This window comes from Amblyraja radiata, chromosome 19 (assembly GCF_010909765.2).
Source record: "Amblyraja radiata isolate CabotCenter1 chromosome 19, sAmbRad1.1.pri, whole genome shotgun sequence".
Taxonomy (NCBI): domain Eukaryota; kingdom Metazoa; phylum Chordata; class Chondrichthyes; order Rajiformes; family Rajidae; genus Amblyraja; species Amblyraja radiata.
This window is the reverse complement of record NC_045974.1, coordinates 16,466,684-16,688,676: the sequence shown is the minus strand read 5'-3', so window position 1 is coordinate 16,688,676 and position 221,993 is coordinate 16,466,684. Positions and strand designations below refer to the sequence as shown.

Genomic DNA, 221,993 nt, shown 5'->3' with positions numbered 1-221,993 from the left:
GCCAACTAGGGTGAGGAAGGGATGGATAGAGAGGATGCAGGGGTTACTTAAAGTTAGAGATACTGGGAACATGATCATATGAACATACCTTTGGCCCAGGCCTGTGCCGACCATCAAGCACCCCTTATACTACTCCCATTTTATTCTCATCAAAAGAATGTGGTAGCTATAGAGATTGCACCAGAGATTTGCCAGGATGTTGCCTGGAATAAGGGGTTTTAGTTATAAGGAGAGATTGTATAGCTGGAGTTTGATGTAGATACGCTGTGCCACTGCACTATCCCAAAGGTGTACAGGTACATAGTTAGCTGAAAGTGGTATCACTGGGTATATGGTGGTAAAGAAGGCTTTTGATGGACTTCATTAGTCAGTATATTGTCTATAAAGGTTGGGAGGTTATGTTGCAGTTGTACAAGACATTGATAATGCCACATTTCGAGTACTGCATTCAGTTTTGGTCACCCTGTTGTAGGAAGAATGCCATTAAGCTGGAACGAGTGGAGAGAAGATTTAGGAGAATGTTTCCAACACCCAAGGGCCTGAGCTATCATGAATGGTTGGGCGTGCTAGGACTTTATTCCTAGGAGCGCAGGATGCTGAAGGGTGATCTTGTAGAATTATATAAAATCATGAGAGAAATTCATAGGGTGAATGCACAATGTATTTTCCAAGGGAAGGGAAATTAAGAACCAGAGGATATAGGTTTAAAGTGAGAGAGGAAACATCTTATATATACATGAACCTGAGGGGCAATTTTTTGACTGAGTGGTGGGTATATGGAACAAGCTGCCAGAGGAGGTAGTTAAGCCATGTACTATCACAGCATTGGAAAGGCACTTAAGACAGGTACATGGATAGGAAAGAAAGAGGGATATGGCCAAATCCTGGAAAATTGGACCAGGTTAGATGCTTATAATTCAATGATGTCATTCATTTTAATGGAAAGAACAATGGAATATGTTTCTAAATAGTGAGAAGATACTAAAAGTTTTGGCACATTGGGATCTTGATTGTAGGGAATAAAACACAAAGGTTTGACATGCAAGTCTAACAAAGAATATATTGGCCTTCACCGCAAAGGGTGGGTTAAGAAAAACGGTGACATTTCAGAACTTCAGTAACCCACAGCCAGAGTGTCATTTGAATTTAGTTTTGAAATAGATGGTGTGATAGTAATACAACATGGAAACAGGCCATTCTGTCCTACTCATCCATGCTGACCAAGATGCCCCATCTAAGCTAGTCCCATTTGCCTGTGTGTGGTTCATACCCCTCCATAGAGATTCTGTATGATGTAGATTGTCCAGATTGCTTGCTGGGTGAGTGGGTTGTCTTATCATTCAGTAGGACACCCTCTTGACTTGATTAAAGAATGATCTCTTTGAAATATATAAGATGCTGAGAGATGCAGAGTGCCTGTTTCCTCTTGGTGGAAGGTCCAGAACAAGAGACACAATTGTGCAAAACAAAAGGTCAACCATTTACGAAGGAGTCGAAGAAGCAACTTCTTTAAAGTATTGTGAATCTTTAGATCTCTCCATATAAAAGGGTGTGTGTATTTAGTATCAAAAATAATCACGATTTTTGGACTTTCAAGGAAGATAGGTGTCATGTGGAAATTGGGTGAATGGCTGGGTAGATAAGTGGAGTGAAATGCCTTACTAGTTTTTTCTCCTTTGCTCTTATGTCACATCTCATCACATACATTCTTCCACACAATTGAAGGGGGTTCTCGACCCTCAACGTCACCCATTCCGTCTCTCCAGAGATGCTGCCTGTCTTGCTGAGTTACTCCAGCATTTTGTGTCTTATCTTTGGCTTAAACCAGCATCTGCAGTTCCTTCCTATACAACTTCTTAAGCCATGGGCATATCTTCCCTAGTTTCAGTAAGTCTATGGACTTGTCTTGCAGCATTGGTAATATCTCTATCCGATATCCCTCTCTCAGCTTGCTCCTTGCTCGCGGGATGGGAACCTCAGAGGAAATTCAAGGAGAAAGACAAAGCAGGAAGGGGAAATTAGCAAGGTTGAAAGTGAAACACTTCATTGCCAATACATGGTGAACAAAACTAGCAAATAAATATTCCAGGATATTTGACATTTAGGGAGAAATGGGGGGGGGGGGGGGGGGGGGGGGGGGGGGGGGGAGATGACATTGCATTATTATTAGAGAGGTTAAAATGCAGTGGGGAGAAATTATCTTGACTGATCATGTCAAAGAATTGGAATCTATCTCTGAAGACCAAAGGATTAGGAAAGAACAGAAGGCAATGGAAGGAAGTACTTGGAGGCCATCAAATAGTGGTTGTGGTATTGGATGCGCCTTTAATTAGGAAATTAGAGATGAGTGTAGAGATGTGGAAGTTACACTTGGAAAAAGACTGAGCAATTCATATCTGCTGTAATAAGGTGGAAGATTATCACATGGAAAATATTCTTCACTTTTCTGGATAAATATGGGTGGCACAGTTGTACAGCTACTAGAACTGCTACCTTGCAGCACTAAAGATGTTGTGTGCTGTGCATGTTCATCTGTGACCACATGGGTTTCCTCTGAATGCTCTGGTTTCCTCCCACATCCCAAAGATGTGTAGGTTGTTAGGTTGATTGCTGCTGTAAATTGCCCCAAGTGTGTTGGTAGGTAGTAGAATCGGTGGGGAATATTGATGCGAATGTGAGGAGATTAAAAAATAGGGTTAACGTTGGATTGGTGTTAATGGGAGACTAATGGACAGCACTGCCTCTGCAGGCTGAAGAGCCTGTTTATTACAGAATGGTAATGTGATTCTAAATATGTTGAGGAACTAACTAGAGAAAGAACTATTGTGGATCCCGTTTTGTACAATTAGAAGGAAATGATTAATAACATGGGTGAGTGGACTGAGAAATAGACTGAACAAAATATGACGGCATTTTACATTGAAATCCAGTACTTCCAAAGCCAAATGTGAAACGTAGGAATTAAACCTAAACCGAGGAAACCCTGAAGGCAAGAGAAAAGAGTTAGCCGAGGTTGATTGGGAGAATACATTTAAAGACATGACAGTGGATAGTCAATGGTTAACATAGAACAAAGAACAGGACAGCACAGGAACCACACTCTCAGTGCTGACCATGATGCCAATTTAAAATAATCCCATCTGCCTACACATGGTCTATATCCCTCTGTTATCCGCCTGTTCATGTGACTGTCTAAATACCTCTTAAATATTGTTATCGTATCTGTTTCCAACACCAACCCTGGCAGCCACTACTCTGTAAAGTAAAAACTTGCTTTGCAAATCATTTTTAAACTTTTCCATCTCACCTTGAACGTATGCCCTCTAGTATTTGACATTTCCACGCTCAGAAAAAGATTAATTATTCACTCTATCTATCTATGCCTCTCAGAAGTAACATTCAAGACTATGAAATAAAAAATCCTTTAAGCACAAAAACACAAAAGAAAAAGTGATTCATCTGTAGCCGACCAAAGAGATTAGAGCCAGTATTCAATCTAAACTCAAGGCACATAAAGTTGCCAGAAATTACAGTAAGCATGAGGGCTGGGCGCATTTTTAAGGACTCAGCAGATGAGGACCAAGGAATTGATAAGGGCAAGATAGAAGTGTGAAGTGTAGATTGGTGAGAAAAGATAAAAACAAACTTAGTTATATCGGTTCATAAAAAGGTAAACGAGAATGAATGGGACACCTTACAGACAGGAACATTTACAAAGGGAATAAGGAAATGGCAGAGGAATTAAACAAATCCTTTGTTTTTGTCTTCAGAAGACAATAAAGCACAAAACCTGCACAATTCATATGTGAAGCGAGGGTCCAGAGAGCATGCGGTGCTGAAGGAAATAATTCAGAATCCAGAAATAGTGCTAGACAAGTCAGTGAGCTTGAAAGCTGATAAATCCTAAAGAACAGGTAATCTATATTAAAGAGTTTTGAAAGAGGTGGCTTTAGAGATTCTGATTAATATCTTCCAATGTTTGTAGATTCTAGAGTTGCTCCTGTAGTAGCAAATACGAGCCCACACTTTAAGAAAGAATATAGAGAGCAAACATGAACTTCTGGTCTGTAAGCCTGATGTCAGTGGTGGGGAAAATGCCACCATTCATGTGCTGCATGTAATAACATTACATTGGGCAGAGTTAACATCAATTTATGACTGATGTCTTAAGAGTTCTTTCAGGATGTAGCGAGAACAGATAAGTATTCAGAACTGTTTTATCCAGAGAGCTCCATCCACAACCCCATCTCCATTGATCTCCCGTCCCTCCTCCCACGCCAACAATCTTTCCACGAGTGAATCTCTCTTCCCATCTCTCAGCTGATGGATATGTCACTCTCCACCCACCTCCAACCTCCAGCCTCATTGCATCTCTCATTCCCCTTCCTTTAGAGTCATAGTATTACAGCTTGGGAACAGGCCCAAATGAATACATAGCCTGCCCAACCTCTCCCTATAGCTCAGGCCCTCAGGAGCTGGCAACATCCTTGTAAATCTTCACTGCACTCTTTACAGCTTAATGACATTCTTTCTATAACAGGGTGACCAAAACGGAACTTTCTCGGGAAAGACTCCACCACAGGAACGTAGTAAATTATTTTCCACATCAGTCACAGCAAATATAACAATAAGCCTATAGAAAGATGAGGCATAGATGAGTTTTAGGAATATTTTATCATTGGTTTGATGTATCAGTGCCACTTGTGCTGATGAGTCTGTCTCTCCCGCTTCCCCCAACCTCCATGTGGCTTCACAAAGGCAGAAGACTGCCTGGAAATTGGAGGTACTCTAATCCACTGAGGAAGTGGAAACTAGCACTGGGTCTATTGCTGGTACACAGGGTGGTGAGAAACCTGCCTGGCATTATTCACACTTATCTCACACTCTGCAGTCTATCACAACTAACTGCTGCACTCCTACGATGACATCGATCACTTCAGTGACACGTTCTTCAAATATTCTTCCACGTTTTCATAGTCATCAGAGTCGGATTCTGACGAGTCATCCGAGACCTGGGTTGAGCCCATGGGACTGTCGCCCTTTCCTCGTGTCCTTGTCTTGTGATGGGGGTCCTTGGGACCGCGGTTCGTGGGTAGGAAGATTCCATCCCCTCTGTGGCTCATGACGTTGCCTCTTTGTTTACCGTGGGTGGCTGCAACACGAGGTTCACAAATTACAGAGCAGCAATAACTTGTACGTACACAGGACCTGCATCACAATTTTAGATTAAAGTTACAGCACGGAAACAGGCCCTTCGGCCCACCGAGTCCGTGCCGATACTCTAGTGCTATCCTATACGCACTAGGGGCAATTTACAATCTTTACCAAAACCAATGAACCTACCAACCTGCAAGTCTTTGGAGTGTGGGAGGAAACCGGAGCACCCGGGGAAAACCCACGCGGTCACGGGGCGAACATACAAACTCCATAAAGACAGCACCCGCAGCTAGGATCGAACCCGGGCCTCTGGTGCTGCAAGGCAGCAACTCTACCGCTGCAGCACCATGCCGTCTATATTGCCATGCTTGAGGTTCTTCACAGGACTATAATGTGACATGTTTTATCACCAGATCACGTGGAGATATATCAGGAAAGGTGAGCACAAGTTTGGTCACAAGTGAGCAGCGTATGGTAGTGGTGGGGAGGATAGAGATAGATATGGGGAGGGAGTGTCTTCGAGTTCGGCACCACTGAGAGTCATGGAAGAAAGAAAAATGTGGACTGGTCCAGATGCCAGGACCAGGGAACTGCAGAGATCAGGGAGAGTTGTGGAATTGGAGGAGGTCATAGAACCAGTGAGGACGGAGGCCAGGCACGAATGAGAATTTGTGAATTGAAGCGGCGATCAATAAATGGTGAGTAGAATTGAGAAATGGAGAGTGAGGGGTAGAGGAAGACAGAGCGAGAGAGACATAAAAGAGAAATTAAGGAGTGAGTGCAGGAAAATTGCCCCCCGCGGTGGTAGGTGGCTGACAAGTGGGTCGGGGGTGGTGAAGTGCATCACCTACTGTGCATGGTAGGCACACGCAGGCAATGCCCACCCTGTGATGGGCCCCTTACCATCACAACCATTTTGTCCCACAGAAATTGGTCTTACTAAACATCCTGCTGATCGACACAAGGCAACAGTCTGCATCACATGAGCAGGGCTTAAGACTCAGAGATGGGTTCCAGCCAAGCCCTATGGAGGAATGAACACCCGCTCCCCTCGTGGTGGCCTGGTGGGATGACTTGCAGAGAGGATGTGTTCTGGAGTTCTAGCGTCCTCGTCGTGATGATTCTTTTCCACTGAGTCGGCAGCCAACGTTTTAGCTGTTGCTCATTACACCAGCCGCACTCGTCAGAAACCACAACCTGATCAGAGATTCTTAACAGCGGCAGCAGGAAATTCAATGTTCAGTCAGCAGAGATGGACCGCTAGCTTCCATCAATATATCGCCCACTAAGCCCCCACACGTCCGACAGACCCACCTCAACGACACACAAACCCCACTCCACAAAATCCCCCAAATCCAATTATGATCGCCAAAATCTCTACCCCCTGCCCAACCACAACGCAACCCCCACTCCCAAACTCAATGCCCACCTCTCTCACTGAACCCCTCAACCATACCCCAACTCATCCCCATCCCCATTCCACTCCATCACCTCCCATTCCCCAACCTCAGACCCACACCCTACTCCTCCCACTTCCGAAACCTCAATCGCTGTACATCCCTCACTCCTCAAACTCACCCCATACCCCTAAAGACACTTACCCCCCCCCCCCCTCCCACCTCTCTCCTTCAGGGCCTGCATCAGGACTCATGCCCAACCCCATTCTATGTTCAAAGGGCAGCAGCAACCTGCAGATTCCTCCTCCAATACATTGCTGATGCCAAGCTCAATGAGGTTTCCAGTATTGCATGGAATCACTGGAACCAACCCGGCCCCATCAGCTGCCGTTACCGACTTGCCCTTACCCCCAGGCCCGATCGGCTGCATCAGTCGGGTCAGCTGCACGTTCCACTGTTTCACACATCGACTCGCCTGCCTCCGCTTTGTCTTCGCCGCCTGAAGAGAAAAGGACATCTTAACACAGCTCGGCAGGTCCCACCATCAAGCCACGTAACAAAAGCACAGAGACAGAGTGCCACGCTGACCAGACCAACGCCAATCCCAATGCCCCACACTCTAGCAGTGGTGCTGATTTGAGGGAACGCTGACTATTGCCATCAGTCCCGGCGCTCATTCACCAACCTGCCTCTCTTCAGGATAACAGAAAATGCTCAGCAATCAAATTCACAATAAGTAGACTGAATTAAGTAAAAGAAAAGCTTCTAGGAACAGGGTATCATTTCCAATAGTGGCTTTTCGACAGTCAGAAACAGGCAGACTCTGGCTCTTCCCACACAAAACAATGTTGCAGCATCACCAAGAGCAATTGGTCACAGGATATTAGGAACACTGCCTTCAAACAGCACCAACCAATGTCTGAAGATAAATACAAAATGCTGGAGTAACTCAGAGGGACAGGCAGTATTACTGGATAGAAGCAATGAGTGATGTTTCGGGTCGAGACCCTTCTTCAGACTCAACCCGAAAAGTCACCCATTTCTTCTAACCAGAGATGCTGCCTGTCCCGCTGAGTTACTCCAGCATTTTGTGTCTATCTTTGGTTTAAACCAGCATCTGCAGTTCCTTCCTAAACAACCAATGACCCATATGTTACATTGCCCATCTGTAATTTAAAGCTTCCTGCTTGGAAATCAGTTTACCAGACAGAGTGCCTAGAATGTATCCCCTACAACATTAAGGTTGAAACAGAAAAGGTGAGAAGAATGATATCCCAAGTTTGCCCTGTGCATATCTGACAGGTCTACGCAAAGAGAACTTTGCTCTGTATCCAGCTCCCATCACTCCTGAAGTCCATGCCGATCCAACGCAGGATATAGGAAAGAACTAGTTTAAATCGAAGATAGACACAAAATGCTGGAGTATCTCAGCGGAACAGGCAGCATCTCTGGAGAGAAGGAATGGGTGACGTTTTGGGTCGACATCCTACTTCAGACTGAATCATTCCTGAAATGTCAGCCATTCCTTCTCTTCAGAGATGCTGCCTGTGCAGCTGAGTTACTCCAGCATTTTGTGCCCATCCAATGAAGGCTAATTGAGTACCTCTTATATTAAACCTTCGCTGACTGCTGCAAGGTCTTGCTGATAACTTGACCTGCTGTAACTTGGCGACTAATCTTGCAGTGTGGCAGATAGTGAAGCTGCAAGGAGTGGTACTGAGCTGAACGGCACAAGAGCTGATCTCTCTGAGCAGTGTGGACAATTTCTAATCACAATTTAAATACCAATTTGCTTTCTCATTGTTCTTTCCAGAGTGGATGCCCTCGCACTTCCCCCGCATAATATTCAATTTGCCAATTTGTTCACTCACTAAACTTATCTCCACCCTCCAAGGCTCTTTGGGCTCTCCTCATAACTTCTTAACGCACTTACTTATGAATGATCAGCAAACTAAGCCCTTTCATCCGTATCATTGATACAGATTTAAATAGTTGTGTCCCCAGCAATGATCCCTGTAGCACTCACTAGTTAGTAATTCCAACTCAATAATAACTTATTTATCCCCATTCTGTTTCCTGCTAGTTTGCCATCCCTGATCCATGCCAAAATATTAATACCAAATCCAATTGGCCATATTCCACTCTTTAGTAATCTTTTACGTGGCCCCTTGTCAAATGCCTGCTAGAAAACCAAACTGCAGGAAGGAACTGCAGATGCTGGGTTATACCAAAGATAAACACAAAATGCTGGAGTAACTCAGCGGGTCAGGCATCATCTGGAGAAAAGGTGACATTTAGGGTCGAGGCCCTTCTTCAGACAGTCAGGGGAGAGAGAAACAAGAGGTATGAAAAGATACAGATCAAATCAGAGCCGGCACCGATGGCCAAGGAGCCCACCAGTATATCTATAGAAACAGAAAAATAGGTGCAGGAGTAGGCCATTCGGCCCTTCGAGCCTGCACCGCCATTCATTATGATCATGGCTGATCATCTAAAATCAGTACACCGTTCCTGCTTTTTCCGCATATCCCTTGATACCTTTAGCCCTAAGAGCTAAATCTAACTCTCTTGAAAACATCCCGTGAATTGGTCTCCACTGACTTCTGTGGCAGAGAATTCCACAGATTCACAACTTTCTGGGTGAAATTGTTTTTCCTCATCTCAGTCCTAAATGGCCTACCCCTTATTCTTAAACTGTGACCCCTGATTCTGGACTCGCCCAACATCGGAAACATTTTTCCTGCATCTAGCCTGCCCAATCCTTTAAGAATTGTATATGTTTCTATAAGATCCCCTCTCAACCTTCTAAATTCCAGTGAATACAAGCCCAGTCGACCTGTTCTTTCATCATATGTCATTCCCACCATCCCGGAATTAACCTGGTGAACCTATGCTGCACTCCCTCAATAGCAATAATGTCCTTCCTCAAATTAGGAGACCAAAATTGCACACAATACTCTAGGTGTGGTCTCACCAGGGCCCTGTACAACTGCAGTAGGACCTCCTTGCTCCTAAACTCAAATCCTCTCGCAATGAAGGCCAACATGCCATTAGCTTTCTACACTTGCCTGCTGTACCTGAATGCTTACTTTCAGTGACTGATGTACAAGCACACCCAGGTCTCGTTGCACCTCCTCTTTTTCTAATCTGATACAATTCAGATAATAATCTGCCTTCCTGTTCTTGCCACCAAAGTGGATAGCCTATTGGTTCCCTTTTATAACAGACATAGTCATATCACACAGAAATGCACCATTCAGCCCACCATGTCCAAGTTGAGCTACTATTCATCTACAGTAATGCCATTTGCCCATATTGGGTCTGTGTCTAGGGCTTGTCTATTCAAATGTCTGTCTAAATGTGTCCTAAACATAGTAATTGTATCTGATTCTACCATCGCTCCTGCCAGTGTGTTCCAGATACAACAACTCTCTGTAAAAATAACATACCTCTGAGATCCCCTCTGAATCTCCCATTTCTCTTCTTAAAACTAGTGCCCACTTGTTTTTGATAGCCCTACTATGAAAAAAACAATCTGACTTGTTTACCCTAACTACACCTCTTGTAATGTTATCTACTTCTGTCAGGTCATCCCTCAGCCTCCCTCGCTCCCCCAAGCCTATCCAATCTCTCCCCATGACTAAATGTCTCCAATCGAGGCAACATCTTGCTGCATCTCCTTTGTACTGTATCCAGCACAACCACATCCTTCCTGTTCTGTGGTGACCAGAACTGCACACACTGCTCTAAGTGTGGCCTATCCAGTGTTTTGAAATTTTTATTGAAGTGTTTTATATTTTATGCCCTGAACTATGAAGGAAAGCATACCATATACCTTTTTCACCACCCTACCGACGTGTGTTGCCTATTTCAGGGAACATCATTCTATTCATCAACATTCCTCAGCACTCTACCGCTGATCAGCTGCTCCTTGAGGTACCAAGGTCTAAGCGGAAGCTCAGAGGGGATAGAGCCTTTTCTGTTGCTGCTCCGGCACTCTGGAACACCTTGCCGTTGCACATCAGACAGGCCCCCTCACTGTCCATCTTCAAATCCTCCCTAAAAACATATTTTTATTCTTTGGCGTTCGACACTGGCTGAGGCATTGCTCCTGTTTTTAGTGCTTTTAATGTCTTTTAATTTTTAGTGTGTTTTTTATAGTCCTTCGTTTTACGGTTTTTAATGGTTTTTAATTGTTTGTAATAGCTTTTTGTTCATGACTTCTCATGTACAGCACTTTGTGGCAACTGTAGTTGTTTAAAGTGCTTTATAAATAAAGTTATTATTATTATTATTATTATTATTTACTGCCTATTCCAAAGCCCTATTTGGTCCCCAATACACCACCACACATTTATGTACATAAGTTATAGGAGCAGAATTGCATCACATCTACTCCGCCATTCAATCATGGCTGATCTATCTTTCCCTCTCAACCCCATTCTCATGCCTTCTCCCCATAACCCTTGACATCCTTGCCGATCAAGAACCTAATAAACTCCACCTTAAAAATACCCATCGACCTGGCCTCCACAGCCTTCCGTGGTAATGAATTCCACAGATTCACCTCGTTCTGACTAAAGAAATTCCTCCTCATCTTTCTAAAGGTAGGTGCTTTTATTCTGAGGCTATAGCTTCTGGTTTTAGATACTCCCACTCGTAGAAACCACCTCTCCACATCCACTCCACCAGGCCTTTCACAATTCAGTAAGTTTCAATTAGGTTCTCCCTCATCCTTCTAAACTCTAGTGAATACAGGCCCAATGCTGTCAAATGCTTATTATATGTTAATCTAATCATGCCTGGGATCATTTTCGTAAACCTCCTCTGGACTCACTCCAACGCCAGCACGTCCTTCCTCAGAAATGGAGCCCAAAACTGCTCACAATACTCCAAATTCGTTGGGATTAAATTCCATCTGCCAATGCTCTGCCCATCTTTCCATCTGATCCAGATCCTGTTGCAGCTTTTGACAACCTTCTTCACTATCCACAGCACCACCAACTTTATCCACCCTCCTTGTTGTGTCCTCACAGATGTCAAACTCGAGTTCCCTTTCACACTACTATGGTGACTTGGCGAGTGTTACAGGGGCTAAGATCTATGCGTGGTGTGGCTGGGAGGGGTTACTCACAGCCAGATCCTGCTTGTGATGCCGACGGTCCTTCCTCAGCTCATCCACTGCTTGCTGCAGAGCTTGTGCCTCGTGGGTCATCTGCTGCCGCTCCTCCTGCCAGAGCAGAGGGTTGAGATCCTGCTCCGACTTCAGACTCATTAGCTCCCTCAGCTTCTCCTCCTCCTCCTGCAGCAGCCTGAAAGCAAGAGTGACAAAAGGGGAGTTCTAAAGGGCTGCTTTGCTGCCTGGAACCATTTGACTGTGGGCAACTTTACAGCAAAGTATAGTGAGGAAGGAGGAGATGAAAGCAGCAAGGAAACTGGCACCTCTCACAAACTCAATTCTTCCCAAAGCCCTCTTCAGCCTTTGAAAGCACTGCAATGCAGGAAATACAGCAGGAGTTTGGTTATTTTCCATGAATATGAAAGTGAAAACCAACCAAATAACTTGCTGTCCCTCCCGGTGGGGAGATACATACTGTCTGGGAAACATTGAAGGAGTAATTGTCATTATTATGACCACCAATTCCATACCAACCATCAAACATCTACCAAACTGCCAATTAACCACCTCAACAATCAGCACCTCTTTGGGATGTGGGAGCATCCGGAGGAAACCCACCTGGCCACAGGGAGGACTTGCAAACCCCTCACAGACAGCACTGCAGCCAAGTGTTGTGGATGTGGCAGAAATCTCGTGCCCGAGGGGAAATGGGAGAACCTGGACACTAAAGTAGGACTTGGAGGAGATTTTAAACCGGCTGTGAGAAAGTGTCAAGCAAAGGCTCACAGTGGCACAGCGGTGGAGCTGCCGCAGGAGACCCGGGTTCAGTCCTGACTATAGATATTTATATAGAGCTTGTACGTTCTCCCAGTCACCACGTGGGTTTTCTCCAGGTGCTCAGGTTTCCTCCCACATTCCAAAGACCTATAGATTTGTAGGTTAATTGGCTTTAGTTTAAAAAAAAGTAAATTGTCCCTAGTGTGTAGGATAGTGTCAGTGTACAGGTTGAACGCTGGTCGCCACAAACTCGATGGGCTGAAGGGCCTTTTAGCGAGCTGTATCCCTTTCGTCTGAGGAATGGGTTATTTTACCACTGATCTCCCATGAAGATGCCAGGAAGCTCTTGCCTGCATTACAGAGGTGCAAGCAGTTCAGTGCTTCTATCCTAACCAGCCCATTACAATGTCCTCACCTTGCCTGTGCCGAGCGTGCCGCATGCTCGCTAGTGCGCGCCTGGATCTCCACCTCCAACGCCTGCTCCAGCCCTCGCTGCATCCGCTCCAGCTCCTGAATCCGGCGGCGTTGAAATCCTGCCTCCACCTCTTTCTGCTCCACCTCCAGTTGCAGGTGGAGGTTGTCCTTCAAGGGGAAGAGTAAGATACAGGGTCACAGACGGAATATCTCAGCAGGCACCCAATGTTCTGAGCTCGGTCTTGGGAAGAGATTAGCAGGATGGTGAAAAAGTTTCATGGAAGTTCCAAGTCACTTTGAAGAAAGGAAAAATTCCCACCAACTCCTGGGAATTTTTTTTTGCCCAAGTTTATACGATGCTGCTGAAAGCAAGATTTTGATAGTCCCTGTACCTCACTGTACTTGTGCATATGGCAATGAACTTGACTTGAATCTCAAGTGCCTAAAAGCTCAAAGTAGACGAGAAGCATAAATGATTTGGATGAAAATGTGAATGGGTTGATTAGGAAGCTTGCAGACTGCACAATATTTGGTCGAGTTGCAGACAATACTAAAGGCTGCTAAAGCACACAGCAGGATATAGACCAGCAGCAGGTATGGCAGATGGAGTTAAATCTGGAGACAAAAGTGACTGCAGATGATGGAATCCTGAGAAAAACAAAGTGCTGGAGGAACTCAGTGGGTAAAGCAGCATCTGTGGAAGGAACTGGACAGATGATGTTTCGGGTCGGGACCCTTCTTCAGTCTGATGGGATTTGGGGGGGGGGGGGTTATTTGGAATAGTGAGGTGAGGGTAAGAAGAGCCTGGCAAATGATAGGTGGATAAAGGAGGGGTGGAGGGTGATTAGCAGATGGGTGGTGCTGGATGTCATGTGATAGTGGCAATTAAGAAGGTTTCAAATCGGTACTTAAATATACAAGGAATGGAAGGATATCGATCACATACAAGCAGAAGGGATTTGTTTAATTTGGCATCATGTTTGGCACAGACACCGTGGGCTGAAAGGAATGTTCCCGTGCTGTGCTGTGCTGTACTGTTTCTGTGCATTTACCTCTTTTCTGACTATAGGCTTTACTGTTGTATTTGACCTGTAGTTATCTGGTCTAATCTTGCTGGAGATCTTAGCCTCATAACTCCAAGGCTGCATGTAATTATTCATACCGAGCAAGCGATGGTAACTCTGTCGGGACAATCACTGCCAGGGTAGGGAGAGGACATTTCCCTTGAGGCTGCTCCATTTAATACTGCCGCGCCGTTGCTCCATGTTAGATGGAGAGCAAAATCAGATGCACCCGTGGTTCTGTGCGAGTTAACAGGTTCAACTCCACACCGCGTCATGATGGTGGTGAACAATAAACAGGGAGGAGGAGACTCCATAAATATCATCGCCCTCAAGGACAAGTGGGCACAGTACATGAATGCAAAAGGAGAGAGTGAAGCGTTTGCAACCATCTTCAGGCACAGATAGCACCCCAGCCTGCCTCCTGCATGATATCAGTAAATGGGGAAGCGCTTGAGACACTCAGAGAGAGATGCAGCCCAGCGGGTCTGCACCAACCATAAACCACCCGTTTAAACTCATCCCACATTAATTCCATTTGTCATTCTCCGCACATTCTCAACTCCCCTCACCTGCAAAAGAGGTTTCCTTTAGAAACTGGTGCTGCGGTGCTGATAACCTATGCTTGATGTCTGTATTCATGTTCCTCCAGAGTAGTTAGAACACTGATGTTTATCTAACACTTAAGAATTGTCCATAAGACATTGAGTAGCACATAGGCTAGGTCCAGAGCACATCTCCCTCCTCCCTGTCTACCATACTGACAACCCCAAGGCTGGTACAGTGAGGATTAAAAACTCAGCGAATTCCAATCACCCGATCTCCATACCTGCCTCTGGATGTCCTTTCTGAGTGAGGTCTGCCTCGGCACAGCCTTTTACTGTGGGCCCATTCCCTCTGGACTCTGCATTCAGGCTGCTTTGGGTCTTGCAGGAAATGCAAACCCCAGGCCTAACCCCAGCCCTAGTCCCAACCATCCCCATCACCAAGCCTAGATGTGGGCCAATACCAGGTCCATACCTAGACTCGAGCTCGTGTTCAACTACAGGCCAGGCCTTCCGTTAGTTCTTACCTCCTGAGCCTGGTGTAGCTGCTTCTGCAGCACCTGCTCCATCTCTTCCTGCTGCTCCGTCCAATGGAACTCCTTGTTGTGCCAAATGGCCTGAGCATCTTCCTGGGCCTAGGAGTCCAACAAGAAGGGGTAGTCATGTGGAGCGGCTAATGATGTGTGAACCGAGGACCATCAGGACTGTCTCAGAGACAGCTGGCCCAGTAGTCATGGCAACGGGATGAGACCATTTCTACAATTGGACTTCTTCACACAGAGGGGAGTCCGTATTGGAACGAGCTGCCACAGGAAGCTGCAGAAGCGGATACAATTGTGACTTTTAAAAGACATTTGGACCGATATATGGTTAGGTTGGGTTTAAGAGGCCTTAGGTCCAAATGCAGGCAGATGGAACTAACCCAGAAGAAGAACTTGGTCAACACGTTAAAGTTCGGCTGAAGGGCCTTTTTCTATGCTGAAGAATTCCATGACTCTATGGCCTGTAGATGTTGCAATATTTGGTATAATTCTTTGGTGGAAAGTCTTTGTCAGGCTGATGTAGGATTTGCCTGATGGTCCATGGTATCACGTTCCCCTTCCAGTCGGTGTCAGTTCACTGGACCAGGTATTGTTTAAAGTGTAGGAAGATCATCGCCTAACTTGGCTTCCCTCCCCAACTCTAATTGGATGGTGCCTGACCGCTCAAAGGTGAGGTAGAGGGGAAGGGGCAGTGGGAGAGACTGGAGGGATCTCTCCCACCCTCCTTCATAGTGCCACTCACAGTACAATACCTTGGCCCTCATTTCAGGCAATGTAGCATACAAGGATGGCGGGAATCCTGTTCCAAGGACATTACTGCATGATGTGGCCAGGATACCCTGATAACTTGGGATGGCACAGAGAGGCAACAAATGTGGAGGCAGAGGACGTAGAGGGCATGGCGAGGGGCACTTACTGAAAGTGTGCTGGAGATCGGTGAAGGTGAGAGAAGGTGGATGAAGTGGAGAGATCACAGGGTTGGGGGAACAGTGGGATAAAATCAGGGTATGTTTGCTCTCATATACATGTGTGCACACAGATAAATACATACAGGTACGCACACGCCCCTCAGTTGGGTTGAATACTGTGCACGGTCTAATATGGGTGTAACCTGTACAGTCCTGGGATCTCACTCACCAGCTTGTATTACAAACAGGCGACTTGCTGCCTCGAGCCAGTGCACCAGTTTGCCACTGAGTACGTACGCGTGAGTATTCTCACGGCCCTGCCCAGCTTTTTCCCCCAATGTGCGATCCAGCCTAATGCATCCCAGTTCCCCCCATCCCTCCCCCAGTCCTGAGCTTAGACCAGGGGTCTCCACGCAGACGCAGGAGAGGGTGGCGGGGGTTACCAGGACACGCAGGGAAGCCCACGTACCTGTCTGAGCTTCTCTAGCTCCTGCAGCTGCTTTTGCTTCTCCTGCTGCAACACCGCCAGGCATTGCTCCTCCTCCTCCCTCCTCTGTGCTGCTTGCTGTCGGTGTTCCCGCCGCCGGGCCTTCTGCTCCCTGTGCAGAGGCGGCTTGTTCTCTGCCTGAAGCCCAATGGCTATGGTGATACCTGCACAGAGAATAGCATTCACCACACTGAGAGACGTGCTGTTCCCTCTTCCGTCATCCAGTGCCTATGCCTAAGCAATGGATCACGACGTTTCTTTCCCAAATCCCAAGCTCCCGGAGGGAAGCGGGCCCCGCGGGGAGGTGTCTTGGATTCAGGTTTCATCGCGAGCAGGGGTGGACACATCACACAGGATGCGTTGCCTCAATGCGCCCCAGATCCTCCCACAACATCTCCTCAACCCCCGACTTCCACCACATCGACAAGATCAGGGCAACAGATGTGTGCAACTCCACCACCTACAGATTCCCCTCCAAGTCACACACCATCCTGGTCTTGGATGTACATCGCCGGTCCGCCCTCATCGACAGCATTGTGGAAGCACCTCCACCAGAAACCCTGCGGGTGTACAAAGAGGCCGCTCACCAGCACCTCCAGGGGTAATTCAGGTTGAGCAATAAAGGCTGGTCGAACTATTGCAACATCATCTCAGACATGCATAAAAGTCTTACCAACTTTAGGTGGAACACATATGTATACACGCATGTGTGGTCATGCACACGAGCCAGCTAACACACATGCCTGCTAACACACACGCAATCATACACATGCTCAAATGCAGATAGACACAAAGATGCATACTTGCGCACACATTCACATGTACTTGCATGCAGAAACACATGCATATACACAATAATGGCTTAGTAGTAGGATATGTGCCAAACACAGGAAAATGGGGCCAGCTTAGGTAGACATCTTGATATGCATGGATGAGTTGGGCCGAGGGGCCTGTTTCCGTGTTGTATCTCTGAGACAAACAAGTCCATACATTGCCAGGAATTGCAGAAACAAACCCTACCCCCAGCTTCGTGCAGAAGCTGCCCAAAGGCAAGAGGGACAGGAGGGCGAAGATTACTTACTCTCCATCCACTCCTGCCGACGCTTGGTGTCAGATGCACTCAGCTCGTACGCTCGATTCGCAGTCTTGATGCAGAACAAACAGCGCTTGCCGTCCTTGTCCTGGAGCGCCTGTGGGCCGGTAACAAACTCAGAGTAAGGGCCTGACCCGAGAGCAGGTGGGAGAAGGCAGGGAACACGTCACAGACGAGAAAGCACGAGCATAAAGTGAAGATGAGGCAACAGAGAATGGACAGCAAAGCGGAGAAGAGAGAGGGTATGGAACAGAGAAAATAAATCGAGTGAGAGGTGGGCAGAGGAGACAGTAAACAGTAGACAATAGTGTACAGAAAGCATGTAGCAGAGGGAAGATGGTGTATAGGAAAGAACCGAGGGTACAGACAGGATAGCAGTGAGCTGAGAGTCCGAAGGCAGCTTATAGGAGTGAGAGAGAGAGAGCGAGAGAGAGCGAGCGCAGATTTAGTCACAAAAGACTTCCACCCACTCGACCATACCAAGGTGTGAATCAATAGTAAGCCCACACCCTAGACCTGTGCCCTGGCACAATGCAGTGATGGACATGGATCCCAGTGGTCTATCCTTTCTAATATAGTGGAAGCCCTGCCCTGGGGCAGTGCCAGACATCGTGGCAGACTCACATCACCCTGTAATGGATATCTGTAATACAGTGACAGGTCCATATCACCCCATAATAAACATCTGTAATATAGTCGCATCACATGATATAAGCCTGTAATAGCGACAGGTCCCTACTACATAGTAATGTATATTTGGAATAATGACATACCACCCTGTAATATACACCTGTAATGGTGACCGACTCGTATCATCCTTCCCACCCTGCAGTGATCGCGCTCATGAGCATTGGCTTTTCTACATCAACTCCTAAACAAATACAGGGAGCTGCACCAACTACCATCTGTGGGCTTTGTTGGCCTCACCAAAGCCTTCAACTCTGTCAAAGGAGCAGCATCCTTCCCAACCTTCCCTCCGGAGCCCTGGGAATCCCTTGATCCTTACAATTGAAAGAGAGCATTTGGGATGAGAACGAGATCTAGTCCATCCACTGAAGAAACACAGAAACCCAATGTAAGCAGCGGAAGGAGCAACCATGTTCCTCTCCCCCCCCCCCCATCCCCTCTGGTGCTTCCTGCCCCCTCTGTGGAAGAGCCCAAGGAGTTGGGAAGATGGGTCCCACTGGCCTCAGCCACCTCAGAATCTATAAATCCAGTGAAAGCAAGTCATCCTCACTGAGGGAGTGCCTTAGAAGTACAAGAGCTTGATTAACTCGTGACCCTGACCTATATTTTGTAACACAGACAGAGTAGTGTCCCCTGCACTGTACACTCTAATACAGTGACAGACTGATATCCTGACAGTGAACACTAATACAGTGCAGACCAGGGTCACCTGCACTGGACAGTGTAATGCAGTGACAGGCCAATGTCCCCTGCTCTGTACATCGTAATACTGACAGACCAGTAATCCCGACTGTGTAGAGTGTAATACAGTGACAGACCAGTGTGGACCCTACACTGTATGAAGAGACAGAACTATGAATCCAGAGTTGTACCCTATGCTAATACAGTGACAGACCTGATCCCCAGAGTGCATGTTGTGCTCCAGTATAACTAATGTAGTACAACAATAACCTCCCTAATCCAGTACGCCTGGTGTAATACGACAGACATGTGCCCCAGTAACATATCCCAGTGCAATAGTGTAAACACAACCCCAGTACTGTACTCTAGTAGAGCTCAATGACATGCTTGTGCCACTAGTTCTGTTCACTGATACCATACAGCGAGAGGTCTGTGTCCAACAGAGCTCGACTTTGCTATAATCCTGCGATAGATAGACTGTGCCTGCTGTAATACAGTGACAGACTACTGTCTGCAATACTGTACTTATTACAGCATATCCACAGCACTGTAGCCAAGTGTAATATAATGACAGACCTCTGCCCCAGACCTGTACCTCGTGTTCTCGATTGACAGGACTGTGGCCATAGAGCTGTACCTCCTTGAGCTGGATTGATTGTAATCATGTATTGTCTTTCTGCTCACTGGTGAGCATACAACAAAAGCTTTTCACTGCACCTTGGTACACGTGACAATAATCTAAACTGAACTATAACAGAGTTACAGACCAGTTCCATCCCTCGTATACTTATATAACAGACTCACAGAACGCTGTCCCAAAATTGTACCCCATGCAATACCGTGAGATTAGTAGTGCGCAGTCTATACCTTGTGTAATCAGGGGCCTCCCAGTGGTGTATCCATGTGTAATGGTAGACATGTGCCCTCAATACAGCACCTTCCTGTGACATCTGCTGGCCGATGCCTCACAATATAAAACTAACCAATATTTGTACCCTCTATCTTCTATCCAATAATGAATCCCTAATCAGTGACAGTATTTCACCTCAATATTGCACTATGGTATTGTTTAATCATTTCAGGTGAGGCAACTCATTGAAGGCCTTTTGAAAGACCAAATACACTGCACCAACTGGCCTTCCCCTTATCTATTGAGCCAATTACAACATCATAAGCCTATGACAATTTGTCCACCAAGACAGCTACATCGTGCTTCATGCCGACTCTGCCCATTCCTATCATTCTTTTCCATTGCCCTGTCACTAATAACCAATGTCAGGCGGCCTGGTCTGTGGTTCTCTGTGGTTCTCTGTGCCCCCTCTCCCTCTTTCTTAAATAGTAGGTCACATTTGCTACCCTCTGCCATTTGCCAAACATTCCACGATCTCTGGAATTCTGGAAGACAACCTCCAGAGTATCCACTATCTCCATCACCACTTCCTTCAAAACCTTCGCATACAGATCCTAGGTCTTTTACGCTTTTCAGTCCCATCAAATTCTCCAAGGTTAATTTAATTCAGCTCGTCGTTCAATCTACTTCTTTCAGACACTTGTGCCTTATTTATGAAAACTATACCCCAGCGCTGTCGAGTCACAGACCCACTGCCCATTAGATACAACTCCTCAGTATTGAACAGCGACAGACTCACGGGTCATTAGAGTTGCTCCCCCAGTGTTTGACAGAGACAGAGCGTCTCTTCCTAGACTAAGCTTATGCTTGATGTAATGGTGTATTTTACACCCCCCGACCCACACTTCACCTCAACCACGGTGTCCTTATCGAGCTGAATTTCCCCCTTCTCCTCCTTGAGGTCCTCATTGACATAGTACAAGATGGTGCAAGCCTTCAGCACAAACCAGCGCTCAATCCAGTTCCGCCGAACAATTCCTTTTTTCCACATGTAGCCCTGGAGAAAGAAACAGACGGAAATCAAGGTGCTGTCCAGCAATTTGGGTTGGGGGGGGGGGGGGGGGGGGAGAGAGAGGTGGGGGAGCAAATTGTGGGTGAAGATTGAGGCACCTCCCTCCAATAGTGGTGTAGTACCCACCACTATTACAAACTGATGTGTAAGAAGTAATTCTTACATATTACACACCAGGAAGCCATTCAGTCTTGACACAGGATAAACATAGCTAGCATAGAAACAGGCAGGTCCTGGGGCCCAATGCCCATGTCAACCAAGATGTCTATTTGAGCTAGCCTCATTTGCCTGCGTTTGGCCCACATCCTTCTAAACCTTTCGATTCACACAGTCTCCCAGGGAAGAAATCCCATCAGTCCTGTTCCTCCTTCTCATTTCTCTGCTTCCTTGCAATATATTTTCTCTCACTGGCTCATCGATGATCCCCACGGCCTTGGATTATTTTCTTAACCACCTGCAAAAAGGTGTAATAAACCTACCCGCACATCTTAGAGATGTGGGAGGAAACCAAAGCACCCAAGTGGTCAGAGGGAGAACGTGCAAGCTCCACAGAGGCAGCACCCAGTCAGAACTGAACCCTGATTGCAACCATTTCTGCAGATCCCAGTCCACGGACACTGATCCCAGGGATTCTGACACAATTCCCACACAACAGGGAAGATGCGGTAGCTATGGAAAGAGTGCAGAAGTGATTCACCTGGAATGGAAGGGCCTAGTTACAAGGAGAAATTGGCTATGCTAAATTTAATCTCACTGGGAATTAGGAGGCTGAGGGGTGAATTTACAAAATGATGTAGAGAGGATAAACAGTCTGAATCTTTCCCCCAGGGCAGGGAAGTCTAGAAGTAAAGGGCACAGGGTTAGGGTAAGAAAGGAGAAATTTAAAAGAAATCTGAGGTGTAAATGTTTTACACAAAGGATGGTGGGTATCTACAACGAGCTGCCAGAGAAGGTGAAGGAGACAGACACAACTACCTAATTTGAAAGGTATGTTGACAGGTAATGAATAGAAAAGGCATAGAGAGATAAAGGTGCAATATAGGCAAATGAGATCAATGAGATTGGTCAAAAGTGCTGTATGATTCTTTGATTTACTGCACAAAGCTTGCGATAGGTCACAGGCTTATGATGTTGTAATTGGCTCAATAGATAAGGGGAAGGCCAGTTGGTGCAGTGCATTTGGTCTTTCATAAGGCCTTCAATGAGTTGCCTCATCTGAAATGATTAAACAAATACCATAGTGCAATATTGAGATGAAATACTGTCACTGATTAGGGATTCATTATTGGATAGAAGATAGAGGGTACAAATATTGGTCAGTTTTATATTGGGAGGCATTGGCCAGCAGATGTCACAGGAAGGTGCTGTATTGAGGGCACATGTCTGCCATTACACATGGCCACATCACTAGGAGGCCCCTGATTACACAAGGTATAGACTGCGCACCACTAATCTCACTGTATTGCATGGGGTACAATTTTGGGACAGCATTCTGTGAGTCTGTTATATAAGCATACGAGGGATGGAACTGGTCTTTCCTTGACCCCTTTGGAATGACTGTAATGGTTTAAGACAACAGCTCACATCACCTTCTCAAAGGCAATTGAAGCAATAAAAACAGTTTGGTACATTAGTCCAACGTCCTGAAAAGTCAATAAATTTAAAAAGAAATAGAAGATGTAAGTGTTAATATAAATTAGGAAATTAATTAAAAGATTTGCCAGTAAAAAAAAAAAGTGGTGAGCAGTTCAAGAAATAATTCATAAGAAATGCACTCTATGAGAAAAACTGGCTAACTGGATTAGATTAAAATAATTTAAATGGTGACAGTGAGAGTTACAAGATGGAGGATCTTACAGGAAGTTACAGGAAATAGCGAATGATCAAAAACATTGATAGGGAGAGAGAAAAGGAAATTTGCAAGATGTACAAAAATGATTTGTAAGTGTTTCATCAACTATATAAAATAGATAGCAGCAACAATAATACTAACGTTACATATAGAGGAAATGATAGGAAAAATGAATGGCAGGGAATAACAACGTCTCAGGGTTTAAAAAAAGTATAGTGTAACAATATGCTTGGCAAAATGGAGGGGGAAGAAGAAATTGGAGAAGTTCAGAAGAAATTAAAAGGACGAAAACACACAAATTCCCTGGACTTGGTTACTATTTTCATCCTCCTCGCCCCCACCGGACACATCTTCTAATCAACCCCCTCTCATCTGGATACACCTCCTGTCAGCCCCTGCCTCATCTCTTCCCCTCACCTCTCTCTATCTCCCAGCTATCTCCTCTTTACTCCATCACTCTGAAGAAGGGTCCCAAACCGATACATCTTCAGCCCATTTTCCTCCATGATGCTCTGACCTGTAGAGTTCCCTTGTTTTTTTCACTCAAATTTCCCTGGATCTCCTGACTCCATCCCAGGGAGAATCTGAATAATCTGAATCAGAAAGAATCAGAGTCTGAAGAAGGATCTCGAACCGAAAAGTCACCTATTCCTTTTTCCCCAGTGGCTCAGTAACTCAGTGGCTGCCTGACCCACTGAGTTACTCCAGCTTTTTGTATCTCTCTCCAGGGTTCTATAAGATGTGTTTGCAAATCTGGTGGCTACATTCTTGATGGCCTTCCAAATTCCTTGGATTCACAATAATTCTTCCAAATTGGGAGGTAATACATTTGATGGCACTAGTTGAGGAAGGAGAGAAAAGCAGAACGGCAGAGCTGACGGAAGTGACATTTGTTGTCAGTAAAATGCTGAAATTCATTTTTAAGGGCCTGCTTACAAGGCACTTGGAAATTCAAATTATGTCTAAGCAAAGTCAGCTTGTTTTTATTCCTCATTTTACACTTTATTCCAACATGAATAAAGATAGTTTAGCCCATAGAGTCTATGTCAACTCCTATCAGTCCCTCTCCCCCTCCTGAACCCCTGTAAGTTATTCTCTCTCTCTCCCTACTGATATTCCCACCACACACACTCACACTGGGGCCAATTAGCCATCCCGAACGTCTTTGGGATGAGGAAGGAAACCAAAGCACTCAGTGGAAACCCATATGGCCACAGGGAGAACGTGCAAACTCCTCACAGACAGCAACCGATGTCAGCATCGAATCCCGGTTGCTGGAGCTGTAAGGTCAGCACATCTAGTACCGGCTCTGCTAGATGTGCTGACCTTTTTAAAGGGAGCAATTTGCTTTTACAAATATAATAGGGTTTTTTTTTTAAAGAAGTTTTGTCTTTTTTTCCTTTTAACATACTAGCAAATGATTGTAATGGAGAGAACTTGGTCGATGCTTCATGGCAGAAAGTAAATATGCAGGTAGAGCAAATGACCAGGAAGATTAACAACACTCTGGCCTTTCATGCCAGGGATTGTAGTACAAGGGAAATGTTGCTGTGATTGACAGTGCTCTAGTAATACATCCTTTAACGCAGTATGCGCAGTTTGGCCTCCATAACCTAAAGCAGGATATCCTGGCCAGTGGAACATTGAAACAGAATCATGATGCATGGGAACAGGCCATTCCGTCCATCGTGTTTGTGCTGGCTACCTACACCAATCCCATTTTCCAGGAAATTGGCCAATAACCATTGCTGCCACAGCATTTCATGCTTATATAGACACTTCAATGTTCTTCCTCAAATTTCCTCAATGAATCTCATACCCCTTCTAGTGTCTGCTGGTCTGAGACACCTCTACTAAGGAGAAAGGTTTCTCGCTACATATAGTATCTATCCCCCCCTAATTTTGAACATCTCATTCTGGTCAGCCCTCAGCTTCTTCCACTGGAAAATAAATCTGGCGTATCCAGTCTCTACTCCATCCCAGGCAACATCCTATGAATCTCCTCTGCACCATCTCCAGCACCATCATGTCTTTCCTCTAGTGTGGCGACCAGAAAAGCACACAATACTCCAGAGACTCTTTGGATAAAGAGAAGAAATTGTAAGCTGAGTCTACACAACCTTGGCATTTATACGAAGTACAAGTGACCTGTAAAACCAGGAGTGTGTTTGAGGATAAATGCCATGAGGTTGTGCTTCAAGTTGTGGAGTCCAGCTGTAGAGGATGCCTCCTCTTGTGTGAGATCCAAACCCATCAAACACCACCCATTTACACGAATCCTGTTTTATTCCCCTCACATCCCCGTCATGTCCCCCCAGAATCTACCATCCACATCACACGCTAGGGGCAAGTTAGTTACCAATTAACCTACCAACCTGCACACCTTTGGGATGTGGGAGGACACTGGATCACCCAGAAGAAACTCATGGATTCACAGGTAAACTCCACATAGACAGCAACCGACGTCAGAATCAAACCAGAGTCTTTGGCGATACATGATTTCTGTTTTATTTGCCGTGCCATTAGTCCGCTCTTAAATCCGTTGAGATTCATTTCTCCTTCTCCCCCCAAACAGATTCCGCTTGAGCCACTGAGTTCTTCCAACAGTTTGCTTTCTGCTCCAAATTCCAGTCTCTTGTGTATCTCAGCATCCACGCTGTCATTCCCTCCCCCCTCATCAGAATCTTCCCTGCTTCATTAAGATCATCTATACTCCAATGAATACAAGCCCAACCTACTCTAATGTAGAACTAGTGTAAACGGGTGGTTGATGGACAGCGTGGACTTGGTGGGCCGATGGGCCTGCATCTCCAAGACTAAAACCAAAAAAAACTCTATTACTCCATATGGCAATCCCATCAGCCCTGGAATCAACCTCATGAACCTTGATTGCATTTCCTCTAATGTAAGCACAACCTTAAATACAGAGACCAAAACTATACGTGGTAATCCAGATGCATTTTCACAATATTTTGTAGAATAATTTGCACTTTCATCCTTCATTCCAAAGTAAACAACCACACTGCTTCACGCATAGTACTCTATCTCACCTTATCTCTACTCTGGCCTGCAGCTCCACTTCCAGCTCATGTATAATGGCTAACAGAACCACTACAAGGACACCCAAACCAACACAGTTGTAACTGGAGATTAGCAGTGCACTTTCCCCAGCCGACAGTCTTTACCACAATGGACTGCAGAACAAAACGACCCTTCAGTAGTCAACCTGCTAGAAGTATATAAAGCGTTGAGAGGCATAGATCGGGGAGCTAATCACAATCAGTCTTTGCCCTAAAATGGAAAAGTTAAATACTAGAGGGCATTTCTAGTAAAGCTGTACTGTTTGATAAACATCTTCACTAGTCACAATACCACCCACTTTAGTGTCATCTGCAAACTTACTAATAACATCTTCTACATTCTCATTAAAATTATTGATGCAAACCACAAATAGCATTGAGTCCAGCATCAAGCCCTGAGGCACACAACGTCACAGGCCTCCAGTCCGAAAAACAACCTTCCACCATCACCCTCTGCTTCCTTTCATGAAGCCAATTCTCCGTCCATTTGGTTGGATCTCCCTGGATCTCATGCGATCTAACCTATCAGAGCAGCATATCAAATGCCGAGCAAAATTGCATATAAACAATATCTATGGATTTGTTTGACAGTCGTAGGAAATTAGTTGTTCCTGAACCTGGTGGTGTGGAACGTCAGGCTTCTGTACCTCCTGCCTGAATGTGGCAATGGGGAGGGAACCTGACCAGGATGGTGGTGATCTAAGGTGAGAGGGGGAAACGTTCAGATGTGCAAGGCAAGTTCATTTATGCAGTGGTAGGTCCCTGGAATGTACTGCCAGGGCAGCTGAATAGAAGCAGATAGCAATATTTAAGAGGCATTTAGATACAGTGTATTCAGAAAGTATTCACTTTTTCTGCATTTTGTTATGTTACAGCCTTATTTTAAAATTGATTAAATTCTTTTTTTTAATCATCAATCTACACACAAATACCCCAGAATGAAGAAGCGCAAACAGGTGTTTAGAAATTTTTGCAAAGTAATTAAAAAGAAATAACTGAAATATCACATTTACATAAGTATTCGGACCCTTTGATATGAAGCCCAAAATTGAGCTTTGGTGCATCCTGTTTCCATTGATTATCCTTGAGATGTTTCTACAACTTGATTGGAGTCCACCAGTGGTAAATTAAATTGATTTGACATGATTTGGAAAGGCACACACCTGGCTATATAAGGTCCCACAGTTGACAGTGCGTGTCAGAGCAAAAACCAAGCCATGAAGACAAAGGAATTGTTCGTAGACCTCCGAGACAGGATTGTGTCGAGACACAGATCTGGGGAAGGGTATAAAACAATTTCTGCCGCATTGCAGGTCCCAAAGAGTACAGTGGCCTCCGTCATTCTTAAATGGAAGAACTTTGGAACCACCAGGACTCTTCAAAGAACTGGCCGCCCGGCCAAACTGAGCAATCGTGGGAGAAGGCCGTTGGTCAGGGAGGTGACCAAGAACCTGATGGACACTCTGACAGAGCTCCAGAGTTCCTCTGTGGAGATGGGAGAACCTTCCAGAAGGACAACTATATCTGCAGCACTCCACCAATCAGGCCTTTATGGTAGAGTGGACAGACAGAAGCCATTCCTCAGTAAAAGGCACATGGCGGCCCGCTTGGAGTTTGCCAAAAGGCACCTAAAGGACTCTCAGACCATCAGAAACAAGATTCATTGGTCTGATGAAACCAAGATTGAACTATTTAGCCTGAATGCCAAGCATCACATCTGGAGGAAACCAGGCACCGCTCATCACCTGGCCAATACCATACCTACGGCAAAGCATGGTGATGGCAGTATCATGCTGTGGGGATGTTTTTCAGCGGCAGGAACTGGGAGACTAGTCAGGATCGAGGGAAAGATGAACGGAGCAAAGTACAGAGAAATCCTTGATGAAAACCTGCTCCAGAGCGTTCTGGATCTCAGACTGGGGCAGAGGTTTGCCTTCCAATATGACAACAACCCTAAGCACACAGCCAAGACAACGCAGGAGTGGCTTTGTGACAAGTCTGTGAATGTCCTTGAGTGGCCCATCCAGAGCCCGGACTTGAACCCGATCGAACATCTCTGGAGCGACCTGAAAATAGCTGTGCATGGATGCTCCCCATCCAACCTGACAGAGCTTGAGAGGATCTGCAGAGAAGAATGGGAGAAACTACTCAAATACAGGTGTGCCAAGCTTGTAGCATCATAGCAAAGAAGACTTGAGGCTGTATTCGCTGCCAAAGGTGCCTCAACAAAGTACTGAGTAAGGGGTCTGAATATTTATGTAAATGTGATATTTCAGATTTCTTTTTAATTAATTTGCAAAGATTTCTAGACACCCGTTTCCCCTTTTTTATTATGGGGTATTGTGTGTAGATTGCTGATAAAATAAATAAAGAATTGAATCCATTTTAGAATAAAGCTGTAACGTAACAAAATGTGGAGAAAGTGAGGGGGTCTGAATACTTTCTGAATGCACTGCAAGCACATGAACAGACAGGTTATGGAGGGATGCAGACCACATGCAGGCAGATGGGATTAGTTAGACAGGCTTCATGGTCGGCATAGACATTGTAGGGCCTGCTCCTGTGCTGCGCTGTTCTATGTTCTATGCAAATAACATAGCTGCTACGGATAGAATATAATTGCAGCTACATGATCTATGAGTGGCCAAAGATGTATATGAGACAGACTACCCGACCCAGATTCAGCCACAAACACTCTAAATGAGCGGTGCCCAATGAATGGCACACCTCGTGTGCCCTTGCACCCACACACACAGTGCCTGGCTGCACCATTTATATAAACGGCTGCACTTTCATGATTTATGCCTAAACACTGAAATTCAAATGTGCAAAAGCCTGCTATCTAATCTCTTGGCAATCTTGTTTGAAATGCGCTCTGACAAGCCCAACTTCTCCAGATACCCCACTCCTGATCTTACTGCAAAACCATTGTATAAATCACTTCTGACAGAAGGTGCCTTAATAAGAATTTAATTACTATTAATTGAAATAATTTCATAATTAATAATTCCTCAATTCCAGCAAAGTAACTGAAAGGGCAACAGGGAAACTCCACGTTAAACACTTGCTAGTACTGGCATCGTCTCAAGGACTCGAGACTCCCAGTGGATTCCATGCACTACTATAGTATTTCTCACTAAACACAGACACACAGAAACCAATGACTTCGACCTGACATTAGTATCTGTCCAAAGTCTATGCGATGAGTTTCAAATTATGCCGTCACTGAACTCACCCCAGAATAAATTCCTTCCTCATGTTCGTCTCCTTTCCTATTAAGATGAATTGGTAGCTGCTGCCACATTCTCACTGGGAGTGACAGAGGACAATGCAGGGTGGATATGGAGGCTTTGGAGATTGTGCAGAAGTTAACCAGGATGTTGCCTGGATCAGAGGGGATTAGTTATAAGGAGAGGTTGAACAAAGTTGGGTTTTTTCCCCCAGGGGCACCAGAGGCTAAGAGGTGACCTGCCAGACGTGTATAGAGTGATGAATGGCAAAGGTAGTGTAGACAGTGGGAACCTGTTTTCCCCAAGGTGAAAATGTCGAAGACTAGCGGGCATACTTCTAAGATAGTTTAACGGTGATGTGTGCGGCAATTTTTTTTTTGTACACATATTGTGGTGGGTGTCTGGAACGTGCTACCAAGTGGTGGTGATAAAAGCAGATTGTGGTGTTTTAAGAGGCTTTTAGATAGGCATATGGAATTTAGGGAACAGAGGGGTATGGATCACATGCAGGGTTCGAAGATAAGTTTAATTTAGCATCATGTTCAACATAAACATTGCCGTCCATTGTTGGCCTGTTCTACACTGATCCCGCAGTTTAGAATATCACCTGATCTCAAACAAATAATGGCATATTCTGTACATAGATCATGCTGATTGTTATTAGTTCCTTAAATTGTTCATTTCTATTTAATTGTGAAGCAAACAAAAGGCGTGTTTTTATTTGCATATCCTTGATGACTCGAAGTAAGCCCGTGGCTGAGGGAACTCTGCCGATTTATGCCCGCTGCGACCTGCTCCATATCCTGGGCTGGCCCAGGTGGAATCTGGAGCGACAGCACTGTGCCGGGAAAATGCAGTCTGGGAACCTGAACAGGTACTGGCAAAGGGGAAGCCAGACCTCCAGCATAAATACGCCGTACCAGATCAAAGGATACATTAGCCAACTTCTCTCAGATTCCATTGGAGACGATCAGGAATATACGTCACAGTTTCGGAACATCTGGTTTAGGAAATACCCACTGACCTTTTGCGCCACGTCCAACACCAACTCCTCATAAGCCGACTGGATCCCCAGAGCGAATGACTCCTTGCTGGCTGGCTTGGTCAACTTCCCCGATTCTATCATGTCCAAGAACTGCCAGACAGTGACTGCCCTCTCAAGGGTGGGGTTCTGTGTAAAATGGTCACTCAGATCCTCTTCGTGAAGCCACTCTTGTCCCGTCGCCGTGAACAACTTCCTTAACAAGTACACAACCTGAGCAGACCAAGACGGGGAAACAAAACAGATCCAGATTAAGTGGCCGAACAAAACTTCCTTCCTTCCGCCCCCCCCCCCCCCCTTCTGTTGTTGCTTGCCGAGTTCCTATGGACTTCACCAGACCTCTGCTCCCTCGCTGCCCTGACTGAGAGTCAATGGATCTTCAACCATCCCACCCATTCCCCATCTTGCGCTGAAAACTGAACATGCCCACTGCATAGTCATTGCCAATGGGTGGGAAAGGAAGAAACTGAATGAGAGAAATAAAGAATGGAACAAAGTGTTCTATAAAGAACGAGAGTAAAGAGATGAAAAGAATGAGGAAGAAAGAGAAAAAAAGAACAAAAGAAGAGAAAATATTGAAAGAAGGAAGAAGAAAAATAAGAATATAGGAAAATAAGGTCCAAATATAGCTGACCCCATCCCTTCCACTCCCAGTTCATTTAATCAATTAAAACCAAACCTTTTTTCATTTCTTTCCTAGCGGATATAATCCCAGTATGCTGACAGGAAACCCTTTCCCAACAACTCCCCATATATATGATCCCAGTATATAAAACAACTTCCCATTAAACTGTTTGAAAGTGATGCTAGTAAAGTAAACACCCCATGGACTTGCATTAATGTGATCCCAGTTTACAAAACAACCCATTGAATCCCAGTGTACATGTTCACTGGTACATTCATCATTTTCCATTTGCTCCAATGCAGCAGGTAATCCAGGTTTCCTAAACCTGCCCTGACAAAAGTGGGCAGTTGTACAGAATTGTAAACATTGCACTATTTGTTACGTCACTTTGAACCATTTTTAGATATAATGAATAAACATTTTAATGCACGAGGCTGGCACAAAGAGCAGACCATTTTAAAGTTAAACTGATACTCTTATTTTACTAAATACGCTACATTCTAAAATCAAGGGCTTCAGAAAGAATTCAGAATGACAGAGGAGGTTGTGTCACCTTGGTAACCATTTTAGGTCATCTCCACTTCAGTTGATTCCCTGGGTAGCACAGCAGGAAGTTAAAGTTTGGCAAATATCGCATTCTGTGCCAAGACATGTGATAATTTGGGTCAAACTGCAATGAGTGTGGTTAACCACTGCCCACAGAGCATGGGGTGGGAGGAGGGAGGATCTGCAAACTTCACTGGCAGTTAGCTCGATTCTGTGACTTCAAGAGAAGATATACCGTGGCAACAGATAATAATCAGATCTCTATATATATATTCCACCGAATGGAATTAACGAGTAGTGGGCTAATTCTGGCCCCAGACTCTCATGTCTGCAATTATGATTGCAATTATGATAGGACATAAATGCAAGCTGCTGGTGTCTTATAACTTGGTCCCTGGCAGATGTAGGTTATTCGGGCAATGCCAGGTTAGACAATGACAACAGAGCAAAAAGCAACTTCCAGAGGCGGACTCTATCCTCGCCTCATTCCATTGTGGGGAGAACTGAGCTGTTCCTCCATTTTGTCTTTCAACATGGGCAGCACTTCATTCTGTGGGAAACAAACTTTACTCCAGTGAATGTACCTTTCAGAGCTACATTCAGCTATATTCTGGGCCAAACATGCCTGGTGCCGGTGGCCCATAGAGTTAAAAAAAACAAGCCTGCTAAACACAAGGAAGAGCTTGTGAACTCAAGACTACACCTAGACACCATCATCTTCCTTGTACAGTAGATAACGAAGTCTATTTTTCAGTGGAAATTTACTGAATACTGGATCACAATAGTTAACCCTGTAAGCAAGTGTACGTGACTAACCTTGCTTTTTATGCTATCAAAAATGCCTTATAAATACTGCATGCTTTGAATCTGCAAAACAGTCTCTTGCGTGACTGTTCTCCTTATCTGACAAGTTCTTGCTAATAAAGAAGAAGTTAACCATCACTCACGTCTTGCGCAAATTATTCCTACCCCCCCCCCCCCCCCCCTCCCCCATTGCCACAATCCGCTGCAGCGGACCCACCTCCTCTTGTACCATGACCAGGGGATACCTGTCCTCGGACAGGAAGTTGAAAAGACACCAGAGCATGAAGGCCTCTCTCGCACCGATCAGGCTCTGGCTCTTGGAGGGCGTGTAGTTTTTACGGGCTGTCAGCGTCCAGCAGAGTTCATTGAAAGTTTCCTTGTCGTAATTACCATCTTGTGCCTGGAAAAAGTGAAACAGGACAACACGTGGAGAGAATTAGACGGTGCAAGTGTTTTACATCACGAGGGGTGGAGGCAGATTTGGCCTTTTGCTACACCAAGAATGTGTTGTGTGGTTGGAAGATATAGACTGAGGGAACACTATACTGTCAGAGGAACAATACAGTGAGAGTCTCCACTGCCCAGTACTGAGGGAGTGCTGTACAGCCCAGGTTCAGTACTGAGGTAGTGATGTACAGCCCCAGGCTCAGTACTGAGGTAGTGCTGTACAGCCCCATGTTCAGTACTAAATACTATACTGTTCCAGGTTCAGTATTGAGGGATCGTTGGGTTGTCCAGTCAGTACCGAGGGGGTTTTGAGTCCTGGAAGGTCAATACTAAGTGGATATTGCAGGATCAATGGGGCACTAGTGTGATGTGCTGCACTGCTGGAGTGTCAGTACCAGGATGGCAGGATGGCACAGCAGTAGAGTTGCTGCCTTACAGCGCCAGAGACCCGAGTTTGATCATGACTATGGGTGCTGTCTGTACAGTGTATACATTCTCACCGTGACCGCGTGGGTTTTCTCCAGGAGCTCTGGTTTCCTCCCACACTCCAAAGATGTACAGGTTTGTAGGCTAATTAGCTTCGGTGAAATTGTAATTTGTACCGAGTGTGTGTAGGATAGTGTTAGTGTGCGAGGTTCGCTGGTCACCACAGACATGGTGGGCCTCAGGGCCTATTTCCGCACTGTGTCACTAAACTAAACCAAACTAAAGATAGGCCACACTGTCACTGGACATATTCCACACTGGTGGACAGAAATGCAGTTGGCCACTGCTTCACCACTGAGAGAGCTGTGCCTTGTCAAATGTTGGGACTGAGGTCAAATTGCAGAGGACTGCTTTGTGGGCGTGGAGCACTGGTGGAGTTCAGTGCTGTAGAGTCAACACTGAGTAGCTGGAGTACTGATGAATGTTGGAGCTCACTGAATGGTAATTGCCTGGTGTGTTGCTCTTATCCAGTCACGAGGCTTTGCTGGGTTACAAAATGCCCCACTGTCACCACATTGCTACCAAGGGAATGCAATAGTTGGTCGGTTAGTCAGTTAATTGGTTACTGGGAATTGGCCCGAATGTGTAGGTGGGTGGCAGGAAATGTGAGGCATTCGTGTCAGTGGGTGGTCAGCATGGAGTGGGTGGGCTGAAGAACCTGTTTCCATGCTGTGTGACTCCAATTGAAAGCAATGACTCACTTTGTCCAGGATGTACTTGTTGAGGTAAGGCATGTAGCCTTGGCTGGAGACGGGCCCGTCATTGTCATCTCGGAAGTGATCCTCCAGGACAGTGGGGTCGTGAGGGATGTTCAGCGCCGTGTACAGGCTGTGTGACAGCACCTGCAGGAGGCAGCAGAACATTCAGTGGAGCTTCAACCTGGTCAAACAGCACACACAGTGGCTCTCACTCTTACCGCTCCCACACCCAGTCACTTTGACAGCCACACACTCTGGCCAAGGGGGTGGAGTTGGAGGAGATCAGTCGGTACCTCCATTGCCAGGCCTCATCCAAACATGCTCGGTGGACGGGGTCGATACAAATATGAGCACCCAATGCTCTAACTGTATGTCCATGTGCATGCACGACTGTATGTCACTGAACAATGAACAGTCCTTAATGATCTGTTACTGCACCATCTCCAGTTCATACAGCAGCTCCACAGATCATTACTCCACACAAATAAACAATGCTGTCATCCCAAACTGCTTTCCCCTCTTCCTCCAACTCATTACTCCATTCAAATACTCTGCACTCCATCCTCATTACACCCAGTCTGCAGGACGTTATGCCCCATTCATCACTCACTCTTCCAGCCTTGCTACCGCTCACTGTAACTCATTACTCCCCTTAATCTCCAGCCCATTATTCCACCCTCACTCCTCCACATCACTCCAATCCCCTCGCCAACATTACAACCACTCTGTACAGCTACGCACATGTACAACTTGAAGACATACACCGGCACTCCTTGATCCCTCGGCTCGACAATACTCTCCAGAACTGTGAAGATCCTACCATGGTTTGACTTCCCAAAATGCAACACCTCACACTGCATTAAACACCATTAACCATTCCTCAGCAACATTTACCCAACTGATCAACATCCTGCTGCAATTTATGATAAGCATCTTTGCTATCTTCCTCAAACATGATGAAGCACAGTCTTTTTGAGGAAGAGGTAGGTTGTTGTGATAGCAGGTGAGGTTACAATCACATCTGCCCTGGTCTTATTAAATTGATAGATCAGGTTTGAGGAGCCGAGTGGCCTACTCCTGCTCCCAATTCACAACTTTGTGTGCATTCTGAGAATGAAAACAGGGTTCAAGTGCAGCAATATAACCGAGTGACTCTTATGATGGCAGCAAGCACGAACATTGCAATCGGCATTGAAGGTAAAAGCTTGGATATAAAATATGCCCCATGTAGCGGCTGTGATTCAATAGTCACCGTGATCTGTCTGCTGGATCTTGTAGTGACTGAGAGAAGTTAACAGCAGAGGTTCAGTGAAACCATTGAACTTGTTTGATAGTGACAGACCTGCTGAGTCACCTGGAGGTAGACTTATCTAATGTACCTTCAGCAGGTGGACCTTTACCTCATTGTATATTGATGTTAATGAAACACCAGTGAAGGAATGTGCCCACTTGCTAACCCCAATGATATACTTGCATCTATCTGATTCGTTTTTTAAAGAGCTAGTTAACATGTAGATAGCTGTTTTTTTTGCATATGGAGTTATTTATTGTCCTTGGCATAAATTGGTATATTCAGTTCGATAGGTAGATGATATTTTGGCTTTGGTTTTCTTAGTTGAGCGCATATCCTAGAGTTATAGCACAAGTACTTTGTGTTTTAATTGTAATTCAAAGCATTTGCTTGGCTTTAATAAATTTGTAGGTGTGATGTGGAACCAGATGAATGGGATGATGAGCAGATGGAACTGGGGGGGCAGTGGGAGGTGGGGAGGGTATAGACAGTAGGTGATATGTTGAACCAGAAGGGGAATTGTGGCCAAAGGCTTGGGAGTGGCGGAGTGGATGGAAAAGTGTTCCAAGGGTAAAGAATCATGGATAGATGCACGTGGAACCAGGTGGAAGAGGTAATGTCTAGATAATGAGGGGGGATGGAAAAGGTGAATGAAGGGAGAGAGATCCTGAGTAGGTTGGTGGGAGTGGGAAAGGAGCACAGGGGGAGTGGGTTACCTTAAAATGGAAAATGCAATGGGGCTGGAGTCTATTCAACCAGAATACGTGGCACTGTCCTTTTATTTGTATTTATTTATATCTGGTCTCACTATGGATCTCACAAGAAGGTACAGGAATCAAAGCCAGAGGTTCCCAGTTAATACAGGGAACAGCTAATGAATTATAACAGATGATTTTTCCTATATACCTGGAGATTGGTATACGCTCCGGGTATAAAAGTTTGGTTGCTGTACCTGATGTTAATATGTTTATTGTTGTTTTTTTATTGTATTGTATGTATGTATGTATGACTGCAGGCACGAAATTTCGTTCAGACTTCGGTCTGAATGACAATAAAGGAAACCCTGTAACCCTGTAACCCCTGATGAGAAGGTTTAATACTGTTTGCAGAGAGATGACGAGAAAATGAACATAAGGAATGTGTGAATTTGAGGATGTAAATGGTACACTGGATAAAGATGAACTAATGAATGTGGTATCCAAGGAATTTGAGAAACTTTAATAAACCCCACATAAAATGTTATTGTTAAGTACGTAATATTGAGGGTAATGAAAGCTTAGTTGACAAACAGCGTACGGTCCTTCTTGGGATGACAGAAGTAACTCTTGGGGTTTCGCAGTGATCAGCGCTTGGGCCTCATGCATCAAGGATTCCGACAAGGGAACAAAATGCAATTTTTCAAAGTTTGCTGACGACACTAATGCAAGTGGGATTGTGAATCATGAGAAGGACGCAAAACAGGTTTCAAGGCAAATTGTGGAGTGGACAAACGCATGGCAGAGGCAGTATAATGTGGATAGATGTGGAAAACATTGCATATTGTTCAAATTGTGTTAGATTGGAAAGTGCTGATGTCCAAAGACTTGGGTCATAAGCAGGTCACTAAAAACCAATGTGCAGGTGCACCAGCAGTTAACACAGCAAATGGGATTCCTAGCGACAGGAAAGCTCTCTCTTTCTCTTCAGCTCATTACTGCATATTCATTTCAGCTCATTCTCTCTCTCCCCGGCTCATCACATCCTACTCCCTTATTACTCTGAACTCTCGCACACACTCTTTCTCCAGCTCAATACTCCCCATCATCTCTACCTCACTGCACCCTGCTTTCTCTCTCTTTCTCTCTAAACAAATAAGTACACAGTTTCCCAAACATTTTTCGGTATCCTTTCCCTCTCTTTCATTGTTTATTATTCTCTACTTATTTACCATCAGTATGATCAGCTTCTTGCTCACCAGCTAGCTCTCCACCATCACGCGCGCACATTACATGATAATGGAACCATCTCCATTTCATGTCTGTCCACAAGAAGCTTCCTCAACCAGCTCCTCCCACAGTTGCCATATTTGCTCAGCAGGAGGTTTACTACAAGACAAATGCAGTAAGAATTTAGACAGCTACACAAATCACCATAAACAACCATTGTCAGCCTTACAAAAGCCATGGACTCTATCAAACAAGTACAACAGAGAACCCTGCAAAAATAAAGCTTTTCTATGATGTCTTCCCTTGGATTCCCTTAAACAAAGTGGACAGAATCCTTGACCACATCTAACCAATTTCGTGCTCCTCAGGTTTCCCGCTGAATAGAGTACCACTGTCCTCCCGATCAGAGAGATTTCTTGTGTGCTATCAATCCCTGACCCACACTCTCTCTCTCGACAAAAGCCACCATAAGTTCTCACTTTTCCAGTTCTGAAGGAGGGTTGTTTATCTGACAGGCACATGGATAGGACAGGTTTGGAGGGTTATGGACCAAATGCTGGCAGGTGGGACGAGTGCAGCTACGACATGTTGGCTGGTGTGGGCCGATGGACCTGTTTCCACACTGTATCACTCTATATATTAATTATATATCTCTCCCCACAGATATTGCTTAAGCTGCTAAATGTTTCCGGCATTTTGTTTTTGTTTCCGTTCTTGAGTGTCTAGTCTTTTAGACTTTCATTTACTGCTCTACATCTGCTATACAATGATGTGCAAGCTGTGATCCTAACCAATAGGTCCACCAAAGACCCAATCCCAGTGTTGGCTCAGCCTTGATGGTGTCCCTGCACCAACCCTCTTCCTCACTGTAATATTGGCCTCCCGCCAAAAAGAATGGCCACCAGCACTATTGTTCACAGCATGAAAGGGAGACTGTTCCCCCTTCACCATCCCCATTCCTGATTCCAATCTCTGTCACTGGATGACAGTACACATATGATGGTCAAGTATGCGTGTGCTATAAGCATCACTGAGAACTATATATTTTTTAAATGTGGACATTACATTCAACATTTAGAGTAGAAAAAGTCCCACCACACTGTCCCCACCGCACAACACCATGCCCCACCTGAGAAAATCGTGAAACGCAGGAACACTTGGATCACTCTCCCTACCCTGGGAAGCGAGTCATAGAGTGATACAGTTTGGAAACAGGCCCTTCAGCCCAACTTGCTCATACTGGCCAACAATGTCCCAGCTACACTAGTCCCACTTGCCTGCGCTTGGTCCATACCCCTCCAAACCTGTCCTATCCATGTACTTGTCTAACTGTTTCTTAAACGATGGGATAGTCCCATCGACTACCTCCTCTGGCAGCTTGTTCCATACACCCACCACACTTTGTGTGAAAACGTTACCCCTCGGATTCCTATTAAATTGTTTCCCTTTCAGCATATGTCCTCTGGTCCTCGATTCCCCGACTCTGGGCAAAAGACTCTTTGCACCCACCCGATCTATTCCTCTTATGACTTTGTATACCTCTATAAGATCTCCCCTCATCCTCATGCACTCCATGGAATAGAGATCCAGCTACTCAACATCTCTCTTTAGCTCACACCCTCAAGTCCTGGCAACATCATCGTAAATCTTTTCTGAACCCTTTCAAGCTTGACAATATCTTTCCTATAACATGGTGCCCAGAACTGAGCACAATATTCTAAATGCCGTCTCACCAACATCTTATAAAATTGCAACATGACCTCCCAACTTCTATACTCAATACGCTGACTGACGAAGGCCAAAGTGCCAAAAGCCTTTTTGACCACCTTATCCATCTGCGACTCGACCTTCAAGGAACCATGCACTTGTACTCCTAGATCCCTCTGCTCTACAACACTACCCAGAGGCCTACCATTTACTGTGTAGGTACTGCCCTTGTTCGACATCCCAAAATGCAACACCTGACACTTCTCTGTACACTTCTTCCACCAACCATTCCTCCACCAACTTGGCCAATCGATCCAGATCCTGCTGCAATCTTTCACAACCATCTTCACTATCTGCAAAACCACTAACTTTTGTATCATCAGCAAACTTGCTAATCTTGCCCTGTATGTTCTCATCCAAATCATTGATGTAGATGACAAACAGTAACGGGCCCAGCACCGAACCTTGAGGCACACCACTAGTCACAGGCCTCCAGTCTGAGAAGCAACCTTCCACCATTATCCTCTGCTTCATTCTATGGAGCCAATTTGCTATCCATTCAGCTAACTCTCCTTGGATCCCATGCGATCCAACCTTCCAGAGCAGCCTACCATACGGAATCTTGTCAAACGCCTTACTAAAGTCCATGTACACAACATCTACAGCTCTGCCTTCATCAACCTTTTTGGACACGTCTTCAAAACTAAATCAATTTGTGAGACACGACATCCCACGGACAAAACCATACTGACTATCCCTAATCAGCCCTTGCCCGCCCAAATGCCTGTATATCCTATCCCTCAGAATACTCTCCAGTAACTTACCAACTACAGATGTTAAGCTCACCGAGCTATAGTTACCAGCATTTTCTCTGCAGTCCTGCTTGAAAAGAGGCACGACATTTACCACCCTCCAGTCTTCCGGCACCTCTCCTTTATTTAAGAACGACTGGTAAATTTGAAAAAGGGCTCCCGCAATTTCCTCTCTAGTTTCCCACAATGTCCTCGGATATATCAGATCAGGCCCTAGAGATTTGTCTACCTTCAAACACGAAAGTACCTTCACTACTTCGTCGACAGTAACCCGGACTGCTCTGAAGACACTTCCAGTCTTTCTCCTCGGTAAATAGAGGAGAAATACTCATTTAGGACCTTGCCCATCTCATGTGTCTCCACACATAGGTGACCGCTTTGATTGCTATGAGGTCCCTCCCTCTCTCTAGTTAACCCTTTCTCTCCTCTCTTCCCACCCACCCCCCTTTATGTATTTATAAAATATTTTGGGATTGTCCTTAATGCTACCCGCCAGAGCTATCTACATCAAGAGACCACTTGAGATGAAGTCCCCGACCGCATCGTTCACATCCGTGTGTCATTATTGCCCTTTCTCCAGCTCGGGATGGTAGGGTGTTTGATGTCCAGCTAGCGGCCGGTATCTCTGCCCCTCGTTAGTGCGGGCGAGCATACGTGGTCGTGCGGCGCTCCCTGGTCTCGGAGCTGGAGCCGGACACGGGAGGACGGGGTCGACCCTGGGTATGTCCCGGGGGAGGGAGGGTGAGACTCCGGGCAGGAGGGAGCCCGACCGCGGTGTTTACCTTCAGCTGAGACTTTGACACCTTGCCGCTCTTCCCTCGGTCCAGGGCGGTGAACGCGTACCAGATAGACTTCAGCAGCTCGCTCTTCAGATCCATGCTTGGTTCCCGCTGTACTGGGCGAGCAGCCGCGGGCTATTCGGCCGGGAATGCCGTGCTAGCCCCTCTGCTGGTCGAGGGTAGGGTGCGGCCGCTTGAGCGGCTCTACCTGGCTTTGTGATCTCTCTCTTCTTCTTTCTCCCCCCACCCCGCTACACTTCCGGCCTCGTAGCTGGGCTGATGTCCCGTGGAAGCCGCCCCGAGGCGGGGTGTGTCCTCACCAGGGCCCGCTGGCCGCGGGGGTCGCCCGGGCTTCAGGCGGCTCCGAGACCCTCTCCACACGCCCCGCTTCCAGGCGTTTAGTCCCAGCACTCGCTCTCCCGCGGCGACAAACGTGGTCGTCGTCCTCACCCGAAGAGTTCGTCGTGATGTCTTTCTCCCCCCCTCCACCCTGTTCGCTCACACGAGTTGCAATGCCACCATCTCGTGGATGGTGATGGAGGCACTGGTGCATCAATGCTGTGGAGAGTCTTGCCATTGACTATATACTTTCTCCTTACATCCAACTTCCTGAAGTGCAACACCCGACACTTGTATGGATTAAACCCCACCTGCCATTTCCCTGCTCATTTCTGTAGCTCATCTATATCGCACTGTATACTTTGACAATCTTCCTCACGGTCTGCAACTCCAGCAATGTTGGTGTCATCTGCAAACTTACTAACCAACCCATCTTCATTTACATTTATGTCAGTTATATGTATCACAAAGTACAAAGGCCCAGCACAAATTCATGCTGGTAACAGACCCTCCAGTCAGAAAAAAACATCCTTCCACCACCACCCTTTGTCTTCTGTGAGTAAACCAGTTCTGAATCCAAACATCAAATTCACCATGGACCCCATTCATCTTAATCTTCTGGATCAGCCTACCACGAGGGACTTTATTAACTGCATTAATAAAATCCAAATAAACAACACCCACTGCCCTGCTCTCTCAGACCACCGTTGTCATCTCCTCAGATAAGTTCACAACACGTGATCCACCATGGACAATGCCATGTTCATCCCAATTACCCAATTTTCTTCTAAATGCGAGCAAATCATATTCCAAAGAATCCACTGCTATAACATCCCCACATGAAACACACATTCCTCAACTGAGACACCCCCACCTCCACCACACACATCCACGTAACCCCAAGCTCACACCCACGCTGTCCACACATTGACAATCTCCATCTCCAGAGATGTCAACTTTTAAACCGATTCTTTATTGCGCATTTCAGTGTACTTTTGCTTTTGTTTACCTAGCCATTCTGACTGTTTAAGCATCTAGCCAGATCTATTACCGGGTCTTAACCCAAAAAGTTGCCAATTCCTTTCCCTTCACAGATGCTGCCACTGAGTTCCTTCAGCAGTTTGTTTCCCCCCCCAGATTCCAGCATCTGCAGTCTCTTCCGTCTCCAGTTCGTTGTTTTAAAGAAGCTCCCAAGTGACACCATCTGACCCCAAACGGTATTGCAAGAGGAAATACACTTCGAGAGTAGAATCAACTTCCTTTTTGAAGTTTATCCTCGATGTTGATTCGGATCATTTACAGTGAAGGGCAGCGAATCATCGGTTAGAGTGAAAAGCTGAGAGTCATCAGGTCTCAGATCTTTCAAAAAGAAAGCTCTGCCGCTGTGAGTGTAGGTGTGTGTTCACTGTGCTGTGTAACTGGATCATTGACTTCCTCGTCGGCAGACTACAATCAGTACGAATTGGCAACAACACTTCCTCCTAGATAACCTCTCTCTGTACCCATGGCTGTGTCGCCACAGTTTAGCACCAACTTTAAATTTGTCGGCCATATCACTGTTGGGTGAATAATAGATAACGATCAGTCAGAGACCAGGTAGACAAGAATGCTGGAGAAACTCAGCGGGTGAGGCGGCATCTACGGAGCGAATGAAATAGGCGACGTTTCGGGTCGAGATCAGGAGTGAGATTGATAAGTGTAGAAAGGAACTACAGATGCTGGTTTAAACAGAAGATAGACACAAAATGCTGGAGTAACTCAGTGGGACAGACAGCATATCTGGAGATAAAGAAATGGTGGCGTTTCAGGTTCGAGACCGTTCTTCAGACTTAAAGTCAGTGGAAAGGGAAACGAGAGATACAGACGTTGATGTAGAGATATATAGAACAAATGAATGGAAGAAATGCAAAAAAAGTAACAATGATAATCAGTAACAACAATTGATAATCTGATTCATGATGCCAGAACAACAATCTTGGTTTCAATGTCAGCAAGACCAAGGAGCCGATTGTTGACTTCAGGAAGGGCAAGCCAAGGACCCACAGACCTGTCTTCATCAATGGGATGATGAAGCTTCAAAATACTGAGCGTACATATTTCTGAACATCTGTCCTGGGTCCAACACATTGATGCCCATCTACGTTTCACCTTCCTTGGAAGATTGAGCAGATTCTATATGTAGATGAATACTCTCTGGAACTTCTACAGTTGTTCAGGAGTGACCATATTGACTGATTGTATCATATCCTGGTTTGGCAACTCGTACACTCAGCATTGAAGGAGACTATGTAGACTGGTAGACACAGCCTGGCCCATTGCAGACAATGACCTCTCCATCATTGAAAGGATCTTTAGGAGACACTGCCTCAGAAAAAGCAGCCAATATCATCAAAGAGCCACACTTATTTCAATCTGACCATTGGAAAGAAGGTATAGTTTCTGAAAACCGTGACCACCGAGTTCAAGAATAGATTATTTCCAACAATCATCATGCTCTTGGGCACTACACAACACTTACCTCCAGTTTCCTCGGACTCTTTGGTTGTACCCTTTGGTTGTTGCACCATATGGTTTATAGTTACTACTTAATTGAATTTTAAAAATTATTATATATTCAACGCCGACAACGGGGACGGATTTCACGCACAGGACAGGTAAAGGAAAGCCGTTTATTTTATGTATAAAGTGCTCCTTAAGATGCCTTTAATTCACATTTTACGTTGTGAAAAGGTGATTTTTTCCCCAATACGAACCGGCAGTATTTTTCCTGCCGATATGGGGTTTAAATTCGCCGCAACCGCAACGTTCCAAATGATCGCGTTCCAGTAAAACCCACTCGCAAGATGATTTAAATGGCCATTAATTTGCAGATATTAAACATTAAATTCCTTCCATTTGGCCTATAAATCCATGACAATGAGATTTAATAATCATGTTATATTGTGCATTCTTGTGTGTATGTTATTTGGACACTTAGGCTATTTACAAATGTTGATCTTTTCTTAAGAAATGGATAGATGTTTAGATCTAGTAATTGAATTACGTAATTAGCTACAATTGGGTAACTAACTAATTATATGCTTTAATTTCAGGTCATCCAAGTAAGATTGTTTCATATTCGTTTCAAAATGCTTCAATCTATAATAACTGAACATTTCTTTCAGTTCTCTTAATTTTTAATAAAGTTATGGGCTTTTGACTGTCCTCGATCACAGATTGTGTGTTAAGTCAATGGAAAAGCAATAGGGAAAAATATGCTAATTTCCGAGTATGAAAATGGCCATAACTTGTTTAATACTGAAGATATGAAAGTGAATTAGGTGTCAAATTAAACTTCTTTTTATGCTTTATCTGATGGGATAAATTGCAAACTTGATTTTTAATATCTCAAAATGTTGTAACATTGCTATGTTCGCCTCGTAGGGGTGTCCATAAATTGGGCGTTCGCATTTTTAATCTGGGGACAGATGCATCACATCAGTAGAACCTGGGTGTTTCAGTAGGGGCGGGAGCTTAATTAAGCAGTCAATTATTTGTCGGCGGAGACCAGCTATTGAACGAGTGGCCCCCGCGCCGGTCATTATTAACCTGAAACAGGCGATGAAATCAGCGCGTTGCAAAATCCCGCCCCCCAAAGATACACACGCCGCAGTTGGAGTTGGTATAAAGGGGCGAGTTGGGGGTGGGGGACAGGCAAGTTAACATTCAAGAGAAGAGGAACAGGTCGGAGGAGGGGAGGCGTGGTCCGAGTATCATTGAGGGCTATCAGCGGTGAAGGGTAGAAGGGCCAGACCCCACACACCCATCCTCAGCGAGTCTCCCCCAGTCCAGGGTCCAGATGAACCGCCTGCCGCTCAGCGCCATCGCCCAGAAGCTCCAGTTCTCCAGCGACGAGGACGAGGAGGAGGAGGAGGATGAGGTCGGCACCAAGTTCTGCGACCTCCTTCGCGTCCAGGAAGGAGGCACCGTGTCCCCGTTGCCGACGCCCAGGCGAGAGTGCGCCTCGCCCTTCAGCCGCTTCCCGCTCGGGGCTCGGTCCACGACTCCGTCCGGGGAGAAGAAGCCGCCCCGGAGCCCGAGAGTTCGTCTGGCCGCCCGCAACGAGTGTCCCGGGACTCCCGACCATTGCATGAACTGGAGGAAGCTGCGGCTCGGTGACACTCCGTACACTCCCAAGGTGGGTTCGTCGACCTGTTCCTTCGCCGTCCCGTCGATGAGCCGCCCATTCGTTCAGCGCCGAGTCCCGTGTTCAGCGTCCCTTCGAACCCATCCCCAAACCGCGGCCTGGGGTTTCATAGCGAGCGGGATCACGAGTGTAAATGTAGCTCCTCGAACTTGCACAGGCTAAACTCCAAATTTGAAGATTAAACTATCACAAAAACATAGAAAATAGGTGCAGGAGTAGGCCATTCGGCCCTTCGAGCCTGCACCGCCATTCAATATGATCATGGCTGATCATCCTACTCAGTATCCTGTAACTGCCTTCTCTCCACACCCCCTGATCCCTTTAGCCACAAGGGCCACATCTAACTCCCTCTTAAATATAGCCAATGAATTGGCCTCAACTACATTCTGTGGCAGATAATTCCAGAGATTCACCACTCTCTGTGTAAAAAAATGTTTTTCTCATCTCAGTCCTAAAAGATTTCCCCATTATCCTGAAACTGTGACCCCTTGTTCTGGACTTCCCCAACATCGGGAACAATCTTCCTGCATCCTGCCTGTCCAACCCCTTAAGAATTTTGTAAGTTTCTATAAGATCTAGGGTTGGACAGGCAGGATGCAGGAAGATTGTTTCCGATGTTGGGGAAGTCCAGAACAAGGGGGTCACAGTTCTCAATCTTCTAAATTCTAGCGTTTTATGAATTTACCTGTATGTCGCCGCGTTGTTCCTTGATCACCCCACCTCTCCTTATCTCTCACCCAATACCGAAGAAACCGCCTGGAATCTAACGTGCTTTGTCCTGTAGTTACTTGGTTCACAAATGTCTCCCTTTACATAAGTAACTTTCAATCATGGTATCACTTGGGGAGATCTTCATGGGTCCTACACTTCAGTTTGTTCAACACTCACCTCTTGCCCTTGAAATAAATGTTTAATTCACACGTTCATAAATTGTTGAGACAGAATTAGGCCGTTGGGCCCATCATGAGAATTGAGATGCCAAGTTGCTAAGAGCTGGGGCATCTTGGCAGCCATTGGGCGAGGCTCATTTTATTGTTCTCTCTATATAACATATATATATTTGTGTGTGTGTGTGTACATATATATACACACTGAACTTTTTTTCCTTGTTTATTATATTTATTATGTTTACATATTCTGTTGTGCTGCTGCAAGTAAGAATTTCATTGTTCTATCTGGGACATTTGACAATAAAATGCTCTTGAATCTAACAGCATGACTTATCTTTTTGGTTTCTAGAGCCTGTTCTCCAAGGCTGGGCAGATCTCCACTGCCAACAAAGGACCCGTCTCGAGGATTCGCCGACCGTTGGGCTTTGGCCCCAGTTCCGACCTGCACTGGGTTCCAACAGTGAATGTGAACCCCTTCACCCCAACTCTGTACCATGAACTGGGACGTGCACGCAGTAGAAAAAATGAGCAAATGGGGAAAAGGCGAAAGAGAATTGAAGAAAGAGGCCGGTAAAAAGCATTGAGTGATGTCTAGTGGAGAGAATGTGTTAAGTTGAGCTTGCAAATGAAGCATTAACTGAACCCATCAGCTGCCTATTACTGAATGGAGAAGAAGCACTGTCTTTTGTGCATGGAATATCTTCACATTTGGCTTAATATCTTTAGCTTTGGGGTTTGAGAAGGGAGTAACCTAAAACTACATTTATAAAGTAAAAGGGGTGGCCTATATATTGGGTTTGGATTTAAAAAGTTGAAGGAAGAAACAATTCCCTGTGAACCCCTTTCTGTTAAATGAAGTAAAATTGAAGCCAAATAATTGCCTTTGTGCTATTGGTTTGGAGACAAAATGGAGATTATGTGGAATGTGCAAAATGCTTCTGCAAATCCTTGTTTAGCTTGGATCTCCCTGATTTCCTATTGGCCAACAACCTTGAATTTAAAAGTTGTTCTATTCTTTCTTGTATCAGTAGCACCCTCTTATCTGGGCTCCTCCTGTCCCATGTTCCTCATTTACTCCACCTGCTGGGATTTCCACAACTTAATCCTGATGTTCCTTCCTTATTCTCGACCTATTTATATTGCATTTTATTGCCTATTTATCCTAATAGCTTGAATGGTTGCATTAAGTCTCGTTGTGCTAATGAAAGCAGGCTATTGGCATGTACTTGTAAGTGATCGCCACTAGTATCTTGAGGGTCTACGGTGCAAGCTACAGGATTTGAAACCTGCTGGATGCGTAGGGAAACGGAGCGCTGATGGTGAACTGCCAAGGAACATCTATGGAAAAACTGGTTAATCCCCAAGCCGACGTTGAAATCAATTTGGTGGCTTTTTTCTTTAAAAATCTACTGCTGCATGACTCGTGATGAATTGCTGCAAAATGCAGACTGGATAAAATGCAACATGCAGAGCCAAATTCTTCAAGCATGTCAGATAATAATAATAATAATACATTTTATTTATGGGCGCCTTTCAAGAGTCTCAAAGACACCTTACAAAAATTTAGCAGGTAGAGGAAAAACATGTAAGGGGAATGAAATAAATAGTAGAGACATGACTAGTACACAAAGTAAAGACATAATTCAATTCAAAACACAATATGAGGCAATTAATGCACAGATGAAAAGGGAGGGGGACGTGGGGCTAAGGATAGGCAGAGGTGAAGAGATGGGTCTTATAGAGATAGCCAACGATCTCTTCCAGAGCATGGATAGGCCAGGCCTTTCAGCCCACTGTGTGCAATCACATAGAAACATAGAAAATAGGTGCAGGAGGAGGCCATTCGGCCCTACGAGCCAGCACCGCCATTCATTGTGATCATGGCTGATCGTCCCCTATCAATAACCCGTGCCTGCCTTCTCCCCATATCCCTTAACTCCTAGCCCCTAGAGCTCTATCTAACTCTCTCTTAAATCCATCCAGTGACTTGGCCTCCACTGCCCTCTGTGGCAGGGAATTCCACAAATTCACAACTCTCTGGGTGAAAAAGTGTTTTCTCACAGTCTTAAATGACCTCCCATTTATTCTAAGACTGTGGCCCCTGGTTCTGGACTCGCCCAGCATTGGGAACGTTTTTCCTGCATTTAGCTTGTCCAGTCCTTTTATAATTTTATATGTTTCTATAAGATCCCCCCCCTCATCCTAAACTCCAGTGAATACAAGCCTAGTCTTTTCAATCTTTCCTCATATGACAGTCCCGCCATCCCAGGGATCAATTTCGTGAACCTACTCTGCATTGCCTCAATCACAAGGATGCCCTTCCTCAAATTCGGAGAGCAAAACTGGACACAATACTCCAAATGTGGTCTCACCAGAGCACTAATCACAAAACCACTTCTACCTGCCTATGCTCCACATCCATTCAATCCCTGTACAATGTAATGTAATTAAATGCCACTTTGATATCTGCTTCCACTGCCAATTGCATTGCAGATGGCAAACTCTGTGAGCATAGTAGAGGAATTCATGTTTTTGGCACGGAGAGGGTACCAATGGGTTGCTTTGGCCGGGGTGTTGAGGTTGTGTTGGAGCTTCATTCATCCAAGCAAGTTTTGCATCTTCTAAACAAGCATCCAATCATGCTTTGGACATGTGCCTGGTGATGGAAAGTTTTCATTCACCGCAGGATAAGCTGTCTTTGGCCACCAATAGCTGCAATACTTGTCATTAACCAGCAAGTTAACTGGTCTGTGCATTATTTTTCACTTGCTATGCAACCTAGAGTTGGTGTATTACCAGTGTTGGTTGTAGTAATCCACTACATTTTGATCTATGCCATGCTTTACTGCTGCTTAAATGCATCACTTTTAAATGACAAACTCCTTGACTTGTATTATGTCTTTTTTTGAGACCTTCCCATGTGTGAGAATATTTTTTCCTGTAAAGCCCCCTTAGGATTTTTTATGCTTGATAAGGTCTTCTGAACTCCAAGAAATTAAACTAGGGAGTACAGGCAAAAACTATTTGGTCAGTCGTGGTAAGAGAACCCTCTCATCCCAGGAATTGGCCTTGTCAATCTTCTTTGGGCTATCACCAGTGTTGCTATATTTGGTTAAGGTGCTTAAAACTGTATGCAATATTCCAAATGAGGTCTTGCCAGTGACCATGATAATTACAATAAAATCTCCCAATTTTGTTAACTCCTTTGCAATGAGGACCAAATGTCATTTACCACCTTAACCTGTTGGACATGCCTGCTAGGTTTTTGTGATTTAGGGACTAGAACTCTTGGATCCCTCTGAACTTCAGTCATTTGCAGTCTCTGTTTAGATGATCAGAACCAATTTGTCTTTAGTGTGTCAGAAAATTGTAGTTTGTATGATGCTTAACATATCTGATGTGTCTAAATCTGCTGCATTCTCACAGTAGGAAACGTCTTGGGATGATGGAGAGAGCCACTGCTGAGGAATTGGTGCGACGATCAGAGGTGAGGAGATCGAGCCTGGGACCTCTCACCCACTCGGGCTTGATTGAAGAATGCCCCTGGCAATGCTGTCTGTTACTGCGGAGTGCGGTAAATCTGCTGCACTGATTTGCCAGGTTTGACTCCTGGTCAACAACAGGCCAAGTGATCGGAGACCTGGTGTTGTAATTGGTGTAGTGCCTAGGAGTTGGGAGGGGTTGGTGGCAGGACTTTGATGGGTAAATTATTTCTTATACCTGACTTGCAGGTTATTTTATTGTGTATTCTAGAGTGTGCTGAATTAGTTTGCACTAATCTGAAGCTGCCTACAACAGTATTTTACAGCAAATTTCTTCAGATTATCCAAAATAGACCCATTGTAATTTCTATCACATTTGCTTGATTTATTAAAATAAAAAATAAAATAAAAAAATCTCTGGAATCTGATTCTAGCATTGAACCTGGGCTGCTGGAGCTGTGAAGCAGCACTACCTTCTGCAACACTGTGCCCCTGAATTAAGAACAAACTGCAGATGCTGGGAAAAATTGAAGGTTGACAAAAAATGCTAGAGAAACTCAGCTGATGAGGCAGCATCTATGGAGAGAAGGAATTGATGACGTTTCGGGTCGGACACTGAAGAAGGGTCTCGACCCGAAACGTCGCCAATTCCTTCTCTCCATAGATGCTGCCTCGTCAGCTGAGTTTCTCCAGCATTTTTTTGTCTACCCCTGAATTATTAATTTGGTTCTGGTTATTAAATCTGACACAGATGCACTGTCCTTGAGATTACTTAGTTTTGGCACCCAAATTCAACAATTACCAGGCACGTTCTGGAGTCTTTCTAGTTCATTTAACATGTGGGTCCTTGTACCCTTGTCGTACTAGAACTCTGTAAGCTGATTACAGTGCAAAAGCTGGAGTTCCCACAGATTTACAGTTGCACATGTGACTGAGGGGAAAAGTGGATATTGTTCAGTTTTGGGACTCTGCCAATAAATGATTTGATTAAGCTGTGTTTTGCTAGTTCCAATACAATGCCACAGTAAGCAGGATACCAAGCAACTGTATCTTTTGCCTGACAAACTGACTGTTAATATCAATGTTTAGATACCATTTTTTTTCTTATATAATTTCCATAGTTTGAATTAACGTTCTAGAAACTTTAAAAAAAAAAAATTCCTAAAGGACCCTAAAAATTCCTCCAAGTTATTCATATTTCTGAATGTTTCCATTCTGCTGGTCTGTCTACTACCCCCTGAGGGAATGTTCTGGGAATGGCCATCAGTAACTACATGGCTATCCAATATCATGAGATTTTTGTCAAATCGTATCTGTGGACCAGGGGACTGTGACAAGTTTCACTGATGTTGAGTGCCTGTTCAGGGCAAAGTAAATAATAGAGAACTCTGACAATGAGTCTCATCAATGCTTTCTGGGTGTGGGGGGGGGGTGGATATTTTGCAAGACTGTGACATCCAGCTCACTTCAGTGCAATTGGAGCATGGACTATTGGCTGCATTTCATTCCCATATCTGGTTACCCATCAAGATCTGGTGTTTGGACCCCACTGTAACATGGAAATATACAATACAATACAATACAATTCAATTTATTGTCATTTGGACCCCTTGAGGTCCAAACGAAATGTCGTTTCTGCAGCCATACATTACAAAACAAAAAGACCCGAGACACAACACAGTTTACACAAACATCCATCACATCGTTGTGATGGAAGGCAAAAAAACTTATCTCTCCACTGCACTCTCCCCCCCGATGTCAGAGTCAAAGTCAAAGCCCCCGGCTGGCGATGGCGATTGTCCCGCGGCCATTAAAGCCACGCCGGGTGATGCAAGGTCGGGCACCGGGTCTAGTTGTTAGAGCCCTGGCGTGTGCTCGCAGAGTCCCGCGGCCACTCCAAGCCGTGCGGGGCGATGGTGTAAGGCCCCGCTCAGGTAATCTTCAACCCCGTGGCTGATCCATTGTTTCTCCTCAAACTCCTTGCTGAATAAAACTTTAGGAGCACTTGCTTCGTACTGTGGCAAGGAGGAATCTGGCATTAACTTCCAGAATGATTCTGTGTAGGAAGGAACTGCAGATGCTGGTTTAAACCGATGATTCCCGAATGATTCTTGTGCTTTCTCTTCCTCAGAGGTTCAACATCTGTGAGAGCATGGGTTCCCGCTACGCCACAGAATTTTGCGAGTTGGAGAAGATTGGAAGTGGAGAGTTTGGGGCTGTGTTCAAGTGTGTGAAGCGACTGGATGGCTGCCTGTATGCCATCAAACGGCTGAAGAGGCCTTTGTCTGGCTCAGTAGATGAGTGAGTGTCGAATGCTGATGGCTTCTGCTCGCGAACAGTCTAATTCTAAGCTGACAAATTGTTACATAACCCAGCCATTTGCCTGAACTGAGGGCAGCAAATGCTCATCTTCACATCACTCTGGTCAGCAGGCAATGGTCTTGAGATTCCCTTTGAATCCCTGCTCCATTGCTTGGTAGGGAACAATTTGCATCTATTGGAAGATTGTGTTCCAATCCCACTAATAAAACAGCAATCAAACTAATGGAGTGCTGAGGCTGGCCCAGAACTTTGGGTCTGCGATTAGAGTGAGGAATTAGTCTGTTCCAGCCAGCAGTTGTTCCTCAAAGCATCAAGTGGATCTGGTCAAATCTCATTGCAGTATTGCTGCTATTTTCTGATGCACAGTGCTTTGCAATTGAAGAGCTAGTATAAGTTGTGAATAGTACATTAAAAACAGTTTAGGTTTTTTAACTTCAGGATCAGAGACCAGGGGACAGGAAGCAAATCCTTGTTCGGCGATGCAGGCATGCAAGGAAAAGCTGAAACGATTATTGGAAAACAGTGAGACAAAGACTGAAAATCAAATTGCAGATGCTGGAAATCTAAAAGCACAAAATTGTGGAAATATCCTGCAGGTCAAGCCACATCTGTGGGAAGAGGAAGAATTGATGTGGGTCAAAAATGCACTCGGAACTGACCAGTTCTAGAAAATGGTTTTTGACCTGAGATGGTGAATGATGATTGACAGCAGGGCCATGAATATGGTTGATGGACATGTAGCTACTTCAGCTGACCCCACAAGCCATGGCACCTTACATATGGGCCAAGGCAAGAGGCTTGTTCTCTTTGATAACATAACTAGACTCTCGCCAGACATCTGTAGAGTCTTTATTTCTCTCAAATACAAATACCAAAATAAATGACAATACAAATGACATAAATCTGAACAAGGATCTCAACCCAAAACGTCACCTATTCCTTCTCTCCAGAGATGCTGCCTGTCCCGCTGAGTTACTCCAGCATTTTGTGTCTATGACAAAGCAATTGGGCCCAAGAAAATATCAATTTACATCCAAATATCTATGGCCTGACTGGTTCAGCCAGCACTGGGCTATTAATATATTATAAGTGATTCTGGTCTTCTGATGCCTTTAGGCAAGTGCTACCAGCAAGCTTCTGCTAGTGTAGTTCTCTACAGTTTAATAGTGCAGAATATCTGAACTGTCCAGCATAGTTTTGAGCATTTAATGATACTACAACTTGGATATTTGAAAACAGAAAATTCTACAGGTTGACTTTCAGAGCTAGAAATGAAAACAAGTTAAAATAGTAGACAAAGCACAATTGCTGCCAGATCCAAGTGTTTCAGTTCAGTCTTCAGGATCTGCAGTTCTTTGTTTTACATCTGTGCAATTAATGATTTTACATTTTTAATCATACACAAGCAGACTTGACATGGTAATACGATTATTTGAGACTGGTACTTGTGGTACGTACTTCCCTCTAACCGCTATCTAACAGTAGCGTTCGTATAGCTAATGTTTTGTGCTTGTGGCATTGTCATGAGCTGATTATATTGACCATTGCAGAAGGGGTGTAGGAAGGAACTACAGATGCCAGTTTAAACCAAAGATCGAGGCTGCCTGTCCTGCTGAGTTACTCCAGCATTTTGTCTATTGCAGAAGTGGTGAGCCCACATGAATGTTGTGTTGCAGACTGTAGTGTTGGTTGTCTCTTAATTCGGTGATCTATTGCCGCATCTCTTTGTTCCATAGGCAGTCTGCGCTGCGTGAGGTGTACGCACACGCCGTGCTAGGGCATCACCCCCATGTGGTGCGCTACTATTCAGCCTGGGCAGAGGACGACCACATGCTGATTCAGAACGAATACTGTAATGGTAAGGACCACCTATCATCAAGAGGGTGTTGACCCTGTGGGGGCAACTGATTCTGCCTTTGGAGCATTAAAGAGCTTGTGCACCCGAATAGATCAAGGATCCGGGGGCAAAGAGGTTTGAATAGATAGATAGATAGATAGATAAATACTTTATTAATCCCCTTATTCAGGGGAAATTCTGATGTCCTTGCAGCACACTAATAAAAATACAACACAGTATTCATAAAGAAATTCAACACCAAAACATCCCCCCCACAGTGATTCCCACTGTGGGGGAAGGCACAAAGTCCAGTCCCCATCCTCTTGTCCACCCATAGTCGAGCCTATTGAGGCCTCCACAGTCGCCGCCACGGCGCCCGATGTTCTCGCCGGGTGATGGTACTCCGGCGTCGGGAGAACCCCCAGCAGCTTGGGGTGCCAGGAACGGCCGCCTTCCCACCGGAGCCTGCGGCTTCCAAGCCAACAAACCACGTCAGACGGAGCTCCGCACACTGGTGATCTCGGCGAGATGTAAGTTCAAACGTCGCAGCTGGCCGCTCCGCAGAACCGCGGCTCCACGATGTTTTCCTCGGCGGTACCAAGCATACTGGAGTCCCAGCGCGGCGACCCAGGAAAGGCATCGCCCGCTCCGCAATAGCGCTCCAGCGCTGCACTGCCGCCAAAGCCGATGTTCTGCGCCACCGCCGCCAAAGCCGATGTTCTGCGCCGCCGCCAACGCTGATGTTCTGGCCAGGTCCCCTCAGGGAAACGTCGCTCCAGGACCCGCTGGTAGGCCGCGAGGACAGGTCGAAGACGCTGCTCGGAGGAAGGCAACCCCTCCGACCAGGTAGGGACTTAGAAAAGCAGTTTCCCCCTTCCCCCCCACCACCCCCCACACATAAAAGATTTAGACCCCCTGACTGTACACTTAACGAACTAAAAATAATAAAAAAGAAGGGGAAAAAACGGACAGCTGCAGGACAGGCAGCCGTTCAGGACAGCGCCTCCTCCGGTGAGTGGTGCTAGCCAGTCAGGATGTGGTCATAGGGTGCATTGAAATTGCAGTTGCATCTCTAGGATACAGGGAAGGGGGGGATATGGATCACATGCAGGCAGATGACGTTACGTTAACCTGAAGCACCTGTTCCTATGCTGCATTGTTCCTTGGATACAAGATGATGAAGGTGACCTTGTTCAAACATAAAATCAAGAGGGGGCTTAACAGGGTAGATATTGATTTTCACTGGGAGAGTCATGATCAAGGGGACATAGTTACAAAATGGTTTGTTAATTCTAAAAATGAGTTGCATAGAAACTTGAGGGTAGTGAATCCTGGAGTTCATTGCCTGAGGGTGGTGTAGTCCGGATATTAGATATATAAATGTGGAAGCAGATAAACTTATTTGAAAGATAAAAGAATTAAGTCTGGAGGTGCTGGAATCTTGAGCAAAAATCCTGTTGGAGGAACTTGGCAGGTCAAGCAGCATCTGTGGAGGAAAATTGACAATGTTTCAATTCAAGACTCTTGACATTTTGGGTTGAGACTCCTGAGTCCTGAGGAAAGGTTCTGCACACAGAAAGGTTTCGGCCCACAGAGTCCGCGTCGACCCATGATCTCCGCACACTAACACCATCCTACACACTAGGGATAATTTACAATTTCTAACGAAGCCAATTAACCTACAAACATCCACATCTTTAGAGTTTGGGAGGAAGTGGAACACCCAGGGGAAAACCTGCATGTTCTTGGGGAGAATGTACAAATTCTGTACAGTGCCTGTGGTTAGGATCGAACCTGTGTCTCTACTGTTGTACGGCAGCAATTCTACTGTTGAGCCACTCTGCCACCCCACGTACTCCAGTCCCATTGCCTGAAATAACGAGCATCCCATAATGACGAGCAGCCTCTTGCCTTGCAGTTGGAGAAATACTTGCATCTGCTCCTATTTCAGGGGGCAGTCTGGCTGATGCACTGATGGAGAATTTACTGGAGGGGATTCTACTGCCTGAGGGCGAGCTGAAGGAGATCCTACTGCAAGTATCAATGGGACTGAAGTACATTCACAGCTCCAGTCTGGTTCACATGGATGTTAAGCCAAGTGAGTACTAGGATTTATTCAGATAAGGCCTGTTTTGGTGACAATATTTTAAATAAATGGTAGTACTTCTGTCACAGCAGTTTGGGTAATAGAAATTTGCCTTTGCAGAGTAGCCCAAATCACTACCCCAAAATTTAAGATGGAGAATAAAATCTATCTCTGAGTGGGGTAGGACAAGTAAGTTGACAATTGTTGCATTTCCTGTCTTGCTTTACATTACAGAAAATCACTGGCCTGATTTTCTTGGAACACAATTCCTAACCCCCCCCCCCCCCCCCACCCATATAATGGTGTTGCTGGTACACTTGCTATGACGTTTGTGGTTGAGGAATGAATACTGGAATCCCAAGGCCAGAATTGTTGATCAGGAGTTCAAAATCCATCCTGAGATTTAATGGAGGGGGATTTAATTAATGCTGGCTGTAACTGTGATATCTGAAGTGTTTACTAATGACCTTTGGTAAAAAAGGATTCTCTGTGGTTGATATCTGGAAAATGTTGCCAGATGTGATGGGATTGGATACAATTACAACATTTGAGGCATTTAGACACACTTGTTCCTAATGTGAGCAAATGAGTTTGGGGCAGGAAGGTCAGCATGAACCTGTTGGGCTGAAGGGCCTGCTTCTGACTCTAATCAGTGCTGTGGCTGTGTAACATGAGCAACAGCACAGATCGGCCACCCACAGCTCTGTCTTCAGGACAGATGGAGATGGGCTACAGCACATTAATGCCCAATACCTGCTGCTACTTTCCTTATTTTAAACATACTTGCCCAGTGGGTTTGGTTCATGAATTACTCACTTGGACAGTGTGGTTCAGCTTGAGTTCAGAAGATGCCCATTGAGACTCCATGTGGCATAAGATAAAGAATTGGCAGCATTCAGCAGTTCTGGTTGCATCCATGGAATATGTGTAGGAAGGAACTGCAGATGCTGGTTTAAACCGAAGATAGACAAAAAGCTGGAGTAACTCAGCTGGGCAGGCACCATCTCTGGAGAGAAGGAATGGGTGACGTTTTGGGTCGAGACTCTCCTTCAGACTCTGAGACAAAGTCTGAAGAAGGGTCTCGAACGGAAACATCTCCAGATCTGCTGCTTGTTCCGCTGAGTTACTCCGGCTTGTTGTGTCTCTCACTGGTGTCCGTTGGTTTCTGGCTGAGCTTTTATCAGGGCTGGCCTTTGACCCAGAGAAAGGTTGATGACCAGAATCATTAACTGTTTCTCCTCCCACTGCTGCAGCCTGACCTGGTGAGTGTTTCTGATATTTCCAACATCTAGTTTGTTTTGGGTATAATACAAGCCTGGCATGTTTATTTTAACCGGTGAAAGACCACATCTCTCATCTGTGCTCTACGGGCACGGATATCCTGGACCCCCATAAAGACTAATCAGTAATGGATTATTCTTGCCATATTTGTTCAGGTAACATCTTTATTTGCCAAAGTGTGACACCTGATGTGATTAGCTGTGTGGAAGACGAGAGTGACACTGATGAGGAGGGAAGTTTGGTAACTAACATACTGTACAAACTTGGTATGTAGCTATTCTCTCCATCTCTAATCTCCTAGTTATTGCCAATTTCATAAAGCAATTTTTAAAGCATGATTTAAAGTATTATTTTTACATTAGATTATGCTTTCTCTTGCCCCTCGCTTTCTTGCCCCGCATGCTTTCACTGTTCACAGTAATACAAAATCTTAATATAGTTTGTACAACTTGGTGTGTTTTTTGGAAAGATTGAAGCTCGGAATTCTGATTTCTTAATTCTTCCTGTGAAACCTTTGTCCTTTTCAGGTGACCTTGGCCACGTGACGTCACTGTCCAATCCGCAGGTAGAGGAAGGAGACAGTCGCTTCTTGGCAAACGAAATATTGCAAGAGGTGAGTGTGATTGTGAGAAACTTGACACAGTCTCGTGTTGCTATTGAGGACCTAGGGTCAATTGACCTGGTTCACACCATGGACAGTGGGCATAGCTGGCAGGGACAGCATTTGACCCTGTGAGAGGTTGCTTTCTTGAGCTGTGCAATCCGTTTAGTGAAATTGCTCCAATAAGGTTAGAGATCCAGGATGAATGAAGAGTGGTATTTTCAAGTTTGGATCATGTTCCAAGGAGGGGAAGTGCGATCGTTTCACAGTGATGACCCAGGTGACTTGTATTATTATTTCTGGACAGTACTGGAAGACAGCCTGTGAAAGGTAAACTTTTGCCTTGACTATCCTAAGTTTAATTTAAAAAGTTCCTGTAATTTTGGTTTGGGTATAGCAAGTGCCTCTAGGATTTCTCTGTGCTGTTGTCTGAAAGAACAAATCCCAACCTCTGGGATCTTGCTGATCTGCTCCCCAATCAGCTGTCATGATTTCTGCTTTCACAACACAATGGGTAAATTATGTTTCACTGCAGCTTATGGTGCATGTGACAAATAAATTTGAACTTGAACTTGAACTAGACTGCATTGCAAACATACCTGTTGGTAAGTGCCTCGGGTCGACGTGAAGTTGTCAAGGCCTTGACGGACATGTGTTCTGATCCCCACAGGACTATTCAAACCTGCCCAAAGCCGACATCTTTGCCCTGGGCCTTACCATGGCGCTGGCTGCGGGAGTGGATGAGCTGCCTCAGAATGACCTGGCTTGGCACTACATCAGGAAGGGCAACCTTCCTACAATCCCTCAGCAGCTCTCGCATGAATTTCTCAATCTCCTGAATGCAAGTAACTTATCCGTTTCTGATGGGGTGCGAGACATGGATTTTTTTTCGTGTCTCTGAGTGGGAGGGTTGAAAGCAACTTGTGGGGCTACAAAACATTTATAGATAAGATGTTTAGGAATAGCTCATGAAGGCTCTGTAGTTTAGATGTACAGTGTGGTAATGGGTCCTTTAGCCCATTGAGTTCATGCCAACCACCTGTCCCCTAGTTCTATACTACACACTAGGGACACATTGCAGAAGCCATTTAACCTACAAATCTGTACATCTTTGGAGTGTGGGAGGAAACCCGAGCAGCTGGAGAAAACCCATGCGGTCACTGGGAAAACGTGTGAACATGGTCCGTACAGACATCACTCATAGTTGGGTATTTGCCACTAAGGCAGCAACTGGACTGCTGCACAACTGTGCTGTCCACCTCGCGTAGTGGCAGAAAGAGCATGAAAATGAGACTAGGTTGAATTAAAACCAGTTGCTGGAGCTGATGCAGCAGCTGTGCTGTCAGATATAACACTCATTATTTTGAAACTAATGGTCCCAAATCTGAGATGTCCGCCTTGTCAATGATTTTCAATGTGGTTTAAATGTTTGTCTTTATTCTTGATACCAAATAAGTACGGGTCAACCCCTTCAAACTAGTGAATAATGTTCATATTGTAGGTATATCCTTATGCACACTGCTCTCCAGTGCTTGATAAAGTTGCATCAAAACTTCTTCCTTTAGCAGTAAGGCCAACATTCCACTTGCATTACAGTTCCCTTTGCAACATTTGTCCCCTCCACCTGAAATCTAAAAACACTGCATCTACCAGTTCCCCTTTATCCACTTTGCATTGTACGTCTAGGAAGACTCCCGACAAATTTGTCCAACGAAAGGAAAATTGACCATTTTTGACTGAGGATGTACATGAATGTTCGATTGGCGACAAATTGATGCAGTTCCATGAAGTAATCTTTCGAATGGGAGATCAATGTTGCTACCTGTTGTCTGTGGCTTGCCTGTTGGCTTTATTTGGTCTTCAAGTGGATATCAATTTGAAGAATTCTATATTTTGTTTTTAATTTGAGCTATGGCATGGAAACAGGCCCTTCAGCCCACCAAAACGGTGCCAACCAGTGATCACCCATACACTAGGTCTATCCCACACACTTGGGGCAATTGGTAGAAGCCAATTAACCTACAAACTGGCACATCTTTGGATTATGGGAGGAAACACCCTGGGAACCCAGGGAGAACTTGCAAACTCCGTACAGACAGCACCCATAGCCAGGATCGAACCCAGGTCTCTGATGCTGGTAGAAATTCAAGGGTGGCATGGTGGCGCAGTGGTAGAGTTGCTGCCTTACAGTACACTTAACTCTATTTCTAAACATTAATAGCCTGTCCTTTAACGTGCCTGGACAGCACATTCCTTAATTGGATGAGAGGATGAAACTGGATAAATGCATTTTGGAAAAGGTACAAGACTTGCTGTAAAACATTGTAGATTAGAATTGCTGTAGAACAATGAAAGGCATAGAGTGGGTGTGTAAAGGATGTTTCCACTGGTGGGAGTCTTGGATCAGAGGCCAATAGACAATAAGTGCCATTTGGATCTTCGAGCCAGCACCGCCAATCAATGACTGATAATCCACAATCAGTACCCCGTTCTTGCCTTCTCCCCATATCCCCCGACTCCGCTATCTTTAAGAGTCCCATCTAGCTCTCTTGAAAGTATCCAGAGAACTGGCCTCCACCGCCGTCTGAGGCAGAGAATTCCATAGACTCGCAACTCTGTGTGGGGAAAATGTGTTTCCTCATCTCCGTTCTAAATGACTTGCTCCTTATTCTTAAACTGTGGCCTCAACACCAGGAATATGTTTCCTGCCTTTAGCGGGTCCAAACACTTAATAATCTTATGTTTCAATAAGATCTCTTCTCATCCTTCTAAATTCGAGAGTATACAAGCCCAGTCTCTCCATTCTCTCAGCATGTGACATTCCCGCCATCCTGGGAATTAACCTTGTGAACCTACGTTGCACTCCCTCAATAGCAAGAATGGCTTTCCTCAAATTTGGTGACCAAAACTGCACACAATAGCCTCGTAGCCTCAGAATTAAAGGGTGCTCATTTAGAAAGGAGATGAGGAGGAACTTCTGTAGTCAGAGGGTAGTTCATCTGTGGAACTCATTGCCACAGGGCTGTGGAGGCCAAGTCAGTGGATATTTTTAAGGCAGAGATAGATACATTCTTGATTAGAACAGGTGTTAGGGTTATGGGGAGAAGGCAGAAAAATAGGATTGGGAGGTAGCGATCAGCCATGATTGAATGGTGGTGTAGATTCAATGGGGAAAAATGGCTTCATTCTAATCCTATAACTTGTGAAGTAAGACCTAGATCATAATCGATGCTTCACTATTAGAGCAATCCTCACACAGCATAGTTATGGGGAATACAATAGTTGGATTCCGGTATTCTACAATCTTAAATTTCAAACTGAAAATATCAAAACCTGAACCAACTGTAACTTTAACTTGTTTTAGTTCTTGACACAAGGTGAATATTTTGATATGCTGCAGCTGAATAAATGTCTACCCCCCTCCTCCACTGTTCTAATGTCTACTCTCTCATCGAGCAGCAACTGATCAGCCCAGATCCCGTGCACCGGCCCTCCTCTGCTGCTCTCACCCGGCACACTGTTCTTCGGAGAAATTCCAACAAAATGGCTTCCCAGCTCCGGAAAGAACTCAATGTGGAACGTTTCAGGACAGCAATGTTGGAAAGGTATTAGGCTGCACACATGTTTGAGTAACTGGGGAAGGGGATCGGTTGGTATAGGTGACTACAAGTCAATGCATCCTGATCAGGACAAAGTCTAAACTTGACCTTCCCTCTTTCACATTGATAACATGAGCCCATTCAGGCCATGGAATCCCTGCTGACTTGGTATTCCCACCAATTGCATTCACTCACTTATTTCCTGTAACCTATTCCTTCTCATTGTTTGTCCATTCCCCTGCCATCCATTTATACTGTGGTAGAGGGGGGTGGATAGTATGCAAACTTCCCAAAGGACATCAGGATTGAACTCTGTTACCAGGGACGTAAGCAAATAGTCGTATAAAGCTGGTAGGCTGCATTTACAGTTTTGCATGCAGTTTGGTCACCCTAGTCAAGGAAGGATGTGGATGCAGAAGAGGTTAACTGGATCGCTACCTGGGTTAGAGGGTATTGGCTATAAGGAGAAGCAGGACAAACTTTGATTTCTTACTTTGGAGTGTCTGAGGTTGAGGGGAGACCCAAGTCTATAAAATTGAGGCATAGATAGGGTAGACAGTCAAATGTTTTTCCCAGGGCGAAAATCTCAAAGGTTAGAGGCTGCAGGTTGAAGGTGAGTGAGGCAAAGTTTTAAAACACAAATGCAGGGCAGGGTTGTTTTTCCCATTAGGTGGTAGGTGCCTGGGAGGCACTGTCGGGGGTGTGGTGGAGACCGTTGCGATAGTCTGACATTTCCAGACTTTTAGAATGGATATGCAAGGAATGGTGGGATATGGATCGTGTGCATGCAGATGAGTTTAGTTTATCATGGCATTATGTTTGGCACAGACATCATGGGTCAACGGGCGTATTCCTGCACAGATCTATGTACCTGCTGTGCCACATTTCTCAACCCCTATGTCTTGCAATAAACTGGATGTCAGTGGATACATTCTGAAATTCACCAACTGACAACACTCCAGTGGAGGGGTCCAAGTCTGCTTCATGACAAAGTTAGAACGCCTGTACTGGTGCAGCTGTACTGGTGACTGAGTTGCTGTTGGGATTGACTCCTGAACCACACTCACCGGTAGGGGATGAACAATGGGAATTCAATGCTTTTTGGCCATGTTTGGTGGGGAATGCTCATCTGAGAGAGTGCTAGCTTGGCTGTAATATTCCCTGGAAGTGTGCAGAACTTTCTAAGCTGTGTGAAGAGCCAGGTGTGACGTGGCAGCCTATTCATTTTGTAGTGGATCCTTGCCATTACCTAGGTGGTTACTGCATGCTCTCTGCTTCACAAGGATACTATTACCTCTCTTCAAGGTTGCATCTGACTGGGTACACATGCCACCTCTCTGATTGAGCACTCTAGTTCCCAGGCTTGTAACAATTCTTCTTTCTTCCCAAATACATTCAGGGAATTGATGAACGCAAGACTCTCTCAGGGCTTTCCACAGTCTGATGTTAAATCTCTGCATCCAGGGAAGAGACAAGTTCTCCCAGACAAGAGCCAGAGGATGGTGGGGGGTCGATCCAGCCGCTCGATGAGTTTCAACTGTGGACGCTACTGAGGACCAATGTTACTGGGCAAGAGGAGAATGGAAACTGGTAACAATCTCTGGTTTTGGATTCACTTCAGTAGCACTAGCAATGGCTTCAAGTCTTAACTTGCCCAAAGGTTTTGGCATGTTTGAAGAATATCAAATTTGCTCACCACTGATCGACCTTGGACCTTGAATACTGTGCACATCTGATGTGCTATAGCACTGTCTTGAGTATTTTTTAATTTAAACTAGTTTCTATAATCTGTAAATATTGCTTTTTAATTCTTCCTGTTCCTGATCTGTCAGGAGGTACACATCTCAAGGTACTAACCATTTAGCAGATTGAACTACTTTAAACCTTTTAATGCAGCAAATCTCTATTTGTGGACCTGAATCCCTGGAGATGGGGTTTGAGACTTGTTGATAAACTCTCTGCTTTGTGAATGTACGTGTTGTTCAGATGTCACTGGACAGGCTTGATCTCCTGAGTTTGCTCATGTGTTTGTCATCTCCATGTCATGCGACTCTCCGGTATCTGAGAGCCAGTGATGTCTTTATCACAGGTACAGCAGGTCTGATCCATTTACTGACGTAATAAGCCTTTACCCAGTGAGTGCATTAAATGGTAAACTTTCCTTGAGCTGATCGCTGATCAAGAATAAACTTGTTTTTATCTATTTAATTTTAATGGAATGAGATTAGAGAATTAATAAAGTTTTAATTTTCGTATGCCTGCTTGTGGTTTTTTAGTTCCAACTCTGAATTGAGGGCAAGACTGTTTTGGTTGCTCATCACTGAATGGCCACAACATGGACAATAAACTGAACTGGGGTCAAGATTGTTGGTCCAGGATATCTGATCACCATTTAGAGCAAAGAAATTGCATTACAAAGGCTGCAGAACCATAAGGTCCCATCTCAACAAGATTGCTTGAACCTGTGGTCAGTAATACTCCTGTATTGATTCAATGTGTTGAGATCAATGCGTTGCAGCCTTGATCTGGGTTGACATCAATGTGAAAGATGAAGATGGCCACTGTGCATGCATTGGGTTTTGGGCAACAAAGCTGGCCAGGTGAAGGGGCCACAAATGAGCAGATTTGGAGTTGGCACATTTAATCAAAGCAAAAGCCTGTCATAAATATTCTCAACTTGGGCAAACCATTTTTTACTACGGGGAGTTGGCCAAGGTGGTTGGAAACAATTTTTTAATAGCATGTCAGTGTGAGGTTCGGAGCAGAGGGCATCCCAGATGTCTTGCATGCAAGTCAGGGGGGACATTTGGATACAGAGGGCTTGCTGGACGTCTTTTAGCAGTGACTAAATACAGGGGAGAGGATGTGAGGGATAAAATGGTATGTTAGTCATCAAGATGTACTCTTAAAGCTGGAATTGGGTAAAATATCTGGGCAGGCTGAAAGGGAAGTCACTGGGAATTGCAGCAACTCTAACACTTTCTAGTCCTTTTGACCAGAAGTATGGTGATAGATTGGCTGCCAAATGGTATTGACAATTACCATCCTTGAGAATGGGGATGCCCCAGTTGGCCTGGGGACATGGAATGGTTAAGGGGAGATTATTTAACTTTAGCGACCCTCCATGTATCTCCCATATCTGTTTTTAAACATCCCCACAGTATAAAAGCCCAGTGGGGCTAAAGGATAATGTAAGGCAGGAAGCAAAAGATAATGTGATGGGTATTTGTGACTAGAGAACACAATACACTTCATGATGTTTAGAAAGCTAGACTTGAATGAAAGGGGATGATTTAAAACAACAAATGTCTCATGAATTAAAATAGCTGGGGTGGTGAGTAGATGCTGAATGGCAGAGCATGCAACACATCAGCTGATTGAGCTTCAGCCCACTTGATCCCAGCATTCTGATGTTTGCCGACTTCTGTCAGAGGTTAGGAGGTGGAGGAGAAACATCCACCATTCTGGTTCGATCCCCATGCCTCTCCTTTAAAAACTATATGTGTACATGCAACTATTTCTGTCGTTTTATCCTTCAACCATTGCAGCTGGTAGAGCCTAAGTGCCCAGGTTCGATCATGACCTTGATCTGTGTGGTTTGCATGTTCCCGCTGCATGGGTTTCCTCCCACATCCCAAAAATGTGCACGTTTGAAGGTTAATCTGTCTCTAAATTGCCCCGAGTGTGTAGGGAGTAGATGCATGGGATAATATAGAACTAATGTGAATGGGTGATTGATTAATGGTCAGTGTGACTCTGTGAATCAAAGGTCCTGATTCCATGCTGTTTCAATCAATAACCACATTTTGTCTATTAAATCTATCTATCACTACTTTTTCATAGCTGTCCTGATGTAGAGTACTTGAGTTCTACTGCCCACCATATAGAAAAAATCTTCACTCAAGTTAACTGCAGCCCCCTTTGACTCTACCTTGCAATGGAGGAGAACTTGGGATTGCCCTGTCAGAATCTTGTATTTCTTGATGAGCACTTGAACTCTCACTAGAGTGTAGTGAAATTTCTTGTGAGTCTGGGTTGAATCCCAGGATTGAACTCTGCTTCTGAACGGGTCTTTACAGTAGCCTGTTATGATTTTCTTGCTTTGAAATGCCATTTGCCTTGCTTTGAAGGCTGCTGTCTCATTGCTACCTGTCTCTGCAGGTTTAGTCTACGTCTCTTGCTGCTGTTGCTAGAAACTCCCATTTACAACTTCCTATTTTTGTACGATTTTCCACCCATCCTCCTTTTATCCCAATTAGGAGAATTTGCATCTGATGGAACCAGTAATGAATTGTGATGATTTGGAAGGTTGCCTTGAGGGGAAGCAATGCAGTATTTCTTCAGACTTGATCCAGTGAGGATGGTAACTTTTTGATGTTAGACAATGGCCAGAGGTTGTGGTTCATGGAGAAAGCACAAGGTTGGGAGGAGTTTGCGGTTCTGCAAAGGAATGGAAGATATTGATGGGCAAAAGGCCCTGGAGGAGTGATTGTCCTCTGAATGACCAGAGGACTGGGTACCTGTGAAACTGGCCCCACCTTTTGGGTGCAGGTATGATCTAAATTAATCTTCCTAATTTTTGAACTACACCCAAGCTTAGTTTGTCATACTTTACCTGTTATGTACTAGCATTTTGTTTTGCTTTATCTTTCAATTACTCTCAACTTTTTTCCTTCCATGGTTTCTTGATATAAATTTTAGAATATACTAGACTAAGTGGGACCCGTTGGGTCCCATGTTCACACGGGAGGGCTAGTCCCCCGACGCAATATTCCACCTCTCCACCGATTCCAATATTAGTGGCCAGTAGGGGGGGGGGGCTTTCTGGAGAGCTGGTATGGGTGTTGTTGGCTGCAGGGACTACTGGTCTCCAGAGGGCTAGTATGGACATTGTGGGCCAAATGGATTCTTGGGGTGGCAGCTCAGTCACTCAAGCCTGATGTGCTGGCAGCTCACTCATGGCTGGTGGGCTGGCAGTTGACTTGCGGCTATTCCTTGAAATTCCATTTCAAGCAGGGTGCAAGGCCACCAAATTCAAGTGCAGTTTCATACCATTCAAGGAGGGTGCAAGGCCACCAAATTCAAATGCAGTTTCATACCATTTCATGCAGGGTGAAACTACCATAAAACCACACAACACAACACTCAGTTCAGTAGACATTCAGTGTGTTCCGTTGATTCACAGCTCAGACAGAGTTGTGACCTTTCCCTCCCCCATCATACAGAGACTGAGCCACACCCACACTTCCGGGTTTTATAATCCCTCCCCCTTCCACCGGGAAAGGTGTGGCCTTCATGGCATGATTGACAAGAGAGATTCTCAACATTTTTCAAACACTAATAACACTTTTATTTTTCATTGATGGGAAGAATCCTCTGCACCTGATCAGCGGAGGGGGACTGAGTAAGATGGGCAAAAATCACAGCCATAAGTGGTAGCGTTTTACCTAAAATCAATATAGTGCAAACTGGAAGTTGTCAAGTTTAGCCAGACAACCATTTGCAGTGTATTTTCACTTCAACCCAAACAACCATTTGCAGTGCATTTCACTTCAACCCAAACAACCATTTGCAGTGCCTTTTCACTTCAACCCAAAAAAACCCAAACTACCCTTTGCAGTGCATTTTTACTTCAACCCAAAAACGCATCAAACCACCATTAGCAGTGCATTTTCGCTTCAACCCAAACAGCCATTAGCAGTGCATTTTCGCTTCAACCCAAAGAGCCACTTGCAGTGCATTTTTTTACCTCAACCCAAAGAGCCATTAGCCGTGCATTTTTACTTCAACCCAAAGAGCCATTAGCCGTTCATTTTTACTTCAATCCAACCATATTTTCATTTTCAAACCACATTAAGGGCACTCACAGTTGCGTGGACATGTGTTCAGTGTTATTCAGAGCTCAGAGAGACGTGAACCTCTGGCTTCCTCCATCTTGCAGAGACTGAGTGAGGCACACCACTTCCTGGTTTTATAGTCCCTCCCCCGCCCTCCAGCAGGGGCAGCAGAGAGAATGGCAAATTATTTTAAAACATTAATATCTCTCTGATTTTTCATCGATGGGGAAAAATCCTCCGGTCCTGGAAGGGGGAGGAGGGCTCTGAGCCAAAAATGACGGCCGTAGGTGGCGGCGTTCTCTCGGAAATCACAGCGAGCCAAAAGCGGTCAAGATCAGACTTTTAGTAATATAGATTCTACAGTGGGATATCACCAAAGAACAAAAAACAATGGATCATGATGGAAGCATAATGACCAGATTTAAAACATTCCAGACTATAGGATCTTTAGGAACTAGACATTTTGGTAAATGTGAAGTTTTACATTTTAAGATCACTAGGTATTCAAATTGGCTTTTCTCCATTGGAGAGCCCTTAAAGCAGATTAAGATTGTTGTTGATTGGAGGAACTGCAGATACTGTTTTGCAGAATGATGAAGTGCTGGAGTAATTCAGCAGGTCAGGCAGTACCTCCTGAGAACGGATACAAAACAAGATGTCTGTTTGAAGGGTCCTATTGCCTACCCTTGTTCTCCAGAGATGCTACCTGACCTGAGTTATTCCAGCACCTTGACTCTTTGATTGCTGTTGCCTGAATAATTTCCTAGCATTTCCTCTAATACCTCCAGTAGCCAAGTGAATAACCTAACCCCTTGTTTGTTCACCGACTGAGTTTGGTTCACGGAAATTTGTGTAATTTAACTTGCTGTCCTACAATTGGTGTTACTCTGGTTGTGAAAGCTTGTTCTTCCTCAGATGATTGCATATCCAAGAACCATAACATCCCTGTTCCCCGTTGATATGCAAAACTAGGCAGGCTGCTCTTTTATTGCCATGCTGGCCTATTTAACTAGACTGGCAACATTTTTCAAATAATTTCTTCAAGCCAGCTGTGCGAGGTGTAAAAGGGAAGTGTGGCCAGTATATAGACATGGGAGTTGGAAGAATGTCAGATCCCCCCCCCCCCCCCCCTTTAACACTGCCCATTGTAGGGCCCTACCTTTTTGCTCCAAATGTATCATTTAAGTTTGCTAGAGAGCCTAAATTCATGATCTTTACCCAGACTCTCCATCAAACTAGAGATTAAATAACAAGCCAGGAGCTCCATGCAGGTCCTTTATTATAGCATGTTTTCCATATTCACATACATATAACTTTTATAATACAATCTTAAATAACTTTACACAAGGTTTTTGAATTATCTATCAAAACTTTGTATCCATGCTCTATAGCAAACTGACAATATATTCCACTGTACAAATTTACAGAAAATAAACCAAGGGGAAGGATTGGTGGGAATGCACTGTAACTGTCTTCACACCTCTCCAAAGGGGGAAAGACAGTGACCACTTGAAGCTTTGCTTTTCCTAATTTATAAACAAAACATGAATGGGGACAACAGTACTTTCTAAGTAGGGTCCTGCTGCATTCTGGGGGGAAAAATGCATTGGTGTTGGCTCCTTAATGGGTAGAGCCACTGGCTGCAGTCCACAAGGGTAATGAATTAAAAGATAATGTACAAAGATGATAAGGAAAGCCATCTCTGGCAAGGTCAGGGCTGAGGGCAAAGCAGAAAATCTTGGTTAGTGCAGGCACTGGACCAATGGCCAACACCTGCATGATTTATGTAGCTGCAGCTAAAAATTATTTAATGTAAACCAACAACATTAATTTCACAGTACATTCTTCACCCTTAGTTCCCTCTAAGAGTTGGCCTTTAGATGCCACAACTCGAGGGAGAGATGGTATTTAGCTTCTGCTTCTCTAACAGATGAAAGGATAAAGTCCTCAAGTGCTGTTAACATTGACTCGGATTCCTACATTATCTTGACCTTAAACTCTGGTGGGTACACATCACACTAAAGTTAAAGCTGTAAGCTGAAGCAGAGGCTGAGCACCTGGAGACATCAAAAGCTGGTGGCCATAACTGGAATGCTTAGTGTGAATTTGTAAGCCTAGTAACTCAAACGTGTGATGATGTGGTGACCATCTCTTTCAACCTGTTGTCTGCAAGCCTTTCCAAAAGGTTGCAAGAAAGCACATGCCCTTCTTCCACACACTGGTACCCCACCCAAAATGTTAAATAGTATCCTTTGATATTTCATTTGCTTGCACTTTGGCACTCGCCATGAGGGCAAGCTGATGATATGGACACCTTGCCTAGCCCCTTAAATCTGGTGTGTTACCAGCAGATGCTGAATATTTACTAGTAATACACCACTTGTAAGAGGTTATGCCATCTGTATCACCTGTTTAGTCTCATATGAAAGGCCCTTTCAGCCTGGTCTTGTGATATTCCCGGTCCATGAGGAAACTAAGTTGGGGAGCCTACTGGTGATCCAAATGCACAGCTTCTCAACTTAGTAACATAGTGCAAAGCCCAGTCATTGTAGGCAAAGTAAAGATCCTCACCCCCAGTCTATACAGTCAAAACTGTAGAAGTCACAACTTCAGAAATCCAATTCTAAATGTAGCAGTGCCCAAGTGAAGAGTACAGTTTGAAAGCTCCATGCCTTCACAAACTGCATTGTACCTTAAAATCTATTCTTGTAGTGAGGAATGTTTCTTTAAACTTAAATAGAAATAAAACCAGTTTGAAAAATAACTAAATCAAACTATTGCTTAAGTGTGTTATTGGAATGGTTGCAACTGACTCTTGTGGTGCCAAGGTCAAACTCCCATGGCACACCTGAATAACACCAATCATCTGTCCTTGCCTAATGGAATGAGCATTTTCATCAGTCTGCTTGTGCGGCTGGCAAATTGCAATGCAGGAGCAGCACCGTGAAGGGAGCTGGTTCCGCTGAACCAAGCTGGAAATGATGGCACTCCATGCCTGAAGGCTAGACAAACATCACAATCCAAGCTTGGTTCTAACACGACGACGGAATAAAACTGTATTCAGGTTTAAATCACATTGAAAGGGGTCAGGTGGAGGGAGGCAGCAATGGAGAATAGAATGCAAACAAAAACAAAGTAGTTATTAGGGTAAATAGGTTTTGCTCAATTTAAAATGTTTTTGAATCATATGCAAGGATGGTTAAAAAAGACAGTGGTCCCTGTTTGGGTTTTGAATCTCACTGTTCTGAGACTCAACAACCAGTGGGAGTAAACGGAATGCTTAGTGTGAATTTGTAAGCCTAAACTCAAATACATGATTATGCTGTGTTTGCACTTTTCAGATATCACATCTCTTTCAGCCTTGGTAATGAGCTACTGTGCCTGCAAGAAAGCACCTGCTCTTCCACACCCAAACTCCTGACTCGAGTGCTTAGGTCAGGCCTAGCGTCTGAGGCAAGACTCTCAAGGGCCTAGCTCTTTAACTTATGAAGGCAACATCAACATTGTAAGTGACCCTAAATATTCTGAAATATTGGTAGCAACCTCACCCCATCTGATTAATATTACCCACATTGTGATCATGGGTGAGGTCTTCTATAATATCACCAGTTCTAGAAAGCAATGATTTTAAATGGCAGCAAGAAACCAGTTGGTAGCAGAGCCATTCACCTTCTCCTCGGGCTGCCATACTGCAGAGCATCTCTGGGCTACGTTACAGCAAAGCCCCACCCTACCCCAGCATTGCTCCCACCTTCCCTACTGTGTAGCTATTCCAGTGCCCACAGGAGTTACCTCCCTGACCCATTTACTCTCTGATCAGGAGCACTGACACTTCTGGCTAGGATTTGACATTGATGTGTTGCCCTTATACTCTCCCAAACCCTTGGTGTGCATTTAGAATCTGTTTCACAGTTCAATCCTGTTCTAGTATTAAATCCCACTCCACGGGTAAGACAAGTAACTTTCCTCCACCATGCAAAATAAGCACCAGGAATAGCGGAAAACATCTTTCAAGGGTAAACAATAACATTAACCAAACTCCACTCACAACCATTCAAATCACCGGCCGACTGCAAAGACCCTGTGTAGGGAATGAGAACAAAGACATCAGTGGGAGAACTCATGAGCAGAGGGGATAATAAAACAAATAAATTAAAAATGTATATAAATAAACGCTGGCTCAGTATCAATGCGTATCTCTGCGCCCTGCCCTCTGTGACAGAGGGACATGGGCCAATTGAGTCACCGGACTAAAGCCCCATCCACCTGTAACAGCTCTCACTCAGTCATAAATAAGGTTATTGCACAACCACGCCTGGGGCAGAGAGGCAATGAGAGGATGCAGGTGTACAATCTCCTAGAAGAATCACGCTCCACCATTAACGTCCTCTGGCCTTCAAGCTCCAACGATTCTTCCTCACCACTGACCCCTGCCCTCTCACCACAACGTTCACCCCAGCAGTGTCCGAAGAAGCCATTTTGTCCTTCCTCGAGGGAGATGATCAACACTTTCAGCTTCTATCGCTGGTTAAAGGGGAACTCGCATTCAGAGTCAATAACTTCAAAACTACAGCTTGGCAGAAACTGGCAGCAGAATGTGTCTTTAAAATGGTACAAATGTGGCTCAGGCAGCTCCATCAGCAGCTGTAGTTTCTGTTTTGCAGATTAAACCCCAGAACAACTGGAAGGACACAAGACGTGATGGCAGACACCTGCTTCGATGGTGATAAATGATGAACCATCTATTTGAATGCAGTAAACTCTCCTGTAAAAGGCAAAACATTTGGAGTTAAGGCCTAACCTTGCAAATTGACTGATCTTGCTGTTTAAATTGATATTAGCAGGACAGGAGACGAGTTAACAGTGTAATTTTTCCTCTAACCTCTTGCGTTTGGTCTAGGACCTCAAGAGCTTTGTGCAGACTGCATATTAACTCTTCTTTTGCATTTTGAAAATAATTAAACTTTTTTTCATAAGAATGTATTCTTTACAATCATGGTGTCGTTCAATTGATACATTCAGAGTGTTATCGGTTCTATACATTTGCAGCATATTCTGTAAATTCTATGTACAGAGCAGTATTGCAAATCACTAAATGAGCTTTTGCCCATCAATGTTTAGAGACTTTAAATTACAGTCATTCCCCACAAAGCCTTTGTGTGGGGTGCACCAAGCTTTACTGCATCCCTTGGGACCAAGGACCTGCAACCTGGAATGTATTGGTTGCCAGCATTTCCCTACGGACATTTCACTATGCATTTTATTTCATTCTTCGCATGTTTAAATTATAATGTTTTATTCTTAATTGTTTACTGTATCTCGTGTTGTTACTTGCGAGCAAAGCACCAGGGCAAATTCCTTGTATTTATACATACTTGGCTAATAAACTTAATTCAACTCAATTTGACCAGCAATTGTCAGGCAGATTAAAGTGCAGTTTTCAAGTGGTTAAAACTTTCTGCAGCACTTGAAGTTTTATTTGTGTGCACCCCTGGACACAGTCCACAGATCAGAGAGTCCTCTGTTACACACCTACTTAGGATGAACCTCAACCCTTGCATAATTTTCCATTTTTCTAGATCTTTGCAAATGTGAAGTCCACAAAGAGGTGGGCGATTGTCTCGTCGCTCTGAGGGCAGCAGCGTGCATTTGGCAGGAGACTTTGACTGTGCAGGAATGATCTGATGGGGAGGGCTTGAGTGGGAGATTCTTCTACCAAATGAAATGTTCAAGTGGACCAGACCCTGGTCTTTCACCTCTGAAGGCAGAGTTCACATCCAGGTTAATGTGACAGGGTGAGCAACCCACTGACTGCAACGGAGCCAGGTTTGGGCAAGGCAAGTCGCAGTTGGGAATGAGCATGGTCCTGCTTTAATCTCAATGGTATAAGTTTATTGTGAAGAAACTTACAATGGCAGTGCCTGGGCTCCATAGCTGAACTCTACAGCAACTCTGTGGTGAAAAACAAACTACAGGAGGAACTTAACAGGTTAGGCATCATCTGTAAAGGGAAGTGAGCAGTCCAACTTTCAGGTTAAGACATTGCATCTCATCTAAACTGAAAGAGCTGAGGAAAGATATGTAGTATAGAGAGGTGAAAGAGCTGGCTTCAGGTGAGGAAGCGTTGATTGGGAGATGGAGTCAGGTGGGGGAGGCCGGGAGTGGCTTTGATGACAACAAATGCTGCAGATTATGGAATCTGATGAGAGAAAGAGTGGAAAAAGCAAAATCACTAGCATTCAAAACTTTAAAAATAAGGAGTGTAAATAGTGCTCATGAACTCTTGATTCTAATCACATTATTTTGACATGTCTTAGGTCATGCTTCTCAGAAGCTGGAAAACCCGCGTTGTTTATTTTATCTAAAATTACCAGCTTTGCACAGCTGGTAGAGTTGCTGCTAGAGACCCAGGTTCAATCTTGACCTCTGTCTGCGTGGAGTTTGCACATTCTTGCTGTGACTATGAGTTACCGCTGAGTGCTCTGGCTTCCTCCCACATCCCAAAGACATGCTGGTTTGTCGTATATAATGGCCTTTGTAGAATTGCCCCTATATGTAGGGAGCGGATGAGAAAATGCGGTAACATAGAATTAGTGTGAACAGGCCATCGATGGTTCGTGTGGACTCTGGTCCGAAGGGTCTGTTTCCATGCTGTATCTCTAAACTAAACGAAGTAGAAATGGATATGCTGGAAAGTAGACAAAAATGCTGGAATAACTCAGCGGTTGAGGCAGCATCTATGGAGCGAAGGAAATAGGCAATGTTTCGGGTCGAGAGATCGGAGGAGAATGTGACAAACCATTACAAAATGCCCAAGGGGTTGCACTGATCATGTTGTAATTTGGTTTCAAAGGTTTTCACACCGTACATGATTCTCAGTAGCGGCCTTGGATGTCAGCTGTTCTCAGCACGCTCCACCAGTGTCAGGCAGTGTGGGATCAATGAGCTTCATGGCTCCATGCCTGCCCCTATAGTACCTTCAGGATAAGTGCACATGTGCCTTTCAGACTTCAGGAACTTACCTACAGCGGGTGCTGGTCACAAGATGAAGATCTCTACTCTACAAACAAGCCAATCCAGCAGTCAGCATCTTACCTATATCTTTACTATGTTAAGTAATTGAGTGTTCTGGACTTGAAGATCAGGATACCTTCACCTGACTGTTACTTAGCCAGATATTTTCGGATTATATCATGGACAATTTGTGAGATAGTGCTGTGTGTATAATAGCTATTATGATAGTATTATACTACGCAACAAATGCTTTCATGCAGAAAGATGTGGGCATCAAGTGCAAATAGAACTGGCAACTGCAGGTCACAGAGAGTCTAAATTGCCCCAATGCCCAATGATCAAAAATAGTCAGTGATGACGGAATCCTGGAGATTGATTTTAAACTTTGCAAGAACAAACCAGTAGAGCAGGATGGGGTACAATATACTCACACCTACTTGTAAACTAACGAATGATCAGATTCATGAGGTCCTACACTGGAGAAGGGAGAAACGCTCCCTTTCACCACATATGCACTTACCATATCCTCCAGCCTGGATGGGCGTCTTTGGGGAAGCGCAGGTATACAGACTGAAGTCCTCAGTCTGGAAGCCGGCACGATTGAGTGAGGGCTCGGACGCACTGCGGTGAATCTTTGGCAAGGACCTGGCCAGCAGCTCAATAGAAGCGAGAATCTGCAATGCAGAAATACATCATTATTAGGAGCCTACTGCAGTTGTTCATCATTCATCAGGACTTTCCCCTCAGCAATTTCCCACACACTTTGCCGATCTCATTACCTCTGCAAAGAATAAGAGTAAAAGATTTCCGGAAAGAGCCTCGAATGAATGGCTGGCCACAGGAGCATATTTGGGTTTAAGATTTAGAGGTGGAACCAGGAGAATGAAACCTCTGGCAGGATTCTGATAGAGGTGATACATAGTCCAAGCATGCAGCATCCAACTTGTCAACAAGATCCAAAGTCACCATCAGGTTGTGTTGCGGGTCTTCAAAGAGCGTGATCATGTCAAATCACATAGAAAATGCGATTCTTCATATTATCTGCAAGTTATATATATTTTATACACAAATAGGCCTACAACTGTACTGGGAGAAAGTTTGACTAACAGGATCAACTCTTGCTCAACTATTGAAAGCCACATGGGAGCTGTTGTGGTTGGTGCCTCATTTCACTATACACGTGTGTACTGATGCTTGTACACAACTGAACTGGATCTTGGCCAACTTCAACAGCTCTCCAGAGTGCCAAAGGGAGATGCTACCAGCAAGACCTGTCGGTGCATGAAGCTCCACAACTTTGGGTACAGGTGATCGTTGGTCGGTGCGGAATTGGAGGGCCGAAGGACCCGTTTCCATGCTGTATCTCTAGAACTTAAACTAAACTAAAAATAGGGACACTGGTGGCATGGACAAGGTGGGCTGAAAAGGCCCATTTTCTTTGCTGCATTTCTCTATGCCTGTATGCCCATTCTATTGTCGCTTGGTTAAAATTCTGGAATTCATCAATTAACAGGTCTGTGATAGTATCTTCACCCACACATCAGGAGGTCAAGAACTCAAGATAATTATGAATGTCCTTAACACCCAAGCAGCATTTGACCAAAATCAAAGGGCATTTTTTAAGGGAAGAACACTGCAAGGAGAAAGACCTCACACAATGGAGTGTGGGTGTTGTTGGAGGTCAATCATCCCAGCCCAAGGATATCACTGCAGGAGTTTGTCTGGGGAGTGATCTGGGCCTAAACACTTCCATCATGGGAAACGGTGATGTTTATTGAAGATTGAACAATGTTCAATTCTACTCTTCCATAAATGTAGTCCATGCTACATGCAGCAAGATCCAGACAATCCACAGGCATGGGCTGGTATGTGGCAAGTAACATTTACACCACATTTCTATCTCCAACAAAGATAACGTTTTGCCACTGCTTTGGATCTCATAGGCTTTTATTTATCTGTTTAACATTGACTGTGTAACCTGGCCATGAAATCTTGCTTAAAAAAGCCACGTAGACTACATCAAGCACTTCTATTCTTGGTCATGCACAATCTTCTCTCGAATCCATCTTGACTACCCAACATGGCCCTAAATTATCAAGTTATTTTGTTTATTCAAAGTAATTGAATTTGTCATCCCCTTTCAGGACTGTTATCCTTTCTATAAAAAAGGTTCTCCAAGCTGTATGTGAATCTCTAATTGTGGCTAGCTATTTTTTTTTTTGCACAGATCAAGTGCACCTTGGTTTTACATACAGTACGCAACCCTGGAGCTCACTAGCCAATTTTTCAGCAGATCCTGAGACAGAGTTGGGAAGCAAGGTGCAAAGCGAAACACTCACCTGAGGGAACAGAGGCCTTTCATCCCGTTTCTTTTTCAGACAATCTGCCATTAACCGCTTCATTGCCTTTGGACAGTTATTGCGCACCTTGGTGAGGTCAGGGGTCAGGTAACCTCTGCCAACCATGAAGATTATCTAAGAGACAAGTCGGAAAGGTCAATCTCTAGAAATCAATGAACTATTAAACTTGGACGATGAAGGTTCAAATATGACCCTGTGGTGGCAGGATTATGGGGCTAGTCCTACCTCTGGTTCAACACTGAAACTTCTCAGAAAGCATTTCTTGGTCACCAAATGGTTTACCTTGGCTCAAATGGTAGGCAGTATACTGGGTCACTCATGAATGGAGAGATGCTATGACTATATTCACAAGATTAAATTTAAGTTGGAATATGATGCAGGTTAATATTTTATTATACAGGGGGCTTTCTATATTCCATTTAAATTTAAAATTTTATTTTTTAACATCCGTATATGAATTAAAAGGAACATCACTTCCCTGAGATATGAAAAACTGATGCAGAAACACACTGAAGCCTATGAGCAGGACACATGTGTTATCTCTATTCCCTAGTTTGACCCAGTGGCAGTGAGATGCATTCCAACCTAGATACATTATAAGAATTTGTGGGCTCCCCAAAAGAGAACAATGCTGCACTTGATTCAGAGGTTGAGAGGAGGGGAGACTTGATATAAGTAAATAAAATTATGAGAGGCACAGATCGGGTAGACAGTCAGGACCTTTTTCCAAGGATGGAATGCCCAACACTAAAGGGCATAACTATAAGGTGAGAGGGGGAAAGATAAATGGAGGTGTACAGGGAATTTTGCAGAAGGAATGGGATTACTCACCTGATCACGGTTATTGATGTTGGAATAGGGTAACTGTCCGCTCATTAACTCATACAGAACCACCCCAAAGGCGTAGACATCAGACTGGAAACTATAGGGGTTCTTATCTTGCATTCGAATCACCTCAGGGGCCTAAGAGAAATTGAAGGTTTGGTCAGCAAGGTTATATTTCAGATTTACTGGTGAACCCATTCTCTATTCTGTACTGCCTCTAATACAACTGTATTCATTCTTAAATAAAGGTTAGTAAGCCATTCTACTGTACTGCTGATATGGTTCACCAGCACCCTTCAGTTGGAGCAAGATCTCCCTAAACTATACTCAATTTTCCTTGCAATTAAAAAAGGTTGTTTACATTCCCAACCATCTGTTAGCTACTATCTGTGATTCATCTATGAGGATACCCTGACTTCTGCTGTTATAAGAAATAGCATTGCAGCAAATAAGAATGATTATATTTGCAAAAACATTTGGATCTGCTGGGATATCCCAGGTACAAGAAAACCAATTCCCAGCTATTAGTAATGCTTTACCTCTAGAATTGGAGGAGAGCCTCACCCTTGCGAGACCACCATGAAAGACCCCTAATAAGGGCAGCAAAGCAACGAGGACTATGCCAGTCCACCGGGTCACCCTGGCTGCAGTTGTACATCAAAAGCAACAACAGACTGGCAGAGACCATATGTGGGCAAGAACTGTCCTCCATAAGAGACTAAATGCTGCTAACCCTTTGCAGCCTTGACTTTGTTCCTGCATGCGATCAGTTCTGTTTTTTTCTGTTGTGATCATCTTCTGGTTTTGAAGTGGTTTAGACTACAGGAACTACGTGTGCTTAAGTGTTTGCTTGCAAACAAAACTGGGACCGAGAAGCTTAGGTTACAGCGTGTGGAAGTAGATGAATTGACCTTTGTAAAGCATACAATAATTGTTTCAGAGCTAAAGTTGTTTGTGTTTCAAGCAGATTAAATTAACATGAAAGGTGATAATTATTGGTTAACAGTTCCCTAAAGTAACAATGGATTCTGAAGAAAGAGGAAATTACAATGTAGTTTGTCTTTTATTAGTAACCACCTGTACTTTTTATTCTTCATCATTCAATTTGTTACAGTTAATACATTAATTGGATTAAAATTGGAAAAATTACAAGGAACAAGGGACAAGAATTCCATACTAGTCATTGCAATTCAGTGAACTGCTGTCCATTATCCAGTCTCTGATGCCAGGTTGAAAAAACTTTTTCAGGTAAAATTGTTTTTAAAGTAGATATAGTTTATAATCACGTTTCGGGACCTTTGAGGTGACTTGTTGTTCTGCCTAACTTTTCATTCGAAAGAAAAATTCACACTGTGAAAGTTGCATAGAATGACCATTTCCCTACAGTGACAAACAAAGTCAATGGGTTCTTAAGCAGCATTGTAACAGATTTAATTTAAAAGAGAAGCAGGTAGCAATGATATGTTGGAATCACAAGTGTTAAAGCACAAATGCAAGCAATTGTAAGAACTTGTTCAAACATCAAATGACACAGCACAGGCACACTAAAGCTGCCTGCATAATGTGTGTTGTGTCGACACAGCAGAGCCACATTGGTCTCAAACCGTTGTTCGTCGAGCTCGAGCACTTACGTGGACCTGCCATGATCTGGGCCGACCAATCAACGCCGACCTGGGTGGTCAGCTGACGGGGTGCAGCAGACGACGGAGCTAGTCTTCACTTCACAGTCAACACGTTACACACACCTTGCCCTTTTCTACTAATTGTTGAGTTGCATTGTTTAAATATTAAACTGAGTGTTTATACAACATGTGAATCTCTTCATTGTGACAGTGTCAAACCCTAAAATGAACTGCAATGTCTCGACCCAAAACATCTCCAGAGATGCTGCCTGATCCACTGAATTATTCCAGCCGTGTGCTTTTTTGTAAACCATGTATCTGTAATTTTCCTTAGTCCTCCAATTAAAAATTAATTATTCTGCTATTCTATTCTTCTCCCGGTTTATTTGTTCATTCATGTAACCCGACACACGCTTATTTAGACTGTGCCCTCACTAATTACATTCACACCTTTTGCCTCTGCTGCACATTTGACCATAATACATTTGCTCCCTTCAACCATGTCATAAATATAATCCAATTAAAACTAGATTTGACCATAATGAAAATTAAATTATCTTAAATATGTATATATTATGGTTCTTTTTTACCACATTCATAATGAGCTTCAGACATAGATTAATCACTCACCATCCAAAGGATAGAACCAGACAGCTGTTCAAATTGATGCGACCCACTCCATCGGGATTTCACTGTCGCCAACCCGAAATCTCCGATCTTAACTGTTAGATCTTCATGTAGAAAAATATCTTTGAATTCAAGTTAAGGAACTCAGACATATTGCTAAAAATTACACGTCTTCATCCCCGAAAGCCATTGACCAATGTACAAAGAAAGGTGCTGAAGACAGAATAATTTTGTTTCTTCTCTATCCAAGATTAGATAAATCCACACTCCCCTCGCAAGTTTGCATTTATATAGTGTTTTTGAGCAGTTTTAACATGCAAACGCCTTCATAAGTAGCAGTAAACCATACCCCATAGAAATGTTTTCTATGGCTCCAAATTATGTGGAAAAATTTGAAGTCAAAGAATGGAAAATAATTTCTTCAAAAGTAAGAGATTGAAATGACTTGTCTGTCACTGTACACAAATCACATAAGATGAACTGTGGGTGCAGTTAGGAGAGCAAATGTACATGGGCCTTTATTGCAAGATGATTCAAATTGAAGGATTCTTACTCAAATCCACACAGATACGCACCTAGAATAGGCCACCCTACCTAAGGATGAGTACAATGCAAGAGAGGAATGGGGTGAAGATTTGCCAGATTGATTCTGGGGATGAGGGGATTTGACTACTGGGAGGAGCCTACGCTCTCCAGATACCAGAAGAATTAGAAGTGATCACAAGGAAGCATGCACATTTCTCACGTTGGTCAAGAACGTAGATGCATGGTTTATGATTCCCCTCGTAGGCTTTCCAGAAGCAGAATTCAGACTTAAGAAAAATACAGTATGGAACGTCCCTTCAGCCCAACTTGTCCACAACAACCAAGGTGCCTTCCTGAGCTGGTACGATTTGCTTGCATTTGGCCCATACCCCTCTAAACCTTTCCTATCCATCTCAAAATAGGGATTGGCCATTCATGACTGAGATGAGACGAACTCTCCCCACCCAAAGTGTGATGAATCTTTGAAATCTTTGTAGAAGAGGATTGGGGTGGGCAGAGTTACTCGATATAAATATAGGGATTGATAGATTTTTGTACTTTGAATAATATGGGGGTAGAGCTACAAAGTGCTAATGAGGTGATCACCCATGATCTTACGAATGATAGGGCAGCACATGCAGTTGATAACTCAATTCTGCTTCTATGCCCTATGTTCCAATCATGTTGACTGAGGGGAAAATATTAGTCTAGGCATCTTTTTTTTTCTAGAGCAGTTCAACAGGGCATTTTATGACCAAATTAGAGAGTTAATGAAGCCAGTTTAATGCAGAAAGCACAAACATGACCATTTTCTTTGAATTTAGAGCAGAGGACGTGGAGCAAACCTACAACCAGCAGTTTTATACAGAGGCCACTGTGACATCAAACAGTACATCAGACGCACTTGATGTCAATTGTACGTACACTGATACTGTGTGCATTAGCCCTACAAGAACACAAGTAGATCTTCAACCCACCATCTAACTTTACTATTGAAATTACAACAGCAGTATAACATGCGGTGTCACAGGTAGATAAGATGGTCAGAAGGCTTTTGGCACAATGGCCTTCATCAGTCAGGGTTTTATAGACTAGTCAGAGTATAGACACAGATATATAGGTTTAGAATGGTGTGTGGCTTGGAAGAGATATAGGTATTGGCACTCCCATGCTGAGGTATGACTAGGAGGTACTATCACCTTCTAGATGAACATTGTGGCTAGAGAAGCCATTGAAAAAGATGCTGCAATGGATTCTGTAGATGGTATAAAATGCAGCCTCAGTTCACCATTGGTAATGGAATGAATGCTAAAGTATTAGGTAGTGCAGTGGAAAAGTGAATGTCTAGGGTGGGTACGGAGCCAATATTTTAAAAATACTTTGGGTTCTTCAATGTTATTAGATCTGCCCTTTTCCAGTCAAAGAGAAAGGCATTTGATCCCTCCTGACCTGCAATTTGTATTGTAGGTCAACAGCCCTAAGGCTTTAGGAGACAAATCACTCACCACCGAATAGCCAGCCTGTGACTTGTATCTACCATATTCATGTGCCCGGTCCTGTTAAGTTTCTCGTAAAAAATAACCCTTTCTCACCATTCCTCGTGGATGATGGTGTTGTAGAAAGAGAGGTGATTATATCCTTTCACTTCTATTCATGAGCCATAAATATTACCGTTAGATGGCAACATAACTTGAACATCATGCAGGTCCTGCTGCATGGTTATTGACCTTCATTATCTGAGGAACTTGAAAACAAATTGAACAATATGCAACTTTCAGCGAACATTCCTACTTCTCACCTTATGTCACAGGATGAGGCATTGATCAAGAACAGATGAGAACATCATATGAAATAGGAGTAGGAGAAGGCCATTTACCTCCTTGATATTGTTTCGCCTTTCAAAAAGACCACGATTTTGAGACTCTCGCGCTGAAAGAAATTCAGCAACATGTTGATTCTGATTAAAAACAAGCCATGCTGGCCTGTTTGACAAAGGTTTACAAATAGGCCGTTACAGGAGTCCTGTGCATTGGTGGTGTAATGCCAATACTCCAAGTAGGAAAGGATACTATTACTCTTCAGATCTCTGTGAATTATGGATTTTGCATGCAGGTAGCTGTAAAAAAAAATGATCATTAGCAATCTGTCTAATGTTAGTCAACAATTTAAACATGAAGAACAGGACAAGGCTGCTAGAGGCATGGTCGATGTCTTTCAACCTGTGTTGCTCAACAATACAGTCCATTTACAAGTTTGGACATTTCAGGTCACACACAGTTATGCCATTTTTTTAAATCAAAGTTTGTTTCCTCCTTTCTTAACACAGTCATTGAGGCACTGTCAACTGTGAGTGACACAGCTCAAGGAGGTTGCTTCCCAAAACTGGCCCACGTCCTCCTGGTCAGAAATGGCAAATATAGTGAAAGCTGGCATACACCAAGCCAGACACCATGCACAGGAGGCTCGCTATTCCAGCCATCCATCTGCCAAACCAACACCATTTCCAGCAGTCAATTGTTTTCTGCTTTGAGTTTTAAACTTTTAACAGGTTGAAACATTAGACTTACTCCATGCCCTGTGCAGTCTGGCGGGCAATATCAATTAGCTTAATCATCTCAAACTTGGTCTCAATGATGTGAAGGTGGTGGTACAGACTGGAACCCTCACACCACTGTGTCACGATGGCAAGCTGCGGAGTCGTGGTGTAACCCATGAATAAAAGGATGTTCACATGCCGAGTTTTCCTACACAAGATAAAATATTCCATTAATTTACCATCCATTAAAGCCCAGCGGTTCAACATTGTGAGCTGAGCCAAACGATTCAGAGCGCCAAGGAGTTGAAATGTTTTACTGGACATGAGTGGTACTAGATTATACAGTGCCTTCCATAGTGTTTGAGACATTTATACATTTATTTCTTTGCCTCTCTACACAATTTAAATGGACTGCCGACACTCACTGCCTGTGCAGGGATCCGACTAGAAACCTCAACAAATTCTTAGCCTCCACATTTGCTGCCTGATCCGCTGTTCCACCAGCAGTTTGGCATTTACACGTGAAGGGAGAAACTGCCGTCTGATGAAGCATACAGTGGGAATGGTGGTGAGATGGGAAGAGACGTCATCTAGATAAATCTAATACAATTGCACCATCCACAGAGCCCCAATTAATTTACAGTTTAGGGTCAAGATGAATAATTACAGCCAATTTAAATTTGAGAGCAGACAAATTATTGGAATCAATTTTCATGGAACTGTATACATTTTCATTTGGAAAACCATTAATTAATTAAGAACAGACAGCATGAATTTAACAGTAGATTATGTATGACTGACTTGGTTCATTTTCGAAGGAGGTAACCAGTGTGGGCTGTGTTTGATGTGGTCTAGATGGGATTTTGACTCTTTTGATAAGGTAGCAAATGGTAGTTTGGGCAGAAAAAGTAAACACCCACGCGATACATAGAATCAAGAAATGCAGCACAGAAAACAAGTACTTTCTACCCATCGCGATCACACGGCCTCCTTAGGTCCAGACCCATCTACGCCTTTTTTTAATCCAAGTATCTGTCCAAATGCCTTTTAAATGTTGGAATTCTTTCTGCTTCCATTACTTCTTCTGGCATTTTGTTCCAGATATCTACCGCCCTGTGCGTGAAAAACATTCTTTTAAACAGCTATAAACTTCTCGCTCTCATCATAAACCTGTGCCCACTAGTTTTCCCATTCCCCGAGTCCCATTCCCTGGGAAAATGATTCTGACAATCTATCTTATCTATGCGTCAAAGGAGAGGCGAGTACACAGAAAGTGGCAAACCCGATCCAAATTCCAGCCTAGGGCAAGAAGAAAAGGACGATGTCCGTCGGCTGTTTTTCTAATAGGATTCATTTGGGCTCAGTACTCAGGACCCTGTTTTTGGCAATATCTAGGAATCATTTAGGTTTAAGTCATGATAAAAGGACTTGCAAATAATATTTAAAAATCGGCATATGACTGACAGGTGACGTGGGTGAATAATGATTTAAATACTAGGGTATATTCATAAATTCATAAGTTACATCCAACTACATCTGCGGAAGCACAACAGAGCAAGGAAATATAAAACAATAAAAAAGGATATACAAATGCAGAAGAACATGGGGACTTTGGAACTGTGGATTGATTTTCAAAAGACAGCAGAGCAGGTGGATAAGATGCCTGCAAAAATATTTTTTAAAAACCCCAAAACAACATGGAATGTTTTCCTTTACTGGTCAAGCCACAGAATGTAAGAGCTGGGACATTGTGCAGGATCTGTATTCAACATTATTTAGGCCGCAGTTTGAATATACTGTACCACATAATGTAAAATATGTGATTGTGTTGAAGATGACAAGATGATTTACAAAGACATATTAAGATTGGATTTTTTTTTCGTTATAATGAAATATTGGATTATGTTGGGGTTGTTTTCTTTGAAACACGTGTGGCCCAGTGGCAACAGCTAATTAACTGTAATTAAATTACAAGGGTCCTGGATAGAGTAAATCAGAAAGATCTTATTCGTAAATCATTTGAATACCTCCAAGGAGAACAGAGAACTTTAATGTCAAAACACCATGCACATACCTCTAATGACAATGGATAATCTGTATCCCTCTAAGAATGATGCATTATCTTATAATAATCATTAATGTTTTTTCAGTAAATGTGAAACTCAGATTTTGCCTCCCAGGCTTGTTCAGTCTTCTTACCTGAGAACTCCTACTTCATTTTTAAAGGCTTGTAGCTGTTGAGGTGTTGGAGCTGTAACATTAAGCATCTTCACTGCAACGTCACCTGTGAACAAACAGCATTTATATCACATGGCAGTCCCACAGAATAAGGCCAAAAAGTAGCAAACAGCTTTCACAATTGAGGTAGAAAGTGATTGTAAAAGCTGTGCCTCACACAGTGGCTGAGGCTTTATCCGGTGGGTAACGGAACATGATTACATTTCCAACATATGCTTCTCTCAGACAGGATGGTGGAAGGATTAATGTCAGTAACTTTGCAGTTGATCACTGTCCATTTACTCCCGTTGGAAGACGAGTGTGGCGTGGACATTATTCCAGAATTCAAAAAGATTCAACCTGTGCTGACCTTGCTACAATTTTGAAACAAGATACGTGGGTGAATAATTATTTAAATACTGGGGTATATTCATAAAGTCATAAGTTACAGGAGCAGAATTAGGTCAAACTGGGGGGGGGGGGGGATGGGGGGATGGTTTGGTTTGGGCATTCTTATATTGAGGCTGGATGAATGGTTAGCTTCAAAACCTTGCACTAACTCATTCTGGAACAAAGTTGCAGCCACACATTCTTCTAATTCAAATGGGGCCACACAATGGCATGGCGGTAGAGTTGCTGCCTTACAACGCCAGTGACCCAGGTTCAATCCTGACTGCACTTTCAATACATAAAGCAATACTTTCATTTGGCAGAGTTCTGCAGGCCTTTGGTTTTAAAACCAATTCATCAACTAAAATCTAAAGCTGCTGATATGTTGTTCAGCATGAGACAGATTAGCAAAATAACTGGAATGAAAACCAAAAGATATATATTTTAATATATTCCCCCTTCACTTTCACAGTGATAGCAAGCCTTGCAAATTGTGCTTCCAAGTGAAGGCAAATTGCAGAATGTTCCATTTACTTGGAAGAGGGTACCTTGATTTTAGTATCAAGAGTCTGTACGGTATTTTTCTTTCATTAAGAATGAACATACAGTGCCCTCCATAATGTTTGGGACAAAGACCCATCATTTATTTATTTGCCTCTGTATTCCACAATTTGAGATTTGTAATAGAAAAAAAAAAATCACATGTGGTTAAAGTGCACATTGTCAGATTTTAATAAAGGCCATTTTTATACATTTTGGTTTCACCATATAGAAATTACAGCAGTGTTTATACAGTGCCCTCCATAATGTTTCAGACAAAGACCCATCGTTTATTTATTTGCCTCTGTACTCCACGATTTGAGATTTGTAATAGAAAACATCTCAAATTGTGGAGTACAGAGGCAAAAAAATAAATGATGGGTCTTTGTCCCAAATATTATGGAGGTGTAAGAACACCCATCTGTAAAACACAACAATGTATACAGTAGATGATTCTCAGAGAGGTGACAGGACTGTTAATTCCTAAAACACCTCTGCATTGGATAACCATACACCAAGTGTTTTAGATCACTGAGATATTCAGATGTATTCATTTGCATTACTGATTCCCTTTTACAATGGTCCCCTGTAAGGCAATGACAACCTCTTCAGTACTTCATGTTCCATACCATGCCATTTTCCTTTATATACTGTTCCAAATGAGCCTGATCCTATCCTTTGGCCTTGTGTGATCTGTCCGTTAGAAATCTCCCAGTCGTCACTGGAGTCTCTTCGGCCTATAGTTTTCTACAAAGAGAGGATTATAAAACTTGTGTTGCGTATTTAAATATTAAATATTTCATTCTGAAAGTTTCATTCACACCAACTTACTTTTCAGAACTATGCCAATCACATTAAGCATGCCACCATCACACACTGCGGGCATTCTCAGAATTCTGTAACACCGGGGGTGGGGGGGGCATCTTTCAAGGGTATTGGCCTTGTGCCTAAATCTGTACAACAATGACTTGACAATGAACAATGTAATCCAACCCCAGCCCCAGCCAAGCCCACTTCATCTTAAGCATCTTTTTCCTGGCACACAAGGAGAAACCATTGCTTTCCATACATCAAAAGTGATGGTCAAAAAAATAAGCAGGTGCCATGGTGTAATGAGATCTGAGCCTACACTAGTGAAGGAGTTGTGAAGGCTGGATCATTGAATGTATTCAAGGCTGAGATTGAAACTGCAATCAGGTCAATGGGAATAGGGAGAAAAGTTGGATTAAGACAATTATCAGATCAGCCATGAACTTGCTCAATGGTGGAGCAAATGCAAGAAGACCCTACTTCTTTCTGGGCATTGATAAATAATCTTTGCATCCAATATCCTGATTGATGAAATCAATTGAAGTATGTTAACATTGACTTCTTGCAAAATCCATTCTTCCTGTGTACTTCTTGTAAGTTTATATTCAAGTATCTGAAGTTAAGTTTAATTTAAGAAACATTTAACATCACTTTATATAATTATATAATGTACAACATTGGCTATTACTTGTCCTCATGGAACTATGGTTGAGGAACAAGCTACCAGGAGCAAAGATATCTGATTCTCGACCTGGAAGAAATGAAATGCTTACTCAGACAGCTCAGGCATAATTATTCCTTTGGGAAGTATATTCCAGCAAAAACTGGCACCTGTAATACTGTATCCCTGCAAGAGTCAAGTCATAAATACCAACTTGTTCTGCAGTGTGTTCAACAAAAGGTTTTCCCTTATAATCATTGAGTTACATTATAAGAACTCTATAGACACTGTGAAGAGCATGTACTCTTCTTTAAGGATTTCATCACCTGCATTTGGATTCATCACCCATAATGAGTCCAAACTTCTCATTTCATTTCATTTAACTTATCCACTGGCCGGATCTGTACTTTTCCTTCTGTTGGGAACAGTTTACATTTGCTTTCTGTGAACATCCACACAGAGGATTAGGAATAAGGCCCCAAACTCAAATTCTTGTTTTGAGTGATTGAAGGGGAAATCAATAGAACCCCTTGAAGTGCAAGATATTTACTTGAATGGTTCCCAGATGAAGTATTTAGGGATTGTCTTAAATTGCACCCAATTGGTATTTTGTGATTTGTCACCTGGAAATCCAGGGGATTCTCCGGGAAACTTCAAGATTTCTTCAACTGACTGGACACCAAATTGTATCATGTCAAAGCTTATGGGTAACCAATGATCAATGAGGCAGTGAGAAATGGGGAGAAAGATTTCAACCTATCAAGCTATAAATTATTAGAATTAAATGATTCCAGACCAAATATAGAATTTCTAATAAATGTAGACTTACTAGGTCAAAGGTTAAAGAAAAACTCTACCAGTCTGTGGACACCTCCTTTGCTGAAATACCCATTACAATTATGGGTAGAACCCTAATGAACCACTCCAATGTTAGTGTATCATTCAAGAAAGGTTATATTAACCATGGAGGGCATTTAGAAGATTTAGGAGAAATTCACCAGCTTACTTCTTGCAGGCTTGCCCTAACACAAATGGCTGGAAAGGCTAGCTGTATATTCTTTGTCAATGAAAATAATAATAAAATCTATATTCTTTGACGTTTAGAAGAATAAGATCTTATTGATATATAAAAGACGATAAGGAGGCAAGACAATGTAGATGTTGAAACGTTTCCACTAGTGGGAGTTTCAAACAAAGGTTCATGGTTGCAAGACAAGGGGGTAGTCACATAAAATTGAAGTGGCCAAGAGCGAGAACCCAGTCAGATTCCAGACTGGAAAGTCAGAATATTTATCCCAGGGTGGTAATGTCAAACACCAGGGGGCATAGATGAGAGATGGAAAGTTGTGGAGGGGGTAAGATGTGGAGGGGGTAAGTTTTATTTTACACACTGAGTGGTGGGTGCCTAGAACCTGCTGTCTGGGCTGGTGTGCATGCTGTGGTGTTTGAGGTTTTTAGATATGCACATGGATATGCAGGAAACGGACAGATATCGGTGAGATATACAGGCAAAAGAGATTAGTTTATTGTGACGTGAGACATTCTGGGCTGTAGGCCTATTTATGTGCTGTACAGTTCTATGTTCAATGTGTTCTAACATCTTCTGGGAGAGTTCACCCTCTACAGCCTACAGACCTTCAGTCGGGATTTATCCCCCGGTCACAACATGCATACAGCATCTCAGTCTCTCATCATTCTTGCACGAAGGGCAAGAGCTTACCATCTTATTCCGGTCCTCAGATGATGACTTCCTCTCTCGAGGCTGTGTGCCAGGTGACTTCTGCAATGTTTTCACACTGGACAGAGATCCAGGCAGTGAAGCAGGTGGTGTAGCAGAAAGCCCTGCTGTGGACCCTGTTTGTATATTTTTTTTTAAATAGGTTACAATGGGAACAGGAACAGAAGAATTAATAGGTAAGAGAGAAAGCAATGAATACTACTGTAACCAGTGATCCTTACAAGGCAATGAGCTAAGCTATAACCTTGACAGCCCATGCAGGGTACGACACAGGTGAATGACCTTGCAGCCAAAGTGGCTCCCAAAAAAAGGTGTGACCATGCAAATAACTAATGCCATATTTGTGATTGAGGTGGAGGAGAAGGGAAAGAGAAAGAGTGAAGCGTGAAGTTATAGCTGTCAAATGGAATTATTTTGTTTCTATTGCAGTGTAGCAATATTATTAGTATCAGACCCTACTCCGTTATTGAGCAGTCGGCAACAGGCTATTTCGTTCAAGTTCTTCAAGCCTTTAGTTCGACTTCAGATTGGAACAAAAAACAAACAAACCAGTGGATGGAAATCTACAGGATTCATAACTCAATAAAGCCACTTTTTAAAAGGATTATAAATCAGCAACTACATATTTTAAGATTACTTCATGGAGAGTTGGGGCATAGGCTGTTGCTAAGGCTGTCTTTACACAACAAGCAAACTCACTGATAAACAGGACTGCAAAACTAGCTAAGGCAGGGCACTCAGCACAGGAGGGCCAAGCAAAGTTGCCATAGTTCGTGGACCTTGGTTGAAAGATTACAATGGGTCTTAGACTATCATGGATCAAAATACGATTTTGGAGACAAGATATTTTCATCTTTCTGGTACTAGCAAGTTTTCCGAGGAATTATACCCCACCAACAGCCAGCACCCGAGGAACTGCACCCCACCGATAGCCTGCACCCTTGGGTCTGTACCCCACCAACAGGCATCACCTGAGGGCCTGTACCCCAACAATCGGCACCCAAGGGACTTTACCACAATAGCCGGCACCTGTGGGTCTGTAGCCCACCAACAGGTGATACCCGAAGGACTGTACCCCATCAACAGTGGAATTAATTGCCACAGAAGGCTGTGGAGGCCTTCAATGGATATTTTTAAGGCAGAGATAAATGGATTCTTGATTTGTACGCGTCTCGAGTTATGGGGAGAAGGCAGGAGAATGGGGTTAAGAGGGAAATATAGATTAGCCACGATTGAATGGCGGAGACTTGATGGGCCAAATGGCCTAGTTCTCCTCCTATCACTTATGAACAGGCGACACCCTTGGGACTGTACCCCACCAATAGGTGTCAGTAATGGGACTGTACCCCACCAACAGGCGGCACATAAGGGACTGTACCCCACCGACAGACTGCACCTATGGGACTGCACCATCCAAGAGCTATTTTTTTTCCATCTATATTAAAGTAAGCAAAATGACAGAGTTTAACAAGAGGTGAAGACCTGAGCACTACTTTTGTTGTTTTTAAACATTATCAGACAACCCCTACTGATAACTTGCTTTTAATGAATAGATGGGGAGTGATAAAAATATTTATGGAAGAATATTTCTTCCCAGCCCAGAAGCTTAAAGTACAGAATGTAAGAATAGCACACAACAGAAACTGTAAACCTTTTAATCTGGTTTAGGTTCAACACCAAAATCATGTCAATGGATGTCATTTCTAAATTCTACTTTCTAAGGATATTTATTCTTCAAAATGATTTTAAATCAATAATTTGATTTTGTTTTGCCAAAAAGGATATTATAGGTCTTATAATTGGTGTTTATTGGAAGGCAGATAACCCAGAGAGAAGGCATACAGTCTCTTTCATTCAACTTAAGGAGTGACTCTAAATTATAAAACAGTACAGGAATGTGTTTGACCAAGAAACCAGGTGCTGACCAGAAGCAGTATTTTGTTTGTCGGCCTCAAGAAAGCCCAATGCGATCTTTTCACCAACTGTCATCCACACCACCCCTGAATACAAGTCCACAATGTATTATAACAACATTGATCTATACACCCTATGACTCCTTGCTCATACAGAGTATTTTCATATTTGTGGGCAAAGAGCCTGTTTCTCTATGAATTATTATTACGCCTTTCAATGTTGGCTGGTTATTGCAGTTTTTCCGGAGGCAGTCAGCCAACAAGATAAAGAATGTAATTATCACTTTTGGAGGTTGAGCTGTGGGTATAGTTCTTGCCATGGGAGACTGCAAAATCAAGTCAATCCACTGCTAAATGGATATTCTGATAATGATCATTGCTCCTCGCCCTCACTTTGTAAAATCAGAGCAGCTGGCTGTGCTCCTTCTTCCTCTGTATTGGTAGCAGCTGAAAAACACAGCTTCAGTGATGAGGATTGCAGAGAGTTGATCAGGGAATGCCGAGGAACAATATTGTGAATGCTTGGCATCGGTAGACCAGGTGATGTTCAAGGACTCGACAATGGGCATGGACAAATACGCGACAGTTGTTGCCGACTTCATGGGAAGTGCGTGGTGGAGTGGGTTCCCACCAAACCATTCAAGTGTTCCTTAACAAGAAGCCTTGCATGAGCTCAACAATCTATTGGGGATCAGATCTTGTCTGGCGATACAGGGTCATATAAAGTTCAGGGATGACCTTATTAAAACTATCAGGAAAGCAAAGAGACACTTTTGGTCTAAAATGGAGGATCAGATGGACGTGTTGCAGCTGTGAAAGCAATTGCACATTATTATTGCTTGTTTTTGCCCGATGGTAAGCAGTTCAAGTGATAGCAATGTATCATACCCGGACAACCTCAATGCTTTCTATGATCGCTTTGAAAGGAAGAACATTGATGTGCCTTGTCAGGCCCATACAGCCCCCAATAACACTCTAATCTCATTCACCAAAGCTTATGTTAGAAGATTCTTCTCGAGTAGGCTGGAGAAGCATCCAGCCTTGACAGTGAGTACCTGGTCACGTTCTTAAAACTTACTTGGGGCAACTGGCTGAAGATTTGCAGACATCTTCAACCTCTCATTACTAATGTCCAAGGTCCCCACCCACTTTAAAAGGACATCCACAATAACAGTGTCCAAGAAAAGCAAGGTGACACGCCTCAATTACTAACAAGCAGTGGTATTAACGTTCATGATATAGTTCTTGGGCCTAGAACCCTACAATTCACCTACCACCACAACAAATCAACAAGGGATGCAATCTCACTAGCTCTCCATTCTACATCGGACAATAAGAACAACAATGTCTAGCTGCTGTTTATCAAATACAGCTGAGTGTTCAACACGGTCATTTACTCTAAGCTTATTATCAAACTTAGAGAACTGGGTCTCTGCTCATCCTTTTGCAATTAGATTCTCGACTTACTCATCAGAAGACCATAATCAATACCAATTGGCAACAACAATTGGCAACAACACTTCTTTGATAACCATTAACACAGAAGCACCCCAGTTCCCTGCTCTTCTCTTTCTATACCCATGACTATGTAGTCAAGAACAGCTCCAACACCAACTTTAAATTTGCAGGCAATACCACTATTGTTGGACAAATAATAGGTAATAATGAAAGTACAGGAGGTTGATTGAATGGTTCCAGAACAACCTTGCTCTCAACTTTGGCAAGAAGGGGCTAATTGTTGACTTCAAGAAGGAAAAGCCGGAAATCCATAAACCTGTCCACTAATGGGTCAGCAGTGGAGAGAGGCAACGACTTCAAGTTCCTAAGCATGCATACGTCTGAAGACCTGTCCCAAGCTCAGCACATCGATGCAATCCAAAGAAAGCTCATCAATACGTCCACTTTCTTTGAGGAAATTTGGTATGTCGATGAATACACTATCGAACTTCTACAAGTGTACAGTAGAGTGCTTACTGACTGGTCAGTAACTTGAATGCCCAGGATCGAAGCAGACAGCAGAAAGAAGCAGACAATAAGCAGTCTATCTGACCTGCCCACAATTTAAGGGATGACAGGAGGTACTGCATCAAAAAGGCAGCTGTCATCAAAGACACACACTACCCTGGCCATGCTTACATTTTGCTATTCCCACTGAGAAGACCGTACAGGAGCCTTAAATCCGTGGCCACCAGCAACCATCTTGAACACTAGACAACACTACCTCAGCCACTATGATCTACTCTGGACTTTGTTTTGGTTGCACTACAGACTTTGGTTTTGCACTATTATGATCTGGTTAGTAGATATTTCTGATAATTAATTTACTGTATTATTAATGATTGTATATTTGGTAATGTATAATAATGGCCCTGTAAAACTATAGCAAGAAAGAATTTCACTGTTCTGTTGCTAGTGCATGACAATTAAACATTGTTGACTCTCGATTCAGAATTCTCTTTTACCCAATCTGATTCGGTGACAGGTCTATAGTGATAAATAAAAACTAAAATTCTTTCCTTTTCCAAATGGTCCTGACAAGCTACCAACGCAAACGTTTGCCTACTTATTGGGGCATCTATCTGCTAATCCCAGTGAATCATGTTTGCAGCCGGTTTTACTACCGGGGATGCATCATTTGCAAGGCCTCAGCCTGATACTGCTTCTGATCAAACTACCTGTTCCAAAGTTCCTGGATCCGTGGAGTGGCCATGAATCTCAGGTGAAGCAGCAGTGGTGAGAGAACCAGTGTGGTGCAATGTAAAGTATGTCTGAGGAACGTGCAGAGGTGGGTATGCAATGAGAGGCTCCCAAGTACCTCTGAACACGGGACCAGGCTCAAAATCAAAGACAATGTCATTGGGGTAAGATTGCAACAAAGGGCTGGGAGTCCGAGAGCGGTATTTCCTGAGGCACCTGACCGGCTGCGTCAAGGGGCCTGTGGGAAGAGAAAAGAAAAGGAGTAAAGGAACAGGAAAATAAACCCTGTAAACAGGGTTTCTTCCTGTTGGAGAGCAAAAAAAAAAAATGCAGGATTTCAGCTGGGGGATCTTCCCTTGTTTCGTACAGTGCATGTCCATCAACACTTCTGACCAGTGAAAGAGCAATGACTAAAGTTCTTACATATACACACCAGTCCCATTTAATCCCTTATTCATAAATCAACTGGGGAACATACAAGTGGACAGACATCATAGCCATTTTCAGGAGTAGCTTTACAACAGGGCCACTCCTCGTGTTCTGCCGAGTGGTGCTCAGTTTGAAGTGACCAAGTGTCAAATTTAATGCCCGATTAACTTTTCCGTAAAGGAGCTCTATGCTTAAAATGGGATTACTGTGCAGCTTTTAACATTTTGACTTCCCTCAATATAACAGTAGAATTATTTTTATTTGCCAATTGTAATTCCTGCTAATTTCACAGGTTCAATTCCATACGAATGGCAACTAGAGGCTGATCACATGACCATGCAATTTCTGACAACAGCCTGAAATGAACTCCCTCTTGACATCCACTCCCAGACTGAAAGCAACATGGGCTTGGATAGCGTCACTTCACACTGTGATTAGCAGTCCCCATAGAAAAGCACTCAAAGTATTTCAGTTTGTAAATGTAACTCAATTCACCAAATGCAGACCATAAAAATCCAATCTATCTTATATGTGCTCAGTCAGATAAAGTAACTGAATTAAACCCATGGTGGAAGTGAGAATTTCCGGCTACTCTTAAAAAATTAATCATCTTCTCTTCATCAACTCTGAAACACAGGTGTTTTGAGAGGTTCCCAAGTACCTCTGAACATGGGACCAAGCTGAAAATTAGAGACAATGTCACTGGGATAAGATAGCGACAAAGGAGGGCTATTTCCTGCAGGTACAATTTTCTAGCCGTGCTCCCTTGAAATAAAAAGGACAAGCTAATGGCATTCCAAAATGGGGTGATATATAGTTAGGCCTTTAAAAGAATGCTGTATCAAAAGAAGTGGGATCAGACTGACTTTAAAGATGACTAGTGACATTATTCCAAACAACCTGCACGTTTAATGAACCACATTTGCAGACAGTCCATTAAATTCAGTCCCTTGTGCTGAGCTCACTGATCACAACACATTTGAGGCAGAGTGATTGTGTTATGGAAGGTTTAAAGACAGATTAGGATCCTGCTCTTCATCAGCGTTTTGGGATTCCTAGAATGTGGGCATGGAAATCACTAATGACACAGTTGCAACACCATCCGTGATCAGTTTACCCACCCACAGACAGACTCACGCCTCAGACAAAGCAAGTGGGCAAGTAACCTGCCAGCAAGGAATTGACGTTTGGGTACGAGGTAAAATTACCAATTTTATAAAAAAGGATCCCTAAAGTGCTTGGATTGCTTTTTTATTTTGATATTATTAGAGGAAAGTTAACGGCCAGATGTCCAAACCTAATAACTTGCTGCCCTGCATCTATGTCCTGGGACTTCTTCCATTTTCCAAATGCCAAAAGTAATTGTCATTCCATTAAAATCTGTTCATGTCCTTAGATGGCATCACTCTAGCATTATATCAAAATTAAGTACTTCATTGACCACAGAATGCACTGCAAACATGAATATTTTGGGGGCAGATATTGTCCATTAATCAGAACTCATTGCTTCGAAGGACAGTCAATCCCAGCTTTGAGAAATTGATTAGATGAGGACTTGAAGGAAAGCTAATTGGCAGACACTAGGGAATGAGCTGATGGCCTTTGTCTATAGCATCTTGAATCACTCATTAAGGAAGTAAGGGACGGGACAGGACAGAGAGAAAGAAAGAAAGAAAGGAATAGCACAAAACAGAACTAAAAAACATTTTTTTTAAAGAAACTTGTAAACCTTTGGAAGATCTGTTTGTCACACAACAAGTTCTTACCTCCATCACCTCGATGTAGATCCTGGTCTCGGATCAGACCCTAGGAGAGAAGGATCAAATATTAGCCACCCTGTTGTATTGCGCTTCTAGCAACTGGCTGAAATGGATTACAGAAAAAAATGATTTTTCATCACTGGAGGGGCAGGTTTCAGAGAGATTGTGTGGTCCAAGGTTAACCACTATCAGCATCTGTTTCACAGAAGAGTTTAAGATGCAGCATGCACAACTCCTTTCTATTGAATTATCTGCTATAAGACTTGGTGTAAATGAGCTATAGAAATCAGAAAAGTTTCATTTGTCCCAATCTGGATGACCTCAGCCAAGTGCATTTGGGCAGGTTTGGAGAAAGTCAAACAGGCATGTTTGTCACCGTTGGTGATTCTGACTGAAATAAATCCCATTTCGGACTCAGGCACAACATTAAGCCTCTGTAATGCTCTCAAGGTGAATGTTACTCCCCATTTTCAATGTCTTGACTTCCAGGGGAACAATGATAGAATAAAATAATTATCAAAATCACTGATGATACAAATCCTCCAGGAACAAAAATCATACTGCTGGATGAACTAAATGGGTCTGGCAGCACCTGTGGAGGGAAATGGACAGCCAATATTTTGGATCAGTTTGCTTCTTCTGAAAGGGTAGAGGGGAGATATGGTAGAACGAGATGAAGAGAAAGGATGGGGCAAGTGCTGGGAAGTGTTAGTGGATCTAGGTAAGGAGAGGTTGATTGGCAGATGAGACAGGTGAGGGAGATAGAACCATGGGTGCAAATGGTGGAACCCGACAAGAAAGTAATGCGAGGAGTGAAATGCAGAATAAGAGGAATGTACAGTGGGATGAGAAGAACGTACAGTGGGACGAAAGGAATATTCGTGTGGGGGGAAGAGTTGATCAAAACTAAATGTGGGCGGAGGGAAACTGATGAGTTCTGTATGGGTGCAGGAATCATCAATGTAGCAGAGAAACAATTGGGGAGTGGTGCTGTGGCCAGCTAGGAACAAAGTGTGTTCGACATGACCAACAAAGCGGCATGCATAGCTGGGACCCATGCCAGTGGCTATGGCTACTTCTTTAATTTGAAGAAAGTGAGAGGAGTCAAGAGAGGGTATGTGGGTGAAGGGAGTGGATAAGTCAATGCAGTTGATGCCACGGTAGGAGAGTTGGAAATTAAAAGTTTGAAAGAAAGTAGAAGGCTAGCAGGGCATGTCCAAGGGGAAGAAGAACGTTGAAGATGGGAGAAAGGGTCATCAGTGGGGGTCACGGATTCCTTGCCAAAGAAACAGTCATGGAACCAGAGGCAATGGAAGATGATCTCAACATCATGGCAAACTTGAAACTCAATGAAATGTGGGCACATGGGAACAAAGGTAATCCCTCTGCTGAAAACTGTGCGTTCAGCTTCAGACCGAGAGGTCGGGGGGACGGTGTAGACATGTTATGGGTTAGGCCTGGGGGCAGACCATGAACCTGGACAAGGAGATAAAAGATAGAGTCAAGGTATGAGGAAATAGGAGTTCAGTGCGGGCAGGAGCTGGCAGAATCCATGGGCCTACCAGGACAGTTACGTTTGCAGAAAGACTTCAGGACTGGTGGATGAAAGATGTATAGCCTAACAGGTTTTTACTGGGTTCTCAATAAGAGAAATAACTCCAAATGAACAGAGCAAGAAAGATGCACAATACAATCCGTCAGTGTACCACATGGTCAATCGCCATGTTCCCATATACTAATCAGATATTATAGAGAGGTGTCTCAAAACATCCTCACAATCAATTAAATAATTTTGAACTGCAGATATGTAACATGGAATATCTGGTTGCCAAGTTCGAGCCACAGCAGAGATTGGATATCTTATCAATTGAGTACCATTGGTTGAGGAATAAGCATCAGCTTGAACATTGGGAAAAACGTGTTCATTCTTTAGCAGTAGCTTTGGGTCTTTTAATGGCCATCGCAAAAGGAGCTTTCTTAACAACTCATCTTAAAGACACCATCTCAGATGTCTGTGCTGATGTGACCCAATTACAGGGTAGCATTTCAATTTAAGTTCTTCTGCATTGTGGCCTTTGATCACAGTACTATGGAATTATTATCCTATTGAACACTCAATGGCAAACATCAAGCTGATGCGAGAAATACTTACATCAATATTGACCTGCTCGATTGTGTTGAGATGTACATTTGGAGCAGAGGATGATCTGTCCCTCTGTCCAAACTGATTCCGTTGGTCTTCTTCCCCAGGTCTGAAAGGCTGTGGGATTGGAATTGATTTTGTTGGGGAGGTGATGGGGTGGGAAAGGGACCTGTAAACATAAAAATATCCATTTCATTCATACCCTCAGTATCAGGTCAAATTTCAAATTTTCATCTCGCTGTTTCCTTCTAACCCAAGCCAAATACAGGCAACAGCATTGTTTAATGGTTCAAAGCTGTAAGGTTGTACAGTATGATAATTCAACCATGGAAAGTGTCCATTACAAAGTACCCAACAAGGTGAGGCCAAGAATTAATGCTGGGACCAGTGGGATACACCTATATGGCAAATGATTTAATGATCAGAGTGCTCTGTGCATTGCTTCCAAGATGTTACTCAAATAGCCAATTATTTTGTCCGAAGGAAGAGTTGGCCTTGCGTATAGTACATTTCTATACACACTTGATCCTTCTCGCCACTTCAACTTCTATTTTTACCCTTCAGTGTCAACCCTCATGATTCCTCCAACCTTTCTTTCCTCCCCTGTAATATCCTTGCCATTCAAACTTAAAAACATAAGAAAAGTAGCCAATAGATTGCAAATTGCTGGCCTCTAGCATTGATTCTTGTGGCATACTATGAGACAATCTGTCAATCTGAAATGGCCCATTTATCAACACTGTACATTTGAGCTAATCCTCGATCCAAGCCAATTCATCACTCTCAACTGTGAGCTATTCATTTTGATAACAATTTGTTGTATGACACCTTATCGCATGCCCTTTGAAAATACAAATATGTTTATACTAATGTGCCCTGCAGGTTACATCTTTACATAAAAAAAACCCAATTTCATTCTAAAAATCTATATAAATTCGACACCAAAGCACAGCAAGGAAAAGAGTTGTGTTACCACTACTTTAAAGATTTCCAGTGTTTACTTCTTAATGAATATTATGTTACCTCTTCTCCGGGTCATTTTATTGATCAGTCACATTATATTTGCTACCAATAAATCAACTTTGACTGATCCAGAATCTAGAATTTAGAAAGACTAGTATTGCATCGACCATCTCTGCAGCCACCACATTCTCTCGCTCTAGATGCCCGCCTCACCTCCCCAACTTCAAACATTCACTATACCTCTTCCTCCTCCTTCATCTCTCTTCCTTATTAGGCTGTGGGCCGAGAAGCTTTTTTGTGCAGTTTCATGACCCAACTCACGGAACTACATGAAAATTTCACATATTGTGTAAAAATATTATATAAAACATCCCCGAAACTCGTCAAGAACAAAACTTGCACATTTTTCTATTAAATTAGAGAAAAACTGGAAAACAATTGGGTATTTTTAGTCCAATCAAAGCACGTTTAACATTGAGTCGGACGCCAGTTGGCCAATCACATGCTTTGTTTCAGGCTAGCTAGGCAGGGAGCACAAATCATGGCTGAGACTGCTTCTACTGATGCCTGTTTTACTGGAGATTCCGATGAAGGTTCTTTGTTGTTCTGTGGAATACATGTCGTGGAAACTTGTAGCTGGGTAATTGAATTTAGTGAGAAAAGCATTAAGAAGTCTGAAGAATGTGCAACTAAGTGGATAGAAGTGGAACAAAGCCTTGAAAGCAAAGTCGCTGCTAAGGTGCTGCAACACAAAGAGGACAGCCAAGTCGTGAAATCAGTGAAACATTGTGAATCAACTGGAACTGAAAGGTAAGATCTAAAGACCGAATTTATGAAAATTAATCTGTATGGACTTTCATTAATTTAATTGCACCCTTTTATATGAAAAAATGAGATTTGGAGGCTGTACATTCACTGATTCATTCCCTGATTCATTCACTGATTCATTCACTGATTCATTCATTCATTCATTCATTCATTCATTCATTCATTCATTCATTCATTCATTCATTCATTCTTGAAGTTGAGGGCCAAAACTATGTGTATCCATAACAAAGTAAATTAAACATTTTCACTAATGCCAGCTTGTTGTAGTCTAATAAGTCTTTAACATCTAATCTCGGGGCTGCCTGCGATCACTTAACGAGTAAAAGTGCTCCGACCGCGGGGCCTAGGTACTTAACATAGTGAAGCCGCGGTCTCGTTAAGAAACGGCCAAATCTCAAACGCGGAGCCGCTGAGTGTGTTTGGATCATCTCCGCGGGGGGGGGGGGGCGGGCTGTACATAATGCCGTCTGTAGCAGCCATTTCCAGGCCCCGACCACGGGAGAAAAACGGAGGAATATTGACTGCACTTTATAGGCTTCCATCGGGGTGAGAAATGGTCAGAAATGGCTGATGTTTATGTAGAAATGAATTGGTGTATGTGATCTTGAGCTTGAACTAATTTATCTATGGTTCCTAGTTCTCTATATTCACGTTGCAGAACCTCCTTTTTCTTCTTCTTAACCACGTCATTTGTGCCTAGATCCACAACTACTTACGGCTGCTCACCTTCCCCCTCGAGGATGTTCTGAGACTTACCCTGTGGAGTCGGAGGTTGGGACTGAAGGATACATCCCTGAGCCAGGTGGTGTTCCTATGGATGACACATCATCTTGGGTAATTGGATGGTTTTCATAGATTCGTGAAAGAATTAGCAAACTGGAGAAATATTGTAAAAAAAATAGAACAAATGGGATAAACATGGGAATGAAAATCAATATTTTATAGATCTCATCAAAATTGCTCCAATCATTTTTGGTTATTAAACCCAAAATACTTTGCTGTGAAACAAGAAAATCATCACTTTATACTGCGTCTCGTGCCAGTTAATCACTATTGAAGTGCAGCGACTATTTTAACAGTGGAAATGCAACATCCATATACAGCAAGGTTCCACCACAAGGGATGTTATAATGACAGATAACATATTTTCATCAAGTTAACTGGAGAATAAGTATTGGAAAGGTTCACTGTTATTTTCATACTAGTCTCATTAGCTCTTTTACATCAACTTGAGAAAACAGTTTAATAGTACATTTTAATGAATTTTACTAGTAGTCTAAATATGTTTGCTTAACTCCATGGAGTTTACCCATGAACCTTTAGATTATGAAGTAAGAGTGCCACCCAATGTTCCATTGCTTACATGTAATGAAACATTCCATAAATGTGTTTGGTGAAAAACCATACCATGACCAGCAGAGGGAGAACCACATTATCTTTCAAGTCCAAACAATTTGAAACCTCATGTGCAATTTTCAAATCAAATTCTTGAGTAAAATACATCCACCTGAGGTAAGTCAATTATTATTTTTAAAGCATTTGTTCAAAGCTAGACTTGTCATAACTATGTCCATCCTTATAGTAATTGTTCCAGAGTTCTAATGAACATTAACAATCAAACAAGAGACAGTAGATGTCGACCGACATTGGGCACGGGCAGGAGGGTTACTGAAGAACATTGAATTTCTGCAACAATCTTGCCTTAGTCACTTCTGGGGTCAATTCATAAATGGCCAGAATGATTGAACTCAAGTTTGGTTGGAACACCTCTGGGTTTCTTGTCAAGGACCACACCACCAAACAAACTTCACCGATCTTTTAAGTTTGAGATGAATGTTTTGGAAAGTTTTGCTCTGTAGGCCTGTGTTTCATCCCCTATTTTATTACGAGGGTTTATCCAATTAAAGCTCCCATTTAACTACAGACCTATCTCAGTTATAATATTTCATAATATTTCCACAGACAAATTTCCACATTTGTCTTCTTTCCGATGCCAATGTACTTACTCTAGCTGGTCAATATTCACACACATGAGGGGCACCTCTGTGCTACAGCGTTGGTGGAACTTGTACCCACATGTCTGACAACGAAAACCCTGAAACAGCAATTTACGGCAAAAATCGCAGAACGCCAGTGTGAAAAAAGTCTTTCGAACCTGGAAGGGAAAGAAATGAAAATCAGAACCGGACAGGAATAAGATATCCTGAAAGGAAAAATCTAAAGCTGTGGTCACAATGGCAGCCAATTACATGACATTGCTGTGTCCCAAACATTATGGTGCCCTGAAATGGGGGGGGGGGGGGACTATGTATAAACACTGCTGTAATTTCTACATGGTGAAACCAAAATGTATAAAAATGGCCTTTATTAAAATCTGACAATGTGCACTTTAACCACATGTAATTTTTTTCTATTACAAATCTCAAATACAGAGGCAAATAAATAAATGATGGGTCTTTGTCCCAAATATTATGGAGGGCACTGTATCGTTGTGAAGAGAATGTCCAGTCTTCTCCCACTTACATTCATGACATTCTGGCTGCCTTTGCCACTTTAATAGATTTTTTGGTCCTACACTATAGATATCCAAACCCACTGCATCTTCATCCCACACTAGGACCTCATGAGTGCCCACTTTCTCTTTAAACAGAGGCATGACCATGCCCTCTACCATCACCCTCCTTTGTCTGGCAGAGCTCATTCACGTCAAAATTATGCTCATTTTTACAAGGGACATGCAAACCATTTTCCTTTCAGTTCTGTTCTCTCCCCCCTCCTTTTCCAGTATGTTGATGAGACCATTGCAGCTGCTTCCTGATTTTCCGCTAAATTTTCTGCCAATTTTCATCCTGCTCTCAATTTCAACAAGTTCATTTTTGACAGAGTGTTTTTGAGTTATACAGCACAAATCAGGCTCTTCGGCCCAACTCGTCCACGCCAACCAAGTTGTCTAATCATGCTAGTCCCACTTGTCTGCGCATGGCTCATATCCCTCTAAACCTTTTCTATCCACATACCAGTCCAATTGTCTTTTCAGTCTGAATATTATCCACCTCTACCATTTCCTCTGGCAGCTCATTACATATATGCACCATCTGTGTGTGAAAGAGTTGCCCCTCAGGTTCCTTTTAATTATTTTCCTTTCCCTTTCTCCATTTCAGGTTAGCACCCATTTACCACCATATCCATGAACTCCCAGAGCACCTACCCTGCTTCTTGTCAGAACATTTCCATTCTCATTTCCTGTAACCACTATAAAGCTTCAAACAATGCCAGCTTTCATCCAGTGATTCTGATAGATCATTTTTCCTCAGCCATGGTTTCCTTTTCAATTTAGCTGATGATGCTCTTACGTTTTAGTTTTTGAGATACAGCGTGGAAACAGGCCCTTTGGCCCATTGATCCTGCGCCAACTATCAATTACCTGTACATTAGTTCGATTCTACACACTAGGGGCAATTTACAGAGGCCAATTAACCTACAAAACTGACAATTTAAACTTATTTGGCCATTTGCATTGTTCTAGTATACATAAAACAGAATCACGCCATTCAGCCCACAATGTCTGTGCCAAAGATTATGCCAAGCTAAACTACTCTCATCTGCTGGCATAAGATCCATACCCCTCCATTCACTGCATATCCATGTGCCTATCTAAAAGTCTCTTAAACACCACCATATCTGCCTCCACAACTACCCCTGGCAGCACGTTCCAGGCACCCACCACCCTCTGTAAAACAAAACTTGCCTCACACATCTCCTTTAAACATTGCTCCTTTTATCTTAAAACAATGCTGTCTTTACAGCTGGCACGTTGTAGTCTTCAGGATGCAACAGCGAATTTAATCATTTCAGCTAACCAGTGATTCCAGTCTTGTATTCATATTACCAGTGTTTTTTTTACCTTTTCCTCCTCAGTATTTCAAATTTCATACATCTTTTATTTACATCACCCTAACCATCTTTCTCAACTGGCATCATCACTACTTGTGTCATTCAACCTCTCCTGGTCCCCATCCTGTCACAGACCTTCCCTTGCTCTCTCCAACCCTCCCCACTCCCAATGCAACCTAAAACTTATTTCAGTTCTAACTTTTCCTTGTTCTGATAGATGAAACTTGAAATCTTTAGTGTGTTTCTCTCTCCGCAGATGCTGTCTGAGCAAGTCCAGTAATTTTGGATTATGTTACAGATTTTTGGCATCAGCGGAGCTTTGGTTTTAGATAACGCTCATCCAGATATTTGCACAGCCCTCCCACTGTTAAAGGGCTTTCTCACGGTGCGACCTGACGCAAGACTTAACAAGAGTTTAACATCGTGGGAACCTCCTGTGATAACAGTACGGCATTCGTGGACCACCGAGGACCTCCGTGGCGCTAACGGCAGGTAGTCGTGTAACTTTGTAAGGTCGGGAGAAAATTCAAACATTTTTGAATTTCTCCAAGAGTGACTTGAGCACTTTTTGGTGAGCGTTGCAACATTGTATGAACGCAGATGCCAGTGCGATATCCGTGCGATATCCGTAATGACTCTTGCGGGTACCGTGGGAACTCCTGCGAACGGTAAACCCGGAAGCTTGACAGAGGGGACATAAGGTGAGTAACAAAGGTGGTCTCAATATCGCCAATGGACCATGTGTCCATCGAGGACGTCCCACCTAATTGTCATTGTTTGAGAATCTTTTTCACAGTAAGACTTGCAGAGATGCCTCTCAGAAAAGCGCAAAGAAAGGGGTCAAAGAAAGTCAGAACGTTTTTAGCCATGCAGGTAAATGAGGAGGAGACTCAGCAAGAGAGACAGGTGGAGAGGCAAGAGGAGATGCCAGAGATACCACTGCCTGTGGGCTCCTTGGAGCAGGGAGAGGGTGATCAAGGTGGAGTTGAGATTGCCTCCCCAGTAGCTGTTGCCTCCCCAATAGCCTCAGCAGACGATAACATAAAGGGAAGATGGCAGAAGGTAAGGCCATATAACTTCAACAGGGAACAAGAGGGGGAACTGGTGGAGTGGTACCAATGCAATGAGATTCTCTATAACATGCAGTAGTGTTCCTGTGGTCGGCTACCCATCAATATAGCTGTCCTGCCACGGCACACTCCCCAATTGTGAATTGTAGTAAGCGCAGAGATGGTCTCTTTGCTCTTTCACACTGGATGTGCCCGAGTTACCTTTCAAACGCTGCAGTGAGACCATTTTCAACTTGTTCGCACCACTTCTCCAAGCACCTAGTGTTACTTCCCCTGTGTCACTGTCCACTATGTCACCGTCCTGGATGGATGTTGCTGATCCAGCAGCTGCACCTCTCATTCGGATCAGGTTGTGCAGAACACATGCTGCATATACTATACTCTCCATATTCTTGGGCCTCTGCTCCATCGTCTTGAGCAAGCATCTAAATCTGTTTGCCAAGATGCCAAAATAATTTTCTACTACCCTCCTGGCCCTTGACAGCCTGTAATTGAAGATCCTCTGTTCCCTAGTTAGATTCCTCTGTGGATATGGCTTCATAATCCAGGGCCGTAGTGCAAAGGCTTCATCAGCAACCATCGCATATGGGATGTCCGGGCTGTCTTCTCCTGACAGAGGTTCTGGATCAGGCATGCCTGCTGTTCCACCTTCCATTTTCTTTCCAAGCCAGGTTTCTTTCCAAATCCGGCCATCACCAACACTTCCAGGTGTGCCCACATCCACATACAGGAAGTTGTAGTTATAATCAACCACCGCTATGAGTACAATTGAGTGGAATTTCTTGTAATTGAAATAATTTGAGCCACCTCCGGGTGGTTTACGAATTGCCACATGCTTGCCATCCAAAGCCCCACATGTGTGAGCAAAGTTCCACCTGTTTTCAAACCCCAGTGCAACTCTCTTCCACGCATCTGGTGTACTGGGGCATTCCATCACTTCAGCTGAATAAAATTGGATGATCGCCTCACAGGTTTCTCGGACAATACCACAGATGCTGTTGGTGGCGACAAGAAAGTTGTAAGATAGACTTTTATAAGAATCGCCTGAGGCCAAGTAGCGGAGGGTGATTGCTATGCGCAACCCTGGTTCCAGTGCCTTTCTCATTACAGTGTCAGTCTTCTTCAGCAGAGGTCCCAAATTATTATTTAACTCATTAAAGAGCTCGGGTGAAATACTGACAACGTTTTTGAATGCACTTTTATCCTCTTCGCACAGCACATTAAGCAGTTGCTCATATTGTCCAAATTGAGGTCTCCGTTGAAACATGGGCTTAACCCAGTGAGACTTCCTCTTAATTCTCTTTTTAATTAATCTCACCCTTCTGCCTTCACGCAAGCGTTTTCGATGCACATGTTGCGCTAATGCATACAGCGCGTCAATGAAAATAACAACCAGCCTGTACTAGAAACAACTTTGTATAGGCATGTCTGCAAATGAGCCAATTCTACGAACGGAGGATATTTATATAGTGTGTGAAAAAAAGTGACATCATTTGTGCCACGTGATTAACTACACTACTGTCCACGCTGTTCATTCAATTAACGGGAAAGATCGGGAGACGGACAAGTCACTCGCACAAATGACAGAATTGCCGAGTACCGTGGGAACTCTTTATCTACCCCCCGTTATATCATGCGGAACTCGTGCTGGACCACGACCACTTCACTCTGGTGACATCTTGCGTCAGGTCGCACCGTGAGAACCGGCCATTACCCTTGGACATTTCGCAGTGCCTTTGGTGGTGTCCAGACACTAAACTGGGCACAAAATCTAGACATTTCAACGAGATGACTGGGGATGGAGAAATCAAGGAGCCAAACATGCCCACATTCAGCTTGGCAACATCCAATTTGCACCAGAGATTTCCTGCAGAATGGAGATTGACATCTAGACAATCTGTCAATGGCACCAAGGCTACTGTCCCTTCACCAACACAGTTGCATCCCCTTATTAGATCATAGCGGATGACACCTCAGCAGACATCAGCATGGCCCAAGAATACTGTGTCATGGGCACACAGCGCAAGTATACTAAATCAATTAGCATATTTCTCTAAAGGCTTACCTAATCAAACAACCAACCATTTATATATCACAAGTAAACTGCTGAGAATCCCAGACACTCACAAAGTTGTGTGTGGTGAGCGGAACGTGCTCCAGCACCTCCACCTGCAACTCCTCTCCCGTAAGCCAAGACATATCTGTATCCCAACCGATCGGCTTCTTCTCCCTGAAAGCAACACAAAACTCAGTTGGCACTGACCAAAACAGGACAAAAAAACCAAGCTAGTCCAAATGGAGATTTTCTTGAATCAGAACCACTGCACAGAAAAGCAAGCTGCAATTTGCTTGCGTCTAGTTTGATCTAATGCAAGCAATGACCAGGGCAAGCATTCCCGTAAAAAAATGAATACAAGGAGCATTTAACCGCAAATTCAGCTGATGTCACCCATTTGGCAATAGCAGCTTGCTCTCTGCCAGTCTTCCTGCCGTGCTTTTGTTCAGGATCCACACATTCTATGTGTCCGGTGGTTATATCCATACAATGTTTTCTATTTGGGAACAAAATGATCCAACACCAGAGTGTCAAAGGAATAGGAAAAAAAGTCAATGGTAGACCACAAGCAAACACAACAACTTTAGTGCCAAGCATTTACTTGTAACTCTCAACATCAGATTATGTCTCCAGGATTACACCCAGCATGGAATTAGGGTAAATGCTATGTCTTTGATTTTAGAGCGTTTCCGGTCAGGTTTTGTTCTGCCTGAAACTCGCACTCCAAGTGTTCAAGGAATCCTGTTTTTGGTGTGCATGAGGATGCATGCTAGAAGATAAACATCAGGGACCAGCCAGGTTTATTGAGAGACAAAATAGTTCAGTTTCTAAATATAATAAATCAGACTCATTACACGATGCATAAACCAAATTAAGGATATTTACAATTTATAACTAAATAGTGCAATTTAATACAATGGCAAGGGTCACCAAACGAATCTGTACCGAGATATATCTGGGAAAACCAAAATGTAAAAACACCACAACCTATTTTTTTTAACTGGTTTTAGTGCAAGGTTTGACATGCAGGCCTACCCTCTGAGGACCCAAGAGCACTGACTCCAACAATAATGGAATGAACATTCACCCATCACCTGGTGGGTTTTATAGCCTTCCAGGAATGAAAAGGTGGAATGAATCTGCAATTCACCATCCTTAAGCTTCCCACTAATTCTGTCCCCTTGCTCATTATAAACGGGATGAACAAATAATTTAGTTATAGTACTTTGCGCCACAGGCGTGAGAACTGAAGGACTGGTTGGTCCAATAGTGTTGTTTTCTTTTAGTTTTTAGAGATACAGCGGGTAAACGATCACCCCATGCACTAGTTCTAACTTATAGACCAGGGACAAATTATAGAGGCCAATTAACCTACACATCTTTGGAAGAAAAACAAAAACTTACAAAAATTCTCAAATTTGATAAACCATCTGATGCCTTGTCATTTTCTCTTATTCAGGAGTTTAAGAATTACATGATCTCATTTTGTTGGCACGAGATTTTCTTGAAAGGCGATATGAGGAACATCCCAAATGTTGTTAAGTGGAAGATAACAAGAACTCAAAGATACTCGGGAAAATCACCCGGAATATGACTGAGCAAACTGTTGGAGCTGGAGTGTGGCAAATCTCCTGTTCCTGATGAACTTTAGCCTGGGGTCAAAGAAGTGACTAGTATGACAGATAATATCTGCCTAAGTTGCACTAGATGGGAAAATAGTGAATGTAACCCTTTTATTCAAAACGGAGAGGCCAAGGAAAGAGCGTTCACGTCGCGGCCCTGTTTCCACCAATCTTTCCACCACCACGCACAAGAAGCACAAGAAGCGCAAGACAGACACCATTGTGCAGATGCCGAGAAGTGTGTTCAGCTCTGGCTGAACAACTTCTAATCTTGTGTGTGGACTCGATAAGAAGAAGAAGATTCAAAACGGAGGGACAATTAGCTTAGGTTCCTAATGGAGATCATGTTTGAAGCTACAATTAATTATGTTATAACAAGCCATTTAGAAAAACTTTAAAGGTAATGAGGTGAAAGGTAACATATGCTTTGGGTAAAGGAAACCAATGGGGACATAAAGGATATATTAATAGTTTTTGCTGAAAATAAAAGCTCACAGTACGTGGGATAGAATATCGGGTAGAAGACAGATCATCCAATAGGAAACAAAATTATTTAAAAATTTGGAATAGCAAACGATAACCAGCAGTAGCACAGGGTTCAGTGCCGAGGCCACAGCTTCTTACAATCTACATAAATTACTTGGAAATTGACAAAGGCAGGGAAGGAAGTTGTGAAGAGGACATTATAAAGCTCTAAAGGATAGTCGATGGTTCAGGTCTGGATTCTTAAGATTCTGGTCTCTACCAGAGTTGAACAATAGCATCTCTCTCCAAATGGAAAGCACCTGTCACCTGCACAACTTGGAACCTTTCAGACAAACTTGCTCAGATTAAGGGCCATAACGGTACGCATTTCTACAATGGCAATCACCTCGTGAAGCCTCCGCTCCCCGCAGCACAGTGCCTTACGTTTGCTTTAAATCCTCGCTACACCACTCACCCATCCTGTGTTCTGTAGACTGCACAGCAGTCTGTCGTCAGTCCCCTCATCATCAGAGCTTTCTTCAGGCTGTCTCGCACTGTCACCCCACATCGTGCTGGAACCTAAAAAAAAAAACAACCAGAAATATAATAGGCAGCATAGTTAATGGCGGGGATTTCTCTCAGAGTCTGCAGGCAGCATTGACCAGTCAAATGTGCATAAATGTCAATAAATTTCCCACAGCAGAACGGGGATGATTTGATAATTCCTCCCAATCATATCTGGTGACTATGCTGCTGTAAAGTTTCTAATTATTTGTGGTGGATTCCACTGAGAGTCCGGTGCCAGCCAAGAAGTTGAAAACCAAACAAATGTAGATTGTATTTGGGAGCAAAATTTATAACAAAGGCTAATTATACAGAGTTTGTCGCAAACAGAACTATTGACTGAAACCTCAGTGCAATTTCTCTGAAAAAGCTAGAAGTTAGCTCTTAGGGCTAAAGGAATCAAGGGATAGGGGGAGAAAGCAGGAACGGGGTACTGATTTTGGATGATCAGCCATGATTATATTGAATGGAGAGGCTGGCTCAAAAGGCCGAATGGCCTCCTCGTGCACCTATTTTTCAATGTTACTATGTTTCTAAAATGTAGTTACAGTCATACAGCTAAACAGCACACCTTATCCATGCAGACCAAATTGGCACACTGGGCTAGTCTCATTTGCCTATATTTGGCCCATAGCCCTCTAAACCCTTCCCATCCATCTAGTTGTCCAAATGTATTTTAAAAGTCATAATTGCAACAGCTTTTATAGCTTCCTTTGGCAGCTCATTCAAGATACAGACTACTATCTGAGTGAAAACATTGCCCCCAAGCTCCCTCTTAAATCTCCCCCCTCTCAACTTAAGCCTATGCCATCTAGCTTTAGTAAGCTCTACCCTGGGGAAAACACTGAGTGTTCACTTTATCCATGCCCCTCATGATCTTGTACAACTCAATAAGATCACCCCTCAGCCTCCAACATACCAATGGAAAAATTCCCAGCCTTTCGAATCTCCCCACTGACACTTCAGTCATTTTCCCCTATCTCAATCCAATGTTATGCTCTCTCTCGTTGAGATCCATTCCTTCTCTCCAGAGATGCTGTCTGTCCGGCTGAGTTACTCCAGCTTTTTGTGTCTATCTTCATAATCAACAGCCAGGAACCGTCTAATGACCCAAGGATTTAAAAAATAAATTATCTTATATATATCCTGAGGATTATCCTAAAGCCTTAACGCAATGATTAGGAACTTTAACAGCAATCTGTTTTTGGGGCTTAAAAACTGGCGTCAACCCATTTCATTAGGCTGGATTCCGTAAAAAGAAATCACTAGTGATTATTAATGTTCTTAACCCTAAGATCCACAAGTGTACTTTCTCTTGATCCTTCAAATTATCAACCACCACCCAGCTGTTTCGAACCATCCTCAGCCCACCTCTACAGCTCTAGTACAGTGAAACACGTATCCCCTGCTCTACTGTGGCTCAGTGGCAAGAGCCAGGAATAAGATAAATATTACAACGATGGGTGAATTAGGATCACAGTTAGCATTAAGGAAAAGAGTTGTTACTGCTGCATTAGCAGAATTGCTTCGCTGAGAGGACAATACCTAAGAGAAGGTAACCTTGCAAAATACATGGATACTTTGCAGGCTTGTCTCGGCTTAAACTTGCAATACACAGTGGACTCAAAGTATGCATAAATTAACAGAGAGCGCCAATGCACAAAAAACTGTACCTCAGGGAGAAAGCCATTGGGCAGAGTTTTTATCATTTATTTTCCATTTGAACATTAATGACAACAGATCAACAAACTAAATCCTAGTTCAAGTGGAATAGATTGTGGAATCAATTGGACATCACACTTCAATAAAGTTCATGAGTAAGGGCAGTGGGGATATATTTAAATTGGGCACATTAAAAAGGAATTCATTTAACAGGAGAACATTGGCCATTAGGCAGGAAACAGGACACGTGAAGGGGGAGTATATTTAATGGCTACACCATCCTGGGAATATATTGAATGGACATGAATGGAGGCACGCATATGGGTGGACCAGGATCATGATCGTAGGGTACGTTTAGGGGACACATCAGTTACATAAAGTGAACATGTAATTAAGAAAATGAATACAGGGAAAAACTCGACAAAAAAGTGCTCTCTGTATTTAGTTGTAGGTACATATATGTGATATAAAGGAAATACATTTATATCATGTCCACAATACAAATTATCTTATTATTTTCCATCATCATGAAACTAGGACCACTTGTTATGTAAATGTTCCTCAAAATCTCATGTTATTCCCTTCACTGTATTTACTCACCACTGTCCTCTGCTTGTTGGGCAGAGAGACTCGAACGATGGGTTTCTGAGGCGATTTGGGGTTGACCATTGAACTGTCATTTGGGTTTGGTAACAGACATGGAGAGTTCCGAGTGACAGAAAGGTGAGTGCAGGGCTCCAACAACTCCGTGTTGGTGGGGTTAGTGTTTGGGAACTCCGTGCCATTGCCGATGGACTCCAACTCCAACAATTGCTGTTCACGCTGTTGCAGTGCATCCAGCTTGCTTGTGTACTCTTCATATGCCTGGAACACAATACAGAATGTGAATTAATTAGCAACTGAAGAAGAGTAATCACTTTTGGCAGTACTCCACAGAGGAAACATGGCCCTGTGTTCCATGAGCCAGACATTACACTGATCCCATGCTCACCCCATTTTATTCTCACGAATTTCGCATCAACTCTACCACTCACCTACACTTTACAATCGCCAATTAACCTTCCAGCCCAGCACATCTTTGGAATATCAAAGGAAACCTTATATTCCAGATGGTACAAGAATTAGTGAGGAGCTTAGGCTCAGGCTACAAAAAGATACTTTTCAGCCAGTAAATTGCATTGAGAAAAAGCAAATAGGATTTAATCCCGACATATGTGAAGTGATAAGTGTTAGGTGGTCAACTAAGGGCAGTGTATATGTAATACATGATTAGGCCCTTGGTGTACAAGGATTAGAGAGTTGTGAATAGTGAAGCTATTCTTAAATTGCAAGGTTTACCATCTAGAAAGATCGAGGCAAATCTGTGGAAACTGTACCACCTGCAAATTTCTTTCCAAAATATGCACCAATCTGACCAAAATATATTGCTCTTCACTAACATCATTGCATCAGAATCATGGAACTTTTCACCCAAGAACATAATGGGAGCATCTATGATACAAGGACTGCAGTGGCTTAAGTCAACAGCATTAATGGGCATTAAATGGACCATGCCAGAGCATCCACATCATGTCTAAATAAAAATGAACAGTTTAACAACTTCTCTTTTTCAATTCCATTCCTTCACAAATGAAAATCAAGACATCTGGAGGTGGTGGAATTCTAAAATAAATACAGAGTATGCTGGAAAAACTTAGCAAGTCAGGCATCTTCTGTAGAAATAGACACAAGTTATGTTTCAGGTTTAGTTTGGAGTTACAGCACGGAAGCCGGCCCTTTGGGCCGCCGAGTCCACACCGACCAGCGATCCCCGCACATTAACACCACCCTACACACACTAGGGACAATTTTACATTAACACAAAGCTAATTAACCTACAAACATGTACGTCTTTGGAGTATGAGAGGAAACCAAAGACATTGGAGAAAATCCACACAGGTCACGGAGAGAAAGTACAAATTCTGTACAGACAAGCACCTGTCGTCAGGATCGAACCCGGGTCTCTGGCGCTGTGAGGCAGTAGCTCTACTGCTACGCCTATGTGCCACCCTTGGATAAAGGTGTGGGATCTTTCATCAGATTCACTGATGGATTCCAGACCCGAAACATTAAATGCTCTCCTTTCCACTGATACTGTCTGACCTGCTATGTCCCCCCCCCACCCCCACAGGATTTTACGCCCTTCACAGATTACCCCCAGATAAGGTCTGTTATTATTTTTTTTAAGCTGCATCAAGCCTTGTTGTCAACTTTGACCTCATGTGCACAATATCCGTAAGGAATTAAGGCAGCTCCAAAGGATTAAGTGAATGTAAAGATCTGGCAAATGTAGTATGGCAAACGGTGGAAGCCAATATAATAAACATGTTTAAGCAGCTTTTAGAAAGACACTTGAATATGTAGGGAATAGAAGATTATGGCAGAAAAGACGAGTTTAATAGGTATCATGTTTGACACACAGACTGGCCGAAGGGATTGATCCTGTGCTTTACTGTTGTATGAGAATATTGTTAGAAAATGTGAAATTGTCCACTTTGGCAGGAAAAAAGAAAATATTATCTAGATGGCAAAAGATTTGAACTCTGAAATACAGTGGGACTGGGCATGGTTCAGCATCTAATTAGATAGGCCCAACTGATATTATTTATTGCTGGGGGATAAATATAGGGAGGTAGTGCCTTTGTTATATATAGAGCATTGATGAGACTACCTCTGGAATACCATGTGCAGTCTTGGACTTAGTCAAGAAAGCATTTTAATGCGTTGGAAGCAGGTTGTGTTACGAAAGGTTGGTTTACCTAGGCTTGTGGCCTTTGGAGATTGGAAGAGAAAATCAAGAATCAAGTGTTTAATTCTCAATATGCACTAAAAATGGAACAATTATTTTTTTACTTCATGCAGCTTTACAGGCACTTTAAACAAAACAATATATGGACAATATCAATAATACAATAAATTATCTGTGATACTAGGTAACTGTAATGAGTCGAGTCAAACACACATCAAGATACAACACTTGTTTATTAAAGTCCACTTACAGCATCGGTCTGCAGGACATTACAGTTCCTAGCAGCTGCTCATACTGAATGGCGTAGGCAAACTCTTGGTAATATGAATCGCATATTAGGCGAAGCAACTACTAACAAGCACTACAATTGGTTTGTAGGAAATAACCAATCTACATCTTTCCTTGTAACAACAAAATAAAGCATAGATACGTGGGAACATGGTGGCTAAGCAATATAGGAACTGGAACGCTAATAACGCATATGGGGAAGTTTGGATAGTTAGACAAAATCACCGTATCTAATGGGTGGCCTGCTAACCCGTCCGGCACGTGTGCAGTACGAATCCGCTTCTCCTCCTTTCCGGGGAAAGGAAGTTACCGGGGAGGGGAGGTGGTGAGATAGGTACCGAATGCCGCAGGGAGGCCGCGGGGCAAAGGTCTCGGATAGAGCAGCAGCAGGACTGGTAGTGGGAGGATATACACAACGCGATGCATCTGGATGTGGAGTCACAGGATGCGGTTCCTTCGCTGGAAGATGTTGACGGTTGGGTCTGTAAATGACTCCATCCGCTTCAACCAGGTAGGAGCGCGGTTCTTCGGCAGGGCTGTGGATGTGACCCAGACGGCTACAGCCCTTGTCGGTCTGGAGGCAAACTACCTGTCCACTGGTGAGAGGTTTAAGTGGTTCACAGGATTTGTCAAAAAAACGTATTTGTGTATCACGTTTGAATTGTAGTTGTTGCTGGACCGCCAGGTGGAGAACGAACTTGTGGCTGCAAAAGCTGATGGGACAGACAGGGGAGCATGGGTTTGGCAAGACATCAGTCGCTGGGCTGGGGAACCCTGTATGGTATCCCTTGCAATGTTCCTTAAATTGAGCAGGTCTAGGAGACGTCTGATTTTGTAAGATATGAACGCTCCATTAGTTGTTTTGCGCCTTGGACGGCTCGTTCAGCGAGTCTGTTGGACTGCGGAAACTCAGGGCTGCTGGTAATATGTCGAAAGTCCCATCGTTTTGCAAAGTTTTTGAAAAGCTGGCTGGTGAACTGACTGCTGTTGTCAGACAGAAGACGTGCAGGGGAGCCGTGAACGGAGAAATGGCGCTGCAACTTCTCGATAACTGCTTCAGATGTAATGGTTTGGAGTAGATTGATGTCAAACCAGCCCGAACAAGAGTCGACAAAACCAGATAGTGTTTCCATGCCATTCAAATATATCGGTGCCTAACGTGGACCACGGTAGAGGAGGAAGCGGGTGCGGCAGTAAGGGCTGTGCCTGCTGATGTGGCGTCAGGCTTCTGCAGACGCGCAGACTTCAGTTTTGTCACGTATGTACTTGGTCATACCAGGCCAGTAAAACATGCTTAGCGCCCGTTGTAGGGTTGCCTCCATGCCGGGGTGATCCCCTGTGGACGGCATTGAAGTAGTTATCCCGGAGGACAGCTGGGAAAACTGCCTTGTGGCTCTTGACTATAATCCCGTCCTGTAACACCAGTTCGTCGCGAACCAGGAAGTATGGGCGGAATGCGAGCGGGGTGCTGTGTTGTTTTTTGTTTTTTTTTAAATATTTATTTCACAGCAATTTGCATACATACAATGATAACAGACAGTGACAGTCAAGGCATAATTGTGCAACAGTATGTAAGCGACCCTCAAAGCCCTTACCCTTACCCACCTTCAACCCACCCGAATCAGGTCGGAACCAAACGGGGACAAACAATACTCACATACATACACATCCACACAAATATGGTAAGATAAACGAAACAAAAAGTACTAATTTTTTTTTTTTTAAAAGGGGTCACTAATAACAGTAAATAAGTAAGTAATTAAATAAATAAGTGGGGGGGGGGGGGGGGGGTTAAGGGGAGAGCAGCTGCAGCAGAGCAGAACTATGGTGGAGAGCACTCAGTCCTCTTCCTAGTCCGGGGACAAGTTGAGAGAGTTAACAAGTTCCAAGAAGGGGTTCCATGTATCTAGGAATGTCTTGGTAGAGCCTTTGAGAGAGAACCTAAGTTTTCAAGCTTTAAATTGTAAAGCACCTCCTTAATCCAGTGGGTGTGTGTCAGGGGACAGGTAAGCCTCCAGTTAAGCAAGATCAGTCTCCGGGCTAACAAGGTTGTAAAAGCTAGGACCCGTTTCACCGCAACAGAGAGGTTGGGTGCTGTGTTGTTTATCCGGCCAGCCATGCCGGATGACTATGGACAGCAATTGTAAAGTCTCGTCAGCAGCCGTGTGCTCTGCCAGGCTGCTTAAGCAATCAGTAGGAACATACGATACCTTCATTACTGAGAACTGGTCCTGTTCAGAGAGTTGTTGTTTGCTGGTTTTGCGTGGGACCCTTGATAGCATGTCAGCTATGTGCATGTCCATTCCTTTTTTATAGACAATGTTGAAATCAAACCGCTGCAACTGCATCATCATCCGTTGCAGGCGAGCAGGAGCAGCGTGCATGGGTTTATTCAAGATGGTGACCAGCGGCTAGTGGTCTGTTTCATAGTCACAGACTTCCCAAAATTAAAGTCCTTGAATTTTGTGCAGGTGAAAACCACAGCGAGCAATTCTTTTTCAATCTGGGCGTAACATTGTTCAGTGTCAGTTAGTGTGCGAGAGGTATAAGAAACAGGCTTGCAGTCGCCATCGGTACTGGTCTGCAGACAAGCTGCGCCAAGTCCGTACTGGGCCACATCACAAGTGAGCGTTACTGGTAACTGGTAATTAGAATTGTGCAGTGTTGTTCAAAAAACCTCATGATTGATGGGAAAAAGCTATTCTTGAACCTGGAGGTAACTGTTCTCGGGCTCCTGTACTTTCTTCCCGATGGTAGGGTGAGGTAAGAGTGTGGCCAGGGGGGTGATATTGGCTGTCTTCTTGAAGAGACTAGACCAAAACATGCAAGATCAAGAAGAGGCATAGAGTTGATGTAGAGAAGAAGTTTCCTCTTGAGAAAGATGTAGTGGGGAGGCGGTATTTGTCTAAAAATAAAGGGCCAACAATGTAAGGCAGAGATGAGGCAATATTTCATCTTTCAATAGGTTGTTTATCTTTCCAATTCTCTTCCTCAAAGTGCTGTGAAAAGAGAGCCGTTGCATGTTTTTGAGTCAGAGGCACATTGATGCTTGATAAGCAAGGAGGTAATAAGTTACTAGGGTTAGAGGAAGGTGGAGTTGAGAATAGTCAAATTAGCCACAATTTTAATGAATAATTGTGCAGGCTTGGGGGAGAAGGGTTGGGCTGAGTGGTCTACTTCTCCTAGTTCACATGCTTGCATGCTTACTGCAGCAAAGAAAAATACTTAGTTATTTCTGGATACAGTGCTACTGGCAGGCTTATGATGCAGTATGTTTTGTCAACATTTGCTGGTTTTTTTCTTCAAAGCTCTCACTTTGCTGCTGTTGCTTTCTGCTCGAAAATACAGCAACACTTGTATTATTCAACCGTATTTTTTTGCGGTCCATGTGTAATTTGCTGCAGGAAGGTAGAAGGAAATGGACTCAGAAGCCCTTACTTTATTTCAAATCAATGCAGTGATCGAAGGGAGGGAAGCCATCCATTTTTAGTTTATTGAAAGACAGTGCTTTTCCCTTGTGAATAGCTCTTCCAGCTAAAATGGACTCATTAGTAACACACCTTTTACAAAAATGTCTTGGCGAGATAATTAAAGTGTGCGTTGGAGGTATAAAGGGAAAATTGTTGCCTTTAGTTTAGACAAAACTATTTTAGCAGCACGCCTTCCAGTCTTAACAATAGACTAGTCTGTGACTTTGTCCCATTTTAATTGGAATTAAATAATTTATGAGGAGAGGGAAACAGGCTGAGCGGCTGATGGCTGTCAACAGGATGCCTCCAATTTTCATATACTAGCTTTAAGTTGTTCAGTGTACTGCCTCTCATTTTAGTCCTGACTGATATTTCTCTGCAGACTTGTGAACATACCTGCATACCTGACATTTTTGCCACTTAAACAGCTCCTTCTCAGCCAGCACAGCACAGACTTCCAAGGAAAAGATGGGACCTACCAGTCGGTCTCAGTCAAACAAGCACAGGGCTTAGTTGCAAAGAAAGATTTGGAGCTAACTAAGGCTGCAATGGCTGGGGCAATTGTGCAATAAATTTCACAATAACTAGCAGGATGTAAAGATGTACTGTTAATTGGCTTACATAATTCTCAGATCTTGCAGTACAATTACATTTGTGTTGAATCTAACAAGTTAGATTTTTGCTTGAATTGCTATGATGTCTTCATAACTTTATTTCAAGGTTTCAAGGTCAGTTTATTGTCACGTGTACCAATTAAGGTGAAATTTGAGTTGCCAATCTAAGCGAAAAGCAACAACACACACACCCACATAAAAGTTAACATAAACATGCACCACAGTGGATTCCACATTCCTCACTGTGATGGAAGGCAATAAAGTTCAATCTTCTTCCTCTTTGTTCTTCTGATTCCTGGGATGTCAGGACTTTCATATGAAGAAAGGCTGGATAGACTCAGCTTGTATTCGCTAGAATTTAGAAGATTGAGGGGGGATCTTATAGAAACTTACAAAATTCTTAGGGGGTTGGACAGGCTAGAGGCAGGAAGATTGTTCCCAATGTTGGGGAAGTCCAGGACAAGGGGTCACAGTTTAAGGATAAAGGGGAAATCCTTTAGGACAGAGATGAGAAAAACATTTTTCACACAGAGAGTGGTGAGTCTCTGGAACTCTCTGCCACAGAAGGTAGTTGAGGCTAGTTCATTGGCTATATTTAAGAGGGAGTTAGATGTGGCCCTTGTGGCTAAAGGTATCAGGGGGTATGGAGAGAAGGCAGGTACAGGATACTGAGTTGGATGATCAGCCATGAGCATATTGAATGGCGGTGCAGGCCTACTCCTACACCTATTTTCTATGTTTCTATGTTCTCGGGGCAGTCAAACCATCCGCAGCCGGGGCGATCAAAGCCCCCCCGCAGCTGACAATTGAAACCCCCGTCGAGGTGATCAAAACTCTCCGCGGCATGGAGATCCCAAGTCGCCTCTTCTTACCAAAGACCCCAGGCTTCACAATGTTAAAGTCCACAGGCCCCGCGGTTGGAATTGCAGATGGTGGTTTACATCAAAGATAGACACAAAATGCTGGAGTAACTCAGCGGGTCGGGCAGCATCTCTGGAGAAAATTAATAGGTGAAGTTTCAGGTCGTATCTGAAGAATGGTCCTGACCTGAAACATCACTTATCCATTTTCTACAGAGATGCTGTCTGACCCGCTGACTTGCCCCAGCAATTTGTGTCTATCTTTGCAATTCAGGTTATTGGGCCAGAATTGCTAGCTGTATTATCCTAGGAGGCGTCTTCCACTACTGGCCAGCCCTATTGCTGTGCAATGGAATCCAATGATTTGCGGTTTGCTCTCGATTTAGGGAGAATCGGTTCTCCCAGCCCTGCACATAAAATAATAATAATAATAATAATAATAATAATAATATAACTTTAATTGTCATTCAAGTATACACATAGACACAGTGCACATTGAATGACATTTCGTTGCATTGACTCTTCAAAGTAGCAGCAGAATATAACATTTATATCAAGCGATCAGTAAAAGTGCTTAGTGTAGCAATGTTACAAAATTTTGAGATTTTAAAAATCAAGTCTGCAATTTATCCCATCAGATAAAGCATAAAAATAAGTTTAATTTGACACCTAATTCACTTTCATATCTCAAGTATTTAAAAAGTTATGGCCATTTTCATACTGGGAAATGAGCATCTTGTTCCCTATTGATTTTCTATGGACATAACAAAAAAGCTGTGATCGTGAACAGTCAAAAGCCCATAACTTTCTTAAAAATTAAGAGAACTGAATGAAATTTTCAGTTATCATAGATTGAAGCATTCTGAAACAAATATAAAATAATCTTACTTGGATGACCTGAAATTAAAGCATATAATTAGTTAGTTACCTAATTGTAGCTAATTTCAGACTTCAATTACTAGATCTAAACATCTATCCATTTCTTAATAAATGATTAACATTTTTAAATAGCCTAAATGTCCAAATAATATTCACAAATAATTCACAATAAAACATGATTTTTAAATCTCATTTACATTAATTTATAGACCAAATGGAAGGAATTTAGTGTTTAATTGCTGTAAATAAATGCCCATTTAAATCAGCTTTCTAGTGGGATCCTGTGAACGCGCTGGTTTAGAACGTTCACATTGCGGTAGATTTGTGCCCTCAAATGCCCAGAAAAATACTGCGGGATATAATGGGGCCAAAATTAGCTACTCGCAATATTAAACTTTGTATAAAGGGATCTTTAGAAGCCCTTTTTAATGTAAAAATATACAACTTACCTTCTGTGGTTTGCTTTATGAGACCCTGCGGTTGCTGGCGGTCGCGGGTTTAGAGATTGATTTTTAAACTACTATAACTATTTTACGAGGCCATTAAAACTAATAATAGCTTTTGCGACGGGGTCTTCCAGCGATTTTTCGTTAATAATTAACTAGGCTGAACATCTTCGTTTTGAACAGCCTAGAGAAAATCGCGTTTTAAACCCGCCCCCCTCTAAACGGCGCCAAAATCGCACACACCCGCAGCGGCAGATTTTCAAAGACGCTTCAGGTAGGCTTTGCAACATACCTACTTAGTGTGTCCATAAAAAGTGCTTCATGTGCATAGTTCTGTAAAATAGATATGTAGGAAAGTTTTTAAAAGTGGCAATGTATAAGAAAGTTCTAGCCTCGGTTTGATTGTGAGTTCAATAGTCTTATGGCCTGGGGGATGAAGCTGTTGCAGAACCTGGTTGTCCCGTTCTTCATGCTGCGGTACCTCCTCCCAGAGTTCAGCAGTGTAAACAGTCCATATTGTGGGTGTGTGGGGGCTCTGGTAATGCCCTTAGCTCTTGTCAGACAGCGTTTGTAACCAATGTCCATGATGGAAGGAAGAGAAGTCCCAATGATTTTTTCCGCTGTCCTCACCACTCTCTGAAGGCACTTCCAGTCCGCAGCTGTACAGCCGCCGCACCACATAGAGATGCAGCTGGTCATGACTGATTCAATGGTGCTTCTGTAGAATGTGGTGAGGATGGGAGGGTGGAGGTGTGATCTTCTCATCCTGCGGAGGAAGTACAAACGCTGCTGTGCCCGTTTTACCAGAGATGTGATGTTTGTAGTCCAAGTTAAGGTATCCGTTATATGCACTCCCAGGAACTTGATGCTTTTCACCTGCTCCACTGCTAAGTTGTTGATGCACAGCGGAGTGTGACTGGGCTGATTTTTCTTTCTGAAGTCGACGACAATCTCCTTGGCTTTGTCCACATTTAGGAGAAGGTTGTTCCTGCTGCACCAGCTGCTCCACCTCCTCTCTGTATGCCTGGTCGTCGTTGTTGCGGATGAGGCCCACTACTGTTGTGTCATCCGCGTATTTGATGATATGGTTAGTAGTGGACCTGGCGACACATTCATGTGTCATCAATGTCGGCGGCAAAAACTGAACCTTACAACTTCATGTTTTGCTTCATCAATTTCCTGGACGTTCACATGAAAAGCCTTTATTGGTTTATGTTGGCTTGCACCCAGATGCAAAATAAAATCCTGTGTCAGGTGTCATGGCAGTTTAAATAATCCTAAATACATCCTACTGTTTTATCACCATAGGCATGGATGTTAGACTTTGTTTCTCATGTTAAAAGGTTCCAAAGGGTGAAATGACAATGAAACACCAATAATGAACTGGAATAATATATTCTATCATTACAAAGCTGCTTCTTGGTTCTTGGTTTCTTGGTCCTCCAAAATATTCCAAATGGAATTTAAACTGGAGGTGGTGAAGGGAGGGCTTAAGCCAGAAAGGGTTATTGGGAAGAAAGAGCTACTTTAAATTTAGTTGCATCTGGTTGGGTAACTATAGTTGGGTGGAGATTATTCCATGCTTTAATTGTGCGGGGGAAGAACGAATTGCTGTATACATCTGTCTTTGTAGCTGGGATCACAAATTGGATCGAATGCCCTCGTCTGCTCCTAATTGGTTTGGGTTTGGTGTAGGTCTTGTAGTCTATGTCGACCTGACCATTTAACATTGTGTAAAAACAGGTCAAACGGTGAGCTTCACGTCTGTCTTGGAGAGGGTTCCACCCCAGAGAATTCAGAAGTTTGGTGACACTCGCTTCTCTCTCTCACACATAGGTGTTAGTAACAAATTGAGCTGCCTGTCTTTGGACACGTTCGATGGAAGAAATGTTTTTATTTGTGTATGGTCCCATGCTGCAACTGCGTAGTCCAACTGAGGTCTAACAAGGGTGAAGTATAGCTTCTCCTTGACAGAAGTTGAACAATTATGAAAGTTGCGCCTCAGAAAGTTTAGGACACCTGTTGCTTTCACCGTTGCATGATAAGTCTGACCATTCCAACGCAGATCATTCTGCAATTTGATGCCAAGATACTTGGTTGGTTTGGATTCTTCAAGGGTGGTACCAAGTATATTGTAAGACGTTTCGCCTGGATTCCTTTTTCTGGTGACACGCATAGTTTCACATTTGGAAGGGTTGAACTGCATGCCCCATTGTTGTGACCACTCAACCATAGTATCGAGATCCTTTTGAGAGCATCTTCATCATCAGCTGACTTAATTGGACGGTACAGCAAACAATCATCAGCGAAAAGTCTGGTCGTACTTGCGACTTTTTCATGGATGTCAGTTATGTAAAGCAAAAATATGTGTGGGCCAAGTACTGTGCCCTGTGGTGTACCACTCAACACTGGATGCTTCCTGGACATGAAGGGTAGTTTCCACAGACATAAGGGTATGAGAGTGATACATTTGCATATACATTAAAATGGGCAAGTGTGAATGGGACAGCAACCAAAAGAGGGCTTTAACAGACAGGCTGAGGTAGAGCAGTGCTTTTACTTGGCAAAGGTTGGTTGAAGCAAAGCAGATAAATGAAGTTACGGTATATATGAACTTAAAGTAAAGGGTGACACAGTCTTAAGGGTCAAAGGCCCATTCCTTCTCCCTTTCTGGTGAGGTATAAGCTTGGTTCAGAGTTGAACAAGATGCCAAGATTGTGTTCAGCTTGGAATACTGGTGAAGGATAGGAACTACATGAGTGGTAGGATTCCAACATTCTGCTCAGAGCCAAAGACCATTGGAGCTCATCCAAAAGCAGTTGTGTCTTGACAGCAGAGTGCTTGATATGGAAAACTTTCTGAAACTATGACAGGAGAGGAAAGATATTTGCTTGTCTTTGTGGTGGTATGTGGGCATTTGTGGGCATGCTTTTTTTTCCAGTCTCAACAACTCAAATTGGCATCATAGAATCACCAGGTGACAATCATGAAACAATGATACACATATCACCTAAAAATAAAGCTTCTCAAAATTATCTCCAGTAACACTGCAGCATGTTACCTTAATCCTGCAAAAGTGCAAGTCTGAACTGTTTCAACACTTAAAAATCAATTTAATCTGCACAGCAATATTTGTTTTAAATACTGGCTAGACAAATACCCCAGACTGAACGACTCTCCACAGCTGATAAAAACGGCAACATAATTTATTTTAAAATTGTAATTAAAGATATAAAAATACATAATTCTCCACATTTGAAAAAAAAAAGGAAACCATTGTTAGCTTGTTTTAGTAGGAAGGAACAGCAGATGCTGGTTAATACCAAATATAGACACAAAATGCTGGAGTAACTAAGGAGGCAGCATCTCTGGAGAAATAAATAGATGATGTTTCGGGTCGGAACTCTTCTTCAAACTTAAAAACTTTGAAGAAGGGTTAGCTTGTTTTTGATCTGCATCATTGTGCACTAGTGCCTTTATACACGTAACTAAAACAAATTATCTGGTCATCTACAGTAAAATCAAAATACATTTGACACAACAGGCTTTCAGTGAAATCCGTAACTCCCATCAGATATATTGTACACCACTATTATAGATGTTATCTATAAAATGTAACCATCAAAAATAACTCTTTTGATATAACCTGGTCTCTGACAGCATAAAAGTCATTAGATAAATAATGTTCTGCTATTCTCAAGGTGACATACAGTATTAAAACATTTTCTCTGGCCACATGAATACCTATGTCACAGTGGTTCTATATGTCAAACAAGATTTAGGTCACTCAAATCACCACGTCCTTGGTGAAAATCAGAAGACAAAGATACACACACTTCTAACAAGCTTTCAGAACGGCAAGGAAGTGAAACAAACTTAAAACTCGATACTGTGGCCCAGAACAACATGGCATACCCAAAAGCAATGGCACCATCTCATCCTGGAGAATCCTAATCCCACCATCTCAGGTTAGTTGGAGAATTAAACTCATGGGCTAACTTATTTATAAAACATGAATTTGACCTATTGTCCACATTAGCGCCCAACAGAACAGTCCTATCAGTCCCAGTCTCCCTATCAGCGTATACCCTACATATACCCAACAACTCTTTCATTCTTCTGCTGCATTCATACTAGGGTTAATTTACGGCAGGTTTTTGGATTGCTGGAGGAAACTAGAGCACTTAGAGGGGGATGAATGCATGCAGGGGAACTATGCAAACTCCAAATTAGCAGTAGCAAGGTCAGAATTAAAGACAGGCCCTCTGAACCTGTGAAGCAGCAGCACTAACTTCTACACCTCCATGCTGCCATGAGTTGAAGAAGTCAAATCCTATACACCAATATCAGCTACAGTGTCAAATTTCCAAAAGCAGAGTCCTAGAATCCCTGATAAACTGCAAACACAAACCCAACCTCACCTGTATCGACCCATTACCTGCCAGGCTTTGTCCTGTCCCTCGACTCTTTCAGCTTTCTCTCCCCCCCTCCCTCCCCCCTTTATGAAGAGACCGACACAAAACATCATCTAAATGTGTTCTCCAGTGATGCTGCCTAGTCTGACGAGTTACCCCAGCACTTTGTGTCTTTTTTTGTAAACCTGCATCTGCAATTCCTTATTTCTACAAACCCAACGTTGCTGAGTTAGCTGGAGAATCAATTCCGACTGCCTCGTGTTATCTCTGCCTCGTATGATCAGCCATGATCACATTGAAGGGTGGTGCTGGCTCGAAGGGCCGAATGGCCTACTTTTGCACCTATTGTCTAATGCCTATCTGGATAAAGCAAATTCAAGACTGGCTGAAGGACCCAATCCATCGGATACAAGTTAGATGTGTTCTTGAAAAGGAAAAGGAAGAGAAGCATTAGCAAATAGAAAACTTGGGGCATTGACAGTGGGTACATTTGGAAGCAGAAAGTCTTGCACTGATAAAATCTTGCCAGGAATTGAAGGGCTTATCACCCAATTACCAAGGAACTGCCTTGTACAGTGCCTAGCAAGAATTAGGACATCCAGAATAGGAAATGAAAGTTTTGGGTATTGAAGATGCGCAGGGACAGATTAGAAAGAATAAACAAACAACATTGGAGCTTCTTCAAAGAATGTGGTAGTTGGGAAATATTTTTAATATCACAGTATTGGCAGGCTTGTGTCAGTGTGAGATAAAGTATAGGATAAAAATAGTTTAGTCGCAAAAAGCATACAACTAAACTATGAACATCTCCAACATTGCTGTCAATGTACTCACCATCACATGGTCCATTTTGAATTGTTCTCTTTACTATTCTACCTACATTTCGGGAAATGGGCCGTCAACAAACACGCTGACCCACACAGCTACCTTAACAACATTCCTCTCTCCCCAATTTGTCACCATTCCATCCAACATTCGTACCTTTGTCTCTATCACATGTTCTTATGATGCTGTAGTCTACAAGACTAATTCTAACATTTATTCATTGCATATTTGTGATTGCTTCCAAAGCCATATCTGTTGACAGTTGAGAGATGACAAATTACTGGCTCTAAAGTGACCAGACTAGTGGGAAAGATAGGAAAATGTGGCACGTTTACTCCCTGATGGACATCCAAGAACAAAATGGGTTTTTACAACATTCTCTACAGACACTGGCTCTTTATTTAAGAGTTAAATTTCCTAAATTTAATATTTCAATAGTTACTGCATTGGAATTAAAACTAATGTATCTAAAATCTGGACAACTGCCTTAGAGGCAAGTTCAATAACGCTTCATTACCGATCCAATCTCTTTTTTTCTTCTACCAAGGGTTCCTCGCCACCCTTGCTGATAGTCTATCACAAGTACATCCATTTTATTTTCCACAATTTTGCTAATTGTTCTTCTCCTTCCAATTGAATTCCATTCAGAAGAACACAACTCCAAAGGACCTTGTCTGAAGAAGGGTCTCAACCCAAAACGTCAGCCATTCCTTCTCTCCAGAGATGCTGCCTGTCCCGCTGAGTTACTCCAGCTTTTTGTGTCCATTGTCCAAAGGACCAGTTCCTTCTCAGATACGGGTTAATTCACTGATTTAGGTTTATTAATGTCATGTGGATCGATGTACAGTGAAAAGCTTTTGTATGTGTGCTATGCAATCACATCAGATAATACTATACATGAATACAATCAAGCCAAACACAAAAGGTAGAACTATACACAACCAATACTCATTACCCTGCCCATGTTACTTTCTTGGAGAATTGCATGTCTGTCTTTTCCCTTTCCATCATCAAGAATATGCAACACACTTTCAGGATGAAATAAAACAATTTATTTGTAATTCTGTCAATTTAATATATCATGTTAGCTGATCTTAATATTGTTCCTTTGTGAGGAAACAATTGGTTTGTTCACTCCGCAGACCAAGTTTCCAGTCAAGTGTCAGATTCAGCATTCCACACTCACTTTAACCATTTACTGTACTTGTGTAGCTTGGCATAAGCTTGGGGAACAACACCTTATCTTCGGAATTGGCATCTGACAACTTACCATTTCAAATGAGTATTTGCAACATTTCTCTTTGCCAATTGCTAGCACCGCTAGCATTTCCCCTTTCAGATAATAATTGTTTCTGCCACTAACACTTCCTCCATACTAATTATTCAAATCATTTTCCATTTTCAATTTGCGTTTTATGTGGTTCTAAAGCAATTCTCCCTCCATGGATTAACTGACTTGCCGAGTACTTTCAATATTTTCTTTTTTATTTCAGATTCTTGGTATCCACTTTTGCACACCGCAAAATATTGGGTTTTTCCCCCAATATTCTAACCTCAGACAACAATCAATAGAGTTTTCTACATTCAAATATGTCACTGACCATAAAGTGCCTTGGGGCACCAAAAGGTCATGATCGACACTAATTTAGTTCAATTTCTGACGAAGTTTGTAGTTGCAGGTTCTGACCACTAGGTGGCAACGTGAGGTGAATTTCTGACCTACTTCTCCCAATATTTGGTCATTTTATTGCACACAGAGTAAAAATCCAGTCAGCATTCAATTGCAGACAATGTCCGAAAGAAAATTATATTAGTTAAATTAAGTAATTATCTGCTCTCACCTCCAAATAGATAGAAGGTGGGTTATGATCTCCCCCAAACTTGTCCAACAAGGCTTCAATGTGCTCCTGAGTTAATTTGATCATCTGCTTGATATTCCAGACCTGTGAAAGAGAAAATGCAAAATAAGTTAATTCAAAGTCAGATAAATGCTCAAGAGAAGCAAGTGAGAAGTGAAGGAAAGCACATCCACAATGGGAGCAGATTTGTTTGTCTTGTCCCATCATTAGCAGATGCCAGCAATCTTCCTTCAGCTGCAGGAACTTCATATTAATGTTCAACGCATCATTCAGAATGCAAAGTCCATACTTTAGACACCCCAATCTCTTGCAAACACAACATTATCACGGTGCCCCTCTCAATATTCTTGTATATCCCATATTTCTAATAGTCACCACTGTCTACAGCGCCCTCAGCTGCTAAAGGCACTCAGGAATATCCAGCCTAACCGCTCCATCTTTCCCCCCCACACTATTATGGCTCTATAAGCCCACCCTTTTGATCAAGTGTTGGCTCAATGTCATTTTGTATACAAACACCTCTTTGAAGCTCCTCGAGACAGTACAAAAATAGATCACCAGTATCTGTGTCGTATCCACCATTGTCTGTGTTTTATCGCACCCTCTTTATTTTATTGTGCCGTCGTTATGTTATGGTAAAGAGTTCAAAGATTTGATTTTTCACCTCAATTGTTGTGCCCACTTACCCATGACTGCAAAGGGACAGCAAGCTGGCCTTCTGCCATTAAAACCGCAATGCGAAACATACCATGGAATCCAAGCAATCTCAACAGCTAGACTTCAAACAAAGGCTCAGAATGTCTCCCTGCGGAATGCCTGAGGGCGTTCTGCCAACAGACCACAGAGAAGACTTTACACATCAGACTAGACTCGACTTTGAAGTATTTTGGAAACTCGCCAGCAGCTCTGTCAGGAGGCCAACACTGCCCAAACAAATCTTAGGTGGGTAAATGGTTGATTTATATATTAGGCTGGATCTAGCTCAACAGTGAAGCGTATCCGAGGGGCTAAATGGACAATTGATCTTGTCCATCACATATTTACTGAAAATGGACATACAGTCTTGATGCAAGCTATGATAATATTGATGACTTCTCATTCCAAGTATAGATTTACCAAAAGTAACTGATTATGCACATAAGAATGTATTTGATTGCAAATTAAAACATATCTTTCTGCAGGACCAGCCCTGATAAGCTTTGATGGGAAGATCTCAACTAACCACACTGTAGCCTGGTGTTGTACATCAACAGTACTGTAATACTTATACGTAAAATTGGACCTGCATACACCAGTATGAAGTCCTGTAATATGGTGAAAATGTCAACCCTCTGTGTCAGGGATAGAACAGTATCCATTACAGGACCGATATTGTAGAGTCAAACAGGTTTATACCAGTGTCATATGGCAAGAATTACAGTAACCCACCTGCTCCATGAATCCAGTATGATATACCTGCACACATAAGTACCGTACCCATGTATATAGTGGAAGCTCTGTACCTATGTGACAGAGTAGGAAAGCCCAGTATCACACAGTAATACAATGTTTCCATGTCATGCAGTCCAATGCATCAGTTATCTACAGTGAACGTACTGTATCTACCAGGATTTACACATGTCAGAGAGCCTATCTAGAACTTCAGTATCTCACCTGAATATTGATAGAGACACGAGAGACTGCAGATGCCAGAATCTAGAGCAATAAATAAACTAGTTTAAGAACTCAGCAGGTTAGGCAGAGGGATGGTCAATGTTTAACATTAACCCTCTGCATCGAGACCAAGATTAGGGGAGACGATTAGTATAGGAGGCTGGTGTGCGTTAGGTGGAAACATAAGAAAGCGCTAAAAAATGGCAGGTGGAGACAAGTCGGGGAGGGGAGGTAAACGGTACAGACAGAGACTGGTTGGTGATATGTGGATAAGAATAGTGAATAAAGGGCAGTGAAATGACATACAAAATGTGTAATATGGCTGTTGCAGACAGAACACGTGGTCCGTGAAACAGACTAGACTTGAACTGGCCAATGTAAAGGAGGCCAAATCTGCAGTAGGACGAGCTCACCCACTGTCCCTGCCATCCAATGCGACCTTCCGAAAGGAATCTAACGGTACAAGAATGGTCCACCTAGGAAGCCGAGATACGGCAACAGAAGTCGGCTATGGGAACGGATCCGCCTGCTGTGGCAGGACCATAGTTCCAGAGCGCTTGTCATAGGAGTCAAAGTCCTAATGAGGTCCAGATTGGCTGCCTCATCTGGCCTAGTCATCACATTTTCAGAGGGACTTCCCAGGGAATTTCAAATGCGCTGTGGTAATTTTGTCCGCATTGCTGGTGGTGGTAAGGTCAGTATCTGTGATGGACTGGGCAGTGGCTGGATCCAAAGGAAGCAAAACAGGTCATGGAGAAGGTCATCCTTGTAGGAGGAGCCATCTTGGGGAACGGCTGTTAACCAGCAGCCGTCCGTTTAATTCACTTTTTTTTTGTAGTTCTAGTGAGTCCTGTGTTTTGTTTGTGGGAGAAATAGACTTTTTAATGTGGGGGGAAGGGGGTAACTATATTTCTAGGTTCCTACCTGTTCGGTGAGGTAGCTTTTTTTCCGGGCTGCCCCGTCGACCCACCATTGTGGGGGGATGATTTTTGTGTGTAAGTGATTATTTTAGTTTGTGTCCAAGATGGCTGTCGGAAGGGAGAGTGTACGCTGGCGCGCTTTAGCTGCCGCTGCTCTCTCTTTATATTGTGTTTTTGATTTTTTTTGTCTTTGGATCGAATTCTGTCTTTAATTTGTGTATTGGTGATGTCTTTATTATTTATTTTACTCCGATTATATGTTTTTTACTCTTGTTAAATTCTGTACGGTGTCCTTGAGACTTTTGAAAGGCGCCCACAAATAAAATGTATTATTATTATTGTTATTATTATTATTATCAACTTCATATTAATGCAGAGGCAACTGAGGGAAGTGTGCAAAAAATCATCCATCTATAGGGATTCTAAAGAAACCAGATAGCACACGGGAATTAAGAATTTATTCATGTTAATTTATCTGCTTCTGTTATATTCTGTGAATAACATGTTAATTATTACTCTGTTAGCAACCTCCAATCCCAATGTTACCTGAATATCAGGATCAAAATCAATTCAATTTTGGTCATTGAGACTTCAGAGACACAGCATGGAAACAGGCCCTTCGGTTGAGAGTACAGTGACACAACATATCTCTTGCATTGCCAGCTGTAGACAAATCATTGCTTAGGAAAACACGATGGGAAGATAAATAATTTATTAATTCCATTCAACTCTTCCATTTATTTTCCTTTCCAGATTCTAAGGTTTCATTTTACATCCCTTCTTGATCAGTTCTTTAAAAAAGACACCTTATTTAGGTAACTGAGCAATAATTTAGTGGCTGCCATAGGGACAATTGCTGGAGAGTCAACTATATACAATCTATATTCATCACTGAGTGTATTGTGGTCAAATTTGCTAGCAACACAGAGAACGATGTGAAAGCAAATTGTAAGGAGTAACTTAAGAAATAGAAGCAGGAATAGGCCATTCAGTCCCTCATGTACCATTCAATATCATAACATATCTTTTACTTCAGTGCGGCTTTCCTGCATCAAGCCCATATCTTTGATTCTGTTAATATCCAAACACCATCAACAGTTTAATACAAAAGCAAGATTCACGCTGAGCATAATTTACAGATTTACTACAACATCTAAATCAAAAACCCAGAGTAACCAAGCCTCAGAAGCAAAATAATTCAAAACATTGAGAAAATATGATTGGTGGTATATCATTGCAAATAGAACTACACTGCATGTCACATTATTTCACTTGGAGTTGTAGATCACACAGATCATAATATTGATCAAGGTCAGTGGACTGTGTTGCATGCTGAGATCAATGCAGGCTAAAATAGTCAAGTCAAGAGAGTTTATTGTCATGTGTCCCAGATAGGACAATGAAATTCTTGCATTATGCTGTTTCCTCTGTTAGTTATATCATAAAGCGACAACAATTTCAATATGAAGATCACATTAAGATGGAATTAACATTAAAAGTAGGCACGTGGAAGATGCAAGCTGCATAAGTGAAACTGGGGCTCTGGTCAGTAAAATTGAGGTTCTGAAGAATAAGGAAGCAAGGTGCAAATCACAATCACAATCACAATAATACTTTATTAGCCAAGTATGCTTTGCAACATACAAGGAATTTCATTTGCCAAGTCAGTCATACAAATTAAAAACAACGGAAGACACAAAACACATTTTAACATAAACATCCACCACAGTGACTCCTCCACATTCCTCACTGTGATGGAAGGCGAAAAAAGTTCAAATCTCTTCCCTTTGCTCTCCCGCAGTCGGGGGCCTCGAGGTGCTAGGTCCATTGAAGTTTGTCATCTATATCAGTGATTTGGGTAAGAGCGTTCAAAGTATGACGTAAGTTTGCAGATGCCACGAAAGTGGGTAGTATTTTAGATATAGAGGATGGTTGTAAAAAAATTGCAGCAGGGTCTTGATCGGTTGGGTAGGTGGACTGAGGAATGGTTAATGGAGTTTAATACAGAGAGGTGCGTGGTGTTGCATTTTAGGAAGTCAAACCAGGTCAGGTTTGACATAGTTCCTTGAAAGTAGATGGGGTGGTCAAGAAGGCACATTGGCCTTCATCAGTTAGATTATTGAGTGTCGAAGTTGAGCAGGATTTGGGCAAGTTACTCACCTCAGATTCCTTAACTCTAACTTGATCTTATATGCCACATTGTACATAAGGCTGGTTGACTATTTTTACCTGCAAGTTCACGAACCTCAAGACAAATTACAGCAAATTGCAAATAAAAGGATTTGCTGGAAGAAATAGCTTTTGTAATTTCTATATGAATGCATTTAATATATATCATTGCTAATCATACACTACCAATTTTCAGAGAATAACCTATATGACCTGGCCTAAATTTAACCATTTACTCCACAGAGTACTAAACTTCCTTACACACTTTGAATTCTGCTAATCTTGATCTAGAAAGTTAATCTAGTGGAAGCAAGAATTGAAAACTTAAATCTTAGGCTATTTTGATGTAGCCAGAAAACATGTTCTTCCTCTTGCAAAGCTTAGTGAAAACATAGAATGCTCTCAGCCAAAGAGCCTGTACAATTCGAAGATAATTGGAACTTTAATGCCTTCGGATTTTGCTAGGTAAAAATAGAGACTCAAAGTTAAGAAAATGTGATCAAAATACTGAGTAGCAACAATTAACATTTGACAAATAATCAAAATGGCTATTCCTCTTCATGGTTACCTCCTTGCAAACCAATCCATCTCCTTCAAGATCAATTAGGAGATCTTCGTCTTAACAAGCATTTTATTCTTAAAATACGAGACTGTGACTTTAAGGTTCCTGAATCTCAAAGCCATCTTCCTACAAGGTTTAAACACACCTCATATTTTTGAGACTAACTATGCAGTCAGGTGCCGAAACCACTCGGAGAACTCAATGTACATTTATGTCCAATGCCCTGAAATCAGTCTGAAGAAGGGTCTCGACCCGAAATGTAACCCATTCCTTCTCTTCAGAGATGCTGCTTGTCCCGCTGAGTTACTCCAGCATTTTGTGTCTACCTTCGATTTCAACGAGCTTCTGCAGTTCTTTCCTATGCCCCAAAGCTATACCAGATCAGCAGATGGGGAATGAGGTAGTAATGGATGAACACGGACAGGCATGGATCCACAAATATTGTACTCCATCATATAATAATAAACAAATCATTTTATGTCATGGTCATTACTAAATAATAATTAAAAATGGCAGATATTGGAAATTTGCAATAAACACACAAAATGCTAGAATCAACAGCAGATCAGACAACATCAATGTATAGAGAAACAAAGGTAACACCATGTTGAAGACCATTTGTCAGAACAGGAAAAGAAACAAAAGAAGATAGTATTATGTTAGAGAGAGCGAGGTATGGATAGGATAAAGGGAATCTCTCGAGTAACCTGAAGCTTTACAGTAACCCACTTAGCATGATTGCTGTAGGAAAAAGCTGTAAACAAAATCACCCAGTTGATGGGCTAGGAGGGTTAGTTAAAAAGAACACTGAACAAAGTAACATGCAAGCTATGAAATGATGGAAGCTAGAAACAGAGAACTCAAACAAAGGAACATAAGAGATGCAAAATGCTGAAGTGAAGGACATGACCAGGAGGTCAGGCTGTACTAGATACAGAAAAAACGAGTCAATATCACAGAAGGACTGACCAGTTCTGCTAAATTAATGGAAAGTGTCCTGCCTGAAGTAGAATTTAATATGGATTTTAGAAACCTACAGCCTGCCCAGATGGTGCTGTTCCTCAAGCATAGGAAGCCACCGACCAATAGGTCAGAGTGGAAATGAGGAGAATTAAAGTGGCAGACAAGAGGAAGCTCAGAATTATCCCTGTGGACTGAATGCTGGTGCTCTTTATAACGTGCTCACCCAATCTGTGTTTGGTTTCTCCATTGCTGAGACCACCACATCATGAACAGCAGTACACTAGATCAGTAGAAGTGCAAGAAACTGCTTCGCCTGGAAGAGCTGTTTGGTTTGCTGGATGATAATTGGGGAAACTGCTCTGTTTTGAGAAGGTTGGCGTGTGGGAAGAGGAAGACCATATAAACTCTAACCTATCTATGTCCAGTACGAGAGGCGTTGAGAACAGATAAATTGACATCTGACACTGTATACTAATGGTGAAATTCACCACAGATTTTGCTAGATTGAGTAAAAGGACAGTGATAGACCATTCACTCAAATATGGCATAAAATCATGGACTGCTGAGTGCAGTGATCCCTGTCGACATGTATGCTTCTGAGATCAGACTTAGCCATAGTAGTCACCTCAAGGCACTGGAAAAACACAACCCTACTGTCTCCGCAAGGATAAGCATTTCAACATAGCATCTTCTCCCAGGCCAATATCTCCAGCACTAAGGCCCTACTTTCAGCAGCTACAACGGGCAGACCACATCATTCCTGATACCAGAATCCCAAAACAGACACTCTATTCTGCGCTCTGCTGTGGGAGAATGCCAGACGAACAAGGAAAACAATTGGAGAATTTTCACAAAGCTTCCTCAAAGACATTCAACATTCCCCAACAACCCTTTGAACTTCTGATCAATGACTGCTCAAATTGGGATGGTACTGAGAATCACAAGGCAGTGCAACAGGAGCACAAAGAAGCTAGCATATATACGTGACAAATATCCACCCATCTCCGACTCCATCTGTGAGAAAAGGCCTGCAGCCCTCACATAGGGATCAATAACCACCTCAGATCAGACAAAAAACAGAGCAGAAATAATCCAGCGAATGAGCCATCGGTAAGATGCCAACAGATACAATAATACACTTGTACAACAGTAATTTATTTCCATAGCCTATAAGAAAATCACAGTAGCCCGTCAATACTGTTTTCCCAGTGTCCTGCAACAAATGCACAATCATGCAAGTTTCCTAATGTACAGTGACAGTTATAATGCAAATAGTAGCAAATCCTAAAATTGCCCAGCTGTGCTGTCATTGATCCAACTCGGTAATATACAGTGACAATACTATACTGATCAATATTGTGCCTCTGTTATGCAGAGTGATTTGTCCCCATGACTGAGGTGCCCTAGCTTTAAATAATGATAGAACACAGAGCTGGAATAACTTAGCAGGGCACACAGCATCCCTGGAGAACATGGATAGGTGACATTTCAGGTTGAGACACTTCTTCAAACAAAGTTCTGTATCCAATAGCACCATACCAGTGCTAAACACTAGCAATTCTGCATTTGTTACTGCAGCACTTTGGGTCATTTTATTTTAAACCACCTTCTGTAGTTCCTTGTTTCTGCTCTTAAGATGTCCACTATTATTGTCTCCAAGGCGACTCTCAGCACCTCTGAACAGCCTTTCTATCGCTGTAATGGAAATGAGTTTTTTACTCTAATGTTACATTGGCCAATCCCTATTAATCTGTACAGTACCCTTAAGTTAAATGCTGACATACGGGATCCACCACTCCTGTTCCCAAATTTCATGCAAGTATACCCGAGTCCACTGGTCCTGTCTCTCAGCACTATACTATGACAAACCTACATACATCAGTACTACACCCATGCTACACACAGAGGATCTGTACTTGCTAGTACAAAATAACACACTGTTATTGCTCCATACCTGAAATAAAGCCAGAAAAAGATAGCGATATTAGGCACTCTGCATACAGGAAAAAGGTTGATGATTTGTCATCGGAACTGGATATAACAGGTTTTATTCAGGTAAACAGGAAGAACAGGAAAATAAAATGTTTGCATTAAGAGTGGGATGCAAGAGAGACGGGATAATAAAAAGGGACATGGGTTAAGGAACAATTGATTGGCTAAAAGAAAGTATAAATGACAATAACAAAATCAAACCAACAGCTGTCAATAGTTATGTTGCCAATATCAATAGCTGGTTTATATCAAAATTGTCAAACTCAATGTTCAGTCTGGAGGACCGTAAAGTGCACAGTGGAAAGCCCAGGTACTCCCTTACTTTTGCACTGACTTTCAATGGATCGACAAAAGAAGACAGAAGTGTGAGCTCAAAAGAGGAAGCAGCATTGAAGTTTCAGGGTACCAGAAGCTCATGGCTGTGACTGCAAACTGAACACAGGCAATTACTTACTCTTTACTGCAGAAGAGATAGCACAGTGAGCAGCAATAAATAGATGAAAACTACTGTTTTGCCAATATAGATATAAGGGGAGGGGGGGGGGGGGTCAAAAAGGGGACACAAGATATCCTTGTCAGTTAGATAAAGGAGAATCCTAAAACATTCTATAAAATATGAAGAGCAAATGGGTAATCAGCGAATGAATATATCCCCGTGAAGATCAGTATGGTCATCTATGCGTGGAACTAAGGGAGTTGGGTGAAGCGTTAAATTAACATACTCCACATTGGAAGATGTCGGCGACTGCAGGGGTGGCGATGGAATGGAGAGCAGACAAAGCAACGGCCGACAGGGAGAAGTGGCAGCAGGCGAGACGGGAGGGAGCCCCACGGTGACCAAGTGCCGGTGGCTTGAAGAAAGAACTGACGGTAAGGGGCTACAACATGAGCCACAACAACGGCCACGTCAACTGGTCAAAGCGATAGCTGGTGATGAAGGCTCGCTGGTACAAATCAGTGCGGCCTCTGCACCTAGTTTTAGCATGAAAACGACACAAAGTGCTGTAGTAACTCAGCAGACTGAATCAGTTTGAAGAAGGTTCCCTACGTCACCTATCCATATTCTCCAGCGATGCTGCCTGGCCTGCTGAGCTACTCCAGCAATTTATGTCCTTTTGTGGATTAACCATCGTCTGCAGCAACTTGTTTCAACTTCATATAATGATGATAACTTACTCGGTTATAGCTGACAATTGGCAATAACGGACACCATTCCCCCACCATGGTAGGTTATAACAATGGTTTACTGTACTTTCATCAGGTCTCCCCTCAACCTCCGATGCTCCAAGAAAACAATCGAAGTTTGTCCATCCTCTTTTCATAACGCCCTAATTCAGGTGGCATTCCAGTAAATCTCTTCTGCACCACCTCTAAAGCTTCCACATCCTTCCTATGATGGGGCAATCAAAACTTTACACAATACTCAAAATGCAGCCTAAACAAAGTCATATAAAGTTGCAACATGGCTTCCATGATTCTTACACTCAATGCCCTGACTGAAGGCAAGCATACCATACACCTCCTTCACCATCCCATCTATTTGTGCTGCTACTTTCAAGGAACTATGGACTTGAACCCAAAGATCCCTCAGTATGTCAATGCTGTTAAGTCTTGCCATCACTGTATACTTTCCCCTTACATTCGACTTCCCAACGTGCAATACCTCATTTCTCCGTCCATTTCTGTAGCTGATCAATATCCCGCTGTATACTTCCACACTATCCACAATTCTACCAATTTTGGTGTCTTCTGCAACCAAACCTTGTTTATTTACATCCAAGTCACTTGCATATCATAAACAACAGAGAACTCAGCACAGATCCTTGCAGAACTCCACTGGTTACAGGCCTCCAGCCAAAACCACACCCATCCACCACAAACCTGTCTTTTAAGATCGTCACCATGGATCCTATTCATCTTAATCGTCTGGATCAGCCTTCCATGCATGACTAAAATCTATGTAGGCAACAACCACCACCCTATCTTTATCAAACCACCTTTTTCACCTCCTCAAAAAACTCAATCAGCTTCATAACGCATAAAATGCCTTGGCAATGCCATGCAGAATGTCACTAATTAGCCAATTCTCTTCCAAATGCAAGTACATCTTATCCCAAAGAATCCTCTCCAATAACTTCCCTACCACTCACTGGCCTATAAATTTCTGGGTTAAGATTGGAAGCTCGCTGATGTGGCTTTAAGTAAGTAAGTTTACTTTTCACAATGGCAGGCAGTGACTAGTGGGGTACCACAAGGCTCAGTGCTGGGACCCCAGCTATTCACAATATATATTAATGATTTGGACGAGGGAATTGAATGCAACATCTCCAAGTTTGCGCATGACACGAAGCTGGGGGGCAGTGTTAGCTGTGAGGAGGATGCTCGGAGGCTGCAAGATGATTTGGATAGGCTGGGTGAGTGGGCAAATGCATGGCAGATGCAGTATAATGTGGATAAATGTGAGGTTATCCACTTTGGTGGCAAAAACAGGAAAGTAGACTATTATCTAAATGGTGGCCGATTAGGAAAAGGGGAGATGCAACGACAGCTGGGTGTCATGGTACACCAGTCATTAAAAGTAGGCATACAGGTGCAGCAGCCAGTGAAGAAAGCGAATGGTATGTTAGCATTCATAGCAAAAGGATTTGAGTATAGGAGAAGGGAGGTTCTACTGCAGTTGTACAGGGTCTTGGTGAGACCACACCTGGAGTATTGCGTACAGTTTTGGTCTCCTAATCTGAGGAAAGACATTCTTGCCATAGAGGGAGTACAGAGAAGGTTCACCAGACTGATTCCTGGGATGTCAGGACTTTCATATGAAGAAAGACTGGATAGACTCGGCTTGTACTCGCTAGAATTTAGAAGATTAAGGGGGGATCTTATAGAAACTTACAAAATTCTTAAGGGGTTGGACAGGCTAGATGCAGGAAGATTGTTCCCGACGTTGGGGAAGTCCAGAACAAGGGGTCACAGTTTAAGGATAAGGGGGAAATCTTTTAGGACCGAGATGAGGAAAACATTTTTCACACAGAGAGTGGTGAATCTCTGGAATTCTCTGCCACAGAAGGTAGTTGAGGCCAGTTCATTGGCTATATTTAAGAGGGAGTTAGATGTGGCCCTTGTGGCTAAAGGGATCAGGGGGTATGGAGAGAAGGCAGGTACAGGATACGGAGTTGGATGATCAGCCATGATCATATTGAATGGCGGTGCAGGCTCGAAAGGTCGAATGGCCTACTCCTGCACCTATTTTCTATGTTTCTATGTTTATTGGCCAAGTATTCACATACTAGGAATTTGCCTTGGTGCTCCGCCCCCTAGTAACAACATGACATACAGTGACAGTTATGAATGACTCAGAAAACACTAAACATTAATAATAATAAAACATTAATGATAAAACACTATTGATCAAGCATGTGAATCAACAAAATACCAGATCAAAGGGAGGCTACAGATTTTTGGCTGTTGAGTAGAGCAACTACTTGTGGATAAAAACTGTTTTTATGTCTTTTAAGAAGGACTTCAAGGACATTCCAGAGAACTACGGACTGATCAGCCTAATATCAGTGATGAGATAGTTACTGGATGGAATTCCCGGAGAAACAATGACGACAGGATCTGCATTTGGAAAAGCAAGACCCTATTATGGATAGTCAGATTGGCTTGATGCATGGGAATGTGTATCCATGAATTTGCCAGGGTTTATTGAAAAGATGACCAAGAGGATTGACGAGGGAACGTCAGAAAACGTTGCCGACATGGATTCAGCAAAGCCCTTGACAAAGTCCATGTAGGCATATCCAGAAGATCAGATCACATAGGATCCAAGGTGAAATAGTCAACTGCATATAAAATTGGCTTGGAGGAAGCTGTCAGAGGATGGCAATGGAGGCTTGTTTTTCAGATTGGAAGCCTGGAACCAATGGTGTCCCATACGGATCCTTGCTGGGTCTGAAGAAGGGTCTCGACCTGAAACGTCACCCATTCCTTCTCTCCAGAGATGCTGCCTGTCCCACTGAGTTACTCCAGCATTTTATGTTTACCTTTGATTTAAACCAGCATCTGAAGTTCTTTCTTACCCACCTTGCTGGGTTCACTGCTGTTTGTCATATGTTGATTTGAGAAGAGCTTCTACCCATCAACCACCAGATTCTTGAACCATCTTGCACAACCCCAACTACAAACCTACAGTGCCCCCCATAATGTTTGGGACAAAGACCCATCATTTATTTATTTGCCTCTGTACTCCACAATTTGATATTTGTAATAGATTTAAAAAAATCACATGTGGTTAAAGTGCACATTGTCAGATTTTAATAAGGGCCATTTTTATATATTTTGGTTTCACCATGTAGCAATTACAGCAGTGTTTATACATAGTCCCCCCCCATTTCAAGTCCAGGGCAGGCCACCAATTTTGGTATAATCTGTAAATTTACTAACAATGTTAATTACATTGTCATGCAAATCTTTAATGTAAACAAATACAGATATCAGTGTAGCCAGCAGTCCATTCAGAACAACAATCCTCCACAACCACCCTTTGATTCCTTGATCCGTCAATTTTGAATGCAATTGGCTATCTCACTTTGGATTTCATGTGCTCTAAGCTTCCAGGCCAACCCACCATATGGGACCTTGTCATAGGTCCTACTGGTCCATATCAGTCTGTAACGTTATAAAACGCACCTATACTCACCAATAATGCACTATTGCATTATAAAACACCAGGGTTACAGCACAATGGTAAATGCATGAACTGATTAATATACATCCAACAGACCCATATATCTCTATACATTAAAACATACAAAAATCATGCAGTATACACCAGGTTAATTCAATTATATATGCAAACTCTGCACGGCTATACCACTATAATACAGAAATGTTGGAAATACTCAACAGTTCATGTAGCATCTGTAAGAAGAAAATCTGAGCTAATGCTTCGTCAAAGACTCTTCATCAGAACCAGAGAATAATTAAGCTAGTTAAGCTGCAGGAAGGGTTAAAGAGGAATATGTCTTTGATAGGATAAAACCAGGGTCACCAACCGTTAGGTCAGAGTAGTAATGGGATGGAAAATGTGGTTGCATGGAAGAGTGCCGTAAGAAGGGAAGGGGTGTGATTGGTGGGAACAGAAGAGTGAATCAGGAGTTGTGGAGAGAATACCCTGTGAAATGTTTAAAGCGGAGGAGAGAAGATATATCTGATGGTGGAATCACTTTGAAAGCTGTGGAAATTACAGGGGATCTGTTGAATACAATCTGCTGGAGGATGATTGTTTGGTGGAAAATGAGGACCACAGGGATGTAGTACCCAGCCGTATTCTAATTTAAATAATTGGACATATGGGGACAGTACCGACCAAAAATCTATGTGACATAAGTAACAAATTTATCATTGTTACTACAATATTCTTGTGCTATAATCTCAGTGCCTTCTGAAGAAAGATTGTCAGCCTGCACTGTCTTTTGCATTTGCATTGATGGTGTCTGATCTGCTAGCAGTTCCATCATTTTCTTTTTCTCATTATATTGGCAAGCCTATACTTACGTACAGAATCCTTACCACGTAGCAAAGTATCCTTACCACTAAATACAGCGGCCCAGTATCTAACAGACTTTTACAAGCTATACTTTACATCACCAATATATAGAGCTACAATCCCATGAGAGCCTAACAGACTAGTACTAAGCACCACTGTCAAAAACACAAGTATACTTTTCCCCTGTGTTATTTTCCAATGTCCAACAGTGCAAGTTCCCCAATGCTGTATTCTTCTGACCAATTAGAAACTGCAATTTTATACAATAGCTCAATTGCATGCTGGTACTACACCCCAATGTCATGTACCAACCTGCAAGTGTTGGTGACATAACCCTGCCATGTTTAAGTGACAGCTCTACCTGGCCAAATACAGTACCTCAGTGTTACTCAGATCTGCATGCAGTAGTATATCACACGAGGTTTAAAGTAACAGCCCTGACCTTTATCCAGAATTTTGAGCTGGCAGAGGTACCTGCCAATATTGACGTCCAAAGTTATACATAATCATCAATAACATATTCCATGACATAGTTACAGTCGTGCATCCCAAACAATAGAGCCAGTCTCTCTTGTCCATATAATAAAGCAAAAATATTATAGCCTCCAGCAGCATTCCCTGGCATTATACTGGCAGACCTCATGCATCAGCACCGTGTCACATTGTTTCATTACCCAGTTACTGTGGCAAATGCGTGCCCCTCGTACCGTAGGCCAGTATTTATAGACATTGACAGATTTGTACCACCCCCTCCCGCCCCCCCGGTGCTGTACACAGCTGTAACTGCTCTCCGTAATCGCTCGCCACGATCAGAAAGATGTGAAGTTGTGCTGGGCGTTTTGTTTTGAACTACACTCTTGGCACAGTTTTCCGCCCCTGGCTAACAACCCTCGCTGGCTCTGCGTCGCCAGGACAACCTGCCGCCAGATGTCTCCGAGTTTGAAAGTCCCGCTGCCGGAGTTGACCGGGGACCGGGGAACGGGTGGCATTCCCTCAGCTGCTCTGTGACAGTGTGGGGCGGGGTGGAGAGCGGGTAGGGAGGCCGGGCTGCCCATCGCCCCCACGGCTGCGGGCTCCGCTCCCTGCCCCGTGCCCGGGGTGCAGCCTCTCACTCGGGGGCCCGGTTTCCAAGGCCCGGGAACGAGCGGAGGCGCCGCTCGCCGAGCGCCGCGCTCCTCCCTCGAGGACCTGCACTCACCTCCTCCGAGGCGCTCAGAGCCTCCGCCTCGTCCCCCGCCGGATCCGTCAACTCCTCCGGCCCGTTCAGCGTCGGTGGATCGGGGCTGGCGGCCGCCATCTTACAGCGCAGACACAGGGCCGGACGTGACGTCAGGGCTGGCCGCCCGGTGACGTCATGTGGTCTCGGTGACGCGCCCGCTGGGAAAGGGAACCCTGCCAGTCGTGGGATAGAGATAGCAGGGCAGTGGGCAAAGACGGGCTGAGTGGTCTTTCCAGATAGGGAGGGAGAGAGGAAAGCGAGAGACAGCTGATTGCACAGGGAGGTGATTGCAGAGGGAGATACAGGAGAGAAAGATGTTAGCATGGGGAGAGAGGGAAGGGAGAGACAAGTGATTTCAGGGGGAGAAATAGAGGGGCAGATATTGCATGGAGAGAAATAAAGGAGATTGTAGGGTTGAGAGAGATAGAAGAGAGGTAGGTGGTTGCAGGGGAGAGAGGAGAGAATTTATTGCAAGGAAAGAGGGGAAGAAATAGGTGATTGCGGGGTGAAAGAAGAGTGGCAGGTGGTTATACAGGAGAGAAGAGGTTGCAGGAGAGAGGAGAGACAATTATAGGGAGAGAATGGGGACAGGTTACTGCAGGGGTAGAGATAGAGAGAAGGGTAATTACACGGGGAGAGAGAGTTAGAGGAGAAAGGTGATTGCATGGGGAGAGAGACTAGTGATTGCATATATACTGAACCTTTTTTGTTAATAATTTTATTGTTCCGTTTTGAGACATGACAATATAACAATCTTAACATTACTCTTAAGAATTACAGAGAGGCGAGACTGGTAATTGCGAGTGGAAAGAGGGAGGGGAGAGACAGGTGATTGAGGGGGAGAGATATTGGAGAAACAGTTGATTGCAGGGGAAAATGAGAGACACCAGTGGAGGGTGAGTGAGAGTAGACACGTTATTGAGGGAGGGAAAGAGAGCGAGACAGATGTGAGAGAGAGAGAGAGAGAGAGAGAGAGAGGACAGACAGTTATTGCAGGGGAAGAGTTAGAGGAGAGAGGTGATTACAGGGGGAATGGAGAGGGAAGAAAGACAAACTATTGCAGGGGAGAGAGGTGATTGAATGGGGTACAGAGAATGGGAGAGTAGAAACATGACTCCATGGGAGAGAGTGAGGGGAGAGACAGGTGATTGCACAAGGAGAGATAGAAAGAGTGCAATTGCATGGAAATAGAGCAGAGAGAGACAGGTGATACTGGGGGCATAGAGGAGAGAAAGGTAATTGGAGGAAGAGAGAGACCGGTTATTGGAGAGAGAGGAGAGACAAGTTGTCGCAGAGAGAGAGGAGAGAGGTTATTGCAGAGGAAGAGAGAGGGGTGATGCAGAGGTGGTGGAGAGAGATGGGAGATTGACAGGTTATCAGAGGGGGAGAAAGAATAGACAGGGTAATTGCAGGGGGGAGACAGAGTGCAGTGACAGGTAATTGCAGGAGAAGACATGGGATTGAGGCAGACAGATTACTGCAGGGGAAGAGATGGGAGTTACGGGAGATTGCAGAGTGGGGGAAGAGAGAGGGGCAGGTGATTGCACGGGGAGAGGGAGCAGAGAGAAAGGTGATTGCAGGGGTAGACTGAGTAAGCTGGAGGAAAGAATACTGATTGCATGGGGAGAGAAGCAGGTGATTGCAAGGGGAGTGCGTGAGGAGAGACAGGTTGTTGCAGAGGGAGAGAGGAGAGATTAGCAATTGCAGGGAGAGACAGGAAAAAGACGTTAGGAGAACGGCAGGGAGAGTGAATTATAGGGGGGGGGACAGTGGTTATTGCAGGGAGAGAAAAAAGATGACAGATGGAAAGAGATGGAGGAGAGGTTATTGAGGGATGGATAGAGAGGAGGGGCAGTTGGAGAGGGAAGGAAAGATCGAGAAGAGACAGGTTATTGCAAAGAACGAGTGGTAAGGCAGGTGAGTGTGGGCAAAGTGAGAAGAGAGACAGGTTATTGCTCAGTGAGAGAAAGGAGAGATTACCGCAGGGAGAGAGAGACGGGGCAGAGAATTGTAGAGGGGAGAGCGTGGATATCCGTGTTTTTATAGGTGAAGAAGTGGGACAGTGTTGTAAGGGAAGAGAGAGGAGAGACAGGTAATTGCATGGGGGAGAGAAAGGAATGATGGTGACTGCCAGAAGAGAGAGACAGGAGAAACAGGATATAGCAGGAAGAGAAAGCGAGGGGATTGCTGGTGCAGAGAGATGGAAGACAGACAGGCTATTGCAGTGGGAGAGAGAGGAGACACAGACAGGTGATTGCAGAGGGAGAGAGAAGAGAGAGAGCTTGTTGCAGGGGTCGAGGAGGTATTGCAAGGGGGGGTGAGTTGGGGGAGAGGTTGTTGTAGGGAGAAAGAGATTATTGCCGGGTGAGAGAGAGTAGAAAGAGGTTATTTTAGAGGAGATGGGGAAGAGGAGGATGCAGGAGACGAGAGGGAGGAGTGTCAGATTATTGCAGAGAAAGATATTTGCAGGTGCTCAGGAAGAAGCGAGAATGAAAATCATTGCTGGAAGATAGCATTGATTTTTTTTAACAGTATGAAAAGGCCATTCATTCCTAGTACTCGATAACCAGCATGCCTGGGTTTAAGAAAAAAATTGGCTGTGTATATAGTGGATGTACTGGTTGTCAAATTCCAAATTTCAATAGAATGATTCCCACGGATCTGAATACAATAAATGCAACCCCACTATTTGAGAAAGGAGGGAGCGAGAAAGGCGTCAAGTTCAGAACATTATGCCTGAAATCAGGAGGAGGAAAGATCCAAAACACTATTATTCAGAATGCAGATAATTTAAAATTAATACAAGAATTCAGCAGAATCAACTTGGATTTATGATTGGGAAATCACGTTTGACAAATCTGTTAGAGATTTTTGAGGTTCTGATTGGCAGAATAGATTAAGGGGAACCAGCTGATGTGGCATATTTGTATTTTAATACAGCATTGGACAATGTGTAATAAACAGGACGGATTGAGTATTGGCCTACATTAGCGGGAATCGGTGAATGGTCACAGTCTTTTTCTAAGGCAAAGAGAGTGTAAAACTGGATGGCAGCGCCGGAGACCCAGGTTCGATCCTGACTACGGGTGCTGCCTGTACGGAGTTTGTACGTTCTCCCCGTGACCCGCATGGGTTTTCTCCAAGATTTTAGGTTTCCTCCCACACGTACAGGTCTTTAGGTAAATTGGCTTGGTAAATGTAAAAATTGTCCCTAGTGTGTGTAGGACAGTGTTAATATGCGGGGATCGTCGGTCAGCGCAGACCAGGTAGGCCAAAGGTCTGTTTCCGCGCTGTATCTCTAAACTGAACGTGGTGGGAGATTGCAACCTTCACGTGGTCCGCCCTGTTTCAACGAATGCAATCAACCTGGCGTGCACAATCAAATAGTCCTACAACTTTAGGCTGTGTACGCCATACGCAAGAAGAAGTCTAAACTAAACTAAACTGTTTACAATCTATATCAATCAGTCACAGTTATCCAGCAAAGAAATAGGTCCTATGGCCCAACTTTCCCATTCCGAACAATGTACCTACCTGAGCTAGACCCATATTCCCCCTAAACCTTTTCTACCCATCACCTCACCAAATGTCTTTTTAAACTTGTAATTGTACCCACCTCTACCACTTCCTCTGACATTTCTTCCACAAACACACCACTCTCTGTGTGAAAAAGTTGCCCTTTAACTCTTCATTAAATCTTTCCCCTCTCCTTAAACCTATGCCACCTAGTTTGACACTTTCCTCGCCTTGGAAAAAGACTGGGACAATTCACCTTATCTTATGAGCCCCTCATGACTTTATATACCTCTACAAGGTCATCCCTCAGCTGCCTACACTCCGGTGAAAAATGCCACAGTCCATCTTATCTCCCCTTATAACCCAAGCCTTCCAACACAGGTACAATCCTTCCGAATCTTTTCTGCACCCTTTCTAACGTAATGAAATCATTCCTCGGGCTAGGTTGACTTTGATGAGGGTTCGTGACTTTGATGCACGAAGTGCACTACATCTTCGTTTGCTGATGATACTAAAGGGGATGGCAGTATGCAAGGTGGGGAGAATGCAGAATGGCTTCAGGGAAAAATAGATAAGAGAATGGGTGATGTCTTGATTTGTTGAAAATAGTGTGGGAACAATGTGAGGTCATTCACTTTGGTAGAAAAGTGGAGTATTTTGTAACTGGTGAAAGTTTGAAAGGTGTTACTGTTCAGCGGGAACTAGATGTCCTTGTGTACAGATCACTGAAGGTGAACTTGATATGCTGTTCAGCTGTAAAATCTCATTCTGCACCTTGTTTCCTTTCTCTTTTAGCTTTGCCAGTCATACTCGTCAATCAGTCTGACGAAGGGTCTCGACCCGAAATGTCACCCATTCCTTCTCTCCAGAGATGCTGCCTCACCCGCTGAGTTACTCCAGCATTTTGTGTCTACCTTCAATTTAAACCAGCATCTGCAGTTCTTTCTTACACATACTCGTCAATGGTATGATTTGCTTGGATAGCATGCGAAACAAGGTTTTTCACTGTCTACATACACGTGACAATGAGAAACTAATGCGAATACTGGGAAGATAAAACAAAATGCTGGAGTGACTCAGCGGGACAGGCAGCATCATTGGATAAAATGAATGGATGATATTTCGGGTCGAGACCCTTCTTCAGACTCAGGGGAGTGGGAGACACAGGGATAAGGAAGGGTAAGGTGGGCCAAATGCAGTCAGGCGGGATTAGTGCAGTGGGACATGTTGGCCGGTAAATTGGGCCGAAGGACCTGTTTCCATGCTATGTTACTTTATACCTCTTTCTTTAGTAAATGTGGTTTCCCTCCTGCTAGCATAAATGAATCCCTCACCCGTGTCTCCTTTGTGTTTCGTGGCTAATTCCCAGAAGATCCCCTCTGAGGCATAACCATTAGTGCAAATCAAGTCTAGAACCCACCAGACAGGAACAAGACAAATCCATCCAGTTAAACAAATTATCCCTAAAATGGAATCCAACATTGATGCAGTAAAAGGAAATTCAATTCATTTTCTAGGTGTTTGCCACAGCATTCCCGTACTATAAGGAGGTGGTTCTGATGTGTGGATAAGGTATGCTTTGAGTAAAGTGATCAGGCTCAGGACCATTCTCATTGCTACGTGCTATTCATTCTCTGGTTAATAGACATAAGGAACTGCAGATGCTGATATACAAAAAAAAAAGTTGCAAAATGCTGGAGTAACTCAGCCTGTCAGGCAGCATCTCTGGAGAACATGGATAGATGATGTGTCACTTCAGGACCCTTCTTCAGATTGAGTGGAGTAGGGGGGGGGAGAAAGCTGGGTGGGGGGAGGGTAAAGGGAAAAATGGGTGAGGAAAAGACTGTGGGACGGGAGAGAGTTGTTTGTAGGTGAGTTAACGAAAATTGAAGAATTCAGTGTTTATACCATTGGGTTGTAAGCTACCCAAGCAAAAATATGAGGTGCTGTTCCTCCTGTTTGCATGTGGCCTCACTCCGGCAATGGAGGAGGTGCCCTAATAATGTACCAAGGTACCCCTTGGTTCTCGAATACTAAAGCCAGATGTTATGGAGGGACAACATTACCCTTGATATTACCCCCCCCCCCCCCCCATATTCCTGGCCAAAGGATTATACAGAGGAATATTTGAGTTATATTAGGCAGACTATATGACTACAGCCCATTCACCCCCCGTGCTGCGAAAACCTCAACACACGTGGAGAGGGACAAGGAAAATAGAGGAAGCAAGTTACATGGCAGTCATAGTGTTACATAGAACATGAACAACGAACAGCACAAGAACAGGCCCTTCAGTGCACCAGGTATGTGCCAACCATGATGTCAACAGAAATTAATCCCATCTGCCTACTCATAATCTTTAATTCTTTTATTCCCCGCCTGTTCATGTGTCACTCCAATCCAGGCAAATCCTGGTAAACCTCTTCTGCACCCTCTTCAAAGCCTTCCTATAATGGACAAAATTCTCCAAATGCGACCTAACCAAAGTTTTATAAAGCTGAAACAGGCATTCCTGACTTTTACGTTCAAAGCCTCCATCAAGGCCAATCATATCATCCACCTTCATTACATTTTGTGTCAAAAATAATTGTTGGACTCTGCTGAGGAAATGCTTGAACTGGATGTCAACTGCATCAAAATTATGCAGAAGGATATCTGGAAAGTTATGAGCTATGCACCTGCTGTAATCTTTTCTGGGTCTGGAATGTGTTAATCCATTAAGCTTAACATGTGTGGCGTAATGTAGCTCAGGTACACGTGTAGCCCAGGTGCCATGGAGCTGCATTAGCATATGTTGAAGATGCCCGATACAAGGATTCCAAAGCAAATGTGGGTTTGTGCCCATGAGAGAAAATAACCAAATATCACCCAAAGATATCAACACAATACAATAACAAAGTTGAAAATCAAATGAAAATACAGATGGTACAAATCTGAGATGACGGGGATAAAGAAGAATCAGTATAGCAAAGAGTATTTCAAGTTGATGAGACAGAACGAGAAGGATAAATTATTAGTGGAAAGAACAATGAGAAGAAACATAATTACAACTTTGCCTAGATGCCAAGGCAGAAGATGGGGTGTTGTTCCTTAACCTTGCTTTGGGCGTCATTGTAACAGTTCAAGAGGCTATAGACCAATAGGTCAGAGTGGGAGTGGGATGGAGCAGAGACATGGTTGCCACTTCTTTCCGCTCAGGTTGATTCCTAATGGGCCTGTCCCACTTAGGCGATTTTTCAGGTGTCTGCCGGCATCTGTCAAGCCTGAAAAACCGGCGACTGGAATGGCGACTGACAGAGTGGAACACACACACACACATCGCTTCCTTCACCAGCCCGTTATGCAGGCTGTGGACAGGGCAAGTGGGGGGAGCGCTGTCTGAGTGAAATTCACACAGTGCAAAGCCAATGTGATACATACACCGCGATGAACAGGAAGGTTGGTGCTGTAATTAAGATGGTGAAAGCACAGTGTACAGGGTCATGTAAGTCCTTTAAAAGAGGGGGGGGGGGGGAAGAAAGGGGCAGAAGGAGTGGAGACAACTTTTAAGAAGCAAGAGATACACGGCTGTGAAGCTCGGCAGACATTAACATTACCGGTTCTTTATCATTGGTTCTGAAAACTACTGCTCACATTATTTTTTTCCCAAATGAGCCAATGAAATTCATCGGTCAGCACCGGCTACAACTTAGGATAACCTTCAACCTCTTGGCAATCCACTAGGACCTCCTGGCGACCTACCTACGGCACGAGAATTCACACTACTCTCCATGGCGGCTTCATTCTGGTCGCCGCTAATTTTTCAACATGTTAAAATAATTAAAGCAACTAGTTCCCAGAATGCAGAAACTCCTCACAACCATGAAGGCGACTACCCGGCAACCACCTGCGAACATGTGGCGACCGCATAGTCTCCTACAGTCGCCTAAGTGGGACAGGCCCATAATTCTGTGCAGTTGATGAAAAATGTAAAAAACTGCATATAATCTATAGTTTGATTTTAACTGTTTCACTTTCTACAGTTACTGCCTGACCTGCTAAGTGTTTCCCAGCATTTTATTTTTGTTATGTACATTTAGTTTGGAAAGAGATATATATCAGCTCCTTCTCCTCCAGTCTTCTTTCTTCTTCTGAAGCCATTGCAATTGCTCTGAAAACATCAGCAACTTGCTGGTACCTCCCTGTGACAGAAATGTATTGCCTGGCAAGTGTTGATTTCTTAAGATTTACTAATCCTATTATTGGTAACAATTCACACAGGGATTAATTATGGTTTTCTAAGTTGGCTGTCTGTATTGCACAGAAAATAGATATTACATTATCAAAGAAAGGTCAATGAATGTGATGTGGACGAATAGCTGCTATAAAATATGTGTATTGTCCAGGCTAAGTGAGGGACAAGGATTATTTGTTGAGGGGAAGCTCAATTGCGTTAATTATTTAATATTGTGATACCCCCATCGGCACGTGCACTTCATCAGAAAATTAGGTGCCAGAAGAGCATATTTATTCTCATGGTGTGAGAACTATTGACCAGACCAGCATTTGTTGCTCATCCCTACTTGCCATGAGAAAGTGGCAGTGGGCTTTCAGCTTTAGCTGCTGACAGCCGAGTGGTTTGATAAGTTTCAGGCAGCCATTAAGAACAACATTGGAGTCTTAAACATACCTGACAGGTAAACAGCAAGTTTCCTTCCTTCCTTCCTGTGAGGATGTTTGTGGACCAGATGACATTCAATTGTTACTATTTATTTCCATACTATTTAAAAACTGAATTGAAGTTGTCCAGCATGCATCATGTGTCCATGTTCTCTGGAGTCTCAGATACTGGTCCTGTAACATGACCATTATGTTTCAATGATCCTCTGGAACAGATGGGCAGGATGAGTCGGTGGTGGTTAAATGTAATGGGGCAAGTAAGGCCAAGTTAGTAAAGATCTGAGGAACTGTGACTGATGTGGCCTGTAGCAGTTTGGAAAATTGCTTGAGATTAAAAGTGAACGTAAATCTCCAGGCCTATCGGATAATGTGGATTGAATGACAAGACACAGGATTGCAGTTGATTGATTGAGGAAATCTGATTCTTTCTCTTCACCCTTCTTTTCCCAATAATTGAGTCCAAGTGATCAATTAACTTGTATGGCAGTCACACCCTCTCAGTGAAGAAAAGCTGAGACAGAACTTAAAGCAAGGGCTGTTTTAACCCTAATAATCCAAGTCTCCCAAAGACATTTAGTATTTAAATAAATAAAAGTTTGAGATAATAAATGGGCAAAGAGTGTGTGCCAACTATTCAGTGAGTAAGCACATTCAGTGCAGCACTCCAGACTTTCAGTCACTTCCCTGCCCAATCCAGGCCAAATCAGTTAACCTCATCTCAAGTAACAAGCGAAACACTAGAACAGACTCTAACCTCAAAACCTTTAATTGGCTGGATAAGGAAAAAATAAACCAAGCAGTGATGAGAACCTAAGGCTCTTCTGCAAGGAGGTATTGAGTAATAGAAGTACAGACTTGGCCTGGATACTTGGATGAACCACCACATAGTCTCGACTCATAGACAGAGCAGTCAGTTGTGTAAAGAGATCCTGGCATTTGTGCTCCCATTTTCTAGGAATGCCCACTTCTTCAGTAGAAAAGAGGTGTAGAAGGGAAACTGAATGCTTCTTTATATGCATTTGCAGGGGTTCTTCCAACCATATTAGATTACCTTCCCCAGCACGTTCAGATTTTGCAATCAAATAGGTCTTCAGTTTCCAAGCTAACAGACAGAAAGATCAAGACAACAAAACATATTTCAGCATTTATTGCTACAGAAGAGTCATTTGCTGCACTTTCATCACTTTCCAGTGACAGTAGGTGTCTTAGGCAAGAGTCCACTAATCTGTTACACTCACATTTGGTTATAAGCCAGTTATAAACTGCCATGAATCTCAGGCTGATGTGTGGCACGTTGAACTATTCCAGATAGTTACGCTTTCTATAGTTGTCTTGCTGCCTGCTGTTGTATCAGTTCAAAAGACTAAAGCAGAGCCCACGGTGCTCTCCGAGCATATTAAAGCTGTCACTTTCACACTCTTGTAAACATAGTGAACAGATATATATGGCGTTCACTCAAAAAACAAACTAGTGTCTCATTGAAGGAACAGAAAATGGGAAAGGATGCGGGGGATGGTAAAAGGGGATAAGTGATATTCATTCTGCTTCCCCACTGCCACTCCACACAACAAACAGGCCCTAGGGTATTAATGTGAGGGTTGTTGTCGCTGTGGTGTTGTTAACGAGTGCTCCCTCACCTAACATTCTTTCTCACATTTCATCCCCAATTAGCACTGGCCAGCTACTGCTGTGGTAGTGGCTGAGACCTTTTCTTTAATCCTAATCACAAAGCCTTAGTTTTAAACTGGGGAGAGGGGGAAGAGAGTCTAGTTCCGGGGGTGCCATTAACCTTCCAGTGCTTTTCCCCGGAGGGAATACGAGCTGTGAATACTGTTGACCTATTCCGCCACAGCTGGATATCATCCCAATATTAACCGCATCTGGTTCATAGATTAGCAATCGAATCTCTGGAAGATTTAAGCTCCCACTCCAGCAGCCCTTAATGGTAGCACACAGACCGATGTTGTTTTAGAAGGACAGATCAGGAATTGAACCCGACACCTTCCTCTCTTTGTAATTTAATATTCCCATCCAACTAGACCAGAAGAGACACTGGTAATTTGTCTTGGATTTTTTCCTTTCATCCTAACTTTGCAACTTTGAGACCGAGATGAACAACACTCCCTACAGCAGATGAGAGAGGGAAATAGAGGAAGGAATGTGTCAAAATTAAATGTTATCAAAAAGCAAACTGCTGGAGGAACTCATCAGGTCATGTGTGGAGGGAATGGACAGACGACCTTCAGACTGAATCCGAAGAAGGTTTCCAACCTGAAACGTCATCTGTTCATTCACTTCGCTGATGCTGTCTGACCTGATGGGTTCTTCCAGCAGTTGATTTTTTGCTCAGGGTTCCAGCATCTGCAGTTCCTTGTGCCTCCAAAATGAACCGTGTCATATTTTAAGACAAAACTGGAATGTGCAGCGAGGGATATGGGCAAATGTGGCTGATGAAAGGGGGGGAGCTTGTGGCATGACCAGGCGTGGTGGCCACTATTTCTTCTTCATGGCTCGCTTCCCTTCTCCTTTCTTCGGCTTCCCTTTGCCTCGCAACTTCCTGAGCCGCTTCATTTCATCTTTGAAATCCTCGTGCTCATCCCTGCGGAGACAAAAAGACCAGACATAGTCAGAGCCTGTCTGGGAACTGCAATAGATTATTCAAATCTCACACTGCAATCCTGCGTTGCTGGACTCCTGGTCAGAACTGCAGGCTCAATCCTCAATCACATTGGATTTAGTAACTGTTAATATATTTTAACCTCTCTGACTTCTGAACTCCAATGAGTATAGGCACAAACTCCTCATTCTTTCCACATCCTTCACCCCAGGAAGGATGTGGATTCACAATTTAGTGAATCTTCTCAACCCTACAACGTTATCCTTCATTGAATGTGGAAACCAAAACCCTATCCAGTACTCCAGATGCACTCTCACCTGCAGCCTGTAAGGTGGCATCCGAACAGGTTTAATATTCTCCTTACAACAAATGTAATTTCACAATGAACTGTTTAGGAGGCATGGCAAACCTTTGTACTTTATGTACTAGAACCACAGATCTCTTGTTGTACAACATCTGGTAGTCAGATGACACTTAGTAAGACTTTGCCTTTTCATTCTTCCAACTTCAACCGATGCACTTAGAAAGTAACCTATCAAGATGCGTCACAGCTTGGCTTGGCAATAGCTCTGTCGAACACCGCAAAACATTGTAGAGAGCGCTGAATATAGTGCACACACACACGCACACGCGCACACACGCTGCCCTAGGAAAGCAGCCAATATAATGAAGGATGATTTACACCCCAGTTATTCTCTTTACTCTCCTCTCCCATCAGGCAGAAGATACAAGAGCTTGAAAACATTTTCCACCATCACTTCCTGCTTCCTTCCTTGAAGCCAATTCTCTATCCAGTCAGCTAGCTCTCCATGGATTCCATGCAATCTAACCTTCCTGAGGAGCTGCCCATGCTGAACCTTATAAAATGCATTGCAGAAGTCCATGTAGACAATATCTATGCTTTTGCCCACATCAACCTTTTTGGTTCCTTCTTCGAGAAACTCAATCATATATGTAAAACGATCTCCCATATATAAAACCATGCCTATTATCCCTAATCAGCCCTTGTCTATCCAAATGCTTATATATCTTATATTTCTCAGGATCCTCCCCTGTAACTTGCCTACCACAGAGATAGGCTCACTGGGCTATAGTTCCCAAGCTTTTCCTTGCAGCCTTTCTTAAATAGAGGCACAGCATTAGCCATACTGGACATAATGATGATTTATATATCTCAGCCAGAACTCCTACAATTTCTTCTTTAGCTTCCTGTAGTCCTTGGATATATCTGATCAGGCCCACTTTCATAGGCCTTAGGACTTACATTATCTCCTCAACCATAATACAGACCAGTCCTCAAGCCATTCACCTTAACTATCCCAAGTTCCCCATATCTTTCTCTATGGAAATAAACAGATCTGAAACATTAAGGGCTTTTTCTCTCTCTCCACAGAAGCTAGCCGATCTATTGAGTATTTCCAGCATTTTTTAAATTTCAGTAGGTCAAGCAGCATCTGTGGAGGCAAAAGCTGTAAGTGAACATTTTGGGTCAAGACTCGGCATCAGAATTGAGAGGGAACAGGAAAGATTACTGTTATGTAAGAGTATATAGGGGATTGGGATAGAGAGTGATGGGTGATAGGCAGAACCAAATGGGGGGAAGAATATTGGATAGACGGAAGCTGGGGAGTGGATGGGAGGAATAAAAATTAGGTGGAGAGATGAGTACGTGTGATAGGACAGCACCAGGGGAGTGGGTTAGTTGAAATTCGAAAATTCAATGTTCATAAATACTTTATTTTAGCGGCCTGCATTAGTTTTAGTCTCCCTCTGCAAAGTGGAATAAGCAAAATTAATTGACTTTGCAAAACGCCACAAGGAACTTTGCAGCAATGTGAAACTCAGTTAAATGTATTCTGTCAGAAGGTATGCTAAGCAGGTTCATTAAAGGTGGTAAAATGAGGCTCCCACAATTACAATAATTCCCTTTAGCAAAATGATTAAAGAACCTTAATGATCCATGTTAAAGAAGGTATATGGGATCCTTGCCTCAAATGATGGCGCACTGAGTATGAGATTGAGGAAGTCAAGATACAGGTTGAAAGGACTTTGGTTAGGCTGCGTCTGGAGTATTGCTTGCAGTCCTAGTGGCACCAGAAGAGCAAGGATGTGGAGGGTTTGGAAATGGTGCAGAGGAGGTTGTGCAGAATAATAATAATAATGGATGGGATTTATATAGCGCCTTTCTAATACTCAAGGCGCTTTACATCGCATTATTCATTCACTCCTCAGTCATACTCGGTGGTGGTAAGCTACTTCTGTAGCCACAGCTGCCCTGGGGCAGACTGACGGAAGCGTGGCTGCCAATCTGCGCCTACGGCCCCTCCGACCACCACCAATCACTCACACACATTCACACACAGGCAAAGGTGGGTGAAGTGTCTTGCCCAAGGACACAACGACAGTATGCACTCCAAGCGGGATTCGAACCGGCTACCTTCCGGTTGCCAGCCGAACACTTAGCCCATTGTGCCATCTGTCGTCCCAAGGCCATCTGTCGTTTGACGAGTTGGAAAGTTTTATCAGGAGGCATGAGATAGAACGAGTCTGAAAATCCACTACCTCAAAGTAACCCATGTGCCTTTCAAACCAGTTTACCATGTGGGACTTTATCAAAGGCCCTGGTGAAGTCCACGTAGACAATATTCACTGCCTTGCCCTCATCAGCACACTTGGTTATCTCAAAAACATCAATTAGATTTGTGGGACATGATCTCCCACCAGCAAAGAACTAAAGGGAAGAAGCAGAAAGAAAGACAATCTGCTTAAGACCAGGAGCCATCACTTCACAATGGACTGATAGATCTTCTCCGTTATGGACCTGAAAAGATCTATGCTGTAGCTTAGACTTAGCTTGAGCTCAGAAGTGGAAGGAGGGTGTGCTAAACTTCTATACCCATTACTGCTCAATTCTTGCCTAATTTCACACATGAACCTGCTTCATAGCGATTCTGACATCCCATCTTGAATAGTGATCACCTGGGCAGCCATGCAACATACGACAAGGGAGAAATGAGCAACTTTACCTGTACAAGCCGAGGAATCGCAGCCTTTGCATCAGAGCGTAGTAGAGGTTATGTTGTGGGTACCAGTCGTAGACATCTTTCTGCAGTGCCAGCGGCTGCTCGCTGAACAGCTTCACCACCTTCATCGACCGTTCATCAGTAGGCCGTGCAACCTCCTGAAATATTTGTGCACTGAGGCGTATCATGCGCCGCCCGTAATTAGACAGCGATGACATCACAGCGTCTCAGGGAGATACTCCCTGCAATGCAGAACATCATGGTAAAGTGCCCAAATTGGGAACACGCTTCAGTATTGACAAAACAAACTAGAAAAGCTCTCCTTTCCATTTTCAAGAATCTTCCTATCATCTATGGCAGGGGTGGGGAACCTGTGGCCTTTTGAATGAATCCAAATTTTGTAGAACAAATCCTTTTATTTTTATTAATATGTTTTTGTTCGTCTTTATTTATTTTAATCTTAAAATGAACGTATTTAAAATACCAAAGGGTAAAAGAAGATTCAACGGAATAATCCTCCCCGACTGAAGGCCGCAATTAAAACATTAGTACGTCATGAGGTCTATTTTAACAAAATAATGTACATTTTGAAGTATATCTAATTGAAGTTTCTTGGATGTGGCCTTTTTAGATTACAGCTAACAATGCAGCATTCCAACATGAAAAGGTTCCCCATCCCTGATCTATGGTATCCTTCAACGGGGCACCCTACTAATAATACAGTACTCATCAAATATCTCTTAAGTACATTATCTGTGGTTTGCAGTGACAGGCATGCCATCTGTATTGTGTCCAAGTGTTGTGGCGATAGTTATGTTCCCAGTATTACATAGTCACAGTCCCCAAATTATATGGTCACAGTCCTGCCCTCCTGCTCTCACTAGAAGTAGCAGACCCATTAAAGTGACAGACCCTCTTCACAGTACATTAATACAGGCAGTGAGATTTTAGTGGCAGATCTGTCTTCCCTAGTTATGCAACTAGTGGTGTACAGTGATTGATGTGCCCACTAATACTACACCTGCAACAGTGACAGACCATAGACACAAAAAGCTGGAGTAACTTAGCATCCAGGGGGTATGGAGAGAAGGCAGGTATGGGATACTGAGTTGGATGATCAGCCATGATCATATTGAATGGCGGTGCAGGCTCGAAGGGCCGAATGGCCTACTCCTGCACCTATTTTCTATGTTTCTATCTCTGGAGAGAAGGAATGGATGACGTTTTGGGTCGAGACCCTTCTTAAGACTGGTTAGGGATAAGGGAAACGAGAGATATAGACAGTGATGTGGAGGGATAAAGAACAATGAATGAAAGATGCAAAAAAGTAACGATGATAAAGGAAATAGGACATTGTTCGCTGTTTGTAGCGTGAAAATGAGATGCTAGTGTGACTTGAGTGGGGGAGGATAGAGAGAGAGGGAATGCCGGGGCTACCTAAAGTGAGATAAATCAATATTCATACCACTGGGCTGTAAGCTGCCCAAGAGAAATATGAGATGCTGTTCCTCCAATTTGCATTTTAATAAATGGAGGAACAGCATCTCATAATGGAGGAGACAGAGGGCAGAAAGGTCTGTGTAGGAATGGGAAGGAGAATTAAAGTGTCCAGCAACTGGGAGATCAGGTTGGTTCACGCAAGCTGAGCGGAGATGTTCCGTGAAACGTTCACCCAGTCTGCGTTTGGTGTCGCCGATATATAAGAGTCCACATCTTGTACAACGGGTACAATAGATGAGGTTGGAGGAGGTGCAAGTGAACATCTGCCTAACCTGAAAGGACTATCTGGGTCCCTGGACAGAGTCGAGAGAGGAGGTATAGCGACAGGTGTTGCAGCTTCTGCGGTTGCTGGGGAAGGTACCTGGGGAAGGGGTGGTTTGGGTGAGAAGGGATGAGTTAACCATGGCATTGTGGAGGGAACGGTCTCTACGGAAGGCGGAAGGGATAGCTGGTGGTGGGATCCCGTTGGAGGTAGCGGAAATTTTGGATCCCAGTGGGATCCCAGAGTAACACAGCAAACTTGCTCCAGCACTGGATCCCAGTGTAACACAGCCTCACCTGCCCCGGCACTGGATGTTAGGGTAACAAAGCCTCATTTACCTTAACAATGGATCCCAGAGTAACAAGTGCCCACCTGCCCTGGCATCTCAGTGTCACACAGCCTCATCTGCCCCAACACTGGATACCAGAGTAACAGCCTCACCTGCCGTTCCACTGGACCCCAGTGTAACCTAGCACCTGCTGCCCCAGCACTTGATTCCAGTGTAACGTCTCACCTGCCCCAGCACTGGGTCCCAGTGTAACACAGCCTCGCCTGCCCAGCACTGGATCTCAGTAACAGACCCTCACCTGTCCTTGCACTGGATCCCAGTGTCACAGGCCCTCACCTGCCCCAGCACTGGGTCCCAATGTCACAGACCCTCACCTGTCCTTGCACTGGGTCCCAATGTCACAAACCCTCACCTGCCCCAGCACTGGGTCCTAGTGTCACAGACCCACACCTGCCCCAGCACTGGGTCCCAGTGTAACACAGCCTCGCCTGCCCCAGCACTGGGTCCCAGTGTCACAGACCCTCACCTACCCCAGCACTGGGTCCCAGTGTAACACAGCCTCGCCTGCCCAGCACTGGATCTCAGTAACAGGCCCTCACCTGTCCTTGCACTGGGTCCCAGTGTAACAGACCCCCACCTGCCCCAGCACTGGGTCCCAGTGTCACAGACCCACACCTACCCCAGCACTGGGTCCCAGTGTCACAGACCCTCACCTGCCCCAGCACTGGATCTCAGTAACAGACCCTCACCTGCCCCAGCACTGGGTCCCAGTGTAACAGACCCTCACCTGCCCCAGCACTGGGTCCCAGTGTAACAGACCCTCACCTGCCCCAGCACTGGATCTCAGTAACAGACCCTCACATGTCCTTGCACTGGGTCCCAGTGTCACAGACCCTCACCTGCCCCAGCACTGGGTCCCAGTGTAACAGACTGCCCTCCACATTCAGCCTCTCACCTTGTCCTCCGTTCTTGTGCCTTCCGCCAGTAACTTCCGCCGGCAGTCGGTCCGTCGCTGTCTTTACCCGGCCGGGCTGCCCCTCCAGCCGGGTGGGAGAGAGGGAGGGAGCCCGAGTCACGGTGCCCTGGTGTGGGGGGGTGGGGGGAGGACGGGGAGCTCAGGGCCCGAGTCACGGTGTCGTTCTGTGGGAGCGGCTCAGCCTCAGCGTGAGAATGCAGAACAAAATATCCACGGCCCGTCTCCTGCCGTGTAGTCGCGCCGCCGCCACCACAACCACAACACTGGCGGCCAAAGATCATAGATCTAGTAGTATCTTTGCTGGCGGCCCCGGAGAGTGAACAGTGGGAGCTTTAATCCCCTGAATACACTATTGGACCGTTTCCTGGATCATCGTTCATTTTCTTTGCATATCTTTCATTTTGTTTGTATTACATATCACGGTCTATATAACTCTCGTTTCCACTTCCCTGACTCGCAGTCTCAAGAGGGACTCGAACTATTGTTTTTCTCCAGTGATGCTGCCTGACCCGCTCAGGTACTCCAGTAGTTTGTGTCTGTCTCCAGCATAAACCAGCATCTGCAGATCCTTCCTACACAATTTGGATGTCTAGGTGATAACCGCTGCCTGTTGTGTTTTCAGGCAGTGGTTGCATTTAATTGCACCCCAAATCGGACAAACCCGGGTTCGGCCTGTTGCGTGCCGACCTTATTGCCCGCTCTGTGAGGTCTGGGACACTTCCCGATCGGGTTCGGGATCCCACTCTGCAGCAGAGAGGCGGCAGCGACTGGTAGATTCAGTGGCATTACGGGCACAGCCCTCCCCAGCATGTAAATAAGGCGCTGCCTCAAAAAGGCAGCAGCAATCATCAAGGATGCCTACCATTTGGGCCATTGCCTCTTGCTGCCACTGTCGGGCAGGTTGTATAGAAATCTGAAGTCCCATACCACCAGGTTCAGGAATAACTACTTTTCAATGACCATCAAGTTCTTAAACCGACCTGCATAACGCTCATTCCACCTCAGCAAGACAAACTATGGACCAACTCTTCCACTACCATTGGCCTTGTTTTCTAATTGTGTTTTGCACTAATGTCTTGTTTTCTGCATAATCATTTTCTTTTCACTACCTTGTGTAATTTATGTATATTTTGTTTTTTTTTGTATCAGTTTGTGCCTGCGATGCTGCTGCAAACAAGATTCTCACTGTACCTCTACCCCACTGTATTTGTGCATTTGAGTGAGGGTCAAGTCCAGAGTGTTTAATTGGCATATGTACTGACAATGGAACAATGAAATTCTTTCTTGCAGCAGCATAACAGACAACACAATACACACAGATAATATATAATAAACAAAAAGTCAATAAATTAATAACCTTGATACGTGCAGAAAAATCCTGGTCCTTGGTACAACAAAATGCATCTCTGTAGAACTTATATTAGGCCACTTTGGAGTATCGCATGCAGTTGTGGCTGCCCCATTACAGGAAAGATGTGAGGCTTTGGAGAGAATGCGGAGGTTTATCAGAATGCTGCCTGGATTGGAGGGTTTCAGCTACAGGGAGAGGTTGGGTATATTTGGATTGTTTTCCCTGGAACGTCGGAGGTGAGGGGAGACTTGAGAAAAGTATATAAAATAATGATGCATAAATAGGGTAGACAGAACCATTTTCCCAAGATGGAAATGTCCAACACTAGCTTGCATAACTATAAGGTGAGAGGGGGAAAGTTTAATGGAGATGTGCGGGGCAAGTTTTTTACACAGAGTGGTGCGGGGCTGGAACACATTGCCAGGGGTGGTAGTGGGGGCAGATATGACAGTGGCATTTAAGACACTTTTAGTTACCACATGGAAGTGCAGGAAATAAAGGGATGTGGATCATGTACAGGCAGATGAGACCAGGCGTCATTTTCGGCACAGATATATTGTGGGCTGAAGGTCCCGTTCCAGTATTGTACTGTTCTATGAAAGACAGTCCATAGTTGGCGTTAGTGTGTAGTGTTCAAGAGTCTAATGGTTGTTGGGAAGAAACTTGAACCTCGTGGTCGTGATTTTCAGACGTCTTAAATTAATTCTTTCATTTGTGTAACACCTTCTCCAAAGTTTTCTGAAGGTCCAAGCACACCACATCCATTAATCCTCCTTACTTGTTTGTCAGGAATCCAATTGACAGCTCAAATCTATTATTATTTTCTAAGTACCCTGTTACCACTTTGTTAATAATAAATCTTAGCGCTTTTCCTACCACTCCTAATGTCAGGCTAGGCAGATGGAGGAAGAAGGTCTTATCACGCATCAGGAAGGTGCCCAATCATATTTTTGCAAACCTCGCATCCGGTGTCACTCGAACGGGCTGATTCCAAGTCACAGTCTGCTGATGGTAAGTTCTGCAATGTGCTTTCTGTCCAATAGGTGGGGCAGGAGGCCTCAGAATAGGAGACCTGGCGGCACTTGACATCCTTGTGCCAGAAGAATGTTTTTCTTCGAATCGCTTAACATGACACTTCCATATCCCAGTGGCAAGAGTGGCACCCCCACCCTCACACATGATTTCATGGTGCAAAGCGGGCTTCTTGAGATAAGAAGATACGTTTCGTCATAGTGCTATGCAGCACAGAAACAGATCCTTCAGCCCAACTCATCCATGTTGATGAAGTTGCCTAACCGAGCTCGTCCATGTGACAGTGCTTTCTCCCTCATGTGCCAATCTGATCCCCATTAACGGCAAGCAGGCTCGGAGGAGCAGAGGACCCGCACTATTCACAGAGGACCCAGAAAACACTCGGCAGCCTGGACAATGCTCTGGACTGAGCTGAGGCCACAGCCAAAGCTACAACAGCCATGTCCATTATTGGGTGCAGAGATTTACCAGAATGCTGCCTGGATTAGAGGGTTTCAGCCACATGGAGAGGTTGGATAGAGTTGGATTGTTTGCTCTGGAATGTCAGAGATTGAGGGAAGACTTGATAGAAGTATATAAAATTCTGAGAGACAGGGATAAGATAGATTGAACCTTTTTACCAGGGTGGAAATGTCCAACACGAGTTCATAGCTACACAGTTAGAGGGGGAAAATTTAATGTAGATATGTGGGGCAGGTTTTTTACACAGAGGGTGCTGGGGGTCTGGAACACATAGTCAGGAGTGGTGGTGGGGGCAAATAAGATAGTGGTGTTTAAGAGGCTTTTGGATAGATGGAAATATAGTGAATAGAATTCAAGTTCAAGTTCAAGTGAGTTTATTGTCATGTGTCCCTGTATAGGACAATGAAATTCTTGCTTTGCTTAACCACACAGAAAATAGTAGGCATTTACTACAAAACAGATAAATGTGTCCATATACCATGATATAAATATATACACACATGAATAAATAAACAGGTAAAGTGCAAATAACAGAAAGTGGTTGTTAATAATCAGAGTTTTGTACGAGCCAGGTTTAATAGCCTGATGGCTGAGGGGAAGTAGCTATTCCTGAACCTGGTTGTTGCAGTCTTCAGGCTCCTGTACCTTCTACCTGAAGGTAGCAGGGAGATGAGTGTGTGGCCAGGATGGTGTGGGTCTTTGATGATACTGCCAGCCTTTTTGAGGCAGCGACTGCGATAGATCCCCTCGATGGAAGGAAGGTCAGAGCCGATGATGGACTGGGCAGTGTTTACTACTTTTTGTAGTCTTTTCCTCTCCAGGGCGCTCAAATTGCCGAACCAAGCCACGATGCAACTGGTCAGCATGCTCTCGACTGTGCACCTGTAGAAGTTAGAGAGAGTCTTCCTTGACAATCCGACTCTCCGTAATCTTCTCAGGAAGTAGAGGCGCTGATGAGCTTTTTTGATAATTGCGCTAGTGTTCTCGGACCAGGAAAGATCTTCAGAGATGTGCACGCCCAGGAATTTGAAGTTCTTGACCCTTTCAACCATCGACCCGTTGATATAAATGGGGCTGTCGGTCCCCCTCCTACTCCTTCCAAAGTCCACAATCAGTTCCTTGGTTTTGCTGGTGTTGAGGGCCAGGTTATTGCGCTGGCACCATATGGACAGTTGCTCGATCTCTCTTCTGTACTCTGACTCATCCCCATCAGTGATACGCCCCACAATAGTGGTGTCGTCAGCGAACTTGATGATGGAGTTCGCACTGTGGTTCGCTACGCAGTCATGGGTATAGAGTGAGTACAGCAGGGGGCTGAGCACGCAGCCTTGAGGTGCTCCCGTGCTGATTGTTATCGAGGCTGACACATTTCCACCAATACGAACAGACTGGTCTGTGGACGAGGAAGTCGAGGATCCAGTTGCAGAGGGATGCGCAGAGACCCAGTTCTGCGAGTTTGGTAACCAGTTTGGAGGGGATGATTGTGTTAAATGCCGAGCTGTAATCAATGAATAACAGCCTGACATATGTGTTTTTGTTGTCCAAGTGGTCCAGTGCGGAGTGGAGGGCCAGCGATATCGCATCCACCGTTGATCTGTTGTGGCGGTACGCGAACTGCAGTGGGTCCAGGTTTTTGTCGAGGTAGGAGTTGATTTGCTCCATGATCAACCTCTCAAAGCACTTCATCACCACCGGCGTTAGTGCCACTGGTCGATAGTCATTGAGGCACGTCACCTTACTCTTCTTCGGCACCGGTATAATTGATGCCGGTATGATTGATATAAATCATGTACAGGCAGATGAGATTAGTTCAGCTAGGCATCCTGTGTAGGCTTAGAGGAAGATGACTGCCAGAACCTCCTCTTCAAGGCCAAGACAGCCAACAGGACAAACCTGAGACGGCCAGCGCATCCTCCTGAGGCAACAGTGAGCTGCCAGGGCAGGCCCGAGAGGGACAGGCCCCTAGATCGCCAGTGCCTCCTCACTTGCCCACAGACAATGAGAGACTGCTCTCCCACAAAGAACTGGACCTTTGCATGACTGTCGTCATTCACTATAAATAAACCATTATCAACTTGGCGTCGTCCCCACATCACACTGGGGGAGAATGCGAGCTTGACTGTACCAGCATGATGGCAGATGCTTCATTGAACCAAGCACATCAAAACACCAGTGTTCATAGGGTTTTATCCCTTCTGTACAAAATCCAAATGGACAAATGTCGTAGAGAAGAATCAATTGAGATACCCCATGTAACTAGGCAGTCTCATGAAAGTGAATGGCAGACATAATGTGCGGATAAAATGATGGAGACGGCAGAGGACAAAGAACAAAGTACACCACTTTTAAAATAAACCTAAAGAAAGTTGTTCCAAAGGAAAAGGAATACACAATTTTAATTAGTCAGTTTACAAATTTTTTTTTTGACAAGTCCTGGATTCGATGCCAAGTGAAGGCAGTGAGGGGGAGGTGGGGGTGGGGGGGGGAAATGTGATGCGGCATCTTATCTCATGTGCTGCTCGGATCCCCGTTAATAGCAGACAATGCAGGGGGAGCGGAGGAGCAGCATTGTGAACAGCGCCTGCCTGCCAGAAAACACCCAGCACCCTGGACAGCGCTCTGGACTGAGTTGAAACCACAGCCACAGGAGTAACAGCTGCATCCTATTCGCTGTTATTGGATTGTCCCAACTGCACCTCAGCTAGAAAATACAAAGGGAGAGAGAGAGGAAGCAATGGGAGAGAGAAAGAAAACATGAGAGAGGAATAAAGAGAAGATTGAGAGAGGAAGTGGGGTTCATCCCTACCGAATGGCCTAATTCTGCTCCTATAACTTATAAACATAAATGTAGTCTAACCAATGTCATGTAAAGCTGTAGCATGATGTCCCAACTCTTAGACACAATGCATTGAGCACTGAAGACAAGTGTGCTAAGCGTGCACTGGTGCATCACCACTCAGTGTATCTATGTCACCACTTTCATGGAACTGTATATCTGTATCCCTCGGTCTCACTGTTCTACAACAGTCTCCAGGGCCTGATCATTTACCGTGTAAGTCTTACCCTGGTTGGTCTTACCAAAATGCAATACCTCGCATCTAACTGATTTAAATTCTCAGCCTACCACTCCTCAGCCCACTGACCCAGTTAATCAAGGTGCTGTTGTAATCACAGATAACCTTGTTCACTGTCCACTATACCACTTAAAGTTAGTCTTCCACAAATTTACTCACCGTGCCACCTACATTCATATCAAAATCCCCATCCAAATGAGTGCCAGTGGACTCAGCTCTGACCTCTCTGGTACGCCACTTGGTACAAGCCTCTAATCCAAAAAAAACAATCCGCCACAACCACCGTCTGTCCTCTACCTTCATGCCAATTTATGCCCAATTGGCTAGCTCGCCCTGGATCCAACATAAAGCTATCATAAAGCAACTAGCCTGCTATGTGGTGCCTTGTCAAAGGCTTTGTTAAAATCCATGTACACAATGTTTATCACACTGGCCTCATCAATCTTGGTCACCTCTTCAAAAAACTTATGAAACACGATTTCCCATGCACAAATCCATGCTGACGACCCCTAATCAGATTTGACTTTCCAAGTACATGTAGATTCTGTCTCTCTGAACCACTCCGATATATTACCCACCGCTGATGTTAGGCTCAGGCTCTGGTTTTTCCTTGCAGTCTTTTTTAAAAGGTAAAACATTAGCCATTCCAATCTTCCGGTAGGTACCTCATCCATGGATTAAGATGATATAAATTTCTCTGCTGGAACATACAGTTTCTTCCCCAGCATCCCACAATATCCTTGGATACAATTGATGAGGTCCAGGGTATTTATCTAACTTTAAGTATTTTTGAGATATCCAGCACCATCTCTTCTATAATGTCGACTGTCTTCAACATTGCTTTAATTTTTTATTACTTTCCTCATGTCTTTCTACATGATAAAAATGGAGGAGAAATATTAATTTAACACCTTGTCAATCTCCAATGGCTCCACACCTCAATGTCCTTGTTGATCATTGTACAGGTCCTAGTACCAGTTATTCTTTTATGCTTAATGTAGAATTTCTTCGGATTTTTCTTTATTGGTAATAGTTTTGGTTTATTATTGTCACATTTACTGAGACATAGTGAAAGCATTTGCATACCATCCAGCCAGATCATACCATATATGAGTTCAATCAAGCCCAACAGAAGTACAACAGGTGGTTCAAAAAGAAAATGAACCAGAGTGCAGAATATAGCATTATAGTGTTACTGTTACAGCTGCAGAAAAAATGCAGATAAAAAAGTGTAGGTGCCATATGGGGTAGGTTGGGAGATCATGTCAACTTTTTCACTTTTGAGAGTTCCGGTCAGTAGTCTAATAACAGTGGGGGGGAAACTGTTCCGAATACGGTGTTATGGCAGAAGGCAAAGTGTGGGAATAAAAGGGCTTTTTTCTGGTTGGCTGCCGGTGACTATGGTGTTCGGCAAGGGTCGGTGTGGGATCTGCCACTTTCACGTATATAATGATTCAGATAATGGAACTGATGCCTTTCTGGCCACGTTTGCAGATGATATGAAGACAGGTGGAGAGCCAGGTAGTGTAGAGGAGACAGAGAGTCTGCAGAAAGACTTGGACAGGCTGAGAAAGTGAGCTAAGAAGTGGCAGATGGAATACAGGGTAGAAAAGTGTGTGGTCATGCACTTTGGGAGTAGGATTCAGAAATCACAGGTGCAAAGAGACTTGGTTGGGCTGGTGCAATATTCCCCAAAGGTTAATTTGCAGGTTGAATTAGTTGTAAGGAAGACAAATGCAATGTTAACATTCATTTCGAGAGGTCTAAAAATGCTGAAGCTTTATAAGGCACTGGTCAGACACAATTTGGAGTATTGTGAGCAGGTTTATCCTGATATCTGAGGAGGGATGTGCTGGCAGTGGAGAGGGTCCACTGAAGGTGATAAATGTCTTTCACCAGAGGGTGGTGAATCTGTGGAATTCATTGTCACAGGTGCCTGTGGGTATTTTTATTGCGGAAATTGACAGGTTTTTGATTAATAAAGTTGTCAAAGGTAATGGGGAAAAGGCAGAAGAATGGGGTAGAGAGGGAAAAATAAATCAGCCATGATTGAATGGCAGAGTAGACTTGATGGCTGAATGGCCTAATTCTGCTCCAATGACTTATGGATGTGAACTTACTGGCTTTGCCCTATTTTAAGACTTCAACTTTTGGCCTAGTGCAATCCTTTTTCCTAATTATTTAAAAACTAATAATAAAATTAAGTTATAAGATGAATGCTAGAAAAGGGATGTGTGGAAAACATGCTCAAAGACCTATTTAATTTTCTTTGAGTGGGATGGATTAGAAATGCAAATATGAGCTTGAGCTAAAGATTTGAGCATTTTATGTTTTCAGGTGTTAAGGCCACAGTTTTAACCATTAGTGACCTGTTCTTTGCATATTGTTTCCAGATCATTGTTAGCGGCACGTTGTTAGCGGCCTTACAGCGCCAGAGACCCCAGGTACTATCCTGACTATGCGTGCTGTCTGTACGGACTTTCTACGTTCTTCCTGTGATCGGGTGGGTTTTTTTCTGAGCCTAGATGCTTCTGTTGATGGGATTAGTTAGATTGGCAAGGTTCGTGCAAACACGGCAGGCTGGAGGGTCTGCTCCTGTGCTGTATTATTCTATGTTATACGACTCAAATCCTATACCTGACTAAAATTAACCACTCTTAGGCTCTGATCCATAACATGAGATATAACAGTACATTATAGGAACCGGCCCTTCAACTGAAAATGTCTGTGATATGCAAACCCACACTGGTGCCCCTACTAAAATTCCCACCAGCTGGTGTGTGGAGAGATGCAACCTTGGATGATGAACTGATACCTGCTCTGTCTCTATCATGCAAAATGTATTTTAAACATTGTTATGAATAATCTCTTATTTTTTGGATTTATTTAATTGCTTTATTTCTTTTGTGAGCTGTTGATTCCTACGTAATTTAATCTTCATCCAATTCTGTAAGATTTGTTTTGCCATTTCAATTACAATCAGTCTTGTTTACTTCACCGTTCTTGGCTAACTTTCCGCAGACATTTTATGAACAGAACCCAACTCAATTATCGTGAGGGTGTGACTGCAGTAAATATTTAATGTACATGTAGGTTATCGCGATTGGCAATCCAAAAGCTGGACCAATGATTCAGGGACATGTTTAAATCCTATCACAGTAGTTGGTAAATTTAAATGCAATTAAATAGATACATCTGCAACATAAAAATAAGATCAGTATTGATGACCACAAAGCTACTGGATTACTGTTAGAGGCCCTTTTATCCCATTAATATCTCTCAAGATAATGTGGCCCATTGTGGTTCTGGCTTGTGTTGATGTGCTTGGCTTTCCGAGACTGGATAGACTCGGCTTGTACTCACTAGATTTTGAAGATGGAGGGAGGATCAGGATGGTGAAATGTTCTTTTGATTCTTCCTCAGCAGAACCCCAGCCTCACTCCTCAATCACCCTCCATCAATCATAATCATAATAATACTTTATTAGCCGTATTTTTTTGTAACATACAAGGAATTTCATTTGTCATAGTCATACCAATAAAAAGCAACAGAACACACAAAATACATTTTAACATAAACATCCACCACAGTGACTCCTCCACATTCCTCACTGCGATGGAAGGCGAGAAAAAGTTCAATCTCTTCCCTTCTTTGTTCTCCCGTGGTCAGGGGCCTCGAGCCTTCCGTTGATGGGGCGATCTTGGCTCCCGTAGCCGGTGGCATTTGGGCCCTCCGCATCGGGGCGATCAAGTTCCTGCATCAGGGGGGAATCTCCAGCTCCATGATGTTAGGCCGCAGAGCGACCGGGGATACGATCCAGAAAACAATCGCATCTCTGGCAAGGTAAGAGACTGAAAAAAAGTCTCCCCCGACCCCCTCCCCCACCCCGCACATAAAACAAACCAGAGAACATTAACACAAAATTTAAAAACACGCTAAAAATAACAAAAAAAAGATGAAGAGACAGACAGACTGTTGGCGAGGCTGCCATCGTGCGGCGCCCCCTGGTGGAATATGGACTCTTTCACTTAGCTCACAAGACAGGCATAGCTGGAGACCATGCACGTTCCCATGGCTACACTTTTGATTGAAGAAAGTGAATGGAAGGAGAATGTGTTCAAATAACTGGACTTGTTCTTATATTGAACACATTCTCCTTCAACTCCATTTACTTTCCTCAATCAAAAGTGTAGCCATTGGAACGTGCATGGGCTCCAGCTATGCCTGTCTTGTGAGCTAAGTGGAATAGTCCATATTTTAATCCCATCAGGCTATCTTCAACTTCTTTTCTGTTACATTAGTGATGGTGTCGGTGCTCCCTCCTGCACTTGTACAGAATTCATTTCACTTGTACTTCCTCACCTCAGCTTCCTGTAGGGACTCTACTCCACTCTCCCGGTTTCTTCACCTCTATCGTATTTGGATTTAAAGATACCTTCCACACCAGTGCCTTAACAATGCCTTCCCTCTTTTAAAACCATGATTTGCCCTCTACCATAGTTGACTGGGTTCAAAGTCATCTACATTTCCCACATTTCTGCCTATATTTCTCTTCTCCCAGTCAGAACAATTGAGTTTGCAGTATCCTGTCCCATTATTATTCTGAGCTCTTTGTCTTCAGCTTCCACCACTGCCCTCATGAACAATGTGATTTGAGCAACAGCACTCATCTTCTATCAGAGCACATTGCAGCCTTCAGGACTCAATATTGAGTTCAACAATTTCAGGAAACCTTTTCTTGGCATAGTTCTAGCTGTATCATTTATTGTATTTTCTAACCTAACCAGTGAATGGTAAACTAATTGCTATTTTGACAAGATTAGCCTGTACCCTTTGTCTCCACCCTGCTCCCTCTGCAACTTAAGATGTTTGTTTTCCACTTCTGACAAAGAGGCTATGACCTAAAACATTTTCTCCCTGCAAATGCTGTTGACCTGTTGTGTGCTTCAGGCATTTAGGCTTTATTTTTAAGACCACATGAGTATTGCCCAAGGATCCTTTGTTTGTTGAATGTTATGGAGCCTCAGTCAGTAATATGTCATCCAGTTCTGCATTTATACTGTTGCCGCAAATTTGGTGAAGTCAGGGTTACAGTCATATAGACATAGAGATATAAAGCGTGAAAATAAGATCTTCATCTCACTGAGGCTGTGTCGACCATCAACCACTGGTTTTAATAATCCTCCATTAATCCCATTTTTAGTTCTCCCAAATTCTCCTCAACTTCCTTACAGATTTTCCATCTTATATACATACTCGGCACAATTTACAATTACCAGTTAGCCTACCAACCTGCACGTCTTTGGAATGTGGGAGAAAATCTATCCATAGGAAACCGACGTGGTCACAGAGAAAATGTGCAGAACTCAAGGCAGCACCCAAGATCAGGATTTAATAGGGGTCTCTGGCACAGACAGTGGCTATATTAGCTGCACCATTCACAGCTGTGGTCACTTGTACAACAGTATGATGCCTTAGGATGTTTATTACTGTCTGGGCATTTGATCCAAATACTCATTAGATCTATGCAGCATTGAAGACCTATTCTTCCCAGTACCTTATTCTTGACTGATTAACCATTTATCTAATGCATTCCTTATCTAACACAAAGTTAGGTCCAGACCTCTGACCTACTTTTGAAAAGACATTGCACAATGTGCACGAACAGATAGGTTGAGGTATTTACTCGGACTATTTTGTCAGTAATATTCTTTCATGTCCTTGAATGTCTTTCGGTGTTAATAGATAGGGGAGAAAGAGTATAAGGAAGGTAACCCTAGCTCTGAATTCCTATTCCTCTGCCTTAGATACCCTCCTTTCTTATAGTCTATTATATTCAACATTCCTACCTCAGTGGGAATCAGGAGCTTGGAATTGCTTGTTTTCCCCAGGAAGATTTGCCGCCCACCTTACATAGAACCTCGATTCGCAAGCAAAACGTATAGTGTAGTGCTGTGCTGTACAAGTTTGACAACAGTTCTCATAACCACTCAGCTCATAGAATCATGGAAAATGTACAACACAAAAACAGACCCTGTTGATCATGATGTCTGCCTACGCTAATCCTTTTGCCTGCACTAAACCTATATTTCTCTGTGCCTGGGGGGGGGGGGGGGAATGAGCTAGAGGCGAGAAAAGACCAGGTCAAATCAGGACTGGCGACAAATGACCTCAGGCAAGGCGGTGCCATGATGGGCCAATTGTTGGCAAGGGACGGCGTGATCCCAAGGGGGATATAACGTGCCTTCCCTTACCGCCTTCCTCCACCCTAGTTGTCGGTCATCTAACTGGTTCCATTGTATCCCTCTTAAGAGTGAACAGTCTGTGAAATGATGGCCTGGTGTTCGTCTGCCTCTAGAAGACCACTACCATTCTGGTGCTAAAGAAAAGCAAGGTAGTGTGCCTTAATGACTACCATCCAGTAGCCCTGAAATCTGTGAAGATTCTTCGAGAGACTGATGATGGCACACATTAACTCCAACCTCCCAACCAGCTTTGATCCACTGCAGTTTGCCCACTGTCACAACAGGTCCACAGTGGATACCATCTGCCTTGCTCTAACACTCATCTCTGGAACATCTAGATAACAAGGACACCTATGTCAGACTCTATTTATTGAATATAGCTCTGCCTTCAACACCATAATCCATCCAAACTTCTCCAAACCCTTGGACCAAGCAGTCCGTACCCTCCTCTGCCACTGGAGCCTTGGCGTTGTCACAATCAGACAGGATAGGTGACAATACATTCTCCTCAATAATTCTCAATGTTGATGCCCTGCAAGGATACATTCTCAGCACCTTACTGCGTACCTCATACACTCAGGACTGTGCAGACAAATTCTGCTTTATAACTCCCTCTACAAGTTTTCAGATGACACCACCGCAGTGGGCTGAATCTCCAACAATGACAAGAGCGAGTACAGAAAGAAGATAGAAAGCTTTGTAACATTGTGCCAAGATACCAATCTCTCTTTCAATGTCAGCAAGACAAAGAAGCATGGTGAAATAAATGCCCCAAATAAGCATCAATGATGCCGTAGTGGAAATGGTCGAGAACTTTAAGTTCTTCGGCATAAATATCACCAGCAATCTGTAATTGCAAAACAAATTTAACATGTTTCCAACGACTCTTGTGAACATCTAAGATGCACCGTAGAAAGCAGACTATCAAGTTATACCAGAGCTTGGTTTGGAAACAGCTCTGGTCAAGTCCATTAGAAATTGCAGAGTTGTGCACAAAGAAGATTTTCCACTTTCATCTACACTTCCTGCTGCCTTGTGAGGGCAGTTAGCATAGTCAAGGACCCTTTTCATTCCAGTCAACCCCTCTTCTCCCTGCTCCCCGCTGGGCAGAAAATACAGGTGCTTGAAAGCACGTAGCACTAGACTCAGGAATAGCTTCTTCTCCTCTGCTATCGATCCTGAAGAGATCTTCCATAAGCTCGGGGTATTGTCCCAATCTTCCAACCTACCTCATTGCAGACATGGGACTTTTTCTTTGGAATTGCAACGCTATAGTGCTAAAGACAGTATTCTGTACTCTGGTATTTTTCATTTTCCTCTACCTGCCGTTCTTCTGTATGGTTTGATTGTTTTCATGTATAGTGTTATCTAATGTAATAGGATAACACGCAAACAAAAAGTTTCATTGTATTTCAGTACACGTGATAATAATAAACCAAAAGCAATACCAAAGAAATGAAACATTAGCCCAACATCGGTAGTTGGCAGGCCTCTATGAAATGCTCAGTCAGCATTGATTTTTCATTGTATTTATAATAGGAATGCACTGGATGCATTTTGGGCTATAATAATTTACAATGCAGAGAGCACAGTGTATTAGACATAATAGAACTACTTGCACAGAAAGTTGTCGAGGACATCAGTGAAGAGTGACTGATGGATGTGTTCAGACCACTGTTATGTAAATGGTTGTCTTTTAAAAAAGGCAATAGAGCTCAAAAGCAAAGAGAGAAATTTGTTGACATCATTGGTTCAGCCAAAGTGAAGATAATACCAAGGAGGTGAGTTTGTGAGGAACCACAAAAAAAAGTCGGGCTCTTTAGATAGTGACAAAGATGTTAAGAGGAGATGTGACAGTGTCCTTCTACAGGAGGAAAGGGGAAGGGGGGGGCATGGGAGGGGGAGATGTGTGGGGGAAAGGTCCACCAGCACGCAAGCACCTCCCGACTCCACACAGCGGCTTCCCCGACTCCACACAGCGGCTTTCCCAACTCCACTCTTGTGGACTCAATCATCACGGCATGTTTACTCAGCCCCGCCTCCGGGGTTTATTTTTCCAGCGGGTGCCAGAAGGGGCATTACCTTCATGGTGACTGACAGGAAAGAAGACCAATCTGCTGATCTCACGATTTTTTAAACCTTCATAACTTTTCTCATATTTCACCGATCGGAACAAAACTTGGTGGCTTGGAGCAGAGGAGAATGGTGAGCAAGGTGACAAAAAAATCCTAGCTATATATGGTAGCGTTTCTGCGCAAATGTAATTACAACACAGATCGGATGTGGTCAAGATGAGTTTTATTAATAGTATAGATGGATAGATAGATGGATAGATGGGAATTGGAGCGACACAGAAATAAGTAAATGGCTCTTCCAACGAGCAGATGTAGAGGCAAAAGGCCAAACAGATTCCTTCCGCACAATAAACTTCCACAGTTCTATTTCTCTAAAACTTAATGCTTTAAAAACAGGCCGTGCTTGTTCCATGGGCCAAACATTGCAACCCAGTGTTATGAACACAGAAAACGCTGGACACACTCAATAAATCAGACATTTCAACCTGAAATGTTAACCATTTCTTTTTCCACAGATACTGTCTAACCTCTGGGATATTTCCAGCATTTTATAATTTTACTTCAGATCTCCACAATCTGCAGTTTAAAAATTAATCCTTCCCAGTGACTTTCATTTTTCAGAATTTTCTTTAGTTTCTAATCATCCCCTATACCCTCACTCTCCTTCCTTCTTTGTTATTCTGTGTTTCTCTCCTAATGGGTCTGGGATTTACGACTGTTTTATCTTTATTCACTCTAGGAGATGAAATGGAACAGGAGAAATAGAATCATCACAGCAAATGCCAACCTCAGCAGCAGGATGATGCAATGTAATAAAATATGAACGGAATGTAGCTATGTGGAGTCACAATCCTGAATTGGGAGCAATAGATGACATAAACACCCGGGCCGATGCTTATGCAGAGTCTATGGATCTTAGATTGTATAGGAGCAGCCCAATTAGATCCATCAGCCATCAACAAATGTTTCAATGCCAATTATTCCTTCTGACCCGGTGTTAGGAATTAGTCAAGTCAAGTTGTGTTTATTGTCATATGCAAAAGTCTGGTGAGATACAGGTACAATGAAAATCTTGCCTCCAGCAGCATCACAGGGCATAGATTCAGACAATGCACAAAACATAAATTATGTATAAATTCCACAAGACATAAAAATGAAAAATACTGTAAAAACACATTACGGTAATGCAAATAAACACAATTAGAAAGCAGGTCCACAGTAGTGCAAGAGGTGGTCCTAATTGTTCTGTTGCCATAGTTATCATAGGGTTGTGTAGTTCAGTTCAAAAACATGATGATTGTAGCAAAGTAACTGTTCCTGAACCTGGCGGTGTGGGGTTTCAAGCTTCTGGATCTCCTGCCTAATAGTAGCAGCGTAAAGAAGGGCTTGGGCTGGATGGTGAGGATCCTTAATGATACATGCAACTTTCTTGAGGCAGTGCTTTATGTAAATGCTTTTAGTTTAAATCTTTTTATTTGAATTTTGAATTTAACAGCAATTTGCATACATACAATGATAACAGACAGTGATAATCAGGACATAATTGTACAACAGTATGTAAACGACCCTCAAAACCCTTACCCTTACCCTTACCCACCCTCGCCACCCGGGGACAAACAACACTCACTTACGTACACATCCACACAAATACGATTTAAAAAAAATAAAATAAATAAAAAAAAAAAAATAAAGATTTTTATTTTAAATAAATAAATAAAAAATAAATTAAAAAAATAAAAAAAATTGTGGGGAGGGAGGGGGAGGGAGGGGGGGGAGGGGTTGAGGGGATAGCAGCTGCAATAAGACAGAGCTGTGATAGAGGGCACTCAGTCCTCTTCCGAGTCCGGAAGCAAGTTAAGAGAGTTAACAAGTTCCAGGAAAGGGTTCCATGTATCTAGGAATGTCTTGGTAGAGCCTTTGAGAGAGAACCTAAGTTTTTCAAGCTTTAAGTTGTAGAGCACCTCCTTGATCCAGCGGGCGTGTGTCAGGGGACAGGTAAGTCTCCAGTTAAGCAAAATCAGTCTCCGGGCTAACAGGGTTGTAAAAGCCAGGACCTGCTTCAACGCAACAGAGAGGTTGGTGTTGGGGGGAATACCAAAAATAGCTGACAGTGGGTTTGGAGGAATAGTCTGGCCATAGGCTCTGCTTAGCACGTCAAAAGCACTCCTCCAAAAGGTTGCTAGCTTAGGGCAAGACCAAAACATATGACTATGGTTGGCAGGGGATTGATTGCATCTGTTGCAGGTGTCTTTAACAGCGGGGTATATTCTAGATAATCTTGCGTTTGTGTAGTGGACTTTGTGAAGGACTTTGCATTGGATTAGGCCATGACGGGCACATATGGAGGAAGAATGGATCAAATCCAAGGCAGAGTCCCATTGCTGGTCTGTTAGTTTTGTATTCAGCTCGCCCTCCCATGCAGCTTTTAATGAGGTATAAGGTTTCAATATAACCGACCCTAACAAGTTGTACAAAAAAGAGATGCATTTCTTCCGGTTGGGATCTAGAGCTAGGATGGAATCGGTCAGGGTTTCAGGGGGACGATTTGGGAAATGGGGGAATATCTTCTTAACAAAATTCCTAATCTGGAAAAAACGAAAAAGGTGGGAGTTTGGGAGGCTATAGTTGTACGAAAGCTCGGCAAAAGACGAAAAAATGCCATCCTTGTATAGGTTTTTGATACTACCGATGCCATTACTATGCCAGGTTTTGAATGCGGAGTCTGTACTAGAAGGTTTAAAGATGTGATTTTTAAGTAGTGGGGTCAAGATGGAAGGGCCTTGTAAACCGAAGTTTTTCCTAAATTGACTCCATATCTTGAGCGAGAGGGACGCAATTGGGCCTGCACACGCAGAGGTTATAGAAAGGGGGAGTTGAGAGCATAGGACAGACCGCAACGGGAGATGTGAACTCGCCTTTTCCATGTGTACCCAGGTCGGTAGGTGGTCGCAATCATCATTCATCCAGTACAGGATTTTTTGCAAGTTAGCAGCCCAGTAGTATCGCCTAAAGTCAGGAAGTGCCAAACCGCCGTCACTCTTAGGAGACTGTAGTAGCGTCTTTCGAATTCTGGCCGGTTTGCTACCCCATAAAAATTTAGATATTCTCCTTTCTAATTTATCAAAAAAAGATTTAGTGATAAATATAGGAACATGCTGGAAAAGGTACAGGAATTTGGGTAGGACGACCATCTTGACCAGATTTATCCGGGCCGCGAGGGATAATGGTAAGACTGACCAGCGGTCAAAGTCTCTTTCAGCTTTCTCAACCAGAGGCAGGAAGTTTGTGCGGAACATATCAGATATAGGTATTGTGATAAAAACGCCGAGGTAGCGAAATCCGTCCTCCGCCCATTTGATTGAGGTTAAAGAGCAAGGGAGCTGCTTAGCCAATTAGTTAATCGGTAATAGTTCACTTTTTGGTAGTTAAGTTTATAACCAGAGTACACCCCAAACCGTTCTAAAATATTCATAATCACAGGGAGAGAGCTGACTGGATTCGAGATGTACAGGAGCAGGTCATCCGCATACAATGAGACTTTATGAATTATGTCAAACCGTGTGATACCTTTAAAGCCCTTCTCTGAGCGTAACCAAACCGCCAAGGGTTCTATCGCAACAGCAAACAAAGTGGTGATAACGGGCAACCCTGCCTGGTACCTCTCCGAAGGGGGAAGTTGGGCGACAGTGTGTCGTTTGTTTGTACTGAGGCCACCGGGGACGAGTATAATAGACTGACCCAATAAATGAAACTATTGCCGAGGCCAAACCTGTCCATCGCCTCGTATAGGTACTTCCACTCGACCCTGTCGAAAGCTTTTTCGGCGTCGAGGGAGACCACTATCTCCAGGGTCTCACTACTATGGTGAATGGATGATGTTAAGGAGACGCCTAGTATTGTGGGAGGACTGTCGGCCTGGCATAAACCCTGTTTGATCTAATGAGATATTAAAGGGCATCACTTGTTGAAGACGGAGCGCAAGAACTTTAGAGAGGATTTTGAGGTCCACATTCAAGAGTGAAATTGGTCTATAGCTACTACAAAGCAGAGGATCTTTCTCCTTTTTAAGAATTAGGGAGATAGTAGCCCACGACAAGGTGGGCAGTAGGCGACGATGTAAAAACGCCTCATTGTACATATCTCTCAGGACTGGTGCGAGGAGAGCCGAGAAAGCTTTGTAATATTCTACAGTGAAGCCGTCAGGGCCGGGCGACTTTCCGCTTTGCAGCGATGTGATGGCTGCTTGGACCTCAGTGACAGTTATGGGACCACCCAAGACTCTCGTGGCTTCATCGTCAATTCGGGGAAACGTCATACTACGGAGCATGTCATCTGCAGTGGGAGGACAATCGGAAGCGTATAGCTCAGCGTAAAATTTAGCAAATGCTTCATTAATTCTAAGTGGATCGGTATGAATCTCCCCTAAGCTGGATCTAATGGCTGGAATTAGCCGTGAAGTCGCCTCGGTTCTGGCCTGATGGGCCAAAAGCTTCCCAGCTTTATCCCCAGATTCAAAAAAGTGTTGCCTAGATTTAAGCAGTCGTAACTTGGCTTTATTGGTAGACATGAGGTCAAAGTCTATTTGTAACCTAAGGCGTTCTTTATAAAAATTAGAGTCTGGGTCAGATGCGTATTTATCATCAATGTCCTTTATTTTTCGTAACAGGTCTGCCATTTGGGACGTCTCGGCTCTTTTCAGGTTGGAGACAAAAGAGATAAGTTGGCCCCTAATATAATCTTTTGAAGCTTCCCAGAGTATACCTCTTGCTATGTCCGGCGAGTCATTCAGCTCAAAATATAAAATGATTTGAGAGTGCAGGAATTGCTTGTAGTGAGCCTCTGCTAGTAATGAGGAGTTGAACCTCCACTGTTTAAAGGGGTTAGTTCGTTTACGAAAGTGAAGCTCGAGGGAAGTCGCAGCGTGATCTGATATCACGATACTATGATACTCGCTGGATTTAATTTTGGAGAACAGTCTGTTATCTAAGAGGAAGAAGTCTATACGGGTATAGGTACGGTGCACGTGGGAAAAAAATGAAAATAATTTAGTCGTGGGAAATGTATGTCTCCATGGGTCAGTGAGCACAAGTTGTTTGGTAAAAGCATGCAAAGTCCTACCTGATTTAGTTAAAATGGAGGCTTTGTTCGAAGATCTGTCCAGTATAGAGTCTTGGACCAGATTAAAATCTCCACCCACTATGATGTGGTAATTTTCAATGTTTGGGAGAGATGTAAAAAATTTGGTTACAAATGAGCTGTCATCCCAGTTGGGACCGTAAATACTGGCCAATATGACAGGTGTGTCTTGCAGTTTGCCAGAGACCATGATAAAGCGGCCACCGTTTTCTGTGGTTCGAACATAACGTTTTTACGAATCAGGATAGCAGTACCCCTAGCCCTATAATTAAATTTTGAATGAAATAAGTGGCTAATCCAGCCTCTCTTAAGCCGTGTTACCTCTCTGTTGTGAAGGTGTGTCTCTTGAATAAAAAACATATCGCCCTTAAGGTATTGCAAGTGGGCCAAGATCTTATCAGTCTTAGTAGGACCCCCCACTCCCCTCACGTTCCACGAGACAAATCTAAGAGTGCCGTTTGTGTTGGCCATATTTAGCTATATCCAAACGAGTGGGCAGAGCGCTGTAATACTGCAGATTGAAATGGAAGAGCACATCGAAGCCAGCTGCTGAGAGTGGGGGTGTGGGTGGTAAAAGGGGAAAAAAAAAAAAAAAGATACATACATACGTATACACACAACAAACGGTCGTGACACATATCACTTAACCATCTTTCAAACCTGAGTCCCCGGACCTGAGGTCCCCAATGTCCCAACCGAACCTTGAGTGCCCATTGCACCAAGGTACGTTGTCCTCGCATCCGCATGGAGTAGTCCGATCTTAACTCCCAATCTTTCCACATCCCAAAGCAGCAAAGTCGCTCAATCTCAGTAAAGTAACATAAAATGAAATAACTATAATAATGATAACAATGATAATAATAATTTGAGAAATAGACAATAGAAAATAGAAATAGAAATAGAAATAAAGTGAAGTAAACCTAAATGAATAGATACAAAGTTAAAATAATAGCCTTGGTAGTTGTACTACCAATGACATTGCTAACACTAATGGTAATAATAGTAGTGATGATAGTAATAATACAACAAGACAAATTAACAAAATTAACAAAATAGTGATACTAAATAAGTAAGCCAACGTATAAGTGAAACAGGAATAGCTTCCTTTGGTATAACATAGTATAACTTAAAGTTGGTAAGGTATAAAGAAAGAGTTAGCATTAGAGAGATTAACAAATTGCAAACTGGATTCTTGGATTAAGGCGCAGGGCAGAAGAACATTTTGGTGTAACGCAGCCTTGACTATATTGAGTTCTTATCAGCCCCAGACAGTCCGCTATGAAGACTAGTGTAAACAAACCATTCAAATGCTGGCCAGCTGCTAAAAGCTAGAAGGCAGAGATCAAATCACGAACCACAATGTGGGTCCCTTGAGCCCTATTTTATAGCATGTACAGGGGAAGAGCCTTTCAAGTATGATTACACATAAACATTAAAAGGAAAAGTTGGTAAGACATAGTCATGAACGTGGTGATTTCTTACCGGCCTCATACGTTTCAAGACAGGGGTCTGGTATAACAGCAAGGCCGAGCGCTAGCAGTGGCTAATTGCTAAGGGCAGTCAAGCTAAAGTTAGCCCATAATGTAACCCATAATGTCACCGTAGATTAACTGGACCCCTGTGCCATTCGGATGTAAACGTACCGAGCAGAGTCAGTCATCTGTGGGTCCCGGTCTGCTTCGACGGTAAGATGAAATGAAATCCTGAGCGTCCTCGGGAGATGTTAACCGTCGCCTCTTATCTCCCGGCCATGATGAACAGCTTGGCCGGATAATGAAGGGAAGGTTTGAGACCCAGGTTGTACAGCTCCTTCATGACGTCTCGATATGCAGAACGTTGTTCAACTATCTCGGGACAGTAATCTTCAAAAATGTGAATCGGGATATCTTTGTACTTCAGCTTACCCCTCTGCCTCCGAGCCTCATGCACCACCAACTCGCGGGTCTGGAATCTATGGAAGCAAACCACAACTGCTCTGGGTTTCCCACCAGGGCTTGGTTTGGCTGCTAGCGTGCGATGGGCTCGGTCTAGCTCCGGGGCTGATTCCAGTATGCGTTCGCCAAGTGTCTCGAGCAGGAGTTGAGAGAAAAAAGCTGTTGTTTGGGGGCCTTCGATGTTCTCGGGGAGGCTGACTATCCTTACGTTATTTCGGCGACTCCTGCCTTCCAGGTCGATAAGCTTAGACTTAAACTTGGCGTTCTCTTCGATGACCGTAGTTAGCATTGTCTCCATAGCTCGCATGTCTTGGCTGGTGGTATCGGCAAATGTCTCTAATGACGAAAGACGCTGTTGTTGATCTAGAATAGTGGTCTGGATATTGTCCAGCTTTGTTTTCCAGCTTGGTGAACGCTGCGTTAAATTCTGCCAGTAGCGATGCCTTGTGCTCTGTTAACAAGGCTGCTAGCGTAGCCATGCTGGTCGTCGAGTCTTCAATATTTTGCTCCTCTTTCTTTCTTCTGCCTGCCATCTTTACGATGTGGAGGAGTGCTGTCGATGGTGTTAAATATTTATGGTAGTTTTAAAACTTAGGCTGAGCTGTAATAACAGTTGAAGGTTAACAGATTGGGAGCTTGGAAAAAGTGCGACTACTCCAGCTTGTTGCTCCGCCTCCTCCTTATGTAAATGCTTTTGATGGTGGGGATGGCAGTGCCATGATGGACTGTGATGAATTATACAAGCTGCTACTGAATGAACATAAGTCTATTACAGGTGCATTATCACACAATAGGCCTCAGTATTCTCTGTTCACAGTAATTCAACTTTACTCTTTAAAGGGATACATCAGTTTAATGCATGATCCCCATTTGGCATCATGGGCCAGCTCGTGTAAGATTCTCCTGTCATTGTAAGATTGTATATTCCAGGTATAATCAGCAGCAGTACAAGTATTGGCACATTATAAATTAAAAATATATCATGATGATGCCTCCCAATTGAATGCATAGAGGAAATAGACAATGTAACATTAATATTTGGGAACTGATACTTCCTATTCATTGTGTAATTCATTTAGAAGTAAACAGGGATGGATTATACCCCCTTCCCCAAAGAACAGTTTAGGCAGCTGGTAGTCTCCCTGTTTGGCCAAGACTATTGTGAGCTTCATTAGCAGTTATAGTATGTCAAAATTGACCATTTGGGTCCACCCGATGACGTGGTCTAAAGTCTTCACCAAAATCACATCTTCTTCATCAGAATCATCTCCAGTATCTTTCCTGAGCAGATGCTAGGCTTACTGGCCTTTAGTTCCCAGCATTTTCTTTGCAGCACTTCTTGAATAGAGGCACACAATTAGCCGCACTCCAGATCTCTGGCACATTACCCATGTCTAACAATGATTCATACATCTCAGGCAGGTTTAGTTTAGTTTAGTTTAGTTTAGAGATACAGTGCGGAAACAGGCCCTTCGGCCCACCAAGTGCGCGCCGACCAACGATCCCTGCATATTAACTCTATCCTACACACACTAGGGACAATTTTTACATTTATACCAAGCCAATTTATCTACATACCTATGCGTCTTTGGAGTGTGGGAGGAAACTGAGGGGGTGGTGTGGGGTGCTGTGGGGGGGGGGGGGGGGTGGTGTGGGGGGGGGTGGTGTGGGGGGAGGAACGGTGGAGGGGTAAAGAGGGGTGTGGGGGGCGGGGGGTGTGGGTGGAGGAGGGGAGGGGGGAAGGGGGAGGGGGGAAGGGGGAAGGGGGGGCATGGGAGGGGGAGGGGAGGTGTGTGGGTGAAAGGTCCACCAGCCGCGGCACGCACAACACCTCCCGACTCCACACAGCAGCTTTCCCGACTACACTCTTGCGGACTCAATCATCACGGCTTGTTTACTCAACCCCGCCTCCGGGGCTTAATTCTTCAGCGGGTGCCAGAAGGGGCGTTACCTTCATGATGACTGACAGGCAAGAAGACCAATCTGCTGATCTCACGATTTTTTAAACCTTCATAACTTTTCTCATATTTCACCGATCGGAACAAAACTTGGTGGCTTGGAGCAGAGGAGAACGGTGAGCAAGGTGACGAAAAAAATCCTAGCTATATATGGTAGTGTTTCTGCGCAAATTTAATTACAACACAGATCAAGATGTGGTCAAGATGAGTTTTAGTAATAGTATAGATGGATAGATAGATGGATAGATGGGAATTGGAGCGACACAGAAAGAAGTAAATGGCTCTTCCAACGAGCAGATGTAGAGGCAAAAGGCCAAACAGATTACTTCCGCACAATAAACTTCCACAGTTCTATTTCTCTGAAACTTAATGCTTTAAAAATAGGCTGTGCTTGTTCCAAGGGCCAAACATTGCAACCCAGTGTTATGAACACAGAAAACGCTGGACACACTCAATAAATCAGGCATTTCAACCTGAAATGTTAACTCTATTTCGTTTTCCACAGATACTGTCTAAATTCTGGGATATTTCCAGCATTTTATAAATTTACTTCATATCTCCACAATCTGCAGTTTAAAAATTAATCCTTCCCAGTGATTTTCATTTTTCAGAATTTTCTTTAGTTTCTAATCATCTTCCCCTATACCCTCACTCTCCTTCCTTCTTTGTTATTCTGTGTTTCTCTCCTAATGGGTCTGGGATTTACGACTGTTTTATCTTTATTCACTCTAGGAGATGAAATGGAACAGGAGCAAATGCCAACCTCAGCAGCAGGATGATGCAATGTAATAAAATATGAACGGAATGTAGCTATGTGGAGTCACAATCCTGAATTGGGAGCAATAGATGACATAAACACCCGGGCCAATGCTTATGCAGAGTCTATGGATCTTAGATTGTATAGGAGCAGCCCAATTAGATCCATCAGCCAACAACAAATGTTTCAATGCTAATTAATTGCTTCTGACCCAGTGTTAGGAATTAGTCAAGTCAAGTTGTGTTTATTGTCATATGCAAAAGTCTGATGAGATACAGGTACAATGAAAATCTTGCCTCCAGCAGCATCACAGGGCATAGATTCAGACAATGCACAAAACATAAATTATGTATAAATTCCACAAGACATAGAAATGAAAAATACTGTAAAAACACATTACGGTAATGCAAATAAACACAATTAGAAAGCAGGTCCACAGTAGTGCAAGAGGTGGTCCTAATTGTTCTGTTGCCATAGTTATCATAGGGTTGTGTAGTTCAGTTCAAAAACATGATGATTGTAGCAAAGTAACTGTTCCTGAACCTGGCGGTGTGGGGTTTCAAGCTTCTGTATCTCCTGCCCAATAGTGGCAGCGAAAGAAGGGCTTGGGCTGGATGGTGAGGATCCTTAATGATACATGCAACTTTCTTGAGGCAGTGCTTTATGTAAATGCTTTTGATGGTGGGGATGGCAGTGCCATGATGGACTGTGATGAATTATACAAGCTGCTACTGAATTAACATAAGTCTATTACAGGTGCATTATCACACAATAGGCCTCAGTATTCTCTGTTCACAGTAATTCAACTTTACTCTTTAAAGGGATACATCAGTTTAATGCATGATCCCCATTTGGCATCATGGGCCAGCTAGTGTAAGATTCTCCTGTCATTGTAAGATTGTATATTCCAGGATATAATCAGCAGCAGTACCTGTACAAGTATTGGCACATTATAAATTAAAAATATATCATGATGATGCCTCCCAATTGAATGCATAGAGGAAATAGACAATGTAACATTAATGTTTGGGAACTGATACTTCCAATTCATTGTATAATTCATTTAGAAGTAAACGGGGATGGATTTTACTTCGGAGTCACGTGAGTGACTTCGTGAAGAACCCCGCCTACGGCGCATGCGTGTCATATCGCATACACGCATTGAACGTGTCGGACCTGGGGAGCACGTCCCCTTGAACGGGAGAGTTAACAAGCCGGTCGACGGCAGGTAAGTGATTCTGCATTTTCACCGTTTTTTAGGAATGGATAGAGGACGCAGAAAGGCTGTGAAGAAGCTGCAGGATGTCGGCGGTAAAGGTGCCGGGGACCCGCAGCAGCAGCCGACGGCACAGGCAGTTTTGCGTTGAGCCAGCTGTGCCAGATTCAAACCCCGCGCCGGGAAAAACTAATTCTACACCGGGCGGGAAGGCGAACCGCAAAACGAACCGCTGGGAAAGTGAGCCCGAAAAATCGCCGGTAAATACTTACTTGTATAGCAGTGATGATGACCAGCTGCAGGGCATAGAGCAGCCGGCAGCGATCGCATCTGCAGAGCTCGGAAAACAGTACGAGTGGCTGCAGCATGTGGGGCCGTCATCTATCTGTTTGGAGGAGTACCGGGACGGCGAAAAAACGGCGTTTGCAGCGGCCGGGAGCAACCAGAGCCGGTAGGCATGGCGACGAGTTGCGATTTAAACCGCGTGCGACTAGTGCCCGAGGGCACGAAAGTCGGCAGGAGCGGTGGGCTAAAAAGAAACACCCGCGAGCGACTAGTGCGGGAGAGCACGAAAGTCGGCTGGAGCGGTTGTGGGAGGAACATCTCCATAGTGTCAGGCTCCAGAAATTGGATAAAAGCCGCACACATACAGGTGTAAGTCCCTCAGAGCATGGCCAGAAAAGGCTGCTGGACATATCATCCTCATCTGAAGAGGGTGTTCAAGGGCTGCCTGACTCGGACTCTGAACAAGAGTCAGAGCCACGTTCCCATATGGAGGATGAGGGAACACAGTTGCTGGACATGGTGCACACATATTTCCAGCAAGAAGAAACTGGAACAGACCTAGAGGCCAGGATGGCGGCCAGCATTGATTATATGACGACCCATCACCTCAAAACTGATACCTTAGCTGAGGTATGGGCAAGACATTTACCTCCGCGAAATTGTGCGGCTCTGAATGTACCCAAGGTGAACCGAAGCATTTGGAGACACGTGGGGCAGGATATTCGGAGTCTGGATATAAAAATACAGAATGCTAGTAAAGGACTCTCGGCGGGTATAACAGCTTTGGCCCGTACGCTGGAAAATGTGGATATGTCCAATGACATGAAAGACGATTTAGCACTGTTTTGCAATGTTCAATTTGAACTGAACAACATCAGGAAAGGGGTGCCAACGTTAGACCCAAAATTTGCAATCCTGTGCAAACAGAAAGCCATAAAACCTCAAAATTTGTTGTTTGGGGGTGACCTATCAAAACAGGTCAAAGATTTGGAGGAAGAGGCCAAAACGTTGGGCCTAATAAAAGCGACCAAAGGATATGTCGGAAAACGGTATCATCCTTATGGGACGACTAAAAAAGCAAGTACTAGTATGTATAGTACGAAAAATTGGAGAGAGGCCAGAGGAAACCAGCAACAGCGTCCTTTTTTAGGGGTTGGCCCGGGACGCCCACAATGGAAAATGCGGAAGCCTCCACTTCAACATTTACCCCACTTTCAACCTCAAGGCCCTCCGCAACCTCGGTTAAGACCAAGAAAGTAACACCACCGATAACCATGGAGGTAGGTGGGTCTGTGCCTCAAAAATTAATAAGGAGCACAGAACTTGGAGGGAGGTTGCAATTTCATTTGGAAGCATGGTGTAAGTTAACTGTGGATAGGTATATCCTTAGCAGTATTAAGGGATATCTTATAGAGTTTATACACATACAAGAACCTCCAGTACAACATACACCGGACAGAACTTATATGCTTACCAAATTAGACAGAGCTAAAGCAAAAATTGAAATACAAAGGTTGTTCACGAAAGGAGTAATTGAAAAAACCAAACATGAACAACAGGAATTTGTCTCAAATACATTCATTAGACATAAGAAAGATGGGGGTTGCCGGATAATTATTGATTTATCAACACTTAATAAGTTTGTACAATATGCTCATTTTAAAATGGATATCTTGATTGTGGGGAAAACTTATGAATTGGCTAGTAGAGCAGTGGTTGCCACAAGAAAATTGATGGAACAGCTGGGATTCATTATCCATCCAATTAAGTCAAGATTAACACCTGCAACTAATATTGATTACTTGGGGTTCACTATTAACACACTTGATATGTTAGTGACTTTACCTATAGGGAAAGCCACTGAGTTCCAAAAGGATTGCACAGAGCTTATTAATACCGTTAAACCATCCATTAGACGGGTAGCCAGGATTATTGGGAAAATTATAGCCACGTTTCCTGCCATTCAATTTGGACGATTGCATTACCAAAATTTACGGGGAGCTAACAATTAGAGCTATAAAAGAACTACAATGGTGGGAACAAAATGTTATATATAGCTCCAACCCAATAGTTATTCCAAACCCATCTGTGGTATTACAAACAGATGCCAGTGCACTGGGTTGGGGAGCAACGGATACCATCTCGAGCTCTGGAGGGAGATGGAATATACAGGAAACTAACCTACTTACCACAAAGGGTATAAATTACTTAGAAATGTTGAGTGCTTTTATGGTTTAAAATCTTATTGCTCGGGAATGATTAACCAGCATGTTAGATTGCAGATAGACAATACCACGGTGGTGGCATATATAAATCATATGGGTGGAAATATATCAATATCCTGTGATGAATTGGCAAACCATATTTGGGAATGGTGTATCCAAAGGAATATTTGGTTATCGGCTACGTATCTACCAGGGATACTTAATTCAGTGGCAGACGCCAGGTCACGAAAATTTAATGAAAATACGGAATGGATGTTAGACAGAAAGATATTTGCTGATATCACAGCAAAGTACGGAAGGCCGGATATTGATCTTTTTGCATCCAGGTTAAATCATCAGTTACCTAGGTATATATCATGGGAACCAGATCCTGAGGCAGAAGCTACAGATGCATTCTCTTTGCACTGGGGGGAAATGGTTCATTTATGCATTTCCTCCTTTCTGCCTCATCAATCGGGTACTACGGAAAATTCAGCTAGACTCGGCATCTGGGATTCTCATAGTACCTGATTGGCCTACCCAACCATGGTTCTCGGTGCTGCAGGATTTGGTGCTTACACCATATATTACTTTAAAACATAGTCCTCAGTTGCTGGTGCATCCGGTGACTGGGGACAGCCATCCTTGCCATAATTATCTAAATTTATTGGGTTGTAGACTCTGAAGGAACCATTTCGGCATATGGGTTTATCTGATAGAACTGTGGACATGATCACAGCAGCACAGAGAGTGCCTTGTCCAGTTATTTATGGGAAGGCACAGAAAGACAGGGTGTCGGCTCACATCCTCTAGTAATAAAACTGCTACGAGGCATCTTTAACACTAACCCACCAAGGGCTAGATATAGCCAAATCTGGGATGTAAGCGTAGTCCTAAAAAATGTTACGGAATTGGTCACCGGCTACGGCATTACCGCTAAACTATCTAACTATGAAAATGGTTATGCTTATGGCGCTGGTCACAGCGCAAAGGGTCCAGTCATTACAGAAGTTAAGATTGGATAACTTGACGGAGGCGACAGGAAGGCTGATTTTCATGATCCAGGGCCTTATTAAGCACAATAGACCAGGATCAGCGGGTCAGGTGATAGAGTTCATAGCCTATCCACAGGATGAACGTCTCTGTGTAGTAAAACACATCATGTTATATATGGACAGAACGAAGGCTATCAGAGGCAATGAAAAGGCTCTTTTAATTAGCCATAAGAAGCCATACCATAAAGTCTCGACTCAGACCATTTCACGGTGGCTGAGATATTGCTTAGTTCAGGCAGGAGTGGACACTAATGTATTCAAATCTCACTCCACCAGGGCTGCATCTACATCAGCAGCTAATCGCCTGGAGGTACCGATGGACAATATCCTCAGAACTGCAGGATGGTCATCAGAGAAAACGTTTCGCACATATTACAACAAACCAGTTAGGAAAGAAGAAACGTTTTCGGGGAAAAATTTTGAGTTCTATTTAATTTACACCTGAAGCTTATAAGGTTTATAAATTGATTTAATCAATATTATTTACAATTTTTGCTTAAAAATGTTGGTATCATTGTGTTTTTTTTTTAAATACCAGTAACAATTTCTCCCAAACTACCAAGGCAGTTGTGAAAATTGGACTCGTTCCACGGCATGAGGTCACAGAGCTTTGAAGTCTTCACGAAGTCACTCACGTGACTCCGAAGTAAAATAGTAAGATTAAACGAGAACTTACCAGTTTGAAGTTTGATCTTTATTTTATGAGGAGGAACGTTGAGGGACTACGTGCCCTCCGCTCCCACCCTTATATGGTCATATCTTAAACTGGTATCTCTTTAATAATCTTACTATCTTAGGTCATTATTTTCTATCTGTGACCTCACACCGCTGCTTTGAAGAATGACACGCATGCGCCGTAGGCGGGGTTCTTCACGTAGTCCCTCAACGTTCCTCCTCATAAAATAAAGATCAAACTTCAAACTGGTAAGTTCTCGTTTAATCTTACTATTATACCCCCTTCCCCAGAGAAGAGTTTAGGCAGCTGGTAGTCTCCCTGGTTGGCCTAGTCTATTGTGAGCTTCATTAGCAGTTCTAGTATGTCAAAATTGACCATTTGGGTCCCCCCGATGACGTGGTCTAAAGTCTTCACCAAAATCACATCTTCTTCATCAGAATCCTCTCCAGTATCTTTCCTGAGCAGATGCTAGGCTTACTGGCCTTTAGTTCCCAGCATTTTCTTTGCAGCACCTCTTGAATAGAGGCACACAATTAGCCGCACTCCAGATCTCTGGCACATTACCCATGTCTAACAATGACTCATATACCTTAGGCAGGTTTAGTTTAGTTTAGTTTAGAGATACAGTGCGGAAACAGGCCCTTCGGCCCACCGAGTCCGCGCCGACCAGCGATCCCTGCATATTAACTCTATCCTACACACACTAGGAACAATTTTTACATTTATACCAAGCCAATTTACCTACATACCTATGCATACAGACGGCACGCATAGTCGGGATCGAACCCGGGTCTCCGGTGCTGCAAGGCAGCAACTCTACCGTCCTCTCCTGCAATTTCTTCTCTAGCTTTTCATTGTGCCCTTGGAAATATCTGATCATGTCTGGGAGATTTATCTACCTTTATATGTTTTAGTACATCTAGCACTAATCCTCCAGACATTGTCATTAACCTCCCCAAGTTCCCTAGACTTTATGTCTTTCTCCATAGTAAAACAGAGCAGAAATCTTCATTGATGTGGTGATGAATAAGATAGTACTTCTATCTTAGTTTTGTTTAGAGATATGGTGTGGAAACAGACCCTACAGCTCATCGAGTCTGTGCCAACCATCGATCACCCCAGCACCGGTTCTATGTTATCCTAGTTTCTATTTTAACCTACAAACCTGCGTGTCTTTCGAATGCGGGAGGAAACCAGGACTCCTGGAGAAAACCTATGCCATCGCAGGAAGAATGTGTAAACTCCATACAAACAACACCCATAATCAAGAATGAATCTGGGTCTCTGGCACAATAAGGCTGCAACTACACCACTGCAGCACTGTGCTACCCTCTCTGCAGGCATTTTTATATTCATGTTTTTATAAATCGCACTTGAATCCTTGAGAATAATTGTAGTTTTATTGGCGCTCTGCACACTTTTTTTTTGTTTGAGGGGCCAGTGAATACCTTCTTCCATTATATTCCTTTTCTAGGGATAGATGTGGAACTTTTTCCATCTGCTAATGCTTCTTTTCTATCTTGATATATCTCCATTCTGATGATGTGAGTACATCTCCGTCTTAGCTGTGTCTTTTTTTTCTGGGCTTGGTTTAACTTTGTCTGGCATGGATACCTTTTCCCAGAACCAATACCCTTTCTCTTTTAGGATGCATTTTTCAGCATTTAGTTTGAGTTCAGCCCTATCTCATTGTAGAGTTTGTCATCCGCTCCTTGAATCCAAATCTCATCTGCTATGCCTACTGCTCTCTTGCATTTTCTGTGGATGTTGGCCACTTCCAGCTAAAAAATATTATGGATTATTGTAAGGTAGACATTGGAGCTTCTATCAGATGATGCAAAGCAGTAGTAGGCATGTCAATGGGAATTAGTGACAAAGAGTAGACGGCAAGGTTGCTAACAGTGAAGATTGCTCATCAAACTTCCCATTCTAATTCATTTTTTGGCATTAGGCCTGTTGAAAACTTTAACACATGCTACTGTGAAGTGTTTGGTAGTGGCCCCACGTGATGGCCAGATACAAGTCATGCAGTTCCAGGTATCTCCTCCTTCTTGACCAAGTCTTTCTACACACATGGCATCCCGAACCTCTAGAGTTGACTCATAATATTCTCTCCATTTACTTGAATTTGCACCTGGTAAGAAAACCATTAAGCATCTCAACCTGTTCCTGCATTAGGCTTTGGAACGATCTGATTGATTCAATTTCAACAGTGCTTAATTTTTCAAAGACCTTGTTCTTTTAGAGCTCTTTTAGAGCATTCAAAGACAGCGGAGTCAAGGGATATGGCGAGAAGGCAGGAACGGGGTACTGATTGTGGATGATCGGCCATGGTCACAGTGAATGGCGATGCTGGCTCGAAGGGCCGAATTGTCTATTGTCGGGACGTCTATTCCCTGACTCATTTAATTTCCAACGGTAGAAAAGGTCCAATCCTTTCCCTCCTGTCTACAAGAGGTTGGAGCTGACCTTAATGCCTTTCCAGAAAACTGCTCTAATTTGTATTTGAGCCTAAATTTCGCAATGCCTCCATAAATTCACCAGTCTCCCCGGTAATCAAGAGCTGCTAGAGTACAAGCACTGCATCTCTTTCTCTCTCTCCCCCTCTCTTTCACACACACACGCACAAACAAACACACACACACACACACACACGCACACACGCACAAACAAACACACACGCACAAACAAACACACACACACACCAATACCAAATTGGCACCAGATGTTTCTTTAAGCCAGCTTCAGCATTCACGTTGTTCACCATGTGGTATGGAGAGTTGCTCGCCGCTACGTTACACGTATCACTCGCACAACTCTGCTTCTTAATTGTGCATTATGCTTAACATTTGTGGTAAATGTGTTTATTTTGAGACTACGGGCCATATGTTGGGGACGCATGGGTACAGTGAACTCAAGCAGTGTTCTATATCTATAGGAGTGTACACCCGTGCACATCCTTGCTATGGCCTAAAACACTGGGCATTTCTTGTCCTCTTCCTCCTTCAGCCGTTTCAATGATGGATACCACGCCTCTTGAACGATCTTAACATTCGTTTCTTCTTTAACCCTCCCCCCCCCCCCCACCCCCCCCCCCCCACCCCCACCCCCACCCCCCACCCACCCACGCTTTGCACCGTGGAATTCCACCACCACTCCTCTCCCCTGCCGACAAACTGAGTTTCCCCCAGGACGTTTATAAGCGGGTCGTCGGGCAATGAGGGATTATCCTCTCCATCTCCCCCCCAAGCCGTTCCCAAAGCCGGAGCTGGGGCTCGGTGCTAACGCGGAGGTGGCGTTACCGTTGCTGAGATATGACCTGCCTGAGGAACTCAGCGGGTCAAGCAGCATTATGGAGGGAAATTGTCAGACAACCTTTCACACCACGTCCAAACGCCACCTAGTCCATTTCCTCTGTGGCTACCTGACCTGCTGAGTTCCTCCAGCACTTTGTTTATTTTCACTGGGGATTCCAGCATCTGCAGTCCCTCATGTCTCGGCCTGGTCTGGTTCCCGGACTGGGGCTGCGCCTTATATATTCCTGTTTAAGGAGGAACTGCAGATGCTGGAAAATCGAAGGTACACAAAAACGCTGGAGAAACTCAGCGGGTGCAGCAGCATCTATGGAGCGAAGGAAATAGGCAACGTTTCGGGCCGAAACGTTGCCTATTTCCTTCGCTCCATAGATGCTGCTGCACCCGCTGAGTTTCTCCAGCATTTTTGTGTAATTTATATATATTCCTAATGAGAGATCGGGGTGTAAAGGTATAACCCACGCCGGGAAGAGGAAATCGCCCTCAGGATAATTCGCTGCCCCTAACTTTGACAGCTTCATACCCCGTCCAATCCCCACATCCCAACGGATTCCTGAAACCGAGAGGCGATTGATTTTTCCCTTTAAAAATTGCAAGTGTGAAAAAAAAGCGGTATTTGAAAAATGAATCATTGGTCATCTTTTTTCTGTGTTATTCCTCCCTACTTAGATTATCAGACAGGCGTATAAATAACACCGAATTAGTGTCAGTTGACAATTCGGCTCGACGAGGTTTCAAATTGAAGGATGAAAACAAAGCTGGCCCTCCGCCCCTCGCCTCTCACGGTGCAGCGTCGCTTTAAATGCCACTCTGATCCACAGTAACACTCGTGTTGATTAAACGCTCATAAACCCAAATAAATCTGGAAGTGGGTGTTCATTTTATAAACTACAATCAGGTTACCTAAATACCAAACGCGCGGATGTGCCGCGTTATAATGAAGCTGATACATTTCATTGAAATGTAACATTTGGCAAAGGCGTGGCTCGCCGCGGCTTTTGTTGTGGCCCGGGATTGAATGAAAAGATTCAATCTTTTATCTTCCCTTTATCATAATACAAAATATAAGAAGGGAAAGGTGGTAACCGGAGCATTGTTTTGGGTGGCGAGAGCCGGAATTCGCGATTGGAGGACGGCACTTTGCAGCAACGCTAATCGGACGGCCTCGCTTTAAGGAGGTGGATAAATAAAATATGATCCAGCCCTTCTGCCCAATGACATCAGTTTTTTCTCCCCTTCTCGGGCTGATTCTGTTGTATTTCATTCCTGGGAGATTTTCAGTCCGGGGCTGCGCGATTGCTCTGCCCGTTATTGTGGCTGCAGTTTTTTTTTATCATTATTCTTTTTTATATATATAGATTAAAAAAACACAAGAGGCTTTCTCTTGTGGTTGTTGTTGTTGTTGTCGAGGCTTAGACCTGCCGCTTTTGCAAGCCCGTCATTTTGTTCCGGACACCTGCAATTGGGCAGCGCCAGGCAGTAGGTGCGCTGCCGGGGGGGACGGTGGAGGAGAGAGAGAGAGAGAGAGAGAGCTCCTGATGTGAGTCGAGGCAGATGCCAACGCTGGAGGCTGCAAATATCCCCAGCCCATTGACGCGAGGCCACACTATCCCACCAGCGCAGTCTGTGTGAAGCCTTTACTGAGGTTGGCGGCGAATGAACAGCTCTCCCTTGCTGCCCCTCGATTATTTTTCCTCCTCTCTCGTCCCCCTGTTTATTTTTCTCCGCTTCCTCCCCACTGCTAGGATGCTGAAGGCTGTGGCGTGAGTGAGATGGCAGCGGGCCGGCTCTTGCTCTACGCCGGCCTCTCCATGGCCTTGTGCGCCCTGGGTATGCTGGCCGTGGCCATCTGCTCCGACCACTGGTATCAGACGGACGCCCGGAGGCACCGTGAAAGGTGCAAGAACTACGCCAGCCGCACCAACCCCCCGGGCTTCATCTACACCTCCAACAACCTGCCCCTGCGCGCCGGCCGCCGCCGCCTCGACCGCTGGGAGGAGAAGTTGCTGGGTGCCCGCAACCGGCGGCAGCTCTTCGCCATGAGCGCGGCCGACGAGTGCGGCAGGATGTACAACTCCACCAACACCGGGCTGTGGAGGAGGTGCCACCGGCTCGGCTTCGACCAGGACATCGCCGAGCTGATCGCCAAAGGTACGTGGGGTGATGGAGGCATAGAGATGGAGCTATACAGCTCGGGAACTGGCCTTTCGGCCCTTCTAGTCTGCATTCCGAGCTCGAACCATTTATCCCCCCCATTGGGACCAGATCCCTCTACAGGTATGGACAAGGTGCTCTTCAGTCCTCCCCCATCTGCTCTCTCCCCTTATTGATTAAATCCTTTCTGCCCACATTTACCATCCAAAGAGCCCAACACAACCAAAGTTTTGGCATCAAACTTTCTTGTTGACCACCAACGCAACAGCTTTTTAGAAGAGGGAGGTCTCCATATTGGAGTCACAGAGCACAGCAACAAGCCCTTTTGGTCCAATTTGTCCATGCCCATCTCATCTAGTCCCATCTTCCCATGCTAGACCCATGTTCCCCTGAACCTTTCCTCATCATGCATATATGTCCATATCTCTTTTAAATGTTGTCATTGCACCTGCCTCAACCACTTCTGGCATCTTATTCCATATACCTACCACTCTCTGTGTGGAAAAGGTTGCCCCTCAAGTTGCTATTAATATTTTCCCTCTCACCTCAAACTTATGCCCACTAATTCCTGATTTCCCAAAACTGGGGAAAAAGGCTATCTATGCTCATCATTTTACATACTTTCCATTCAATCACACCTCAGTCTTTCCGCTTCAAAGAATGAAGTTGTAACCTCCCAATCTCACCGGCACTGTGTTGAGGAATGATCCCTGGGCAGTGCCTTCCGTGCCGGACTTATCCTGGACTTCTCTTACCTAGCCAAGTAGTTTCCGTCCCTCTATCCTATCAATGTTTTTAATTACCAACTCCTCCAAAGCTTCAGTCAGGTGGGATGCTGCATATATGCTGCAGGATACTCCTCTTCTACCCTGGACTGTTTACCCATAGGTTTCCTGCCCCAAACGGCAGTTCAACAGGTACGGGCCCAGTTTCGGCAGCCTGCTTGACTGAGGCAAGGAGCATCAGCTTGTTCTGGGCTCTTCCTTCAACTATCACCCATCTGTCGACACATGGGTGATTGGGTAGCAGTCGGGAAAGGGATCCTGGCTTTGTTCTCTATCTGCTCTGTAGCCTGGTCTCAGATTTCCTAACCCAGCACCAACTGAGTGGGTGAGGAAAGGGCAGGCAGAGGGGCAGATGCATCAGAGGGCATAAGAGCATACACAATAGAAGCAGCAGCGGACCATTTGGTCTCACGCTCCATCATTAATCAAGACCAGGGCAGATCTTTATTTACCTCAGTGCCATATTCCTGCACTAACCCCTAGATTCCTCAATTCCCATAATAAGTAAACATACTACTTGAGAAGCAAACTTCTGTGCCACACAACAGAGCAAATGTTTGCATGCAGACCCAATTTTCTGAAATAAATAAATAATCGAAGCCAAAAGTGCAAGGCAATAAAAGTTGGAGAAGATGGTCACAAAATGTTGGAGCTGGAGTAACTCAGCAGGTCAGGCAGCATCTCTGGGGAAAATAAATGGGTGACGTTTTGGGTCGCGACCCTTCATCAGACTGAGGGAACCTGGAGAAGATGGGAGTTGGAAATGGGTGCATGCGGTCAGCGTATGTATGTTCCAGTACACAGATTACAGAGAGTGTGTTGCGCGATGGCATGGCTCACTGATTTAAATTGGCGAATGGAATTCCATCATATGTGTCTTTCTCATTACGTTTTCTGGCTGGTGCTGGGTGGGTGGGTGGCTGTGTTTGTGCAGCTCTGTAACTGAGACTACTACCAGCTGGTGTACACCGACGTGGGTGGAGAACAGCTCATCGCTTCTTGAATTTTCGAAGCTTTTCCGAAGCGTTACATTTAAACAAAAATTTAGACCCGTGAATCCTGTAGGATGCTGGTCCTGGGAATGACGTAATACTCAAGACTCAGCCCTGTCTGTTCAGCTCCATGAGCAATGGGTAGTGGCACTACATTACAGCTCGAGTCTGAGACATTGAACCACGGGCGGCACTGGTTAGTTATATTAAAGTGGCAGCAGTATTGGATGAGGGATATTCGCTTGTGATATTGGACCTGGCAATCAGTTGCTGAAATTAAAATATCGTCACTGATCGTTGACATTAGCGAGAAAAATATAATGGCATTCTATGCTGACATTAGACAGAAGGGAGTTAAATGTTCAGCAGTATATTAGATTGGCAGCATCTTTCATTAAGAGTAGATTGTTAGCACTAGGCAGTGATATTAAATTGCTCCCATTGTGTAATAAGATTAGATTGCCGGCATCCTTAATCGTTTTAATACTGTAACTGGTTAGACACAATAGACTCCTCGCGTTGTTCACTGACATTAAACCGATCGTTCAGTGAGAGGCGACGGATTACTGCCACTGGTTGATAGCTTTAACTACTAGCACTAATTGATGACCAGCACCAGTTAGTGAAGTTAGTTTACTAGTTTAATGTATAAAATCATGAGAGGAATAGATCGGGTAAATGCACAGAATCTCTTGCCCAGAGTAGGGGAATCGAGGACCAGGGGACATAGGTTTAAGGTGAAGGGGAAAAGATTTAATAGGAATTTGTGGAGTAACTTTTTCACACAAAGGGTGGTGGGTGTATGGAACAAGCTGCCAGATGAGGTAGTTGAGGCTGTGAGTATCCAAATGTTTAAGAAACAGTAAGACAGGTACGTGGATAGGACAGGCTTGGAGGGATATGCACCAACTGCAGGCAGGTGGGACTAGTGTAGCTGGGACATGTTGGCTGGTATGGGCAAGTTGGGCTGAAGGGTCTGTTTCCACACTGTATCACTCTATGACTCTAATCATCAGTGATGATTAGTTGCCAGCAATAGTTGTTGATGTTGGACTGCTGACATTAATCAGTGATGTTTGGCTCAATAATTCTAAATGTAACTAATAGCACTTGTTGGTGACAGTGGATGACTGGTGTTTGTTGGTGACATTGAATGGCTTCGGATTTGTTGGTGACAGTGGACTGCTGGGGTTTAGTGGTGACAATTACCATCACATTAGTCAGAGTTGAGGCACTATCAGTGGGCGATACCTAATTCATGGTAGTCCAGGACAAGGGGTCACAGCTTAAGGATAAGGGGGAAATCCTTTAAGACCGAGATGAGAAAAACATTTTTCACACAGAGAATCTCTGGAACTCTCTGCCACAGAGGGTAGTTGAGGCAAGTTCATTGGCTATATTTAAGAGGGAGTTAGATGTGGCCCTTGTGGCTAAAGGGATCAGGGGGTATGGAGAGAAGGCAGGTACGGGATACTGAGTTGGATGATCATATTGAATGGCGGTGCAGGCTCGAAGGGCCGAATGGCCTACTCCTGCACCTATTTTCTATGTATCTATGTAGTAGGTAATAATAGAATGATATTTTGAAATGAGGACATTATACAGGCCAGGCCACTTTGTGTCACCAGCTTATAAACAGTGGATGGTCTTGCAACCCAACCTAATAACAGTTATTGCTATTGGGCATTGGTGACTGGCTGCCAGTGATCAATAGTGATATTGAATACTTATGTACGGTGAGTGTTGTTAGGCTACAAGCATTGATCTGTCAGTTAAAAACGTTAGAATAAACTCAGTGGAAGTATGAGGAGGTTAACAAGTTTGAAGAAGCTTACTAATGAAGGAAGGTTGGCTGGTCTGGTGTGCTTTCGTTTTAATAGAAATACAGCGGGGAGCCGTGTAAAGTTATGAGAGACCATGAATAGGAGCTTTTATCCTTAACGAAGGTTAATGTCGAGGTTTAAATTAATGGATGAAATATGATTATAGTGGATTATGACGAGGAGGTATTTTTCAATCAGAGATGTAAAGATATGAGGCTCCCTGGCTGAAAGATGTTCGTATCAGGGACCCTCATCACATTTAAAAAGCTTTTGGATGAGTACCCAATATGTTACAGCATCATTTACAGGGATGAGAGTCACTAGTTTTTTTGGCCTGCATGAATGTGATGGGCAGAATGTACTCATTCTCTGCTGTAAATTTCTATGATGTAGAACGATCAATAACTGGTTCCTAAAGTTACTTATTTTTACCAGTGGAATATTTACAGCTGGTTAGTGATAATGAATTGTCATACACAAATGGACACAAAGTGCTGGAGATACTCAGCAGGTCAGGCAGCATCTCTGGTGAATGTGGATAGGTGACATTTTGGCTCACCAATCTTATTCAGTCTTCAGTTTGAAGATGGGTCTTGACCTGAAATGTTCGCAGAGATGCTGCCTGACCTGCTGAGTTGCTCCAGCACTTTGTGTCTGTTTGTGTGTAAACTAGCATCTGCAGTTCTTTGTTTCTACATGAATTATTAGTAGTGCTTCTTGAGGATATATTACTTACGGAGTACTGTTGAACGACTGGCATCTGTAAATCCCAGCACGTATTATTGACCTCACATTGTTGCCTTATGAGATTGTAAATGCAAGATAGTAGTTTGTTATTAATATTGGTGTGTTAAGGCTGGTTAGTGTTATTTGACCAGTTACACGCAACGAGTTACACTTGGGTGGCAGCACTAATGAATAAGACTAGTCACTGAGGCTTCCATTAGGAATAGCTCAATTGGAAATCATTCTCACTAGTTCAGTAACAGTGGAAGGAATCCCATTTATTTCAAAGTTCATCGTTAAGACTACTTTGAAATATTTGGAGAGAATGACATTAGATCTTAAGGAGGAGGAAACATGGGTAGATGATGAGCTAAACGATTAATTTATCACAGTGGGAACGTGTGTTCACAGAGGAGGTTGGCCGGCCTGTTATCTATTATAGAAAAGGCATACGTTTGTGGAAAATATCCTATCAGCATGAAGCTGGTGTGGATAACATTTTCAGGAGTTATGATTAAATCATCACAGAGATTAGTTCATTCTGTGTAGGTCAAAACAATACCACATTTAGCATGTTGCCTGTGGCTTAGTCTGGGCTACTGTGGTTGAGAGAAAAAAACAACAAAGAATGCTCTGGGACTTCAAGACCTGACAACAATAAACAAGCTGAATTAAAACTCGAGAGAGGGCGTAATACAGATCCACACTCTGCCTGTTGGCTCAGGGTAGGACAGGGGGGGCATAAGTATTTTGGTTAAATGGATCTTTCTCAGTTGGATAGGTGAACCAAACTGCCAAACAACACAGCTTATAGAAATATAGTGAAATACAGCATGGCGGTTGGTCCTTCAGCCCACAGAGTCCTCGTTGACAATCAAGCAATTTTCTGGGCTGATTGTACCTGAAAACCTTTCATTCCATTCACATTCCCACCAACTCCCCACAGATTTTACCACCACTTACATCGTGGACAATTTATAGCGACCAACTATTTTACCAATCTATGGGAGATGGGAGGAAACCAGAACACCCAAAAGAGACCCACAGGGTGATCACAGGGAGAATGCGCAAACTCCACACAGACAGCACAGACAGAAGGTTCGGATTGAAGCTGGCTTGCTGGAGTTATGGGGCTATGGCTCTATCGGCTGTGCCATGGTGCTCCTGTATAAAAGCTGACAGTGCGCTTCGCAGAACTGGTTGTGTAGAGATTTCATTGGCGTTTTCAACAAACCATCTGTGTTGAACGGTTCTCTAATTGGCTATCAACCAAGCTTCAGCGATGCACTGAGTGAGAAGTCTGTGAGTTCAAACCCCACCCCAGAGATTTGAGCACATGATGTTGTTTATGTATCGTCACCCACTTCCCTTGGAAAGCAGAGGGAAGTAGTGGAAGTATTTTTCGGCTGTGCAACAGCCTGGCAGGTGGCAATGCTATTGTTTTCATGTCTTCTCTCTTCCCTTGGAGATTGGCAATCCATAGAAGTATCTGCAGGCTTATTGAAATCTGACAGGCAAACATTCTTCTTGACTCCTCATTTTCTTCATGTCAAAGGTGTAGCCACGGGCAGTAACATGGGCCCCAGCTATGCCAGTCTTTTTAGTTTTTAGTTTTGAAGATACAGAGTGGAAACAGGCCCTTCGGCCCATCGAGTTCGCACCAACCAGCGCTCACTCGTTCTATCCTACAGACTGTGGACAATTTGCAGAAGCCGATTAACCTACAACCCTGCACATCTTTGGAATGTGAGAGCAAAGCGGAGCACCCAGAGAAAACGCATGTGGTCACAGGGAGAACGTACAAACTCCCAACAGACAGCACTCGCAGTCAGGATCGAACCCGGGTCTCTGATGCTGTAAGGCAGCAACTCCACTGCTACACCACTGTGCTGCCCTTTGTTGGTTGTGTTGAAAACTCCTTGTTGCAAACCTACCTCGGCACCATTCCCCAACTCCTTCTCTGCTACATCAATGATTGCATTGAGGTTGCCTCCTGCACCTGTGCAGAACTCATAGATACTACTAACCAGCCTGCCCTCAAATTCACCTGGAATATCTCTGACACCTCTCTCCACATTCTCGATCTCTGTCTCCATGTCAAGGAACAAACTGTGTTCTGACGTCTGCTCCAAATGCACAGACTCCCATTGTTACCTCAATTATACCTCCTCCCACCCTGCTTCTTGCAAGAATGACATTCTTTATTCTCAATTTCTCTATCCCCACTTCATCTGCACCCATGACGCTTTCCATTTTAGGACATCTGAGATGTCCTCTATCTTCACCACAATCCCATCTTCTTGTCCCCACCCCTATCTGCTTTCTGTAGAGCCCACTCCCTCCACTAACCTGGTTCACTCATCGCTGTCCACACAACCTGCCCCTTCCCCCAGATTATTTCCCTCGCATCTGCAGGAGATGTAACACTTGTCCCTACACCTCCTCTCTCACTTCCATCCAGCAGCCTTTCCAGGCAAGCCAGAAGTTCACATGCACCTCTTCAAAACTCGTCTACGTTACATCAGCGTGACCGAGCATAGACCAGCCGATTGTTTCGCAGAACTCTTGCGCTCTGTCCGCCAAGGCCTGCTGGATCGTCCAGTTGCCAACCATCTTCCATTCGCATTCCCCTACTGACCTTTCTGTTGTTGGCCGACTACATTGCCAGAACGAGGATACACGCGAACTGGAGGAACAGCATTTCATGTTCCACTTGATTAGCTTACATTCCAACTGTATGAACATTGAATTCTCCATTTTCAAGTAATTCCCTCTGCACCCCCCCACTTCCCGTGCCCCCAACATCCACCCCAGTGTGCACACATTTCACCCATCATCTCCTACCCCACCTGCACATCTCCCGGCCACCTTACTCCATCTCCTCTTCAGTGCATGCATTCCCCATTGCCCATACCTGTGGATTGTGGTGACCATTGACAATGAGATGGGGCTACAACTGAGAGTGGACAAAATGCCATTGATAATTGGGTAGGATTACAACTAAAAGTAAATATACTTCCATTGTTAGTGGTTTAAGATGAGTCCCGACATTGAATTGGACTAGACTGACTGGGGATAACGACTACTTTTGACAACATGGTTTGATGATATCGGACAATGAGATAGTCATCCACTGAGATTGGGAAATGTACTTTATTGATAACGGCTGAAACTGCCATGGAGAGTGGGACATGAATATACTTTTAACAGCACCAAACGGAGTACATTGAGATTGGGGAAATATGACTATCTCAAGGATGATGCAATATTACTGGTTGTAGAGTGGAATTCCCTTTTGGTATTTGTTAGTGAGATTAATAGTGATAATTAGAACTAGCAATGGCAAAAGAGGTGACATTAAAATTAATAGTTAAGTTCATGTCATAGGGGCAGAATTAGGCCATTCATCCCATTGAGTCTACTCCACCATGTAATCATGGCTGATCTATCTTTCCCTCTCAACCCAATTTTCTTGCCTTCTCCCCGTAACCCTTGACAACCTTACTAATCAAGAATTTGGCAATCTCTCCTTTAAAAATACCCAATGAATTAGCCTCCGCAGCAGTCGGTGGCAATGAATTCCACAGATTCACCATCTACACCCACCCCATCCCTATTCACACTCTCACAGGCTGATTTCTACCCCTCAACCCACCCAATATTGGTGCCACCCTCTCTCATCCACCACATCCTTCAGCAGTGTTACACCCCTTGTTTCACACTTTTCCTAGATCTTTCGTGGTGATTCTACTCGCTGTTAATGGCGGTGTTACCCAATTATCATCGTGGCCCTCAATACATTCTAAGTCCTGGTTGCAACTCGTGTTAGTTACAGTGTCACTGCAATGTAAAATAGAGCTCCATCTTGTGTCAATGCTCGCGTGACACTGTAGTCGGTTGTGAGGTGAAGACTCCATTGACTTTATCCCGCAGTTTACAGTAGAGCAGTCAAGTTGTCAGTGATAACCTTGTGCTACCCTATTATGACATTACGATAGGTAGTTTTACAATATTACTGTCATGTCCCATGGTGCCATCCCACCCTATTGTCAAGAACTATATTATCCCACTGTCAATGCATTAATGGTATTCAAAACTAGTGCCTACAATGCCATGTACGACAGTGACTGCAACTTCTACTGAAGTGTGGATGGCCGTTGGTTCGCCAGGAGCTCATCCGCCCTTTGACAGGTCTTGTTTTTGGTCCTGCTGGGGGTCCACAGCCCCCTCCTCACCTGGCAAACCAGGTGGGGGAGACGGTTTAGTCGCCGACTATTCGACCATGGAGCAGGTAGCACGGGATTACATGGTACCCGTGGCGGGGGGGGGTGGGAGGGGTAACTCCCCCCCCCCCCCAACCTGATTCTGACCTGGCCAATCAAGACCATGCTGAAGACATTGATGAAAGACGCATATGTAGAGACAAAAGAGGAGCTTTCCAGCTGCATGGAGGACACAGATGTGTGGTGCGTCCGTCACTTTGCCTGTCGGAAACCAGCACCACTGCGTCGCTAATGTTTTCAATGATGATGATGAAACTAGTGCCAATGTTGGTCCCATCCTTTTCAGATTGGTTGACGGCGGTATTATGATTGGTAGATTTAGCCTATCGTATCTGGTAGTTCAATCCACTTCCAATAATTTCCAGGCCCATAATAAAACGTAGTGCTGCTTCACAGTTAACGGCAGATCCCCTTTCACGAATAGGATTATCATGTTATCAATGGTGTTCTTAATTCACTGGAAATTCCACCCCTAATATCATTGATATCCAACTGTACTACCAATGGCCATCGCCATCCATTGACCTTGATATTTTTCACCTCTTGGTGCAACACAAGAACAGGACCTTCAGCCCACAATGTCTCTGTCGAACAGGACATCAAGATACATTAATTTAATCCCCCCCCATTCCCTGCATATCCATGTGTCTATCCAAATGCCACTTAAACACTAATTGTTCTCAATGGTTCCCTTAGGCCATTGCCAATGACAACATTACATTACTGTAAATATTTGTCTTGCAATAATGTTATTGACAGCTCCACTGCACTGATAGTGGTCGCCTCAACTGAATGTCAATGGGAATCTATCACTAATAGTAACAACAGAACTGTTTGTACTCATGTTTCAGGCAATACCAGTCTCACCCAACGATCTTTGGTTTTCCCATCCCAATTTCAACACTTTCCTGCTATTAAAGTTAGCTTAATGTCTGCAGTAGTTCTATTGTCAATGATATCATGGAGGCATATCATATTAAATTATATCATATATCATATACCATATCTTGTAGTCCAGACGTTGGCTCCAACTGGATGTGGTCATGACCTGAGATGACCCTCAGACATCTTCAACGTGGGCAGCTATCTAACATTGCCTATCTATCTGTGTATCTTACATTGAACAAGCCCTCCCAAGTCTATTGTCATATGCACACATACAGAGACGTACGTATACCATGAAAATATTGTTTGCAACACCATCACAGACACACAGTCCAACACATAAAAATCAAATTATGCACAAATTATATTTGAATTGCACTTCAAATTTCTAAAACAAATAAAACAAGACATTAGTGCAAGATCCAATTAGAAAAAACACAGGTCCATGGTTGTGCAAGAGATGGACTGTAATGTTGTGGCGTTGAAGTAGGATTAGAGTTGTGCACATCAACTCAAGAACTTGATGGTTGCAGGAAAGTTGATGTTCCTGAACATAGTGGTGTATACTTCCTGCTCGATGATGGCAGTGAGGAGAGGGCATTGCATGGAAGGTGTGGAACCTTGATGATAGGTGCAGCTTTCTTGAGGTAGCACCTCATGCAGATGAGGCATTCCCCTAATGCAGAAGTGAGTTGAAATATAATTAGAAAGCACCATCTCCAACTCTAAATTCTCAGTATACAGGGAAACAAGAATGCAGGCAAATGCTTTTACCATAATATTGCAAATACTGGAAAGCCAAAAACAAAATGAGACATGGTTTAGATTTAGGTGTATTATTGTTATGTGTACCAAGATACAGTGAAAAGCTGTAACACAGAAATACAATCAAGCCAAACGCAAGTACAATAGGTAAAGCGAAGGGAAAGGGATGGGGTGGAAACGATCAGCGGGTTGGACAGCATCAGTGGGGGAGAAACAAAGTCAATGCTTCGGGTCAAGGATCCTTCATCAGAAAAATGAGAGAACAAGTGTGTTAAGCTGCATAGATGTTGGGGTGGAGAGAACAGGGGAATCTTTGTCAAAAGGTGCAGATCAATGTTGTCAAGGTAACAATAAAAAAAAAGAAACATATTGAAACAGACAAAGAGCACATGAGTAGAGAGAAGCAAGGAATGGAGTTTTCACTTTATCGGTATATATGACAATAATACATGGATACCAATACTAGTGGGTTTAGCCACCTATTGCACCTCTCCCTCTCTATCCGGGGGGCAAGGAGGACTGCACCCCAGAATACATGGGATCCAAAGATTGTGACCATGTATTAGAACAAGGGTCACACAGCCTTTCTTAAGGGGTTGGACAGGCTAGATGCAGGAAGATTGCTCCCGATGTTGGGGAAGTCCAGGACAAGGGGTCACAGCTTAAGGATAAGGGGGAAATCCTTTAAAACCGAGATGAGAAGAACTTTTTTCACACAGAGAGTGGTGAATCTCTGGAACTCCCTGCCACAGAGGGTAGTCGAGGCCAGTTCATTGGCTATATTTAAGAGGGAGTTAGATGTGGCCCTTGTGGCTAAGGGGATCAGAGGGTATGGAGAAAAGGCAGGTACGGGATACTGAGTTGGATGATCAGCCATGATCATATTGAATGGCGGTGCAGGCTCGAAGGGCCGAATGGCCTACTCCTGCACCTAATTTCTATGTTTCTATGTTTCTATCTTTTCCCGACTGGTCATCATGATCAGAGTGTTTGCCGATGCTGTCCGAGCTACAGTAGCGATCTCAGTTGCATGTCTTTAACCCGAATCCCGAGTGGATTAAGAAAATATGATCAGTGAAAAAGACAGACAACAAGGATGGTTATATATAGATTCCATCACCTCACCAATGGTGTGAGCAGGGGCTGTCTATTCAAGCTGCTGAAAGATGTCGGCTGGCTGCCGGAGCTGCTCCTGTGTTTGATTCCTTTCAGGGCAACAAAAGGGGTAAACCTCAGACCCACAGACTTTCTGAACATAGACACAAAATGCTGGAGTAACTCAGCAGGAAAGGCAGCATCTCTGGAGAGGAATGGGTGACGTTTCTGGTCGAGACCCATTTCCAGACGTCTAAAGAAGGCTCTCGACCCGAAACGTCACCCATTCATTCTCTCCAGCGATACTGCCTGTCCCTCTCAGTTACTCCAGCGTTTTGTGTCTATCTACAGTGTAAACCAACATCTGAAATTCCTTCCTACAGACCTTCTGAAATTTCTCTACCTGACTCTTCCATTGATTCTTCTCACTGCTTCTGCCACGTACCTACAACCTTTCTGCAGACGGTGCCAATTTACACATCAAATTGGTTAGCCCTGTCCAGGTAAAGCTAAGGTAAAGGTCTGCCAGATGTTCATCTGTTGCAAGTGGTGCTCTACCAGCATCCCACAGTGAGCAACACCTTCCAACGCACGCTCCGGCCTGCAAACAACTTGGAATGATCAATCAAATTGGTGAGGGAAATGTCACAGTCCAGGACACTGCCCCAACACCATCAATTAATGCTGATAATGCATCACTGCAGCTTTTGACAACTTAATATATCTGGGCTGCACAAGTGCCAGCAAATTGTCATTTAGTGAAGAAATCAGCAAGCGCTCAGTGAAAACGGGAACTATTGTGTCCAAGCTGAATAGATGTGAATGAACAGCAACCTGACCAAAGAACCCAGACATCGTCCACCAAACTTCCATCTTCAGTGTAACATAATGGGAGCCGCCTTCCCATAGCTGATGGGAGCACCACTATGCAGCCTCTGATAGCTCCAGTACACTCTCAGAGTACGTCCCAACTTGTTGTAAACATGAGATCTCCACAATGGTTTTCCTACTTCGATACATGCTAGTCCCAAGTCACTGTCAGTGTTCATTCCACCACCTTGCCCTTCGTAGTCCCACCTTAACATAAGTGGTGGACTTGCTTCACCGTCAATAGTAGGCCCACTCACTATCAAAGTGATTCTCGCCACTTGGTCAATGTAAATTCCATCTCGCTGGCACTGGTGGTCCCACCCCACTGCCAGTCATAGTGTCACCTCGCCATCAGCATGGTCCCACCCTTCCACAAGTACAGCGGCGCAGCTCTAGAGTTGCTGCCTTACAGTGCTTACAGCGCCGGAGAGCCGGGTTGGATCCTGACTACGGTTGTTGCCTGTACGGTGTTTGTACGTTTCCCCGTGACCGCGTGGGTTTTGCTCCGAGATCTTCGGTTTCCTCCCACTCTCCAAAGACGTACAGGTTTGTAGGCTAATTGGCTTGTTATAAATATAAATTGTCCCTAGTGTGTGTAGCAGGGTGTGAATGTGCGGGGATCGTTGGTCGATGCAGACTCGGTGGACCCAAGGGCCTGTTTCCGTGCTGTATCTTTAAACTAAACTAAAAAAGTAGTTCATCACAGCTTCAACAACAGTTTAACTCACTATCAACTGTTATTCCATCCCACTGGCTCTGACACTGGAAATGCCACCAGGAATTTGGGGAAGGACTTTCTTGCTATTGTGGGAATGCAGCATAGGTTCACCAGGTTAATTCCTGGGATGGCAGGACCGTCATATGATGAAAGAATGGAGCGACTGGGCTTGTATTCACTGGAATTTAGAAGGATGAGAAGGGATCTTATAGAAACATATAAAATTATAACGGGTAACATATAAAATTATTGGAAGAAGGGTTTCGGCCCTAAACGTCACCTATTTCCTTCGCTCCATAGATGCTGCTGCACCCGCTGAGTTTCTCCAGCATTTTTGTGTACCTTAAAATTATTACGGGTTTGGACACGCTAGATGCAGGGAACATGTTTCCGTTGTTGGGGGAGTCCAGAACCAGGGGTCATAGTTTAAGAATAAGGGGTAGGCCATTTAGAACTGAGATAAGGAAAAACGTTTTCACACAGAGGGTTGAGAATTTGTGGAATTCTCTGCCTCAGAAGGCAGTGGAGGCTGATTCACTGAATGCATTCAAAAGAGAGTTAGATAGAGCTCTTGGGGCTAGTGCAATCAAGGGGTATGGGGCGAAGGCGAGAATGGGTTACTGATTGTGGATGATCAGCCATGGTCACATTGAATGGTGGTGCTGGCTCGAAGGGCCGAATGGCCTACTCCTGTACCTTTTGTCTATATAGGCGTCACTGTTTGTCCCATCAAACTGTCAAAGCCAGTCCCAGCCATGACAATGTCACCTAGCCATCGGTAAGACTCCAACTTCACTGATCCCACCTCAATATCAGTAATAGTCCCATCACAGTAATAATCCGATCCCAATGTCAATGCTAACCATCATCATGGTTACTGTCCGAAGGCCACTGTTTTTGATCCTGTCGTAAACTATCAGTGGCAGTCCTGTCCCCACTGCCAGTAGTTGCCATTGTAATGGGGTTTGTTATATATCCATCAGCAGCAGGATGGATAAAAAAATGAGAGGATTTCATCTAACGTAAATGTGTGTGCGCAATTATCCTTAACGGTAGCAGGCTAAGTGAATATATTTTCTACATTTTGGACCATCGATATTTTGCTGGCTCAGATTGCCCCATTAATTTTTCTCTTGAGCAGGGAAATAATGTTGGAGCTGGGCATATAACTCTAAAACAGAACCTGTATTGTGCTGAGTTCTGGTAATCTCATTATAGGAAAGATATGATTGCACTGGAGAGAGTGGAGAACAGATTCACGACAACGCTGTCAGGACTGGACTGTTCTACCTATGAATAAGGATTATTGGAGCTTGGGTTGTTTTTTTTACTAACACGAGCAGCTACAGTATGAGACTTGCAAGAAATAAATCAATGAGAGGTATAAGCAAAGAATATAGGAAGAAATTATTTTTGTTTAACTGAGTAGTCAAGGACCTATTAGATACATAGAAAATAGGTGCAGGAGTAGGCCATTCGGCCCTTCGAGCCTGCACCGCCATTCAATATGATCATGGCTGATCATCCAACTCAGTATCCCGTACCTGCCTTCTCTCCATACCCCCTGATCCCTTTAGCCACAAGGGCCACATCTAACTCCCTCTTAAATATAGCCAATGAACTGGCCTGAACTACCTTCTGTGGCAGAGAGTTCCAGAGATTCACCACTCTCTGTGTGATTGAAGGATTAGATTGTAGATGAGGAAGAATGTTTACGTATGGAAAGTGAGGTCTTGAACTCATGGGTGAAAGATTGATAGCGGTCAAAATGCTTATCACAATTAAACTGTACTTGCTTGTGCATTTGAAGAGCCAGGACATACTAAGGTACATACCCAATGCTGGAAAGTGGGATCAGCTTTTTGCGAGTGGATTTTTATGTCCCCAGTCATGATGGGCTGAATGGCCTTGAACTCCCACTCCTTGGATGAGTAGAACACCGGTCATCTCCAGCTTCTGTGGGCTATCCAGTGTCAACTGTGCTTTAATTACTAGTGACTAGCCTCTGAGTCTGAAAGTGATAGGATTAATCCAACTAAAATCAATGCCATCCTACCTGTGAAGTACTGAGGAATTCTGTATTAAATTTCAGAGTAAGTCTTAAACCGAGGGCCAGTCTGCACACTGCATCAGGACACCAAAGATCACATTTTCCTATATCAGGGAAGTACAGGAGATTGTCCCTCATATCCCGTCAGTATTTAGCCCACAATTAACATCATCAATATACCTGATTATCTGGCCATTATTAATTACATTGCTAATTGTGGCAGCCTTCTCAAACACATCTGCTACTGTGTTTCCCACATTGCAGCAATGGCTTCAATATGTATCAGGATGTCCAGAGATTGCAAACAACTGTGGTCGCAGAGAGTGATTGTGCCTTTGCTCCTGTAATACAAATTGTCTAGTGCACTGCGTCAGGAGTGGATGTGCATGAACTTCATCTAACCATCCCCCCATCAATCTCATCTCCATCAACCACTTTTCCCTCAGTTATTTAAATGCTAATGTCACGTTAAGATGCTAAGGCAAAGGCACGGCTGGAAAAACAGGAGGCTTTGTTGATTTTTTTTTGGTAGAAATCAGCCAGCGAAATTGCTACCTTGGAATTAATTTATGTGACATCTTCAGAATCGTTTGAAATGTTTCTTTGATGCCTGATTTATTGCTATTCAGAGTGAGTGCAGGGAAATCAATAATGTGTAGATTAAATAGTGAAGATGTTGGTGATGGGGGTCACAATGGCACATAATGTTTTATGAAAATCTGCATTAATGTGTCGGGGAAAATACACAGCTAAAGCACTGAATGCTACACTTTGGATGAGAGGGAAGGAAGAGCTGAACAATCAGATTGGAACAATGTGAGATGCTCAAATTGCACAGTGCACTTTACGGTGACAATCTTTACTTAATTTGCAGCTGTCAATTGAGTAAAATAATGGTGGTACAATCAGATCATGACCATTGCAGAGCAGCGGAGCTATCCCGGGTGCTGAAAGGCTGCCAAGCCCCATCGAGCTCATTGCATCAATTACTCCCGAGGCACCACACCAGTTTATCGTTGATTTCGGGCCAGAGTCATTTCTGGTGGCATTTGGACAATTTAAAAATAAGGTGATGAAAATTTTGTGGCATCCTGTGGCACCCTGGAGCTTTGTCAAATGGAAAACATTGACAGTAAGTGGAAAGCAAAACATTGCCGGCGCTGGAAATCTAAAATAGAAAACAATTGCTGGGGACACTCTGTAGCGTTGGCAGCATCTGTGAGAGATATACACAGTCAAAGTTTCAGCTTGAAGACCCTCCAAGGCAACTGGAAGAAATAAGAAAACAAAGTAGATAGGGTAAACAGTCAGAATCTTTTTTCCCCATTCTGGAAATATCAAATATAAGAGGGCACAGCTTTGTGAGATCGGCAAAGTTTAAAGGAGACTAGACCAAGTGCAGACCTGTTGCAAGGGGGGGGGGGGGTGGTCTGACGTCATCGCGCAATGCCACACGCTAGGCATACGCCGTCGAGACGCTGCGTACCCCCTCAATGCGCCTGCGGGCCGACAGGCAGTTGAGAGATGGGAGGAGAGAGAGGGGGAGAGGGGGGCTGAGAGGGAGGGAAGGGAAGGGTGGAGATGGGGGGAGGGGAGAGGTGGGGGGGAGGGGGAGGTGGGTGGAGGGGAGGGGGTAGGGGGTGGAGGGGAGGGGAGGGGGGAAGGGGGTGGAGGGGAGGGGGGAAGGGGGTTTAGGGGAGGGCAGAGAGAGGGGCAGAGAGGGCAGGGAGAGAGAGAGAGAGGGCAGAGAGAGGGCAGAGACAGAGAGACTGCTGGCAGGCATGGGGCGGCTTCTTTTTGGCCCCGGTCACGGCCCCATCCCAAACCCCGGGTTTGGCCCTCACTCCAGCTCCAGGCTCTGCTCCAGCCCAGGCTCTGCTCCAGCCCAGGCAGCAGCCTCCCCACCAGGCGCTGGGCGGCAGACATGGACTCGAGGGGGGCCACGGGCGGGGATCTACCCGAGCGAGGCGGCGGGCGGGCGGGCATTGAGCCGGGCTTGGCCCGCGGCAGCAGCAGCCTCCCCACCAGGCGTCGGACCCGAGCAAGGATGTGGACGGGCGTGGACCCCGAGCAAGGCCGCGGCAGGCAGGCTTCTGCAGACCGTTCTCGATATTTCTGACCTCCATGGGCTCGCATCCTCGGCGCTTCAGACCCCGAGTACGGGGGGGGAGTGGGGGTGAAGGGGGGGAGAGGAAGGAGAGGATGGGGAGAGGAAGGAGAAGATGGGGAGAGAGGTAAAGTGGGGGGTGGGTGGGGGAGGGCAGGCGCAAAGATTATAGTATCGTCTAGTATCTTTGGGCAGGCGGGCGCGCTGGAGTCCAGCAGCGGGAGCCGTGGCGCGAGCGTACTTGGAGGCATACTGGAGGCAGATTGGTCGGCATGTGGGATTGTGACGTCAGCAGCTGGTTTTAGATTTTAAAATGAGTGAGTGTGGGGGGGGGGGGGGGATTTTATTTTAAAAAAACGTGTACATAAAAATGTCCAAATGTTTTGAGGAGTGGATGAGTGAATGAAAAGTGAAATCGCTAGCGAAATGGAAAAAATGTCGGAGTTTTTCAGTGTTGTTTTGGCGGAGCAAGGAATCAAAGACCAAATCACATACACCCACAAACATACACACACACACACACAGTTTTAATATATAGATAGATAGATGTGTGGAGCAAGTTTTTTTTACACATAGGCTGATGAGAGCCTGGAATATGCTGCCAGGGGTAGTGGTTGGGGCAGCTTTTGGATAGACATATGGATACGAAGAGAAATGGATTATGTCTTGACATCATGTTCGTTTCAAACATTGTGGGCTGAAGGGCCTATTCCTGTGCTGTACTGTTCTATGTAAAGTCTGTTTAAATTGCAGAGAAGAAAAATAATTCAGCAATTCCAGGGCGTTTTGGTTACAGCAATGAGACAAGATGTCCAGTCACATATGTGCATGCTGGTTGGGTTACAACAGAGCATCAAACGTAACTGTCAGCCATGATAAATGTGTAGGGGCAACCATGTACTTGATAGTGCAGTTTTAACACCACATTAAAATTGTATGTATCATTGTGGATATTGTGGCGGCTCCCAAGGGTCGTGCCACCATAGTGTCGAACCCCTCGGCACAGGAGTGTTTGCGTCTCCAGTTTTGAATGATGGTGATTTCGCGGGCAGTTGGGTATGAGACGATACAATAAATACAGCTGAAATATTTGGAAATGGAAAGTGCGCTGCTTCGAACTGCTGATCCAAACCCAAGTTGGCATTGCTATAAACTGAATGAATGCAATATGGGAACAGATGCTAAAATACTCTGCACCAGATCCCAGGGACAGTACATCTGTTTTATGTGTGGGATAGAACATCTGTGATTTGTATTCACACCATTTAATTACCCTTGCCACTAGCTATAGGATGTGATCTCGTGTACCATACATTGTAAAATTAAAGAATAAAGAATGCACATCAAGCCATTCAACATCTGAGGTGGAAGGCTCATCAGAGCACTTGTGATTTACATTTGAAATGTTAATCTATCTTCCTTTCTTAGAAGCTCAATTGCTCTCAATTTATCTACAATGCCTTCAATATTATTTTCTTCTTTAGCTAAGAAACCGGCATTTACTGATTAGGTTTCCAATGTCTAAATCACCAGCAACAATCTTGGACAGGTCCTGAGTAAATACGTCTTATTTCATCTACTTCATACAGAACAAAGCTCGGTTCCTGCATTTTCAAGGTAAATGAGCAACTTGAAGAACAATGAGCTGAATATATGTGAAAGAAAGTTTTGCATTTCCTTCACACCTTTCATGACAATGGCAGGCTTTGAAGTATTTTGAAGAGTTGTCATTATTACAACACAGGGAATTTAGCAAAGCATTTGCATACAGCAATCCTACAATTCACCAGTGAGATAAATAACCAGATATTCTGTTCAGTGTTACATAAACAATTAAAAAATCTTGGTCAGGGCAACAGCTCAAGATTGATCTGGGATTTGTTACATCCACTGGAAAGGACAAAACGGGCTGTACGTAACATGTCATGCGAAAATTGTCAGCTCCCTCATTACCACATGTCCTTGGCAGCTCACAAACCCAGATTTTGTGCTTAAATCTCTGGATTAGGACTTGAACCCATAACCTACTGGCACTGGGGAAAAAACAGCCCACTGATAGCTGTTGCTATGGTTGGGAATTAAAAGGTAAAACAAGGGAGATGAGAAGAAAATCTGGAAACCAATGATATAACACAGCACTGTCAGTACAACTGCAGGATAGGAAGATGTGCTTGATTAATGTCTTTGCATTTTTGACAGGAAGTGTAGACTTGGATAAAGTAGGCAATTTTGGACATTCAAAAGCCGCTGGAAAAGATGGGCCAGTGATAGTACTGTGGCTAAATCAACAGTGGTAATCCAGATTCATAGACTAACTATCTAATTCAAATCCATTATTGCACTTTGAGTGTCATAGAATTTAAATCCAATTAATTATTTGGAATTTTAACCAACTTTCATAATGATAACTCCATAAGTAATTGTATTGCCATTAAAATGCATCGATTCCTCGTTGAAATGTTCCTCATTGAAGAAGCGGACCTGCCACCCTTACCCCCGTCTGGCCGAGACTCTTCTCAGTTGTTGATTCTTAAATGCATTCTGAACGGGGCCAAATAATTCTCATTCAGATAGAGAAATGATCTACCCAATAGCACTGTGGGAGTAATTTCACCAAAGGAGCTATAGTGGTTCAAGAATGCAGCTCATCATCACCTTCTCAAGAGTACCTGTGGATGGGCAACATCTGATTGCAAAAAAGTGAATAAATAATGGAAAGGACCTACATAGCGGCCACACATGTACATACAGTCAGAGCACTCTGATTCGAGCCACAAAGTGAATACAGTGCTGAGTACAAAAATGAGTTGGGGGTTAATGGAACCTGTTTAGTTTGGAGATATGTGATGGAAACACAGCAACCATCTACTGTATCACACTTCCCGCCCACACTAGTTCTATGATATTCCACTTTCTTATCTGTTCCCTCGGCATTCGGGGCAATTTTTACAGAGGCTAATTAACCTACAACCCCACATGTCTTTGAGGTGTGGGAGGAAACTGCAGCATCTGAAGGAAATCTATCTTCTTCTTCTTGCATATGGCGTGCACAGCCTAAAGTTGCACAGGACAACTTGTTCTATTTGATCTAATTTGATTGCGCACACCGGGTTGATTGCATTCGTCGAAACGGGGCGGACCACGTGAAGGTTGCAATCTCCCACCCCAAGGAAATCTATGTCGTCACAAGAAGAACGTCCAAACTCCACCCATGGTCACAATTGAACCCGGGGCTCAGGCACTGTGAGGCAGCAGCTTTACCAGCTGCGTCACTGTGTTGCTCCAAGTTGTTCAAAAATGCTCTGCAGGGCTTGGTACTTGGTTCGTTATTATCCCGCAATTCATATTAATGGTTTGGAGTATGAATTGGAAATGCAGTTCATGATTTTGAAGATACCATTAAATTAGTAGGTGTGGTTAATTGAATGGAAGACTATAAAAACGCACAAGGAGACATCAATAACTTTGTAGCATTGCAGCATAATTAGGAAATGAATTTCAATACAAGTGCGAGGTGATGTATGTTGGTAGGAAACTAAACTGTTCAGATAAGAATCTAAATGGTGCAGAAGGTCAAAAGGATGCAAGGACTTAGACACATAAATCATTAGGGATAGCGACTCGGGTCAATGCCCATTTAAAAAAGCAAACACGCATTAAGTTTATTTTTCTAGGGGAAGGAAATTGAAAAACAATTACATTTGTTGAACCTATGTAGAACCTTACATCACAGAAGGTGCATTCTGTTTCATATTATAAAATTGAACCAATCTGTTCCATAATATAAAATACGATAGGGAAACATCACAAAGGGAACAAAAACAATTCTAGAAAATAACACTGGAAGGTAATAATGATCAGAATAGATGGAACAGATGAGGCTGTTTGCCTAAAGTTAAGAGAAGATGGGATGAATGTCTTTAAAATACTGACAGTTCAATAGGACAGATGTAGAGAAAATATTTTTACCAGCAGGGGTTCAAGCTAGGGAGAAAAATACAATTAAAAAAATCTTCAATACCCCGACCAGAATTTGTTCCTTTAGTGATGTTTCACTATTTTATATAACTTCACATTTTTCTTCATTAAACTTTATCTGCCAAATCTCTGCCCATCTCTTCAGAATGTCTATGCTCCCAAAGTTTGATGGCACAGAGCCCAGGAGATCATCTCACTCTAAAGGTGGGAACTGCAATAAGGCTGAGCTCTGGTCCATTGGCCTAGTGACCACTGGGCATTTCAGAGATGGAGTGCATCGATGGTGTGGCCATAAATCCCTGAGTGTTTCATCACATGTATGGAAACCTTCTGTTCAACAACCAAGGAAAATCCAACATACTGATTAGAATCAATAGTGCTAGTCAACACAACGCTACATCTTGTGAAAACTAGATCTCATCACCATAAGTGAAATACTGCCACCGACATGGCCAATATGGAAACCAGAAGAAACGTCTTTATCTTTTGTGTCAAGATAACTCCACGAGTGGCTGCGGTAAATTGGATTAATGCTTTTGAGATAGAGGCTAAATAAACATGGAGAACAAAATAACACGGAACAATAGGTCAATGGAGACGGATGGATGGGGGTTACTACTGCATCTAGATGTTGGCCAGATCAGATGGGCTGATTGGCCTTCCAGTTGTCACTTCAATGTAACTCACAATAAGCTTAGATGAAATCAAGTTTGGAATTTAAAAGCTTGACATCTATATAAGTGAGCTTTTGAGAAAGGAGTTGGAACCAATGAAATGATCCCAACACTAGTAAGATTTTAAGAGCAAGATGAAGCAGGGAATGGCCTCCGGGGGATAGTTATGAAAACATCTGAGTCAATGAGGAACCAGGACAGGAATCGGAACAGAGTAGGCGTGGAAAAGGATGGATCAAGGAAGAATGACATATAGATGTTGGGAGCTGAATAGCGTGAAGGAAAATCCAACATATCCTTCGCTCCATAGATGCTGCTGCACCCGCTGAGTTTCTCCAGCATTTTTGTGTACCTACAAATAAAAAGTACTTCATTACCCATGCGTAAGAAGATCATAGTAAATAACGTGGATGTGGATGAAGATTCTAATTGACGTCTTCAATTCACATCATTTTACTGAATATTCCCAATTTTCTTCTCCTGCACCAAATGATCTCACCAAACCGTTTGGAAACCGACGATGCCTTTTGTTCATTGCTTTATTAGAAGACAGTGGGTTTACTCACTACAGTTATATTGTCCAGGAAGATGCACAGATATACAACACATGCATCTACTGTTGCTACATGGAGCTGTCTACATCTATGAAATAATTCACAGTGTAGATACATACTTTTGTTCATCATCCTGAACCTGCCTGCAAGGCTGCAAGAGTCTGTGGGGCCAGTATCCTGACAATATTTCAGCTGTCCATTTGTTTTAAAGTTCAGTAGCACACACATCTCAGAGACAGTATCTTTATTTGCTGTACTGAACCTGTCAGCAGTGCTGAAATTCAATGAAGTGTTTTGCATTTGTTTTCTGCATCTGAGCTATCCATGGTCCTGAAATGTACAATGTCTTTCAAAGAAAGTGAGCTTGTCACACCATTGCTGGTGATAATTCAGTGCTTTTTGACATAATCTGTAATTGTAATTATAGCAGTGGAAGTGATTCCACATCAGAAACATTTTGAAACGGATTAAGCCCTGCTTTCTGTTCATGTGAATTTCAATCAGATTCCTTCTGAATATTGTATGAGTGCATCCAGTCAAAGCTGAAGTAAATGGTGCAGATGGTACAAGAACCAACTTTTACAATGCAGACACTCTTGCCTAGAAATGGATTGCTTAATATTATTCTTGTCTTGGTGCTTTGGGAATAAGTCCTTTTTTGCCCAGAGTATATAGTATTAGAGTTTATGGCTGTGTGAAATTACATCAGTTGCAAAATTGGATTATGTTTGGTTCATACTAGCATGCCCAACATTTTCTCTGCATCAGATGTCCACCTAATGATGTTGGTCATTGAGCAACGCATGTTTTCATCCCTCGAGTTAAAGCTCCCAAGTCCAAAGAATCCCGTCATTGAAAAACCACATCCAAGAAAACCGAGGTTGAACTAAATATTATCAATTACAATACTATTTAAAGGTGAGAGAGAGAGAGAGCCTCACAGCATGGCAACAACACTTTGGCCCACTGAGTCCTCACATATTACTGAGTTCACAATAGGCATCCAAGTACACTAATCTCATTTTATTCTTCCCACATTTCCAAGAACCTGCACCTGCTGCGATCTGGAGCAACAAACAACCTGCTGGAGGAACTCAGTCGGCCAAGCAGCATCTGGTGGGATGTGGGGGTGGGGAGGGGGAATTTTTACACTTGGATGCAGGCTTGTGACTCAACATATGCGAGGGTAATTGCTTTCCTTCTAAATATGCTGCCCGACCTGCTGAGTTCCTCCTGCTGATTCTTTGTTACTCTGCTGCCATTGAGCCACCACAACCTAACTCGCAGAATGTCCAACATGCTTAGTCTGTGTTGATTTTACGATTGTGCAATTGGAGAATGTAACTGAGAAATCTGTTAGGTTTGGCTCAGTGATCATCAAGAAGGTGGCACAAGGAGGGGACTTGATATGGCAAGTGTCAGCGAGGGTAGGTAGCCATGGAGAAGGACATACGGGAATGTACAGTGGTGACCATTTGCCCTCTAGCCCCCTCTTCCCCCCAAGGCAGTCTCTGTGCTCCAGCTACTCAGCTGCCATTAGGATCATATCTTTAAAGGCCGATGAGTGGGATGCATCTTCTGTTCTGCTGTGTTGAAACCGTTGGGGACAGTGTGAAGGTTGTGACATGGAGCTTCTTGTGAGATGAAAGTCACACTCAATGCCGTTGCATACATCTTTTTAAAACAAATGTCATGGTTATTTGGCAAAGTGGAGAGGGGCATTATTCCTAAGTGATGCTACTGCTGCTGACTAAGATGTTCCAGCAAACCAAAAAATGGCAACCTACTTCATACATTGTGAATTTTGGGCATTGCATGGACATGGTGAATATGTACAGAGACATTCCTGGTATATTTAACACGGTGACAACTGGTATCATCTTGTAACATGAGAATGTGAGAAATAGCTGGAGGAGGATATTCATCCCCTTGGGCCTGCTTCCCCATTCAATTAGATCATGGCTGAATATCTGCCTCAGTATAATTTCCTGCGCTAATTCCATAAATCTATTGATTTCTGTGTTGAATGTATTGACTGAGCCACAACAGCCCTTTCGGGTAGAGGTTTCCATAGATTCACTACCTTCCGATCTCCACTCAAAATGACCAAACTCTTTACTTTGAGGATAGACACAAAAAGCTGGAGTAACTCAGAGGGACAGGCAGCATCTCTGGAGAGAAGGAATGGGAGACCATCTTCAGAAGGGTCTTGACCCGAAACGCCAACCATTCCTTCTCTCCACTCTTTACTTTTTGAGGCACCGGCCTCTTGTAGTAGCTGTTAACCTCAATCCATGCCATTGTACTACTTGCTCCCAATGCTGGGAGCTCTGTTCATTAACTTCTTGATTAAAGGTCTTCTGAAAGACCATATAGCTAAGGACTAAAATCAATAGACAATAGGTGCAGGAGTAGGCCATTTGGCCTTTGTGCCAGCACCGCCATTCAATATGATCATGGCTGATCATCCACAATCAGTCCCACGTTCCTGCCTTCTCGCCATGTCCCCTGACTCCACTATCTTAAAGAGCTCTATCCAACTCTCTTTTGAAAGCATCCAGAGAATTAGCCTCCACTGCCTTCTGAGGCAGAGAATTCCACAGATTCACAACTCTCTGGGTGAAAAGGTTTTTCCTCATCTCCGTTCTAAATGGCCTACCCCTTATTCTTAAACCGTGGCCCTTGGTTCTGGATTCAACATCGAGAACATATTTCCTGCCTCTAGAAACATAGAAAAAAAATAGGTGCAGGAGGAGGCCATTCGGCCCTTCGAGCCAGCACCGCCATTCATTGTGATCATGGCTGATCGTCCCCTATCAATAACCCGTGCCTGCCTTCTCCCCATATCCCTTGACTCCACTAGCCCCTAGAGCTCTATCTAACTCTCTCTTAAATCCATCCAGTGACTTGGCCTCCACTGCCCTCTGTGGCAGAGAATTCCACAGATTCGCAACTCTCTGGGTGAAAACGTTTTTTTCTCACCTCAGTCTTAAATGACCTCCCCTTTATTCTAAGACTGTGGCCCCTGGTTCCGGACTCGCCCCACATTGGGAACATTTTTCCTGCAACTAGCTTGTCCAATCGCTTAATAATCTTATATGTTTCAATCAGATTCCCTCTCATCCTTCTAAACTCCAGAGTATACAATACCCATCCCGGGTATTAACCTTGTGAACCTACGTTGCACTCCCTCAATAGCAAGAATGTCCTTCCTCACATTTGGAGACCAAAACTGCACACAATACTCCAGGTGTGGTCTCACTAGGGCCCTGAACAACTGCATTCTCATTCATTCATTGTCGAATTATTATGAAATGGCCTAAAACATTATCTCTGCTTCCTTCTTCATGCATGCTGCCTATCCTCTTAAGTATTTCAAGCTTCTTACATTTTTATTTATTTGCAATATAATACATTAACTTATGCATTTGATAAGTTACACCATGCACTGTTACTTTTCAGTAGTCACCTACAAGTTATTTCCAAATAAATTTGCACTTTGTATTAAAGCGATTTGAAAAAAAAAATATTTTATTTCTATAATGCCACAACATATCACTAAGATCAAACCCAATTGCCCCACAGAGAATGAGTAATTCTTTTTATCCAGTTCCTGCAATGTAGTCAAAATCAAGAGCAAATTGCCAAACATGTTCTCTGAAATAAAAGATCAGTTGATATCTGTGGGTGGAATCTTGGGCACAATACCAGGAGAAAACCCACTTTTTCTCTCTGATTCGTGACACACATCTGAAGACGATTTGGCTTAACATTTCATCCAAAAATATATAACTCCAACTTTGAAGAACCACCCAGCACTGCATGGTGTGTAGACCAAAATTAATCCACTGATATTGAGGTCATCACATAGTCACAGATGCAAAAAAAAGACAGGGGTTTCAGAAATGTATTGGCTGCCTCACGTTTTAATGCACATTGTTGAAAGGATGAATGGCCTTTGATTTTGAGCAGAGCTGGCGTTTATCTCTGCTCCACATTCCCACTTTTCTCCATCAAGGAGACACGAGTATTTTCAAACGATTGTATGAAACTGAACGGACTCATTCTCACTGAATTATGAAAGGGATTGTCGATGCTCACATTGCTTTCAAATTGTTTCAGTGAAAGAAAGCATTTATAAAGATCAAAGTACAAAGTGCAGGTGCAACTCGACAGGTCAGGCAGCATCTGTGGAAGGAATGGACAGCTGACATTTTGGGTCGGCACCTTTTCCTCAGACTTCAATTCTGTGTGACAGCATTTGTAAAGATGTGGTTTATATGAGTTCTGCGGTAGTTTTTCACCATTAAACAATAGCAGGGCAATTTTCTTTTAATTTACTTCTGTTAGTCTCATTTGATGAGTGAAGAACATACCACAGAGTTCAGTTAACACAATTAATAAGCTCTGTATATTTCATCATAGAATTAAAACTACCAGGTTGCAAACTAAATGCATTCTCCTCTGTACATTGTGCCCAACGTTTAGTCATAAAGTCATAGAATCTTAGATCCAGAGATCAGTTCAGTTTAGTTTATTGTCACGTGTACCGAGGTACAGTGAAAAGCTTTTGTTGCGTGCTAACCAGTCAGCAGAAAGACAATACATGATTACAATCGATCCATTTACAGTGGATAGATACATGATAAGGGAATAACGTTTAATGCAAGGTAAAGCCAGCAAAGTCCGAAAAAGGATAGTCCGACAGTCATCAAAGAGGTGGATAGTAGTTCAGCACTGTTCTCCTCGGGTTAGAAATATAGAAACATAGAAAATAGGTGCAGGAGTAGGCCATTTGGCCCTTCGAGCCTGCAGCGCATTCGATATGATTATGGCTGATCATCCAACTCAGTATCCCATCCCTGCCTTCTCTCCATACCCCCTGATCCCTTTAGCCACAAGGGCCACATCTAACTCCCTCTTAAATATAGCCAATGAACTGGCCTCAACTACCATCTGCGGCAGAGAATTCCACAGATTCACCACTCTCTGTGTAAAAATGATTTTCTCATCTCAGTCCTAAAAGACTTCCCTCTTATCCTTAAACTGTGACCCCTAGTTCTGGACTTCCCCAACATCGGGAATAATCTTCCTGCATCTAGCCTGTCCAACCCCTTAAGAATTTTGTAAGTTTCTATAAGATCCCCCCTCAATCTTCTGAATTCTAGCGTGTACAAGCCGAGTCTATCCAGTCTTTCTTCATATGAAAGTCCTGACATCCTGGGAAGGGTTGAGGTAGGATGATTCAGTTGCCTGATAACAGCTGGGCCATTTGGCCCACCATGTAGATACGAGTCCCAATTGGTCCTTGATGGTTCAAGTGCTTGTCAAGATACTTGGTAGATTTACTGAGAGCCTCTGCTTCCACCACTCTCCCAGACCAATACCACCAGGATGAAAGTATATTTTTGAGGAAAGGTCAGTGGAATTATTCCAATTCTGAGAATATATTCTTGTCCGTCCATATATTAATCCAGGCAAGTGTGAGATAGTGCACTTTAGGAAATCAAATTTGGATGGGACATTATAGAGTTAATGACAGAGACCCGAGGAGTATCGATGTACAGTGGGGTGGGTAGCAAAAGAGAGTTCAGAAGAGATTCGCCAGGATGTTGCCTGGAATGGAGGATTATAGTTATAAGGAGAGATTTGATGGGTTACATTTATTCTCACTGGAATTTAGCAGGGTTAATGGAGGTTTCTTAACCTTATGAAGGTTACGAAAATTACGAGGGGCTTAGATAGGATAAAAAGTCAGAGTCTTTGTCCCAGGGTCGGGGAATCTAGAACTAGAGAGCACAGGTTTAAGGTGAGAGAGGAGAAATTTAAACAAGATCTGATGGATATATTTATCACATAGGTGGTTCTCTAGAATGAACTGCCAAAGGAGGCAGTAGAGGCAGATACTATTACAACATTTAACAGGTATTTATAAAGGTACGG

General features: G+C 43.7%; 5 protein-coding genes across 9 annotated transcripts in view; 2 read left to right on the top strand and 3 right to left on the bottom strand.

Moving 5' to 3' along the window:
- Positions 1–4,655: 4,655 nt before the first annotated feature.
- LOC116983875 (differentially expressed in FDCP 6 homolog) lies at positions 4,656–40,556 on the bottom strand. The gene is made up of 12 exons (XM_033037761.1): positions 40,118–40,556; positions 33,604–33,744; positions 32,187–32,369; positions 29,977–30,207; positions 20,629–20,775; positions 17,489–17,597; positions 16,390–16,571; positions 14,998–15,105; positions 12,866–13,032; positions 11,689–11,866; positions 6,963–7,053; positions 4,656–5,152 (listed from the first exon to the last, which is right to left on the bottom strand). Exons 1-12 carry the CDS (start codon positions 40,211–40,213, stop codon positions 4,932–4,934), a joined length of 1,854 nt encoding a protein of 617 aa, XP_032893652.1. The 5' UTR covers positions 40,214–40,556; the 3' UTR covers positions 4,656–4,931.
- A 3,648-nt stretch (positions 40,557–44,204) lies between these two features.
- Positions 44,205–62,967, top strand: LOC116983874 (wee1-like protein kinase 2-A). Of its 2 annotated transcripts, none has more exons than XM_033037760.1 (11): positions 44,205–44,630; positions 45,879–46,099; positions 48,959–49,016; positions 51,143–51,312; positions 53,070–53,191; positions 55,122–55,268; positions 56,693–56,803; positions 57,065–57,150; positions 57,809–57,979; positions 60,598–60,743; positions 62,137–62,967. In XM_033037760.1, the coding sequence occupies exons 1-11, from the start codon at positions 44,292–44,294 to the stop codon at positions 62,288–62,290; spliced, it is 1,725 nt and encodes a 574-aa protein (XP_032893651.1). In that variant the 5' UTR covers positions 44,205–44,291; the 3' UTR covers positions 62,291–62,967. The 2 variants fall into 2 exon arrangements, with proteins under 2 accessions (XP_032893651.1, XP_032893650.1); XM_033037759.1 differs by having other exon boundaries at positions 48,956–49,016.
- A 4,868-nt stretch (positions 62,968–67,835) lies between these two features.
- Positions 67,836–142,079, bottom strand: braf (B-Raf proto-oncogene, serine/threonine kinase). Of its 2 annotated transcripts, XM_033037757.1 has the most exons (20): positions 141,955–142,079; positions 126,932–127,033; positions 111,106–111,369; positions 108,755–108,858; positions 106,264–106,366; positions 101,179–101,327; positions 99,929–100,048; positions 97,391–97,550; positions 95,245–95,284; positions 93,168–93,287; positions 88,422–88,555; positions 85,860–85,977; positions 84,283–84,367; positions 82,115–82,291; positions 81,617–81,663; positions 79,026–79,144; positions 76,780–76,911; positions 75,928–76,062; positions 74,109–74,262; positions 67,836–71,339 (listed from the first exon to the last, which is right to left on the bottom strand). In XM_033037757.1, exons 1-20 carry the CDS (start codon positions 142,051–142,053, stop codon positions 71,317–71,319), a joined length of 2,385 nt encoding a protein of 794 aa, XP_032893648.1. In that variant the 5' UTR covers positions 142,054–142,079; the 3' UTR covers positions 67,836–71,316. The 2 variants fall into 2 exon arrangements, with proteins under 2 accessions (XP_032893648.1, XP_032893649.1); XM_033037758.1 differs by lacking the exon at positions 93,168–93,287.
- A 9,203-nt stretch (positions 142,080–151,282) lies between these two features.
- mrps33 (mitochondrial ribosomal protein S33) lies at positions 151,283–158,936 on the bottom strand. 3 transcript variants are annotated; one of them, XM_033037754.1, is made up of 3 exons: positions 158,797–158,936; positions 155,794–156,032; positions 151,283–152,749 (listed from the first exon to the last, which is right to left on the bottom strand). In XM_033037754.1, the coding sequence occupies exons 2-3, from the start codon at positions 156,006–156,008 to the stop codon at positions 152,644–152,646; spliced, it is 321 nt and encodes a 106-aa protein (XP_032893645.1). In that variant the 5' UTR covers positions 156,009–156,032; positions 158,797–158,936; the 3' UTR covers positions 151,283–152,643. The 3 variants fall into 3 exon arrangements, with proteins under 3 accessions (XP_032893645.1, XP_032893646.1, XP_032893647.1); XM_033037755.1 differs by lacking the exon at positions 158,797–158,936 and adding an exon at positions 158,479–158,512; XM_033037756.1 differs by lacking the exon at positions 158,797–158,936 and adding an exon at positions 158,178–158,200.
- A 33,903-nt stretch (positions 158,937–192,839) lies between these two features.
- tmem178b (transmembrane protein 178B) overlaps positions 192,840–221,993 on the top strand; it is a 255,632-nt gene continuing 226,478 nt past the window's right edge. Inside the window, exon 1 of the mRNA XM_033037753.1 lies at positions 192,840–193,742. Within this exon, the coding sequence (XP_032893644.1) occupies positions 193,364–193,742 (379 nt within the window). The 5' untranslated portion in view covers positions 192,840–193,363. The remainder of the gene's footprint in view (positions 193,743–221,993) is intronic.

Coding starts and splice junctions, on each gene's coding strand:
- LOC116983875 (XM_033037761.1), bottom strand. CDS start 40,213: ATGGATCTGAAGAGCGAGCTGCTGAAGTCTATCTGGTACGCGTTCACC. Junction 32,370..33,603: donor ACAAGTACATCCTGGACAAA/GTGAGTCATTGC, acceptor CACTTTTTCCAG/GCACAAGATGGTAATTACGA. Junction 11,867..12,865: donor GCACGCTCGGCACAGGCAAG/GTGAGGACATTG, acceptor TCTTGCTTTCAG/GCTGCTGCAGGAGGAGGAGG.
- LOC116983874 (XM_033037759.1), top strand. CDS start 44,292: ATGAACCGCCTGCCGCTCAGCGCCATCGCCCAGAAGCTCCAGTTCTCC. Junction 55,269..56,692: donor TCACATGGATGTTAAGCCAA/GTGAGTACTAGG, acceptor ATATTTGTTCAG/GTAACATCTTTATTTGCCAA. Junction 57,151..57,808: donor CAAACGAAATATTGCAAGAG/GTGAGTGTGATT, acceptor TGATCCCCACAG/GACTATTCAAACCTGCCCAA.
- braf (XM_033037757.1), bottom strand. CDS start 142,053: ATGGCGGCCGCCAGCCCCGATCCACCGACGCTGAACGGGCCGGAGGAG. Junction 111,370..126,931: donor CACCTTCTATCTATTTGGAG/GTGAGAGCAGAT, acceptor ATTGTGTTCCAG/GCATATGAAGAGTACACAAG. Junction 79,145..81,616: donor CAGAGATCTGAAGAGTAATA/GTATCCTTTCCT, acceptor TTGAATTCAAAG/ATATTTTTCTACATGAAGAT.
- mrps33 (XM_033037754.1), bottom strand. CDS start 156,008: ATGTCATCGCTGTCTAATTACGGGCGGCGCATGATACGCCTCAGTGCA. Junction 152,750..155,793: donor CGATTCCTCGGCTTGTACAG/GTAAAGTTGCTC, acceptor TTGTCTCCGCAG/GGATGAGCACGAGGATTTCA.